Source organism: Malus domestica, chromosome 11 (assembly GCF_042453785.1).
Source record: "Malus domestica chromosome 11, GDT2T_hap1".
In the NCBI taxonomy this organism is placed as follows: domain Eukaryota; kingdom Viridiplantae; phylum Streptophyta; class Magnoliopsida; order Rosales; family Rosaceae; genus Malus; species Malus domestica.
The window spans coordinates 2,677,530-2,963,314 of NC_091671.1; the positions used below are offsets into that span (position 1 = coordinate 2,677,530).

The following is a 285,785-nucleotide window of genomic DNA, read 5'->3' on the forward strand; positions in this document are numbered from 1 at the left end:
TGTATCACAGAATTTTGGCAAAGTTCCTTGAATTATTGAACAGTTAATGCTTTCCAAATGTTTTACTTTGATTCATTGTCTCACATTTTCCATGGTACAAGTTTACATGATTGCAAGCCGATAGAAAGAGATATATGTAGGGAGAAGCGGGAATTGGGGAGAGAGAGAGAGTGAGCGAGGGGTGCGGTTGCTTTTTAAAGATATCTTTGAAATTGTTTCTGCAGTTTTTTTTTTTTCTTTTGGGTGAATTTTCTTGAGTTCTTTCTGTTTGTTTGGAATTATTCCATTTTTACTGAGATTCTTTTGGTCCCTGCCACTAAACTCTGATTTCTGCTATTAATTGCTGTTGACATGTGACTTTTGCTATTAATTTTGTAAATTAATTTAATTAAGATGCTCAATGTTCCCTTAATTGTGATTAAGATGGTCACAATCCTACCATCCTCTGTATGCTCTGCCATGTCCGCCGCCAATGTTTTATTTTTACTTTTTAACCCTTTCGTACAACATTTAAATAATCAGGTGGAAATAGTAATTCTATTTTTCGACAAACGATAGTGTTAGTAGGTTAAATTGTTAGTTGTTATGAGAGAAGGAGATCGTTCTAGAGATCAAACTCTCATAAAAATATATGATGATTTCTGCAAATGCGATCAGCAGTTGCATATTACAATATACAGCTTCAGTTGGCATCAGTTTCTTAATGAGTGGCATGTGAATTCTTAATTTAATTTCGGAAAGAAATGCGTTTAAATTTGGTGGTATGTGATGAAGTTAGCATTCTGTTTTTTATTATATACTGGTGATGGACATTTTTAGCATATTGGATTTATCATTTTCTATAAAATGAAGCTTCATTCTCACTATGTTGTTGATGTTTTTTGTGATTTCAGTTTATAGTGCTTCTAAATGCTGTTTTAATTTAGGAATTTGAATAATTGTTTAAATGGGATTGGAGGGTGATAAATATTTCTAGCTAGGGAAAGGTCACATCCATGTGTTGGTCGAATTGATGGATGTAAAAAATGAATATGGATGAACGTCTAGCTACTGCATGTAGATTCAGCTTTCCTTTGCATTTGAGTGAGTTGGAAACCGAGTGGAACAGTTTGAGAGAGAGAGGGAGGGAGGGAGGGAGAGAGAGAGAGAGGACGATGTTGGGATTTTGGTAAAGATTTGAGCTTTAGTTGTAAGCATGCTGATATGAGCTCACAGTAAAACCCAACAGTATGTAGATTGAATTGAGTTGGGAACTGAGTGGAAAAATATTAGAGAGGATTGTGTTTTCTGATGCGTCTTTGAGCCACTGACCATAGGTGGAGTCTTATACTGCAATATTATGTGCTAATCTAATAAACCCTGCAACTTATTCATCTTTGTCATGAGTAATTTTTGGTTTTTTTCATTGGAATAGGGATTTAGTGGATGGTTGTTTTTAACGCATATTAGTTAAAATGAGTTGAGTATTGGGTGCTAATCCCATGTCTGCAAATCACAGTACCCTAAGGAAGAAACACTGTCTGCACGATCTATAATACCTGTTCAAGCAAGAATCTTTTCCCAAACTAAAAAGCTTACATATCAAAACGTGTAAAGGATGTGCCACTATCATCTTACTTTTTCAATACCTAAACCATGCAGTGATGCATGGGCTGGATATTGCTCCTTTCAAGTTTCAAATCATCAAATGCTAAAGGTTTCTAGATAAATCATCATAGAAGTCGATTCTGCAGATTCCTTCTTAGTTACACTCAGATGATAATGTATTTATAGTCCTTGACATGTTTTTAAAGTTTGCATTTTCAATGTATATATCATTAACTAAGCTTTATCAGCAGAATATCATCGCAAATTTGTTACGGAAAATGCTATTGCTAGATTCTGATTTATCTACTTTAGTTTTAAGGATTACACATTGTTTTACGATATAAAATAGATGTTCTGCCTTGATTTGATGCGGGGGTATGCATTAGCTAACATTAATTCTGTTTAGTATTTCTCAAATTCATTTTGGGTTAAAAAGTTGGAGCTTTGGATTGGGTTTTTTCTTTATTCAGCTATCATTTTCTGCTTAGGAGACTCTCTTAAACTGTCTGAAACTGTGCTCATTAGGCTGGGCAGAGCACTGACAAGCTAAAAACAAAACAAAAACAAGCAGAATTATCACATGTAGTGCAGGATGTTGAATGTCTTTTCCTCATTGCAAATCCTAAACGACCCAAATCTGGATGGTAAAATACTTCGAGTTGGAATTAATAGGATCGATTGAAACATGGATTTTTTTTATTAGATTGGTATATCTGACTTAATTAAGAAGTAGTTTAAGACAGTCATTAGGGAATTTCTGTAATTGAACGTAGTTGTTTTCATGAGGTTGATAAATACAATAAGGTGCTTCTATACCAATAAGTGATTTTATACGGACACATTGTATGATGTAAAATGGTAAAAGGAGTACCCATTCCTGTCCAGTCTTATGTTTTCCGAGTCTTGCTTATTTTTCATTAGTCATATGAAAGATGCTGCAATACCGTGGGATCATAATAGCTAAGAAACTGGACTTGGACATCTTTATTCTATAGAGCGTTTGTAAAAGTAATTTAGACTTTATTAAGTTTATATTAATCCTTCACTTCTGTTCATTCATTGTAATTTCTATTTGGTTTGTCTGCATTTGTCTTAGGAGACTCTGTGGGGCTGCTTAAATTTTATATATTCAATTGCATAGAGTCGGCATGACATGCACAGAGATTGTCAGATTGCCACCCTTAGTTGGTGATATTATCTTTACAACACATTCAAATTGAGGATTTAGAAAATCTAATAATAAAATTGAAATATATGTTCGATGCTTTTTGTTTTCATTTTCGGTTAAAAGGTTTCAGCTTTGGATTGGTATTTACCTTTATTAATCTATAATTTTGTGCTCAGGACACCATCTTGGGGGTCTTAATATGATTGTTCTTCTATTTCATAGACTCAAAACGTGTTTAGTGTCTCATTTAATTGGTGTACCTTTGCTCATTTAACTCAAATTTAATACGATTTGGTCCTCCAATTTCTCTAAATTGCTAACGGATTTATTTTCTTTGGAAATTTCAGGAACTCTGGTTGTGGTAGGAACAAGCCGGCTCCTTGCTATTTTTAGGTATATGATTATGTGCCTTGATTGCATGTTCAAAGTCTAATTAGTTATATAAACTTTTAATTTATCTTTGCAAAGCTTTTGTACTTGGATTTTAGATATGTGATTGGTTTTTGAAAAATTAATGAGAAGGCTAATCATGGGGACATTCTTATTTCTGAAATTTTCTCTTCAGCATTGTTTCTTGAATAAATTTGGATTGGTAGATGTAGGGGTAGAGCAACACCCGTGGTGTAAATAAAAGGTATAGGCGTAATGATTTCTAGGTTTAGAATTCATTCAAAAATATGATATAATGCTGCGTTCTCTAATTTTTTTTTTTTGCTGTTTGCTGTTCTAAACTTTTGAACTCCTTTTTGGATTGATCTTTGTTATTTTTGTTTTTGGGGGTATCTGATAGGTCAAGGTTGCCTAATCTTGGTTGTACTTTTTCCCAAGACATGGCACATTTGAAACTTTGAATTCTTGAGTTTATATTTTAATTCTCATTAGTTAATGCGTAATATTTGGCCTTTTATTTTGAGATTAGAATGAATACGTTTGGCCTGAAAGACAGTAAACTGAATTAAAAGCTGGCTTATTTTCCATTGGCCATCAATTAGGGTGAGAAAACATTGAATTGAGATCCTTAAACAGCGCTCATATAGGGTACTATACCAAATGAGCTCGAAGAGGACTCAGCAATTGAAGAACAATTGATGGGCATACACCTTGGACATGATTAAGTTAGTTGAACATTATACTATAACAAGTACATATTTCTGCTAAAGGACCATACCAAATAAGGAGTCAGGTTCACACACAGACACGCACACACACATCTGATGTAAAGTTATTCTATTAGATGGTTTCCAGATTGACCCCCCCTTGCTAAATCTATTTCAAGGCTGGAAGGAGAGTTAAAACATATGTTATTGTCTTATATGTTTGTATTTGAATGGTAACGATGTTGTTCTTCTGGTGGAAAAATTTTCCTTTGAATCCATTTCAGCTTAGGCTCTACTTTTTTATTTCATTTCAACGTCATTTTCATGTTCATCATGCCCTGTTGGTATGTGTTTTGTGTTGGCATTGGAGGGTGGTGGGTTGTCGTTTTGTTTTTCTTTTCTTTGATTGTAAGACCTTCTAACGATTGAATTTATTTTATGCGACTCATTTTGATCCCCTAGTTTGAGTTTTTCAGTTACGTATCAATACTTAACTGCTGGATTTTTCTTAAGGAAATTGGATATAGGCTATATACTATGTGCAAAATTCATGGAGATCAAGTTTTTGTTGGGTTTTTGACTCAAAATTAGGATGATGCAATAAATTAGGTTTGTGTTACCTATTTGGTTTTGGTGTCCTATTTGGGTTTGGTTTTGACTTCTTAGTTAGTTTCCTTGGTGGAGAGATTTTGTTAATTACCTATTTGATTAGGATTTGGATTTATTTCCTATTAGGATTCATATTGTAACCTAAGTCCTATGCACTATAAATAGGACCTTAGGGTTAGTGTATTTAGTGTGGCTCATTCGTGTGGCAATTTGGTGAGAGTCAAGTTTCAGGCCCTAGGAAGTGGGAGGAAAGCTAAAGCTTTGTGGGGTTGTCTGGTCTCGGCAGTTTTTTGGAACATTTGGCTGGAGCGTAACAAAAGAATTTTTGAGGATTATACAGGTGTGGGGGTAGAAGTACTTTGGGGAAGAGTAAAATATTGGGCAGCCCTTTGGGCTTCAGTCTCAAATGTTTTTAATAATTACTCTATTTCTCAATTACTGTGGGATTTGTTAGCAGCAGTAAAGTGAGTTAGGTCTAGCTAATGTTGCTGTAGCCAAATCCTAGTGAGAGTTTTTTCTTGTTTCTTGTTAATGGTGGATTTCTTATCCACTCCAGTGTATTTCTCTTTTCTTCTATAAAATGTTTTGTTTCTTCTCAAAAAAAAAATTTGTGAGTTTGTGAGTTAGAGAGCAATTTGGGAGAATCTTCTCCGTTAGTTTTGGGTTCTCTACTCGTTTGGTTTAGGGTTTGTAATTTGTGGGATTTGGGTTGTGAGAGTTTAAACACTCTTTTGTAAGCTCCATTTGTTTAGTGAAATTCCTCGCCGTGCTTTGCTCGTGGACGTAGACTTTACACCGAACCACGTAAATCTCTTGTGTTAGTTTGAGATTGTTTGTTTTAGCTTTCACCTACGACGTTGATATTGGTACTTTGTTAGAATTCGCTTCCGTTTGTGCATAAAAGTACAACAGTTTTGTGCTTTCATTTGTCACAACGCAGTTTTTTGTTTTCATAAATGAAGTTTTGTGCTTTCATTTTATTTTATTTTATTTTGTCTTTCAGTCAGTTTTTCGTTTGAAAGAACTCTTAATTTTCATGGAAATATAGTTATTTGTGAATATGGAAACTTGATACTGTGTAGACATCAGAGTTCGTATGTTTGTGATATGAAATTTAAATACAAGCTTCCCAATTTGTTTTTGGAATTTTAACTAAACTCGCGTTATAGGTAGATCATGTATTAAGATAACAAAAAAGATAGGTAGATTTGTGTATGCGATGAGTTGTAGTGAACATTTGGCAGTAATAGAAATGGTTTAGGTGTGCTCAGTTTTGGCCTAAATGGTTATCACACGAGCGTAAATGTTTGTTTCATTTGTGATTGAACTTGAATTCGTTGGAAAGCTTTTCAATTTATGAATATGGAAAGCTTTTCGTCTTTACTTTTAAACTTATTTTCTGTTTGGTTGTTGAGAAGGTGATGGAAATATAGTTATCTGTTAATATGGAAACTTGAATCTGTGTAGACTCCTTGGGTTGTCTGTTGGGTTCAGTGGAGGTTTAGTGTTTTAATTTTGAATGATTTGTTTTTCGTTTCATGGAAATGACCTATTATTTGATATTATTTGATTTAACTGAGTAATTTAATGGAAGTATATTCTCTTTTTTTCTTTTCCATATTTCATTTTGTCAGCAACCAAACGAGTTAAGGAACTGTAATCTTTTTAATTACTCTGCTATCTCCGTGAGTTATGAATATCAGACTTTTTGTTTTATTTCTATATATGTAGTTCCGAAGGAATCAAGTGCCAAAATTAGAATAAATATCCTTTAGTCACGTTACACACTTTTCCATAGAATGTTTGGTTCAGGGATCCCTTATACAAGCACAATATTCTTATGTATTTAAATCATAGTTGACTGTCATGGTTTAATAAGTGTGAAAACTGTCTTAACTATACCATTGGAGCGTTACAGTTTTAGTTATTTTATTGGATCCGTTTGTTAGCACTTTGAATTCTTTTGATTTCTTACTCTGAATCTCACTCATTTTTTGCAGTTTAGATTGGACTCTCATCATAGCATTGTAATATGATCTTGCTGCTGCGATTAATCTGACAGTTCTGAGGCGTTGCATTTGAATCAAGACTTTGGTATGTTAGCTGAACTTCAATGCATTCTTTTCCCATTCTTTCTGTTTGAGGCAGCGCAACTTTATGATTTTTTTATTGATTGTTTGGGTTGATCGTCTTATGTTATCCATTTGCTTTGTGCTTTGTTTTTCATTCTTGGTTGTCTCTGTGATCGTCTCATTGTCCAGATGTTGGATGGTTTTTTATTTTATTTTTTTATTCTAATTTTGTTTGAAGGTCCGTGCTATCTCTGTGATTCTGGTTTAACCCAGTGCTCTTAATTCTTTATCGGATGTTGTTGGCCATTTTATCTCTTTTATTAGTGGGAAAAGGCTTTGTTGTTGTTGTATTCTGTTATTGGTTGGTTGGTGTTTTCGTTTGGTTTTCTGATAGTGAACTATCTCATCCTCCCCAAAGTGTTTTAACATGTTTTGTTGATAACTGCGCTCTCTAAACGACCTAGATATTTTTTTAGAAAAATCACGACTTCCATATTTAAGAAAATGAGTGGCTTTTTAGCAAATGCATGAATGCAGCTAGATGTTCAGAAAAATTCACGGATATTTTACATTCAAACCACAAGTATCATTAACTTATAAATAATTAAGTTATGTATTTTCTTTATCGGCCATCACTTCAAAATTTGAATTAAAACACTGTCAAAATGCTTTTTGATTGTGTTTTCTTTATTCATTATGTAAGTTTGGCAAATCTTCTACATGCTGCATATTTTTTTGTTTGAACATCTATGGTTGACGAGTTACCTGCTCAAACACCACTTTTTCTGTGTTTTGCTAACTGCTAAGTGAGGCATGTAGGTTGCAGAGCATATATTTGGCCGTCTTAACTATGTGTAAACTGCAGCTTCCTTCTGTTTCTTCAGTTTCATATGGAAACAGGCCTTCTGTTTTTTTGGCCTTTGAACAATTGTGGTTCCAAAATTAGCTACTTGAACAAGTCCTCAACACTTTCTGTTTTACATTACCTGTTGAACTAGCTGCCTACACTGCAGGACACATGTTATTTGTGAACTAAATGTTTCTTCTGTTTCTTAAGTAAACAGAAATTTTTTGGAAACCATCTCTTTCTAATCAAACACGTACAATTTCTTCCCACTCATTGTGCATTGTGTTTATATGCCAACTCACTTAAATATGTATAAAAGCAAAATTGCTTATCTTACCGGCCTCATTCACTCATGTATCCCTCTGTTTGTTTGTAATTGTGTTGAATTTATTCAACTTAAATGTGTTTTATCCATCTGATTATGTCTGAAACAGTGGTTCCCGCAGCAACGCGCGGGCGTATTTTCTAGTTTTTAACTAAATTTTGCAAACTAAATGACATGATTGTTGATGAGTGGATTATTATTTTAGTGTTGATAAACATGCTTATTTTCTAAGGAAAACTAATGAAAAGGGCTTGAAAACTTTGCGTTTTAACAATAAGGACAAAATAAAGGGTAAAGTGAATAGTATCATGATTGACTTTTTAGTGTAAAAATATGGTTTTTCGTTAAAGTGAACAGTACCAGGAGCTTTTCATTAACGTTCCCTATTATCTAGTGGTGACACATCATTTAGTTTAAAATTTTATTCTCCTTGGCATTACCCATTTGTATATGATTGCGGAATCAATAATTAGTTCTCACCATTTGAATTTGTGCAGTTGTGACAACAGATCAAGCTTCCAAATTTCCAAGGAACTAGTCTTTGACTGTTGATCTTCCCTTCATTGAGTCTGTATTTGTTGATCACAAGCGGAGTCAGATTTGAACTTCCATGTAAGTTCTTATTATTCAACTGAATAATACATTAGTTGTTTCTCATTTTATTTGAACTACTTTTTATTCATTTGTTTCTTCACTTAATTTGTGCAGCTCTGCACCTCAATATTGCTCAAGAGCGGTTCAGTCTTTCTTTGATTGCTTGGAGTAATCCTCGCTCTTAATATGGTACTGGGAGAGGTTTTTCTTGGGGCGTTTCTACAGGTGCTGCTAGACAGGTTGACCCCTCGCGAGGTTCTCAACTACTTTGGAAACTTCCGGGGCCTTAGAAAGAAGCTGGAGAAGTGGAGGGCCACGTTATCTACAATCGCAGCGGTGTTGAGCGACGCTGAGGAAAGACAAGTGACTGACCATCCTGTAAAACTGTTGCTTGATGATCTCAGAGACCTCGCTTATGATGTCGAAGACATGTTGGACGAATTTTCCACTCAAATGTTGAAGCGCACAATAGAGGGACGTGATCAAGCTAGCACGAGCAACAAGGTGCGGAACTCATTTTTCAAAATTAAATTCAATTGGGATATGAGCTCCGAAATGAAGAAGATTACGGAGCGGTTGCAAGACATATCTGAACGGAAAGATAAGTTTGGCTTGAAAGATACTGGGACGTCTGCTAAGGAATCGCGACGTCTACCTAGTTCAGACGTGTTAGATGAAAAGCTTGTTGTTGGAAGAGATGGTGACAAAGGGAAGATTATTGAATTGTTGTCAAGAAAATACGAGCATGCAGGTGCTGTCAATTTTGATGTAGTTGCTATAGTTGGCATGGCCGGAGTTGGGAAGACGACACTTGCTCAACTTGTATTCAACAACAAAGATGATGCCATGAAGGAGTTTGAGCTCAAGGTCTGGGTATCTGTGTCCGATGACTTCGATGTGGTGCGAGTGACAAAGGCAATTCTTGAATCAATCACATCCCGACCCGTTAAAGTGCAGGAGTTTAGTAAAATGCAGCATAATTTGAGTGAGCAATTAAGAGGAAAAAAGTTTTTAATCGTTTTAGATGATATTTGGAACAAAGGCGACTATGATCTATACGATCTCTGGACAAGACTTCAATCCCCTTTTGGCGTCGGAGCAGGAGGAAGTAAGATAATTGTGACAACCCGTGACAGGAATGTTGCAAAGACTACGGGAGCCGCTGGAGTTCATAATTTGGAGTGTATGGCAGATGGTGATTGTTTGGAAATATTTGAGCGACATGCGTTCGGGGAAATTAATAATGGAAAGCCGGTAAATTATGATTTAATTGGGACAAAAATTGTTGAAACATGTCATGGATTACCATTAGCTGCGAGGACTCTCGGTGGTCTTCTACGTTGCAAAGAAAAAGATGAGTGGGGAGAAATATTGAACAACAAGTTATGGAATCCAGCAGATAAGAGTGGCATTCTCCCCGTACTAAAGTTGAGCTATCACTATCTTCCATCACATTTGAAGAGGTGTTTTGCCTATTGCTCCATTCTTCCAAATGACTATGAATTTGGGGAGAAACAGCTCGTCCTTTTGTGGATGGCAGAGGGTTTGATTCAACAAAAACCTGACGACAATAAACAAATGGAGGATTTGGGCCGCGACTACTTTCGAGAGCTATTAGCAAGGTCGCTGCTTCAAGGATCAAGCAAAAACAATTCACGATATGTAATGCATGACCTCGTTAATGATTTAGCACAATGGGCAGCAGGAGAAATATGTTTTAGGTTGGAAGATAAGCAAGGTGATAACTTGCAAAGCACTTGCTTTCAAAGGGCTCGCTATTCGTCTTTCATTGCTGGTGATTTTGATGGAGTTATGAGATTTGAGGCCTTTCCAAAACTTGAACGCTTGCGAACATTCCTGCCACTTTCGCTTTCAGATTCCAGGTGGTGGTGGAAATATTTGTCTCGTAAGGTTATTTTCGAGTTATTACCACAGATGAAATACTTACGAGTGCTCTCTTTCAATGGCTATAAAATAACTGAGCTGCCAAAGTCAATCGGTGATCTGAGGTTGTTACAGTATCTTGACCTTTCCTACACAGATATAACCTGTTTGCCTAAATCAACAAGCACTCTTTACAACTTGCAAACATTGATATTGGAGGGTTGTTCTAAATTGAAGTCATTGCCCACAAACATGAGTAATCTAATTAATTTGCGCCATCTCAACAACTCAGGTGCATCTTCATTGGTAGGAATGCCTTCACAACTAGGTCGATTGACGAATCTACAATCATTGCCTCTTTTTGTGGTGAGCAAAGGTAGTGATCAACCAGGGGTAAGAGAGATAGGGCCCCTATTGCATCTCCGAGGGACACTGTGCCTCTCAAGATTGGAGAATGTGACTGATGTCGAGGATGCCAGGAGGGCCAACTTGATATGCAAGGAGAGGCTTGATTCGTTGGTCCTAAAATGGTCTCATTCAAGCGACACGAGAAAAACAGAAACCGTTGTGCTTGACATGTTACAGCCTCATACAAAGCTCAAGGAGTTCACTCTCAAGAGTTATGCCGGAAAGGAATTTTCATCATGGGTTGGAGGTTCTTTCTTCTCTAATATGGTGCTTGTGCGCTTAGAGGAATGTAACAATTGTTTATCGTTGCCACCTCTCGGACAATTGCCTCGTCTCAAAGAGCTTTATATTAGAGAAATGAATGCAGTCGAAAGTGTTGGTGCTGAGTTTTATGGTGAGTGTGTCTTGCCCTTTCCGCTGTTAGAGATTCTGGAGTTTGTGGATATGCGGCATTGGAAGGTGTGGCTTCCTTTCCAACTGGATCAAGGAAGTAGTGTTTTCCCTTGCCTGAAAAGGCTTTCAATCAAAGGATGTTCTAAGTTGGAAGGCAAGCTGCCAGAGAAGCTCGATTTGTTAGCCGAACTTGAAATTGTTAAATGTGAGGAATTGGTGGTTTCGATTGCCAATTGCAAACAACTTCGTCAAATAAACATTGACAGTTGTAAAGTGTTGGTACATACAGATGCTAAGGTTGAGTTTGAGTTGTTAGAGTCCTTGTGCCTTTCAAACATTTCGGAGGTGATGTCTCTGCAAACAGGGGAATTGTTCAGGAAGGGATTAAGCAAGGCTAGAGATTTGAAGATTAATGGATGTGAGAAGCTGACGTCGTCATTGAAGAATGAGGGTAGATTATTGCAGCAGTTGACTTGTCTTGGCCGTTTGGAAATTGAAGACAACTCTCCTCTAGTTGAAGAATTGGGAGAAGAAGCAGAGGAGTTGCTGCAATTGCAAATATTGGAGTTAAAAAAGTGCGAAAATCTTTTGAAGCTACCAAAAGGATTAAATGAGCTGTCGTCTCTTCAAGAGCTTCGCATACACAAATGTTCACGTCTAGTTTCTTTTCCAGAAGTTGGTCTGCCACCGTCTCTTAAAAACATCGAGATTAGAGAGTGCCATTCGTTGATATATTTTGCAAAATTCCAGATTCCCCAATTTCTCAGAAGAATAGAGATAAGTAATTGCAGAAGTTTGAAATCACTAGTAGAACCGAACGGGTTATTCAGCGACAACACCAATCACTGCCTTGAATATATTAGGATCTGGAATTGCCAAAATCTGGAATCCTTACCGGATGGCTTATGCCACCTTAGCAATCTTCAAACTCTAATTATTGGGAACTGTGGAAGTCTTGTTTCCATCCCGAGACTGAGTGCGGAGAGAAGACCCTCCAACCTGAGAGATATCATGATCAACGAATGCGAGAAATTGGAGGCGTTTCCCGAAGACATGCACAATCTCAACTCTCTTGAGGGATTGAAGATCGACTACCGTAAAGGTTTGACTTTTCCTCCCAACCTAACATCACTTGAAATTTGGAAGGTCAAGAGCTGTAAGTCATTGTGGGAGTTGGAGTGGGGGTTGCACAGACTCACCTCTCTTAGAAAGTTGGGGATCAGTGGAAAAAACACACGTACGGTGTCGTTTCCACCTGACATAGTCCGGATGGAGCCGCTCCTCCCCAAATCTCTCACTGAACTCAGAATAGAAGGCTTCCCGAATCTGAAGAGACTGAGCAGCAAGGGCTTTCAATTCCTCAACTCCCTTCAATCTCTGCAACTCTCTAGATGTCCAAAGCTAGCATTCATTCCAGAGGAGGGTCTGCCTCCTTCACTTGGTCAGCTTATCATCTATAAGTGTCCTGTGCTAAAAGTGAGATGCCAACCAGGAAAAGGACTCTACTGGCACAAAATATCCAACATCCCTAAAATAGAGATACATGAAGCTAATGGTCCAGGTATCATCTCTCGAGGAATGTTTTAATATTAATATTATTATTATTATTATTATTATTAATCATGTTTATTCTTGTAAAGTAATCCACAATATTTGGTTTGGGTCAAGGTTTTGGGGGTTGAGGAGTGGCTGCTTTAGGAGGCCTTCAATTGGCGACAACCTGGATACTTCTCGGCCAACGTTTCTTCTCCCGGATTCCTATGTTTGCTGATAGCACTACCCTTTCAAATTTTATTAGGTCGAGCTTTTTTCAATTTTCAAATTTAAACATTTTTTTGGGTCAACAGTCCAATAATTCGAACTTGTTTTATCTTTCATTAAGATAATTCTACCAAAAACCTGACCTCATTTTGTATCAAGCTTGAGCTTTTATGAAATCATTTGAGTCAAACTTGAGCACATATTTACGAGCTTTATTTGGGACTGACCGAATTTGAATCTTGAGCAATGTTTGTTAAACCAAGGTCATTTAATTACGATCTGAGTTATTAATAAGTTGTGTTGTTTTGTGTTGGGTTAGTGGGTCTTGCAAGACATTGCTTGATGTTTAAATTTGACAAACAATATTTTATCAAGTTCTTGATTCTACAAGTATCCAACTCGTTAAAAGGTTCTTAATGAGCAGCTTGATAACGAATCGACTTGTTAACATATTAACTCGAAACCTGCTATTTTTATGTTGTTTTATATCGAATTAACGGGTCGTGTAAAAAATTATCAAACCTAACCGGATCATGCCAAACTATTGATGGTCAATGACTTATTTGAAAGTGATTTTAAAGTGACTGAAATTGATTTCAGATTCCAAAAACACTTTTTAAGTGCTTTTTGGAATAATCTTGGGCGTCTCCACCCATTGCCAATTGGTTTCGGGTTGGATGCTCAATTTGTAATTAGAATAACAGGTATTGTTGTTTTTTTTTATTATCTTTCATTGTTTGAGTGGGGGATATAATCTTTATACAAATTGCTTCCTCATGGTTTTTATGACTGGTTTCTGTATCTACTTTTAATGCTTAGTACATTAAGGGCATCGGGTACTTCCTAAGTTCTCATGGTCAAGTGTTTGTATGGTTCTGTATGTATGTTTGTGATCTTCATCCCGACTTTGAATGCGTAAACTAGATGGATGAAGAGGTTTTGTTGTTATTGCCTTGCCCAACACAAGGATTTCTTTAAGGGCTAAATAGATTTCTTTTAACTGGGTTCTTATGTCTTCGACGAAGGTTAGAGTTCTTTATCCTTTTTGGTATTTCAGTCAATTGGTGTATCTTTCGACATCTGTGCTAAGTGCTTCGTGAAAATTGATATATGTTGTCTAAATGGTTGTGTTTCAGTTGCCTTTTCTGAGCTTCTTCCTTCCTGTCTGATATCTATTTTCTATCCTTCGTCATAGGATATTAGCTCCATGGTGTGCTGGTTGCTTTATGTTTGTATATTCTCGTGTTTTTTCATTACAGTGTTGAACTCAGTGAAATGCTAGTATGAATTGGAGTGGTTCCCATTGTCTTTGAGTGATTCCTATCACAACAATCAGGGAGGAAATCCCTCTCTTTTTTTCACTCTAGGACTATCCAAAAGATGCAGCACTGAAGAAGAGTTAGGACTTTAACTCAGTGTCGCAAAAACCTACTACCAAGAGAAAGTTTGTAAGCACTTATGTTCCGACTCAGATCCTTACCAAAGTTTTTTTGAAAGTTGAAATGATATAGCACTAGGCCCAAGGTTGAGAGCAGGTTAGAATTGTTAGATTGGTGTTTGGCATGTAAAGACTAGTGGTATGATATTGGGGTACGTTTTTAGGTATATGGGGCCAGTACCTGTAAGCTTGAAGACAACCTAAATATGCCCGGGATGTAACAGAGTGCTTGCCTATACTTCTGTTTTTGTAGTTAAGAGAACGTAATTGCTTAGCAATCATTAAATTTGTATACTTATTACTTGGGTGCCCTCTGCCTTGCTATGCTGCATAACAATGAGAATATATTACGGAATTCTAACAGGAAAAAGGCAGGGGACTCCCAAAATTTGGTGAATGGGACGTCAATGATCCTGCTTCGGCTGAGGGGTTTACTGTGATCTTTAACAAGGCTAGGGATGAGAAGAAGACAGGTGGAAAACCCGAGTCACCAGGAAAGGTTGATCCTAATATCAGGCATGGAGGAGGAGTGGATCCTGGCACTAGCAGGCCTTCGTCTGTAAGATTTTTTCTCATAACTGTTGTCGTTTCTTTCTCTAATGATTTGATATATACATGGGTCAGCCAATAGAAATACATTCTTTGCGGTTTTCTTAGTTGCAAGTTATTGCTTTTCAAGTGACGTTGGTAGTACAAAATACAACTATATGTAACACTGACTTATCGATCAAACTCAGCATACCATTTGATGTGAAAATCAATGCAACTGACTTATATAGAACTCTAGTAAGGAAATGTGGCAAAAGACATATCTAATGTTAGGGCCAAGATATTTGAAAAATAAAAGAGCACAAGATGATTCGGCTGTTTTATCTGGATTATTCCATGCAAGTGGAATTGGCATACATTAACTCGGGTTCTGTCTCCTTTTAGACAGATGTAGCCTAATAGGAATATTTGTTTGTTTTATTGTGAATAATTGAAAGAACCAATGGCCCTGGAAATATTTGCTTTTGTCAATTGATCATTGTGTGACCTTTTCGTTTTTTCTATGCGTTTTCTGTACCTGCTGCGTTTCCAATAGTAGACTAATAGAATGAATAACTGGAGGTGATTATTTCTGCTGCCAAAATCTAATATGCTTAAATTCCTCACTCTTTGCGGATGATTTGATTTGGTTTGATTTCCTGATGCACAGAAAAAATGGTTTTGCTGCATTCATCAACCACCGGCAGAGTTTTGACAATGTTGTTCTCCTAAGTGCTTCGATGGAGGAGCACGATGTTCTGTAACTGGCTCCACTATATTTCCTCACTTAATCTATGTCTATGAAATTGGCAGCTAGGGAAGTGAAGTTTGAAGCAATGGTTAGCAGTTTGCCTAAGGAAATCGTACATGATATCCTTTTGAGACTACCTCCTAAAGCTTTGATCAGATGCACCTCGGTGTCCAAGCCTTGGAACTCCATGATAAAAAGTCCAAGCTTTATTCGCACCCACCTCAGCCTTACCATCGATTTTAACCAGTTTGGCACCCACCAACTCCTTCTGCATTGTGTTCGTGGAGACAATCCAGTGGAGCAGAATTACTATTTGCATTATGATAACCATGCTTTTGATGAGTACTGCAAGCTAGAGTATCCAAGTGTTCCCAAGCGCAATAGATTTCTTCGTGTGGTCGGAATGCGAGGATCCGAATGCTTTTTATGAGGCTTATTCACTTGCTAGAGGCTTGTGGAGTAGTCCTCGTTCTTTTGATCCCGTTTGTAAAGTTTTTTATTCTTGCAAATTTCAGGCTTTTGTGAACGGGGCAGTTCATTGGCTGGCATGGCGCTGCTTGAACGATGGTCGTTATCAAAATTTCATTTTAGCAATTGATGTGGACGGTGAGTTATTTTGCGAGATAAGGGTGCTAAAGAGTTTCAGACAGGATGAACCATTAGATTATCACTTGTCTGTTTCAGGTGATGGAAACTCCATTGCTATGTTCACGACGACGCGTGGTCGTAATTGTCCTGAGGATTTTCTTGACATATGGGTGATGAAAGAGTATGGCATCGAGGATTCATGGGCCAAACTGATAACTCTCCACCGTATCCGGAAACAAGGGTGCCCTACAAGCCCTTATGTTTTAGGAACAGTGGTGAAGTGGTGTCCTGACTTTATCACTTGTTCTAGAAAAAAACGTCGCATGTACTGGGATTTTCTCCGGGATGCCTTGTGATATTCTGACATTGCTGGATTCTTGTTAGAGATGAACATTTTTCCTTCTGTTTGTCTGTTAATTTACAGACCTAGAAGAAGTTGCTTATCACATGTTGCCAATGTTCATGGATATATACAGTTATATTAATTTCCTTGAAATTTCTTGTGACATTTTTTTAGCTCTAATAAGATTTATCTCTCGTCACAAGACTTTTACAATAACTTGTGCTCCTATGGTCTACCAAAATAATAATATTGCAGTAGAGACTAGTAGTCTATTATTAATTGTGTGTTCAACTTAAAGCAGCGAGAAAAATGTGTACCTTTTTCTTTTCTTTTTTTTCAAAGAATTTTTTATCTTTTTCCTCTGGGAGGAGGATTGTCTGCCCTCCTAGTTTCAGTGCCCTTCCATGCCATCTTGATTGTGTGGTCATGGTTAAGCCACGTTAATATTTTATATTACTATTTATTTTTGTCTTATTATATCTATAAAAAAACAATATAAAATAATGATGTGGCTTAACCGTGACCACACAAAACAGGAGGGCATGGAAGAGCATTGAAACTAGGAGGGCAGACAATCCTCCTCCCTTCCTCTGACCCTTGCATGCAGGTTTGGCAGTAAAGTAAGAGTTTCCACGCAATTAAAATAATGGCAAACTAGTCTTTCGGTTTTGCACGAAGATAGGATAATTTATACTAAATTATTTTTTTGTCTTTTATTAAAGAATCATTTAAAAAAAAAAGTTTTTAAGTGTTTGGGATCTTTTAAATACCAATTTCAATACAGCTATTAGTTCAAGTAACATAATTTTTAGTTTAGGTACCAATGAAAAAATCAACTAAAATAATTCTATAAATACTATTATAATTCAAAATAATTATATGATTGCCGTGTTTTCCGACCAGCCAACTGTATTCGCAACCACCTCACCCTTACAATCAATCTTAATAACCAGGTTTCGACTAACCTCCTTGTACTGCATTGTAAACGCATACATGAGCCAAGGGAGGAGCATTACTATTTTTGCATTATGATAAATAACCATGATTTTGATGGGTAATGTAGACTAGAATTTCCAATCATTCCGAAGGGAGAATGGTTCAATATGACCTATAGACTACAAGAACTCAAATTCCTTATTTGTTATCTTCTGTAAACCATTCATCAGAGCTCTTGACAGGCAGTGACCATATTTGAGGAATGACTAGACGCATGTTGGGGCGCCATCATGACTTCATGGGTGAACAATAGAATTTCGTGTGTAAGTTTCTCTCCACATACATCGTGTTAACTTTGTTTTTCTAGTTTCCTAGCATGTTCCAGTTCGTGCATTTTCAGTTTTTGGATAGTGGAAAGGTCAAGTTGGTAGCAAATTGACACGGCGAAGACGTAAGTCTAAAATTCATTGTCACTAATTCAATTTACCAAGCTTAATTGGCCTCTCTTAACCTACAAAATTGTCATAATAAACTAGTAATTTCACTTCATGAAAATCTTGCTCAATGTTGTTTGACTTGTTTCCCTTCCTAAACATCGAGATGTTCGTTAATTATATGCTAATAAGTTCATCTTCAAATGGATCATAAATTAATATAGCTATGTGACTAATTAAGTAGTATAACTCCAAAATGGTAAAGCATAATCCATGATAATTTTGGTAAATCTGGTGTCGGCAGGATCATGTTCATCTTCTTCGTGTTGTGTGGCTCAGGTTGTTTAAGAGTTTTTTACTATTTTAAATTGATTCTCTATATTATCTACAATGGCCTACAAAAAACTGAACCAAACACCCCCACAAAGGAAAGGGGTCCTTTTCAGATCCTTTCGACCTAATTATCTTCATCAAATAATCCGTGTTCTTAAAATTTGATTCAACAACTAAAAACACGGATCTATTTTAAAAATTATAATAACTTTAGTTGTTGAATCAGATTTCAAGAACCTTAATAAAGAAGATTAGGTAAAAGGAATCAAGAAATGATCCCTTTCGATCACAAAATAATATAATCGGTGTTGAAAGGAATGTAGCTCAGTTGTTTACCAGCAGTCACTCATAACGTTTGGTTCCCCCCCAAAATCGGTGTTGAAATGATCCCTTTCTCTCACACTCTTTTTTTTTTACTTCTCACATACCTCTTGTTAACTTCTGTCATTTGATCTACTTCCATTTATCCGATCCAACGGTCAAAAATTAAAAGGGTGTGTGAGAGGTAAAAATTGGTGTATAGATATCACACCCTTTTACTAAATCCTAAATTGTACAACTCCTTCAAATATATCAAGGACGAATATGGTATCTTCTACAAACCATCCAGTAGAGCTCTCAGCATGCAATGACCATATTTAGGGAATGGACTAGACACATGTTGGGGCATTATCATGACATCATGGGTTAACAATACAATTTGTGTTTAGTCTCTCTTCACATACATTACGTTAACTTAGTTTTTCTACTTTCTTAGCATGTTCGGGTTCGTGCATTTTCACCTTTTGGGTAGTGGAAAGGTCAAGTTGTTGGGAGACTTATTAGTAAAAAGCAAATTCACACGGCAAGACATAAATCTAAAATTACTTGTCACTAATTCAATTCCACTGAATTTAATTCTTCTCTCTTAATCTTCAAAATTAACATAATAAGCTAGTAAATTTCACTTCATGAAAATCTTGCTCAATGTTGTTTGACTTGTTTCCTTTCTTTAACAGCTAGATGTCCATTAATTATATGCTAATAAAACTTGCTCTTCATCTTCAATTGATCTAATATAGCTTTGTGACTAATTAAGTAGTATAACTACAAGATGGTAAACAATAATCCATGGTAACTTTTTGCAGGATTATTTTCTACTTCTTTGTGTTGTGTGGCTCAGGCTGTTTGAGAGTCTCAACATTATCTACCATGGCCTATAAAATTGAACCAATCACCATCTCAAAATAAAATAATCGGTATTGCAAGGAAATGCAACTCGGTTGTTTACGAGCAATCACTCTTCCACCCTGAGTTGCGTGTTTGGTTCCTCATCTCCCAAAATCGTTCGTATAAAGGAAAAGAAAAGTATAACCGTGTGGGACATAGGAGATAAGAAAGCAATTAAAAAGATAAAACAGCATGATCATGACCCCACAAAAAAATAAAGAGAAAGTAAAAAGAGGAAGACTTGCTGTGGTCTTTCAACACCTAATCCTCATTGCAAATTGAAGAGCTCTAAAGTGGTCTGGATCTGTTGATTTTCATAATCTATGGAAAACAAGTCCCTTCATCTTCATCATCATCTGAAAACTTGAACGCAGTAAGTTCCTCTTGCAACTATATATGCGGAATCCATTATTTATAAATTAATTATTTCATTTTTCTTCAAGATTGTATGCTTAATTAATTATTTCATCGATAACCAGCTATATAATTTGTTCAGTTTTCAGCCTTAATTATTCCATCATTCAGTTTGGATTTATTGATCATCAGTGCAAACAAGCGCCCTCATGACCTGACAGACTTCCATGAAACTGCTTCTTGCTACAGATCTTGTCCAATATCCGTGCAGATTTCGAGTCTTGAAACGTAGGATTGCAAGGTAATCCCAAAACTGCCCCATTTTATTTGTTCAACATGTTAAAATTTAAGAAAAATGATGCATTGCTTACTAGCATGATTTTTTCAATCTTGAGTTTTTATGGTGTGTTTTATTGTGCCTTATCATTGAGTAATATTATGGTGTACGTGTTTTTCTTTTGACAAACGATAACGTTAGTAGGTTAAATTGTTAGTCCCGTACTGGAACACCAACCAGGTTACCCAAAAAATGATTCACACACCCATCTTTATTCTATAACTTAATTCCATGCTTGTCCCTCGATACTCGTGAGCGAAAGGGAGGGTCCAAGCGGATATGAAAATGATCTATTACTCCAAAGTCTACTTCATATGGCCAATTATTAGGTGTGTGATCCTCATCATCAACTATACTTTTTATAAGGAATATCATTCATAACCCAGCTATAAGCATGCCGATATCGTTGAAAGCATTAAAACAATGAAAAATATGAAGTCTTACCCAGTGGCAGATCGAAGATTTTAATATCGGTGGTCCTAATATAAAGGCCCTAAAAAATATTAAGCGAAAAATAATATTGAAAATTAAATGCTAGACTACAATTTTTCATTCATAATTTTTGTACAAACAACATTACAAGCTACAAAGTACAAAGACTTATTTGTCAACGATGAGGTATGCGTAATATCGTTCCATACTTCTAATTTCTACACATATCAATTACTCAAAACAAAAAAAAAACATATTAATTGATGAAGCTAAAAGAAAAAAAATACCTATAACTATTATGAATTTAACATTCTACAACAACAACAACAACAACAACAAAGCCTTTTCCCACTAAGTGGGGTCGGCTATATGAATCCTAGAACGCCATTGCGCTCGGTTTTGTGTCATGTCCTCCGTTAGATCCAAGTACTCTAAGTCTTTTCTTAGAGTCTCTTCCAAAGTTGTCCTAGGTCTTCCTCTACCCCTTCGGCCCTGAACCTCTGTCCCGTAGTCACATCTTCGAACCGGAGCGTCAGTCGGCCTTCTTTGCACATGTTCAAAATCACCGGAGCCGATTTTCTCTCATCTTTCCTACAATTTCGGCTACTCCTACTTTACCTCGGATATCCTCATTCCCAATCTTATCCTTTCTCGTGTGCCCACACATCCCACGAAGCATCCTCATCTCCGCTACACCCATTTTGTGTACGTGTTGATGCTTCACCACCCAACATTCTATGCCATACAACATCGCTAGCCTTATTGCCGTCCTATAAAATTTTCCCTTGAGCTTCAGTGGCCTACGACGGTCACACAACACGCCGGATGCACTCTTTCCATCCAGCTCGTATTCTATGGTTGAGATCTCCATCTAATTCTCCGTTCTCTTGCAAGATAGATCCTAGGTAGCGAAAACGATCGCTTTTTGTGATCTTCGCTAGATTGCTCCGGTCATTAGTGTGGATAAGTATATAAATGGATAGAGATAGGAAAGCAAACACAAGATGTACGTGGTTCACCCAGATTGGCTACGTCCACGGAATAGAAGAGTTCTCATTAATTGTGAAGGGTTTACACAAGTACATAGGTTCAAGCTCTCATTTAGTGAGTACAAGTGAATGATTTAGTACAAATGACATTAGGAAATATTGTGGGAGAATGATCTCGTAATCACGAAACTTCTAAGTATCGGAGTGTGGTGTCGTCTTGACTTGCCTTATCTATCTCATAGGTAGATGTGGCATCTTCTCTGGAAGTACTCTTCCTCCATCCAGGGGTGGTATCTTTAACTGGTGGAGATGCACAAGGTAATGTATCAATTTCACTTGAAGCTTACTTGTAGTTTCAGGCTTGGTCAAGCGCGATACAAACCATGTAGTAGGAGTCCCCCAAGTCGCCGAGCTAGGGGGTCTGCTGAAAGAGGTGACAGACAAGGTAAGCAATCAGAGCTCCGACTGATTGTTCACCTTCTCCCCATCTTGCAGCAGCATGAAGGATAAAGAGAAGAAAAATGAGAAGAGATGATATGAGATACTTTTGCTTTTGAAGAAGTAACTTTCCACAGGCTTATTCTTGAACTGAGCTGGAGGGTTTTCTGGTTTCCTCCAGAGTATAAGGCCGACTGAAGAATTTGAGGGTCAAAACAAGTCCATCAAATCTAGAGTACGTTCCACCCTGCTGATATGGGATACTTTTGCTTTTGACAGAGTAATGAATGTATCGACCCGTGTGCTGTTACGCTTGTCTCCACATGCTTCCTTGTATCCTTCGCACTTGCCCTATCTGTTCCTCAAGCAGATGCGGAATCTTCCCTGGAAACATAAGATGTTGAAGATGAGTACTCGAGAGCAATGCCAGGTAAGTAATCAGGTAAGGGGTTCCAGGCAGTCAGTTCCTGGCTGGAAGCTTGATTCCAAGTGCTGACTGATTGCTCTCTTTCTCCTTGTCTTGCAGGTAAAAACAAGGCCAAAAGAAAAGACAGGGAAAAAGCATGATATGGGATACTCTTGCTTTTAACCCTGATGATATGAGATATTCTTGCTCTAGTATAGCTTGTTTGCAGAGGTATTATCGGGGGGAAAGAAAGCTGAATATTTCGAAAGGCTTCGTTGGGAGTGCCCTCTCAAATATGATGAAGGGTTGAGCATTTTTGCAGGTCTGCCTGTCCGTTGGGGATGGAGGTCGACATATATAGGAGTCTCCCTAACAACAAGTAGTAATGCTATTCCTTTACCCTGCTTGGTCATAGCACGGTAGTGGGAGCTGCCAGTTTCACATGTTTTAACTCTGTCAGAGCACTTTGAAAAAGTGGTCTGTGGTATCTGGCTCTCGAGATTTGGAGAACGATGCCTCTTCGATTTTTGAGAAAGCAATCATGCTGGGGGTATGACTCTCGAGATTCGGAGAGCAGTGTCTCTTCGATTTTTGAGGAAGTAATCATGTTGGGAGTCTGGCTCTCGAGATTCGGAGGGCGGTGCCTCTTCGATTTTGGAGCAAACAATCTTGTTGGGAGTGTTGTCTCGAATGTGAGTAAAGGTTGGGCATGTTTGCTAGTCTACCTTGCCACGAAGCACAAAGGTTGACACACAGGGACTTTCCAATTATCCAGCAATGGTACTGTTCCTTTACCCTCTCTTCGATTTTGAGAAAGTAGTCATGTTGGGAGTCTGGCTCTCGAGATTCGGAGGATGGTGCCTCTTCGATTTTGGAGCAAGCAATCTTATTGGGAGTGTTTTCTCGAATGTGAGTAAAGGTTGGGCATGTTTGCTAGTCTACCTTGCCACGAAGCACAGAGGTTGACACACAGGGACTTTCCAATTATCCAGCAGTGGTACTGTTCCTTTACAGTTGTGGGTAATAATATGGTAGCTAGACCTTCAAAATTTATGTGTCTAAACTTTTGTTAGTGCTGTTTCTTTGCTATTCTTTTACCTTTCTTGGTCAGAGCGATGTAGTGGGAGCTGCAAGCTTCACGTGCTCAACTTTGGCAGAGAACTTTGGCAAAGTTATTTGTGGTACCCATGAGCTATTGTTGCGTGTGGGAAGTGGGTGATTGAACAGTAAGATTCATGTGCTTTCTACTTCACCAGAAGTCTTCGACAGAATGCCCATAATTTCTGCAAAGCTGAGTGTGCGTGTGACAGGTGCTGACAAGGCTAGAAAAGTAGGTGCCTCTTCGATTTCTGAGATCGGCCCTCGTGGTCTCTGAGCAGCCCAGCTTTTGAGAAAGCGAGCGCCTCTTCGATTGATTCGGAGAACGATGCCTCATCGATTTTTGAGAAAGCAATCATGCTGGGGGTCTGGCTCTCGAGATTCGGGGAGCAGTGTCTCTTCGATTTTTGAGAAAGTAATCATGTTGGGAGTCTGGCTCTCGAGATTCGGAGGGCGGTGCCTCTTCGATTTTGGAGCAAGCAATCTTGTTGGGAGTGTTTTCTCGAATGTGAGTAAAGGTTGGGCATGTTTGCTAGTCTACCTTGCCACGAAGCACAGAGGTTGACACACAGGGAGTTTCCAATTATCCAGCAATGGTACTGTTCCTTTACCCTCTCTTCGATTTTTAAGAAAGTAGTCATGTTGGGAGTCTGGCTCTCGAGATTCGGAGGACGGTGCCTCTTCGATTTTGGAGCAAGCAATCTTATTGGGAGTGTTTTCTCGAATGTGAGTAAAGGTTGGGCATGTTTGCTAGTCTACCTTGCCACGAAGCACAGAGGTTGACACACAGGGACTTTCCAATTATCCAGCAGTGGTACTGTTCCTTTACCCTTGTGGGTAATAATATGGTAGTTAGACCTTCAAAATTTATGGGTCTAAACTTTGTTAGTGCTGTTTCTTTGCTATTCTTTTACCCTTCTTGGTCAGAGCGATGTAGTGGGAGCTGCAAGCTTCACGTGCTCAACTTTGGCAGAGAACTTTGGCAAAGTTATCTGTGGTACCCATGAGCTATTGTTGCGTGTGGGAAGTGGGTGATTGAACAGTAAGATTCATGTGTTTTCTACTTCCCCAGAAGTCTTTGACAGAATGCCCATAATTTCCGCAAAACTGAGTGTGCGTGTGACAGGTGCTGACAAGGCTGGAAAAGGCTGGAAAAGTAGGTGCCTCTTCGATTTCTGATATCGGCCCTCGTGGTCTCTGGGGAGCCCAGCTTTTGAGAAAGCGAGCGCCTCTTCGATTTTTGAGATCGGCCTTCGTGGTCTTTGAGCAGCCCAACTTTTGAGAAAGCAAACGCCTCTTCGATTTCTGAGATCAACCCTCGTGATCTCTAAGCAGCCCAGCTTTTGAGAAAGCAAACGCCTCTTCGATTTCTGAGCAGGCGCCTCTTCGATTTCTGAAGCTTCGTCGAGTGCAGATTTTTATAGGGGCTGGCATTAAGTTCCAAAGCACACTTGAATCTCCACCAGTAGAAGCTTCATTCTTGCACTTCTAAGATCTTGATTTGTCCGACCTCTTCTCTCTTCAACACCTTTGAAAATGTCTGGCCCCTCCGACCGTCGTTTTGACTTGAACCTTGTTGAAGAGGCAGCCCCGCCTTCTCCAGACAACATATGGCGCCCATCCTTCGTCTCCCCTACTGGTCCTCTTACCGTTGGGGATTCCGTGATGAAGAATGATATGACCGCTGCGGTGGTGGCCAGGAACCTTCTCACTCCCAAAGATAACAGACTACTTTCCAAACGGTCTGATGAGTTAGCTGTTAAGGATTCGCTGGCTCTCAGTGTTCAGTGTGCAGGTTCTGTGTCTAATATGGCCCAACGCCTATTTGCTCGAACCCGCCAAGTTGAATCATTGGCGGCTGAAGTGATGAGTCTCAAACAGGAGATTAGAGGGCTCAAGCATGAGAATAAACAGTTGCACCGGCTCGCACATGACTATGCTACAAACATGAAGAGGAAGCTTGACCAGATGAAGGAAACTGATGGTCAGGTTTTACTTGATCATCAGAGATTTGTGGGTTTGTTCCAAAGGCATTTATTGCCTTCGTCTTCTGGGGCTGTACCGCGTAATGAAGCTCCAAATGATCAACCTCTGATGCCTCCTCCTTCTAGGGTTCTGTCCAGTACTGAGGCTCCAAATGATCCCCCTCCGGTGCCTTCTCTTTCTGGGGCTCTACCGACTGCTGAGACTTCTCCTAAGCAACCTTTGTGAAGGCTCCCTCTTGTGTGCTTATTTTGACTCATGTATATGTACATATTTGTAGCTTATCGGGGATATCAATAAATAAGCTTTCCTTGTACATATTTGTAGCTTATCGGGGATATCAAAAAATCATAATAGTTAAAACAATACCTATAATTATTATGAATTTAACATTCTACATGATTAATTTAGACTAAAATAAAAATCTCAGTTAAATTTAGAAACGAGGGGATTAAGTGGTGGTGAAGAAAGGACAGCAGAATGGTAGGTTATGTCGGTGGTGTGGACCGTGTGATCAATCTGATCGTGGTTTGTGGAGACTGGAGAGGAGACTGGTATTGTGCTGATGGTCTTCGGTTGGGACAAGGATTGTCTGCCCTTCCACTTCCGGTGTCCTTCCGTGTCCTCCTGTTTTGTGTGGTCACAGTTAAGCCAAGTTAACATTTTATATTGTTTTTTTATAGAGATAATAAGACAAAAATGAATAGTAATATAAAATGTTGACGTGACTTAACCGTGACCATACAAATAAGAGGGCACGAGAGGGCATTGGAAGTGGGAGGGTAGACAATCCTTGTCCCTTCGGTTGAGTGGGGTGGGGTTTTCAAGCTACGCATCAAAACACACCGTTTTACTTAAATGACTTGACTCCTTTAAAAAGAAAAAAAAGAAAAAAAAGAAAAAAAAAAAACTTCTTCTCTCCATCTCGGTTGCAGAATACCAGAAGACCCACCAGAAGTCAGAACACGGTGCGGCCCCACTCTTCTTCTCCTCCACCACACTTGGTGGTCCACGGAGGTCCTTGCAGCCACTTGTTCGGGCTTCCGGATGGTCCCAAGACCACCCAAGTCTCTTAGTAGATGGTATTACCTCATGTGAAGCTTCCGAAACAACTTTGATATATTTTTCTCAAATTATTATGATTGGTTGAAATTTTTTTTTTTAATTTCCAGCCACGTTAATTAAGGATGAATCATTTTATCTCTTATTTAAGAATATTTGTTAAAAACAAATGTAAAAATATTTGTTCCTTGATCCTAACTTATTTTGTATATATTAGGAAAAAGAACATTTCCATAAAACGTAACAGGACTGCATACCTGACGGGACGGTTATGGTGTAGGCAATCCCTAGCCATTCCCAAATTGTCACCTCTAGATATGCTTTGCTAGGAGTCCATTAATTGATTACTTCACTGTTACTATAAATTTGTATGTGATTGCGCAGGCATCAATAATTACTTCTCATCATTTTAATTTGTGCAGTTGTGACTATTTCTGAGCCTCAACAGATCAAGCTTCCAAATTTCCAAGGAACTAGTCTTTGGCTGTTACTCTTCCCTTCGTTGAGTTCTGCACCTCAATATTGCTCAAGAACGTTTCACTATTTCTTTGATTTCTTGGAGTGCCCTTCACTCTTAACATGGCACTGGGAGAGGGTTTTCTTGCGGCGTTTCTAAAGGTGCTGCTCAACAGGTTGACCTCCCGCGAGATTCTCAACTACATTGGAAACTTCCGGGGCGTCAGAAAGAAGCTGGACAAGTGGAGGGCCGTGTTAACTGCAATAGGAGCGGTGCTCAGCGATGCCGAGGAAAAACAACTCACTGAGGATGCTGTGAAACTGTGGCTCGATGATCTCAGAGACTTGGCTTATGATGTCGAAGACATGTTGGACAAATTTGACACCCAAATGTTGAAGCGCATGATAGAGGGACGTGATCAAGCCCGCACAAGCAACAAGGTGCGGACCTCACTTTTCAAAATTAAATTCAATAGGGATATGAACTCCGAAATGAAGAAGATTACGGAGCGGTTGCAAGACATATCTGAACGGAAAGAGAAGTTTGGCTTGAAAGATACTGGGACGTCTGCTAAGGAATCGCGAAGTCTACCAAGTTCAGATGTGTTAGATGAAAAGCTAGTTGTTGGAAGGGATGGTGACAAAGGGGAGATTATTGAATTGTTGTCAAGAAAATACGAGCATGAAGGTGCTGTCAATTTTGGTGTAGTTGCTATAGTTGGCATGCCCGGAGTTGGGAAGATGACACTTGCTCAACTTGTATTCAACCACAAAGATGATGCCATGAAGGAGTTTGAGCCTAAGGTGTGGGTATCTGTGTCTGATGACTTCAATGTGGTGCGAGTGACAAAGGCAATTCTTGAATCCATCACATCCCGACCCGTTCAAATGGAGGAGTTTAGTAAAATTCAGCATGATTTGTGTGAGCAATTAAGAGGAAAAAAGTTTTTAATCGTGTTAGATGATATCTGGAACAAAGGCGACTATGATCTACACGATCTCTGGACAAGACTTAAATCCCCTTTTGGCGTCGGAGCAGGAGGAAGTAAGATTATTGTGACAACCCGTGATGTGCATGTTGCAAGGACTATGGGAGCCACGGGAGTTCATAATTTGGAATGTATGGCAGATGATGATTGTTTGGAAATATTTGAGCGACATGCATTTGGGGAAGTTAATAGTGTAAAACCAGTAAATTATGAGTTGATTCGGACAAAAATTGTTGAAAAATGTTGTGGCTTACCATTAGCTGCGAGGACTCTCGGTGGTCTCTTACTTTGCAAAGAAAAAGATGAGTGGGGAGAAATATTGGACAACAAACTATGGAATCTTGCAGATAACAGTAGCCTTCTCCCCGTACTAAAGTTGAGCTATCACTATCTTCCATCACATTTGAAGAGGTGTTTTGCCTACTGCTCAATACTTCCAAATGACTACGAATTTTGGGAGAAGCGGCTCGTCCTTTTGTGGATGGCAGAGGGTTTGATTCAACAAAAACCTGATGACAATAAACAAATGGAGGATTTGGGCCGCGACTACTTTCGAGAGCTATTAGCAAGGTCGCTGTTTCAAGAATCAAGCAAAACCAATTCAAGATATGTAATGCATGACCTCGTTAATGATTTAGCACATTGGGCAGCAGGAGAAATATGTTTTAGGTTGGAAGATAAGCAAGGTGATAACTTGCAAAGCACTTGCTTTCAAAGGGCTCGCCATTCGTCTTTCATTGCTGGTGAATTTGATGGAGTTACGAGATTTGAGGACTTCCCAAAAGCTGAACGCTTGCGAACATTCCTGCCACTTTCACTTTCAGATTCTGGTGGATGGTACAAATGTTTGTCTCGTAAGGTTACTTTTGAGCTATTACCACAGTTGCAATACTTACGAGTGCTCTCGTTCAATTGCTACACAATAACTGAGCTGCCAAAGTCAATCGGTGATTTGAGGTTGTTACAGTATCTTGACCTTTCCTACACAGATATAACCTGTTTGCCTAAGTCAACAAGCACTCTTTACCACTTGCAAACATTGATATTGGAAGGTTGTTCTAAATTGAAGTCATTGCCCACAAACATGAGTAATCTAATTAATTTGCGCCATCTCAACAACTCAGGTGCATATTCGTTGGAAGGAATGCCTTGGCAACTAGGTCGATTGACGAATCTACAATCATTGCCTCTTTTTGTGGTGAGCAAAGGTAGTGATCAATCAGGGATAAGAGAGATAGGGCCCCTATTGCATCTTCGAGGGACACTGTGCCTCTCAAGATTGGAGAATGTGACTGATGTCAAGGATGCCAGGAGGGCCAACTTGAAATGCAAGGAGAGGCTTGATTCGTTGGTCCTAAAATGGTCTCATTCAAGCGACACGAGAGAAACGGAATCCGTTGTGCTTGACATGTTAGAGCCTCATACAAAGCTCAAGGAGCTCACCATCAAGAGTTATGCCGTAGAGGAATTTTCATCATGGGTTGGAGGTCATTTGTTCTCTAATATGGTGCTTGTGCGGTTAGAGGAATGTAACAATTGTTTATCGGTGCCACCTCTCGGACAATTGCCTCATCTCAAAGAACTTTATATTAGAGGAATGAATGCAGTGGAAAGTGTTGGTGCTGAGTTTTATGGCGAGTGTATCTTGCCTTTTCCGCTGTTAGAGATTCTTGAGTTTGTGGATATGTAGCATTGGAAGGTGTGGCTTCCTTTCCAACTGGATCACGAAAGTGCTTTTTTCCCTTGCCTGAAAAGGCTTTCAATCAAACGATGTTCAAAGTTGGAAGGTGAGCTGCCAGAGAAGCTCGATTTGTTAGCCGAACTTGAAATTGTTAAATGTGAGGAATTGGTGGTTTCGATTGCCAACTACAAACAACTTCGTCAAATAAAAATTGACGGTTGTAAAGTGTTGGTACATACAGATGCTAAGGTTGAGTTTGAGTTATTAGAGTCCTTGTGGCTTTCAAACATTTCGGAGGTGACGTCTCTGCAAACAGGGGAATTGTTCAGGAAGGGATTAAGCAAGGTTAGAGATTTGAAGATCCATGGATGTGAGAAGCTGACGTCTTTATGGAAGAATGAGGATGCTAAGGTTGAGTTTGAGTTATTAGAGTCCTTGTGGCTTTCAAACATTTCGGAGGTGACGTCTCTGCTAACAGGGGAATTGTTCAGGAAGGGATTAAGCAAGGTTAGAGATTTGAAGATCCATGGATGTGAGAAGTTGACGTCTTTATGGAAGAATGAGGCTAGATTATTGCAGCGGTTGACTTGTCTTGGCCGTTTGGAAATTGAAGACAACTCTTGTCTAGTTGAAGAATTGGGAAAAGAAGCAGAGGAGTTGATGCAATTGCAAATATTGGAGTGCAAGCTTGAATTTCTGGAGTTAAACAAGTGCGAAAATCTTTGGACGCTACCAAAAGGATTAAATCAGCTGTCGTCTCTTAAAGAGCTTCGCATTCACGAATGTTCACGTCTAGTTTCTTTCCCAGATGTTGGTCTGCCACCTTCTCTTAAAGACATTGAGATTATATCGTGCGCTTCGTTGATATATTTTGCAAAATTCCAGATTCCCCAAAATCTAAGAAGAATAGATATAAGAGATTGCAAAAGTTTGAAATCACTAGTAGATGAGGAGGAATGTGAACGACTGGGTTTAATAGCACCGAACGGGTTCTTCAGCGACAACACCAATCACTGCCTTGAATATATTCTGATCTCGAATTGCCAAAATCTGAAATCCTTACCGGATGGCTTATGCCACCTCAGCAATCTTCAAAAGCTATATATTGAACTATGTGGAAGTCTTGTTTCCATCCCGAGACTGAGTGGGGGGAGAAGACCCTCCAACCTGAGAACGATCTGGATCATCGGATGCGACAAATTGGAGGCGTTGCCCGAAAACATGCACAATCTCAACTCTCTTGAGGATTTGAGCATCGACTACCGTGAAGGTTTGACTTTTCCTCCCAACCTAACATCACTTGATCTTTGGAAGGTCAAGAGTTGTAAGTCATTGTGGGAGTTGGAGTGGGGGTTGCACAGACTCACCTCTCTTAGATACTTGTATATCGACAGTGAAGACCCGGATACGGTGTCGTTTCCACCCGACATGGTACGGATGGAGACGCTCTTCCCCAAATCTCTCACTAACCTCGCAATAGGTGGCTTCCCGAATCTAAAGAAACTGAGCAGCAAGGGCTTTCAATTCCTCACCTCCCTTCAATCTCTGAAACTCTTCCGTTGTCCAAAGCTAGCATCTATTCCAAAGGAGGGTCTGCCTCCTTCGCTAGAGGAACTTTGGATCGAAGGGTGTCCAGTGCTAAAAGAGAGATGTCAACCAGGAAAAGGACGCTACTGGCACAAAATATCCCACATCCCTTACATAAGGATAGATTATAAGAAGATATGAAGCTGATGGTCCAGGTATCATCTCTCGAGGAATGTTTTAATATTAATATTATTATTATTAATATCTCACATCCCTTTCATAAGCATAGATTGGGAGTTGATATGAAGCTGATGGTCCAGGTATCATCTCTCAAGGAATGTTTTAATATTAATATTATTATTATTATTAATCATCTTTATTCTTGTAAAGTAAAGTAATCCACATATTTTGGTTTGGGTCAAGGCTTTGGGGGTTGAGGAGTGGCTACTTTGGGAGGCCTTTCAATTGGCGTCAACGGGGATATTTCTCCGCCAACGTTTCTTCTCCCAGATTCCTATATTTGCTTCTTTCTTTCTTTTTTTTATTGGTAAACGATTGCTATGTTTGCTTGGTCCCTTTTCATTGATTTGTATTATAACTTTATAAATGTGCTACTCTTTCTCCCAGCAAGATTTTAATCAGGCCACTTTAATCTAATCTTTTATTTTATTTTAGCAAATTTTGACTTATGAGCTAGTAATGCATTTTATTTAATGCATCGAGAATAAGCAATCAACAAAGAAATGGAAATGTAAAGAGCTCGTTGCTCAAGTGGGTACAAGAGTGATTTTACCCTTGGCCGTTTGTTATGCACTTGCTAGAGGCTTGTGGAACGATGACCACTAAATGACTTCCTTTACTATAACTTGTCTTCCTGAAAGTAGAAAATACGTGCCAACGAATTTTGGTCAATCAAATCCTTATACCAAGCCTTCATCACTTGTTCAAAAAATGCATTATTCATCTAATTGATATGTGATAAATTGGTGATGATTATGCATTTTAACCGAGTTCTAAGGAAAATTGAAGATAGTAATACATCAGTACTAAAACTACAAAATATTACTGAATTTGTATACTTATTACTTGGGTGCCCTCTGCCTTGCTGTGCTGAATAACAATGAGAATATATTACTGAATTCTAGCAGGAAAAAGGCAGGCCACTCTCAAAATTTGGTGAATGGGACGTCAATGATCCTGCTTCAGCTGAGGGGTTTACTGTGATCTTTAACAAGGCTAGGGATGAGAAGAAGACAGGTGGAAAACCGGAGTCACCAGGAAAGGTTGATCCTAATATCAGGCATGGAGGAGTGGATACTGGCACTGGCACTGGCAGGCCTTCGTCTGTAAGATTTTTTCTCATAACTCTGTCTCATTTCTTTGTCTAATGATTTGATAATATACACATGAGACAGCCAATAGCAATACATTCTTTACGGTTTTCTTAGTTGCAAGTTATTGCTTTTCAAGTGACGTCAGTAGTACAACACAGCATACCATTTGATGTGAAAATCAATGCAACTGACTTATATAGAACTCTAGTAAGGAAATGTGGCAAAAGACAGATCTAATGTTAGGGCCAAGATATTTGAAAAATAAAAGAACACAAGATGATTCGGCTGTTTTATCTGCATTATTCCATGGGAGTGGAATTGGCATACGTTAACTTCACTCAGGTTCCATCTCCTTTTAGACAGATGTAGCCTAATAGGAACATTTGTTTGTTTTATTGTGAACAATTGAAAGAACTATTGGCCCTTGAAATATTTGCTCTTGTCAATTGATCATTGTGTGGCCTTTTCGTTTTCTGTGTCTGCTGCATTTCCAATTAGTAGAATAATAGAACGAATAACTGGACGGTAATTATTTCTGCTGCCAAAATCTAATATGCTTAAATTCCTCACTCTTTGTGGATGATTTGATTTGGTTTGATTTCCTGGTGCACAGAAAAAATGGTTTTGCAGCATTCATCAACCACCAGCAGTTTTGTTGACAATGTTGTTCTCCTAAGTGCTCCGATGGAGGAGCACGGTGTTCTGTAACTGGCTCCACTATATTTCCTCTCTCACTGTATGTCTATGAAATTGGCAGCCGGGTAAGTGAAGTTTGAAGCAATGGTTAGCAGTTTGCCTAAGGAAATCGTACATGATATCCTTTTGAGACTACCTCCTAAAGCTTTGATGAGATGCACCTCGGTGTCCAAGCCTTGGAACTCCATGATAAAAAGTCCCAGCTTTATTCGCACCAAGGTATAAAATATCAATGATATCGGAAATGTCGGTAGTCCAAAAACACGGAAATTTCGATGGAAATATCGGGATATTATCGATATCGATAAAAATTGAATAAAAACCATGGAAATTGTTAGAAAAACTTGGAAATTTTTATTGAAACTTTGCTGGATGTTTATTTAGTCAATTATCTATTAGTTTATTACAAAAAATTGGAAGGAAATGCATTGCATGATAGATATAACTGATTTAAATTGATTATATAGCGAGCTGGCAAACATGGTGAGTGTAGAAAATATGTAGTAATTAATGAAAGAAGTTTAAACACACCATAATCATTTATATATAATGAATTAGTACAATATTTTACACTTTATACATTTCATGGTAAGATACATGAGTGACTTAGCAAGGTCTAAAATATCGATGATATCGGAAATATCGGTAGTCCAAAAAAATATCACTAGTCCAAAAACGCGGAAATTTCGATGGAAATATCGGGATATTATGGATATTTTAGACCATGATTCGCACCCACCTCAGCCGTACCATCGATTTTAAGCAGTTTGGCACCCACCGACTCCTTCTGCATTGTGTTAGTGGAGACAATCCAGTGGAGCAGAATTACTATTTGCATTATGATAACCATGCTTTTGATGAGTACTGCAAGCTAGAGTATCCAAGTGTTCCCAAGCGCAAGAGATTTCTTCGTGTGGTCGGAATGCGAGGATCCGAATACTTTTTATGGGCTTATTCACTTGCTAGAGGCTTGTGGAGTAGTCCTTGTTCTTTTGATCCCGTTTGTAAAGTTTTTTATTCTTGCAAATTTCAGGCTTTTGTGAACTGGGCAGTTCATTGGCTGGCATGGCGCTGCTTGAACGATGGTCGTTATCAAAATTTCATTTTAGCAATTGATGTGGACGGTGAGTTATTTTGCGAGATAAGGGTGCTAAAGAGTTTCAGACAGGATGAACCATTAGATTATCACTTGTCTGTTTCAGGTGATGGAAACTCCGTTGCTATGTTCACGACAACGCGTGGTCGTAATTGTCCTGAGGATTTTCTTGACATATGGGTGATGAAAGAGTATGGCATCGAGGATTCATGGGCCAAACTGATAACTCTAAGTCCACCGGATCCGGAAAGAAGGGTGCCCTACAAGCCCTTATGTTTTAGGAACAATGGTGAAGTAGTGTCCTGACTTTATCACTTGTTCTAGTAAAAAACGTCGCATGTACTGGGATTTTCTCAGGGATGCCTTGTGATATTCTGACATGGGTAAATTGTAGCAATGGTCCCTCATTTTTTAATCAAATTGGAGCAATGATTCGTCAACTAAAATTTCATTACCATTGGTCCCTCAATTTATGAAAATGTGTAGCTATAGTCATATTCATCAATTTTGTCTAAATAAGTTATGTTGGAATAATCATTTATATAATTAGGGTCCCTCAATTCATCAAAGTGTGTAATTAAGGTTCTTTTCGTCAACTACGTCAAAATTTTTGTCAAAACGAGTTATGTTGGACGGATCATTGCTACAATTAGGTTAAAGTTAAGGGACTATTTCTCCAGTTGAATTAAAGTTGAGGGATCAATGGTAATAGATTTTTAGTTAAGAGACCATAGCTGCACATTTTGATGAGTTGAGGGACCAATAATAATGAATTTTTAGTTGAGTGACCATTGCTCCAATTGAGTTAAAGTTAAGAGACCATAGCTACAATTTACTCTTCTAACATTGCTGGATGTTAGCTAGAGATGAACATTTTTCCTTTAGTTTGTCTGTTAATTTAGAGACCTAGAAGAAGTTGCTTATCACAACATGTTGCCAATGTTCATGGATATATACAGTTAAATTAATTTCTTTGAAATTGCTTGTGATATTTTCGTGCCAAATAGGAAGAGAAGAAAATTGCATATCTTATTTTTTTAGCTCTAATAAGATTTATCTCTAGTCACGAGACTTTTACAATAACTTTTGCTCCTATGGTCAACCAAAATAATAATATTACAGTAGAGACTAGTAGTCCATTAGTAATTGTGTGTTCAACTGAAAGCAGCGAGAAAAATACGTACCTTTTTCTCTTCTCTGTTTTCAAAGAATTTTTTATCTTCTTCCTCTGCAACCCTTGCATGCAGGTTTGGCAGTAAAGTAAGTTTCCGCGCAATTAAAATAATGGCAAACTAATCTTTCGGTTTCGTACGAAGATAGGATAATTTATACTAAATTATTTTTTTGTCTTTTATTAAAGAATACATTTATAAAAAAATAAAAAAAGAAGTTTTAAGTGTTTGGGATCTTTTAAATACCAATTTCAATACAGCTATTAGTTTAAGTAACATAATTTTTAGTTTAGGTGCCAATGAAAAAATCAACTAAAATAATTCTATAAAAACTATTATAATTCAAAATAATTATACGATTGCCGCGTTTTCCGACCTGCCAACTGTATTCGCAACCACCTCACCCTTACAATCAATCTTAATAACCACGTTTCGACTGACCTCCTTGTACTGCATTGTATTCGCATACACGAGCCAAGGGAGGAGCATTAGTATTTGCATTATGATAAATAACCATGATTTTGATGAGTACTGTAGACTAGAATTTCCAATCATTCCCAAGGGAGAATGGTTTAATACGACCTATAGACTACAAGAACTCAAATTCCTTTTTTGTTATCTTCTGTAAACCATCCATTAGAGCTCTCGGCAGGCAGTGACCATTTTTGAGGAATGACTAGACACATGTTGGGGCATCATCATGACATCATAGGTGAACAATACGATTTCGCGTTTAAGTTTCTCTCTATATACATCGTGTTAACTTTGTTTTTCTACTTTCCTAGCACGTTCCGGTTCGTGTATTTTCAGTTTTTGTATAGTGGAAAGGTCAAGTTGGTAGTAGATTGACATAGCGAAAAAATTACTTGTCACTAATTCAGTTTACCAAGCTTAATTGGTCTCTCTTAACTTACAAAATTGTCATAATAAGCTAGTAGTTTCACTTCATGGAAATCTTGCTCAATGTTGTTTGACTTGTTTCCCTTCTTAAACATCGATCGAGATGTTCGTTAATTAAATGCTAATAATACTTGCTCTTCACCTTCAAATGGATCATAAGTTAATATAGCTCTGTGATTAATTAAGTAGTATGACTCCAAAATGGTAAAAGCATAATCCATGATAATTTTGGTAAATCTGATCTCGGCAAGATCATGTTCTTCTCTTCTTGTTGTGTGGCTCACGTTGTTTCAGAGTCTTTTACTGTTTAAAATTAATTACTATTCCACCCGAAGTTTCACGTTTGGGTCCTCTTCTTATAGCGGAAACGAAAAAGTATAACCGTGTAGGATATTTGCGATAAGAAAGCAATCAAAAAGAAAACAATATGACCCCACGAAAAATAAAGAGAGAACAAAAACAAGGAATCTTTCTTTCTTTACGGGCAGAAAGATGAAGACATGTTAGTCTTTTAACACGTATCGCAATGGCAAATTGAAGTAGTTATCGTCGAAAGAGGAAGACTTGTTATAGTCTTTCAAGTCGACACCTAATTATCCTAGCAAATTGATCTGTAAAGTAGTCTACAAAAACTCAAATTCCATTTAAACTACCTGTTTTATTAAAGGAATATACTATCCGCATATCTATTTTTACTTATCAGACACTCTTTTTTACTTCTCACATCCCCTTTGTTAACTTTTGTCCTTTGATCTACTTCAATTCATCCGATCCGACAACCGAAAATTAAAATGATGTGTGAGAAGTAAAAAAAGGTGTGTGGATATCACACCATTTTACTAAATCCTAAATTGTATAACTCCTTCAAATATATCAAAGGCGAATATGGTACCTTCTGTAAACAATCCGGTAGAGCTCTCAGCAGGCAATGATAATATTTAGGGAATGACTAGACACATGTTGGGACGTTATCGTGACATCATGGGTTAACAATACAATTTGTGTTTAAATTTCTCTTCACTAGCTTAGTTTTTCTACTTTCCTAACATGTTCGGGTTCGTGCATTTTCAGCTTTTGGGTAGTGGAAAAGTCAAGTTGCTGGTAGACTAAGTAGTGAACAAGTAGATTCACACGGCAATACATAAGTCAAAAATTACTCGTCACTAATTCAGTTCTACCGAGTTTAGTTTGTCTCTCTTAATCTTCAAACTTACATAATAAGCTAGTAATTTCACTTCATGAAAATCTTGCTCAAAGTTGTTTGACTTGTTTCCTTTCTTTAGCAGCTAGACGTTCAATTATATGCTAATAAAACTTGCTCTTCATCTTCAATTGATCTAAAATATAGCTCTGCGACTAATTAAGTAGTATGACTACAAGATGGTTAACAATAATCCATGGTAACCTTTTGCAGGATCATTTTCTTCTTCTTTGTGTTGTGTGGCTTAGGCTGTTTGAGTCTTTTACTACTTTAAATTAATTTAAGGAAAACTAATGAAAATGACTTGAAAACTTTGAGTTTTAACGAAAATGACAAAAATGTGTTGTAAATGAATAGTATCAATATTGACTTTTTAGAGTAAAAATGTGATTTTTTGTTAAAGTAAACAGTACCTTGAGTTTTTCTTCGTTAAAGTTTCGTTAAATTTATTGTCTCAACATTATCTACAATGGCCTAAAAAATTAATCACCCTTTCAAACTAATATAATCGGTATTGCAAGAAATGCAACTCAGTTGTTTACCAGCAATCACCCTTTCACCCTAAATTGCGTGTTTGGTTCCTCATCTCCCAAAATCGTTCGTATAAATGAAAAGAAAATGTATAACCGTGTAGGACATAGGAGATAAGAAAGCAATTAAAAAGATAAAAGAGGAATCTGTCTTTTTTGGCAGAAAGAGGAAGACTTGTTATAGTCTTTCAACACCTAATCATCATTGCAATTTGAAGAGCCTCGACTAGAAGAAAAAGACGTCTTATGTACTCGGAATTTTCTCCGGGATGCCTTGTGATATTCTGATATTGCTGCTAGAAATAAACATTTTTCCTTAAGTTTGTCTGCTAATTTACCGTCCTAGAAAAAGTTGCTTATCACAACATGTTGCCAATGTTCATGGACATATACAGTTAATGAGTTTCTATGAAAATGTTGTCGATATTTTCGTGCCAAATGTTGAGTGCATCATCTATTTGTTGTAGCCTTAATTTCTAGTTGCCCTCCAACTTTCAACGTTGCTTTGCTTAATTGCAAACCTTTCATCTCTTATTGTGCTTTCTTCTCAATATTCTCACACCTCTATAAGGCGAGAAGCAAATTACATATCTCGGTTTCAAAGCTTTAATAAGATTTATATCTCTCTCATTACAAAACTTTTACAATAAATTTTCCTCCCATGGTCTATCAAAATAATAATATTTCAGCAGCGACTATCTATTATCATAAATTTTGGTGCATTTGAAAGCAGCGAGAACAATACATTTTTATTTTATTTTTTCTCAAATAAATTTTTTGGTCATTTTCCTCTGCAACCCTTGAGTTTCAACCCACTTTATTTATAAGAGTGAGGAGAACAAATTTTTAAACCAAATTTTGTAAATAAAATGATATGTCACTAATAAAAAATAAGTACGTTAATTAATACTTGAATAATTTGATCTCTCTAACATTATTCTTAAAATAATGGTAAACTAATTTTTTTATTTATTTTTACGAATGATAGAATAATCTATATTAAACTATTGTGTTTTTTTTCTTTTTGTGAACAATAAGACAATAAACTATTATTTCGCCTTTTATTAAAGAGTACTAAAAAAACGAAGTTTTTGAGATCTTTTAAGTACCAATTCCAATAAAACTTTCAGGGTAAGTAACGTGATTTTTAGTTTACAAATATTAAAAAAAACTAATGAAAATGACTTGAAAATTTTGAGTTTTAATGAAAAAGACAAAAATGTGTTGTAAGTGAATAGTACCAGAATTGACATTTTAAAGTAAAAATGTGGTTTTTTGTTAAAGTGAGCAGTACCGAAAGAGTTTCGTTAAAGCTCCCAAATACTAATGAAAAAGTTAACCAAAATAAATCTACAGATATTAGAGCAAGTCCATCCCTGAAAACTTTGTGCCAGCACCCAGCGTATTTATATCTCCATCGGCACCCGGATGCAGTGTTAAATGAGCAAGGGGGCTATAGAAACTTCTTTTCGAACGACTCCACTCAAAGTTGTTTGGGAGCATATGCTCCTATCAACTTTACACGGGACACACAAAAGAAGTACTTTGATCCTATTAGACGGGGAAGGGTGAAGAAGCTAGGACAGAAGGGTAGAGTTCAAGAGAGCAAAATGCGTTTAGGAACGTGGAATATAGGAACCTTGACGGGAAAATCTATGGAAGTAGTAGAAGTTATGGTGAGGAGAAGGATAAATATTATGTGCCTACAAGAAACTAAGTGGGTTGGGCGTAAGGCAAAGGATCTAGAAAACTCAGGGTTTAAACTATGGTATTCGGGCACAAATAGAACGAGAAACGGTGTTGGCATCATCGTGGACAAGACCTTGACACAAGATGTTGTAGATGTCAAGAGGGTAGGAGATAGAATCATGGCAATCAAGATTGTAATAGGACAAGAACTTATCAATGTGATTAGTGCGTACGCACCTCAAGTAGGGTTGGATACGAGTTCGAAGGAGAAATTTTGGGAAGACCTTGGAGACTTGGTGCAAGGAATTGCTCAGACGGAGAAGTTATTTATAGGAGGAGATTTAAATGGACACGTGGGCAGGGAGACAGGCAACTATGGAGGTTTTCATGGTGGCCATGGTTTTGGGGAGAGAAACGAGGATGGGGAAGCTATCTTGGATTTTGCAATGGCATATGATCTCTTCTTAGCCAACACCTTCTTTAAGAAGCGGGAAGAACATGTGATCACCTACAAGAGTGGGTCGTCAAAAACACAAATAGATTTTCTTCTAATGAGGAAAAGGGATCGTATAACTTGTAAGGATTGCAAAGTTATACCAGGAGAGAGCGTGGCTAATCAACATCGCTTGTTGGTGATGGATGTACATATCAAAAGAGTGAGAAAAAAGAACAAGACTTGGAAGTGCCCAAGGACTAGATGGTGGAATCTAAAAGAAGAAAAACAAGCAATTTTCAAAGAGAAAATAATCACCCAGTGTGTGTGGGATAGAGAGGGGGAAGCTAACCAAATGTGGGATTCCATGGCTAGTTGTATCCGAAAAGTAGCAAAAGAGGTATTAGGAGAGTCCAAGGGCTTTGCCCCACACCAAAAGGAATCTTGGTGGTGGAGTGAGGAGGTACAAACAAAGGTGAAGGCTAAGAAGGAATGTTGTAAAGCCTTATACAAGGATAGGACCGATGAAAATGGTGAAAGGTATAGAAAAGCGAAGCAAGAGGTGAAGAAAGCTGTGAGAGAAGCTAAGTTAGCGGCTTATGACGATATGTATAAACGACTAGATACCAAAGAAGGAGAGTTGGATATCTATAAACTAGCTAGAGCAAGGGAAAAGAAGACAAGGGACCTAAACCAAGTGAGGTGCATCAAGGATGAGGATGGAAAGGTTCTTGCTACAGAGAACGCGGTTAAAGACAGATGGAAAGGTTATTTTCATAATCTTTTCAATGAAGGACATGAAAGGAGTGCTTCTTTAGGGGAGTTGAGTAACTCAGAAGAGTGTAGAAACTACTCTTTTTATCGTAGAATCCGGAAGGAAGAAGTGGTTGTATCTTTGAAGAAGATGAAGCATAGAAAAGCAGTAGGCCCAGACGATATACCAATCGAAGTGTGGAAAGTTTTGGGAGAGACAGGTATAACATGGCTCACTGACATTTTCAATAGGATTTTGAAAACGAAGAAGATGCCAAATGAGTGGCGAACGAGCACTTTGGTGCCTATCTACAAGAATAAGGGCGATGTACAAAATTGCATGAACTATAGGGGTATTAAGCTAATGAGTCATACAATGAAGCTCTGGGAGAGAGTCATTGAGCATAGATTGAGGCAAGAGACACGGGTTTCGGACAACCAATTCGGGTTCATGCCAGGGCGCTCAACCATGGAGGCAATCTATCTCTTACGAAGATTGATGGAAAGATATAGAGATGGGAAAAAGGATTTACACATGGTCTTTATAGATTTGGAAAAAGCGTATGATAGGGTCCCAAGAGACATTCTTTGGAGGATTTTAGAGAAGAAAGGAGTACGAGTAGCATATATCCAAGCTATACAGGATATGTATGAAGGAGCAAAGACTGCCGTAAGAACTCATGAAGGACAAACCGAAAGCTTTCCCATAACTGTAGGATTACATCAAGGCTCATCCTTAAGTCCTTACCTTTTTGCGTTGGTAATGGATGAGTTAACAGGACATATTCAAGATGATATTCCTTGGTGTATGCTTTTCGCAGACGATATAGTGTTGATAGATGAAACTCAAGAAGGGGTAAATGCAAAGATTAACCTTTGGAGAGAAGTGTTGGAATCTAAAGGTCTTCGCCTAAGCCGATCAAAGACAGAATATATGGAGTGCAAGTTCAGTGCAAATGGAGGCCAAAACGAGTTAGGGGTGAGGATCGGAGATCAAGAAATACCAAAGAGCGACCGTTTTCGTTACCTAGGATCTATCTTGCAAAAGAACGGAGAATTAGATGGAGATCTCAACCATAGAATACAAGCTGGATGGATGAAGTGGAAGAGTGCATCCGGCGTGTTGTGTGACCGCCGTATGCCACTGAAGCTCAAGGGAAAATTTTATAGGACGGCAATAAGGCCGGCGATGCTGTATGGCACAGAATGTGGGGCGGTGAAGCATCAACACGTACACAAAATGGGTGTAGCGGAGATGAGGATGCTTCGTTGGATGTGTGGGCACACGAGAAAGGATAAGATTAGGAATGAGGATATCCGGGGTAAAGTAGGAGTAGCCGAAATTGAAGGAAAGATGAGAGAAAATCGGTTACGGTGGTTTGGACATGTGCAAAGAAGGCCTACTGACGCTCCGATTAGAAGATGCGACTATGGGACAGAGGTTCAGGGCCGAAGGGGTAGAGGAAGACCCAGGAAAACTTTGAGAGAGACCCTAAGAAAAGACGTAGAGTACTTGGATCTAACGGAGGACATGACACAGGACAGAACACAATGGCGTTCTAAGATTCATATAGCCGATCCCACTCAGTGACTTGGATTTTCCAAGTCTCCAACCGAAAAGTTGTCCTCGCTCGGGAAATTAAGGGAACACTACCTCAACCTACATGCTCCACTCACAAAGCTCCAACATACAAGCTTCAACAAAAGAAAATTCAAAGAACTTAGCGAAGAAGGCTTTGGTGATTTAACACAATACGTTGAAATGAAGGAAAGCTTATTTATTGATATCCCCGATAAATTACAAATATGTACATATACTTGAGTCAAAATAAACAAACAAGAGGAAGCCTTCACAAAGGTTGCTTAGGAGAAGTCTCGGCAGTCGGTAGAGCCCCAGAAAGAGAAGGCACCGGAGGGGGATCATTCGGAGCCTCAGTACTGGACAGAACCCTAGAAGGAGGAGGCATCAGAGGTTGATCATTTGGAGCTTCATTACGCGGTACAGCCCCAGAAGACGAAGGCAATAAATGCCTTTGGAACAAACCCACAAATCTCTGATAATCAAGTAAAACCTGACCATCAGATTCCTTCATCTGGTCAAGCTTCCTCTTCATGTTTGTAGCATAGTCATGTGCGAGCCGGTGCAACTGTTTATTCTCATGCTTGAGCCCTCTAATCTCCTGTTTGAGACTCATCACTTCAGCCGCCAATGATTCAACTTGGCGGGTTCGAGCAAATAGGTGTTGGGCCATATTAGACACAGAACCTGCACACTGAACACTAAGAGCCAGAGAATCCTTAACAGCCAACTCATCAGACCGTTTGGAAAGTAGTCTGTTATCTTTGGGAGTGAGAAGGTTCCTGGCCACTACCGCAGCGGTCATATCATTCTTCATAACGGAATCCCCAACGGTAAGAGGACCAGTATGGGAGACGAAGGATGGGCGCCATATGTTGTCTGGAGAAGGTGGGGCTGCCTCTTCAACAAGGTTCAAGTCAAAACGACGGTCGGAGGGGCCAGACATTTTCAAAGGTGTAGAAGAGAGAAGAGGTCGGACAAATCAAGATCTTAGAAGTGCAAGAATGGAGCTTCTACTGGTGGATATTCAAGTGTGCTTTGGAACTTAATGTCAACCTCTATAAAAATCTGCACTCGACGAAGCTTCAGAAATCGAAGAGGCGTTTGCTTTCTCAAAAGCTGGGCTGCTCAGAGACCACGAGGGTCGATCTCAGAAATCGAAGAGGCGTTTGCTTTCTCAAAAGCTGGGCTGCTCAAAGACCACGAAGGCCGATCTCAGAAATCGAAGAGGTTTGCTTTCTCAAAAGCTGGGCTACTCAGAGACCACGAGGGCCGATCTCAGAAATCGAAGAGGTTTGCTTTCTCAAAAGCTGGGCTGCTCAGAGACCACGAGGGCCGATCTCAGAAATCGAAGAGGTTTGCTTTCTCAAAAGCTGGGCTGCTCAGAGACCACGAGGGCCGATCTCAGAAATCGAAGAGGCACCTACTTTTCCAACCTTGTCAGCACCTGTCACACGCACACTCAGCTTTGCGGAAATTATGGGCATTCTATCGAAGATTTCTGGCGAAGTAGAAAGCACATGAATCGTACTGTTCAATCACCCACTTCCCACACGCAACAGTAGCTCATGGGTACCACATATAACTTTGCCAAAGTTCTCTGACAAAGTTGAGACTACTTTTCCAGCCTTGTCAGCACCTGTCACACGCACACTCAGCTTTGCGGAAATTATGGGCATTCTGTCGAAGATTTCTGGCGAAGTAGAAAGCACATGATTCGTACTGTTCAATCACCCACTTTCCACATGCAACAGTAGCTCATGGGTACCACATATAACTTTGCCAAAGTTCTCTGACAAAGTCGAGACATGTGAAGCTTGCAACTCTCACTACATCGCTCTGACCAAGAAGGGTAAAAGAATAGCAAAGAAACAACACTAACAAAGTTTAGACACATAAATTTTGAAGGGCTAGCTACCATATTATTACCCACAAGGGTAAAGGAACAGTACCACTGCTGGATAATTGGAAAGTCCCTGTGTGTCAACCTCTGTGCTTCATGGCAAGGTAGACTAGCAAACATGCCCAACCTTTACTCACATTCGAAAAAACACTCCCAACAAGATTGCTTGCCCCAAAATCGATGAGGCATCGCCTCCGAATCTCGAGAGCCAGACTCCCAACATGATTACTTTCTCAAAAATCGAAGAGAGGGTAAAGGAACAGTACCACTGCTGGATAATTTGAAAGTCCCTGTGTATCAACCTCTGTGCTTCGTGGCAAGGTAGACTAGCAAACATGCCCAACCTTTACTCACATTCGAGAAAACACCCCCAACAAGATTGCTTGCTCCAAAATCGAAGAGGCACCGCCCTCCGAATCTCGAGAGCCAGACTCCTAACATGATTACTTTCTCAAAAATCGAAGAGAGGGTAAAGGAACAGTACCACTGCTGGATAATTGGAAAGTCCCTGTGTGTCAACCTCTGTGCTTCGTGGCAAGGTAGACTAGCAAACATGCCCAACCTTTACTCATATTCGAGAAAACACTCCCAACAAGATTGCTTGCTCCAAAATCGAAGAGGCACAGCCCTCCGAATCTCAAGAGCCAGACTCCCAACATGATTACTTTCTCAAAAATTGAAGACACCGCTCTCCGAATCTCGAGAGCCAGACCCCCAGCATGATTGCTTTCTCAAAAATCGAAGAGGCATCGTTCTCCGAATCTCGAGAGCCAGATCCCCGACAGGATTGCTTGTTCGAAAACCGAAGAGGCACCACTTTCCCAACTTCAAGAGCCGGATCTCCTTGGATAAAGCTTGTCTGTAATCTTCACACGCAACATCAGCTTTCCAGATACCACAGACCACTTTTTCAAAGTGCTCTAACAGAGTTAAAACTTGTGAAGCTGGCAGCTCCCACTACCGTGCTATGACCAAGGAGGGTAAAGGAATAGCATTATTACTTGATGTTAGGGAGACTCCTATATATGTCGACCTCCATCCCCAACGAACAGGCAGACCTGCAAAAATGCTCAACCCTTCCTCTTATCTGAGAGGGCACTCCCAACGAAGCCTTTCGAAATATTCAGCTTTCTTTCCCCCCGATAATACCTCTGTAAACAAGCTATACTAGAGCAAGAATATCTCATATCATCAGGGTTAAAAGCAAGAGTATCCCATATCATGCTTTTTCCCTGTCTTTTCCTTTGGCCTTGTTCTTACTTGCAAGACAAGGAGAAAGAGAGCAATCAGTCAGCACTTGGAATCAAGCTTCCAGCCAGGAACTGACTGCCTGGAACCCCTTACCCTGGCATTGCTCTCGAGTACTCATCTTCAACATCTTATGCTTCCAGGGAAGATACCGCATCTGCCTGAGGAACAGATAGGGCAAGTGAGAAGGATACAAGGAAGCATGTGGAGACAAGCGTAACAGCACACGTGCCGATACATCCACTACTCTGTCAAAAGCAAAAGTATCCCATATCAGCAGGGTCGAACGTACTCTAGATTTGATGGACTTGTTTTGACCCTCAAATTCTTCAGTCGGCCTTATACTTTGGAGGAAACCATAAAACCCTCCAGCCCAGTTCAAGAATAAGCCTGTGGAAAGTTACTTCTTCAAAAGCAAAAGTATCCCATATCATCTCTTCTCATTTTTCTTCTCTTTATCCTTCATGCTGCCTGCAAGATAGGGAGAATGTGAACAATCAGCCGGAGCTCTGATTGTTTACCTTGTCTGTTACCTCTTTCAGCAGATCCCCTAGCTCGGCGACTTGGGGGACTCCTACTACATGGTTTGTATCGCGCTTGACCAAGCCTGAAACTACAAGTAAGCTTCAAGTGACATTGATACATTACCTTGTGCATCTCCACCAGTTACAGATACCACCCCTGGATGGAGGAAGAGTACTTCCAGAGAAGATTCCACATCTACCTATGAGACAGATAAGGAAAGTCAAGACGATACCACACTCCGGTGCTTAGAAGTTTCGTGGTTACGAGATCATTCTCCCACAATATTTCCTAATGTCATTTGTACTAAATCATTCACTTGTACTCCCTAAAGGAGAGCTTGAACCTATGTACTTGTGTAAACCCTTCACAATTAATGAGAACTCCTCTATTCCGTGGACGTAGCCAATCTGGGTGAACCACGTACATCTTGTGTTTGCTTTCCTATCTCTATCCATTTATATACTTATCCACACTAATGACCGGACCAATCTAGCGAAGATCACAAAAAGTGACCGTTTTCGCTACCTAGGATCTATCTTGCAAGAGAACGGAGAATTAGATGGAGATCTCAACCATAAAATACAAGCTGGATGGATGAAGTGTAAGAGTGTATCCGGCGTGTTGTGTGATCGTCGTAGGCCACTGAAGCTCAAGGGAAAATTTTATAGGACGGCAATAAGGCCAACGATGTTGTATGGCACAGAATGTTGGGCGGTGAAGCATCAACACGTACACAAAATGGGTGTAGCGGAGATGAGGATGCTTCGTGGGATGTATGGGCACACGAGAAAGGATAAGAATGGGAATGAGGATATCCAAGGTAAAGTAGGAGTAGCCAAAATTGAAGGAAATATGAGAGAAAATCGGTTCCGGTGGTTTGGACATGTGCAAAGAAGGCCTACTGACGCTCCGGTTCGAAAATGTGACTACGGGACAGAAGTTCAGGGCCGAAGGGGTAGAGGAAGACCTAGGAAAACTTTGGAAGAGACCCTAAGAAAAGACTTGATTACTTGGATCTAACGGAGGACATGACACAAAACCGAGCGCAATGGCGTTCTAAGATTCATATAGCCGACCCCACTTAGTGGGAAAAGGCTTTGTTGTTGTTGCTTCCTTTCCCTTTCCGGTCCTTTCTTTATCATTTATTTTTTCTGCTTTCTTCTTTCTTCCTTTCCCTCACCATGTCGGTACCCAGGCTTCAACCTTCACTGCACGATCGCACGACCTCGACACCCAGGGCTTCAACCTTCACCGCACGATCGCACGACCTCCGACCAAGACCTCGACACCCAGGGCTTCAACCTTCACCGCACGATCGCGGAGCTCAACCTGGACCACCTCAACAAGGTGTTCATGGCCGTCGGGTTTCTGAAGACATGAAGACGAAGTGGCCGGTGGCGTTCACGATCGTGCGATCGCGGAGCTCAACACGGACTCGCTACTGTGAATGGAGTACATGAAGACGAACCGGCCGGTGGCGTTCACAAGGTCGACGGGAGACGGCCTCCAGTTCAAACTTCCTTCGGACGCCATGCTGGCGTCACCATGGCATCAGATAGGCCGGTCCCAAGGTCTGTCGATTTTAGGCCGGCCTGTGGACTGGCATGGGCTGGGTGCCAGTCAATTGGGTCGGCTAGAGCAAATTCACTGGGTCCTGGCCTATTTTTTCGGCTGGGTGCTGGGCAAAAAGTCCTCCAGTGGACTTGCTCTTACTATATAGAATTCAAAATAATTATACGATTGCCATTTTTTGTTTACCGGTCAACTGTATTCCCAACGACCTTACCCGCACAATCAATCTTGATAACCAGGTTTCCACTAACCTCCTTGTACTCGATTGTGTTCGCATGCATGAGCCAAGGTAGGTGCATTACTATTTGCATTCTGATAAACAACAATGATTTTTTATGAATATTGCAGACTAGAATTTCCAATCATTCCCAAGGGAGAACGGTTCAATCATAACATCATGGGCTAAGAATACAATTTCATGTTTAAGTTTTTCTCCACATACATCACGTTAACTTGGTGTTTTTTACTTTCCTAGCATGTTCCCTTCTGTGCATTTTCAGCTTTTAAATAGTGACTTATTAGTGAAAAAGCAGATTCACATGACGAAGACATAAGTATAAAATTACTTGTCACTAATTCAGTCATCAAGCTTAAGTCATCTATTTTAATCTTCAAAATTAACACAATAAGCTAGAAAATTCAGTTCATGAAAATCTTGCTCAATGTTGTTTGACTTGTTTCCTTTCTTAAACGTTTAGATGCTCATTAATTATATGCTAATAAAACTTGCTCTTCATCTTCAAATGGATCATAATCCAATATAGCTCTGTTACCAATTAACTAGCATAACTACAAGTCTACAAGACAACTTTGGTAAATCCGGTGCCGGCAGGATCATTTTCTTCTTCTTTGTGTTGTGTGGCTCAGGTTTTTTTTCAGTCTTTTACAATTTTAAATTGATTGTCTCTACATTATCTACCATGACCTACGAACAATTGAAACAATCACCCTCCCAAAATAATATGATCGGTGTTGCAAGGGATTGTAGCTTAGTTGTTTACAAGCAGATATTTTTTTATTTTTTTTAGTACATCTTCTTTATGTTAAGGAAGAGAAGAAGTTTGGCTAAGCCACACAATGAATAGCCTAATTTGATATCAAATTCGTCATCTACAATATTCGAACCTAAGGCCTCTACTTATAAGTGAGGAGGAATATCATTAGATCGTAGTACTAGGTGTTGCAATTAGTCATTTTTTTGTTGAGAATAAATCTCATATTAATGAAATGAGAGACTTTGTATGTGCTTATAATAAGTAGTTGAGGTACTCTCCCTATTGTCAAATTTTTTTTGGTGGAACTTCAACATTTTTCATGCTATCAAAACAAGTTGTCTCATGTATGACACATAATGGCTTTACGTGATCCATATCTTTCGAGTTGTATTATTCACATGTTAAACTTAAAATTCGTCATACGTAACGGAACATATTAAGAATGAATCTCATATTAAAAAAAAAAAAAAGACTTTGAAATCTCAAGTTTATTCTATTTCCATCCAAAGTTCTATATTTGATTTCCCATCTCCAAAATCGTTCCTATAAAGAAAAAGAAAAAGTATAACGTACGTGTAGGGCTTTGGAGATAAGAAATCAAATAAAAAAGACAACAATATGACCCCACGAAAAGTACAGAGGGAAAAGAGGAGTCCTTCTTTGTGGGCAGAAAGGTGCAGACTTGTTATAAGTCTTTCAACACCTAATTATCAAAAGCAAATTGCAGAGTTCGAGAGTAGTCTGGATCTGTTGATTTTTATAATCTATGGAAACAAGTCCCTTCATCTGAAAACTTGTACGCAGTAAGTTCCTCTTGCAACTATATATGCGAAATTCATTATTTATTAATGAATTATTTCATTTTTCTTGAAGTTTGTATATTTAATTAAAGATTTCATCAATAACCAGCTATATAATTTGTGCTGTTTTCAGCCTTGATTATTCCATCATTCGGTCTGGATTTGTTGACGATAAGTGCAAACAAGTGCCCTCATGACCTGACAGGCTTCCATGTAACTGCTGCTTGCTTCAGATCATGCCCAATATTTGTGCAACGGTGCAAGTTTCGAGTCTTGAAGCGTAGGGTTGCAAGAATTCCCCCCTGCAGTTACGGGTAATCCCAAAACTGCCCATTTTTTGTCCAGTTCAAATTTAAGAAAAATAATGTTTACTAGTATATGATTTTTGCAAGCTTGAGTTTTTCTTTTTGCTCGTCTTTTAAATTTATATGGTGTGTTTTATTGTGCTTTATTATTTATTGTGTTTTATGTCATCTCAAATGACAAGTGAATCAAATGTACACAATTAACAATTAATGGGATAAATTTATTAATTGATGTGACATATCACATCAAATTGTACATAAATATGGTACAAACATATGTGATTCCCTTAACATTTTCGGATTTTCCTAGTAATATTATATGGCGTGTTATTGTGCTTTATACATACAATATCAAGTTTTTTTTTTTTTTTTTTTTTGCTTTTTATTGGAACATACAATATCAAGTTATTAGGGACTGTATACCTGGTGGTGGGAAGGTTATGATGTAGGCAACCTTGATCTGAATCCGGCCCGTTGCCATCCTTTGCTATTCCCAAATTGTTATCTCTAGATATGCTTACTAGGAGTCTCCATTAATTGAATATTATTTCAATTTTACTATAAATTTATATAGGTAAATGCTAGGGACATTAAATTACTTTAGTCTAAAGTAAGGTTTGAAATTGGCACTATTTAAATGAACAGTGTTTCAATCCGAATTTCAGATTAATTACAACCATGCCATTGGTCTTTGTGTTGGTTTTGGGTCAGCAGCCAGGCCCTCAGCCATGCCCAAATGTGTTGGTTTTAGCTGGGAAGCCCCGCCCTCAGTGAGGCCCAAATTGTTAATTACAATTTTGCCCATCTAAGATTACAATCCAATGGTGGAGATGGTGTATTAAGAAGGGCAATTTTGTCCTCTCCGTTTTGGGCGAGATAGGGGGTCATCGGGTAGGTATCATTTGCTGTCGTTCAATTAGGGTTTCAGGGAGGGTCTGAGAGAGAGAGAGAGAGACAGAGAGAGATGGCGATGGGAGGAGAGCGAGGGGGAGGGGTAGGGCTCTCGGCACTGTTGTTGCGGATGGGAGGGTCGGTATGGTCAGAGAAGACCATATGGGTCGTCGGGATTTCAGGGAGACGGGGTAGGGGTCATCAACAAACCCTATTGAGAGTGGGGTGTGCTGGATCTTGCGCTGCATGCCTCGAATCCAAAGATAAGTTCTTTTTAAAATTGTATTCTTTAATGGTGCCTTAGATTTTCTAATTGTTTAGTATGTTAGGTCCGGTTTTGGGGGATTTGTGATTTTACAGAGAGAGATGGATAGGGAGATAGAGATAGAGAGAGAGAGGAGATAGCATGGGTGTGTGCATTTTTTTGAGTTAATTAATGGGTTAGTGCGCATGTCAGTGAGGAGAGTGACAGAGGGGTGAATGGCATTGGCAGGGTATGGGTTTTCAGTTTTTCCCTCTGATTCAATAGGTTATGCACTGTTTGAAAATAAATTGTTTATTGTTTTGTTTTCCGTTTGCTTTGTTAAAACCATCATTCGAATTTTTCGGTTTCACTGTGCTCATTTCTGTGCTTCTTCAAAATTTTCTGGTGTTTGCTTTTCATTCCTATGTTGGTTGATTTTTTTTTTTTTCCCATTTCTTGGTTCCTTATGTATTTCTTGGTTCTGTCTAATTTTTTGCTGTGGGATGATGCTTGCAGGTGAACCTGAAAACAGCATACAAGATAGAGAACTGGTATGCTATTTTGTCTTTCTGTTGGATTTTGATGTTTATGTTCTGCTACTAAGAGGATTTTATAGTGTTCTAAATCTGTTTTGTAAATGTGCTTAAAGATTGGACATGTTCTTGAATGTTAGCCATGTTGTTTGAATTGGATATGTGATTGAATATTAGGTATTTAGTTTGAATTGATCTGGATATGTGGTTTATTGAACTAGAATTTGGATATGTGCTGATTTGAATTGAGTATGTTGAATTAGAGATGTGCTACTTTGAATTAAGTTGAAAAATGGCAAGCCATGGTATATTGAATGTTTTTTTTTGCCCCAAATTTACATAAGTCCCAAAGGGTGAATGTCGTCCCAAAACTTTACAACAACAACAACAACAAAGCCTTTTCCCACTAAGTGGGGTCGGCTATATGAATCCTAGAACGCCATTGCGCTCGGTTTTGTATCATGTCCTCCGTTAGATCCAAGTACTCTAAGTCTTTTCTTAGAGTCTCTTCCAAAGTTGTCCTAGGTCTTCCTCTACCCCTTCGGCCTTGAACCTCTGTCCCGTAGTTACATCTTCGAACCGGAGCGTCAGTCGGCCTTCTTTGCACATGTTCAAAATCACCGGAGCCGATTTTCTCTCATATTTCCTACAATTTCGGCTACTCCTACTTTACCTCAGATATCCTAATTCCCAATCTTATCCTTTCTCGTGTGCCCACACATCCCACGAAGCATCCTCATCTCCGCTACACCCATTTTGTGTACGTGTTGATGCTTCACCACCCAACATTCTGTGCCATACAACATCGCTAGCCTTATTGCCGTCCTATAAAATTTTCCCTTGAGCTTCAGTGGCCTACGACGGTCACACAACACGCCGGATGCACTCTTTCCATCCAGCTCGTATTCTATGGTTGAGATCTCCATCTAATTCTCCGTTCTCTTGCAAGATAGATCCTAGGTAGCGAAAACGATCGCTTTTTGTGATCTTCGCTAGATTGCTCCGGTCATTAGTGTGGATAAGTATATAAATGGATAGAGATAGGAAAGCAAATACAAGATGTACGTGGTTCACCCAGATTGGCTACGTCCACGGAATAGAAGAGTTCTCATTAATTGTGAAGGGTTTACACAAGTACATAGGTTCAAGCTCTCATTTAGTGAGTACAAGTGAATGATTTAGTACAAATGACATTAGGAAATATTGTGGGAGAATGATCTCGTAATCACGAAACTTCTAAGTATCGGAGTGTGGTGTCGTCTTGCCTTACCTTATCTGTCTCATAGGTAGATGTGGCATCTTCTCTGGAAGTACTCTTCCTCCATCCAGGGGTGGTATCTTTAACTGGTGGAGATGCACAAGGTAATGTATCAATTTCACTTGAAGCTTACTTGTAGTTTCAGGCTTGGTCAAGCGCGATACAAACCATGTAGTAGGAGTCCCCCAAGTCGCCGAGCTAGGGGGTCTGCTGAAAGAGGTGACAAACAAGGTAAGCAATCAGAGCTCCGACTGATTGTTCACCTTCTCCCCATCTTGCAGCAGCATGAAGGATAAAGAGAAGAAAAATGAGAAGAGATGATATGAGATACTTTTGCTTTTGAAGAAGTAACTTTCCACAGGCTTATTCTTGAACTGAGCTGGAGGGTTTTCTGGTTTCCTCCAGAGTATAAGGCCGACTGAAGAATTTGAGGGTCAAAACAAGTCCATCAAATCTAGAGTACGTTCCACCCTGCTGATATGGGATACTTTTGCTTTTGACAGAGTAATGAATGTATCGGCACGTGTGCTGTTACGCTTGTCTCCACATGCTTCCTTGTATCCTTCGCACTTGCCCTATCTGTTCCTCAAGCAGATGCGGAATCTTCCCTGGAAACATAAGATGTCGAAGATGAGTACTCGAGAGCAATGCCAGGTAAGTAATCAGGTAAGGGGTTCCAGGCAGTCAGTTCCTGGCTGGAAGCTTGATTCCAAGTGCTGACTGATTGCTCTCTTTCTCCTTGTCTTGCAGGTAAAAACAAGGCCAAAAGAAAAGACAGGGAAAAAGCATGATATGGGATACTCTTGCTTTTAACCCTGATGATATGAGATATTCTTGCTCTAGTATAGCTTGTTTGCAGAGGTATTATCGGGGGGAAAGAAAGCTGAATATTTCGAAATGCTTCGTTGGGAGTGCCTTCTCAGATATGATGAAGGGTTGAGCATTTTTGCAGGTCTGCCTGTCCGTTGGGGATGGAGGTCGACATATATAGGAGTCTCCCTAAAAACAAGTAGTAATGCTATTCCTTTACCCTGCTTGGTCATAGCACGGTAGTGGGAGCTGCCAGTTTCACATGTTTTAACTCTGTCAGAGCACTTTGAAAAAGTGGTCTGTGGTATCTGGCTCTCGAGATTCGGAGAACGATGCCTCTTCGATTTTTGAGAAAGCAATCATGCTGGGGGTATGACTCTCGAGATTCGGAGAGCAGTGTCTCTTCGATTTTTGAGGAAGTAATCATGTTGGGAGTCTGGCTCTCGAGATTCGGAGGGCGATGCCTCTTCGATTTTGGAGCAAGCAATCTTGTTGGGAGTGTTGTCTCGAATGTGAGTAAAGGTTGGGCATGTTTGCTAGTCTACCTTGCCACGAAGCACAAAGGTTGACACACAGGGACTTTCCAATTATCCAGCAATGGTACTGTTCCTTTACCCTCTCTTCGATTTTGAGAAAGTAGTCATGTTGGGAGTCTGGCTCTCGAGATTCGGAGGACGGTGCCTCTTCGATTTTGGAGCAAGCAATCTTATTGGGAGTGTTTTCTCGAATGTGAGTAAAGGTTGGGCATGTTTGCTAGTCTACCTTGCCACGAAGCACAGAGGTTGACACACAGGGACTTTCCAATTATCCAGCAGTGGTACTGTTCCTTTACAGTTGTGGGTAATAATATGGTAGCTAGACCTTCAAAATTTATGTGTCTAAACTTTTGTTAGTGCTGTTTCTTTGCTATTCTTTTACCTTTCTTGGTCAGAGCGATGTAGTGGGAGCTGCAAGCTTCACGTGCTCAACTTTGGCAGAGAACTTTGGCAAAGTTATTTGTGGTACCCATGAGCTATTGTTGCGTGTGGGAAGTGGATGATTGAACAGTAAGATTCATGTGCTTTCTACTTCACCAGAAGTCTTCGACAGAATGCCCATAATTTCTGCAAAGCTGAGTGTGCGTGTGACAGGTGCTGACAAGGGTAGAAAAGTAGGTGCCTCTTCGATTTCTGAGATTGGCCCTCGTGGTCTCTGAGCAGCCCAGCTTTTGAGAAAGCGAGCGCCTCTTCGATTGATTCGGAGAACGATGCCTCATCGATTTTTGAGAAAGCAATCATGCTGGGGGTCTGGCTCTCGAGATTCGGGGAGCAGTGTCTCTTCGATTTTTGAGAAAGTAATCATGTTGGGAGTCTGGCTCTCGAGATTCGGAGGGCGGTGTCTCTTCGATTTTGGAGCAAGCAATCTTGTTGGGAGTGTTTTCTCGAATGTGAGTAAAGGTTGGGCATGTTTGCTAGTCTACCTTGCCACGAAGCACAGAGGTTGACACACAGGGACTTTCCAATTATCCAGCAATGGTACTGTTCCTTTACCCTCTCTTCGATTTTTAAGAAAGTAGTCATGTTGGGAGTCTGGCTCTCGAGATTCGGAGGACGGTGCCTCTTCGATTTTGGAGCAAGCAATCTTATTGGGAGTGTTTTCTCGAATGTGAGTAAAGGTTGGGCATGTTTGATAGTCTACCTTGCCACGAAGCACAGAGGTTGACACACAGGGACTTTCCAATTATCCAGCAGTGGTACTGTTCCTTTACCCTTGTGGGTAATAATATGGTAGCTAGACCTTCAAAATTTATGGGTCTAAACTTTGTTAGTGCTGTTTCTTTGCTATTCTTTTACCCTTCTTGGTCAGAGCGATGTAGTGGGAGCTGCAAGCTTCACGTGCTCAACTTTGGCAGAGAACTTTGGCAAAGTTATCTGTGGTACCCATGAGCTATTGTTGCGTGTGGGAAGTGGGTGATTGAACAGTAAGATTCATGTGTTTTCTACTTCCCCAGAAGTCTTTGACAGAATGCCTATAATTTCCGCAAAACTGAGTGTGCGTGTGACAGGTGCTGACAAGGCTGGAAAAGGCTGGAAAAGTAGGTGCCTCTTCGATTTCTGAGATCGGCCCTCGTGGTCTCTGGGGAGCCCAGCTTTTAAGAAAGCGAGCGTATCTTCGATTTTTGAGATCGGCCATCGTGGTCTTTGAGCAGCCCAACTTTTGAGAAAGCAAACGCCTCTTCGATTTCTGAGATCAACCCTCGTGATCTCTAAGCAGCCCAGCTTTTGAGAAAGCAAACGCCTCTTCGATTTCTGAGCAGGCGCCTCTTCGATTTCTGAAGCTTCGTCGAGTGCAGATTTTTATAGGGGCTGGCATTAAGTTCCAAAGCACACTTGAATCTCCACCAGTAGAAGCTTCATTCTTGCACTTCTAAGATCTTGATTTTTCCGACCTCTTCTCTCTTCAACACCTTTGAAAATGTCTGGCCCCTCCGACCGTCGTTTTGACTTGAACCTTGTTGAAGAGGCAGCCCCGCCTTCTCCAGACAACATATGGCGCCCATCCTTCGTTTCCCCTACTGGTCCTCTTACCGTTGGGGATTCCGTGATGAAGAATGATATGACCGCTGCGGTGGTGGCCAGGAACCTTCTCACTCCCAAAGATAACAGACTACTTTCCAAACGGTCTGATGAGTTAGCTGTTAAGGATTCGCTGGCTCTCAGTGTTCAGTGTGCAGGTTCTGTGTCTAATATGGCCCAACACCTATTTGCTCGAACCCGCCAAGTTGAATCATTGGCGGCTGAAGTGATGAGTCTCAAACAGGAGATTAGAGGGCTCAAGCATGAGAATAAACAGTTGCACCGGCTCGCACATGACTATGCTACAAACATGAAGAGGAAGCTTGACCAGATGAAGGAAACTGATGGTCAGGTTTTACTTGATCATCAGAGATTTGTGGGTTTGTTCCAAAGGCATTTATTGCCTTCGTCTTCTGGGGCTGTACCGCGTAATGAAGCTCCAAATGATCAACCTCTGATGCCTCCTCCTTCTAGGGTTCTGTCCAGTACTGAGGCTCCAAATGATCCCCCTCCGGTGCCTTCTCTTTCTGGGGCTCTACTGACTGCTGAGACTTCTCCTAAGCAACCTTTGTGAAGGCTCCCTCTTGTGTGCTTATTTTGACTCATGTATATGTACATATTTGTAGCTTATCGGGGATATCAATAAATAAGCTTTCCTTCATTTCAACGTATTGTGTTAAATACACCAAAGCCTTCTTCGCTAAGTTCTTTGAATTTTCTTTTGTTAAAGCTTGTATGTTGAAGCTTTCTGAGTGGAGCATGTAGGTTGGGGTAGTGTTCCCTTAATTTCCCGAGTGAGGAAAACTTCTCGGTTGGAGACTTGGAAAATCCAAGTCACTGAGTGGGATCGGCTATATGAATCTTAGAACGCCATTGTGCTCGATCCTGTGTCATGTCCTTCGTTAGATCCAAGTACTCTAAGTCTTTTCTTAGAGTCTCTTCCAAAGTTTTCCTAGGTCTTCCTCTACCCCTTCGGCCCTGAACCTCTGTCCCATAGTCGCATCTTCTAATCGGAACGTCAGTAGGCCTTCTTTGCACATGTCCAAACCACCGTAACCGATTTTCTCTCATCTTTCCTTCAATTTCGGCTACTCCTACTTTACCCCGGATATCCTCATTCCTAATCTTATCCTTTCTCGTGTGCCCACACATCCAACGAAGCATCCTCATCTCCGCTACACCCATTTTGTGTACGTGTTGATGTTTCACCGCCCAACATTCTGTGCCATACAGCATCGCCGGCCTTATTGCCGTCCTATAAAATTTTCCCTTGAGCTTCAATGGCATACGGCGGTCACACAACACGCCGGATGCACTCTTCCACTTCATCCATCCAGCTTGTATTCTATGGTTAAGATCTCCATCTAATTCTCCGTTCTTTTGCAAGATAGATCCTAGGTAACGAAAACGGTCACTCTTTGGTATTTCTTGATCTCCGATCCTCACCCCTAACTCGTTTTGGCCTCCATTTGCACTGAACTTGCACTCCATATATTCTGTCTTTGATCGGCTTAGGCGAAGACCTTTAGATTCCAACACTTCTCTCCAAAGGTTAAGCTTTGCATTTACCCCTTCCTGAGTTTCATCTATCAACACTATATCGTCTGCGAAAAGCATACACCAAGGAATATCATCTTGAATATGTCCTGTTAACTTATCCATTACCAACGCAAAAAGGTAAGGACTTAAGGATGAGCCTTGATGTAATCCTACAGTTATGGGAAAGCTTTCGGTTTGTCCTTCATGAGTTCTTACGGCAGTCTTTGCTCCTTCATACATATCCTTTATAGCTTGGATATATGCTACTCGTACTCCTTTCTTCTCTAAAATCCTCCAAAGAATGTCTCTTGGGACCCTATCATACGCTTTTTCCAAATCTATAAAGACCATGTGTAAATCCTTTTTCCCATCTCTATATCTTTCCATCAATCTTCGTAAGAGATAGATTACCTCCATGGTTGAGCGCCCTGGCATGAACCCGAATTGGTTGTCCGAAACCCGTGTCTCTTGCCTCAATCTATGCTCAATGACTCTCTCCCAGAGCTTCATTGTATGACTCATTAGCTTAATACCCCTATAGTTCATGCAATTTTGTACGTCGCCCTTATTCTTGTAGATAGGCACCAAAGTGCTCATTCGCCACTCATTTGGCATCTTCTTCGTTTTCAAAATCCTATTGAAAAGGTCAGTGAGCCATGTTATACCTGTCTCTCCCAAAAGTTTCCACACTTCGATTGGTATATCGTCTGGGCCTATTGCTTTTTTATGCTTCATCTTCTTCAAAGCTACAACCACTTCTTCCTTTCGGATTCGACGATAAAAAGAGTAGTTTCTACACTCTTCTGAGTTACTCAACTCCCCTAAAGAAGCACTCATTTCATGTCCTTCATTGAAAAGATTATGAAAATAACCTCTCCATCTGTCTTTAACCGCGTTCTCTGTAGCAAGAACATTTCCATCCTCATCCTTGATGCACCTCACTTGGTTTAGGTCCCTTGTCTTCTTTTCCCTTGCTCTAGATAGTTTATAGATATCCAACTCTCCTTCTTTGGTATCTAGTCGTTTATACATATCGTCGTAAGCTGCTAACTTAGCTTCTCTGACAGCTTTCTTCGCCTCTTGCTTCGCTTTTCTATACCTTTCACCATTTTCATCAGTCCTCTCCTTGTATAAGGCTTTACAACATTCCTTCTTAGCCTTCACCTTTGTTTGTACCTCCTCATTCCACCACCAAGATTCCTTTTGGTGTGGGGCAAAGCCCTTGGACTCTCCTAATACCTCTTTTGCTACTTTTCGGATACAACTAGCCATGGAATCCCACATTTGGCTAGCTTCCCCCTCTCTATCCCACACACATTGGGTGATTACCTTCTCTTTGAAAATGGCTTGTTTTTCTTCTTTTAGATTCCACCATCTAGTCCTTGGGCACTTCCAAGTCTTGTTCTTTTGTCTTACTCTTTTGATATGTACATCCATCACCAACAAGCGATGTTGATTAGCCACGCTCTCTCCTGGTATAACTTTGCAATCCTTACAAGTTATACGATCCCCTTTCCTCATTAGAAGAAAATCTATTTGTGTTTTTGACGACCCACTCTTGTAGGTGATCACATGTTCTTCTCTCTTCTTAAAGAAGGTGTTGGCTAAGAAGAGATCATATGCCATTGCAAAATCCAAGATAGCTTCCCCATCCTCGTTTCTCTCCCCAAAACCATGGCCACCATGAAAACCTCCATAGTTGCCTGTCTCCCTGCCCACGTGTCCATTTAAATCTCCTCCTATAAATAACTTCTCCGTCTGAGCAATTCCTTGCACCAAGTCTCCAAGATCTTCCCAAAATTTCTCCTTCGAACTCGTATCCAACCCTACTTGAGGTGCGTACGCACTAATCACATTGATAAGTTCTTGTCCTATTACAATCTTGATTGCCATGATTCTATCTCCTACCCTCTTGACATCTACAACATCTTGTACCAAGGTCTTGTCCACGATGATGCCAACACCGTTTCTCGTTCTATTTGTGCCCGAATACCAAAGTTTAAACCCTGAGTTTTCTAGATCCTTTGCCTTACTACCAACCCACTTAGTTTCTTGTAGGCACATAATATTTATCCTTCTCCTCACCATAACTTCCACTACTTCCATAGATTTTCCCGTTAAGGTTCCTATATTCCACGTTCCTAAACGCATTTTGCTCTCTTGAACTCTACCCTTCTGTCCTAGCTTCTTCACCCTCCCCCGTCTAATAGGATCAAAGTACTTCTTTTGTGTGTCCCGGGTAAAGTTGATAGGAGCATATGCTCCCAAACAACTTTGAGTGGAGTCGTTCGAAAAGAAGTTTCTATAGCCCCCTTGCTCATTTAACACTGCATCCGGGTGCCGATGGAGATACAGCGACCCTTGCTCACTTATCACTGTGCTCAGGCCACACAGCGCGCCACTTACGGGTGACGCCCTAGCTTTAGCGCGATTTTGTTCTGGATTCATTTTCATAAGGATTCGACGTGATCATGGAGTGCCGGCTGTCGACTACCTGACGCCCTCCCCCTCCTCCTTTATCCGGGCTTGGGACCGGCCATGTAAGACATAGGCGGAGTTATCAACCAAAACTTTAAAAGAAAATAATTAGAAAACATGATTCAGGAGAGAAATAACAAGTCCATCACGTATTAGAAAATCAGTTTTGCCCAGTGATCGAAATCATTACAGGATTAAAAACTAGAATCCGACTTTGGAAGAACTTCCATTCTCTTCTAAAACAGCTTCCACCAACGACAAACGTTCTTGCAGATGTTTAACTGCACATAGCAATGGAAAAAGATAATAGGTCAGAAGTTAATAGTTTACACCCATTTTTCAAACACGGTGGTTGTTTGTTTTGAACCTACACCAGGTTCACCCTGTATCAGCGGTTTCCCAGTCACACTAGTATGAACATTAGATATGAGTTTGATAACACAAAAAACTAGTAGATTTGTGTATGCCCCCTTGGGAACTAATTCTGTGTGGAATTTTGTTGTATGGGCTATGGAGTAAATACATGTTGCATGACGTGACTTGTTCGAGTTCATTAGAGGGTCGTGGCGATGCCCATGGAAAGACAAGCTCAGGTCCTTTCCATGTTCTTTTGTGATCTTTGTTTCACAGTTGGAACGGGGGAGGTTTTGATTCTGTGATGATATTTGGGTTGGGATTCCTATTTCAGTGTCATTTTCTGCCATCTGTATAGGATCTCTTTGCCATAATTAATCACCCCAAAAAAATTATTTGCATTTGATTCTTTGCATAAACTTATCTTATGAATAGTTGAGTATGCTTTAATGTCAATACTAATTTGTCCGTGACTATGTCTTTGGTTCTCTATGTTGTGTATGGACCAGGGAATTTAAATTTTAAAGTGCTATATAACTTATGCTAAAATATGTTTGGAATACCCTAGAAAAATTAGATAGAGGCTTGAAAGGACTAGATCCAGTACATTTGAAAGAGCTCTCAGTACAAGACAACTTTGTTAAGTGTTTTTGTAGTGGTGTTCTAATAGCAGCTTCGTAGTTTTAGTCTAATGTTTTTGTTGTACATTTTTAACAACCGAATCTAAAATCCCTCCGTACTTTAAAGTCCCTCCTCCAGACATCACATTAGAGAATTATAACTATTCAACATCCTTGGTGCATTGGCAGATTAATGATTGTATCACGGAATTTTGGCTAAGTTCCTTGAATTATTGAACCGTTAATGCTTTCCAAATGTTTTACTTTGATTCATTGTCTCACATTTTCCATGGTACAAGTTTACATGATTGCAAGCCGATAGAAAGAGATAGATGTAGGGAGAAGTGGGAATTGGGGGAGAGAGAGAGTGAGTGAGGGGTGCGGTTGCTTTTTAAAGATTTCCTTGAAATTGTTTCTGCAGTTTTTTTTTTTGGGTGGATTTTCTCGAGTTCTTTCTATTTGTTTGGAATTGTTTCATTTTTACTGAGATTCTTTTGGTCCCTGTCACTAAACTCTGATTTCTACTATTAATTGCTGCTGAAATGTGACTTTTGCTATTAATTTTGTAAATTAATTAAGATGCTTAATGTTCCCTTAATTGTGATTAAGATGGTCACAATCCTACCATCCTCTGTATGCTCTGCCATGTCCGCCGCCAATGTTTTATGTTCCGATTTTTACTTTTTAATCCTTTCTTACAACATTTAAATAATCAGGTTGAAATAGTAATTCTATTTTTCGACAAACGATAGGTTAAATTGTTAGTTGTTATGAGAGAAGGAGATCGTTTTAGAGATCAAACCCGCATCAAAATATATGATGATTTCTGCAAATGCGATCAGCAGTTGCATTTTACAATATACAACTTCAGTTAGCATCAGTTTCTTAATGAGTGGCATGTGAATTCTTAATTTAATTTCGGAAAAAAATGCATTTAAATTTGGTGGTATGTGATGAACTTAGCATTCTGTCTTTTATTATATACTGGTGATGGACATTTTTAGCATATTGGATTTATCATTTTCTATAAAATGAAGCTTCATTCTCGCTATGTTGTTGATGTTTTTTTGTGATTTCAGTTTATAGTGCTTCTAAATGCTGTTTTAATTTAGGAATTTGAATAATTGTTTAAATGGGATTGGAGGGTGATAAATATTTCTAGCTAGGGAAAGGTCGCATCCATGTGTTGGTCGAATTGATGGATGTAAAAAATGAATATGGCAAGGTGTAAAAAATGAATATGGATGAACGTTTAGCTACTGCATGTAGATTCAGCTTTCCTTTGCATTTGAGTGAGTTGGAAACCGAGTGGAACAGTTTGAGAGAGGGAGGGACGGAGGGAGAGAGAGAGAGAGGACGATGTTGGGATTTTGGTAAAGATTTGAGCTTTAGTGGTAAGCATGCTGATTTGAGCTCACAGAAAAACCCAACAGTATGTAGATTGAATTGAGTTGGGAACTGAGTGGAAAAATGTTAGAGAGAGGATTGTGTATAGTTCTCAAAGCTTCTTACGTTGTTTTCTGATGCATCTTTGAGCCACTGGCCTTAGGTGGAGTCTTATACTGCAATATTATGTGCTAATCTAATAAACCCTGCAACTTATTCGTCTTTGTCATGAGTAAGTTTTGGTTTTTTTCATTGGAATAGGGATTTAGTGGATGATTGTTTTTAACGCATATTAGTTAAAATGAGTTGAGTATTGGGTGCCAATCCCATGTCTGCAAATCACAGTAGCCTAAGGAAGAAACACTGTCTGCACGATCTATAATACCTATTCACGCAAGAATCTTTTCCCAAACTAAAAAGCTTACATTTCCAAACGTGTAAAGGATGGGCCACTATCATCTTACTTTTTCAATACCTAAACCATGCAGTGATGCATGGGCTGGATATTGCTCCTTTCAAGTTTCAAACCATTAAATGCTAAAGATTTCTGGATAAATCATCGTAGAAGTCGATTCTACAGATTCCTTCTTAGTTACACTCAGATGATAATGTATTTATTGTCCTTGACATGTTTTTAAAGTTTGCATTTTCAATGTATATTTCATTAACTAAGCTTTATCAGCGGAATATCATCGCAAATTTGTTACGGAAAATGCTATTGCTAGATTCTGATATATCTACTTTAGTTTTAAGGATTACACATTGTTTTACGATATAAAATAGATGTTCTGCCTTGATTTGATGCGGGGGTATGCATTAGCTAACATTAATTCTGCTTAGTATTTCTCAAATTCATTTTGGGTTAAAAAGTTGGAGCTTTGGATCGGGTTTTTTCTTTATTCATGTTGGAAGAATACATGCAAGTCATATCTTGTGTTAAAATGCATGCATGAAATAAACTTGTTGGATGACTAGTGAAGTTAGGCTAGTCAACATTCTTTGTGTAAAATGCATGCATGAAATAAACATGTTGGATGACTAGTGAAGTTAGGCTAGTCAACATTCTTTGTGTAAGTTAAGCAAGTTAGGCAAGTTAGGCTTATGTCTACTTTCTTTTCCTATATATATGTTTCATTTGTAATTGTTTCTTCATGAAATACACATAAAAAATTCTACATGGTATCAGAGCAGGTTCATTTGTAACCTGTCTCTGCCATTCTTGCTGCTGCAATTTTTTCTTTCTTTCAAAGTCTAAGTCATGACTGAAGAAAGTTCTGTGAACCATGATGAGGAAACCCGGCACAATCTCTCTCCAAACTTCTCAGACGTTGAGGTTAACACCAATCAACGTTTGTGTTCAGTTCTCTTGAACGAGTTCAATTATCTTCCTTGGTCCCGAGCTGTTTCACTAGCTCTCGGAGGCAAAGGGAAGTTAGGGTTTGTAAATGGAAGCGTGGAAGCTCCAGACAGTTCTTCCTCTACATACAATGCATGGCTCTGCAAAGATCAACTTGTCATGTCCTTGCTGCTCAACACCATGGAGAAACATGTTGCTGAAATTTTTAGCTACTCCAATTCCGCACATGATCTTTGGAAAGCTTTGCAGGATATGTATGGAAATCAAAACAACTATGCACGGGTCTTCCAATTAAAGAAGGACATTGACAGTGCTCAACAAGAAGGGAAAGCATTTGTTCAACACCTTGGGAGCCTCAAAGCCATGTGGAATGAGTTGGATGTATATCTCCCTCATACCACAGATCCTACCATTCTCCTAAAACGAGCTGAGGAAGACAAAATTTATCAGCTGTTAGGGAGTTTGAGCTCTGAGTACGAGGACCTAAGGAGTCACATCTTGATGAGTCAAGACCTGCCTACCTTCAACAATGTTTGTGCAACTATCCAACGAGAAGAAGTAAGGAAGAAGGTTATGAATGTTGATCACAATCCTAGATTAACGGAGACTCGGGCATATGCATCAAAGTACAAGAACTCATAAGCCAAGGTATACAAGGGAAGAAACACACATCTAAAATGCAAATATTGCAATGGTGTTGGTCATGAGGAAGACAAGTGTTGGGAACTTCATCCTGAACTCAAGCCTAAGTTCAGCAAAGATGGAAGGATGATACCAAGGTCCTCACAACAATTTCAACCTCATTTCAAGGCACAACTTGCTAATGCTCACGCTCCTACTATCTCACAAGGATCCATGGAGTTCACTGCCAATCCATTGTCATTAATCAATGAATTTGCAGCTTACCTACAAAGTAAGGGGCACGGAGGAGGCTCATATGGTCAAGGCAATGAAGAGGGTAGTCACACAGCTATGTTGGGACAATTTGCCGGATTTCTTGCTGGAAATGAGAAAGTTCCAAAGGGAGAAGCATCAGGTATACTCAAAGCCTTTACTACTGCCCTATTAACTAGTACTGAAATTGATTGTTGGATAATTGATTCAGGCGCCACAGATCATATGACAAACAAAGTTACAAATTTACATCATTTTAAAAAAATTTCAAGCCCCTCACATGTGTCTATTGCAAATGGAAAAAATGTCTTAGTTTTGGGAAAAGGAGAAATAAACTTACTCTCTCAAAAAACACCTTCCACTGCCCTCTATGTACCAACCTTTCCCTTCCAACTTTTGTCAATTGGAAAGATCACCAACACCCTAAACTGCCGTGCTATTTTCTCACCAAATAAAGTAATGTTTCAGGATGTTCTCACCATGAAGATGATTGGTGAAGGGGTCTTCATAAATGGACTTTACTACCTGTGCAAGAATGCATGTTTCACTCAGGCTCTTCAAGCTCAATCGAAGTCCATAGATGAAAACCAACTTTGGCATAGGAGATTAGCTCACCCCTCTGAACTTGTCTTGTCGAAACTGTTTCCAAATTTTTGTAACCCCTATCCTACTTGTGATACTTGTCAATTTTCTAAGTTTACTAGGCTACCTTTTGGTAATTCAATGTCTAGGACAAGTAAACCTTTTGAAATGGTACACACCGATGTATGGGGACCTGCAACTGAATCAATGGAAGGTTTTAAATATTTTGTTCTATTTGTTGATGATTTCTCTCGAACAAGTTTTCTATATCTTATGAAATCAAAAAGTGAAGTCCCTACCATTTTCAAAGACTTTCACATGCATGTTAAAACGCAATTTCAATCAAACATTAAGGTTTTAAGGTCAGATAATGGCACTGAATTTCTATCCAACAACATGCTTCAATACATAAGTTCTCAGGGTATCATACATCAAACCAGCTGTGTGGGGACTCCCCAACAAAATGGAGTAGCCGAGAGGAAAAATAGAGATCTCTTGGAAAAAACTCGTGCTCTCATGATTCACATGCACGTTCCAAAGAAATTTTGGTCGTTTGCCATCCTTACTGCCACTTATCTCATCAATCGACTTCCAAGTCGTGTGCTAGGGTTTAAATCTCCTTATGAAGTTCTCAAGGGGAGGAAAATAGATTTGACACATCTCAAGGTGTTTGGTTGTGTGTGTTTTGTTCACATCCAAACCTTGAACCGTGACAAACTAGATGCCAGGGCAACCAAGTGTGTGTTTATGGGATACTCGACCACTCAAAAGGGATACAAGTGCTTCAATCCAGTCACTAAGAAGTGCACAGTTTCAAGAGATGTGAAGTTCGAAGAAGACTATCCCTATTTTACAAGTCAGGGGGAGGATTTAGTTGACATGTTCCCACTCCCTCAAAACTTTAATTATCCGATGTTGGAAAAGAGATCAGTCATTGTAAGTCCAGATTGTGAAGAAGTTCAAACTGACCAAATTACTGCCAGTGAAAGTGAAGACGAGCCCTACTCTGATCCTTCTCCGCCCTCTACAGAGTCTCAGGTGATTAAAAGAAATCCTCCTCGAATCAGAAAACCTCCAGCTAGGTTGCAGGACTATGTTACATATGCCTCACGACATCCAATCAATGAATGTATCAGCTTTAGTAAGTTCTCAACATCTCATGCTGCATTTCTCAGTGAAATTGATAAGCACTATGAACCAAGAAGCTTTCAAGAAGCTTCTCTTCTCCCACAATGGAACCAAGCCATGAAAGAAGAGATTCGTGCACTGGAAGAGAATTGCACCTGGAGCCTAGTTCAACTACCACCAGGAAAAAAGGCTGTTGGAAGTCGTTGGATTTACAAGACTAAATTCAAAGCTGATGGATCTATCGAGAGACACAAGGCTAGACTTGTTGCTCGAGGTTTCACCCAAACCTTTGGTGTAGATTATAAGGAAACATTCGCACCGGTGGCCAAGATGAACTCAGTCAGGGTTTTACTGTCAGTTGCAATCAATTGTGGATGGTCACTCTACCAAATGGACGTGAAGAATGTTTCCTTCACGGCGAGCTGCAGGAAGAAGTGTATATGCAACCTCCTCCAGGCTATGATGGTATTAAAGGCAACATGGTTTGTAAATTGCACAAGGCAATATACGGATTGAAACAATCACCAAGAGCTTGGTATGCCAAGCTCAGTTCTGTTCTGGAAAAGGCTGGATTCATGCGAAGTAATGCTGATTCTTCGTTATTTGTAAGAACTGGCACCAGGGGGAAGTTGGTGGTCCTCGTCTATGTTGATGATCTTATCATCACTGTAGATAATACCGTGGAGATTGAGGCACTAAAACTCTCACTACATCAAGCTTTCGCTATCAAAGATTTGGGGAGGTTAAAGTATTTTTTGGGGATCGAAATGGCAACATCTTCAAAAGGACTGTTTCTACATCAACGGAAATATGTATTGGACCTCCTTCAAGAAGCAAAAATGCTTGACTGCAAGCCTGTTATCACTCCCGTTGATTGTAAACTGAAGCTCAGCATAGATGGAGAAGCCATGCATGATGTAAGCTACTATCAACGATTAGTAGGCAAGCTCATATACCTCACTATCACTCGTCCAGATATCACATATGCAGTGAGCTTGGCTAGTCAGTTCATGCACTCTCCCACTGTTGATCACCTTAACCTTGTTAAGAGAATCCTTCGTTATCTTAAGGGTTCAATTGGGCAAGGAATTACAATGCATAACAATCAGTCCACTGTCATTAGTGGCTACACAGATGCAGACTGGGCAGGTAATGCAATTGATAGGAAATCAATCACAGGCTATTGTACATTTGTTGGTGGAAACCTTGTCACATGGAAGAGTAAGAAGCAACAGGTAATTGCTCGTTCCAGCGCAGAGGCTGAGTATCGAGCCATGGCAGCCACTGCGTGTGAACTCATTTGGCTTAAAGGGCTTCTTTCAGACTTAGGGTTTCCTAGTTCTACTCCTATGATGCTTATGTGTGATAATCAGGCAGCCATGCATATTGCTGCCAATCCTGTGTTCCATGAAAGAACCAAACATATTGAAGTGGATTGTCATTTCATCAGAGCTCAAGTTCAAACGCAAATCATCCGGACCATGTTCACACGAAGCCATGATCAACTAGCAGATCTTTTTACAAAGGCACTAGCATCATCTCAGTTTCATCGGTTATTGGGCAAGCTTGGCTCAGTGAATCCCCTCGATCCAGCTTGAGGGGGAGTGTTGGAAGAATACATGCAAGTCATATCTTGTGTTAAAATGCATGCATGAAATAAACATGTTGGATGACTAGTGAAGTTAGGCTAGTCAACATTCTTTGTGTAAAATGCATGCATGAAATAAACATGTTGGATGACTAGTGAAGTTAGGCTAGTCAACATTCTTTGTGTAAGTTAAGCAAGTTAGGCAAGTTAGGCAAGTTAGGCTTATGTCTACTTTCTTTTCCTATATATATGTTTCATTTGTAATTGTTTCTTCATGAAATACACATCAAAAATTCTACAATTCAGCTATCATTTTCTGCTTAGGAGACTCTCTTAAACTGTGTGAAACTGTGCTCATTAGGCTGGGCAGAGCAATGACAAGCTAAAAACAAAACAAAAACAAGCAGAATTATCACATGTAGTGCAGGATAAATTCTAAACGACCCAAATCTGGATGGTAAAATACTTGGAGTTGGAATTAATAGGATCGATTGAAACATGGATTTTTTTTTTATTAGATTGGTATATCTGACTTAATTAAGAAGTTGTTTAAGACACAGTCATTAGGGAATTTCTGTAATTGAACGTAGTTGTTTTCATGAGGTTAAATACAATAAGGTGATTCTATGCCAAGAAGTGATTTTATATGGACACATTGTATGATGTAAAATGGTAAAAGGAGTACCTGTTCCTGTCCAGCCTTATGTTTTCTGAGTCTTGCTTATTTTTCATTAGTCATATGAAAGATGCTGCAATATCGTGGGATCAAAATAGCTAAGAAACTGGACGTGGACATCTTTATTCTATAGAGCGTATGTAAAAGTAATTTAGACTTTATTAGTTTATATTAATCCTTCACTTCTGTTCATATATTGTAATTTCTATATGGTTTGTCCACATTTGTCTTAGGAGACTCTGGGGCTGCTTAAATTTTATATATTCAGTTGCATAGAGTCGGCATGACATGCACAGCGATTGTCAGATTGCCACCCTTAGTTGGTGATATTTTCTTTACAACACATTCAAATTGAGGATTTAGAAAATCTAATAATAAAACTCAAACATATGTTCGATGCTTTTTGTTTTCATTTTCGGTTAAAAGGTTTCAGCTTTGGATTGGGATTTACCTTTATTAATCTATAATTTTGTGCTCAGGACACCATCTTGGGGGTCTTAACATGATTGTTCTTCTATTTCATAGACTCAAAACGTGTCTAGTGTTTCATTGAATTGGTATACCTTTGCTCATTTAACTCAAATTTAATACGGTTTGGTCCTCCAATTTCTCTAAATTGCCAACGGATTTATTTTCTTTGGAAATTTCAGGAACTCTGGTTGTGGTAGGAACAAGCCGGCTCCTTGCTATTTTTAGGTATATGATTATGTGCCCTGATTGCATGTTCAAAGTCTAATTAGTTATATAAACTTTTAATTTATCTTTGCAAAGCTTTTGTACTTGGATTTTAGTTTAGATATGCGATTTGTTTGTGAAAAATTAACGAGAAGACTAATCATGGGGACATTCTTATTTCTGAAATTTTCTCTTCAGCATTGTTTCTTGAATAAATTTGGATTGGTAGATGTAGGGGTAGAGTAACCCCCGTGGTGTAAATAAAAGGTATAGGCGTAATGATTTCTAGGTTTAGAATTCATTGAAAAATATGATATAATGCTGCGTTCTCTAATATTTTTTTTTTTTTTGGCTGTTTGCTGTTCTAAACTTTTGAACTCCTTTTTGGATTGATCTTTGTTATTTTTGTTTTTGGGGGTATCTGATTGGTCAAGGTTGCCCAATCTTGGTTGTACTTTTTCCCAAGACAGGGCACATTTGAAACTTTGAATTCTTGAGTTTATATTTTAATTCTCATTAGTTAATGCTTAATATTTGGCCTTTTATTTTGAGATTAGAATGAATACGTTTGGCCTGAAAGACAGTAAACTGAATTAAAAGCTGGCTTATTTTCCATTGGCCATCAATTAGGGTGAGAAAACATTGAATTGAGATCATTAAACAGCACTTATATAGGGCACTATACCAAATGAGCTCGAAGAGGACTCAGCAATTGAAGAACAATTGATGGCATACACCTTGGACATGATTAAGTTAGTTGAACATTATACTATAACAAGTACATATTTCTGGAGTCAGTTTCACACGCAGACACGCACACACACATCTGACGTAAAGTTAGTCTATTAGATGGTTTCCAGATTGACCCCCCCTTGCCAAATCTATTTCAAGGCTGGAAGGAGAGTTAAAACATATGTTATTGTCTTATATGTTTGTATTTGAATGGTAACGATGTTGTTCTTCTGGTGGAAAATTTTTCCTTTGAATCCATTTCAGCTTAGGCTCTACTTTTTTTTTTTTCATTTCAGCTTCATTTTCATGTTCATCATGTCCTGTTGGTATGTGTTTTGTGTTGGCATTGGAGGGTGGTGGGTTGTCGTTTTGTTTTTCTTTTCTCTGATTGTAAGACCTTCTAACGATTGAATTTATTTTATGCTGAAACACTCATTTTGATCCCCTAGTTTGAGTTTTTCAGTTACGTATCAATACTTAACTGCTGGATTTTTCTTAAGGAAATTGGATATAGGCTATATACTATGTGTAAAAGTCATGGAGATCAAGTTTTGTGCTTTCATTTGTCACAATGCAGTTTTTTGTTTTCATAAATCAAGTTTTGTGCTTTCATTTTTCTTTTAAATTTTAATTTGTCTTTCAATCAGTTTTTTGTTTGAGAGAACTCTTAATTTTCATGGAAATATAGTTATTTGTGAATATGGAAACTTGAATCTGTGTAGACATCAGAGTTCTTATGGTTGTGATATGAAATTTAAATACAAACTTCCCAATTTGTTTTTGGAATTTTAACTAAACTTGCGTTGTAGGTAGATCATGCTATTAAGATAACAAAAAAATAGGTAGATTTGTGTATGCAATGAGTTGTAGTGAACATTTGGCAGTAATAGAAATGGTTTAGGTGTGCACAGTTTTGGCCTAAATGGTTATCACACGAGCGTAAATGTTTGTTTCATTTGTGATTGAACTCGAATTTGTTGGAAAGCTTTTCAATTTATGAATATGGAAAGCTTTTCGTCTTTACTTCTAAACTTATTTTCTGCTTGGTTGTTGAGAAGGTGATGGAAATATAGTTATCTGTTAATATGGAAACTTGAATCTGTGTAGACTCCTTGGGTTGTCTGTTGTGTTCAGTGGAGGTTTAGTGTTTTAATTTTGAATGATTTGTTTTTCGTTTCATGGAAATGACCTATTATTTGATTTAATTGAGTAATTTAATGGAAGTATATTCTCTTTTTTTTCTTTTCCATATTTCGTTTTGTCTGCAACCAAACAGGGTAAGGAACTGTAATCTTTTTAATTACTCTGCTATCTCCGTGAGTTATGAAAATCAGACCTTTTGTTTTATTTCTGTATATGTAGTTCCGAAGGAATCAAGTGCCAAAATTAGAATAAACATCCTTTAGTCAAGTTACGCACTTTTCCATAGAATGTTTGGTTTAGGGATCCCTTATACAAGCACAATATTCTTATGTATTTAAATCGTAGTTGACCGTCATGGTTTAATAAGTGTGAAAACTGTCTTTAAGTCTTAACTATACCATTGGAGCGATACAGTTTTAGTTATTTTATTGGATCCGTTTGTTAGCGCTTTGAATTCTTACTCTGAATCTCACTCATTTTTTGCAGTTTAGATTGGACTCTCATCACGGCATTGTAATCTGCTCTTGCTGCTGCGATTAATCTAACGGTTCTGAGGCGTTGCATTTGAATCAAGACTTCGGTATGCTAGCTGAACTTAAATGCATTCTTTTCCCATTCTTTCCGTTTGAGGCAGCGCAACTTTATGATCTTTTATATTGATTGTTTGGTTTGATCACCTTTTGTTATTCGTTTGCTTTATGCTTTGTTTTTCATTCTTGGTTGTCTCTGTGATTGTCTCATTGTCCAGAGGTCGGATGGTTAGTTTTTTATTTTTTTTGTTCTAATTTTGTTTGTGCAATTCCGTTATTGTTTGAAGGCCCGTTGCTATCTCTGTGATTCTGGTTTAACCCGGTGCTCTTAATTCTTTATCGGATGTTGTTGGTCATTTTATCTCTTTTATTTTGTATTGGTTGGTTGGTGTTTTCGTTTGGTTTTCTGATGGTGAACTATCTCATCCTCCCCGAAGTGTTTTAACATGTTTTGTTGATAATTGCGCTCTCTAAACGAACTCGACATTTTTTTAGAAAAATCACAACTTCCATATTTAAGAAAATGTGTGGCTTTTTAGCAATGCATGAATGCAGCTAAGATGTTCTGAAAAATTCATGGATATTTTACATTCAAACCACAAGTATCATTAACTTATAAATAATTAAGTTATGTATTTTCTTTATCGGCTATCACTTCAAAATTTGAACTAAAACACTGTCAAAAAGCTTTTTGGTTGTGTTTTCCTTATTCATTATGTAAGTTTCGCAAATCTTCTACATGCTGCATATTTTTTTGTTTGAACATCTATGGTTGACGAGTTACCTGCTCAAACGCCACTTTTTCTGTGTTTTGCTAACTGCTAAGTGAGTTATGTAGGTTGCAAAGCATATATTTGGCCGTCTTAACTGCAGGGGCAAAATATGTGTGAATTGCAGCTTCCTTCTGTTTCTACAGTTTCATATATGGAAACAGGCCTTCTGTTTTTTTTTTTTTTTTGCCTTTGAACAATTATGGTTCCAAAATTAGCTACTTGAACAAGTCCTCAACACTTTCTGCTTTAAATTACCTGTTGAACTAGCTGCCTACACTGCAGGACACATGTTATGTGTGAACTAAATGTTTCTTCTTTTTCTTAAGCAAACGGAAATTGTTTGGAAACCATCTCTTTCTAATCAAACACGTACAGTTTCTTCCCACTCATTGTGCATTGTGTTTATATGCCAACTCACTTAAATATGTATAACAGCACAATTGCTTATCTTATTGGGCTCATTCACTCATGTATCCCTCTGTTTGTTTGTAATTGTGTTGAATTTATTCAACTTAAATGTGTTTTATCCATCCGATTACGTCTGAAACAGTGGTTCCCGCAGCAGCGTGCGGGCGTATTTTCTAGTTTTTAACAAAATTTTGCAAACTAAATGACACGATTGTTGATGAGTGGATTATTATTTTAGTGTTGATTAACATGCTTATTTTATTGTGGTGACACATCATTTAGTTTGCAAATTTAGTCTCCTTGTCATTACCTATTTGTGTATGATGGCGGAGGCATCAATAATTAGTTCTCACCATTTGAATTTGTGCAATTGTGACAACAGATCAAGCTTCCAAATCTCCAAGGAACTAGTCTTTGACTGTTGATCTTCCCTTCGTCGAGTCTGTATTTGTTGATCATAAGCGGAGTCAGATTTGAACTTCCCTGTAAGTTCTTATTATTCACTGAATAATACATTAGTTGTTTCTCATTTTATTTGAACTACTTTTTATTCATTTGTTTCTTCACTTAATTTGTGCAGCTCTTCACCTCAATATTGCTCAAGAACGCTTCCTTATTTCTTTGGTTGCTTGGAGTTCTCAGCGCTCCTAAGATGCCACTTGGAGAGGTTTTTCTTGCGGCGTTTCTACAGTTGCTGCTTGACAGGTTGACCCCTCGCGACATTCTCAACTACTTTGGAAACTTCCGGGGTGTTGGAAAGAAGCTGGAGAAGTGGAGGGCCACGTTAACTACAATCGCAGCAGTGCTGAGCGACGCCGATGAAAGACAACGGACTGACGATGCTGTAAAACTATGGCTCAATAATCTCAGAGACCTTGCTTATGATGTCGAAGACATGTTGGACAAATTTGCGACTCAAATGTTGAAGCGCACGATAGAGGGACGTGATCAAGCCAGCACGAGCAACAAGGTGCGAAACTCACTTTTCAAAATTAAATTGAATTGGAATATGAACTCCGAAATGAAGAAGATTACGGAGCGGTTACAAGACATATCTGACCGAAAAGTTAAGTTTAGCTTGAAAGATACTGGGACGTCTGCTAAGGAATCGCGAAGTCTACCATGTTCAGGCGTGTTAGATGAAAAGCTTCTTGTTGGAAGAGATGGTGACAAAGGGAAGATTATTGAATTGTTGAAAAAGTCTACCAATTTTGGTGTGGTTGCTATAGTTGGCATGCCCGGAGTTGGGAAGACGACACTTGCTCAACTTGTATTCAACAACAAAGATGATGCCATGAAGGAGTTTGAGCTCAAGGTCTGGGTATCTGTGTCCGATGACTTCGATGTTGTGCGAGTGACAAAGGCAATTCTTGAATCAATGAAACCCCTACCCGTTCAAGTGGAGGAGTTTAGTAAAATGCAGCATGATTTGAGTGAGCAATTAAGAGGAAAAAAGTTTTTAATCGTTTTAGATGATGTTTGGAACAAAGGTGACCGTGATCTAAACGATCTCTGGTTAAGACTTAAATCCCCTTTTGGCGTCGGAGCAGGAGGAAGTAAGATTATTGTGACAACCCGTGATTTAAATGTTGCAAAGATTATGGGAGCCACTGGATTTCATAATTTGGAATGTATGGCAAATGATGATTGTTTGGAAATATTTGAGCGACATGCATTCGGGGAAGTTAATAGTGGAAAACCAGTAAATTATGAGTTAATTCGGACAAAAATTGTTGAAAAATGTTGTGGCTTACCATTAGCTGCGAGGACTCTCGGTGGTCTTTTACGTTGCAAAGAAACAGATGAGTGGGGAGAAATATTGGACAACAAACTATGGAATCTCGCAGATAACTGTAACCTTCCCCGCGTACTAGAGTTGAGCTATCACTATCTTCCATCACATTTGAAGAGGTGTTTTGCCTATTGCTCAATACTTCCAAATGACTACGAATTTGGGGAGAAGCAGCTCGTCCTTTTGTGGATGGCAGAGGGTTTGATTCAACAAAAACCTGACAACAATAAACAAATGGAGGATTTGGGCCGCGACTACTTTCGAGAGCTATTAGCAAGGTCGCTGTTTCAAGAATCAAGCAAAAACAATTCACGATATGTAATGCATGACCTCGTTTCTGAGTTAACACGATGGGCTGCAGGAGAAATATGTTTTAGGTTGGAAGATAAGCAAGGTGATAACTTGCAAAGCACTTGCTTTCGAGGGGCTCGCCATTCGTCTTTCATTGCTGGTGAATTTGATGGAGTTAAGAGATTTGAGGACTTTCCAAAAGCTGAACGTTTGCGAACATTCCTGCCACTTTCGCTTTCATATTCCACGGGATGGTTAAAATTTTTGTCTCGTCAGGTTACTTTTAAGCTATTACCACAGTTGCAATACTTACGAGTGCTCTCGTTCAATGACTACAAAATAACTGCGCTGCCAGAGTCAATCGGTGATTTGAGGTTGTTACAGTATCTTGACCTTTCCTACACATATATAACTAGTTTGCCTAAATCGATAAGTACTCTTTACAACTTGCAGACATTGATATTGGAACACTGTTACTATTTGAAGTCATTGCTTGCGGACATGAGTAATTTAATTAATTTGCGCCATCTCAACAACTCATATGTATCTTCGTTGGAAGGAATGCCTCCAAATCTAGGTAGCTTGGTGAATCTCCAATCTTTGCCTAATTTTGTGGTCAGTGGTGGAAGTGATCAATCAGGAATAAGAGAGATAGGGCCCCTATCGCATCTCCGAGGGACATTGTGCATCTCAGGATTGGAGAATGTGACTGATGTCGAGGATGCCAGGAGGGCCAACTTGAAATGCAAGGAGAGGCTTGATTCGTTGGTCCTAAAATGGTCTCATTCAAGCGACACGAGAGAAACGGAATCCGTTGTGCTTGACATGTTAGAGCCTCATACAAAGCTCAAGGAGCTCACCATCAAGAGTTATGCCGGAGAGGAATTTTCATCATGGGTTGGAGGTCCTTTGTTCTCTAATATGGTGCTTGTGTGCTTACAGAAATGTAACAATTGTTTATCGTTGCCTCCTCTCGGACAATTGCCTCATCTCAGGGAACTTTATATTAGTGGAATGAATGCAGTGGAAAGTGTTGGTGCTGAGTTTTATGGAGAGCGTATGTTGCCTTTTCCGGTATTAGAGACTCTTGAGTTTGTGGAAATGCAGCATTGGAAGGAATGGCTTCCTTTCCAAGCCGATCACGAAGGTGGTGCTTTCCCTTGCTTGAAAACACTCTTAGTAAAAAAATGTTCTAAACTGGAGGGTAAACTGCCAGAGAACCTCAATTCTTTAGCTAAGCTTAAAATTGTTGAATGTGAAGAATTAGTGGTTTCAATTGCCAACTGCAAACAACTTCGTCAATTAAACATTGACGGTTGTAAAGTGTTGGTGCATACAGCTGCTAAGGTTGAGTTTGAGTTGTTAGAGTCCTTGTGCCTTTCAAACATTTCGGAGATGATGTCTCTGCAAACAGGGGAGTTGTTGAAGAAGGGATTAACCAAGGTTAGAGATTTGAAGATCAGTGGATGTGAGGAGGTGACGTCTTCACTGAAGAATGAGGAGGGTAGATTATTGCAGCAGTTGACTTCTCTTGGCAGTTTGGAAATTGAAGACAACTCTCGTCTAGTTGAAGAATTGGGAAAAGAAGCTGAGGAGTTGCAAATATCGGAGTGCAAGCTTGAATTTCTGGAGTTAAAAAAGTGCGAAAATCTTTCGAAGCTACTAAAAGGATTAAATCAGCTGTCGTCTCTTCAAGAGCTTCGCATACACGAATGTTCAAGTCTAGTTTCTTTCCCAGATGTTGGTCTACCTTCTCTTAAAGACATCCAGATTACATCGTGCGATTCGTTGATATATTTTGCAAAATTCCAGATTCCCCAAAATCTCAGAAGAACAGAGATAAAAGATTGCAAAAGTTTGAAATCACTAGTAGATGAGGAGGCTGTTGGTTCTTCTTGGTCGTCTTTTTCTCATAGTTGTCTTGAGTATTTACGTATCCGAGGTTGTGAATCTCTGATGTCGTTATCATTGAGTGGCCAGCTTCCCAGGACACTTAAACACCTTGATTTAGAGAATTGTGACCGACTGGAGCTAATCGCAGGGGACGGGTTCTTCCGCGACAACACTAATGATTGTCTTGAATATATTAGGATCTGGAATTGTCAAAATCTGAAATCCTTACCGGATGGCTTATGCCACCTCAGCAATCTTCAAACTCTAGGTATTGGGAACTGTGGAAGTCTTGTTTCCATCCCGAGACTGAGTGGGGGGAGAAGACCCTCCAACCTGAGAAAGATCTGGATCATCGGATGCAACAAATTGGAGGCGTTGCCCGAAGACATGCACAATCTCAACTCTCTTGAGGAATTGAGCATCGACTACCGTGAAGGTTTGACTTTTCCTCCCAACCTAACATCACTTGAAATTGGGAAGGTCAAGAGCTGCAAGTCATTGTGGGAGTTGGAGTGGGGGTTGCACAGACTCACCTCTCTTAGGGAGTTGGGAATCCGTAGTACAGACCCGGATACGGTGTCGTTTCCACCCGACATGGTACGGATGGAGACGCTCTTCCCCAAATCTCTCACTAACCTCTCAATAGATGGCTTCCCGAATCTGAAGAAACTGAGCAGCAAGGGCTTTCAATTCCTCACCTCCCTTCAATCTCTGGATCTTTCCAATTGTCCAAAGCTAGCATCCATTCCAGAGGAGGGTCTGCCTCCTTCACTAGAGCGACTTACCATATATGAGTGTCCAGTGCTAAAAGAGAGATGCCAACCAGGAAAAGGACGCTACTGGCACAAAATATCCCACATCCCTTTCATATGGATAGATTATAAGCAGATGTGAAGCTGATGGTCCAGGTATCATCTCTCGAGGAATGTTTTAATATTAATAGTATTATTATTATTAATCATCTTTATTCTTCTTTTTTTGGGGTACTTAATCATGTTTATTCTTGTAAAGTAAAGTAATCCACAATATTTGGTGTCAACTAAAAGCAGCCATGTGTATTGGATGACTAGTGAAGTTAGACTAGTCAACTTTCTTTATGTAAATTAGGCAAGTTAGGCAAAGTTAGGTCTTATGTCTTTTTTCTTTCCCTATATATATGTTCATCTTGTAATGAGAAATAATCATCTAATATATCAAGAAATTAACTCTATTTTGGCATGGTATCAGAGCAATTCTGATCAAAAAAGAGTTTCTATTCTGATTCACTTATTGGCACTACTGCCATTTACCCAATAAGACCTGCTATTTTGCAAGTCTTCTACCTTCATACCAATCCAATCTTACTCTTTTTCAGTTGGCCATATCTGCCAACATTATTACCCATATTCAGCTTGTTAACCATACATATTCCATTGCATCGTTTCCCATATTCTTCCCATTTGCAGTATCTCTGCAAAAAAAAAACCCAGAAATCTTTCCTCAAAAAAAAAAAAAACAATACCCCATAAGCCATACCTGTTGGAATCACCCAACAAATTTACCCATAACCTCTGAGGCAGTAATAATGGGTGACTCCAAGACCACTGTTTCAGCTACTGTTACTCAAAGTGATATGTCTCTACATATCACCCCAGACAAGTTGGATGGGTCCAACTATTCCTCATGGTCCCAAAGTGTCCGCATCTACATCATTGGCAAAGGTAAATGGTCTTATGTCAGTGGGAAAAAAATGGCACCAGCACAAGCTGATGCACTGTATGCTATATGAGAGGAAGATAATGCCATGGTTCAATCATGGTTACTCAACTCCATGACCAAAGATGTACGAGCCATTTTTCTCAGACTCTCTACTGCAAAAGATGTTTGGGATGCTGTTACCCAAACTTACTCAATTGAAAAAGATGCATCAAAATTATACGAACTTCGTCGTCAAGCACTGGCAACTCGCCAGAATGGAGAACCTTTATCTGCATATTATGGTAAACTTCAGCAAACATGGCAAGAAATTGATTTCTTGCGTCCTAGAAAATTGAAGTGCGCCGATGATATTGCTACCCGAGAGACAGAAATTTCGGAAGAAAGATTGTATGATTTTCTGGCTGGTCTTGATCCTCATTTAGATCGTGTTCGCAGTCAAGTTTTGACTCAAACACCTCTGCCTTCTGTTCGTGCTGCTTATGCTCTTGTGAATGCTGAAGCAAGTAGGCAAACCATTATGTTGGTTGGCCCATAAGTGGAAGGATCAGCCATGGTAGCTGCTCCGTCTCAATTTCCCCGTGGAGTCTCCAATTCTCGATTAGGTGTATCAAAAACTACTGATACAAGGAAATGTACTTATTGTGACAAGGATAAGCATACTAAAGACACTTGTGTCAAGCTGCATGGATATCCTGATTGGTGGGTTCAAAAGAAGGAAAATCAAAAGAAAAGCATTGGTGGATCACCAGCACACCTGACACCAACGCCTTCCATACCTCGGGTAGATCAATCTGCTCACTCAGTTCCACCTACTACTGCTTCTACTTCCTTAGTCGATACAGGTAACTTTGGTTTTGCCTTGAACATTACAATTGTTCCGCCCAATAAACCTTGGATCATTGATTCAGGGGCTTCTGATCACATGACCAATAATTCCACATGGTTTGTTTCTCACACTACTCCACCTTTAAATACCGTTAACATTGCTAACGGTATTTCCACTCTAGTGCTTGGAGCAGGCTCCATCTCATAACACCAGGCCTATCTCTCTCATCTGTTTTACATGTTCCTAATCTTTCTCACAATTTTCTTTCCATTGGTAAACTTACAAATCAACTAAACTGTCTTGCCATCTTTTCTCCTACCCATTGTTGGTTTCAGGATATTCGAACGAAAGCATTGATTGGTCATGGTAGAGAGCGGGGAGGTCTATACTACTTGGACTTACCACCAGATTGTGAGAAGACAAGTTACAGTTGTTAAGTGGAGGCTAAACAATCTGAAGCTTCTGAAAAAATTTGGTTATGGCACAAATGATTGGGACACCCTTCCTTTCAGTACCTGCAATATCTATTCCCTTCTTTGTTTTCTAAAGTCAAGGTTTCTGATTTCCATTGTGAAACTTGCATTTTTTTCTAAAAATAATCGTGTCTCATTTCCTTTAAGTTCCCATAAAAGTAATGTTCATTTCTCTCTTATTCATTCTGATGTTTGGGGACCATTTCATATTCCTACTTATACTGGTGCTAAATACTTTGTCTCTTTCATTGATGACTGCACTCGAGTTTCTTGGGTATACTTACTCAAAAATAAGAGTGAGGTTATGAGTATTTTTCCAATCTTTCATCAAATGATTCAAACCCAATTTCATGCTAAAATTCAAGTTGTTCGATCTGACAATGGGAAAGAATATTTGAATTATGGACTTGGAACATTTTTTCACCAACACGGTATCATTCATCAAACATCTTGTCCACATACTCCTCAACAGAATGGTATAGCAGAACGTAAAAATCGTCATCTCTTGGATGTGGCTCGATCTTTATGTTCTGCTATGGACGTTCCTAAACGATTTTGGGGTGATGCCATTCACACAGCTGTTTTTCTTATCAATCGCATGCCATCACGTGTTCTCCAATTTCAAACACCTATCCAGACCCTTTCCCAATATCATTCTCTTCCTTCACTCCTTCATATTCCTCCAAAAGTGTTTGGTTGTGTCTGCTACGTTCACGTCCCCATGCAAAATCGTGATAAGTTGGATCCTAGAGCCATTAAATGTGTGTTTATTGGCTATTCTGCTACTCATAAAGGGTATCGATGTTACTAGCCTCCAACTGGGAAATTTTTTGTCTCTATGGATGTTACCTTTCGGGAACACGAGGCATTTTTTTCAAAAGAAGATTTGGCCACTTCTTTTCAGGGGGAGATGTGGAGTAAGGAGGAAGAGAAGTTGCCGCTTGACATTGGTGGTATGCATTTTTCAGATGAACACTTGTCTGATGTTGGTGATGGTTCAAATTTGCCTAATGATGAGGCATAAGGTGAAAAAATATTGAAGGTGTATGAGAGGACAAGAAAAAGGGTAGATAAAGAAAAAGGATGATGAGATAGACCACCCACAGATAGATCCCCACATTGACCAACTCTCTGACCAATCAGCTGCTACTCGTACGAATTATCCTGAGGTAACCACTTATTCTCCCTCTCTTCAGCCTACTATATTTGATGAGTCCAATCATGAGATTTCATTAAGTGATGATCCAAATGATTCAAATGAACCACATCGTGAGTCTCAAGCTCGTTATCCTATTCGAGAAAATCGAGGGATACCCCCTGTTCGTTATGGTCATTCTTCTACAAAGGGTATTCAATATCCTATATCTAATTTTGTTTCATCTCATCACTTGTCAAACTCTTATATATCTTTTGCAAACCAATTGTCATTAGTCTCAGTTCCTAATAAGTTACAGGATGCTCTTAAAGATCCAAAATGGAAAAAGGCTATGATTGAAGAGATGGAAGCGCTTCGAAAAAACTCCACTTGGGAACTGGTTAAACTTCCTGAAGGCAAGAAACCTGTTGGGTGTAGATGGGTGTTCACAGTAAAGCATAAAACTGATGGTTCAGTGGAAAGGTACAAGGCTAGACTGGTAGCCAAAGGTTATACTCAAACCTATGGCATTGATTATCAGGAGACATTTGCTCCGGTAGCGAAGATCAACACTATTAGGGTTCTTATGTCATTGGCAGCAAATCTAGGGTGGCCTCTACGACAGTTTGATGTAAAAAATGCATTTTTACATGGAGACTTGGATGAAGAGGTATACATGGATCTTCCTCCAGGATTCACTACCACTTGCGATATTGGCAAAGTATGCAAGTTGAGAAAGTCCTTGTATGGATTGAAACAATCACCAAGGGCATGGTTTGGCAGGTTCGCTCAATCGATGAGAAGTTATGGGTTCAAACAAACTCAAGTTGACCATACCTTATTTCTTAAGCATGATAGAGGTAAACTTACAGCCTTAATTGTTTATGTGGATGATATGGTGGTTACAGGTAATGATGTCGAGGAAATTCAAAAACTTCAAAAGTATCTAGCCAAGGAATTTGAAATGAAGGACTTGGGTACTCTGAAATATTTCTTGGGTATTGAATTGCAAGATCAAAGCATGGCATTTTTCTTTCTCAAAAGAAATATGTTATAGACTTATTAACTGAGACTGGGATGTTAGCTTGTAAACCTGCAAACACACCAATTGAGCAAAACCATAGATTGGGAGACTATCATGATCAAGTTCCAGCTAACAAGGAAAGGTACCAAAGATTAGTTGGGAGGTTGATTTATTTGTCTCATACACGACCTGACATAGCCTACGCTGTAAGTGTAGTGAGTCAATTTATGCATAGGCCAAGTGAAGCGCACATGGATGTTGTACAACGCATTCTCAGGTATTTGAAGTTTGCCCCTGGAAAAGGCTTGATGTTTTCCAATCATGGACATCAAGAAGTTGAAGGGTACACTGATGCAGATTGGGCTAGGTCAGTAACTGATCGCAGATCGACTTCTGGATACTTTACATTTGTTGGAGGAAATCTAGTTACTTGGCGCAGTAAGAAGCAACATGTAGTGGCTAGATCCAGTGCCGAAGCTGAATTTAGAGGTATGGCACATGGTGTGCAAGAATTGTTATGGCTCAGGACTTTGTTGAGAGAATTAGATTTTAATTCTACAAAGCCATCAAAACTTTATTGTGATAACAAAGCTGCCATTAGCATTGCTCATAATCCAGTTCAACATGATCGTACTAAACATGTTGAAGTGGATAGGCACTTTATTAAGGAAAAGATGGTTGATGGTACCATTAACTTGCCTTATGTGAAGAGTGATGACCAGCTAGCAAATATTTTAACAAAGGCAGTGTCAAGTAGGATTTTCCATCTTTCACTCAGCAAGTTGGGCATTCGAGATATTTACGCACCAACTTGAAAGGGAGTGTCAACTAAAAGCAGCCATGAGTATTGGATGACTAGTGAAGTTAGACTAGTCAACTTTATGTAAATTAGGCAAGTTAGGCAAAGTTAGGTCTTATGTCTTCTTTCTTTCCCTATATATATGTTCATCTTGTAATGAGAAATAATCATCTAATATATCAAGAAATTAACTCTATTTTGGCATTTGGTTTGGGTCAAGGTTTTGGGGGTTGAGGAGGAGTGGCTGCTTTGGGAGGCCTTCAATTGGCGACATCCTGGATATTTCTCGGCCAACGTTTCTTCTCTCGGATTCCTATGTTTGCTTGCTTCCTTTTTACTTATCTTTACTAATTAATGCAATCCTCTTTGTCAATAAAAAAATGGTAAAAAAACAACTTAGTCTTCTATCATACAAAAAAAATGATGGACAATAATGTAGTTTGATTTTCACAACTACTACATCTTATATTTTTAGTCTCGGTCATTCATTTTCTGTAACACTCAATCCTACGTGCTATTCCATCAACATAGATAGCAAGGTGATATGAAGCTGATGGGAGGCCTTCAATAGGCGACAACCCAGATTCCTATATTTGCGATTATTTTTTTTTTTGGGTAAACGATTGCTATGTTTGCTTGGTCCCTTTTCACTGATTTGTATTATAACTTTGTAAAGGGTTTTCATCACAAATAGTCCTTGACATTGATCAAACACATCATTTTGGTCCCTGACATTGAAAATCAATAGAAATGGTCCCTGACATTGATCAAACACATCACAAATGGTCCTTCCGTTAAAAACTTTTTGGGCAATTTTCAAAGCTTTGTAACTCAATCGTTTCTTAACCAAATTCGACCAATGATATATCAAAATGAAGATAGAAAAGTGTAGAACAAGATTATACCTATTTGGAAGCCCAATGGTTGCCGGAGATGACCGGAAAATAGCCTCAAATGTGACTGGTCCGCGAAAAAACTGGAAAACTCGCATGAAATGGGGTAAACGTTAAACATTCATAACTTCTTCAATACTCAACGAAATTGAGTGATTCAAAAATGAAAATCATACTTCTCAATGAGACAAAGAGAATTGTACCTTTATTGACTGCTAATTTACCGTGGTTTGACCGGAAAATGGCTCGAACTTGGATAACCATTTTCGAGTTAGCCAATTTCGAGTCGTTTTCCGGCCAAACTACGACGATTTAGCCATAAAAAAAAGCTACCATTCTCTTAGTCTCATCGAGAAGTATGATTTTCGGTTTTGAATCACTCGATTTCGTTAATTATTGAAGAAGTTATGAATGTTTAAAGTTTACCCCATTTCAGGCGAGTTTTCCAGTTTTTTCGCGGACCAGTCACATTTGAGGCTGTTTTCCGGCCATCTCCGGCAACCATTGGGTTTCCAAATAGGTATAATCTTGTTCTACACTTTCCTATCTTCATTTTGATATATCATGGGTCGAATTTGGTTAAGAAACGATTGAGTTACGAAGCTTTGAAAATTGCCCAAAACGTTTTTAACAGAATGACCATTTGTGATGTGTTTGATCAATGTCAGGGACCATTTGTGATAAAAACCCCTTTGTAAATGTGCTACTCTTTCTCTTAAGTTTGGAGTTTTTCCCATTCAGTTTTCTCCCAGCACGATTTTAACCAGGCCACTTTAACCTAATCTTTTATTTTATTTTAGCAAATTTTGACTTATGAGCTAGTAATGCATTTTATTTAATGCATCGAGAATAAGCATTCAACAAAGAAATGAAAATGCAAAGAGCTCGTTGCTCAAGTGGGTACAAGAATGATTTTACCCTTGGCCGTTTGTTATGCACTTGTTGGCTTGTGGAATGATGACCACTAAATGACTTTACTATAACTTGTCTTCCTGAAAGTAGAAAATATGTGCCAACGAATTTTGGTCAATCAAATTCTTATATCAAGCCTTCGTCACTTATTCAAAAAATGCATTATTCATCTAATTGATATGTGATAAATTTGTGACGATTACGCGTTTTAACTGAGTTTTAAGGAAAATTAAGGGTAGTAATGCATCAGTACTAAAATGTGAATGTGTGAAAAACTGGTTCGATTTTATTCATGAATTTTATGCAGGATTTTCCATTTTTTGTTTGACTCTCAATTTTATTCCAAACGCACAAACCACGTCAGGGCTGACGCCGACTTAACGGCGATACGAATTATCCTTCCGTTCCCGTCAGCAAAATAACGCCGTTCATCCCGAAACAAAAACCGTTAAAGCCTCATATTCTTTCCCAGATCTCACAATGCAATTATAGGCCCATTTCTGGCCCAACGTCTCTCTCTGTCTCTCTGCTTTCCGAGTCATTTCATTTTCCCGGAAAATAAAAAAGTTCTTTCCTTTTTGATCGAATTCATGTCGGTACGTAATCTCTTTCTTCAATCCGAATATAAAATCTTAATCTTTGTATGGCTTTATTCGTTTTTGGTTTAAATTTAATCTTTGCGATGCTTATTTGCTGGATTTCTGATTGGATTGAGCTCTAATTCATTTAGATTTATTTGTTAATTTGTATTGGCTTGATTGTAATTCTCTCAGATGCATTGGTTTTATATTAATTTTTTTAGCAAAATTCATGTTTTTAGTTTTAATTTTTATGTTTTTATCATTATTAAAGTAAATACATATACTTGATGCAAAATTTGGATTCTTCAGAGGAGCAGATTATAGTTTTTCAGTTTGATTTATAGTTTTGCTTAATTAGGAATTTAGTGAAAATGAAATGAACAGAAAAGGGTTAGTGAGAAAATGACAAGTTTTCTTCGTGTTTATTACAAAATTAGTAAGTTGAAATTTTTGAGAGTATATTGCTTCGAGAGTGTGAATCCCATGTCGGGAATTGAAGCGTTACATAAATAGTTTGAATGATCTTTGGCGTCTTCACCCGTTGCCAATTGGTTTCCGGTTGGATGCTCAATTTGTAATAGAATAAAAGGTATTGTTGTTTGTTTATTATCTTTCATTGTTTGAGTGGATTGCTTCCTGATGGTGTTTATGACTGGTTTCTGTATCTACTTTTAATCCTTAGTACATTAAGGACATTGCGTACTTCCTAAGTTCTCATGGTCAAGTTTTTGTATGGTTCTGTATGTATGTGTGTGATCTTCATCCCGACTTTGAATGCATAAACTAGCTGGATGAAGAGGTTTTGTTGTTATTACCTTGCCCAAAACAAGGATTTCATTTAGGGCTAAGTAGATTTCTTTTAACTGGGTTCTTATGTCGTCCGGGAAGGTTAGAGTTCTTTATCTTTTTTTTGTATTTCAGTCAATTGGTGTATCTTTCGACATCTGTGCTAAGTGCTTCGTGAAAATGGATTTATGTTGTCTAAATAGTTGTGTTTCAGTTGCCTTTTCTGATCTTCTTCCTTCCTGTCTGATATCTATTTTCTATCCTTTTCATAGGACATTAGCTCCATGGTGTGCTGGTTGCTTTATGTTTATACATTCTCGCGGTTTTCCATTACAGTGTTGAACTCAGTGAAATGCTATTATGAATTGGAGTGGTTCCCATTGTCTTTGAGTGATTCCTATCACAACAATCAGGGAGGAAATCCCTCTCTTTTATTTTTATTTTTATTTTTTACTCTAGGTCTAGGATTATCCAAATGATGCAGCACTGAACAAGAGTTAGGACTTCAACTCAATGTCGCAAAAACTTACTACCAATAGAAAGTTTGTAAGAACTTATATTCCGACTCAGATCCTTACCAAATTTGTTTTCAAAGTTGAAATGATATAGCACTAGCCCAAGGTTGAGACCAGGTTAGAATTGTTAGATTGGTGTTTGGCATGTAAAAACTAGTGGTATGATATTGGGATACGTTTTTAGGTGTATGGGGCCAGTACCTGTAAGCTTGAAGACAGATAGGTTCGGGATGTAACAGAGTGCTTGTCTATACTATTTTTTTGTAGTTAAGAGAATATGTAATTGCTTCGCAATCATTAGATTTGTAAACTTATTACTTGGGTGCCCCTTGCATTGCCATGCTGAATAACAATGAGAATATATTACTGAATTCTAACAGGAAAAAGGCAGGCCACTCCCAAAATTTGGTGAATGGGACGTCAATGATCCTGCTTCGGCTGAGGGGTTTACTGTGATCTTTAACAAGGCTAGGGATGAGAAGAAGACAGGTGGAAAACCCGAGTCACCAGGAAAGGTTGATCCTAATATCAGGCATGGAGGAGGAGTGGATCCTGGCACTGGCAGGCCTTCATCTGTAAGATTTTTTCTCATAACTGTTGTCTCGTTTCTTTCTCCAATAATTTGATATATACATGAGTCAACCAATGGCAATATATTATTTGCGGTTTTCTTAGTTGCAAGTTATTGCTTTTCAAATGACTTCGGTAGTACAATATTCAAGTATATGTAACACTGCCTTATCGGTCAAACTCAGCATACCATTTGATGTGAAAATCAATGCAACTGACTTATATAGAACTCTATTAACGGAATGTGGCAAAAGACAGATCCAATGTTAGGGCCAAGATATTTGAAAAATAAAAGAATAGAAGATGATTCGGCTGTTTTATCTGCATTATTCCATTCGAGTGGAATTGGCATGCGTTAACTGAACTCGGGTTCTCACCTTTTAGACAGATGTAGCCTAATTCGAACATTTGTTTGTTTTATTGTGAATAATTGAAAGAACTAATGGCCCTGGAAATATTTGCTCTTGTCAATTGATCATTGTGTGGCCTTTTCGTTTTCTCTATTCGTTTTCTGTATCTGCTGTGTTTCCAATTAGTAGAATAATAGAACGAATAACTGGAGGGTGATTATTTCTGCTGCCATAATCTAATATGCTTGAATTCCTCACTCTTTGCGGATGATTTGATTTGGTTTGATTTCCTGGTGCACAGAAAAAATGGTTTTGCTGCATTCATCAACCACCGGCAGAGTCTTGACAATGTTGTTCTCCTAAGTGCTCCGATGGAGGAGCACGGTGTTCTGTAACTGGCTCCACCGTACATTTCCAAAGAAGATAGGGAGCTGTATAGCAATGATGGATGGAATTTACCGTGTGGCGTATAAAACCAAAACAAAAAACTTGGTGATGGAAGAAGTAAAGAACGACGACTACTTATTGTATCTATATTGTCCGTTCGATGTGATGATCGGTATTAGAATATACCGATCTGTTTCGTCGTCTTATCTTTGCTTCAAGCTTTAGAGCTTTGCTTATGACATTCTTTCCTTCTTCCCTAATTGTATTATCAAACCACTCTAGTGTGAAATTATTTTGTTTCGGATTTCAAATTCCGAAAAACTTTCTTCTTTTCCATTTGTATCTAGTTTCGGTAAATAAAGTCTACATTTCAATAAAAAGAAGACGAAGGGAAATGATTTCTTGCTAGATTTGAATGTATGAGCAATACTGAAGGAGTCATTCCGCTTTACTTGCAAATCGCAGTTTAACGCATATGCCCAAAAACATAAGCATGGAGCAAGAATTGAAGTGTAAAATTCTTCTACTGTGGTAAAATATTGTGGCTGTGTCAAGGTTAGACTCTGGTCACCCCAAGCTTCCGACCGAAAAGGCAGCGAAGTGGGAAAACTTGGGGAGCACTGGCACCGACAAGCGCTGCCGATATGAAAAAAGGCCTTATGGATCGACCTCTGACCCGTTGCTTCGTTTGCTGCATCAACGATTGCAAGAAACAATTTACATTACGAAAAGATTGAGAAAGAAACTATGCTTACGCGGTGCTAGAGAATTATAGTTGTTTATGCACACTATGGAGGATTAAGAACGAGGATATCCGGTGTAAAGTATGAGTGGTCGTCATTGAATATAAGATGAGAGAAAATCGGTTAAGACGGTTGGGAAGTGAAACAAAAATTTACAGATTCTCCAGTTAGAAAATGCAATTATAAGACATAAGCTCAGGGCAAAAGGGTAGAGGAAGACTTATAAAGAGACTTTAGGAAAAGACAAGAGTACTTTGAGCTAACGGAAGACTTGGCGCCGAGTGCAGTGGCATCTAGAATTCATACAACCGGCGCTACTTAGTAGAATAAGGTTTTATTGTTGTTATATGCACGGATCAATACTAGTTCAATGAGAAAGCGTAAATGTGAAAAGAATAGTAGTAGAGATGCCTTATTTGGATATAATCCTCAATGGAATCATCAAAGTACTTGGAGTTGAGCAAATACCTATTGCCTGTCGTTCGGTCTGAGCCTCAGCCAATGCTGCTCAAATTGAACGTTATAAAGAGCCTACGACACTCAAATTGAACGTCATAAAGAGCCTACGACACTCAAATTGAACGTCATAAAGAGCCTACGACACGTCCTACAATCTACTGCATCCTTGGATTCAGGGGAACTTTGTTGTTCCATCCACCCAAGCGGACCACTCCTCGCTCTTAGCCCTTCTCGGCTGATAGAATGTGAATTATCCAGTTTTGGTCCGAGCTTTGGTACCTGTTCTAACAATGGGTTAAAGTGCTCCGCATATCAATTGCTCACCATCTTTTGCATGTTGATCGTAGAACGTAAAATGGCTAACATGTGTATCGAAATCTCTGGTTTCATGATAGGGAGACTTGTTGGTGAAGCAAAACTGATGGACTCCTTCGCGACGAACGAAAAACTCAAACTTGTCAGTAGTCTTCGTCACAAAAAATATCATGAATCTGGTCACCGGAAGGTCCCTTCACCTGAAAATTTCGACGGCATTGTATGATCGCTATGATCCATATTACAGACATGAACACTGGGTTTCGGTTTAGCTATGTATGCTATGAGCTATTTATCTTATCAATTCGGCCAGTAAATGCAGGAAAGATTACTTATGAATCCGAAACAGATAAAAATAAGAATTATAATGCCCCATTACAATTCTTCCACAAACTATTTACAATCTGATTTAAAACAATGAATTCTCGAAAACAAAAAATTATACTTTTTAAAGAGATGGGTCAGAGAACAGAAGAAAAAAAGATCAAAACTTGCTATACAAGCAAAAGGTTCCATGCCCTGTTTGGTTGCCTAGAAAGTGAAAGAAAATTTAGAAATAGCTTCAATATTTTTTTTTTTTTTGAAAAAAAAGATATCATTAACTCTAAAGATTTTGGGAATGGAAGGGGTAGGAAAGAAAAAGACGAGCATCAAAACAACACCACAACACTTTCATTTGCTTACTAGTGTTATGATATTTGAGGAAATATGATACTTGGTGTTCGCAGCCAAGTTGGTATAAAACTGGATCAATTAACGTATCACTTGGATAAAAATATGTACGGCAGTTGTTAAGTAATAACCCATGTTCTTTATGGCTACATTTACATTATGAAGTTTATCATTCCATCTTTCAATTTGAGCAACTTATGGTATTGTGGTGAGACATGGTGCATGTGGTCCAATATCTTAGTAGATAAGGGGTTAAGTTTCTAATCATGCGTCCTGAGTTCGAAACTTTCCTCGCCATTATATTGATGTAATAGTTTTGAAATCTCTTAATCCCCTTAATAATAGTAAAACTAATAAAAAAAGAAGTGACATGGTATTCCAAGAGCATGCCTTTGATTTGAGATGACATGTAGGGTTGGAAAATTTTCCCGAAAATCCCAAACCAAACAAAAAAAAATCTCAATCTCATATCGAAAATTTCTCAAACCAATAGTACCGAAATTTTTGGGATCCATATCAAACCGATCCCGAACCTTTCGGTATAGGAATCGGGATAACATATTCAATAGTTGGGAATCCCGAACTGAACCAAAATATATATATATATATATATATATATTTATTTATTTATTTCCATTACATACAAATTAAATATTGAATTTAAGTAGTTTGATAGTAGACTATATTATAAATGGGAGTTTAAAATTAAGTAGTTTGAAACTTTGGAACATCAATTTGACTTGGTATGAATGAATTGGTATTTCAATTGGTATAAGGTAAAAAACCTAAATTTCAATTGATATGAAATTAGGGAACAAAATTTTAGGCCTAAAGCCCAAATTTTAGCATATAGTCAAAAATCTCAAATTTCAACCCAAAAGCCCAATACCTAAAATCCAATCCTGATCCATCCCGAAATGCTGAAAATATTTGAAAAATCCTGAAAATTAGAAATACCGAAATTTTAATTCAGGATTAGTCTTCAAATTCCCGTCCTAAATATTTTTGATTTGGGATTCGGAATCCCATTTTCAGTTTGTAATTCCATACCGAACCAACCGTAATAACAGGAGCTAGCTTCAACCTTGTTCTGCGTTGTCACTTTAATTAGGTTTCAAGAGTACCAAACTAAATGTGGCGCATGGATTAAGAATGGGCTTGATGTTGCTTTATGTCCCATGAGTTAGATATACAGGCCATCGCCAGTGCATTCCTACTAAAATTTGGGTCAACAAAATAGGTTGATTGCTCTTCAATAAGGAAGAGGATATTCTTCTGAGCTTAGGATAGGAATCCTCCTGACCACGAAATTTGGGTCGTTCAAATTTAATCCAACGGTTGCAATTATTATAACTTTTAGAAGGTCTCCCTGTTTGAAGTCGTTGGATTAAATTTGAACGGTTCGGATTTCGTGGTCAGAAGGATCCCCATCCTGAGCTCATGAATGGATCCTCTTCCATTCAAGAAAGCGAAAAGGATGACCCATCTCTAAGTTTAGGTTTCGGATTGGAGAATAGAACATATGACTTTGGGTTCGGAAAAAAAATGCTCTCAATTATTTGAGTTTAAAATTATGCTCTCAATCATTTGAATTAGAAGGTTACTACTAACGCAATTAGAATTTGACCGATATATCTAGTTTTCCCACCAAGAATTAAACAAAAAAAAAAAAAAAACTTTTTATCCAAAATGATCTTTGAGATCGGTATAACTTCTTACTTTAATCCATAAGATTTGGAATTGATGTGGTCTTTGAGTTTGACTGTCATCATTTCTTTGGTTATTCCGGGTAAAATCTCTATTAAATAAAGATCAAGATCACAAAAATACCTTAGTTTAAATAACAATGAACCAAAATGATACTGCAAAAATTGAGATATTTTTGTCATTTTACCTTATCAAACGGAGATTTTTCATGAAATAACTAAAATGATTGATGGTAGACAAATTCAAGAACCAACTCTATCAATTTTAAGTCTCAAGGATCAATACAAAGAGTTATGTCAATCTCATAGATCATTTTGACTATCTTACTGTTTGGGTAAAATTCTAATTCAAAAATCATGATGAATCATTTATTATTCAAACCATTTATGCTTGGAAAATATTTATTAGGAGAACATTTAGTACGTGACGAAATAAGATAGAATGAATCTTAGAGGTCAACGGGCGTGGACGAGAAGGAATGGACAGAATGAAATGGGATGGAAAAGAGGTAAAACACCATTATCCATCCAAACCCCACATCACATCATCATATGCATTGGTCATTGCCTCATTGGTTTGACATTTTTAGCAAACAAACAACCAAAAGGCAAACTATTCCTTTCACAATTCACAATCTAACCAAACCCATCTCTTTCTCCCTTGGACGGTGCCACGTCATCACACTCACTTGCCCCCCTACACACTTGCTGACTGATTGCTTTAGGAGAAATTTTTTAGTTGTGACATGAACACGAATGGTACATCACGTATTTTTATGTAAGTGGTGGAATAATTTTAATTTTTAAGTTATTAACTTTTTAACACACATAATCCACTATTTTATAGAAACACGTGATACACCATCTCGTGTGACGGTAACATTCAAAAATCAACCAGCTGACCATTACAATTTTTAAATCACAAGGGTAAAATCGTCCGACGCGTACAATTCGTTATGCAGTTAAAAGACAGGCAAGGACAAGAGAGATATCCCACGGGATACTTCTCTCTCTCTCTCTCTCTCTCTCTCTCTCCTCTTTCGCGGACTGACCTTCTGATGTAATATTTGTCTTCAACCAGCTTTCGAATTTTCAAACCCGTCTCTCTCTAAAACAGTGTAGACCCTCTCTATCCGTTTCTAACGTCCAAGAAAACAAAAACCCGATTATATTTCAAACCCAAAGATCGGTTCGGTTGTTTTCCCCCTTTTTCTCTGTTTTTATTTTCCAGGAAAAAACACCGGCTTTACCGAGAAAGTTTGAATTTTTCTCGGGAATTCTGGCCCAACTTAGAGATTTTTCTTGGTGGGTTTTGGTTCTTTGGTCGAGAATTTAAAAGGGTTTCGGCTTCGGAAGGAAATGAAGATTGGGGAAGATGGTCGGAGTTCGTCGTTGCGTGGATGATCCAAGTGGCGCTTTGGTTTCCGGACTCCGGTGATTTCTAGGGTTTATGGTGCGTAAATTTGTGGGGATTTGATTAAGTTTTTGGGTAAGCAACTCTCACATATTTGCAAGTTTAAATTTTGTTCCTTTTTTATTTTTTTCCCAATTCGTCTGATGGCATGATGGTTTGATAGATGGTTTGATATTTTACTGAATAATTGTTAAGAAATATTGAAATTTTAATTGTTTTGATTTTTTTTGAATTTGTTTTGATTTCTTTTTTCAAGACTTGAATTTTGTAAGGACTGTTTCGTTGTTAAAGATGTGTGTTGATGATTACATGGTCCCATTTTCTTGAAGAATTAAAATAATGTAATGATGTCTTATGATTATGTGAATGTTTATAAATTTAGTGGTGAATCTTTGAACTGATTTCGGCGAAGCATCATTGCGGAGGCCTTTAGACTGTATTACAAAATCGAACTTTCTGGTATAAAATGTCAAATTGAAACTAGTTAATGAAAATTGATTCATCGTGTTGAAGGTGAATTGAAATCGCCCCATTCAGTTACGAATAATCGTGTGTGAATCCAATGCCGTTGATGAAACGATAAAGTTGGTGCGTCCATGGAAAATTTGTGGCCCTTTCTAAAATTAAAGAATGTTTCACCTATGGTGTGGACCATCTTATACCTTGGCGTTGGTGAAATTTTAGAGCGCGAATGTTGTCAGAATTTTAGGTCGTTTCTCTATTACTCTACTTCTTTTTATCCTTGTAACCATGTCCTGTGAGGCCGTTTGTCTTTCCTGTACTGTTTGTATGAAATCTAATGAGCATTTGGTTGAATTTCATGTGAGTTGCTGCAAGATGTGGTGTTGACAGCATTCGGCTATCCTCATTTCTCCTTCCTCTAGTATATTTGTTAAAAACTTTATTTATCATTTTCAGCAAGCAGTCGAAGTTTAAGAAAATAGTAGACCAGTATGGTTGCAAAAAGTGCTACAAGTTCTCCTAGTCCTAAGGTGGAGGTCGGAGAGATCGACACCAGGGCACCTTTCCAATCTGTTAAAGATGCTGTTTCACTATTTGGTGAAGGTGCATTCTCGGGGGAGAAACCTGCCATTAAGAAGACAAAAGCTCATTCAGCAGAGGTATTTCTAATTCCTTTACCTTTCCGTTTAGGAACCACATATATGTTGTATGTATATTTTTGAAAAACTTCACATAGGTTACTCTTGAAGGAAGTTATTCTTCGGATGTCGATAACTCATAATATGTCCATCTATCATGAGAATTTATTTTAGTAACGAAGCTTCTTTTGAAGTAAGTTGTATATTTGTAGCTATGGATGTGAATGGTTTAGTCTTGCTTATGTGTAAATCATGCATTCTTTTCCTTCATTCGGTCTATAGATTAATTGAAATTCTATGTCCTTGTGAGATGATTAACTATACAGAAGTTGTACTCGTTGTAATGCAACTGCTTGGTTAATTAATGCATGCTCTTCTAGTATCCAAATTTATCTTGAGGTGATGTCGTTTACAAATTTTTGTTGTTTCGATGCAGAGGGTGCTAGCCAACGAGACACAGCTTCATCTGGCCCAAAAAGAACTGTACAAGTTGAAGGAACAACTGAAGAATGCTGAAACTACTAAAGCCCAAGCACTTGTGGAGCTAGAAAAATCCAAGGCAATTCTTGAGGATTTGTCAAACAAGGTGAAAGCCCTCAGTGAAAGTAAGGAATTTGCAATAAAGGCGACAGAAGCTGCCAAATGTCAGGCAAAGCAACTTGAAGAATCAAACTGTGGCAACCTTGCGGGAACTGATGGTGCTTGGAAACAAGACTTGGAATCTTCAAGAGCACAGTACATGAGTGTGATTACTGAACTTAATTCTGCAAAGCAAGAGTTACAGAAAATCCGTCAAGACTGTGATGCATCCTTGGAAGCAAAAGCTGCTGCCATCAAGCAGGTAGCAGAAGCTGAAGATGCAGCCAAGGCCAATGTGGAGAGGGTTAATGAGATCTCGATGGAAATTTCGGCTGTACAAGAATCAATTGGGGAAGTGAAGCTCGCGTCTATGGAAGCCCAGCAGGAGCAAGCAAAGATATTTGCTGAAAAGGATGTTTTGAGGCAGTCCTATAAAGGTACACTGGAAGAGTCAGAAAAGAAATTGCTTTCTCTGAAAAAAGAGTTTGATCCAGAACTTTCTAGAAATCTTGAAGCACAACTTTCTGAAACTTTGAATGAAGTTGGAGCATTGCAAAAGCAAATGGAGAATGCAAGGGCTTCGGATTTAGATTCTCTCAGAAGTGTCACTTTGGAGATAGATGATGCTAAGGAATCACTGAATAAAGTAGCCGAAGAAGAAAGCAGCCTCAGAAACTTAGTTGAAGCCCTCAAGGTGGAGCTTGAGAATGTGAGGAAAGAGCATGTTGAACTGAAGGAGAAGGAAGCAGAAACAGAATCGCTTGCTGGGAATTTACATGTCAAACTGCGGAAAACTAAGTCTGAGCTTGAAGCATGCCTGGCAGAAGAATCTAAAGCAAGAGGTGCTTCCAATGAAATGATAGCCGCACTAAACCAGCTATCTTCAGAAACCGAGAATGCCAGACGAGAAGCAGAAGAGATGAAGATAAAAGCAGAGGAGTTGAAGAAGGAAGCAGAAACCACTAAACTTGCTGTAAAAGAAGCAGAAAAGAAGCTGAGACTTGCCTTGGTGGAAGCCGAAGAGGCTAAAGCCGCAGAAGAAAGGGCCCTTGAACAGATTAGAGTTCTATCTGAGAGAACAAACGCTGCTAGGGCATCAATTTCCGAGTCTGGTGCCAAGATCACTATATCAAAGGATGAGTATGAGTCTTTGAGCCGAAAGGTTGAGGAGTCTGATACATTAGCAGAAATGAAAGTGGCTGCTGCCATGGCTCAGGTGGAAGCTGTGAAGGCTAGTGAAAACGAGGCCTTGAAGAGGTTAGAGGCAACCCAGAAGGAAATGGAGGAAATAAAGGCTGCAACTGAGGAGACCAAAAAGAGGGCAGAAATGGCTGAAGCCGCGAAAAAGGCAGTGGAAGGAGAGCTCCGAAGGTGGCGAGAAAGGGAGCAGAAGAAAGCAGCTGATGCTGCACTGCGGATACTGACAGAAACAGAGACGTCAGTGGAATCATCCCCACGGCATTACAGAATTCAAAAGCAGAACCCTCAAACGAAAACTATTGAGGCCCGGAAGTTGAACAAAGATAATACATCCATTACGAAAAAGACACTCTTGCCTACTCTCAGCGGCATGTTCAACAGAAAAAAGAACCAGGTCGAGGGCGGCTCCCCCTCTTATCTCCCTGGTGAGAAACCCTTTTGATGTTGGCGTCTGCCACATGAACAAGTTTGGTTGTGTCGGCATTTTGTGAAAGTCTATGATCCTAGTATGTTTGGGGAGAAAGAGAAAAAAGAGGGATGTGAGATTAATGAGATTTGGATGTAACTCCAGGGAAGGTGTGATTTTGTATATTGAGACGAACAATTCTCGGATAATCGGTTGAAGATTTTCTGTAGAAATGAAGTGTCTAGTATTTATAGCCTTTCGCCTTCATCATATTCTTGTTGGCTGCAGCTTTTGATCCACTATGTACAACCACCTAAAACCGCTACTACACAGGTTTACAACACATATACTGAAATCACTCTGGTTCTTAACTTCTCTTGCTTTTACGGCACAATTATGTACATCACACTTCTACTTATGACACGTTTACTTGTCTTAAATATGTATTAGAATTACTCTGATTCTTGACTTTCTCTAAGTTTACTTAGTACCGAAAAGTAAAATTATTTCGATTCTTGACTTCTCTTGCTTTTGCTTGAAAGTTACGTGCACATTACGTCTTATCTTGGTATGCTTACTTATAAAGTCATAATTATGACTTTTCCTACGTTTAACCCATAAAAAATAAAAAAAGTACAAAATTTTACAACAGAATCCGTTATGCAATACGTAACTAAATTGATTAAGCAGAGTAAAAAGTAGTTGATCTCATTCTCATTTTCTCATTCCCCACTCCTCTGATTCCTTGGTTCCAAACAAGTAAACATTTTCTATTTATTCAAATCTAAAACTTTAGGTTTCTTTTATATATATTATATATAATTATATATATACACACACACAAACGTACCTCAAAGGGAAGACACTCCAAGCAAAATGCACGTGTCGTAATTGCCCATTCGGTAGACCGAAGTGTCTCACTCCCCCACTCTCCACTTCCCATTGCAGTGGAAAACCAAAGCTCAACCCAAATCGGACCCAACTCGGTTTCCACTCGGACTCGACTCAGTCTCCAATCCCATGGGGAGTGCCAGAGACCGAGACGACTCACTCGCATTCACCAACCCATCCACCTCCTCCTCCCCAATCGTTATCTCCGACCCGCTTGAAAGCTTCCTCTCCGACCCCAATTCCCACATCGGTAGCGCCTCCGGGAGCTTCCAGAACGATGGCTTGCTTGCCGATACCAGCGGGAGCAGCAGCGACGCCGAGTTCGGGTTCAACCGCCCCGAGTTCCGGACGAGCCAACTCGCCGGGACGGTGGAGTTTTACCAAAGACATGTGTTTTTGTGCTACAAGAACCCGCAGGTTTGGCCGCCGAGGATCGAGGCCGCCGAGTTTGATCGGCTACCTCGGTTGCTCTACGCCGCCGTCATGGCTAGGAGGGGCGATATGAAGAAAGAGGTATGCTTTTTGTTTTTTCGCTTTGTGATTTGATGGCGGTTGGTGCTTAATTTGGTGAAAAATCTAAGTCTTTTTAGGAATGAATTGGATTGACAATTGGTGGTATTTCGGTTTTTTTTATCGAATTCGAATTCGCTAGTTGAAATGGGTTTTGGCTGCTTTGGGGATTGCTTGTTCTTTAAGTAGTGATTTCAAGGTGTGTGACTTAGTTTTTGTTGAATGTGCTTTTAAAACGACTGAAAATGCTTTTAGAGAAAATGTTTTTGGGTTTCAAAAGCATTTAAGTGCTTATTACAAGAAGCACTAGTTATGTGCTTTTTCCAGGAAGCACTTTTAAGTGCTTTTTCAAGATTTACCAACATTTTTACTAAGGATTGTTTCCAAAAATATTTTCACCAAAAGAACTTTCAGTCATTTTAAAAGCACATCCAAACGAGCTTTTAGTGGGTTGGATATGAATTCTGATCACTCCAAGTGGATTGCTTGTGTTTTAGTTCTGTATGATTTGGTAGGTTTCCGCTTTCGGGTTTAATGCGGGTTGCTTTTGAATGTGGCGAGTGGAAATGGATCTTGGCTGCATGTTATGTTTGCTTGTAATCTAAGTTTTGATTTGAAAGCATGTGATTTAGTGTCTAGCTTGAACATGAAGGGGGTAACTTTTGCTTTTAGTGTTGTTCAGTGGGTTTTGTTTTTGGTATCCTTTTGGAGTAATTTCGGAATCTCATGGTGTAGAATTTGGAGAATTCTAAATTGGGTAGTGTTAAAAGGGGTTGGGATATGGCTAAACTTGAGGTTGATTGATGGGGTATTTGCTGTGTACTTGTGGGTGCAGGATTTAGTTTGGGAAGGTGGAATAATGTGAACAATATGATTTCAGAAATAAACTAAACTGATTAAGCCCTTGGCATTGTACAACACAGTACGAGAAGCTGGAGATTGTGTATATAACAAAGTTCTATGGTATCGAATGATTTGACATATAACATGACAATCATATTTACATATGACGATTATGGGAATCGTGTGGTGGTGGAAATTATTTATTTTTCATGCTATTTCTGCTACACAACCATTCTCTACGCATTTTTTACAATGAATGGGATGAAATGAGTATCCACTTGCAGATAAGTTACGTAGGCAGGGAAACGTGATATTGGTGATTCCTTGGGGGCGGTTGTTTACTGTTCATTGTTAGCAGTTGGATGTATTAGCTTTTTTGGTAAGTGGATGTAATAACTCTTTTGTGTCTTTCCTCTTCTAGACCCGCTTAACAATATGTGAAGGGCATGATGGAACTGAAACATCAAATGGCGATGTATTAATTTTCCCCGACATGATCCGATACAGGTAAGCTACAAGTTCCATTGGGATTTCCTTTCGATACTTTCTTGATTCCCCTTAAAATTTGATACTAACATAAACCTAACAATGAAATGCAGGAGATTGACACATTTTGATGTTGATACATTCGTTGAAGAAGTTCTTGTGAAGGATGGTGAATGGCAACCTGGAACTCCTGAAACTCTGACGGGTTCGTATGTTTTTGTATGTTCTCATGGGTCCCGGGATCGCCGTTGTGGAGTCTGTGGTCCTCCATTGGTCAGTAGATTCAGAGAAGAGATAGAATTACATGGTCTTCAAGGTAAAGTGTCCGTTAGTCCATGTTCACACATTGGGGGGCATAAGTATGCTGGAAATGTTATCATATATGGATCAAATTGCAACAGAGAAGTCTCTGGCCACTGGTAAGGAGATTTTTTATTCTCTTAATTTGTATTAGTTTTAGCACTCTTTTCTGTTATTATTGCTATAAGGTATATCTTTTCACTCTTTTCCGATTCTTTTACTTGGTTACTGATATTGGCAATCTGATTGTATTTCTTGTAGGTATGGATATGTTGCTCCAGAAGACATAACTGTATTGCTTGAACAGCATGTCGGGAAAGGAGAAATTGTAGACTGGCTATGGAGGTAATCCGTTTAAATTAATTCATAGGCTGGCCTTGAAGCAATTTTCACATATCTATGCTTGCTCCATCAGTGAAATACTGTTTAGCTGTAAATTGGTCTTAGAGGAAGGTCCTCCTTTGCCAGCAGTCGGTGTGGTTGGCTGTGCAAATTTATTCTGATTGGCGCAGGAAGTTGAAAATATAGACGAAATAGTTGGTTCAAGTTCAACTCATGCAAAATTAGAAGTAGATTATTTTCTAGAAGTTGTTTGAGATTTTTTGTTCCTAGTGTGTGTGCATGCATTGTGTAACTGTGATTACTGACGGAATCTATGGTTTGATTTCAGGGGTCAGATGGGTTTATCGGAAGAACAGCAGAAGGAATCTCAAGAACAAAGGCTCCAGCTTAACGGCGAGAGAGATGTGGGAAAAACCACTACAGAGTTGACACAACCAAAGGATAGGGGGAATGCTAGTGTATGTAGATCTCAAGTTGAGAACGGGGGCTTTTGCCAGGGAAATGGAAAGTCTTGCTGTCAGAATGCTATGATAGATAGTCCCGACTTGAATGAGATTGCACCGAAGGCAACAGGTGAAAAGAAAAAAAGCAGCAGGAAACTACTTTCACGAAAGAACAGTGGCAAAGGGGCATCCACGCGCAAGGTTTGTGCAATGCCAACATGGTTTCAGAGCTGGGAGCGTGAAGATACGCATGCAGCTTTAGCTGTTGTTTGTGCCGCAGTGTCAGTTGCCGTTGCTTACAAGTGCTACAAACAGTTGAGCTGAAACCGCGGATCCAATCAGTGTTGTTTGATCATGTTACAGGTTATTGTCAACCCCTCTTTTCCTCGAAACGTTAGTTTTCGCTTCCAGTTCTTACCGTGAGGCCCCTACCGAATGATCTGTGATGTGCTTACAGAAAGCGAAAGGGTTTGGATACGTTTGTGCATATGTATATAAGAACGCGCAGGCAGGATACTTGAATTATCTTTGGTTTGGATATAATTTGTACTTGTGCATGTATATATCAACACTTTCGGTATATTTTGGATGCTCATCAATCTTAATTGGAAGCAAAGCATTTTCACTACTTATTATTGAGTTTTTTTATTTCTAGTTTAAGAATTCAACAAAAAATACGTTACAACAAACAACAACAAAGCCTTATTCCATTAAGTGGGATTGGCGATATGAATCCTAGAACGTCATTGCATTTGGTTCTGTGTCATGTTTTCTGTTAGATTCAAGTACTCAAAGTCTTTTTTTAGTCTTTGTTCAAGTCTTCCTAGGTTTGCCTCTACCCTTTCGGCCCTGAACTTGTCTCATAATCACATCCCCTAACCAAAGCGTCTATAAGGCTTCGTTTCACAAAAAATACGTTAATGACACAAAAAATATGCGTTGAACATTTCCCTTGCTGCGCACGTAAATTATCTTGGGAAAACTCGAGAATTGCATATTTCACAAAAAATGTGGACGATTTGTCACGGTTTTTTAATTGTTACCAAAATTGTGTTAAAACCATCACAAAACGTATTTTCGTGCATTTTGGTCGGACCATAAGCCTCCTTTAGTTAATGCAAAATATTTGTTCATTAACATCTTGTGCAAATTCAACAATCGCATATTCATAAAACCTATTTTTGCAGCATTTTAGTCATTACTATGACGCCGAGTCTTGTAGCGTGAACTTGTAATTAAGCAATATGTTAAAGTAATTGGTTATATGATGGATGAGTCAAGTGGGTTAGTATTTCATTGTCACCTTATTTTGAGGTCAAATTAAGCACGCCCTAAGCTCTCAACTTAGTAAGGTATGCCCCACTTCCAACTGGCGGGTAACAAATCATCTTGTGTAATAGAAAAAACAAAATACTATAACACATTTTCGTAACCCGTCATAGGATCTATTACTAAAACTCGGGTTTTAATCGGTTTTGCAAAGTTTTACAAAAACCGTCATACAATATATTAGCTTGTATTAAACATTTGCTCCTAGTTAATGCAAAATATTTGCTCGTTAAGATCTTGCGCAAATTCAACAATCGCATATTCATAAAACCTATTTTTGCCGCAGTTTAGTCATTACTATAACACTGAGTTTTGTAGCGTGAACTTGTAACTAGACAATACGTTAAAGTACTTGGTTATATGATGAATGAGTCAAGTAGGTGAGTATTTCATTATCACCTCATTTTGAGGTCAAATTAAGCACGTCATAAGCTCTCAACTTAGTAGGATATGCCCCGCTCCCGACAGGTAGGTGAAAAATCACCTTGTGTAATAGAAATAACAAAATACCGTAACACATTTTCGTAACCCGTCATAGGATCTACTACTAAAACTCGGGTTTTAATCGGTTTTGCAAAGTTCTACAAAAACCGTCATACAATCTATTAACTTGTATTAAAAAACCTGCATCGAGCTGATGCAAGGATTACACTAATACATAGAAATTAATTTTAGAACAACATTCATTCCTGCATCATGGCAATGGAAGAGTGTCGGGTACATTGGCATGTAGAAGGATCAGATGCTAAGAAATTGCTATAAAAATTTCAGGCACCATGAACTCTTAGGCCACTTAGTGACTTGGTGAGACCATTTTGATTTTGATTTCCGAACTTGTGGAATTCAGATTCTATTTTCCTTGCAATCTCGGCGCCTTCTGGGGCAGCTTCCGGGAAATTAACATGGAAGGATCCCTGCTTGATTGGTGCAATGGACTCCCTCAAGACGGCTTGTTGCTTGACGAAATTGTAGAGCTCTTGATGGAATGGATGGTCCAAGGAGAAACAATTGTTAGTGCGTCCGTTGTCAGAATGCCGAGATGACCCGGATCCCTCTTTTCTACAAAAATGTGGGAGGGATGCATAATCCATGATCTGCATAACACAGATGAGCAAAAACACAGATGAACAAATGCAGCCGGAAAAGAACGAGATTTTTGACCTATACTTGAAGGGAGTTCGAAACTTGGCAAAAATTACATAGGAAACAAGACTAAAATAAGTTATAAGAACATGCTTACTTTCAGTAATTCGTCTCTGCCACAACCCTGAAGAACCTGGATTTTCTTCCTTGTTCTTTCTTGCAAAAGAGGCTTTACCACCTGTCAAGAGTTCACATTAGGACTTTCTGTCTCAAGATCGAATACCCACCAAATACTTTTCCCCTGTTTTCTGACACGTAATTTCATAGTGCGAGTTGTTATGACACAAACCTTCCAACATGCCGAAAATATGTATGGCACATTGACAATATAGTATGTATCCGTCTTCTCTGGATAGTTTAAGTCGTCTATTGTAGAGATAACAGTCAATAGCTGCATCAACAGATCATACTAAGTATCAATCTCATGGATCCTCAGAAAAAGAATAAAACAAGTCGAGCCAATTATGTGCAAATACGGATACTCTTAAAAATATGTAAAATGAAAAACAAAAGGCAAACAAACAGAGGCTCGTGCTAATAGCAAGAGATACCTTTATCTGGTTAAGTGCTGAGAGCCTTAAACCAGTCATATCCAAAACCTTCACACACGTCCCAATATATTGTCCATACTTCTTCGTTGCAGAAGGCTACAACAGAAGGTGGGAAAAATCAGGCTCCTAATAGAGTTACCTGTTAGAAAGATGAAATTAAACATTCTCAAGCACTCACCAACACAACACGATCTCTATACTCGTTCATTTGGATGTGAGACTGGACATAGTAATTTACCTACAATGACAATGAATCAAAGCAGTAAATATTACCGCGAGAATAATAATATAACATAAGGTCGTACAGACATGCACCTAACTCTATGTTTTAAGAAAATACACATCGGTACATAAAGCTCAGTATTTTAGAAAGTATATGAATCTCCGTATATGCATGTTAAATGCACAACCAATGTTATATCATCTCAAAACTCCATGGTATACTTAAATGACTCATTTTCTTAGCATTGGAAGCCTCAGTACCAGCTAAATATAGAGCATTATGCCCATATATTCTAGTGCTCTCTCTCACGTCAGACGACTCAGATGTATTATGCATTTCTAATGTTTAAGTAAGCACAGATATGGCCCACAGCTTAAAGCCGAACATAACTTATATGATTTCTTGGTCATGGTTTCCATCATTACATATCAAAACCAGAAATATAAAGTTATCTTTGCCGAAGAAGATTAAACAGAACAAATAATATCATCCTTACAGAAGCTTTGTCAAATGTGCTTTGCCCGACACCAACAGCAATGACAGGAAGACCCTGGAAAAAGAAATCAATACGGCAATGAGATTTAATAGTAAGTTTGAAATTAAAAATAAAGGAGCATGAGGAAGCAAAAGTTAATCATGTTTTGCAGTCAAAATAAGAAAGATTCAAGCCTACCTCTTTTGAGTAACCTGACAACCCCACAAGCTGAGAATCTCGCACTGCTCTGTACAAATCAGTTGGGATGATTGGTTTCTGCATACAGAAAATAAATGCTTTGTCACCTCATTATATCCACTTTTCCAACATGGTTCACGTATCAAACATCTCCACTTATTAAACCAGAAACACATGAATATCAAGAGGGAGAATGAAACTAAAACAACTTCAACATTTATTTCAAATCTCCATTAATTTTGTATCTAACTGGGATGCACTTTCCCTACTAGCAAATGATAAAATTCTTTGTAATGAACGCCTTAATCTAGAAGTGCTAATCTGCTGAGAAATAATGATTGGTCAGGAATATGAGCTCTTTGGAGTTAATGACAGGACAGCAGAAAAATTTTCAAAGATACTTCAATGTTATTACACCTCGCTTTCATGTTTCCACTCGTATGTCAATAATTAGCATATGAATCAGATTTGCCACAAAAGCTATTACCTTGCCTATACGAAATGTTGAGATCCAAGATTACAGTAAATATATGCTTCGAGGTTTATAGAAAGAAAAAAAAATAGATATATGATATTGGAATTTGGAACAGAATTTAGAATAATCTAACACCATGATAATGGTACTATTTTCTTCCCTTGTACTTCAAGGCAGTCAGCTGTGGACATCTCCACTATTATAAAAGGAACACTAACAGTTTTCAGCAATCACTCTTTTCAGTTGTTTCCATTAAAACCTTCCAAGTTTAAATTCCGAACTTTTTAGGAAGTAATAAATTAATCAAGGCTTTATTGGCACTTAGTTTTAGATATTTGAATAAAAAAATTCTATATGCATCCTTTCACAAAACATTTTTGCTTTGCCTAACACAACATATTAAACAGACAAGCATCGAGAATTACATGTGATCGGTAACAAGATATCATGTTTATTTATTAATTTCTCATTGAGAAAACTCACCGCCAATATATTGTCGATTTCGCTGTCCATCCTCCATTGTAAACAATCAAGCAACTGGAACAGTTTAGGCGTTATTAGGAGAGCATTATAAGCAAAAGATGAACAGTTTGAGATCATAAAATCTGAAACAGTATAACTATATTTAGTAAACTGAATGAATCTAACCATTTTGTGGGCTTTTCCAACATTCATGTCCCGAGCTTTAAGAAAACGCATTAATGTCTCATTTGGATACCCTTGGTGTACATTCTGTAGATCAAGAGGCACCGTTTCAATCTTCAGTTACATTTCATTTATGCAAATCATAAACCACAAAAGAAAAGGACAATATTATCCACTCAATTCAGGAATTTGAGGCAAAAGAAAATAATCCTCAAAATCATGCTACATTTCCTCAAAACTTTGCCAAATAGTTTAAGCATGGCCAATGCCATCTCTCTGATTTTCCTTTTGCTTTCGTTTTCTCCATCTTTTTTTTTTTTTGTTTTGTTTGGATCCCTCTGCCTCTCTCTCAGATGCAACAAAAGACATTCTTCAGCTGAGTGGTCGAAAAATTTCAGAAAGTAAAAACACTGTATTCCCCTCCTCCTCCTTCCTCCTCAACCAATACTTTCCACAACAAAGGGCTTCATGATGCATTGCCAATATAAATGCAACAAATACATCATGCCCAATTATTTGCAGTAAGGTACCGACACCAGCAGAATACCGCAGAAATTGTTGTTCAGCAATACAAAGCATAAAGCTGACACTATATTTGCACAAAGATTCCATCTTTAATAAAACCCAATATGAAGATCCCATGAAAGACTCCCTTTCCTCTCGCTAAGAGCAAAATATGAAGTTTCATCCCCCCAAAAGACGAACAAGATTAGATTGATTAAGTAATAATCAATAAGCTACCGACATTCTCCTAGTAACCAATGATTAAGATCACCACACAGATGAACTTCCGTGGCAATAATCTAATTTTACAAATGGATTCACCAAGCCTAAAAGACACCAAAAACCCTAAAATGCACGACATCAGAGACTCAGATCACATCCAAAAAACTGACTTATGACCTAAACCGAAGCTACATAACTAAATTGTGCTAAAAAAAAAATTACCACAATTTAGTAAATTGAGTGAAGGGATTTGATCTCTAATGCTGCAAATCATTAAAGTAACAAAATTTAAGAACTCCAAATCATTTTCTTGTTCAAACTTTTTTCCCAGTATCCAAACACAGAACAGATCGAGCAAAATTAAAAGAAGAAATTATCCAACCTCAAATGTATTCTTCAGTGGCTCATCAACTGTAAATTCAAAGCAAAAAAATATGAAAATTAGCAAAATAATAGACGAAATGAGAGAACTAAGCAGATTTGCAAGTGGGTTTAAAAAGCTCACCTTCTTCCATTAACAATCGAAACTGCTTGATAGCCTCTTGATTGGCAACACCCATTTTCTCTTTACAGTGATCTAAACGAAAAAAGGCCGCAAATTTAGTTCAAGATTGTGAAAAACAAAACTGGGTTGGCTTTCAGTCTGATTCTCTCTCCCTCTCTCCCTCTCCCTCTCTCTCCCTCCCCTCACTTTTTCAGTGCTCTAGATTACAAAAACTTACTGATTCACCAAAATCTAGGGAGAAAGAAAGAGAGAAGCTTAAGGGTGGGGTAAACTTACAGAGAGGGAGAGAGAGGTGGCCTGTCCTTTTTCTAAATCTAGTGCTTTTCTTAGCACCTTGTGTCAAAATCACGTTCTTTCATGCTAATTGTAACGCAATTGATTAGAAATTTTAAAAATAAAATTTTCAACCAATTATATTACTATTTAAACATGCTTCTGGCATACTAAAATTTTTAAAGCATTTGATGAAAGGAGGCAGATTCTCTGCTTTTTTATTTTCCGTGTACTTCTGTTTGTGTGGTCACGGTTAAACCGCATCAATATTTTATATTATTATTTATTTTTGTCTTATTATCTTTATAAAAAAATATATATAAAATATTAACGTGGCTTAATCGTGATCACACAAAAGAAGAAGGCACGGGAAGTGAGAGTGCAGGGAATCTGCCTCTTGATGAAATGTTTTATATATACACAACTTTATTAAAATGATTGGTTAAAAATAGAAAAGAATGTGAAAAGGACGCCGCATCTAAAACCAACAACAGTTGTTTGTTTGGTATCTTCATTTTTCAACACATTTGTTTTTTTTCTACAGTTTTTTGTTTCTTTTGATACCATATGAAATTTGTTCATTTGATCCAACGGTTCTAATTCATTGTTGATTGGGAACTCATATTCTTACAATAAGTTTTTAGAGGGATTAAATAGCAAAATTTAATACTATTTTAATTTTGATGGGATTTGTTGATTCGACTTAGGTGTAATGTATTATTCGAATTATAAATGAAAGAGAAAATTAGAACATTTGTCAATGACCGTTGATATAATTAGAAATTGCGTCCTTGAATTATAAATTCATGAGGTTTAGTCTCTAAATTTGTCAAAATGGGTTTGAATATGAAATCCCCAACAACTTCATCTCTTAGTCATAAATTTCATGAATGAAGGCATATATAACAAGGTGCCAACTACTTGGTTCTGGTAGTAGGTCTAGTAGGCCAAGAGGTTTTAGACAAAACTTTTTGTTTCTTTCAGCATCATGCTAATGAGAAATTTTTTTAGATGCTAGAAATACGGTCTGATACACTAAATGTCATTATACAAGTAATTGTAATTTTTGTTTTTCAAGTTTCCAAACAGTTGTATTATTACAATTGGTGCATCAGCTGTGTTCCGACATATTGATCAATCTCCCCCTGCTAACCACTTAACTATTTGACAGTTTACACACAATGTTTACATCTTGGCATGATCATCTTCTTTCCCTTCACAAAGTCATGCAATTGTAAACATTAGAGGATTTGAATTCCTACCTGAAGGTCTAAGAATATTTGTGCACCACAACTAATTGTGTAGGATTTATTTGAATTTTAAATGTGTGAATTTATAAGATTATTACTCAGCGATAGAATTAGGAATTTATCTTTCAATTGAAGGGACTAACAAAAAAAATATAATGATGAAGTAGTTTTCTTTTTCATACATGTTAAACTATAAAATCGAAATGCAAATTAATTGTAGCCTATGAATATATATGTACGATAAACTCGAAAATTACAAAAAACAAGTTTACAACCATCAATTTATGAATTAAACAGTCAATCAATTTAATTATCTAGAAACGGAAATTAGAGAATGAAAACATATAAGGAATTTACAAGATTATTACTTAGCGATGGAATTAGGAATTTATCTTTCAATTGAAGGCACTAACAAAAAAATATAAGGAAAACTAATGAAAATTGCTTGAAAACTTTGAGTTTTAACGATAAAGACAAAATAAATGGTAAAGTGAATAGTATCATGATTGACTTTTTAGTGTAAAAATGTGGTTTTTCATTGAAGTGAATAGTATTGGAAGCTTTTCGTTAAAGTTTCCAAAAATATAATGATGAAGTAGTTTTCTTTTTCATATATGTTAAACTATAAAATCGAAATGCAAATTAATTGTACCCTATGAATATATGTACGATAAACTCGAAAATTACAAAAACAAGTTTACAACCATCAATTTATGAATTAAACGATCAATTTAATTATCTAGAAACGGAAAGTAGATAATGAAAACAAAACTAAAAATAAAGAATCTAGATGCCCGTTTTGTAACTATTTTGTTTCGCTCTTAGTTTTCATTTATTATTATTTTTTTTTTTGGTCAGAGATAAAAGGAAAAGCATGCAAAAATCTAGAGATGAAGAATGATCGAAGAAAAATAATGGGAGAGATGCAGAAGAAATGTGTATGGAATGACATCAACTTAAAATTGAAAACCAAACGAATTAAAGTTGTTTCGCTTTCAAGTTTTATTTTATACATTAGTAATTTTTTTTTATCCTTCCTCCCATCTCCCTCCCCTTCCCTCCACCTTCTCCGAATCTCCATCCCGCATTTCTCTCGTATACTTTCGTTTCACTTTAACACAAAAATAAACTAAAACTAAAATAATTATCAAACAAGACCTTAAGGTTGAATCCGATATTTTCTTTGTAAAATCCTCAAATTGAAACTTGCAACATGAGTCCTTTTAACTTCCGTACAGTCATACTCTTAATATACACAGCCATCTAGGTTCGGATTGTTGAAATTTGATGTGGTGTGGGTTCCCCATCATTCGACTTATATCCTATTTCGTTATTGACTCAACATGCATTTATTATAATTAAAGTTTGGCATGCTTGCAGTAAATATATTTCTTGTGTTGACGAATTTCACCCTTGAATGGTAAAACCAGAAACGTAATATTACATATAGCATATAATTATACAAGAATTCATGTTGCGGTAAATTGAAAGCAAAAGAAGCGAAAAATTATAATAAATACTTAGATTTGACAAAATCAATTTGAATTGAACCTTCCATTTATAATTTATTATCATTTAAGTAAATTATTACTTTTTGTGTGAAACCAATTTTTTTCTAATACAAGAGGAATACCTTAACTACTAGAGTTGTCTTAGATTACCGCTTGAGAAATCTTAGAATTGTATGTATTTCTCTAAATTAGATTGTGAAAATCTTTTCATGCTCAAATTATTATTTTTCTTAAAGATAATCTTTTATTGAAATCAAAGTCTAACACTTATAGACTCGTTTGAAAGTGCTTTTAAAATGTCTAAAACATTTTTGGTGAAATTTGATTTTAAGTGTGTTTTTGAAAGAAGTTGCTTCTTGGAGGAAGCACTTCGAACTGATTTGACATTGCTGAAATTATTTTAAAAGCAGCTCTTTCAAAAAGATAGGGCTAAAACTGTATTTGGTAAATGAAAAAAAAAGTGTTTTTTTGTCAAAATCATGAGTTCAAAATAGCAAACATCACCTTTTTTCACAATACAACAACCCCAAACTAGCCTTCAAGTGTTTTTTCAAGATTCACTTAGATTTTTACTAAGGATTGGCTTTTTAAAATATTTGTACTAAAAACGCTTCCAATCATTTTAAAAACACTTTCCACACGAGTTGACATTAACAGTTTTAAAATGTAAAATCATCTTTTAAGGGATATAGTCAAGTTAACATTTATGAAGATTTCAAAAAGATATTTTAAAATTGTTTCATATTCTAATTGGACTACAACCCCTTAAAACTTCAGACACATGAATGATATAAGTCGTTGACCCTTTAGTCCTCTCTTTCCTCTTTAAGAAATGAAAATCCGAAGTAGTGGTCATTTGGTAAATTACTAAATGTTATTGCGTTTTTCTTTGAATTACATCTGTGATTTGATTATCCTCTCAGAAATATGTTGCAGTTCTTCTCGTATTCAACCACATCCCCACTCAACCCAATTCTCCCCTCGTTGAAGAACTTGGACTCTTTCAGTTAAATTTCGCTTCTACTGCGGATGTGCACGAATTTAGTTTCAACACAATCATTAGTATTTTTCTAATTATTGAAATCCAACATGCGCACACATGGAGTGCTGGTAGGATACTGCCCCTTGACGAAGCAGCCATGTGAGGACATGAAAGAGGACTCTGAGGTAAGTTTGGCTGCCTCTTGGACCTCTTGTTGGGTTGCTTGGTAAATATATTATATTTATTAAATTTAAATTAAATTAAAGAGGCCTCTGAGGTAAGTTTGGCTGCCTCTTGGACCTCTAGTTGGGTTGCTTGGTAAATATATTATATTTATTAAATTTAAATTAAATTAACTTTAAAAAAAATTGATATCAAGGTGCTATTTTTGACCAAAATCCTCTATATCCATTTATTTGTAAAGCCATCTCCAACCGAAGGTTGGCTAGAAGGCTCATTTTAGCCCTTCTGGCCCTCTAAAATATTAATATTTTAATGAACAATACATGACCATATTTGCCTTCATCTCCAACCGAGGACCAAAGGGTCATAGGGCTTGTAAGATCCCACATCATCCAGGGGAGTGATCCTTATATGTATATTCACATCCCTACCTAGCACGAGGCCTTTTGGGAGCTCACTGGCTTCGGGTTCCATCGGAACTCCGAAGTTAAGCGGGTTTGCGCGAGAGCAATCCCATGATGTGTGAGTTCCCAGAAACAAAACCGTGAGGGCGTGGTTGGGGCCCAAAACGGACAATGTCGTGCTACGGTGGAGTTGAGCTTGAGATGTGGTGGGAGCCTGGACCAGGATGTGACAATTTGGTTTCAGAGCCTAACTCTGGCTGTGGTGTGCCGACGAGGACGTCGGGCCCCTAAGGATGGTGGATTGTAAGATCACACATCACCTAGGGGAGTGATCCTTATATGTATATTCTCATCCCTACCTAGCACGAGACCTTTTGGGAGCTCACTGACTTCGGGTTCCAATTTCCATGTATGCATTTCTATTAGTAAAACATGCATTTTAGAAGGGGTCCACTCACAGATACTTAGCCGCCGAAGAGCCACGCAAACTAGCAACCACGGAAACGTCACAAATATTGCCCCTAAGCACATAAATGGTCCAATTAATAAAACTCTATTATAACAATTATGTTCTATGAGACAATTTGAGATAACATGTGTTGTACCATATATTGGGCCTCGATATTTGGGCTTATATTTGGGCTTCATCACTAAACCCATGATTTATGTAAGAGGGGAGGGAATCTTTACTCTATAAAAGGGATCCTCATCACCTTCACTTGGGGGGACTGAACGAGAGAGGAAACAGACAGAGAGGCAGAGAATAATATAGAGAGCAAATACTAAGCCTCTATAGCCTCCATGCATACTGTAACCTTTATCAATATTTATCGACATCGGTGTGGACGTAGCCTAACTTGAGGTGAACCATGATATATCTTTGTGTTCTCGTGCATTTGTGTGATTCACGATCGGATTTACGTTGGTCCAAGATCGACCCGATTTTGTGCATCAATAACATGCTTATTGAGGCTAGTTTGAATTATTACTATTTTTCCTATAACCCATGTTCTTATAGAATATCCGATGGATGACGATATGATATTTAGAACATATTTCGAACACCTCTTTATAGTATAGATGATGGATGACTTTATACTATGAAGTTGTTTTTCAATATATATATATATGTTCAATGGTTTTGGATTTACCTAGTGATCCTTTCCGCTACGGGACGTAGGGATAGATTCTGGTCGGTCCCGGGCGACGGTTTGGTGTTGGCATAGGGCCTGGAGTGTGTTTCTTCTAGCTATTAACACAGGGACGGGGAGCCGACATGGGGCCTGAAGCGTATTTTCCTTTGACTGTCTGCTCAGAGACGGGGAGCTGGCATGGGGCCTAGGGGTTATCGGACAATTCACTAGTGACTATTATATATACAAGTTATGATTTGAGACATTGCACGACATGCTAGGTTTCGGAAAACCTATGTTTATCATGATATATATGTGTTTTCATAAAACCTGGGGGTTAGTATATTGATAACTGTTTTATTATATCTATATCAATTTGGTCCATTCATGTTTGTTTTGTGCCCCCTTCAAAGCTTAGAATCGAGGCATACAATCCCGGCGTCCAGGCACTTTTGCATCGGCATCTTTGAGTCCTCTTCGGTGTAGGACCCACTCCTTTGTTAATTCAATTTTTATATTAGTTCTTTTAGTGTTATAGATTAGATGTGTGCTCTGAACACGTTCCTTAAATGCATATTCATTATTCTGTTATATTTCTAAGTCTTATCTATTCCTTATTCTCAGCATTTGCATTCAATAAATGGCTTTCGTCACCATCGGGTGTCGGCCAGCACGTGCCTATCTTGGTATTCGAGGAATATTGGGATCGGGGCGTGTCAGATTGGTATCAGAGCCTAACCCTGGTTGTGGTGTGCCGACGAGGACGCCGAGCCCCCATAGGGGGTGGATTGTAAGATCCCACATCACCCAGGGGAGTGATCCTTATATGTATATTCTCATCCCTACCTAGCATGAGGCCTTTTGGGAGCTCACTGGCTTCGGGTTCCATCGGAACTCCGAAGTTAAGCACGTTCGCGCGAGATCAATCCCATGATGGGTGACCCACTGAGAAGTTCTCGTGTGAGTTCCCAGAAACAAAACCGTGAAGGCATGGTCAGGGCCCAAAACGGACAATATCGTGTTACGGTGGAGTTAAACCCGAAATGTGGTGGGGGCCCGGGCCGGAATGTGACATGGCTCATTTTAGCCTTTTCACAAAAAACCGTCTCCAACCCAAGGTCAAAGGGTTATAGGGCCAAACATAATTTATTATTTATATTTAATGTTATTTAATGTTATTTAATGTTGTTTCATATTGTTTAATGTTGTTTCATGTTGTTTAATGTTACTTAATTTAATTTAATGTTGTATAATAGCTTAGGAAGTTATAAGAAAAAAAAATAGAATTTAAAAAAATAAAAAATTTTGTAAAAAAAAAAGGCCTACCATTCCTGTCGATTATATCCGTCAGGAATAATGAAAATTCTGGCCAGCCCGGGGCTGGCTGGCTGGCTCATTTGGGCCAACCGGTTGGCCCTTTGGCCCTTTTTTGACCAGTGGGGCCCACGAGCCCTTTGGCCTAGCCCTCGATTGGAGATGGTTTTCGGGCTATTTTCGACCCTCTGGCCCTCTGAACCCTTTGGTTGGAGATGGTCTAAGATTCTACATTTTAAACATTAGCCCTCCAAAATGTTGAACCTTGTTTCACTTTGGTGACAATTTTTGCTCTAATGATCATTGTTGTCACAATTTTGCGTTAATTTCGTTATGTGCAATGCTCGTGGCCAACTTTTAAAGGCATATATATCAACACATATGTTGTATTTAAAAATAGAGAAATGTTAAAGAGACTCTTTCAAAGTAGGATCGGATCCTCTATGGATTCTCTGTCACCTCACAACTTAACGTCGATTTTCATGCCAACATTATAAAATATTATGTAAAAAACATGAAATGACAGAGAGTCTATTGAGAGACTCACTTTTTGTGAGTGTCTCCTTAACATTTCTCATAAAAGAAAATTAAATACTTGAAAGTTTTTTTTTTTTCTTTCTAAAAAGTGATCAGCTGGTGGCTTCATGTCAGTGACTTTTCGGGGGCTGAGAAGACTCATAAAGGCATTTCAGCATCCTGACCACTATTTTGTGATTCACCGGCGCCAAGAATCGAACCCAAAACACCAAATTTAAAAGAAAAGACATCTACATCAAATTTAAGGGTTTTTATTGTGCAAAATATACAAAAATAACCATCAATATGATGATATTTAATAAAACTAATGGCAGTAGCATTCGCACAAATTGAAAGAGTAGAGACTCGTAAACAAATTGAACATTAAGAGAGAAAGGTGGAACAAGACCTATAACTTTAGAATATCGCTAAATCTTTTCCTCTTTATTTTTGTTTTGCCTGACATTTAAATTATAACTTTTTATTGAATACATGGTTAAATCTCAACCAAACAAGAAGGGGAGCCATGATTCAACATGGAATAGATGCTGAACTTTGTAGCCTATTCCTTAAAGATAAATGTTTAGGAAACTCTTTTAAAATATGATTATTCATAAATTCTCTGCCACCTTCTGTTTTTCACATAACATTTCATAACATTGACACGAGAATTAACATTAAACTGTAAGGTGACAGAGAATTCATAAAGAATCACACTTTGAAAGAATCTCCTTAACATTTCTTATCCCTCAAATTATTTAAAGGAACAAGCCTCAATGTGGCAAGAATGTTCCCATCTGCCTAAGTGTTTTTGAATAATTGTGCTAAGTTTTTTTCTTTTCTCAACTTGTGGGTTCCCATGTGAAGCTTTCACATGTTTGAGATGTGGTTCCAATGTCCCTCCACCCAATTTTTATACTTGTCGATTTATTGGACAAATTCTCATGGGTCCCAAGAATTTTATTTTTTTCATTATTTTTCTCCTTTTAATATCATAATTGGTCCCATTGTTGTAAATATTATGTGGATGGCCCACATGAATAGTTTGTTACTATTTATTCACATTATTTTCACTATTCATTTGTGGAAAATTTGTAAGGTGAATAGTGTCCTCTTTGATTATAAAATGAATGAGAGGAAGAGGAAGAAATGGGTTCACGGGAGAGAAGAAGGAAAAGGAAGAAAGGAAGAAAGGAAGAGAGAGAGAGAGGAAAGAAGAGAGAGAAAGAAGAGGAAGAGAGAATAGAGGAAGATGAGAGGAGATAATAGAGAGAGTTATCTTTGTACTCCTATTATTTCAAATTATAATGAAAGCGCCGCTGCTGCCCCGAGGACGTACTCCAGTCACACTGACTGTAGAGGAACCTCGTAAATTTTGTGTCTTGTTTCATTTATTCCACTGCACCCACAGTCGATTTTACAACACGTTATCAGCACGAGAAGCTCTCATGTCAGTGGAAAGCACAACGCCACAAATCCTGTTCACCTCCTTCAGCTGGAATCTCACAGATAAGAAACAATTTTCATTTCATCTTCAAATCTCAGTACAATTGATTTACTTGAAGCAACTATATATATTGTTGTATGACTGTATATCATCATTTGCAGAAGCAAAAGAGTACATACTCAAAATTCGTAAAGAATTTGACAGCCATGTAAATAGCCTCGGAACTCTAACTTGCGGACCTCGGATTGAAATACTTTCTTCTTGAAAGTTGTTCGTCTGCTCAGTATCTACAACATATCAAAATTTCAGAAAATGTTAACGGTGCGATCGTGGCAGATGTCTGAAATACCAAACCAGTTTCCAATTTCCGCAGAAAACTGGGCAGCCACCTTATGAGTACCAAAACGCCATTTCGATAGCTCAAATCGAAATTGTTTCTTCACGAAAGTTGTTTGGTATCCTCTTATCCATATCATACTAAATTTTGAATTAAAACTAACGGTTAGATCTTCTCATAAGTTGCAGACACTCTTGACTCCAAAACTTATGGGAACCGTTTCGACTTTTTCGAAACTCACCGGAGGAGGAACACCAATTGGAACTAATTGTTACTATTATTTACTGAGTAACCAAAATGACTTCGAACTGTGAAATAATAATAAAAATAAAAGGGATGAAACAAAAGAAGTGGCAGACCAAGAAAATGAAAAAGCAAAACATGAGGACTTAATCATTGTATTTTCTGTTTTGGCATATTTATGTGCATGGTGTTGGTTTAAAGCCCATGTCACAAGTTCTATTTATTTAAAGCAATTTATTTATAGTGGGTAGAATTATTACCCTTTGCTTTAAAGCTTTGATATTTATGTGAATGGTGCTGAATCAAAGCCCTTGTCACAAGCTTTATTTACTTTAAAGCAATTTATTTACCATGGACGGTTTTACCGCCTATTGCTTTAAGTTTTGATGGTGCTGAATTAAAGCCCTTGTCACAAACTTTATTTACTTAAATGCAATTTATTCATTATGGCTGGAATTACCGTCTATTGCTTTAATTTATTTATTGTACTTATCTTTTGTTACTATGAGTATATACAGGACCTGAAGTTCCTTGATCAGATCAGAACCTGCAGTTTCTTGATCCTCATCATATAAAATGATTGGACCCGAAGTTCCATCATACAAAAGGATCTGGCATGAAGTCCATTGATCCTGAAGATCAGGACATGATGATCCTAGATGAGTACCATTAGTTTGAAGTGCCGCAGTGCCTTAACTTAATTGTAATAAAAGCCATAAGAGTCTTAGTTTACAGACTATTAAATAAGGACCAGAAGTTCCTTATGTCCATACTCAAAATGGTTTAGCAGAAGCCTTTATTAAGCGAATGAAATTGATTTCCCGCGCTCTGCTCATGAAAACGAAATTGCCAATTTTCTACATGGGGACATGTAAACTTTACATGATGCATTATTAATTCGGTTGAGACATGTTACCGACCATCAATACTTCTCAGTACAACTCGGGTTTGGAACCAACCAAACATTATACATTTACGAGTTTTTGGTTGTGTTGTCTATGTGCCTGTAAGACTGCCACAACGTACTGAAATGAGGCATCATTGCAGATTAGGCATTGATGTTGAACACCATCTATCATTCAATATTTGGAATTCTTGATTGGGGATATGTTTACCGCATGGTTTGCGGACTGTCATTTTGATAAGACAATTTTCCTGCCATTAGGGGGAGAAAATAATATCGTTCCAGAAGAACGATGAGAAAATATCATTCCAAAAGAATGATGAGAAAAGACCGTTCCAGAAGAACGAAGAGAATTTGTCTTATTTTGATTCACGAAGCAATCAATGAGAAAATGAAATATGAATAATTGAATGATGCAACGAAAGTGATGAAATCATATATACTTACTGCAAATGTGCCTACAAGAATTGATGTCTCAGTTGGATAAAATAATGAGACAGTAAATGATTTATCTGTTGCACGCCTGAAGCATGGCAGATTTTTAGACTCAAAAGGTTCAGTTATTCGAAAGAAGAATAATATGGCACTACTGAACTATTGCATTCCCGAAGCATAACTGTTGCATGCCAGAAGCATGACAGTCACCGCATGGATACACGTCCCAGATAGGACAATCCACAAACATGGGAATGTTGATGTCTCATACACGAAGCATAATAGACATATAGGTTCCAATGACTCAACTCCCGGAAGTGGAGATTAAAATCCAAGCTCTATAACACTCAAGAGGAGGTTATGATCCACATTCTCTCAATTATGACTATCCTGGAAGAGATAGCGTCATGCCCTTGAAGAGGCAATGGATATCCAAAGAAATGAAAAGCTTTTATGCATGCGCATGCACATGAGAATATGGGATCACGGATTGATGATAACCAATGGTAATTTTGGTTTTTACAAGTAGCTACTAAATTCATCAATGAGCTGTGTTAATATTGAGTCACGTTCTTTTGTTCGTCGACAAAAGAAAAATTATTGGCCAAAATGGAGAAAGGCAATTCCATTACAAATTTTGTAAGAACGTGGGCAAATGAACCTATATATATTTGAATACAATACAAATAGCCAAAGAATGTTAAACCAAGGAGGTTATATATGGGCATTTGTAATATAGTGTAATACACTTACATGATATGACACAAAGTTGTAAACGAGTTCATATGAATGGAGAATTATATACGAAGGGTTGTGAGTCGCCCACATTATATTTCCATAAGTAAATCCCTCAAGTATACATGGGAGCAAATTGCTCTGTATAAATTCCAAAGGAAAATGTGTCATGAAGTGTAGAAAACCCTTGAAGGATTCAAATTGCTTGAAGTAAGCCTCTGAAGGGTAAAACATAAAATATGTACTCAATACCAATGGATGATATAAATTGCCTTAGTGAGTACTATCATTATGATATTGTTGCAACGTACTAAAATCTCTTGCAAGAATCAATAACATTAAATTATAACTCTTGAAGAGTTGATGATATTAAATTGGGACTCCTGAAGAGTCTAGAAAAAATTATAAAGTGTTGAAGGAATTATTGTCTCGAGCTGCAGATCGAACAATCTACCAACACGAATCTTATCCATGATATTTATGATATTAAAAGAACCATATGGATTGAAGATTATGAGTTGAATACTCATATGATGAAGACACTAAGAATAATCATTTATCTTCGTGAGGGTAAAGATAAATTAATATTTGGTCCAGAAGTACCACATCTTAGTGAAGTATATGCTTTATTGTATTTGGCACAATACATTGAATGAAATAAAGCTTATTTATTAATATCTCCAAGAAATTACAGATATATACATACACATGAGTTAAAATAAACAAACAGGATGGAGCCTTCACAAAGGTTGCTCATGTGAAGCCTCAGTACTCGGAAGTACCCCAGAAGGGGGAGGCACTGGAGATTGATCATGTGGCACCCCAGTACTTAGCAAAACACCAGAAGGGGAAGGCATCAGTTGCTTTCGGAATCTAGCAACGAACCTCTGGTGATCACTTTGAATCCGACTTTCGGATTCCTGCAGTTGGACGAGCTTTCTTTTCATGCTCGTAGAGTAACTATTTGCAAGCACGTGTAACACCCTATTCTCGTGCTTGAGCCCTCTGATCTCTTGTTTAAGACTTGTCATCTCTGCCATCAATGATTTAATTTGGCGAGTTTGAGCAAGTAAGCGTTGGCCCATATTGGACACAGAGCCAGCACACTGAACACTAAGAGCCAAGGAGTCTTGAACGGCCGACTCTTCAGACCGTTCTGAAAGGATCTTGTTATCCCTTGGAGTGAGAAGATTCCTAGCTACCACAGTAGCGGTTATGTTATTCTTCATCATAGAGTCCCCAACCGTAAGAGGACCATTAGAAGATAAGAAGGACGGGCGCCATATATTATCTTGACGCTGCTCGTCTGTATCACTCCTAAGACTCAAATCTAAGCAAATGTTAGATGGGCAAGTCATTTTTCAGAAATGATGAAGGAAAAATAGAGGTCAAATAAAATTTCAGAAGTGCAAGAAGGTGGAAATTTCTCAAGTAGCAACTTTCTGAACATACTCTTGAACGCAATTGATGTCTCTATAAAAGAAGAGGCAACATAGCCGCTTGTTCAAAGATCGAAGCGACACGGCTCTCCGAATTTCAAAAAGCCAGATTTTCCTGAATAAAGTTCGTTGTCATTTTTCAGACGTAATCTCAGCTTTTCAGATATCGCGTGCAACTTTGTCAAAGATCTCTGACAAAGTTGAAAACGCGTAAATCTTACTGTTCTATTTACACCACAGTTGCTGACAAGAGTAAAAGCACAGCACCACCACTTGCTATTGAGAAATCTCTATATATGTCGACCTCTGTTCTCCATAACAAGGCAGACCCGCAACACTGCAAGAATACCTAACTCTTCCTCATCTCCGAGAATGCATCTTCAACATAGCATTTCGAAATACTCAGTTTTCTTCCTCTCCGAGAATACCTCTTCAAACATGTCACACCAGAGCAAGATTATCACATATCTTCAGGGACCAGAGCAAGATTATCTCATATCATGCAATCTCCCTGTCATTTCCTTGTCCTTGTTCTTGCCTGCAAAGACAAGGATAAAGAAAGCAATATGTCGGAACCTCCACTCAAACTCCCGGTAAGGAACCGACTGCCTGGAACCTTTCCCGATTGCTTACCAAGTATTGCTCTCGAGTAGTCATCTTCAATTGTTGTTGGAGCGGGGTCTCCAGTCACCAAGAAGTGATGAACCATTCAAATGCAAGGGTTTGCATTCCTCTCCTGCATCAGGGGACAAATCCTACAAGAGAAGATGCCACACATGCATGGGGGAAAAGCAAGGAAAATACTACTTAAGCAAGGGGAGCAAGTAAGGAAAGTGAAAATGATACATTGAAGCATGTGGAGACAAGCGCAACAAACGCGTGTTGATTCATCCCTAACAAAACTGAAGATCACTTGCCACATGAAGCTCCTCATGGTCCAATTTCATTCAAGATCAATCCTCGAAGGTCCTTGAAGAAATCACAAGTCCGATTCAAGATCAAGTGTCCACCACTTTTGAATCAAATTCCGCTCCAGATAAAAGGAGTAAATTCAGATCTTCGATACTAGTCTAGCAGAAAGTCCTACAACTCAGTTCAAGAAAAAGCCTGTGGAAAGTTAACAACAAGTAAAGCAACTCTTCTTACTAAGAGACTAAAGCAGAACGATCAACGATCAACCTAAATGATTTGAAATCAGGGGGAGATACTCATCAGGGGGAGCATCCAAAACAGATCAAGATTTTAACGAGTCAATCGAAGACTTGTGGCCATCCAAGGGGGAGTGTTGTAAATATTATGTGGATGGCCCACATGAATAGTTTGTTACTATTTATTCACATTATTTTCACTATTCATTTGTGGAAAATTTGTAAGGTGAATAGTGTCCTCTTTGATTATAAAATGAATGAGAGGAAGAGGAAGAAATGGGTTCACGGGAGAGAAGAAGGAAAAGGAAGAAAGGAAGAAAGGAAGAGAGAGAGAGAGGAAAGAAGAGAGAGAAAGAAGAGGAAGAGAGAATAGAGGAAGATGAGAGGAGATAATAGAGAGAGTTATCTTTGTACTCCTATTATTTCAAATTATAATGAAAGCGCCGCTGCTGCCCCGAGGACGTACTCCAGTCACACTGACTGTAGAGGAACCTCGTAAATTTTGTGTCTTGTTTCATTTATTCCACTGCACCCACAGTCGATTTTACAACACCCATGACTTTGAAATATCACCATTTTTCATAAATTTATGGCAATTTGATGATGATGATAATAATAAATAATAATAATAATAATAATAACAACAACTATATGCATAAATAGGACATAAATCTTCTTCATGTGATCAATTGATTTGAATCAAAGGAATGCAAATATAAAAGTAAATTGTGACATTACGGGCTCGTTTGGGCTAAACCTCATAATAGGCTAGCAATAATGTGGTTCAAATTCGCCTTTGCCGAGAATCGAACCTAAAACTTCTCACTTACAAATGAAGAGAAAGACTACTAGATCATAGTACTAAGTGACAACAAATGTGAATTTTAAATTACATAAGATTTGATTTTCCTCAATCCTCACTTGAATGAGTATATGCTCTAATTGAGCAACAGAATATGCTACAAAATTCTCTTCATGAAATAGCTACTTTGGAGTCACCATAAATATTTTGAATTTTCTTATTGATATTTAGATAGCTGGGACAACTGAAAGCGAAACTTCATGAAAGCCCAAAATATCACAACCAAAGGTTGCCCAACAAGCATTTTGACTTCCCTTTGTAGATCCATCAAAATACAGCTTCAAAGTACTATCGTAGGGTTGGTGGGAGCTCTTTTCACAGACGCAGGTTACACCAGTTGACCGACCGACGTGGTCAAATCCTTGCACTCAAGTTCGAATTTCCCTCCTCGTAAATTAGAGTAGTTTAGTGTATAGTTCGAATCCCCCTCATACAAATCCTTTAGCAAAACTTTACAATTCCTTGCTCCCGAATCAAGGTGTGAATGTTTTAGAAGCATTGCAACGGGGCAAGGCAACACAAGCGGGTGCCAGCGCCCCGGTGCAAAAACATTTTCAAGCTTCTTTTATTCTTGATAAACATAATCTCACAATCTATACGTATATTAAGGAAACTGGATCCACATTTTGGAAACAGCATTCAACATTTGTGCTGGAATACAAATCTGTGTTTCATAACATCAAACATATGGTCATGACCAACACTGAAAAAAAAAAAAACCCCTAAAATCCACATAATAATCAACATTTCAGAAAACTCTACATCTTTCACAACAAAAAAAAGAAGGAAAATGGCGTTTCAGTTCCGAAAATAATTAGAAGAAATCGAATTCCAGATAATTGTTTTGATCTGGATAAGTAGCAGCAGCGGTAGCTTTATCACTGGTTGACACTGGGGGAGCTGAAATCCGCTCAAACTCGACTGGTTTTGGAATATCAGGAGGACTTGCGCATCGAATCAATGCCCAATTAACATCTTCAAAGAACGGATGCTGTTTAATCTCGGTTGCTCCTCGCTTATATGCCAACCTATGCTGTGGTTCTTTCACAAGTAGGCCCCTGATCAGATCCTTTGCTGAAAAGCTAACCACTGGTGCTTCCGGGAATTTCAATGGCTGACCTACCACGTTGAACAGGGTGGCTCGATTTCCTGATCCCTTGAAAGGTGTTTTACCAAACAACAGCTCATACAGAAAGATCCCGAAGGTCCACCAGTCAACAGCACTGCCATGCCCTTCACCCTTGATAATTTCTGGTGCCAAATACTCATGGGTCCCAACAAATGACATCGAACGAGCATTGGTTGGCTCAGCCATGAGTTCTGGCAATGGGCGTACTTGGTTCCCCATTTCATTCTTGGGTTTCCGGTCTTTCTTAGATTTACTCGAAAAGAAACGAGGTGAGAAACATGTTGTAGGCATCACACAAGATGGCTGAATACAAGAGGGCTCAATGCAGGCAGGTTGCACACAATAAGCTGAGTTCCTTCGGAAAGGTTCAGAGTCAGGGGCTGAAGATTTGACGAGGGTTGGGCTGACAGCACAGCGCAGGGAAAGGTCAAAGTCGGAAAGCATTATGTGCCCATCATCTCTCACAAGGACATTTTCCGGCTTAAGGTCACGATAAACAATCCCAAGCATGTGAAGATATTCCAGTGCAAGGAGAACCTCGGCTACATAGAACCTGCATATTGGAGGACAAATATAATACCAAGAATCGTCAAAGTCAAATTACAACATGATAGAGTGATAGTATTTCTTTGCTAATATAACTGAGAAAGAAACACGCTTGGCAGCTTGTATTCATTCTACAACAGTAAATAGGAAAAACTGGTGGTTTACGTTTGCAAAGGTCTACATCAAAACAATAGGAAGCACCCGATGATCAGCCTGCACGTAGTTAGATCCCAGCAACAACTAAAACTGACGTGATAGGGGTTCAATGACCGTGTAAGCTTTATTTAGCATTTTAATGAAATCAGATCATTCAATAGCAAGAGATATAAAACCTTTTATGTCATGGTATGATTCGTATTGGCATGCACCTACCAATGACACAATAATAAACCAAGAAGCAGGGTTGCAAAAGAAATTCAAAACAAAAATAAATGACTATATAAACCACACATGCTCAAACTGACAATAGAGAACAAGATCATTTGCCACAGTTGAACTAATCAAGTACAGGAGAATACTTACTTCACTGCCTGCTCAGTAAAATGCTTTCCGGGTTGCCTTTGCCTAAGTGTGTGCAAGTCGCCTCCAGGGCAGAACTCCATTACCAGACATGAATACTTCTCTGTCTCAAAATGGGTATATAGGGTTGGAAGGAAAGGATGGTCTAAACATTGAAGTATTTCTCTCTCAGTCTGAGCACGAAGAAGTTTTTTACGGTTAGCCAAAGATGCTTTGTCCATAACTTTCATTGCAAAATAACATTTTGTTCCGGTCAACTCTGAAAGATAGACACTTCCAATATCCCCACAGCCCAGCTTCTTCAGAAGTCTGAAATGGCCTAAACCAAATACACCATCCCTTGATCGGACAGCCTGAATTGCTTCCCAATGTATGTCATTTGCTTTGTGAGGTTTGTTGATGGCACTACTAAAGCTGCTACAAGTACTTTCATCACTGATGTCACTGCTAGTGCTGCCTCTACAGATACTGCTCTTCCCACTCTCAACAAAATCAGCTCGACCACTCATCTTGGTGCTTCCACTAGTCTTGGCAATACTGCTGGTCCCATCATCACTGACTTTCGCTGAAGTTGGGCTGATTCCATTTTCTGATGGTTTCTTTTTTTTATCACCGCCTCCTGGAAACTTCTTAGTCTCACCCGCAACAGGATCCACATCAGCTGGCACCTGCTTTGCATCACCCAGTGATAAAGCTGAACCTAACTGATCTGCTAAAGTTTTGGCAGACTCCTTCTGATAAGGAATCTTGCAGTTCTTCTCTTCAATAGTTTCTGTAGAAACATGCTTCGGCGCATCTTGTTGCACATGCCTAGGAAGTTTTTTCGGAGTGACTGGCTCTGATTTGCTTGTCTTTGTAACTGGAAGAGGTGAAGGTCTGCGGAAATTTCTTTCTGTTGTTTGACTAGCAATTAACTTCCTCTGAGTCTCTGGGGAAGAACTTCTGGCACCGGATTTAGAGGCCATCGACATATATTACACTTGATATAAAAGATCAAATTGAACAAATCCATTACTCATCCCCCAACCTCACCAACTGATTCCCTCCATTGACGCTCTCGATCAAATTCATCTTCAAGTCCATCAATTGCAAGTTAATTTCTACACACAAACAAAGAGTTCACCACTATGAAACAATAGATATAGTACAGTACAAGGAACACTATCTAATCCAATCTATAAATAATAAAACTATAGCGATAACATTTCAGCCCGAAAATAAAGACATCGAAATCATTACTACATCAACACAACCTAGTCTCAAGCTACAAAACCCACAAAGACAATCACTAACATTATTCCAAATGAATAACACACAAAGAAGTCGAAGAAACTGGAATTCTATAAACAAGACCTATCTTCAAGAGTTTCAGACTAGCTTTTTGTTCCAGCAGACCGGAATATAACATTTCATTAACAGTAAGCAGAAACGGTAAAAACCCTCATAGAGAACTCAAGAAATGGGCATCAAAGCACAGAGCTGCATGCAACCCAGAAGCACCAAGCTACAAAACAATCTAAAACCCCAACAAGTGATGGGTCAAAACTGAATCAAGAGTACAAGAGTCACAGTTATCTACCTCAAAAATGCCAATCCTTTTTCCAAAAGCACAAAACTTTCAACATAAAAAATGCCATGGATCAACGAGCCATGGGAGCTAAAGAAAAAACTCAACTGAATGTATGTAATTGTGTATCTATCAATTATCTATAAATACACACAAAACCCATAATCTATAGCAAAAGATAAGAAGCAAAGTAAAGAGATTCATACAGATCTCAATCAGGGACCCAACACTTTGGATCCAAAAGACCCAGATGCTAAAAAACCAAGATAAGAGTGCAATAGAGAAGCAAAAATCACCAAACAAATCAGGACCAGTTAAAAGTGAACAGAAAAGGAAACCCAAAAAAGATAGATACCTGGGCTTGAGAGAGAGAGAGAGAGAGAGAGAGAGAGAGAGAGATGGAGAAGCGAGAGAGAGCCTTCCACCAAAAATCAGAACTTTGAAAGGGTTTCTTGCTTTGGTTTTGCTTTAACAGAGTGGAAAGGAAAGTAAGAGGGAAAAGAGCACTCACAACTGTTGAGGGAGATAAAGGGAGAGAGAGCAATGTGTGAGAGCTCCTTTTTCCTGAAATGTGTGGAGAGAGAGGGAGGGAGAGAGGGAGAGAGAGAGAGAGAGAGAAGGTTCAGTAGTGAGTCAGATTAGAAAGACAGAGAGTTGGGTCTGGGGGGCTCTACTACGATGACCATCCATGTATTGAGGCTTTGAGTCTTTTGACAGAGATAATTGGGGTCAAAGCCATACTGCTAAAGTTAGGCTTTTTTTTTTTTTTTTTTTTTTAAATTTTTTTTATTGTTTGTTATTTTTTTGAACAAACGATATTATCTACCTGAAAGGATGTGGTCTTAGCTATACAATAAGCTAGCAATAATGTGTATTTTATTGTTTGTTATTAAGTTGTTTTTCTTTGTCTTTTATTATTACAGTCTAATTTTTGATATTTTTATTCATAAAGGAAATATTTTAAGTTTGTTCTTACAAGAAGCACATACATGCTGCTTCTTCCACAAACTACTTAAAATATTTTTGAAATCTAAAATTAATTTTACCTAAGATACTTTTATTCATTTTAAAGTATTTATAAACGAGTCATACTTCGTTATTTATAAACGAGTCATACATCCTTGTAACAAAATAAATTCTCTCTTTTTTGCTAATTATTAAGTTTTCTTCTTTTTGGAATTCAATTATTACGATGTATTTTGTCACAAATACAAGTGTCTGAATCAATTTATGGGCCCCACCAAGGCTCCACCCTGTCCCTCATGCTTTGGGAGTTTTGAGATTTTCGAATTATTTAAGGGTTTTGAGGACTTGGAAAATGACCAATTGACCAGGCATGTCCCCTGCTTTATGCCACTTTAAATATGATGTTTTTGTAAATTTGGGCGTTGATTAATATTTTACGGGCAAATGGTCCTCCAGAGTGCTAGTTGACGATATCATGATCCAATTGCTGGGGATTTGATTTTTTTTTTTTTTTCAAAAAGAGATTAGTTGGTGATTTTGTCACGACAAATTGACAATCTACTATTCAGAAGTCGACAAGATTTACAGAGATATTTCAGCATCTTCAGGGCATCATCATGTAATTCATCAGAGTTAAAAATTGAACTCAGAACGTGCCAGATGAAATACGGGTGTGGGATTGATTATTAACATGTTGGAAATTTGGAGAGGTGGGATCAAAGTGACCAAATTTTATGATGAATGCTTCTTTATGCATATAAACAACAATAGTTGGATCATGAAGCAAGGGTCAACATTTGGACTCTAAACTATATTAAAACAAATAAATTAAAGTTAGGTATCTCCTCTTATAATGTGTTCCCTCTTTGTATTTAAATTTGAATTATCATATTTATATGTTGAGTTATTTGAAATAAAATTTTATGATGAGTGCTTCTTTATGCATATAGACAATTAGCGATGATAATTAATATTGGAGGTTGTAGAAATGATCATTTTTAATAAGTTAAGTCATTTAGTATTACAGTCTAGTAGTATTTATCTTCACTCATAAGTGAGAGGTCTTAGGTTCGATTCTCGTCGAATGCAAATTTGAACCAAATTATTATTTGCCCATTATGAGGCTAAGTCCACCCTCTCCCTTTTAGTGTAGATAATATTGTTTGTGCAAAAAAATAAAAAAAAGTTAATAGCGACGACATAACAATGACATAACGACCATACAACAATGACATACTGATCATTTTTGCAACCAAATGTCAAAAAATTATCATTTCTCCCAATTTCCCTTTAAAATATTTAAATACAATATTGATAACCACTTAATATTGAGGTTTGGTGTTCTTTGGTTCGTGGTCCTAGGAATGAGGTTCAACTCGTATCATTCCTGGAAAAAAAGTTATGAGAAAAGTTAAGGAAACTCTCTAAAAAATATGATTTTCTATAAATTATCTGACACTTCATATGTTTAACACAATATTTTTAACGTTGACATAAATTGACGTTAAATTATGATAAAACAAAGGTTACATAAAAAATTTCACCTTAAGGTACCTCCCTTTACATTTCTCAAAAGTTTCTGTAAGCTTTCCCACTCCTATCTCCAACCACACTAAAAAATAGAGAGCCAGAACGGGAAGAGATTCCCTCCAGATCTCTCCCACCAAAGGCCACCAATCAATTAATCCGGATCTTTGAAATTTGATCCAACGGTTACAAACAGGAAGTCCCTTTAAAAGTTATAATAATTTTAACCGTTGATCAAATTTCAAGGGTCCGGATTAATTGATTGGTGGGTTTTGGTGGGAGAGATCTAGAGGGGGATAAGTTTTTAGTTGTGACGGGAACACAAATGGTACATCACGTGTTTTAATAGGAATTGTGAGAAATTTTATTTTTTAAGTTATTAACTTTTTAGCACATATATCCCACCATTTGTTTAGTGACACGTAGTATACCACCCGTGTACCGGTCATATTGAAAAATCTCTCCTGGAGGGGATCTGTTCCCAACTAGAACCTCCTAAAACCGAGTCAAGAGTACAACAGTCCAGCAAACCAAACAGGCCCCTTCCTTATAAACCTCATCTTCTTTACTTTTCAGGTTTAGGGTTAGGGTTTTGACCAGACGGAGACTCCGAAAATGGAGCCTGAGAGAAAGCTTTCGGCGGAGTCGCGGCCCATACTCCAAGAAGGTATAGGATTGGTTCTGTTTCGGTGGTCGGCGCTCCAATTGGCCGTCGAAAACGAGTGGGGCTCGTGCCGCAAAGCGGAGCAACTCGTCGCCGATATCTTCTCCTGGTTCAATCACTCCACAGGTACTTTGATTCCCTCATCTCCTCTAGCTCTACTCATCAGATTTTCCATTTTTTGTTGTTGTAAAGAATTGAGCTTGAATTTTGATTTGCTGCTTATTTTGTGGGGAATTATTATATAATTATTGTGTTTTCGTAATATTTTGTGAAGCATTGTTCTTATGAGGTTGGGTTAGGATTCAACAGGGAATTTGTAAGTGAAAGTAAGAACCTTTATCACTAAAAACTTCATTTTTGTGCTGAAATCTTCTTTTTTCGTATCAAATTTTGCGTTTTTAGTTCAGTTTTGGTGAGGTTTGCTTTGTCTTATAAATTATTTGTAGGAATATGATACAATGCGTTAAGTAAACTAGTAATTGAGTGGAACCTAATTGGTAGTTATAGTCAAATTAGCAATTTTTCAACACACCGAATTGTATACGAAACTAATAATTTTTTCTGTGTCTTTTGAATGAAGATTTCTATGGTTCTAGCCAAGCAGAATGATTAACGAATGATGTGAATATTTTTACCGGTCGTTATTGTAACGAAATCTCACAAGTACGTGTTCATTCTCCCAGGAGCCTTTTTACGTAGAAGATTTGGAAGATACGCCGAATAAAGCTACGCTTTCTCTCAACACTATGACAGAGGATGGCAGCATTGAGGAGGTATTCCTTTTATACTTAACTTCGTCTTTTCGGAGAACACTTGATAGTATCTTGATGGAGTATGAAATGGAGAAGATTTAATATGTTATGCTTCTGGTGGGAAACTCAAAAGTACTTTGCTTCCTCTATGGATTGTGTTGGCAACTTGGCATGGCTTTGAATGGACCACCATTGCAAAGGTTTGTAATGTGTGTGTTCCAGACCACCCGCTTTTAAAACCGAAACCTTTCAGTATCAACTACATTTAAGTTGGCAGCTAAGAATCAGCTGCATCTCCAGCCATTGGAGATAGATGGACAATTTACGGTTCATTATTGTTTCTATAAAGTGGATGGTACTAGGGAGTAGGGAAGCAACCTTTACTTTTAGTAATGGTTTCTATCTTTATGGTGTTTGCGGTTTCGTTTTCTTTGGATTTAAACAGGTAGCTGAAAAGCTAATGATTATGTATGAAGAATGTTTAGATTGTAATTTCAAGTCGATTGAAAGCCTAAAGGAAGCCAATCAACGAAAAGTTGCTGTTCCACATGTTAGAGAGGTAAAGCTTCATTTAAAACCCTCTGCCTTTAAATGTTTTAATATAAACTTCTCTTGTCCAGTGACAGCATGCTTTTTTTTCAAATTTATTGAAAAGAACTTGTGGATGTTGTCTTGAAAGTTTTCTTCGAAAGCCATCAGTGGCGGAGTGAGGATGATACGTTTGAATGATATGCCTTGCTAAAATCTCTTAATTCTCTTTGTCACTCATGCCAGGTTGCAAATGATGACGATGACGATAGTGATTAAGATAATGATGATGGAGATCATAGCATGGGAAATGATGATTCCTCGAACATGATGGTAGACATACCAGAGGCTCATTCAAACTTAAATCCTGTCAACGTATCAGGCAATGAGCCAACGCCCAAGCCGGCGGCCGAAGCAGAAGATGGATGGGAGGTAGTCGGAGCTAGAAAACATAGGGGTAAAAGGAATTAGCTTGAGCCCCCTCCCCCCCTCCCTTCTGCTCAACATTTTTTTCGTTTTACTCTCTGAAGTAGAGTGAATATGTGTATAAGTTGGATCAAATACCATTAATCTACGGATAATCACTTCATTTATACGATATACGGTCCCAACTTTTGTACATTCTGAGCGTATCACTGTGTACAATCCTCCAATCTTATAATTCTTCGTGGATCTTGCTTGCTTTGCACAAAAATGTTAACCTCCGCATGTACAAACTCTCGTTTGCATCGATGATGCTCGGAATGGAAGTGAAGGAGGTTTGTGTTAGATCAGTTGTACCTGCTGCTTTGCTATCAAGTTCAAGTCCGTATTCTCTAGACAAGGATTAACTTAGAATATTGTCTTGTAAAAAAATAAAAAAAGGCGAGCTTCACGCAAAAGAAACAGCAATAATTGTACTTGATATAACAAAAAGTGAGGAGAAAAGAGAATGATATCGCAGTCTGGAGCTGACTAACCGCGTGATCCGGACCGTTTAAAAGAGATAGAGATCTGGCTCTTGATTTTTGTGAGGTAGGTAAGTAGAATGGACTAATGGGAGCTGTAAAATTTGAAATAAGTAATCTAGATTACTGATTAATAAGGGTTGTAAAATTTGAAATAAGTAGTCTAGATTATTTGATTTGTCGTCTCAAGACTACAAGATCTAGAGAGAATCTCGATTGGAGAAAAGAAACAAGTAATTAATGCAAACAGTTGAAGACGGAACAAAGAGTGGCTTCTCGTGCTCTCCAACAGCAAACTGTCTGGCAATGTCTTAGGAAATATACCCAACAGCCAACATCTAACGTTTTATGTTTTCAAAAAAGATTTGATTTTCACATCTTTTCACAAACATTTCCACTTATTGCTACAATCATCCTTCCCACAAACTTCATATGTAAGATAAATCAAGTTTTTCATAATCTCTTGTATGCATGGAATCATTACTATGTGCAGACAAATCAGAATTTGGGACTTGGGGCTATGGTACATGGATTTATTTAAGGTTTGTTTGAAAGTGCTTTTAAAATGATTGAAAACGTTTTTATAAAAAATATGTTTTGGTTCCAAAAGGACTTGAAGTGCATCCTGCAAGAAGCACGTCAAGTGTTTTTCAGGATTCACTTGCATTTTTACTAATGATTGGTTCCAAAGCCATTTTCTTCAGAACACACTTCGTCATTTTAAAAACACTTTCAAATGTGTGTTTGATATACTTACCATCTAACTGTCAAATATGATCAGATATGATATATATGAGACCCGTACAAGCTGAATGCGCAGAATTTGACATTACATGGAAACAGCTTTTGCAACGAGATGTTTTTGTTTGTGTCGGACAATAGTTTGCGGTTACCAGGGAGTAGATCTACTTGTAAAAACCAAAACAGTGTTCTATAATTGTACACCAATAACCCCTTAGAATTAAATCTAAAGGAAAACTAACTAAAAGTTCAAAAAACCTTCATTTTTAATGAAAAGCCTTTTTTAAAGGTATAGTGAATAGTATCAGGAAAAGGTATAAATGTGATTTTTCGTTAAAAATGAACAGTATCGGGAATGTTTTATTAAAACTCCCTTAATCTAATTGGTGAGTTTTGGGGAAGGAAATGGTTTACAATTAGGTTAGGTCAAAAAGTTCGATTTATTGTGCTATGTGGAAAGTCGAACTGTCATATGGGAGGCAATAGAGAACTGAATTCTAGCCTTTGGATCGAATAAAAAAGAAGAATCAAGGGCTATATATTAACAAAAGTGAGCTTACGGAAAAAACGGTGTGTCGAAATCATTTCCCGCAGTCGTAGAATACTCTGATGGGCAAACCAAAACACATGAACAAAGAAAAATGCCGATCTTACTGCAAATTAAGAATTTCACTTCACATTGGGACGTGGATTCGTGATCTCAATAAACATACACGCTATCAAAACTAGATGTTTCACTGTTCTTTCTAGCCTCATTTTCTTTCTACACAAAAACCCGAGCTTTAAGAAAGATCAGAAATAACACGATCACACTTGTCTTCCAGAATCTTCACAGCTTCAGTAAATAAGACTTCGGGAGGCAATACCCCAGTCGATTCAATTTTAACTGTGCAAATCAGAGAGCGAGAGAGCGTTAGAACTCTAAAAAAATTCGGTGAAAGAATTTGTTGCTATATTAAAACTTAATGTTCCTATATAAACCTTACGCGTAAGCATCTACATTGAAAATATCTGGTAAGCTCGTAACTGACAATGATCAAAGTCCGCGCTTACCAGATATTTTCAAACTGAATTCAGATGTTCTGAAACCCGAGTAAGTGATTTCAAACTGAAATTTATACAGTTGTGTCATGAGGACTAAAGCTACAATTCTAGGATACCATCAGCAACGAGAAAGCAAGAGAAATTTATAGTTCCAAACACAGAAGCAATCACTTACAAATGAAATGATCCTTGTTACGCTGCAGAGATATAGAATTCTCCCAACCCTTCCCTTCTCCGATGCACTCCCTGCACAGTGTGCAAGCTCGTGGCCTGGCTACAGTTGCCCTTTTCTTGCCTGCTAACCAGTCAAATTATCAATCAAAGCCGCTCCAGAATTGACAAAACAAGGCAAACTGTAACTAAGCAAGTGCAGATATAACAACATTTTTTGAAATCCAAATATTGGGACAACCCCACATGATTGTATCATTTTTTCGCAATAATTCCTTTCTACCAGTCTAGTATCTAGAACAGCGAGAATGAATTCCATAAAAGGATAATCACTAACCGTTGCCAATATCTTCAATATCGAATACTTTAACCTAATAAGAAATAAAACAATCATTTAAGATTACTTCAACATCATATTCATGGTGTTTCCAAAATAACTGAAACAACATCCCCTTACCTCAGGAAGCATCCTATACCAAACAGGGGCAACTGGAGACCATTTTGCATGTGTTTTACCAATGCCCTTAACCGCATGTGCTTCCAGTTCAATTACCTAAAAAGAGGTAACTTAACGTCACTTAAAAGTAAATTCACAAGAACAGTAAACATTATTGACTACTAGATAGAATAATGCTGCATAACGAAACACTAATTGGAGTCGATTGCTCCACATAAAACTTTAGGCATGTGCTTAAGTTGCAGAGTGAAAAGTGCTATCTATGATTTCTGAGCAAAGACCATAACTATACAAAACAAATAACATGTTTACCTGACCAGGGCCTAGTCTAGCAATTATAATATCTCCACTCGTGGGGTCAATTGGATTGTCGGAAAATTCTGGCAAGGAATCCTGACTGCAAGTAAACGATGTATATGTTTTTTGTTTTGAGGATGACTCTGGGTTGGTATCTTGTGATTCCAAGGGAAACTCACTCCCATTTGGCAACCAAATCAATTCTTTTGACTTTACTGCATAAAATGTTGCAAAGTCATCATAACCAAAAAGAAAATTCCAACCAACAGTCTTGAAGAAAGATAGGTCTATAAAACTTACTGAGAATCTAAGACACAGAACCATACCTGAAGTACGCTGTCCCCCCTCGTTTACATTGTACATGGAGCTTAAAAACAATGGTGTTCTTCTCATTTGATGTATTATTTCCTAAAGGTAAAACATGACAGGAAAGAACTCAGCGACTCAAATATGTATAGGAAATAAACAAAATATGAATTTGGTTTATATAAAAGAATGGAAATACCAAACCATAGTACCTGTAAATTCAAATAATCTGGGGTCAACCTTTATCGGAATGAGACCCAACCTGTGGGCAAGTACTTCATCTTGGATCACTGATGTATTGTCTGCAATAAGAACTTTTTCAATAGCCATTGTGGGAACCTGCAATTGTATATTAAAACAAGTTTAGATCAGCGTTGGGAATACATACTGCCAACTGAATAGCAACTCTCATAAACACACCTAGCCTTAACCCAAGGAAATAAGAGAAGTAGTTACAAACTTCCATCTGATGTACATTACAAAGCGGGAAAAACATAAATAAAAGCGGGGAATTGAATAGCATAAAACTTCTCCCTCCCGTTGATCAAAGATAAAAGTTTCCCCCCTTTGCACAACTAAATCGTTAAGTCAAGAAATGAAGATGAGGGGATAAAATGAAAGTCCAGGAAAGAAAAAAAAAATAAAAAAAACATGATTATTTATTATATTCAGAAGATTAAGCCAACTAAAACAAACTCATGGCAGCAGAAGTAACTAATTTACACAAGTTTTGTTCTTGGAAACAATGACACAAACTTGTTAGTAACCCAAGAAATTAACCATGCAACCACTCAAACCTTTTTTTAGAAGTAACAAGTTGAAAACAAAACCCTCAAGTACACGGATACATATTCTTTTCCTTGATGCTTAAGCAGTAACCACTATGTCAATACAAAGAAGATGACACTTGGGCCCATGAAAATGGTATTATGAATATAGAACTAGTATATGAACTTCATACAATACTGACAACTGATGAAGCATAATTTAATCAACCATACTCAAGTACTCATGAATTTAATCAAACCTCAGCTATGAGGATTCTCCGGAATGCATTGGCAAGTGCTGGATCAATGCTGATCATATCAAACTCCATCTCATCCTCCGTAAGATTAATAACTTCAACTTTAAAGTTGTCACAGAAGCTATCCAATAAGTTATTATCGACTCCCATTGATGCATAAGCACCATTATACCGAAAAGTATCAGTCTGTAAACACCAAAAGTTAAAACATGTAAGAAATAAGAACAATAAAAACTCATCAATGCATTTCCTCAATTTCACATTGAGAAAAATGAAACAAAATCATGGGCACGTACAGATTTCTCATTTCAGAGAACAAAAATTGAAAAACACAAAAAAAAGGTTATGGAAAAACTGTTACATGAATGGGAGCATCAGCCTTGCACTCGACATGCGTCCTCTGGAATTCGATATTTGGGGGCATGTTGAAACGATTATTATTATTATTTCTGCCACGATTGGAATTTTAGGGAAACGAGTGCTGAAGAGGCTGAGTCTGAGCAGCAAATATTTGTGGAGATGGCGTAGGAACCAATGGTGCCTGAGACTGCATAGAGAATGCATGAAAATGCTCAGTTGCAGATGAAGAGACTGCTTGATTTCGACGAGCCATAGAGAGTTCCTTGGTGAGTAAAAGACCATGCAAATGCAATTTATCGAGAGAGGTAGACGAGAGACGAAGCATGATTGAATCAATAAAGGATTCAAAAGTTGAATATCAGAGTGCGCAACGAACGAGATTAACAAAATAATAGGAATGTTATTAAATAAACGAAAATGCCGAAACGGCTACAAAACCTTAAGAGGCTACATTGTGACTAGCTTATTCTAAACTGAATAACAAGCATGCTATTTATAATAAACTAACCCTAACCTAAAAATGTAAGAAACCGAAACCCTAATGTTAACGGGCTAAGCCCAGAAAACCAAATATTCAAATAAACTAAAATCCTAATATTTTCCAACACCCCCCGTCAAACTCATGGCGGTATACGACATGAGTTTGCAAACAAGCAGATGCGGACTGGCAGACATGCAAACTTGACTTGACTGGCGAACTTGACTTGACTGACAAAACTGGCAAACTGATTCTTGATTCTTGACTTAACTTGACTGACAAACTGGCAAACTGACAAACTGGCAAACTGACAAACTGACAAACTGGTTTTTGATTCTTGATTCTTGACTTGATTCTTAATTCTGGTTGGCAAACTGGCTAGAGTTGAGAGTATAGAAAGAACCCGTCACTAAACGGACGAGATTTCCATATCTCAATTGTAGCAACGAACGAACAAACAAACACAAATACTATCACTTGAGTGGTCACAATTCCAAACACTCAAATGACGGTCACAAAACAATCCCAAATAGGGCAACAATTCGTGTGGACCTAAAAACAAACTTAATCATTTTTTTCTTGTTACCCGTGTGGGCCTCAAACTAACAGCAAACGGTTTTTTTTTTTCCTTCTCTTTTTTTTTTATTCCTTTTTTCTATCCTTTCCTTCCTTCCCATTTTTCTTTCTTTTTTCTTTCTGGACTAACGAGTGCAAAGTGCAGCAGCAGCAAAACTGGGCACACGAGTGCATGCTGGTTCGACGAAGGTACGGCTTTGGTGATTCTGGCAACATGAAGCAGGTCATGTCGTCTGGGGTTGCGGAAGTGGTGCAGCAACGGGTCTGTGCAGGCGTGCAGAGGGTGCTGATGCAGTGCAGGAAACGGTGTGGTGATGCGGATGCGGCTGGTGTTGGATGGTAGGTTCGGCGCGGCAGTGGATGCTGGTCGAGAATACAGGCAACAGTGTATACGGGAACAATAGTAGATGATGGATCAACTTGATCCAGCGTCGGCGCGAGTCCAAACTTTAATTCCAGAAACTTCTTTCGTTCCTTTTTTTTTCTTTTCCAACTATATGAATGACAAACAAAAAACCAACCAGAAAATGAAAATATTCCACGATCGAAACTGGAAAAATAAACAAACGCCAATAACGAACAAAACAAGACGAACAAGACGAACAAACAAACTGATACGAATCAAGGGCAGATTAAATCCCGAAGGATCAAACCTGCTCTGATACCAAGTTGAATATCAGAGTGCGCAACGAACGAGATTAACAAAATAATAGGAATGTTATTAAATAAACGAAAATGCCGAAACGGCTACAAAACCTTAAGAGGCTACATTGTGACTAGCTTATTCTAAACTGAATAACAAGCATGCTATTTATAATAAACTAACCCTAACCTAAAAAGGTAAGAAACCGAAACCCTAATGTTAACGGGCTAAGCCCAGAAAACCAAATATTCAAATAAACTAAAATCCTAATATTTTCCAACATAAAATTCATCAGGCCATCCATAAAGAGTGGCTGCAATTAGGTCACTATAAGACACCGAAGCTTCAAAAAAGTGGCTCCCACAGCTAAAGCTCGACCTAATCAAATTTGAAAATTGGAAAATAATAAGTTGTTTGGTTTAGATTCAGTTTAATCATGACATGTTTGGAAATGCTTTATGCTTCCATAGTTTGCTATAATCTCTTTTGAGGGTCTATAACTTAAAAGTTTTGAGAAAGCTTTACATGAAACAGAGACAGAAAAGAGTCACACAATGAGAGGCAAATATTATAGCTATGATACCGGGATATGCAAGTTTTTCTCGGCCTATAGAAGTGTAAAGCTTCACATGAAAGGACATCAAGATTTCAGTCGAGGAAAGCAATGTTGGTGGTGCCAGGGCACTTAGAATAGATGATACACTCAACAATTGGCACAAAAATATCAAAGGTGACAATCAAAATTTCTGTGTAAGGCATAATCCATAGCGCAAGCAATGTCCTTTCCTCTCCTAGCAAAAAGGAAGGCACAGATTCCTCAAGGATTGAGAATCTTCATAGACTTCCAGCAAGATCACAACATCACAGCTACATTACAAGTCGTCTTTAAGTCCTAAATGAACGAAGATAACAGTAAAACTTCAACAAGGTATGCTTCACCTCGAATGCTACGTTGAAAATGAATCACACATTGATTGGAGGAGGAACCTTGCATGAGCTTGTAAGTTGGATTACTCTCAGGATTTGCGAGGAACGCGTGAGAAGTAACCATGGCCCGGAAAGATTGTCTTCGAAGAATCGCTCTCAAAGCAAGACAGAATCAGCCCTACTGTGTCAGCCAAATGAAGGCCGCCTGAAACCCCAAAATCTTGAGGACATAATCAACAAACTTAAAACATTTTTAACAACTTGAGTGATATTGTGGATTACTTTACTTAAGAGAATAAAGATGATTAATAATAAAAAAACATTCCTTGAGAAGATGATACCTGAACCTGGAGAATTGGATCAAATTGACCATCAGCTTCAAATCCTCTTCCCAACTATGTCTATGTAAGGGATGTGGGATATTTTGTGCCAGTAGCGTCCTTTTCCTCGTTGGCATCTCTCTTCTAGCATAGGACACCCATAGATCCAAAGTTGCCTAAGCGAAAGAGGTAGACACTCCTCTGGAATGGATGCTAACTTTGGACATTTGAAAAGGCTCAGAGATTGAAGGGAGGTGAGGAATTGAAAGCCCTTGCTGCTCAGTTTCTTCAGATTCAGAAAGCCATGTATTCGGAGATCAGTGAGAGATTTGGGGAGGAGCGTCTCCATCTGGGCCATGTCGGGTGGAAACGACACCGTATCCGGATCATTGCCGTAGATCCACAACTTTCTAAGAGAGGTGAGTCTGTGCAATCCCCACTCCAACTCCCAAAATGACTTACAGCTCTTGACCTTCCAAATTGTAAGTGATGTGAGGTTGGGGGGAAAGGAGCAACTCAAACCTTCACGGTAGTCAATCATCAATTCCTCAAGAGAGTTGAGATTCTGCATGTATTCTGGCAACACCTTCAATTTGTCGCAATCTGTGATCTCGACCTCTCTCAGCTTGGAGGCTATTCTCCCCTTACTCAGTCTGGGGATGGAAACAAGACTTTCACAGTGATAAATATCCAACGTTTGAAGATTGATGAGGTGGCGTAAGCCATTCGGTAAGGATTTCAGATTTTGGCACTTCCAGATCCTAACATATTCAAGACAGTGATTAGTATTGTCGCAGAAGAACTCGTCCTGTGCTATTAACTCCAGCTGTGAACAATCGTACATCTCAAGGTGTTTAAGTGTCCTGAGAAGCTGGCCACTCAATGACAACGACGTCAGAGATTGACATTCCTGGATTTTCAAGTACTCAAGACAATTGTGAGAAAAAGACGACGGCCAAGAACCAATAACCTCCTCATCTACTAGTGATTTCAAACTTTTGCAATCTCTTATCTCTATTCTTCTGAGATTTTGGGGAATCTGGAATTTTGCAAAATATATCAATGAATGGCACTCTGTAATCTTGATGTTTTTAAGAGAAGGTGGCAGACCAATGTCTGGAAAAGAAACTAGAAGTGAACATCTGTGTATGCAAAGCTCTTGAAGAGATGACAACTGATTTAACCCTTCTGGTAGCTTTAAAAGATTTTCGCACTTATTTAGCTCCAAACATTCAAGCTTGCACTCCAATATTTGCAATTGCAACAACTCTTCTGCTTCTTTGCCCAATTCTTCAACTAGAGGAGAGTTGTCTTCAATTTCCAAACGGCCAAGAGAAGTCAACTGCTGCAATAATCTACCCTCATTCTTCAATGAAGACATCAGCTCCTCACATCCATTAATCTTCAAATCTCTAACCTTGGTTAATCCCTTCTTGAACAATTCCCCTGTTTGCAGAGACAGCAGTTCCGAAATGTTTGAAAGGCATAAGGACTCTAACAACTCAAACTCAACCTTAGCAGCTGTATGCACAAACACTTTACAACCATCAATGTTTAACTGACGAAGTTGTTTGTAGTTGGCAATCGAAACCACTAATTCTTCACATTTAACAATTTCAAGCTTTGTTAAAGAATTGAGGTTCTCTGGCAGCTTACCCCCCAGTTTAGAACATTTTTTTACGAAGAGTGTTTTCAGGCAAGGGAAAGTACCACTTATGTGATCCAGTTGGAAAGGAAGCCATTCCTTCCAATGCTGCATATCCACAAACTCAAGAGTCTCTAATAGCGGAAAAGGCAAGATACACTCTCCATAAAACTCAGCACCAACACTTTCCACTGCATTCATTCCCCTAATATAAAGTTCTTTGAGATGAGGCAATTGTCCAAGAGGTGGCAACAATAAACAATTGTTGCATTCCTCTAAGCGCACAAGCACCATATTAGAGAACAAAGGAACTCCAACCCATGATGAAAATTCATTTCCGTCATAGCTCTTGATGGTGAGCTCCTTGAGCTTTGTATGAGGCTGTAACATGTCAAGCACAGCGGATTCCATTTCTCTTGTGTCGCTTGAATGAGACCATTCTAGGACCAACGAATCAATCCCTTCCTTGCATTTTAGGTTGGTCCTCCGAGCATCCTCGACTTCAATCACATTCTCCAATCTTGAGATGCACAATGTCCCGCAGAGATGCAATAGGAACTCTATCTCTCTTATCCTTGATTGACCACTATCATCACTAACCACAAAATTAGACAATGATTGGAGATTCACCAATTTACCTAGTTGTGGAGGCATTCCTTCCAATGAATATGCAACTGAGTTGTTGAGATGGCGCAAATTAATTAGATTACTCATGTTCGCAGGCAATGACTTCAATTTAGAACAACCTTCCAATATCAATGTTTGCAGGTTGTAAAGAGTGCTTGTTGATTTAGGCAAACTGATTATATCTGTGTAGGAAAGGTCAAGATAATGTAACAACCTCAAATCACTGATTGACTCTGGCAGCTCAGTTATTGCATAGCCATTCAAAGAGAGCACACGTAAGTACTGCAACTGTGGTAATAACTCAAAAAGAACCTTATGAGACAAATATTTACTCCAACCCCTGGAATCTGAAAGCGAAAGTGGCAGGAATGTTCGCAAACGTTCAACTTTAGGAAAGTCCTCAAATCTCATAACTCCATCAAATTGACCAGCAATGAAAGACGAATGGCGAGCCCTTCGAAAGCAGGTGGGTTGCAAGTTATCACCTTGCTTATCGTCCAACCTAAAACATATTTCTCCTGCTGCCCATTGTGCTAAATCATTAACGAGGTCATGCATTACATATCGTGAATTGTTTTTGCTGGATTTTTGAAACAACGACCTCGATAATAGCTCTCGAAAGTAGTCGCGGCCCAAATCCTCCATTTGTTTATTGTGTTCAGGTTTTTGTTGAATCAAACCCTCTGCCATCCACAAAAGGACGAGCTGCTTCTCCCCAAATTCATAGTCATTTGGAAGTATTGAGCAATAGGCAAAACACCTCTTCAAATTTGATGGAAGACAGTGATAGCTCAACTTTAGTACCGGGAGAATGTCACTCTTATCTGCTATATTCCATAATTTGTTGTTCAATATTTCTCCCCACTCATCCTTTTCTTTGCAACGTAAAAGACCACCGAGAGTCCTTGCAGCAAATGGTAACCCACGACATTTTTCAACAATTTTTGTTCGAATTAACTCAGAATTTACTGGTTTTCCATCATTAATTTCCCCGAATGCATGTCGCTCAAATATTTTAAAACAATCATCATCTGCCATACACTCCAAATTATGAACTCCAGCAGCTCCCATAATCTTTGCAACATTCACATCACGTGTTGTCACAATTATCTTACTTCCTCCTGCGCCGACACCAAAAGGGGATTGAAGTCTTGTCCAGAGATCGTATAGATCATAGTCACCCTTGTTCCAAATATCATCTAACACGATTAAAAACTTTTTTCCTCTTAATTGCTCACTCAAATCATGCTGCATTTTACTAAACTCCTCCACTTTAACGGGTCCAGATGTGATTGACTCAAGAATTGCCTTTGTCACTCGCACAACATTGAAGTCATCAGACACGGATACCCACACCTTTGGCTCAAACTCCTTCATGGCATCATCTTTGTGGTTGAATACAAGTTGAGCAAGTGTCGTCTTCCCGACTCCGGGCATGCCAACAATAGCAACTACCCCAAAATTGAGAGCACCTACCTGTTCGTATTTTCTTGACAACAATTCAATAATCTCCCCTTTGTCACCATCTCTTCCAACAACAAGCTTTTCATCCAACACGCCTGAACTTTGTAGACTTCGCGATTCCATAGCCGACGCCCCAGTATCTTTCAAGCCAAACTTATCTTTCCGTTCAGATATGTCTTGCAACCGCTCCGTAATCTTCTTCATTTCGGAGTTCATATCAAAACTCAATTGAGCTTTATAAAATGATCTCCGTACCTTGTTGCTTGTGCTGGCTTGATCACATCCCTCTATCATGCGCTTCAACATTTGAGCGGCAAATTTGTCCAACATGTCTTCGACAGCATAGGCCAAGTCTCTTAGATCATCAAGCCACAATTTTACACCACCTTCAGTCAGTTGCCTTTCCTCGGCGTCGCTCAGCACCGCTCCGATTGTAGACAACGTGGACCTCCACTTCTCTAGCTTCTTTCCGACGCCCCGGAAGTTTCCAAAGTAGTCGAGAATCTCGCGAGGGGTCAACCTGTCGAGCAGCAGCTGCAGAAACGCCGCAAGAAAAACCTCTCCCAGTGCCATATTAAGAGTGAAGAGAACTCCAAGCAATTAAAAAAAAAATAGTGAACAGCGAACCGTTCTTGAGCAATATTGAGGTTCAGAACTGCACAAATTAAGTGAAGAAACAAATGAATAAAAAGTAGTTCAAATAAAATGAAAAAAAACAACTAATGTATTATTCTGTTGAATAATAAGAACTTACATGGAAGTTCAAATCTGACTCCGCTTGTGATCAATAAATACAGACTCAACGAAGGGAAGAGTAGTTCCTTGGAAATTTGGAAGCTTGAAACTCAGAAATAGGCACAACTGCAAAAATTAAAAGTAATTATATACAAATTATTGATGCCTGCGCAATCATATACAAATTATTAATGGACTCCTAGTAAGCATATCTAGATGTGACAATTTGGGACTAAGGATGGCTGGGCGGATTCTGATCAAGGTTGCCTACATCATAACTGTCCCGACAGGTTTACCGTCCCTGTTACGTTTTATGGAAATATTATTTCCCCTAATACATGCAAAATAATCTAATAACTTGATATTGTATTTATAAAGTACAATAGAACACACCATATAAGCACATGATGCTTTATTGGAATGGCGGAAATAACAATGTCTATGCAACTGTTGTGGGTTCGATTCCACCGATCCCCTCTTCGTAATAACTAACAATATAACTGGCAAACGTTATCGTTTGCTTAAAAAAAAAAAAACCCATATAATATTACTCAATAATAAAGCACAATAAAACACACCATATAAATTTGAAAGACCAGAAAAATAAAAACTAAAGCATTTTCTCTCTTAATTAATTTTTTTTTCATAAAAAAAATAATCATAAATTTAACATGTTGAAGGGATAAATGGTGCAGTTTTGGGATTACCCGTAACTGTAGGGATTCTTGCAATCCTACTGGAAACTTGCACGAATATTGGACATGATCTGTAGGTTGTAGCAAGAAGCAGTTTCATGGAAGTCTGTCAGGTAGGCACTTGTTTGCATGGATCAGGTTGCAATTATGATAAACAAATCCAGACTGAATGATGGAATAATTAAGCCTGAAAACTGCACAAATAATATAGCTGATTATTTATGAAATCTCTAATTAAGTATACAAACTTGAAGAAAAATGAAATAATTAATAAATAATGGATTTCGATATATGGTTGCAAGAGGAACTTACTGCGTTGAAGTTTTCAGATGATGATGAAGATGAATGGACTTGTTTCCACATATTATGAAAATCAACAGATCTGAACTACTTTACAGCTCTTCATCACTTTGCTATGATCATTAGGAGTTTACTTGAAAGACTATCTTCCTCTTTCTGCCTAAAACCAGAGTCTTAGATTCCTCTTTTTTCTTTATCATTATTTGGGGTCATATTGTTTTGTGTTTTTAATTGCTTTCTTCTCTCCTTTGTCCTAAACGGTTATATTTTTTAATTTCATACATGTTCATACATAAAATATGTGAAATATTTTACATTTGTTTTTAAAATTGAAAGAGAAGGAAAGACAGTAAGAGAAAAGTGAGAGTGGAGACGGAAAGAGAGAAGTTTTTTTTTTTTTCCTTCTTTAAATTAGACATGATACAATCACATGTAGGTGAGGTTGTTTTTTGTTTTTAAAGCAAAATTTGTTTTGTGAAATTACATTACTGTCCTTAACTTTTTTGTTGTGATAGAAGATAAAAATATATATTTCACCTGTTTTGATTGACAAAAAGAGTTTCATTCAATGTAGTTTAGATGCACGATTTTGGGAGATTGAATTGGGAACAAACATGGAACTCCAGGTTGAAGGGTGACTGGATGTAAACAAAGGAGCTAAATTCTCTTGCATTTAGGGATGAGCAACGATTAGGTTGGCGAATAACTGTGGTTATTTATCTATAACCATTTAAATTTTTACTAACATAACCGTTTACCATTGGGTAATTCAATAAGAGGTATTCACATACTCATAATCGTTTATAAATAATTAACCGTACTTATATAACTACGTCCTCTTGTAACCGTAATTACCGCATACTCGTTTGTTACCATTTTTTAGCAAGTTAAAAACTAACAAAGAAACTAGACATAATTTGTTTTTTTTTAACAATTAAAAACCGTTATAAAAGCAAAGTGATTTATTTGATCAATGACTTGTCAACTAGAATTGAATGATGGAAATTATAAAGCTTATAAATAGTTTTCACAACTGTTCATCTTATTTTAACTAGCCTTCATGCACTCGCGTACGTGCAAAAGGTATTTTTTGAACCCCGGCACGCTATGCGCGATTTGCACATTTTATTACGGGCACTACGTGTCTCTAAAGATCTTTTATGTATGTCCAAAGTCCAAGGGATCAATTTTTATTACACAAAGTGTGAAACAATTTTGTTGAATTGTGAGAAGGTTTAAACTAAATGAATAATATTAGACTATGCTAAAAGAAACCCGTGGATATTCCACTTAATAGTGAGATACTAATTTAATAAAAAAATTAAGACAAAAAAACACTACTTTCATGACGAAATTACCCTTGCATTATTTGATGCATTATTTTGGGCGGCTTTTGAACTTGTTTCGAACGTGTTTAAAAATAGAGAAAAAAATATTTAATAAACAACTGATTGTATGATGATTCGATACAACAATTGCAACTTTAAATAATAAGTCATAGCTCTTATAAATTCAAAGATCATGCAACTGCGAAAGGCCTTGTTTATCATAGCGCCTCTTAAGATGTTTTGAACGTGTTTAAAAATGAAGAAAATATTATTTAATAAACAACTGATTTTATGATGATTTGATATAACAATTACAACTTTACATAATAAGTCATAGCTCTTGTAAATTCAAAGAGTTGTACAATTGCGACTACGATAACTATCCCATGATTTCTACTCCTGCTCAACCACTTCATTTTTTTTTCATTTCCTTCTGACACCATCACCCAACTTTCATGATTTTTCTTATTTTTTATTATATTTTCCTTTCTCCTTCATGTGAACTCCATCAACTTTCACTCATCCTTTCATTTTTTTATTTATTCTTTTCTCTTTTTCCACTTATATTTATATAGGTGAGGCTTTTGATAAAATTACCCATGCATTTTTTTATGCATTCCTTGGGCTGGTTTTGAATGTTTTTGTTTGGGGGACATTTGTGTCTCATTGTTTTTTTGTGAAGCCGTGATACCAAAATGGATTGCTGGCTTTATATATAGAGACGAAGAAGTTTGTTGTGCTACCTAGTAAATATGCCACATATTTTCAATCCCTATTATTAATCAAGGATATATGTGCATGGGTATTTTAGTCATATTTTGTATAAGTTAGCTAGGTATATCCTTGATTAATACCTATTCCATAGTGTTTAGACCAACTATTAAGTTTGAGGAGGAACCAGTTGTTTGATCGAGAAAGAATGAATAGTTTATAGCAAAATGTGACTTATTCAGGTGGGTATTCTTACTGAGCCGTTAATGATTTTGGTAAGAACCGACATCATCGACGACTAGGAGTGTGCATCAAACCGAAAAAATGTTTCAGCGGGGATGAGAGAGAGGAGCGGCGATGGGAGAGGTCTCGTCAAATAGTTTTTGGGGTTTTTAATTTCTTTTTTTTTTAATTTTATGTATTTTGTTTTTTTGTTAAACGATAAATTTGTTAAATTAGATGTCAAATTAGGGAGTTGATGGGGTTCGAACCCATGCCGTATTGTAAGGAGAACACTCATATATGTACCACTGTGGTAGATGACCACTTACTTTAATTTTATGAATATTGCAATGGTTTAATGTGTACCAGTTTGTAACTGCGCGTAATACATATAATCACCCATTTATATTTAACGAGCAAAAGATTATACCTATAAACAGTTACCCATAATCAAAATCGTCAAGTTTAAATGAATGGATAACCGCAATTATCCGTACCCACGAATAATTTGCCCAACTTTACTTGCAACACTGATTATATTATTTTGCAAGGGTGTTTGGTTATTTTTTGTAGTCCAATGTAAAAAAATGTAGAGACAATCAAATTTTAAACGGTAGAGTCTGAAACAACTCAAGGGCTCTTTTTCTTCCCGAGACAGATTTACCAAATTTACCATAGATTATGCTTTACCATCTTGTAGTTATACATATACTATTTAATTAGGCCAGATTAGATTAATCAACCCCGTAGTCATAGGGTATTTGTATGATAATTCCTACGGAACTTTAACGAAAAGCTCCCGGTACTGTTTACTTTAACGAAAAATCATATTTTTACACTAAAAAGTCAATCATGGTACTATTCACTTTATCCTTTATTTTGTCCTTATCGTTAAAACTCAAAGTTTTCAAATCATTTTCATTAGTTTTCCTTAACTCTTATGATAAAAAAAAGTAAGAATTAAACTCTTATGATGAAGACCGGCAACAAATTTAGCTCAAAAATAGAACTTCTGTTAAAGGTTAGTTAAAAATAGGGGGTGAGATTGTATTTTCAACTCCAATTGGCACAAAAAATTAACAAAAAACTAAAGAAGCCCTGAAAGATTAAACCCAAGAGAAATGTTGAGGAGACTTTCAAAAGTAGGACTCTTTATAGATTCTCCACCACCTTATAATGCGAAACAATTCTCGTGTCAACGTTATAAAACATTATGCCAAAACCATGAGGTGTTAGAGAAACCATAGTCTCACTTTTAAAAAGTCTCGGCAAAGAAAGTACAAGGGTGAGTCCAAGGGCCTAAATAAAAAACTACCAAGTACAGTGGGAGTATTTATCAAATATAGCCAAAAATTAACCTTTAATTTTAAAAATGTCACTTTTTATAAAATCTTTCAAATATATAAAAAATTCCACTTAAATATACACAAATACTCTCAAATTTAACAATCAAATAAATTAAAGGTTTTTTACCCAAAATGATTTGTGACATTGGCATAACTCCTTAATATGGTCCTTAATAATTAATGATAATCAATAGTAGTGTTCTTGAATTTGCCTATCGTGAATCATTTTAGTCTTTATTTGAATTTGTCCATCGTGATCATTTTAGTTTTTTCATGAAAAATCTGTCACTTGCTCTGTTAGTGTGATGATGTGGCGCCAAGTGAGTCTCACAAATACAATCATATAATGACATATGGATTAACTTTAAAAACTATTTTTATATTTAAAACTAAAAATGATGTTAGTTAAAAAAAAAAAGGCATAGAAGGCATGATTGAAATTCTGCTGCTCCCACTTGCGGTAACCGCGGTGGCGCTCAATGTTGGTGATGAAGGGGTCGAAGGGGATAGGGTTGTGGTGGTGGAGTGTAAAAGCGAATGTGAAGTTGGACCAGAGCTTGAGGCGACAGTAGCTAAAAAGCCTTTAATTTATTTAATTGTTAAATTTGAGAGTATTTAAGAGTATTTGCGTCTATTTAAGTGAAATTTTGAACATATTTAAAAGTCTTTATAAAAAGTGACATTTTTGAAATTAAGAATTAATTTTTAGCTATATTTGATAAATACTCGTACAATGGAGCCTATTTCATATCCAAGATCCTTGAAGCCCCTACACATGTTATCAAGTGGAAGTGTCCTTTGGGATTTCTAGCGGAACATTAGGTAGGTATGCTTTGCACCACAAACGACTGACCATTGACTCTTCGTTTTCTGACGTCTATCCTTCTTTAATGGACGGATTTTACCGCGTTAATGTCGATATATGTACAATAACACACATTGATACATATTTCTATTTATGTACTGGCAACTAATATTATCGATAGCTTATCCACATCATATCCACAATCTATTATTTTATGGCTTGTTACCTTATAAATTGTTGAATAAACCCCACATACTTCATACACCCCACATTTACTTTTTCAATGAAAAATTGTCTTAATACACTCTACATACTTCCCCATAATACCCTTATACCTCACATTCTCAATATACACCTTACATTTTCTATACACCCCGCATTTCTCAAATCTTATAAAGCTTTTAATCTGGACAAAAAATGTCGACTGGAATTTTGACAAAAGATGCCCCCTAGGATTTAAGGCATATGTGGGTTGTTTTCATTTCCACCATTAAAACCCATGTTATCTGTTTTTAATTTTTGGTGGTAATTTTAGGTGTTTAATTTTTCATGTAATCCCTAAAAGATGAATATGAACATAGAAGCTTGAACAACGCAACAAAAGCAAGATTAAATAATTATTGATGTCGTCAAAATCACTAAAACAATAAAAAAAAATATGAAGTCTTACCTCATGTGAAGCTTCTTAAACATCAATTTTGTGTTTCATTTGTCAAAAATAATTTTTCTCAATCAACATGTTTGTAGTTTCATTGGTTAGGGTTTTGTTCAACAATGGAGGGTCGGAGGAATTTTGATAGTTGAAGAAGATAAATCATACGTTAAAAGTGATTTTGGGTGTATTTAGAATTTTCTTTTTTGGGTAAAAGACTGTTTACTACCCTCATGTTTCATGGTTTTCAACATTTATTACATCAAGTTTTTTTCGTCTCAGAATCATACGTACAGTGTAAATTTTGGGATAGTCTCATACATCCGTTAGTCAAACTGTTAAGTCTCCCGTTAATTATGACATGGCACCCATGTGGACAATGATTGGGCGCCACACGTCATCCAAGTGGAAATTAAAAATAAATTATTTATAAAATAAATAAATAAATAATTATATATATATATATTTAAAAAATAATAAAATAAAATAAAACCTTCATCTTCCCCAAATTTGGAGGAAGAAGAAAAAGAAGAAGAAGAAGAAGGAGAATGAAGAAGAAGGAAGAAGGAGAAGAAGGGGATGGAAGAAGGAGGAAGAAAGAAGGAGAAAGAGGAAGAAAAAAAAAGTTGCAGTTGGAGGAGGAGGAGGAGGAAGAAGAAGAAGAAGAATCGGAGGAATTTTGATAGTTGAAGAAGATAAATCATACGTTAAAAGTGATTTTGGGTGTATTTAGAATTTTCTTTTTTGGGTAAAAGACTGTTTACTACCCTCATGTTTCATGGTTTTCAACATTTATTACATCAAGTTTTTTTCGTCTCAGAATCATACGTACAATGTAAATTTTGGGATAGTCTCATACATCCGTTAGTCAAACTGTTAAGTCTCCCGTTAATTATGACATGGCGCCCATGTGGACAATGATTGGGCGCCACGCGTCATCCAAGTGGAAATTAAAAATAAATTATTTATAAAATAAATAAATAAATAATTATATATATATATTTAAAAAATAATAAAATAAAATAAAACCTTCATCTTCCCCAAATTTGGAGGAAGAAGAAAAAGAAGAAGAAGAAGAAGGAGAATGAAGAAGAAGGAAGAAGGAGAAGAAGGGGATGGAAGAAGGAGGAAGAAAGAAGGAGAAAGAGGAAGAAAAAAAAAGTTGCAGTTGGAGGAGGAGGAGGAGGAGGAGGAGGAGGAGGAGGAGGAAGAAGAAGAAGAAGAAGAAGAAGAAGAAGAAGAAGAAGAAGGAGAAGAAGGGGAAGGAAGAAAGAGGAAGGAAGAAGAGGAAAAATCGAATATGTGACCCAGATTCGGAGGAAGAAGAAGAAGAAGAAGAAGGAAGAAGAAGGAAGAAGGAGAAGAAGGGGAAGGAAGAAAGAGGAAGGAAGAAGAGGAAGAAGGAGGAAGGAAGAAGGAGAAGAAGGAGGAAGAAAAAAAAAGTTGCAGTCGGAAGAAAAAGAAGAAGAAGAAGAAGAAGAAGAAGAAGAAGAAGAAGGAAGAAGGAGGAGGAAGAAAGAAGAAAAAAAAAATCGAATCTGCAACCCAAATTCGGTGGAAGAAGAAGAAGAAGAGGAAGGAAGAAGGAGGAAGGAGAAGGAAGAAGGAGGAAGAAGAAAGAAAAAATAAAACCTTCATCTTCCCCAGATTCGGAGGAAGAAGAAGAAGAAGAAGAAGAAGGGGAAGGAAGAAGGAGGAAAGAAGGAAAAAAAAAAGTTGCAGTCGGAGGAAGAAGAAGAAGAAGAAGAAGAAGAAGAAGAAGGAAGAAGGAGGAAGAAGAAGAAAGAAGAAGAAAGAAGAAGAAGAAAAAAAAACGTGGATGACATGTGGCGCCTAGTCATTGTCCACATGGGTGCCACGTCACAATTAACGGCAGATTTAACAGTTTGACTAACGGATGTATGAGACTGTCCCAAAATTTACACTTTAGGTATGACTCTGAGACGAAAAAAACTTGATGTACTAAATGTTTGAAAACCACGAAACATGAGGGTAGTAAACAATCTTTTACCCCTTTTTTTTTAACCTAATAAGGTCAAAATTGCCATTGCATAGTAGGATAAATAAATAATTTAATATTAAATTTTAATATGGGATGCATTCAACATTTTGTGGGATGCTAATATAAAAAGCTTTATTTTATTTTTTTTGAAGAAACGATATTATTTATACTAAGAGGGTGAGAGTAGGCTTAACCTCACAATAGACTAGCAATAATGTGGTTCAAATTCGCATTTGATGAGAATTGAACCTAAGATCTCTCACTTACAAGTGAAGAGGAATATCACTAGACCGTAGTACTAAATGGTCACAATCTATTATTTAATAAAGAAAGAATGTCCTGTTTAGCAAAGAACTGCTTCACAAGATATTACCAAACTATGACAGTAAAAATAACAGAATAAAACTATGACAGTAAAAATAACAGAATGAAACAACAAGACATTTTTCTTTTGGGTTGCAACCATGGTCTAAAATGCCGATATTATCGGCGAAATATTGCCGATAATATCGGTTTTGGGAAAGAATGATATTTTAACACTTATCCAATGAGTTTTCGTCCAAATATCGCGATATTATTGATATTATCGCGATATTACCGATAATATCGCGAGATGAACCGATAATATTGCCTCTGAGTCGACCCGGATGGGGGCGAGTTGAACATGCTCAACTCGTGGTCGTACATGGCCTTCTTGGTGGGGTTAGAGAAGACGTTCCAGGCCTCGAAGACCAGCCAGAAGGCATAATCAGCGTAAGGGAAGCGATTCCGGTGGGGGTTTAGCAGAAAAGCGAGTCGGCGGTATTGAGTCGCGACGATTTCGAGGTTCTAAGTGTACTGGGCAAGTTGGAGAATAGCGTACTAGTTGGGCTGCTGGTTTTGGTTGTTGATCTGGGATTCAGCGGCGAGAAGAGTGTCGGCGACGGCGATTATCTGCTCGGTGGCCTCGAGCCTGGGGTCAGTCTCTCGGGCTCGGATCGCGAAGGTCTTGGTCTCCTGCAAGTCATGCGCCGACAATAGCTTCACGGCGCTCCACTTCTGCCCTGTTGGTGTTGAAATTGAACTCCATTTCTTTCTCTTTTCTCTCTCGGGTGGGGGAATTTTGGGTGGACGAAAGAGGACCTGGGTTGTGACTGAAATGACGGAGATTGTTTGGTGGTGGGGTGGGAGAATGGGAGGTGCAGTAGGGGCATTTTGGGAGTTTGGAAAAAGTTTGATCTGATAAATCTGGGACTGGCATTTTATCTGGATGCGTAATGAGAGTGACATGTAACACGTTGTTGTTGTTGAGGGTTTTAAGCACACTTGGACTCGGTTAATGGATTGAGATTTTAAACCAACGGAACTGCTACCCTTCAACACCTTGACCACCATATCATTTATGTTTTTGTGAAAATATGCCAAAATATTTATATATATGGTTTTGTTTTAAATTCTTTTTGCAAGAAACAAATTTGCATATGACAGCTCGCTATATAATCAACTTAAATCAGTTAAATCCATCATGCAATGCATTTCCTTCCAATTTTTTGTGATAAACTAATAGATAATTGACTAAATAAACATCCTGCAAAGTTTCAATAAAAGTTTCCAAATTTTTCTTACAATTTCCGTGGTTTCCATATTATTTTTATCGATATTGATAATATCTCGATATTTTCGTGTTTTTGGACTACCGATATTTCCAATATCATCGATATTTTATACCTTGGTTGCAACAAAACATTAAAGCACAATCGCAGTAAAAACTTGATTTCCAAACCAGTTTACAATAAGAATGAAGAAGGAACCACAAACAATATTTTTCAAAAACGCTGTTTGTGCATGATTCAGGGATGTGATATGATTATCCAAAGACTGCCCACCGCCTGCAGTCTAGCACTGCACTGGTAACTGGTTTTAATATGCACTGCACAATCTATAAAACTCTATTACACGAAACAAAGGTGGTCATGGACCACGAGGTGTGCTGAAACAGAAACAGCCGGTAGACTGGTCTTCAGGTATCATGCTGCCTCCCTTGCTCGTATCTATTGCATACAACAGCTTCACTACCTCTTTCATTTCAGGGCGTTTATCCGGGTTTGCATCCCAACATTTGTGCATGACGCTAGCCAATGTGCTCGGACAACACCTTGGGATTTCTGGTTGTAAATTCTGCCATCCAAGCATAAGGTATTTGGACTAATATTTGGTGATCAACATAACTTAAAAGCCAAAGACAATGTCTGGGGCAGGTTTCCGGAGTAGTGTTTTGCTACATCAGTTTCACTACTTCAAACCAACGTGAAATTAAATAATTATGTGCAACGACAAACAAACCTGTCGCACTGCTGCAGATGAGACATGAGTAGAACTTGGATTAGGATAAGGCATGTCACAGCAATAGATTTCCCATAAGCAAATACCAAAACTATAGACATCGCATTTCCTGTTGTATGGCTTGCCATCAAGGACCTACAAAAACCTTTGATGTTAGAATTCTAATCCAATTTGCAGCAAGGCGGAATCTATAAATAAAAGAATGTCACTCACTTCAAATTCGTTTAGAACTAGATTTGGCAATGATTAATAAAAATAAGTAGTACCTCTGGGGCCATGTATCCAGGGGTACTAGTCTCCCAAGTCATGTCCCTTGATTTCCGAGTTTCTATTCGAGTAACGCCAAAATCAACAAATTTCAATGTTGTATGAGCATCAACCAACATATTTTCTGTTTTGACGTCACGGTGTAAAATTTTCTTTGAGTGAAGATAGCTCAAACTGAGACAATGAAGCACCGAGAACCAAATCCTTTAGTTTAAAACCCAACAAAAAAACATAATTAAATCAAGCACAATAAATGAACCCAACTCACCCTTTGGAGAGATCCAAAGCAAGTTGAATCACAACCTTAAAGGCAAGTTTGCCTCTTCTATTCCTGATCAAAAAATTCTTTAGCGTCTCAGCACCACCAGGAACAAACTCAACAACACAACAAGCTCTTGAAGGAGGAGAATTATGGCTATCATTTGATGTGTTTTTAACAGGGATTTTAAGGTTGGAAGTTCCCATTGAAGCTCCGACCAACTGTCACAAAATGGTTATAGTTTAAATAGATAAACCTCAACCACAGGAGAAGATAACAGCGCATGAACATCACGTAGACCTGGAAATTGACATTTTGACAATATTCTAGAAACCAAAATATTGTTAGGAAAGCAAACAGTATCGAAAATTTCATCTGAAGCTATCATGACTTTATATGATGCAAACTGAGATGAAGAATATACAAGAAATTTACCTTTGGGATATTTGGGTGGTCAAGCTTATGCCAAACAGCAACCTCTTGCTGAAATGACGCCCGAAGAGCAGCAGTTTCAGCTGCTGTGGCAATACCGTCCTCACCCCAAGCCAATATCTTCACTAAAATATCAAGAATACAGAGACAATGAGAAGAATATTGACAAAAAAAATACAGGATAACCTACGGGTCATTATTCAATCAAATAACACAGCTTTCTTGCATTCAATCAAAAAATTTATGTATTTGTAAATTTGTACCTATACCTAGGCAAACAATCACATGTATTATTTTCTGCAATGAAGTAAACCCGCGAGTCTAATAACAATGGAAGTTTGAAATTTGAGTCCAGCATGCTAAAACCATTCCCAATAGATTCATTAACAATCTAATACACGATTGCTGTGGCACCTCCTGTTAATACTTATGGCCTGTTTGGGATCGCAACAGCACTTCCAGCATAAGTGCTTATGAGCAGAATTGTTTTCTACAGCAATCCCAAACGAGCCATAAACTATACTAAACAATTGTAGATGATGGCTTACCGTCTACCAACTCAACCAAATGTAAAGTTTCTCAATTCCATTTGAATTCTGGTAAAAATCATTGACCGCTAAACTATTTTTAAAGTCTCAAAAGAGCAACAACGAAAAAGCACTGAACTCGAATTGAAGCCTTCAGAGAAATCAAAGTACCTGCAACATCTTGGCCGTCATATGCACCGCGGTACACAGTGCCATTGGTTCCATGAACAATAACATGTCTTATATCCAACTTACCCAAATCAATCTCCCACTCTTCCATCTTTGCTTCACCCCCCTCTCCCTCTCCCAACTCCTACTCAAGTGCTTCTCCAACTGGATATCCCGCCAAATCTCAAGTTTTCACTCCTTCACAACATAAATAATTTCTTAAACCCCCGAAAACTTGATTGAAACTTTGACAAAGGAATTGGAAAAACATAAATGGCCCCCCAGAATCTTGGAGCTGAAGAACCACACCAAATCGAGAAAAAAATCAGGGTGGGAAAAAAAGGAAGAATAAAAGTACAGACAAATAGAGTTTTGGGCAGAAAGAGTGGATAGAATCGTAAAATGAAAAATCAAACAAAGACTGTAATATATAGGAAAACTTACGCGAGGGTTAGAGCAGGAAGTTTATGGGTCAGCAGCAACTAGCAAATGGTTGGCAGTACAAGCTCAGCAGCAACTTAATCATTAAATTCGTTCTCCCCTGAAGAAGTTAACCAAATTAAACCAAAAACAATATTGGAACAGAGGTCAAGTCCCGTTTGTTCAAAAGTCACAGGTTCCCACCAGGTCCATGTTTAAGTGGAGGTTTGTCAGGCCAAAACAATTGTAATACTCTCTGGAGCAGGTGGGAACCTGTGACTTTGATTGTGTCATTTTGTCTGCGTATTAAGAAAATATTAAAACTGTTTGGGAGTGGAAAAGAATCCATTGCTTTCTACAAGCTACAAGGGAAGAAGGATGAGCTTTCTGCATCCACCAACTTTTACACTAAAAAGTCAATCCTGGTACTATTCATTTTACCCTTTATTTTGTCCTTATCATTAAAACTCAAAATTTCCAAGCCCTTTTTATTAGTTTTTTTTTTTTTTTTTTATAATTGTTTGACCCAAACAATGTCATTTTCCACTCAGCTACCACTATTGAATCCAAAAGAAATTCGGAAAACTAGAAAGACCCATATTTATTTCATATTTTTTTGCAATTAGTTAAGGCTTTCATCAAGTTAGTAATTAATTCAAATTAAATTGCAAATTTACAAGGTCCCATTACCATTTGAATCACCTCCCTGCTGTCTTGTGTCTATGAGGGATAATCTTCACGGTGGTAGGAATCCGCCGTCCTTAGGCCTAACAAATTTGTACCTACACTGGATCAAACCGTAGACATTATCCGGTCAACGTTGACCTTCATTATGAGGGATAATCTTCACGGTGGTAGGAATCCGCCGTCCTTAGGCCTAACAAATTTGTACCTACACTGGATCAAACCGTAGACATTATCCGGTCAACGTTGACCTTCATCAACGCGCTGATTTCGAATCCGCATATTGTTTTTCCAAATTCAATTGTTTTAATAGAGTTTCTTTAATGAGTTCGTTTATACACTTACGTGCGAGCAGTTCCAAAGACCCTAAAGGACAAGCCCAGACAAAGGAGCACTTCATGGACAAGCCCCAGAAATGGTTTGTTTATCTAAACAGGATTTATTTACACACTTTGTGTGTTTGTGTGTATGAACACATATTTTTAGAAAATGAGAAGGAGGAAGGGAGAGAGAGAGAGAGAATGTGGGGAAATGAGAGGTTTTTGTTTTTGGTTTTTTTTTAATTTTTTTTTAATATTAGAGGTATTTTAATATCATCTGTAGGTAGGTGAGGCTTCAATAAAAAATAATAAAATTTGGATATGTGAAATTACATTATTGCCCATCATTTTTTTGTGTGATAGAAGACTAAATAGTCTTTTCATCATCTTTTGGTTTTTTTTTTTTTTCTTGAGAGAAACAATAGAATTTCATTAACATAACCAACCACTTATAAGGATGTCAGATGGGTACATATACTTCAGTGATCAATTTCTTGATCTGAAGGTAATAAGCATAAATACAAACGATTATAAAACCCCTATACGGACATCACACAAAACACACCACTAAAATGAGAAAATGAGAAATCCCGAGGTTGATATGTCCCACAGACACGTGACATACCAAGCAACGAAACCCTCACCAAAACCTACGCGAGACAGCGAGGCTACAAAACCGTCTAAGCGACACAAAAACCTATGCAAGACAGCAAGGCTACAAACAAATTCGCATAAGTGACATGAAGGCCGAAGCAACGGACCAGTAATAAAACTAAACTAAAAAACAAAAGAAATAGGTGGTGCAACTGTAAGTTGGCAGAGGGGTGGGGAGCAACCAAGGCACGTGCAGAAATGTTGGGAGAAGTGCAACGCTAGCTGTAGCTAGGACGAACTGAGAAAGGTGGGGAGGAAAGGGTTCCAGCCAGAGCCACCGTAGTCGTCAGAATGCCACCACAAATCAAACCAACGTAATAGTACCGAGGGCCACGAGAGATTCCTCCGACCGGAGTTGGTCGCTGTAATGACAAGAAATAACGTCAACGACATTGGTGGAAAAGGGGTTGCCAAGCCAAGACCACCCACGCCATAGAACCGCCATCCCCACCACCACCACGAACCCAAAGAGGACAAAACGATAGTTCCAAGGGCATAAAGGATGTGAAATTTCTTTTCTTCTCCAATCCATATAGCTTAAAATTTTATCCCTAGATCATTAACTAATAATTCAAGCCTAATTTTTTTCGGTAATTTTTTCAAAAATAAAATTTATGTAAATTATCCTAATTTATTTTTTATAACATTTTAATATAAAAATATTTAATTTCAATACGTAATTATAAATCATACAAATACATAGGTAAAATAAAATTAAAGTGAAATTTGATTTAAATTATTTTTTTAAATTATTTTAGACGCTAAATTTTGCAGCAACATTTCAGCCCGAAAATAAAAGACAATCGAAATCATTACTCCATCAACACAAGTTATACAACCTAGATTCAAACTACAAAACCCACAAAGACAGTCACTCTTAAATTATTCCAAACGAACAACAAACAAAGAAGTCAAATTTTTGTTCCAGCAGACCAGAATGTAACATTTCACAAACAGTAAGCAAAAACTGTAAAACCCCTCTTAGAGAACTCAAGAAATTGGCATAAAAGCAGAGAGTTGCATGCAACCCAAAAGCATCAAGCTATAAACCAATCAAAGACCCCAACAAGTGATGGGTCAAAACTAAATCAAGAGTACAAGAGTCACAGTTATCTACCTCAAAAATGCCAATCCTTTTTCCATGAAAGCACAAAACTTTCAATAGAAAAAATGCCATGGATCAAAGAGCCATGGGGACTAAAGAAAAAAACTCAACTGAATGTATGTAATTGTGTATCTATCAATTATCTATGAATACACAAAAAGCCCATAATCTATAGCAAAAGATATGAATCAAAGTAAAGAGATTCATACAGATCTCAAACAGGGACCCAACACTTCGGATCCAAAAGACCCAGATGCTAAAAAACAAGATAGAGTGCAATAGAGAAGCAAAAATCACCAAACAAAACACAGGACCAGTTAAAGGTGAACAGAAAAGGAAACCCAAAAAGGATAGATACCTGGGCTTGAGAGAGAGAGAGAGAACCCTTCCACAAAAAATCAGAACTTTAAAGGGTTTTTTTGGTTTGGCTTTGCCTTAACAGAGCGGAAAGGAAAGGAAGAGGGAAATGAGCACTCACAACTGTTGAGGGAGATGAAAGGGATCTCTCTTTCCTTTCCTTGAATGATTACGGTTAAATTACATCAATATAAGCCTTACACTGAGCAGTTAGAACTAGAAAAAAAAAAACTAATGAAAATAGCTTGAAAACTTTGAGTTTTAATAATAAAGACAAAATTAAGTCTAAAATAAATAGTATCAGGTTTGACTTTTTAATGTAAAAATATAATTTTTCGTTAAAAAGAATAATACCGTAGGTTTTTCGTTAAAATTACCAAAGAAAAAACTCACGGGCAGTGCACAAAAAGTGATGGGAGTAGTATAATAAATGATAAGATGAAATAGATGACATAAAATTATTTTTTTAATATTTCATTGGGAATGAAAAGGGTCACATAGAAAGATAAAGAGAGAGAGAGAGTTTTATCAGGAAGGAAAACGTTAGAGAGAGAGAAAGCTTCAACGGTTTATTTTCCTTCCAGAGAGAGGACCGCATGAAACCTAGTGTATGATATTTACATCAAAAAATTCATGGTATCATTTGCAGAATGCTAAAATCAAATTAATAGCATGATATATGTGTTAACTCGCATTACATACACTCAATTTAATCTACAGTGATGGTCAATCACCAAGATTAAAATCAAGCTCAAGCACAGCAAAATAATATTCAAATTGAATGAAAAATTCATAAATAATTTAATTGAAAAATTAAGAATTCATAGTTAGTGTCATACCCTGATCCCGACATACATTCAGGATTGACATGTGATGTCACCAAGTACCCCTATAACTAACGTACCTCGCCTCTAGGCCATGAATAAAGCACCACTCAAGGTTCAAATGCGTAGTAATTTTTCCTATGCTTTATGGTTGTATCTAACATTCTCGTTATACTGCCTACGTACCCTAAATAGGGATCAAGCCCTTCGTAGTTCATCGTTCACTAAACTCTGACACTTATCCTAGTATGTTCTAATAGGAAAGCGTGGCATTCCACAATTAATTATTTAGACTTGACAAGCATGAATTGTTCGATTCAAACTACATAACGAACCCACATGACAATCAAGATTTCCACTCCATCCATCATGTAAATCATTATGTTTCAACATAAAACCGTAATTCATAACATGAATGTATCAAAGAATCAATAAAGCACAATATTATCCTTTAGTCACAGTGATCAATTAATATAATCGTATTAATAACAATCATATCCAACATAATTTCACAATCAATTAAATTGACCAATTTCATGAATCAAAGATGCACAATATTAACATTGCACTAAGTTAACCAATCAATAAGATCACATACCAATTCACAAAATATAATAAAAGAATTCTACATGATTCCCTACCTGGATTCCAACTGATAACCTGATAAATCTAATTTATAAACACAACGTCTACTGTGAGCAATTATTATTCACTCGAATTAGGGTCGGACTAACCTTATTGAAAAGAGCAAGAGTAGGGATTTCGGACCACTCAACGGAATCCAACTAAAATAAGATCGCTTATCGAAATGTACCAAATACAAATAATCCTCATCACCCATAGTATGCATATGGTCCCCAATTATGGATATACCAAGCAGAACCATAGGCATTATCTAAACGTGCAGGCAGTGATCACCCATCGCGAATATACCAAGCATGATCATTTCTAACAGTCCTTCATCGCGGATATACCAAGCATGACTATACCTTATAGCTCTAGGTAGTTACCACCCATCGCGGATATATCAAGCATGATCACCACTAGAATGTGTATGGTCCCTCATTACGGATAAACCAAGCAGGACCATAGGCATAGTCTAACGTGTGGTCCTCTATCACGGATATACCAAGCAAGACCACATACTAACTCTAGGTAGTGATCACCTATTGCATATATATCAAGCATGATCACCCGTAGAATGCATATGGTCCCTTATTGCGAATAAACCAAGTAGGACCATAAGCACAGTTTAGCGTGTGGTCCCTATTGCGGATATACCAAGCAGGACCACGTCCTAACTCTAGGTAGTGATCATCTATCGCGATGATCACCCCTAGAATGCATATGGTCCCCCATTGCGGATAAACCAAGCATGACCATAAGCATAGTCTAATCGTGCAAGCTGTGATCACCCATCTCAGATATACCAAGCATGATCACCCCTGAAATACGTACGGTCCCCTATCGCGGATATACCAAGCAGAACCATCCAAATACCATTGCTACCCAGTGCAATCAGTTCAACACACAATCTACCCCTATCTTAATCCCTATGATTTACAACGTAGGCACTTGCACTATCAACTTCTCATGACCACTAACTATCTTGTCATACAAGCATAAAAGTTCTACATAATACTTCTAATAAGATTCTAGGTTCACATCGTCATAAAAACAATCATACACATCATTCCAATCATACAAATCAAACCATATTTCATAAACGTTTCTAAACCACGGACGAATCACATTTAATACATAAATTGATGGCTAAAAATAAAAATAACAATTCAATAGAGATCACATTTAATAAAAAAGTATAACACAATATGGTGCCACTAGTACATAAATCGAGACACACGTCATCACAATGAGCCCATTAAGCTCCATGAAATCTCAACAACACTCTAAGATAAACGACATGCTAGAATAATTCGGGCTAGTTGACTAAAAAGTCAACCGTCAATCAAGGTCAAGTGTAGGTCCACAACCCTAGTAATCTAATCCGGAAGTTCCGCCTAACAGATTTGTGATCCGTAACTTTCCAAGAATCTTATATCTTAAAATTTTGGAATGATCCAACGATCAGATCTCCATCAATTGCTAAAATTAAGTGGCGGTTGACGTTTGAATTTACAAACTTAGAAATCTAATTCGGGAAGATCCGTACGTCGGATTCCCGATCCGTAAGTTCCTAAGATCCACAAATATTATGTATAATAACATATTAAAGTTTGGTGACGATCCAATAGTTGGATCGTTGATTCATATATTGACCAAGTGGCGGCCTCAATCAAAACTATATTCATATGATGAGATTTCGTCAATTGAACGTCACATATGGAACCGGGGCATCAAAATAACCCTAGGAATGTCAGGTGGGGTCTCGACCCACGTGCCACCGTACGCAGCGACTGGCCGCCCCTACTCGTTGGAAAAATCCACCTAACTCCAAAAATTACCAAAATTTACAGAATTGTAGATCTCAATTAGAGGAGCAATTTTCATAATTGGGCCAAAGTCAAATTCAATTGGAAAGTGGCCTGAAAATGCCTTGAAAATGCCGAGTGGCTGGAATTTTAAGATCCTCGTTGTTTCCCCTTTGGAGGTCTGATGATTGAGATTCTTGTCGGGTTTTACTGCTGAAAGGAAGGGCTACCAGCCCCATGTGGAACGCCACCATGATTGTTGTCGGAAAGGGAGGTTATCGTTCTAGGGTTCCCGACGAGCTACAAAGGTCTCGTGCTCCATTCGTCAAACATGGTAACCCATGGGTGAAATTAAGGTAAGGGCTCGACTGGGTTCGAAGTGAGGAGTAATTTGACACCGGTCTCGTCGTCAATGGTGGTCGGAAGAAGGAGTTATGGCCGGGTGGGGTCGGCGAGTCGAGGTGTATGTGGCCGGGTCTCCTTCTCTCGTTTCCCCTCATTTCCCTCTTTCTGATTGGCTATCCCCTCCCTCATTTCCCTGCTTGCTTTCTATTCTGATTGGGTCACCTCTCTCCCACTGCCATCTAGCAGATTTTTTTTTGTTTTTTTACAGTTAGGCTACATCGTAGCCCTAGCAAAAAGAAATTAATTCCGAAACATAACCTGAAATATTATTGAATTCATAAAATGAAAAGAAAACTAAGTTTAGAAAAACCCTTAAAAATTGGTTGCTTTGCCGCACCACTCTTTTGTTTGTTCTGCCGCTCTTGCTCTTTTCTTGTCTTCTTTGGTGCTTTAAATGTATGATTGCTTTTCCATTCTTCCCTTTTTTCAATGCTCCATAATGATCAGCCCCATATTGAAAAATTAATGCCAAAACAAAACACCAAGCCGTTCCTTTTTCTTTCTTGAATGATCCACCTCAACTCCTTTTCTTGTCTTCTCTTTACTAGCAAATGAGCACACATTCTGTGTATGTGAACGATTTCATTTTATTTTTTGTTTTTATTTATTAAGGAGTGTGATTAGTTTTTAAAATTAAAAAAAAGAGTATGTGACAATCTTAATAAGGGCATATTTTTTTTCTTAATATTACATAATTACTGTTTTGTCCTCCTACTGTAAATATTGTGTATCAAAAGTGAGGGGTAAAATAGGAAAAATCCGGATATGATTGTCATTTTCTCAAAAGAAACATAATTATTGTTTTGTCATTCTTATGTAAATATTATGTATCAAAAGTAAGGGTAAAATAGGAAAATGGGGATATGATTGTCATTTTGATAAAAGGTTGACAAAGCCTCTTCTCTTAATAATAGTACTAGCAGAGAACACACACTTTGTGTGTGTGAACAATTTATCTTAATAAGTGCATATTTTTTTTAATATTACATAATTACTGTTTTGTCCTCCTTATGTAAATATTGTGTATAAAAAATGAGGGTAAAATAGGAAAAATAAGTATATGATTGTCATTTTCTCAAAAAAAAAAAAAGGTAAAATAGGAAAAATAAGAATATGATTGTTATTTTGTCAAGAGTGCTACTATTACCACCCCTCTGTCTTATTTCTACACCCACACTTTATTAAAAATTTTAATTACCAATTTATCCTCACGTAAAATATCAAATAAGAACCAAGGGAAAACAAGATCAGATCGTTCACTTCCACCCACACTCCCAGCAACTCGTAATCTCAATTCCCAAACGTCTCGTCGTCACTTTATTCCTTTTAAATTTTAATTTATGTTTATTGGATCCTAAATTATTGAATCACGAATCGATCTTTGTATTCGTCAAGCCCGTCGTACGTAATACAAATCCCAAACACATTGAATCCATCAAGTCATATATGGATGTCAACTGAGTTTCTTTCTCTACAGATTTCACTTCTTATTCTTTCGGCTTTGATTCTATGATTGGTTTAGCGACTGACTCTTTGTTCTATTGTTGCATCGCCTCCATGGTCAGTCATGGGGATAGTCGGGATGGTGGTAGAAAGTGCAAAAGGGTTGTCACTGTTTTACTTCCCTCTATTTCAATCATATAAATATAATCATTTTCCTTATATTAAAATATTATTTAAATAAATAAAAAATAGATGGGAGAACTTGTTAGAGAAGCAATATGGATGTCAATTTATGTGCTTCTCGTCAGTCAGTAATATGGCTATGGGAAGGGGTAAGCTGTGCTGGTGAACGGTGTCAAGGGTGGAAATTGGAAGGGTACTTTGGGGATAATGGTAGGTAGGAAGATAGTATGTTATTTTTCTTATTTATTTATGGTGGATGGAATTATAACGTGAGTGTAGAAATAAGACAATGGGGTGGGCTTAGTAACACTCTTTGTCAAAAGGTACAAAATTACTGTTTTGCCCTTTTTTTTTTGTCAATAGTGTGTATTAAAAGTGAGAACAAAATAGAAAAAAAAGAAAAAAAAAGTTGACAAGAAGGATTCTCTTAATAGTATAGATTCTCTAACAGCCTAATAATTGATAAATTAATGCCTAGCAAAACTCATTTTTCTTCTTGTCTTCCCACTGCTTGATAAATTATGTGTAACCGACAAAAGCTTATTATCTTTTCTCCCAATTGCCCCTTAAAATATTTAATTACAATATTGATAACCACCTAATATCGAGGTTTGGTGGTCTTAGGTTCGTGATCTTAGGAATGAGGTTCGATTCTTATTATTCTTGAAAAAAATTAAAGAGAAACGCTAAAGAAATTCTTTTAAAAGTGTAATTTTTTATGAATTTTCTAATACTTCATAATTTTGACTAATATCAATATAAAAATTGACGTTAAACTATAATAAATCAGAGAGTACATAAAAAGTACCACCTTAAAGTACTTCCCTTAACATTTCTCAAAAGTTATTGTAAGCTTACCCACTCCTAAAACCGAGTCAAGAGTACAACAGTCCAGCAAACCAAACAAGCCCCTTCCTATAAACGGATTTGGATCCTCTGCCGGGCAGGGGTCCGAATCATTCTGAGCAAATAACAAGAGTTGAATTTTGATTCAACGGTTATAAACAGGAGGTTCCTCTAAAGTTATAATAATTATAATCGTTGGATCAAAATTCAACGGTCATTATTACCTGGTCGGAGGATTCGAACCCTGCTCGGGAGATGATCCAAATCCCCTATAAACCTCATCTTCTTCACTTTTCAGGTTTGGGGTTAGGGTTTTGACCAGACGGAGATTTCGAAAATGGAGCCTGAGAGAAAGCTATCGGAGGAGGCTGGGCCCGTACTCCAAGAAGGCGTGGGATTGGTTCTGTCTCGGTGGTCGGCGCTCCAATTGGCAGTTGAAAAGGAGTAGGGCGGGCGTGACTCGCTCCGCAAAGCGGAGCAACTCGTCGTCGATATCTTCTCCAGGTACTTTGATTCCCTCATCTCCTCTAGCTCGACTCTTTCAGATTTTCCATTTATTGTTTGTAAAGAATTGAGCTTGAATTTTGATTTGCTGCTTTTTTTCTAGGGAATTATTATATAGTTTTTGTGTTTTCGTAATATTTTGTGAACAATTGTTCTTCTGAGGTTGGGATTAGGATTCAATAGGGAATTTGTAAGTGAAAGTAAGAACCTTCATCACTAAAAACTTCAATTTTGTGCTGAAATCTTCTTTTTTCGTATCAAATTTTGCATTTTTAGTTCAGTTTTGGTGAGGCTTGCTTTGTCTTATAAATTATTTGTAGGAATATGATACAATGCGTTAAGTAAAACTATAATTGAGTGGAACCTAATTGGTAGTTATAGTCAAATTAGCAATTTTTCAACATACCAAATTGTATACGGAGCTACTAATATTTTCTCTGTCTTTTGATGAAGATTTCTATCGTTCTAGCCAAGCAGAATGATTAACGAATGGTGTGAATATTTGTACCGGTCGTTGTTGTAACGAAATCTCACAACTACATGTTCATTCTCCCCAGACAGAGCCTCTTCACATAGATGATTTGGAAGATACGCTGAATGAAGCCATGCTTTCTCTCAACACTATGACAGAGGATGGCAGCATTGAGGAGGTATTACTTTTATACTTAACTTCGTCTTTTCGGAGAACACTTAATAGTATGTTGATGAGGTATGAAATGAAGAAGATTTAATATGTTATGCTTCTGGTGGTGGGAAACTCGAAAGTAATTTGCTTGCTTTATGGATTGCGTCAACGTGGCTTTGGATAGGCCGCCATTGCAAAGGTTTGTAATTGTGTGTTCCAGACCACCCGCACTTGGCTGACTATTCGACTTTTAAAAACTGAAACCTTTTAGCATCAACTACATTTAAGTTGGCAGCTAAGAATCTGCATCTCCAGCCATTGGAGATATGCTCACATGTTTCATTAGACGGACAATTTACGGTTCATTATTGTTTCTATAAAGTAGATGGTACTAGGGAGTAGGGATGCAACCTTTACTTTTAGTAATGGCTTCTATCTTTATGGTGTTTGCGGTTTCTTTTTCTTTGGATTTACACAGGTAGCTGAAAAGCTAATGATTATGTATGAAGAATGTTTAGATTGTAATTTCAATTCGATTGAAAGCCTAAGGGAAGCCAATCAACGAAAAGTTGCTCTTCCGCATGTTAGAGAGGTAAAGCTCCATTTAAAACCCTCTGCCTTTAAATTTTCTAATTTAAACTTCTCTTATGTCCTGTGACAGCGTGCTTTTTCCAAATTTTGGTGTATTGAAAAGTACTTGTGGATGTTGTCTTGAAAGTTTTCCTCTAAAGCCATAAGTGGCGGAGTGAGGATGATACGTTTGAATGATATGCGTTGCTAAAATCTCTTAATTCTCTTTGTCACTCATGCCAGGTTGCAAATGATGACGATGACGATGAAGATAATGATGATAGAGATCATAGCATGGGAAATGATGATTCCTCGAACATGATAGTAGACATACCAGAGGCTCATTCAAACTTAAATCCCGTACACGCGTATCAGGCAATGAGCCAAAGCCCAAGACGGCGGCCGAAGCAGAAGATGGATGGGAGGTAGTCGGACCTAGAAAACATAGGGGTAAAAGGAATTAGCTTGAGCCCCCTCCCTTCTGATCAACAATTTTTCCGTTTTACTTTCTGAAGTAGAGTGAATATGTGTATAAGTTGGATCATACACCATTAATCTACGGATAATCACTTCATTTATACGATATACGGTCCCAACTTTTGTACATTCTGAGCGTAGCACTGTATACAATCCTCCAATCTTATAATTCTTCGTGTATCTTTACTTGCTTTGCACAAAAATGTTAACCTCCGCATGTACAAACTCTCGTTTGCATCGATGATGCTCGGAATGGAAGTGAAGGAGGTTTGTGTTAGATCAGTTGTACCTGCTGCTTTGCTATCAAGTTCAAGTCCGTATTCTCTAGACAAAGATTAACTTAGAATATCGTCTTGTAAAAAAAATAAAAGGCGAGCTTCATGCAAAAGAAACAGCAATAATTGTACTTGATATAACAAAAAGTGAGGAGAACAGAGAATGATATCGCAGTTTGGAGTTGACTAACCGTGTGATCCGGATGGGGTTGTAAAATTTGAAATAAGTAGTCTAGATTATTGACTAATGGAGGTCGTAAAATTTGAAATAAGTAATTTAGATTACTTGGTTTGTCGTCTCAAGACTACGAGATCTAGTGAGAATCTCGATTGGAGAAAAGAAACAAGTAATTAATGCAAACAGTTGAAGACGGAACAAAGAGTGGCTTCTCGTGCTCTCCAACAGCAAACTGTCTGGCAATGTCTTACGAAACATACCCAACAGCCAACATCTAACGTTTTATGTTTCCAAAAAAGATTTGATGCTTCACCTCTTTTCACACCTTTTCACAAACATGTCCGCTTGTTGCTGCAATCACCCTTCCCACAAACTTCATATGTAAGATAAATCAAGTTTTTCATAATCGCTTGTATGCATGGAATCATTGACAAATCAGAATTTGGGACTTAGGCTATGGTACATGGATTTATTTAGGGTTTGTTTAAAAATGCTTTTTTAAATGACTGAAAGCATTTTTATAGAAAATATTTTTTGGTTCCAAGAGGTTAGATGGAAGCACTTCAAGTGTTTTTCAGGATTTATTTGCATATTTACCAAGAATTGGTTTCAAACCATTTTCACCAGAACACTTTTAGTTATTTTAAAAACACTTCCAAACGTGCCTTTGATATACTTACCATCTAATGGTCAAATATGATCAGATATGATATATATGACCTGTCGATGCTGAATGCGTAGAATTTGACATTATGTGTGTAACATCTTTTGCAACGAGATGTTTTTGTTTGTGTCGGACAATAGTTTGCGGTTACGAGGGAGTAGATCCTTACTTGTAAAAACCCAAACAGTGTTATCCTATAATTGTACACCAATAACCCCTTAGAATTAATCTAATTGGTGAGTTTTGGGGAAGGGAATGGTTTACAATTAGGTTAGGTCAAAAACTTCGATTTATTGCGCTATGAGGAAAGTCGCACCGTCATATGAGAGGGTCATAGAGAACTGAATTCTAGCCTTCGGATCGAATAAAACAAGGGAGAATCAAGGGCTATATATTAACAAAAGTGCATAAAGGAAGAAACAGTGTGTAGAAATCATTTCCCGCAGCCATAGAATACTCTGATGGGCAAATCAAAACACATAAATGAAGAAATATCTTAATTCACATTGGGACGTGGATTCGTGATCTCAATAAACATACACGCTATCAAAACTAGATGTTTCACTGTTCTTTCTAGCCTCATTTTCTTTCTACACAAAAACCAGAGTTTCAAGAAAGATCAGAAATAACACGATCACACTTGTCTTCCAGAATCTTCACAGCTTCAGTAAATAAGACTTCGGGAGGCAATACCCCAGTCGATTCAATTTTAACTGTGCAAATCAGAGAGCGAGAGAGCGTTAGAACTCTAAAAACATTCGGTGAAATAATTAGTTACTGAATTAAAACTTCTTGTTCCTATATAAACCTTAAGCATAAGCATCTACATTGAAAATATCTGGTAAGCTCGTAACTAACAATGATCGAAGTCTGAGCTTACCAGATATTTTCAAACTGAATTCAGATGTTCTGAAACCCAAGTAAGTGATTTCAAACTGAAATTTATACAGTTGTGTCATGAGGACTAAAGCTACAATTCTAGGACACCGTCAGCAACGAGAAAGCAAGAGAAATTTATAGTTCTAAACACAGAAGAAATCACTTACAAATGAAATGATCCTTCTTACGCTGCAGAGAGATAGAATTCTCCCAACCCTTCCCTTCTCTGATGCACTCCCTGCACAGTGTGCAAGCTCGTGGCCTGGCTACAGTTGCCCTTTTCTTGCCTGCTAACCAGTCAAATTATCAATCAAAGCCGCTCCAGAATTGACAAAACAAGGCAAACTGTAACTAAGCAAGTGCAGATATAACAACATTTTTTTAAATCCAAATATTGGGACAAACCCATATGATTGTTTCATTTTTTCGCCATAAAAGGATAATCACTAACCGTTGCCAATATCTTCAATATCGAATACTTTAACTGGGCAAGTTGCCACAAGTTTCTCGGCCATCTCATCTTCAATATCTTGCGATATTATAACCTAATAAGCAATCAAAATCTTTTTATGATTACTTTGACATAGTGTTTTCAGAATCACTGAAACATCCCCTTACCTCAGGAAGCATCCGATACCAAACGGGGGCAACTGGAGACCATTTTGCATGTGTTTTACCAATGCCCTTAACAGCATGTGCTTCCAGTTCAATTACCTAAAAAGTGGTAAACTAACTTCACATAAAAGTAAATTCACAAGAACAGTAAACATTATTGACTACTAGATAGAATAAATACTGAAACTGATAAGATAGTAGTTGGGTATAATGCTGCATAACAAAACACTAATTGGAGTCGATTGCTCCACATAAAACTTTAGGCATGTGCTTAAGTTGCAAAGTGAAAAGTGCAATCTATGATTTCTGAGAAATGACCATAACTATACAAAACAAATAGCGCGTTTACCTGACCAGGGCCTAGTCTAGCAATTGTAATATCTCCACTCGTGGGGGCTATTGGATTGTCGGAAAATTCTGGCAAGGAATCCTGACTGCAAGTAAATGATGTATATGTTTTTTGTTTTGATGACGACTCTGACTTGGTATCTTGTGATTCCAATGGAAACTCACTCCCATTTGGCAACCAAATCAATTCTTTTGACTTTACTGCATAAAAGGTTGCAAAGTCATCATAACCAATATAAAAATTCCCACCAATAGCCTTGAAGAAACATAGATCTATAAAACTTACTGATAATCTAAGACACAGTACTATACCTGAAATACGCTGCCCCCCTCGTTTACATTGTACATGGAGCTTAAAAACAATGGTGTTCTTCTCATCTGGTGTATTATTTCCTACAAAGTAAAACATGACAGGAAAGAACTCAGTGACTCAAATATGTATAGGACATAAACAAAATATGAATTTGGTTTATATAAAAGAATGGAAATACCAAACCATAGTACCTGTAAATTCAAATGATCTGGGGTCAACCTTGATCGGAATGAGACCCAACCTGTGGGCAAGTACTTCATCTTGGATTACTGTTGTATTGTCAGCAATAAGAACTTTTTCAATAGCCATTGTGGGAACCTGCACTTGTATATTAAAACAAGTTTAGATCACCGTTGGTAATACATACTGCCAACTGAATAGGAACTCTCATAAACGCACCTAACCTTAATCCAAGGAAACAAGAGAAGTAGATACAAACTTCCATCTTATGTATATTTTACAGCGGGAAAAATATTTAGGAGGGGGGGGATTGAATTGTATAAAACTTCTCCCTCCCGTTGATGTACATTATAAAGTAACTCATTTACACAAGTTTTGTTCTTGGAAACAATGACACAAACTTGTTACGTAAACATGAGAAATTAACCATGCAACCATTCAACCTTATAGAAGTAACAAGTTGAAAACAAAACGCTGAAGTATACGGATACAAATTCATTTTCTTGATAGCTCATGCATGATGCTCAAGCAGGAATCACTATGTCGATACAAAGAAGATGACACTTGGGCCCATGAAAATGGTATTCTTAATATAGAACTAGTATATGAACTCCATACAATATTAACCACTGACAAAGCATAATTTAATCACGCATACTCAAGTACTCATGAATCTAATCAAACCTCAGCTATGAGGATTCTCCGGAATGCATTGGCAAGTGCAGGATCAATGCCGATCATATCAAACTCCATCTCATCCTCCGTAAGATTAATAACTTCAACTTTAAAGTTGTCACAGAAGCTATCCAATAAGTTATTATCAACCCCCATTGATGCATAAGCACCATTATACTGAAAAGTATCAGTCTGTAAACACCAAAAGTCAAAACATGTAAGAAATAAGAAGAACACTAAAAACTCATCAGTGCATTTCCTCACTCTCACATTGAGAAAAATGAAACAGACTCATAACTAATATCGGCATATGCAGGTCTATGCCACTTAGGCAGATTGCTCACTTCGATCGGTCTCCCCACTTCCACAATTTTTTCAAAGAAACAATCTTGGTAAAAAAGAATTATTTTCTTCTTCGAAAAATTTACATCTATGCATAAACACGGGTCTAGCTTATGTTTTCTGGTAACCCAATTAGAGAAAAACTCCGAAAACAAAAAAGAAATTCACTTTCCCACATTTTCTTAGCAACCAAACATGACCATCAACAAAAACCAACAGCCAAAAGAACCCAAATTTCTACTCAAAACGGTCAAAATTTCTCAAAACTAAAAGCAAAAACTCCGAAAACGAAAAAAAAAAGGGGCAGAAACAAAACCATGGGCACGTACAGATTTCTCATTTCAGAAAACAAAAATTGAAAAATGCTAAAAAAAAAGGATGGAAAAACTGTTACATGAATGGGAGCATCAGCCTTGCACTCGACACGTGTCCTCTGGAATTCGATGTTAGGGGGCAGCCGCCCCATTGGCACATCTGAGAGCTTCTCTATGAACTCCAGCGTGGAGTTCGCCTTCGCAGAGTCTGCTGCTTCGGACTCTGAACTCGACGTCGTATCTTCGGTACTGGACGACATCGTTTCTTCCTTCACCTTCACCGGCCACTTTCAATCTCTCTCTCTCTCTCTCCCTTCTCCCTCCACTCTCTCTCTTCGTTCTCTGTGACTGTTAAATTTAGGGTTTTGGGGGTTTAGTGAGAGCAACAGTATGCAGAGTTTGGAGTTCATGGTTTAGCAGAGAGAGGGGGACATGAGATGATGCGAATGGGCCTTTCATAATTACCATGGGCCGGCTTTATTGTAAGGCCTCGAGAGCTTCTCTAGTGCTGGTTGAAACGGACAAGGATCCTCTCCGGATCTTCATGTAGGATCCCGAGAATTAATTAATCGTGTCTGTTCATTATATATTGTGGATCAATTTTTGTTAGGTACTGTTTATATTTAATTTTAAATACAAAATTTAAAATAATTTTTAACTGCACGATGTACGATAAACGAATACGATTGATTTGATCATTTTGATCCAGATAGGATCCTATTTCGGTTGAAACGATTATTATTTCTGCCACGATTGGAATTATATCGAAACAAGTGCTGAAGAGGCTGAGTCTGGGCGGCAAAGACTAGTGGAGATGGCTTAGGAAGCAATCGTGCCTGAGACTGCACATAGAATGTATGAGAATGCTCAGTTGCAGATGAAGAGACTGCTTGCTTTCGACGAGCCTTAGAGAGTTCCTTGGTGAGTAAAAGACCACGCAAATGCAATTTGTCGAGTAGACGAGAGACGAAGCATGACTGAATCAATAAAGGATTCAAATCCATAAGGTTATCCATTAAGAGTGGCTGCAATTAGGTCACTATCATACACCGAAACTCCAACAGTGAAAGGAATAACTTCTTCACGGAGAGTAGAATTCAACCATATCAAGAGATTCTGATATTTTTCGTACCACACCTCAAACGATCTAGTAGAAGAGTAGCACACCATGGAAGGTAATTAGCACGCTTAAGTTTGATCGGTACCATGCTTTCCAATGTTTTGGATTGTAAGAGAGGTATACGAACAGGAAGAAAAATTAGGATTTGAGAAAGAGGGAGTATGGTTAGGAATCGACCTAATAAAATTTGAAGATTGGAAAATAATAAGTTGCTTGGTTTAGATTCAGTCTAATTAGTCCGTTATATGCACATGACAAGTTTGGAGATGCTTTATGCTTCCATAGTTTGCTATACACTCTTTTGAGGGCCTATAGCTTAAAAGTTCTAAACGGAGGAAAACTTTACATGAAACAAAGACAAAAAAGAGTCACACGATGAGAGGCAGATATTATAGCCATGATACCGGGATATGCATGTTTTTCTCGACCTATAGAAGTGTAAAGCTTCACATGAAAAGACATCAAGATTCAGTCAAGGAAAGCAATGTTGGTGGTGCCAGGACACTTAGTTGGTTTGATATTGTTGTGCTTTGAAAAAAAGCTACTTTTGCTGTGCTGTGAGAATAAGCAGCTGTGAAATAAAGCAGCAGAGTGTTTGGTAAATTTTTTTGTAAAAATGCTTTAAAAAAAAAGCAGTATTATAGTGTTTGGTAAACGTTTATGTAAAACAGATGTGAAAAAAAAGCCGATTTTTCAAAGTTGGGTTTTGCAGCTTCTTGTTTTTGGCTTTTTTTTCATCCAAAACTATGAAAAAAAAACTGAAGCTGAATGTTTACCAAACACAAAAAAGCTCCCAGCTTTTTTTTATACCGGTTTTTTTCAGAATTACCAAACCAGAGGATATGATGCACTCAACAATTTGCACAAAAAAATCAAAGAGCAGCCGATCACACACTGCTATGGTAAAGTGTTTTTTCCAGAACTGATTAAGTTACGACATCAAACATGTTGTAACAATCAAAATTTCTGTGTAAGACATAATCCCTAGTACAAGCGATGTCCTTTCATCTCCTAGTGAAGAGAAAGGTACAAATTCCTCAAGGATTGAAAATCTTCATAGACTTCCGTCAAGATCACAAATTCGCAGCTACAGTACGAGTCATCTTGAAGTCCTAAATGAACAACGATAACAGTAAAGCTTCATTAAGGTATGCTTAACCTCGGACGCTATGTTGAAAATAATTCCCACATTGATGGGAGGACGAACCTTGTATGAGTTGAAAGTATGTTGGATTACTCTCAGGATTTGCGAGAAAAGCGGGAGAAGTAAACCTTGGCCTAGAAAGATTGTCTTCAAAGAATCGTTCTCAAAGCAAGACATAACCAGCCTTACTGTGTCAGCCAAATTAATGAAGGCCTCTTGAAACCCAAAATCTTTAAAACATTTTAACAACTTGAGAAATATTGTGGATTACTTTGATTACGAGAATAAAATGGTTAATAATAATAAAACATTCCTTGAGAAGATGATACCTGGACCTAATTGGATCGAATAAACCATCAGCTTCAAATCCTCTTCCCAACTATGTTTATGTAAGGGATGTGAGATATTTTGGCATCTCTCTTTAGCACAGGACACCCATAGATCCAAAGTTGCCTAAGTGAAGTAGGTAGACACTCCTCTGGAATGGATGCCAACTTTGGACATTTGAAAAGGCCCAAATATTGAAAGGAAGTGAGGAATTGAAGCCCTTGTTACTCAGTTTCTTCAGATTCGGGAAGCCATGTATTCGGAGATCAGTGAGAGATTTGGGAAGGAGCATCTCTATCTAGACCATGTCGGGTGGAAACGACACCGTATTCGGATCATTGTCATAGACTCGTAGATCCACAACTTTCTAAGAGAGGTGAGTTTGTGCAATCCCCACTCCAACTCCCAAAATGACTTACAACTCTTGACCTTCCAAATTGTAAGTGATGTGAGTTTGGGGGGAAAAGGAGCAACTCAAACCTTTACCGTAGTCAATCATCAATTCCTCAAGAGAGTTGAGATTGTGCATGTTTTTGGGCAACGCCTTCAATTTGTCATAATCGGTGATCTCGACCTCTCTCAAGTTGGAGGCTCTTCCCCCCCCCCCCCCCCCCACACTCAGTCTTGGGATGGAAACAAGACTTCCACAGTGATAAATATCCAAGGTTTGAAGATTGATGAGGTGGCATAAGCCTTCCGGTCAGGATTTTAGATTTTGGCACTTCTAGATCCTAATATATTCAAGACAGTTATTAGTATTGTCGCGGAATAACTCGTCCTATGCTATTAACTCCAGCTGTGGACCCTTAGATTGAGCCCTAGATTGCCCATGTACCCTTTTTGGAGAGATAAGTCACTCGTAGTCCTTGGATGTTTTGATTTGAGATTTTTATTGAGTGAACTGTTAGAACCAGAAACTTGCAAAGGATTACTGTAATGCAAGGTTCGAAAGCTTACAAGATAAAACTAGGGAGAATTCTTATTTTGTGAAACAACCATCACAATTATTAAATAGCCTTACACTTGAACTGAAAGGAAATAACAACTGCCCACGATTTTACAGTTCCTATAATCGTGGTAAAGACTACGTCAAAACAGAAAATGCATACGTGTCCCTCAAGAATAGGGATTATTGAATAACAACCCTTAAAACTAGGAACCCTAGCTATACCGGGAACCTTAGCAGTAACGAAAAACCCTAACTTTAACATCCTCCCTTAAACTGAATACTCAAACATTCAGTTTACTTCTGCAAACTTGCAGACGCCCAGTAAGCCTCGCAACTTCAAGAAAACATCTCCCTTCAAAGGTTTTGTGAAAATATCTGCAATTTGTTCTTGAGTTGAACACTGCACTAGCTCCAGAACTCCATCTTTGATTAAGTCTCGAAGAAAATGAAACCTTACATCAATATGCTTGCTACGACCATGCATCACAGGATTCCTTGAAAGTTTGATTGCCGAAACATTATCACAATACACCAGGGTTGGAGCATATTGCTCCTGATCAAGACTCTTCAAAATCCTTTTTAACCATACGGCTTGACAAGCACTCGAAGTTGCTATGAACTCTGCTTCAGTGGTGGATAAGGTGACAACCGGTTGTTTCTTTGAGGACCAAGAAACAGCTCATGAGCTTATTATAAACACATAACCTAAGGTGCTCTTTCTATCATCTTGATCACCAGCATAATCACTGTCCGTATATCCAGTGAGCCCCTCAATTCCTCTATTTTTGTAGAATATCCCCAAATCAACAATTCATTTCACATACCTCAGAGCTCTTTTTACTGCCTGCAAGTGAGACTCAGTTGGATGCTCCATGTATCGACTTATCAAACTGACAGTAAACATTAGATCAGGTCGTGTGGCTGTCAGATACATGAGGCTCCCCACCATTTGCTTGTAGGTAGTGCTATCCACTTCAACACCTCATTCATCCTTCGTGAGTTTAAAACCAGGGACCATGGGATTTATCACTGGGTTACACTGATCCATGTTGAATCTTTCTAAGACCTCTTGAGCATACTTTCGTTGACTGATAAAGATCTCACTAGAACTTTGTAACACTTCAATACCAAGAAAGTATCTCATTTTTCCAAGATCAGTCATGTCGAATTCAACCATCATTGATTCTTTAAATTGTTCAAACATTGCATCATCATTGCCAGTAAATATGAGATCATCAACATAGAGACATACTATTAAGATCTTACCTCATTTCGCTGACTTTGTGAACAAGGTATGCTCATAAGGGCACTTGTTGAATCCTTCCCTGATGAAATATGACTCGATACTCATAAGGGGCATGTTTAAGTCCATATAAAGCCTTCTTGAGTCGGTATACCTTTGACTCTTGGCCCTTCTGTTCGTATCCCGGTGGCTGATCAACATACACCTCTTCATCAATCTCCCCATGCAGAAATGCAGATTTAACATCAAGCTGATAGATCACCCAATTCCTTTGTGCATTCAGCGCGATGACAATTCGAACGCTGTCTAGGCGAGCTACTGGTGCAAACACCTTTGCATAGTCGATTCCATACTGTTGAAAGTAGCCCTTAGCAACTAAACGGGCTTTGTACTTGTCCACTTCGCCATTCTCATTCAACTTTGTCTTAAACACCCACTTCACCCTAATGGTTTTCCCTCCTAGTGGTAGCTCCATCAATTCCCATGTATTGTTTTTCTCTATGGCCTGTATTTCTTGATCCATAGCACGCCTCTATTTTTCAGACTTCACTGCATCTTCAAAGGTTGTGGGATCCTATTTGATACACAATGCCAAGTGAGCTATGCTTACATCCTCTTCATCAGATAGGCCTTGACCCGTCTCATAATCTCTCATCCACACTGGTGGTCTCCGAGTTTGTCCCATGTGTGATGACATCCTGTCATTCTGAATGTCTCTCGAAATTACTGAGCCACTTGGATCTGACTCGGATTCAGTCTCTTCCACGACTGCATCTTCATTAGGCTTGGGGTCGATCTCCTCCCTTGGTGTGTTATTCTCTTCATCAATGTCCCACTCGAGTTCTGCCACTATGACTTCCTTGTGACTGTCTCCCTAACTCCACTATTGATCCTCTTCAAACACAATATCTCGACTAATAATTATTTTCTGTAAAACAGGTTCAAACAGTCGATATGCTTTAGATTCTTCACTTACCCCAAGCAATATGCACTTACAGCTTTTGGCATCAAGCTTCACCCTTTTGTTGTCAGGTACATGGACATGTGCAATGCAACCAAAAATCCTGAAATGATCCATAGATGGTTTGTGTCCATTCCAAGCCTCATTCGGTGTTTTGTTCTTCACAGCAAGAGTAGGACATCGATTCAACACATGCACGGTCCAATTCACTGCTTCAAGCCAGAAAGTTTTAGGGAATTGTTTTGCTGACAGCATGCTTCGCACCATGTTCATGATAGTGCGATTCTTTCTTTCTGCAACCCCGTTCTGTTGGGGGGTATAGGCTGCAGTTAGTTGCCTGTGAATTCCATTCTCAAGGAAAAAATTTGCAAACTCATGCGAGTGGAACTCTCCTCCTCGATCTATTCTTAGACTTCTTATAAATACCCAGTCTCTTTTTCAACCCGTGCCTTGTAGGATTTGAATACGCCAAAAGCTTCTGACTTCTCTATTAAAAAATATACCCATGTTTTTCTGCTGAAATCATCAATAAAGGTAATAGGTACCTCTTATTGCTGTTCGAAGTAGGATTAATTGGTCCGCAAATCTTTGCATGCACCAGCTGGAGAATCTCGGAGGCTCTCCATAAGCTTTCTTTGGGAAATGGATCTCGATGTTGTCTTCCTACCAAACAATCTTCATACACCCTTTGAGAGGCTGTGAATTGAGGCAATCCTTTCACCATTTTCTTCTATTGAAGTACTTTAAGCCTATTCCAACTGAGATGTCCAAAGCGACGGCGCTAAAGATTTACTTGATCTGTAATGAGAGAGGCAAAACACTTTTGTTCCTTTGGAGAACAGTGAGCCACCATTGTAAACATTCTATTGTGACTCATCATGGTCGCCATAATGAGTCCTCTCTCAGAGTGAAATATCTTGCATTTTCCAGCCTGAATTAGCACTGTAACCCCCTTTTCTTGCAACTGACCGATGCTCAACAAATTATTTTTCAAATCAGGCACGTAGAAAACACCTGTGATCACATGTATGATGTCGTTTACCTTCATTCGCACACTTCCTTTGCCTTGCACAGTTAAACTAGAATCATTTCCCAGCCTGACTGATTCTCTGAAGCTGTTATCAAGCTCACAAAACATGTCTTTCTTGCCACACATATGGTTGCTGCATCCCGAGTCCAGAAACCATATGTGCTCCATTGTTGCATCCTTGATATCCACCAACGCCATCAGTAGCATCTCTTCCTTTGTCTCCGCATAATTCGCCTTCTCTTCCTTAGATTTCTTAGGGCACTCCCACTGAAAATGTCCTAGTTCATGACAATTATAGCAGTCTAGGGTTGACTTGTCGAACCTTGCCTTCCCCGTCCTCTATAGCTTCCTCGACCTCGTCCTCCTTGTTGGGCTCTATGAGTAACTTGGAATGCTTGTTCATCCTCCACATGTCGGCTTATCCTTTGCTCGTGCACCAAAAGACTACTCTGGAGTTCGTCTATAGATAGGACATCTAGGTCATTAGATTTCTCAATCGAACATACAACATAATCGTATTTTGAAGTCATGGACCTCAAAATTTTCTCGATAATCACCACATCATCCATCTTCTCGCCATGAATTCTCATCTTGTTAGCTATGGCAAGTGTTCTTCCGAAATAGTCATTGACTGTTTCTCCATTCTTCATGTGGAGCACCTCGAACTCCTTGCGAAGAGCCTACAATTGAGCACGCTTTACACATGCAGTTCCTTGATATTTCTGTTTCAAAGAGTCCCATATTTCCTTTGTCGTGTCCTTTTTTAGAATGGTCTCTAATATTGACCGATCTATGGCTTGGAACAAATAGTTCTTGGCCTTCAAATCCTTCAGCTTCAGTTCATCTAAAGTCTTCTTTTGTGCTTCACTGGAATCCGATCCTCCTACTGCAGCAGTGATTCCAACCTCTACCAAGTTCCAATACTATTTGGAACGAAGGAAGTTCTCCATTAGCATACTCCAATGGTCGTAGTGACCATCAAGCCTTGGAATAGCTGGTTGCACAAAACTATTCTCAGACGCCATAGTTTTGTTTCTTCACTTGATCACCTGGGTTGCAAGCTTTCGATCAGGCCACGTAACGGGGCTTTGATACCAGATGTTAGAACCAGAAACTTGCAAAGGATTACTGTAATGCAAGGTTCGAAAGCTTACAAGATAAAACCAGGGAGAATTCTTATTTTGTGAAACAACCATCACGGTTATTAAATAGCCTTACACTTGAACTGAAAGGAAATAACAACTACCCACGATTTTACAGTTCCTATAATTGTGGTAAAGACTACGTCAAAACAGAAAATGCATACTTGTCCCTCAAGAATATGGATTATTGAATAACAACCCTTAAAACTAGGAACCCTAGCTATACCGGGAACCCTAGCAGTAACGAAAAACCTTAACTTTAACATGAACACCTACTGAAGAAAAAAAAAAGATTTGGTATTTGGTTTATTTGAACAATTTGAACAATTTGGATGTGTTGGAGTGAATTTGGTTTATATACACCTGATTTGGTGATTTGGTTTTGTGATTGTACCTAAAGTATGGTACTAGACTACCTATGTACCATTGGCGAGATCTAACTGGCTTAGTTAATGGATGAATTGGTTTGGGATTTTCAATGAGCGAATGACCCATTGAAAAAGAAAGATTTGGTATTTGGTTTATTTGAATACTCTGGATTTATTTGAGTGAACTTGGTTGAATGAACTAGGGATTCGATTTTGACTTTGTAGGGAAATTGCATCTAAATTGAGTCTCTAGATTGCCTACGTACTCTTAGCGGGATCAAACTGACATAGTTCGAAAATGAATTTGAAATTTAATTTGTGTGGCTTTGTACCATTTGAGAATTTTGAACTTTGGAATTTGATGGGCATTTTGTATCAGCTATTTGCACTGAGAATTTTGGAATTTGGAATTTGATAGGTATTTTGTGTCAGCTATTTGCTAGCGGACACATGCATTGTAATGCACCATTTTATATGACTTTGCATGAGTTTCCCCCCAGTTATCAACTTATCAGCTAATTGGCATTTAGCTAACCTTAATTTTGAGTTTCGACGACAAGGCCAACTAATTTGGCTTGGATTTGTTAATGGGGATTCGGGGTTTGAATATGGTAGCTTTTCTATGATATGGATAGCTCTACTTCTTTGATTGACATGGCTTTATATTCGGAAGAAAACCCCATGCTTCTCTTGGTCTCTGCTGCTGAACTTTTCTTCCTTTTCGGTTTTTGTCAGGGGGCACTATGGTCGCACTAGTGACCTTCGCGCCATAGTCTTCGCTTTCCTCTTTGAATTTCACTGGAGTTACTTCTAAGAGAGTTGCTGCTATAGCGGGAGTGGGCGACACGACGTCTCTGAAAGCGAGTCTGAAGTCTTGTTTACCTTTGAAGTCCCGCTAGCACTTCTCTTCTTCGTTTACTTTTGAGAAAATGAAGACTTGTTTTGCTTGTCTTCTTTTGAATTTTAAATTCCTTTTGTGACAATGGAGGCAATGGGGTTGCCCATATTTCTTCATTTTCTTCTTTTCAGTATTAAATACTTTCTTTCCCTTACTTTTGTTTCGTAGCTTCTGTCATTTTTCTCCATGCTTTTGTTTAAGCTTTACCCAATATATGATCAAAATGATAACCACGTAAATGGCATTCAAGTTATCTGGAGGACCTTACTCCATTATTCTTTGAAGAATGGAGCAGCAGCAGCGTGCCAAATTCTTGGAGACATGTTCTTCTATTTTTTATTCAACTTTCGCCAACGAGCTTCTGGGTAATTTCTCTAGACGAAGGAAGAGAACGTGGGATCATCTCGAATGTCTCCTTCTAGCTGCTTTTTATTGTTGTTTGCTGGCGATGATAACAGTAAAACTTCATCAAGGTATTGCTTAACCTCGGACGCTATGTTGAGTACAAATCTCACATCAATTGGAGGAGAGGCATTGCATGAGCTTATAAGTCAGTTGGTTTACTCCCATATTGCTAATTTATTGCTAATTTGTTTTATAGTAGAATCTCAGCTTCTTTTTTTTCATGGTATACTTCAATCCATCTCACCAAATTGCCAATTTTCCCAATCCTATGCTTCCAAGGCCAAGGAATCATATTCAAATTCAACAAAACTCTCCTGCTCACTCAACTCGACACGAGATCCCACGGGCTCCAAATCAACAGTTCAGCAACAATCTGGCATTTGCCTCTACAAAGTCTGCGTCTGATCATGGAGGAGGACAACTTTATGATCCATTCTCGCCCAATTCTGCGAGTCATTAGCAGGGAGGTAATCCGGGAAAGATGTGGAAACAAGAGAATGATCTATTTATTACTATTGTTATTTCTTATACAAGCAACAACGCAGAAGGGGTATTCGACGATAAAACCTGAGGTGCAAGAGTAAAAACACTCTTCTACCCACATGAGCAATAGGTCCCTTGCCTTTCCATTTCCTTGTTAATTGCCTAATTCTCAACACATTAAATTAAATGCACTACTCGCTCACAAGTCACAAATTGCTAAAATAAAATAAACTGGGATAGGAAAACGGTGATCCCATAAACATCCATCATAGGGAGGAATTACAAAAGTTTAGGTTTAAGTGGCCTCATTAAAATCTTGCTCGGAGAAAACCCAGTGGGAAAAACTTCAAACTTAGAAAACAAGTACCACAATTATATTACAAATCCGGAAAGCTCATACACTAGAGTCGTGAGCAGCGCTGGAGAAGAAACCTTGGCCTAGAAATAGGCATGGTTGTCTTCAAAGAATCGCTCTCAATGCAAACACAAAACCAGCCCTACTGTAGTTTGTCAGCCAAATCCCAAATGAATGCCTCCCAAAACAGTCACTCCTGAAACCCCAAAATCTTGAGGACACAAAAAAAAAAAAAAAAAACTTAAAACATTTTACCAACTTGACGAATATTGTGGATTACTTTAATTACGAGAATAAAGACGATTAACAATACTATTGAGAAGATGATACCTGGACCTGGAGACTGGGATCGAATCGACCATCAGCTTCACATCATCTTAAAATCTCTCTACGCTATGTAAGGGATGTGGGATATTTTGTGCCAGTAGCGTCCTTTTCCTCGTTCGCATCTCTCTTTTAGCACAGGACACCTAGAGATGAGAAGTTGTGTAAGTGAAGGAGGAAGACCCTCTTCTGGAATGGATGCTAGCTGTAAACAACTGGAGAGATGCAGAGATTGAAGAGACGTTAGGGATTGAAAGCCCTTGCTACTCAGTTTCATCAGATTCGGGAAACCACAAATTAATAGTCCAGTGAGAGATTTGGGGAGGAGCGTCTCCGTCTGGACCACGTCGGGTGGAAACGATACCATATCCGGGTCATTGCCGTAGATCCATAATTTTCTAAGAGAGGTGAGTCTGTGCAATCCCCACTCCAACTCCCACAATGACTTACAGCTCTTGACCTTCGAAATTGTAAGTGATGTGAGGTTGGCGGGAAAGAAGCAACTCAAACCTTCACGGTAGTCGATGGTCAATTCCTCAAGAGAGTTGAGATTGCGCATGGCTTCGGGTAACACCTCCAATTTGTCGCAATCGGTTATCTTGATCTCTCTCAGGTTGGAGGCTTTTCTCCCCCCACTTAGTCTGGGGATAGAAACAAGACTTCCACAGTAATAAATATCCAACGTTTGAAGATTGATGAGGTGGCATAAGCCATCTGGTAAGTATTTCAGATTTTGGCACTTCCAGATCCTTATATATTCAAGACACTGATTAGTGTTGTAGTGGGAGAACCCGTCCTCTTCGATTAACTTCAGCTGTAAACAATCGTATATCTCAAGGTGTTTAAGTGTCCTAAGAAGCTGGCCGCTCAATGATAACGACGTCAGAGATTGACATTCCTGGATTTTCAAGTACTCAAGGCAAATGTGAGAAGACAACATAGAAGAACCAACAACCTCCTCATCTACTAGTGATTTCAAACTTTTACAGTCACTTATCTGTATTCTTCTGAGATTTTGGGGAATCTGAAATTTTGCCAAATATATCAACGAATGGCACTCTGTAATCTTGATGTCTTCAAGAGAAGGTGGCAGACCGACATCCGGAAAAGAAACTAGACGTGGACATTTGTGTATGCAAAGCTGTTGAAGAGATAACAACTGATTTAACCCTTTTGGTAGCTTTAAAATATTTTCGCACTTCTTTAACTCCAGACATTCAAGCTTGCACTCCAATATTTGCAATTGCAGCAACTCCTCTGCTTCTTTTCCCAATTCTTCAACTAGAGGAGAGTTGTCTTCAATTTCCAAACGGCCAAGAGAAGTCAACTGTTGCAATAATCTACCCTCGTTCTTCAATGAAGACATCAGCTCCTCACATCCATTAATCTTCAAATCTCTAACCTTGGTTAATCCCTTCTGGAACAATTCCCCTGTTTGCAGAGACATCAGCTCCGAAATGTTTGAAAGGCACAAGGACTCTAACAACTCAAACTCAACCTTAGCAGCTGTATGCACCAACACTTTACAACAGTCAATGTTTAGATGACAAAGTTGCTTGTAGTTGGCAATTGAAACCACTAATTCTTCACATTTAACAATTCCAAGCTTTGCTAAAGAATTGAGGTTCTCTGGCAACTTACCCCCCAGTTTTGAACATTTTTTTACAAAGAGCGTTTTCAGGCAAGGGAAAACACCATTTCCACGATCCAATTGGAAAGGAAGCCATTCCTTCCAATGTTGCATATCCACAAACTCAAGAGTCTCTAATAGAGGAAAAGGCGAGATGCACTCTCCATAAAACTCAGCACCAACACTTTCCACTGCATTCATTCCTCTAATATAAAGTTCTTTGAGATGAGGCAATTGTCCGAGAGGTGGCAACGATAAACAATTGTTACACTCCTCTAACCGCACAAGCACCATATTAGAGAACAAAGAAACTGCAACCCATGATGAAAATTCCTTTCCGGCATAACTCTTGATGGTGAGCTCCTTGAGCTTTGTATGAGGCTGTAACATGTCAAGCACAGCAGATTCCGTTTCTCTTGTGTTGCTTGAATGAGACCATTCTAGGACCAATGAATCAAGCCTCTCCTTGCATTTTAAGTTGGCCCTCCGAGCATCCTCGACATCAATCACATTCTCCAACCTTGAGATGCACAATGTCCCGCGGAGATGCAATAGGAACTCTATCTCCCTTATCCTTGATCCATCATTCCCACCACTGACCACAAAATTAGACAATGATTGGAGATTCACCATTCTACCCAGTTGTGGAGGCATTCCTCCCAACGAATATGCATCCAAGTTGTTTAGATGGCGCAAATTAATTAGATTACTCATCTTCGCAGGCAATGACTTCAATTTAGAACAACCTTCCAATATCAATGTTTGCAAGCTGTAAAGAGTGCTTGTTGATTCAGGCAAACTGGTTATATCTGTGTAGGAAAGGTCAAGATACTGTAACAACCTCAAATCACCAATTGAGTTTGGCAGCTCAGTTATTTTGTAGCCATTCAAAGAGAGCACTCGTAAGTATTGCAACTGTGGTAGTAACTCAAAAATAACCTTATGAGACAAATATTTACTCCACCACCTGGAATCTGAAAGCGATAGTGGCAGGAATGTTCGCAAACGTTCAACTTTAGGAAAGTCCTCAAATCTCGTAACTCCATCAAATTGACCAGCAATGAAAGACGAATGGCGAGCCCTTCGAAAGCAGGTGCGTTGCAAGTTATCACCTTGCTTATCTTCCAACCTAGAACATATTTCTCCTGCTGCCCATTGTGCTAAATCATTAACGAGGTCATGCATTACAAATTGTGAATTGTTTTTGCTTGATTCTTGAAACAACGACCTTGATAATAGCTCTCGAAAGTAGTCACGGCCCAAATCCTCCATTTGTTTATTGTCTTCAGGTTTTTGTTGAATCAAACCCTCTGCCATCCACAAAAGGACGAGTTGCTTCTCCCTAAATTCATAGTCGTTTGGAAGTATTGAGCAATAGGCAAAACACCTCTTCAAATTTGATGGAAGATAGTGATAGCTCAACTTTAGTACGGGGAGAATGTCACTCTTATCTGCTATATTCCACAATTTGTTGTTCAATATTTCTTCCCACTCATCTTTTTCTTTGCAACGTAAAAGGCCACCGAGAGTCCTTGCAGCAAATGGTAATCCACGACATTTTTCGACAATTTTTCTTCGAATTAACTCATAATTTACTGGTTTTCCATCATTAAGTTCCCCAAATGCATGTCGCTCAAATATTTCCAAACAATCATCATCTCTCATGCACTTCAAATTATGGACTCCAGCGGCTCCCATAAACTTTGCAACATTCACATCGCGGGTTGTCACAAGTATCTTACTTCCTCCAGCTCCGACGCCAAAAGGGGATTGAAGTCTTGTCCAGAGATCGTATAGATCATAGTCACCTTTGTTCCAAATATCATCTAAAACGATTAAAAACTTTTTTCCTCTTAACTGCTCACTCAAATCATGCTGCATTTTACTAAACTCCTCCACTTGAACGGGTCGGGATGTGATTGATTCAAGAATTGCCTTTGTCACTCGCACAACATCGAAGTCATCAGACACAGATACCCACACCTTTGGCTCAAACTCCTTCATGGCATCATCTTTGTGGTTGAATACAAGTTGAGCAAGTGTCGTCTTCCCGACTCCGGGCATCCCAACTATAGCAACTACACCAAAATTGACAGTACCTGCATGCTTGTATTTTCTTGACAACAATTCGATAATCTCCCCTTTGTCATCATCTCTTCCAACAACAAGCTTTTCATCTAACACGCCTGCACTTTGTAAACTTCGTGATTCCTTAGCAGACGTCCCAGTATCTTTCAAGCCAAACTTTTCTTTCCGTTCAGATATGTCTTGCAACCGCTCCATAATCTTCTTCATTTCGGAGTTCATATCAAACCTCAATTTAACTTTATAAAATGATCTCCGTATCTTGTTGCTTGTGTTGGCTTGTTCACGTCTCTCTATCATGCGCTTCAACATTTGTGTGGCAAATTTGTCCAACATGTCTTCGATATCATAAGCCAAATCTCTGAGATCATCGAGCCACAGTTTTACAGCACCCTCAGTCAGTTGCCTTTCCTCGGCATCACTCACCACCACTCCGATTGTAGATAACGTGGTCCTCCACTTCTCCAGCTTCCTTCTGACGCCCCGGAAGTTTCCAAAGTAGTTGAGAATCTCGTGAGGGGTCAACCTGTCGAGCAGCAACTGTAGAAACGCCGCAAGAAAAATCTCTCCCAGTGCCATATTACGCGTGAACAGACCTCCAAGCAATCAAAGAAACAGCGAACCGTTCTTGAGCAATATTGAGGTGCAGAACTCAACGAATGGAAGAGTAACAGTCAAAGCCTAGTTCCTTGCAAATTTGGAAGCTTGATCTCTTGAGACTCAGAAATATTCACAACTGCACAAATTAAAATGATAAGAACTAATTGTTGATGCCTGCGCAATCATATAAAATTTATAGTAAATGTGAAATAATCAATGGACTCCTAGTAAGCATATCTAGAGGTGCCAATTTGAGACTTGGGATGGCAACAGGGCGGATTCAGATCAAGGTTGCCTACATCATAAGTTTGATAACCGTCCCGCCACTATGTATACAGTCCCTGTTACGTTTTATGAAAATATTCTTTTCCTTATTATATACAAAATAATCTAACAACTTGATATTGTATGTCTAAAGCACAATAAAACACACCATATAATGGCGCTTTACAGCAATGTTGGAAAACAATCATACTTATGGATTCGATCTCCACCGATCCCCTCCCCCTAACAACTAATAATTTTACCGACAACACTATCATTTGTCAAAAAAAAAAACGTCATATGATATTACTCAGTAACAAAGTACAAAAAAAAACACCATATAAATTTGAAAGACCGGGAAAAAGAAAAACTCAATATTGCAAAAATCATATAATAGTATATATTATTTTCATAAATTTTACCATGTTGAACGGAAAAATGGGTCAGTTTTGGGATTACCCGTAACTGTAGGGATCCTTGCAATCCTGCGTTTCAAGACTCGAAACTTGCACGAATATTGGACATGATCTGTAGCAAGGAAGTCTGTCAGGTCATGACGGCACTTGTTTGCATGGATCAGTTTGCACTTACGATCAACAAATTCAGGGTGAATGATGGAATAATTAAGGCAGGCTGAAAATTGCACAAATTTTATAGCTGGTTATTGATGAAATAATTAAGTATACAAACTTGAAGAAAAATGAAATAATTAATCTATAAATAATGGATTTGGCATATATAGTTGCAAGAGGAACTTACTGCATTCAAGTTTTCAGATGATGATGAAGATGAAGATGAAAGGACTTGTTTCCATAGATCATATGTGAAAATCAACAGATCTAGACGACTTTAGAGCTCTTCAATTTGCTACGATAATTAGGCGTTGACTTGAAAGACTAACAAGTATTCCTCTTTCTGCCTAAAACAGTCTTAGATTCCTCTTTTTTCTCTTATCTTTAATTTTCGTGGGGTCATATTGTTTTGTCGTTTTTAATTGCTTTCTTATCTCCCGAGTCCTGTTTTATTTTTAGAAAAAGATTCCCTCCGGATTTTTTTTTGTAGAGATACGGATAATTAATCAATAATGTCTGTTTATTGTAAATTATTTATATGCAATTTAAATATAAATTTAAATATTTTTGTGATCATATGATATATGATGAACAAATATGATTAATTGATCTTCTGGATCTCTACAAAGAGAATCCTTTTCCATATTTTTTTGGGAACTTTAACAAAAAGTTTCCGGTACTGTTTACTTCAACAAAAAATCATATTTTTACACTAAAAAGTCAATTATAGTACTATTCACTTTACCTTTTATTTTGTCCTTATTGTTAAAACTCAAAATTTTCAATCCGTTTTTATTAATTTTTTTCTATTTTTTATCATTTCCTTCCTTTGTATGAGAGATTTCGGGAGATGTGTACCAAACATGGAACTTTGGATGGAAGGGTGACTATTTGTAAATGTTGAATTAGTGGCCAAGTTGTAAAAAACATATAATAAAAAATGAAAGAATAATGATGTGGGAACATCATTATGAGGAGACAAATGATTATGTTTGTTAAAAAGAAAAAAAGATGGTCATGATGATGGTTGTAAAGGAATGATTATTCCTTTACTTTGGATTTTTTATTATGTGCTTTTGTATGGATGAAGTTATCATCCGAATGTGAGAGAGAGGATGGGTGCACCATTTTCTGTTTTAGTAGCCTATCTTTGAAAGAGCAAAGGCAGCTGCAGAAAACAGAAAAATGAGAGCGGAAAAAGAAGAAGAAGGTGCTCTTCTCTTTGGTTAGTAATCACCCACCAAAGTAGTTGTTGTTGTAATAGTTTTGAGCTTTGTATAGAGAGGAAATTATTCATTATATTTCTTTCTATTTGTATCTTTGGTGTGTGTGAGTTATTGGTTGTATTGGGGTTTGGGTTGTGAGCTTGCCAACACTTTGTAAACTTCCATTTGGTTGATAGTGGATTATTAGGTGAGCTCCTACTGCTCCGAGGACGTACTCCAGTTACACTGACTGTTGAGGAACCTCGTTAAAATCTTGGTGTCTTTTATATTTTGTTCTTGCATTCCATTTGATATATTTCCTGTGGATTAGCTTGAGTTGGTTCCAACGGGTTTGGTGCTATCCTAGCACAACAGTAAACAACTAAGCTATATTCTCTTGGAACACTGATTATATTAATTTTGTGGGATGTGTTAGAGAAATCATATTTTAAACTACATTTGTAAATTAAACGATGTATCGCCAATAAAAAAAAACATGTTAGTCAATATCTAAGTAATAATCCAATCATCAACATTCACATAATTTGGTTTACAAAATTTGATTTAAAAATTTGGCTTTCCTAACATTATCCTATTTTGTGAGGGTGTTTGGTTCAAATTTTTGTAGGCCATTGTACACAATGTAGGGACAATCAATTTAAACCGGTAAAAGACTGAAACAACCCAAGGGCTCTATACACCAGATTTACCAAAGTTGTCGTGGATTATGCTTTTACCATCTTGTAGTTATACTACTTAATTAGTCATAGAGCTATATTATATTAGATCAATTGAATTAATAATTTTCATGATCATAGGGTATTTGTATGATGACCCATGTGGCAAAAAAAATTAGAAATTAAACTCCTGTTACGAAGACCGTCAACAAATTTAACTCAAAAATAGAACTTATGTTAAAGGTCTGTTAAAATAGGGGTGAGACTTTAGCACCAAAAGGTAAATAAAAAACTAACAAAACCCTGAAAGATTAAACCCAAATTAGGCAAAGCAAGCACAAAGGGTGAACCAACAGGCCAGTAAAAAACTACAAGTACAGTGGAGTCGATACAAACTAGGAAAAACTAGTCATCCTAGAAACAGACATCCATCTCCGATCACCTTAATGGTGTCCAAAAGATAAATCGGCTGATAAATTAGCTGAAACTATCAGGCATCAATGGTGAGCCTGCAGAGGACAAGGGAGGCTGATGATGTTCCGGATCCCAATATGGCAGCAATGATACTTTGGGAATGACGATGTTTAATTAGATTTTTGTTCAAATTTAGTAAAAATGACTCGTGTTAGATATGGGCGTACACTATAGTTATGGTGGTCAACAAAAATACTCCCTTTGATTTTAGGTGTAATTAGCTTTTAATTTTGAGTGTAGTTAGGTCTACTTAAGTGAATTCTTGGCTCTATTTGAATTGTTTTATAAAAACTAATATTTATACATTTGTGTGCTAAATTCTGACTATAATAAAATCTCTCCACCCACTACCACTAGAGAGCGGGAGGGGTGCCGCCTACCCACCAAACCCAAAAGTAGGGGGCAGTGTCCTTTGAGATTTCTAGAGGAACATTAGGCAGGTATGCTTTGCACCACAAAAATGTGCAAACCAATTTGATTTTGGGTTCCTAGTAATATCCTTTCTTTTCTTAATTTTAAACAAGAAAGAATTGCCTCCGCTTTCTCTTTGCACGACATCTATTCTTTCTTAATGGACTAATTTTACAATGTTAATGCCAATATTTACACGATAAAACATACATGCTAATGACCATTATTGTCACGCCCCGATCCCAACATACGTTCAAGATCGACACGTGACGTCACCAAATACCCGTATCTCAACATACCCCTCTTCCGGGATATGGCAAATCACAACTCGAGAATCGAATCGCATAGTAATTTTTTTGTATACTTTATGGCTATATCTAACCTCCTCATTAGACTGCCTACGTACCCTCAATAGGGATCAAGCCATTCGTAGTTCACCATTCACAAAATCAGACATTTATCCCACTGAGTTCAAGTAGAAAAGCATAACATTCCTCAATCATTTAATATAACATGATAGCATGAAATTCTTGGGCTCAAGCTACATAACAAACCCTCATGAAATCATGATTTCTCTTCATCCTACATATAAATCATTATGTCTCATCATGATATCACAATTCACAACATACATCATATTTAAGAACCGACGAAACACAAAACCATTCTCTAGCCACATTAATTAATTAATTTGATCAAAGTAATAACAATCATTCCCATATTTTCTAAATTCATACCTTATGAAATCATAATCGAATCGTAGGAAATCCCGAAGGAGTCACCCCCTTATGAAATCATAATTGAATCGTAGAAAATCCCGAAGAAGTCACCCAGACGTCCAACATCTTTTCTAACTCAATTCACAAGATTCTCAAAACCATTGACACAAATATATATAAAACTAAGGCTAGAGTGACACAGTTAGGCCAAGCCTACTTCTCCAAATAATGGGATTTCAGGCCACTCTACGAAATCCAACAACCTCAGGTTCCGGACCACTCAACGGAACCAAACTAAATATGATCGCCTATCAAATGTACCAAGTACAACTAATCATCATCACCTTTAGAATGCGTATGACCTCTTATCGCGGATATACCAAGCAGAACCATAGGTATAATCTCATCATGCAGACAATGATCACTGTTGATGCACAAAATCAGTGAGGATTTTGGTACAACAGAAAATGTTAAGTTTGTGACTTTCACTAGATTGCTCCGGTCACTAGTGTGAATAAGTATGTAAATGGATAGGGACAGGGAAGCAAACACAAGATGTACGTGGTTCACCCAGATTGGCTACGTCCACGGAGTAGAGGAGTTCTCATTAATTGTGAAGGGTTTATACAAGTACATAGGTTCAAGCTCTCCTTTAGTAAGTACTAGTGAATGATTTAGTACAAATAACATTAGGAAATATTGTGAGAGAATGATCTCTATTTATAGAAAAGGGTTTCTAGTTTCATTCTGACTTTGACATGTGTCATGGTGTGATTGGCTTCTGATGTTGACACGTGTCGCGCTATGATTGGCTTCTGATGTCGACACGTGTCGTGCTGTGATTGGCCTCCTGGTTGGAAGGAAACTCTTCTGGGTCCTTGACGGAATAACGTTGACCGGTGCTCAGTAGTTTCGGGATTGGTCAAGTATGGTACAAACAGTGCTCCCCTAAGTTCCCGAGTAAGGGAAGCTCCTCGGTTAGGGACTTGCAAGATTCAAGCCATTGAGTAATCACGAAACTTCTAAGTACCGAAGTGTGGTATCATTTTCACTTGCCTTATTTGTCTCATACGTAGATGTGGCATCTTCTCTGGAAGTACTTTTCCTCAATCCAGGAGTGGTATCTTTAACCGATGAAGATGCACAAGGTAATGTATCAATTTCACTTGAAGCTTACTTGTAGTTTCAGGCTTGGTCAAGTGCGATACAAAGCCCTATAGTAGGAGTCCCCCAAGTCGCTGAGTTAGGAGATTTGCTGAAGGAGGTAACAGACAAGGTAAGCAATCAGACTTCCAAGCAAGCATCCTGGATCGGAGGTTCGACTTCAGCTTCTAGTTGATTGTTCTCCTTATCCTTGTGTCGTAAACAACAACAAGGATAAGGAGAAGCAAATGAAGAAGAGATGATATGAGATACTTTTTCTTTTGAAGAAGTAACTTTCCACAGGCGTATTCTTGAACTGGGCTGGAGGGTTTTTTGGTTTCCTCCAGAGTATAAGGCCGACTCAAGAATTTGAAGGTCAAAACAAGTCTACCAAATCTAGAGTACGTTCGACCCTGATGATATGAGATACTTTTGCTGTTGACAAAGTAATGGATGTATCGGCACGTGTTCTGTTACGCTTGTCTCCACATGCTTCCTTGTATCATTCTCACTTGCCCTATCTGTTCCTCAGGCAGATGTGGTATCTTCTCTAGAAGCATAAGATGTTGAAGATGAGTACTCGAGAGCAATGCTAGGTAAGTAATCAGGCAAGGGGTTCCAGGCAGTCAGTTCCTGACTGGAAGCTTGATTCCAAGTGCTGACTGATTGCTCTCTTTCTCATTGTCTTGCAGGTAAGAACAAGGCCAAAGGAAAAGACAGGGAAAAAGCATGATATGGGATACTCTTGCTTTTAACCCTAATGATATGAGATACTCTTGCTTTGGTATAGCTTGTTTGCAGAGGTATTATCAGGATGAAAAGAAGTTGAGTACTTCGAGAGACTCTGCTGAGAGTGCCATCTTGGATGTGAAGAAAAGTTAAGCATTTTTTTTATTTGCAGGTCTGCCTGGTTGTAGAAGATGGAGGTCGACATATATAGGAATCTCCCTAACAACAAGTAGTAGTGCTATTCCTTTATCCTTCTTGGTCATAGCAATGTAGTGGGAGCTGCAAGCTTCACGTGTTTTAACTTTGTCAGAACACTTTGAAAAAGTGGTCTGTGGTATCTGGAAAGCTCATGTTGCGTGTGAAGATTGCAGGCAAGCTTTATCCAAGGAAATCAGGCTCTCGAAGTTCGGAAAGCTATGCCTCTTCAGTTTTCGAACAAGCAATCCTATCGGGAATCTGGCTCTCGAGATTCAGAGAACGGTGCCTCTTCGATTTTTAAGAAAGCAATCCTGTTGGGGGTCTGACTCTTGAGATTCGGAGAGTAGTGTCTCTTCAATTTTTGAGAAAGTAATCCTGTTAGGAGTCTGGCTTTCGAGATTCGAATGGCGGTGCCTCTTCGATTTTTGAGCACGTAATCCTGTTGGGAGTCTGGCTCTCGAGATTCGGAGAGCGGTGCCTCTTAGATTTTTGAGAAAGCAATCATGTTGGGAGTCTGACTCTTTAGATTCGGAAAGCAGTGTCTTTTCGATTTTTGAGAAAGTAATCTTGTTGGGAGTCTGGCTCTCGAGATTCGGAGGGCAGTGCCTCTTCGATTTTTGAGCAAGCAATCTTGTTGGGAGTGTTTTCTCGAATGTGAGTAAAGTTTGGGCATTTTTGCCAGTCTGCCTTGCCATGGAGCACGGAGGTTGACACACATTGGGACTTTCTAGTTATCAAGCAGTGATGCTGTTCCTTTACCCTTGTGGGTAATAGTAGGGTAGCTGGACCTTCAAAATTTATGTGTCTAAACTTTGTCAGAGATCTTTGGCAAAGTTATCTTTGGTACCCGAGGAGCTGATGTTGCGTGTGGAAAGTGGTGCCTCTTCGGAATCCGGAGAGTGGTGCCTCTTCGATTTTTGAACCAACGACCCTGTTGCCCTTTCTTTTATAAGGGCACCAATTGCGTGCAAGAAGTACATTCAGAGAGTTATTGCTTGTAGGGATTTTCCCCTTACTTCAGAGATTTATTGCACCTCATTTCTCCTTCATCATTTTTGAGAATGTCTGGCCCATCCGACCGTCGTTTTGACTTGAACTTTGGTGAAGAGGCAGCCATGCCTTCTCAAGACAACATATGGTGCCCATCATTCTTATCCCCTACTGATCCTCTTACCGTTGAGGACTCTGTGATGAAGAATGATATGACCGCTGCGGTGGTGGCCAGGAACCTTCTTACTCCCAAAGATAATAGACTACTTTCCAAACGGTCTGATGAGTTGGCTGTTAAGGATTCTCTGGCTCTCAGTGTTCAGTGTGCAGGTTTTGTGTCTAATATGGCCTAACGCCTATTTGCTTGAACCCGCCAAGTTGAATCATTGGCGGCTGAAGTGATAAGTCTCAAACATGAGATCAGAGAGCTCAAGCATGAGAATAAACAGTTGCACAGGCTCGCACATGACTATGCTACAAACATGAAGAGGAAGCTCGACCAGCTGCAGGAATCTGATGGTCAGATTTTACTTGATCATCAGAGGTTTGTGGGTTTGTTCCAAAGGCATTTATTGCCTTCGTCTTCTGGGGCGGTACCGCGTAATGAAGCTCCAAATGATCAACCTTCGGTGCCTCTTCCTTTTGGGGTTCTGCCTAGTACTGAGGCTCCGAATAATCACCCTCTGGTGCCTCCTCTTTCTGGGGCTCTACCGACTGCTAAGACTTCTCCTGAGCAACCTTTATGAAGGCTCTCTCTTGTTTGTTTATTTTGATTCATGTATATGTACATATTTGTAACTTATCGGAGATATCAATAAACAAGCTTTGCTTCATTTCAACGTATTGTGTTAAATACACCAAGGCCTTCTTCACTAAGTTCTTTGAAATTTTCCTTTTGTTGAAACTTGTATGTAGAAGCTTTGTGAGTGAAGCATGTAGGTCGAGGTAGTGCTCCCTTAATTTTCCGAGTGAGGAAAACTTCTCATTTAGAGACTTGAAAAATCCAAGTCACTGAGTGGTCATGAGACTTCCGAGTATTAAGGTGCAGTAGCATATGGTAGGAGTCCCCCAAGTCTCCGGTCGAGGGAGTTGACGAATGAGGCATTTCCTTTCTAAGTGGTAGCCCAAAACTCCTTCTTCATATATATTTGTTATGAAAGTTGTTAGGCTCAAAGAAGAGGAGGCCTAGGCAATTTTTTTTTTCGAATTTTTAAATTTTCGAATTTTCGAAAAAAAAAATATATATATATATTTTTAAAGCTTTTTAGGTGAAGCTTTGGTGTTGAAGCTTTGTAGGTGAAGCTTTGAGGTTGAAGCTTTGTTGGGCACCATGAATTGATTTTGCTTCAAACTATCTTGATCAAGATAGTGTGAAACTTTTGAGAATTTGTAGTTGTCATTCATTGATGAAGCTTTGTTGAATTTCCCATTTTTTTTTTGTTTTGTATTTTTTTTTGGATAACTAGATGTGAACACGGAAATTTCCTGCGATGAACGAGACAAGAAACACGTGTACAAAATAATATTTGTATTGATGATTTAGGGGTTACAATCTCTTCTACCAATTTAGCCTCTGATTCTATCTTTGCAATGGATGGATTTGATGTTGTTGGTCCAAAGGGCCGTCGGGGCTTGATCTTGACGAACGGATGAACGGATCTTCAAGGATCGTTGGGCTTGAACTTGACGAACGGATCTTCAAGGGCCTTTGGGCTTGATCTTGAAGAATGGATGTGTGGATTTGTTGATGTTTGTTGATCCAAAGGGCCGTTGGGGCTTATCTTAGGATGAACGGATGATGAACGATGAACACTTTCTTCAAGGGGCCGTCGGGGCTTGATCTTGAAGGAGGATTTGACGAAGAACGAAGAGAGCTTTCTTGATCTTTCAGGAATTTGCTTGAGAGCTTTAGAGTTTCAAAGCTTCAAGGTTGTGGTGTAATGTGAATTGGTTATGAATTGGTTTTTTTCAAAATGAATGTCTTGGCCTCCTATTTATAGAATTCCAAAACTTGATTTTTTTGGATTTAAATAATTAGATGAAATAAATCATTTCTGCCAGGTGTTGACACGTGTCCCGTTTGATGACTTTTCCGATTTATTTTGATTTTTCGTTTAGTCACATGTTATGTGTAAAATTTATGTGACACATAAACATTGAAATTTTAATTATTGATCAACATTTATTTTACCGAAATTTCGATGTCTACAAATGCCCCCACTTCAAGGCGCGTCGTATACACGTGCTTGTCACGTGTAGAAGATGCGTTTTGAAGTCCCTTATTGTAGATGTTGATCCAAGGGCCATTCGAGGCTTGATCTTGAATTGGGCTGAAGATTTCTTCAAGGGCCGTTGAGGCTTGATCTTGAATTGGGCTTGAGATTCCTTCAAGGGCCGTTGAGGCTTGTTCTTGAACTTTCGTTTGAAATTTCTTCAAGGGCCGTCGAGGCTTAATCTTGAAGGTTGAAATTGGACCACAAGGAGCTTCATGTGGTAGATGATCTTTTGCTTTGGTAGTGGGTGAATCGGCACGTATTTTGTTGCGCTTATTGACTTTCCACAGCTTTGATCTTGAACTGGTTCAGAGGATTTTCTGGTTTCCTCCAATTGTTGACTTTCCACAGACCGTTGCGGTTATTGACTTTCCACAGACCATTAGTTCTTAAATTACCCGTAGGAAGTTCTTTCGCCTAGCAGCAGTGGTGGCAACCTTTTGCCTTTAAATGGTCCTTCAGAGCATCACTTTTCAGCCACTCATCCGTGTTTGGCAGCTTCAGTGTAAAGAGCCAACACCATATCAACTGTTTTGAAATATTTGCTGAAGAAATTCGAGATCCATCAACAGTTGAAGATGAGTACTCGGGAGCAACGTTAGGTAAGCAACCAGGCAAAGGTTCCTGGCAATCAGTTCCTGATCGGACGTTTAATTTCAGGTTCCGACTGATTGCTTCCTTTCTCCTTGTTCTGCAGGCAAGAACAAGGGCAAAGGAAATGATAGGGAAAAGCATGATATGAGATACCTTTGCTTTCAACCCCGATGATATGAGATACTTTTGCTTTTGAAGAAGTAGCGGATGATCAGCACATGTGTTTGTTGAGCTTGTCTCCACATGCTTCGATGCATCATTTTCATTCGCCTCTTCTGTTCTACTGGCAGATGCGGTATCTTCTTTAGAAGCATAAGATGTTGAGATAATGGGTACTTCGAGAGCAGTGCTAGATGAGCAATCAGGAAAGATTCCAAGCAGTCGGTTCCTTACCAGGAGCTTGAATGGAGGTTCCGACATATTGTTTTCTTTATCCTTGTCATCGTAATGAAGATGGAGGACAAAGAAAAGGATAGGGTGAAAGCATGCTATGAGATACTCTTGCTTTCAACCCTAGTGATATGAGATACCTTTGCTTTGATGTGGTTTGGCTGAAGAAGCGTTTCCAGGGGAGGAAGAAAAACTGAGTTTTGGTTGCAGATGCCTTCGGCAAAGAAGAAGAGTCAAGCTGGAGGTGTGTCTTGCTAGAGATGATGGAGGTCGAATTATATGGTGAGCTCCCAACAACAAGTGGCAGGGTGGATGTACCTTGTCTCCCATGCTTTGTTGGCCAACCGTCGGGTAGGTGAGTATGATGGACTCAACAACAAGTGGCAGGGTGGATGTGCCTTGTCCCCCATGCTTTGTCGGCCAACCGTCGGGTAGGTGAGTATGATGGACTGCACACGTTTTCAACCTTGTCAGTGATCTCTGGCAAAGTTGCACGTGATAGCCGAAAGCTGAAACTGTGTCTGCAAAGTGTTGACGGATTTTACGCAGGAAAATCCGGGTTTTGAAATTCGAGGAGTGCCGTTTCTTTAATTTAATTTTTTTTTTGAACAAGTGGTTGTGTTGCCTCTTCTTTTTAAAGAGGTGTCAATCATTTTTGACCTGCACGCTTTGAAGATCGCTCGCCTTTGAAAATCGTCCTTGCTGTATTTCTGAGATTTTTTACTCACTCCAACCCTTTTCTTTTACCATATTTTTGAAAATGGCTAACCCATCTAACATTTGTTTAGATTTGAGTCTTAGCAGTGACGCAAGTGCACCGCGTCAGGGTAATATATGGCGCCCGTCCTTCTCATCTTCTAATGGCCCTCTTACAGTTGAAGACTCTGTAATGAGGGATGCAGCAACGGCTACGGTTGTAGCTAGAAACCTTATCACTCCTACAGATAATATGATACTTTCACAACGGTCCGATGAATTAGCTGTTCGAGAGTCCCAGGCTCTCAGTGTCCAGTGTGCGAACTCTGTTTCCAACATGAGCCAACGCTTACTTGTTCGAACTCGCCAGGTTGAATCATTGACAGCCGAGGTGGTAGTTCTTAATCAAGTGATCAGACAGCTGAAGTATGAGAATAGAGAATTGCATGTGCTTGCAAATAATTATTCGACGAGCATGAAGAGGAAGTTTGATCAGTTGCTGGACTCCGAAGGTCGGATTCAAAGTAACAATCGGAGATTTGTGGATGTATTCCAGAGGGACCTTTTGCCTTCGTCATCTGAAGTTCGACCAGGTGTTGAGGCTCCAAATAATCCATCCTCGACGCCTCCCTCTTCTAGGGTTCCGCCGAGTATTAAGGCTTCAAGTACTGAGGCTTCACATAAGTCGCCGAGTACCAAGGTTTCAAGTACTGAGGCTTCACATAAGTCGCCGAGTACTAAGGCTTCAAGTACTGAGGCTTCACATAAGTCGCTGAGTACTAAGGCTTCAAGTACTGAGGCTTCTCATTAGTGACATTCGTGAAGGTTTTTTTTTTTTTTTATTTTTTATTTTTTTTTATTTTATTTTTTTACGCATTTGTAATTTCTTAGAGATATCAATGGACTTGCTTTATTTTATTCAGTATGTTGTGCTAAAACATAGATCTGACTAATGCGCTTCGTCATCTTCCCCCTGCTTTCTTCATTTCAATTAGTCTTTTCTTGCTTTTTATTATTTCCTTTTTCATAATTGCTAATAGTTGCATACATGACCTGCCTTTCTTGTTTTTTTCTTTTTTTATCATTTCCTTTTGGATGGTGCCTGTCAATCATTTCTTTTCTTTGCTTTCGGTGGCTGGTCACCATTTGAAAACCTTTTTTTTTTTTTTTTTTTTTTTTTTTTTTTTTTTTTCTTTATATATGGTGCTTTGTAGGGATGGAACTCAACGGACGGTGAGCTGCAGTCGAGGCTTCATGACCGGCTAGTCGTTTGACGGCGGTTTATTGAAGTTCTTCGTCGTTGTTGTTTGTCACGGACGGAGAAAAGGCCTTTGGGTGTGAGTTGACAAACTTTGATTTTGTCAATCACATTCAAAAGCAGCAACCATGGCGGAGGTGCAGAAGCAGCTGGAGCTTGGGGTAGAATGCAAGGCATTGAGCTTCACTACCGGCTAGTCGTTTGACGGCGGTTATTGAAGTTCCTTGCTTATCATCGTGATCATATTGACGAGCTGGAGGGAATCTCTCAAGACACCCTACTCCCCCAACGAGCTTAATCATCAACAACCAACTGAGAAATGCATGTTCTACAAGTACTGCACCTGAGATCTAGGCTATCATGCTAACTTTCCTCTGTGCTTGTAAGAATTTTTTTTTTTTGAATTGGAAAGTTGAGGGTGCTACCACAAATCACACCAGCAAGGCAACAAGATCCAATAGCTGTAATTTGGGATTTCATATACCATTGTTTGGTAACAACAGAGAGGAACCCCTGTTCTGTTGCTTTGATATGCTTTCCGTATCACGTCTACTGACATGGACTGTTGCTCTGAAGTGACCATTTTTAGATGCTGGAATAGGTGATCATTGATGTAACGTGATGTCTCAGGACCGCCATGACCGTCATATATTTCGAAAAAAAAGGTGCCAGACGAGCCAGACTCGAGCGAGCTCAAGGGACCGGACTCAACCTGGTTTTGATCCTCAAGCAAATTGTTGGCCTGCACAACAGCCATTGAAAATTCACCATCTATTTGCTGCCCATTTGCAGCCATAGCCGGTGGGAGGCCTCCAAGAACATCACCAAGTCCACCAGTTTTACTCCATGGACCAACCTCAGCTCCCAGAAACACTAAATTCATCCCACTTCCACAAACAATGACTCCTGAAGTCTTCCTAGTGCCGTTGACGGTTTTGCCCCCCAAATGCGTATCTCCTGAAGTAGATAGCACTTCAAACACACCATCACCAACCTCAAGTACTGAAACATCGAAAATACCACCTCCAAGGTCAAATACCAAGATAGTTTCATTGTTCTTCCTGTCAAAGCCGTATGCTAAAGAAGCAGCAGCAGGTTCATTTATAATCCTAAGAACTTCCAAACCAGCAATACGGCCGGCATCTTTTGTAGAAGTTCTTTGAGAGTCATTAAAGTAAGCAGGAACAGTGATCACTGCTTTACCAACTTTACCATTCAAAAACTTTGAAGCATCATCCACAGGCTTCCTCAACACCTGAGCTGAAATTTCTTCAGCGGCGAACTGCTTGCCGTCCTTGGCCTCCTTGGCCTTTTCCACTTCTACCAGATACTTGTACTTTGTCGCCGCCATTTCTCAAATCACAATCGGATCGCGCGGAGCACCCCTTCTCTATCTGCAAATGATTTCAGAGGCTCTGCCGGTCGCAGGTGGTGTTTTTTTTTTTTTTTTTTTTTTTACTTGTAGACGAATACGAGTTCACTGAGTCAGGAAAACGCAGAGAGGAGAGAACCACAAAAGGAAGGCTTTGGGGATTTTCGCTTTTCTCTGTACCTCAGCACCCTCGCCTCGCGATCTGCGGAGGAGAGCTGGACCGCCGGATGTGATGACTCCACGGCGGAGGTCATTGACTTGTTGTAAGGATTTGAATCGTCTGTCATCGTGTTGTCATCTGGCACGATGCTGACGTCCATCGAGGAAGATGAAACACTCTGCCTCAGACACTGAGTGTGGTGGTAGCCGTAGACGAAGGGTTTGGAGGCGATGTTGGTGTTGCCGGCGGGCTTGCAGTGGTGCACGTGGACGTTGACGCCGCGGCCGTTGATGGTCTTGAAGCTGTTGACAATGAACTCGTATTTGAGCTCAATGGTCATGTCCGCCGAGAAGATGATCCAGAAGGGTTCTTTTTGGATGACGGCATGGCGGAGCGTGCCCGGAGTTGGGTTCGCTGGGTTGGAATCGGAGGAGTCGGTGACTGGAATGGAGAAGGGTTTGGTTGGAGGAGAAAACCCGAAGTGGGTTTTGAGAGCTGGGTTTATTGGAATTTAGAAAGATGGGCTTTGAGAGCTGGGCCCGGTTTTGTAATTGGTGGACAAGGAAGGAGATGGGCCTGGTTTGATTTGGGTTTCTTCTTCTTGGAGCTGAATTTGGACAATAGGCTTTGGGCTTGGCCAACCTCCTTTTGATGGGCTTATTGCTGCTAGATAGAAGACATATATATATATATATATATATATATATAAGGAATTTATTTTTTTTATTTTATTTTTTTATTTTTAAATACATAAACATATGCATTCATCAATTTTTTTTTTTAATAAAATTGACTTTCTTTAATAAAACATTTATTTATATTTTGATGTGACTGAACTTGAAATTGAATATTCAAGCTGCCTACGTACCCTTCCAAAGAAAAAGATCAAGTCAAAACGTAGTTCAAATGCATTTTTTTTTTTTTTGATTTTGATGATGATTTTGATGATGATTTTGCCGTACACAGTTTATGCTCTTGCGGGCCAGGAGCGTTGGTGTTGCCTTTTATGCTCGTGCAGACCAGGAGCGTTGTGCCATGCAGTTTAGGCTCGTGCAGGCGAGGAGCCTTGGTTGTGGCCTTTTAGGGGTAGTAGCGCTTCAAGAATCTTCCATTGATAGGGCCAATCTTCAAGCCGTCTTCTGCCATGATTAAGTAGGCGCCGTTGGTGTAAACCTCTTGTATTACGTATGGTCCATCCCACTTTGATGTGAACTTGCTTTTCGTCTTGTGAGTTGTGATGATAGGCCTACGCAATGCGAGGACGAGATCTCCAGTTTGGAAAGACCTTGGGCGGACCTTCTTGTTGAATGCCTTGGATAGCCGTGCTTGGTAGCATTCCAAGTGTTGTTGAGCTTCGAGGCTTCTTTCGTCGAGTGCTTCCAACTCTTGAAGGAGCAACTTTGCATTCTCCTTCTCAGTCAAGCCTTCTTGTATAGCCATTCTCAGTGAGGGGATTTGACTTTCGAGCGGTAGAACAGCTTCCACGCCATATACAAGAGAATAAGGCGTAGCTTGGGTAGGAGTCCTATGTGTCGTCCGATATGCCCAAAGTGCTTCGCTTATTCTTTCATGCCAATCTCACTTTGTTCGGCCGATCACCTTCTTTAAGAGATTGCACAATGTTTTGTTGAATGCTTCTGCAAGACCGTTGGCCGGGGCATGATACATGGAAGACTTATGCTGCTTGAACTTGTATTTCTCACATAGCTCATCCACGAGTCGGTTGGAGAATTGCTTTCCGTTGTCAGTGATGATGTAACGAGGCACCCCATATCGGTGGATGATGTGCTCCTTGATGAAACGGACGACAGTTTCCTTCTTTACTTCCCTTAGTGGTATGGCTTCAGCCCACTTGGAGAAGTAATCTGTTGCAGCTAGGATGTAAGCTTCTCCTACAGATGATTTCGGAGTAATTGGTCCTACGACGTCCAATCCCCATGTATCGAATGGCCATGAAGCAACTGTAGGGTGTAATGGCTCAGGTGGCTGGTGTATGAAGTTTGCGTGGAATTGGCAGGCTTAGCACCTTTTGGCATATTCCAGGCAGTCCTTCACCATGCTTGGCCAGTAGTAGCCCATTCTTTTGAGCTGGAAATGTAGCTTTGGTCCAGATTGATGCGCCCCGCATACGCCTGAGTGTGCTTCTTCCATGGCTTGATTAACTTCTTCCTCACCTAGGCATCTCAGAAGTACTCATTCGAAAGAGCGTCGGTAGAATGTTTCTTTGTAATAGAGGAAGCGAGGTGCTCGTCGACGTATTTCGGAGCGGTGTTTAGGATCATCTGGAAGTTTTCCATGCTCTAAGTAATCGATCAGCGGTTGTCTCCACTATTCAACATCGACTGGAAGTACTGAGATGACATTTGTATCATCCAGTAGCATTTCAGTTACGAGGGGGATCACCCATCTTTGGCAGACTGGCACGTCTGCAGCTTCATCTTCTCCTATTGTCATGCTTGAGGCTAGGTTGGCAAGAGCGTCTGCCATTTGATTTTCTTTTCTTGGCACATGCTCTAGTGTCACAGTCTCAAACTCTTGTAGCAGTTGAGTTGCCAGCCGAAAGTATGGGATGAGATCATCTTTCTTCACCTCATATTCAGTTAAGAGTTGATTGATTATGAGCTTGGAGTCGCCAAATATCTCAAGGGCTGTGATCCCCATATTGATCGCCATTTGGAGTCTGATGATCAGTGCTTGGTACTCAGCGACATTGTTGGAGCATAATTCGCTTAGTTGAAAGGAATAAGGTAATATATGCCTTTGTGGCGACATGAATACCACTCCTGCCCCCGCTCCGTCTGCTCGTGCAGATCCGTCGAAGAACATCGTCCATGTCGGGAAGATGTCGATGTAGAACACTTCCTCGTCAGACAAGTCGTCTGAGATTTTCCAATCAGCTGGGATTGGGTGATCGGCAAGAAAGTCTGCCAGTGCTTGTCCCTTTACGGCTTTAGCTGGGACGTAGATGATCTCATATTGGTTAAGAAGTAGCGCCCATTTAGCGAGTCGCCCTGTCAAGACGGGTTTGGACATGACGTATTTGACCGGGTCAGCTTTTGCAACCAAGTGGATGGTGTACGCATGCATGTAATGCCTGAGTTTCTGGATGGCGAACACTAAGGCAAGGCACATCTTTTCTATTGGGGAGTAGTTTAACTCGGCGCCGGTGAGGGTTCGGCTGAGGTAGTAAAGCGCTCTTTCTTTCTGGGATTCATTCTCTTGCGCCAAGAGTGCTCCAACTGAACTTTCTTGAGCGGCCATGTACAATATGAGTGGTTTCCCGGGCACAGGCGCCCCCAAGACAGGCGGACTTGACAAATACTTTTTTATGCTTTCAAAAGCATTGTGGCATGCTTCGTCCCATACAAACGGAACATCCTTCTTCATGAGTCGGCTGAACGGTTGACAACGCCCTGCAAGGTTAGAGATGAAGCGTCTGATAAATGCAAGCCGTCCTTGTAGACTTTTCAGCTCGTGCAGGTTTCTTGGCTCAGGCATGCTTTGAATGGCCTTGATTTTTTATTGGTCCACTTCAATACCACGGTGCTTGACAATGAAGCCGAGGAACTTTCCGGAGGTGACGTCAAACGCACATTTTAATGGGTTCATCTTGAGGTTGTATTTTCGCAGCCTTTCGAACACTACTCGCAAATCCTTCAAGTGATATGATCTTTTCTTTGTTTTGACCACCACATCGTCTACATAACATTCTACGTTCTTGTGTAGCATGTCATTGAAGATTTTCTGCATTGCTCGTTGATATGTAGCTCCAGCGTTCTTTAGACCAAAGGGCATCACCTTGTAACAGTAGATACCTTTTGGAGTGCGGAATGCTGTTAGTTCCTCGTCTTCGAGAGCCATACGAATTTGATTGTATTCAGAAGAGCCGTCCATGAATGACAGTGCCTCGTGGCCAGTGGTTGCGTCCACCATGATTTCAATGATTGGTAAGGGGAAGTCATCTTTCGGATAAGCGTCGTTGAGGTCCCGAAAGTCTACGCAAACACGTATTTGTCCAGATTTCTTAAGGACGATGACGATGTTGGAGATCCACTTGGGGTATTGCACCTCTCGAATGAATCCTGCTTCAATTAGCTTGTCAATCTCTGCCTCGATTTGTGGAATGAGCTCGGATCGATATCGCCTTTGAGTTTGCTTTATTGGTCGTGTTCCAGGCTTGACTGCAAGATGATGCACAGCGATGACAGGGTCAAGGCCGGGCATTTCTTTGTAAGTCCAGGCGAAGACGTCTTTGTACTCTGATAGCAGTTGGTAGTACTCCTCTATCTCGTCTGCTCTTAGCAGTGCACTTACAAAGATAGGTTTTTGCTCCTCTTCTGTGCCCAAGTTGAGCTCCTTGAGATCGTCAACCGTGGCTTGCCCCCCATCCTCAAGTTGTGGTGGTGCAGCAGTGACATCTTCTTCAAGGGTCTCGTCTTCTTTGCCTTCTTGGATCGTGATGTGGAAGACATCTTGGACTTCCTTTTTAATGTCGTCCTCTTGGGTTTGTTGGTATGCAGATTGTCCAGTATGGATGATGGTGCGCCTTCTTACTATCAGTGGTCCATTTGCGTCAACCTCCAAGATTGCTTGACGCTTCATCCTTGAAGGAATCGAGCTTCGAATATCACCTTTTCCTGCTAGCCTGTCGAGCTTTTCTTCCTTTGACGTTGTTTCCCTATTTCCAGAAAACTTCATGTTGTCTTCAAGTCTTTCCAAAGCTGACTGACGAGGAGGAGAGCTAGCTGTGTTGCTTTGCTTATTAGGTTTTGACAACCTTTCAAAAATAGAGCTTCGGGAGGTTGGCCTGTTAAGCCTCTTGAAGACGGAGGTTCGGTTTTGACCACCAATGTGATCAAGGGCTGACGTTCTGGGTCTTGAACGATTCATCCTATCGAAGACTGGCGTTCGAGAGGTGGATTTAGGCTCCTCTTGATCTTGTTCCATGCTCACACTGATATGTTGAGTGCTAGCATTTTTCGTTTGGCTTGAAATCTTCACGGGTGCACTTGGTGTGAAGCCAAGTCCAGCTTTGTTGTTGTTAACTCCGTAACCATGCTTTTTCAACTTCTTTTGAGTCTCGGTGAGGTCACGTTCTTTATTGTTGACGGTGTTTGAAACCTTTTTTCCAGGATTTGAAGAAGAAACGAAGTCGTACCCAGCTTTTGACATGAGTTTGTAGGCGTTCGGATCAAAACCTTCTTCAGTCCTCTTGGTTGGGAGAAAACTTGGTTCCGCTCTCTTTGGTAGAGCTTTTACGAAGCCTTGTGGTAATCTTGCAACCTTAGCGTTGCTTAGCTGTGTCAGAGGTAGAACTGCATTCGTCTTGAGCAACTTTACATTATCCACGTACCGTTGTGCATCGACTTTGCTTGCTTCAGTTTCGAATGGGGATTGACCATTCTTTCTTCTTGACATCGGGATGTATCGGAAAACGGGTGTGTTTAGTACATTTGAGGGCGTCTTACTCTCTTTGGTTGTTGCGGGTTTAGCAAGCTCATCATTGTTCTTGCTTAAAGACGACATGGCTTCTTCTTCTTGCTTCTTGGGCATGGCTTGCCACTCCTGCTTTTTAGATGTTGCTTTGCCCGTGGATTTGATCTCTTTTGGAAGAGCTTCGAGCACCATGTCTTCATCCATGTAGAACTTGGCGTCTGGGAAATGTGATTCAGCTTCGGTGAATGGTTTGGTGTCGCCATAGATCACCTTCACTCATTCTCGGTAGAATTTCAAGCATTGGTGAAGGGTGGACGGTACTACTCCATTTGCATGGATCCAAGGCCTTCCTAAGAGCAAGCCGTAGGAAGTTCTTGCATCAATCACGTGGAATATCGTGCTTGACTTGAGTTCACCAATAGTCATCTCTACTCGGATCATGCCCATTGCTTTTTGTCCTCCTTGATTAAAACCTTGGATTAGTAGACGACTTAAGGACAGTTCATCCGCCTTGATGCCGATTGTAGTCATTGTTGACTTTGGCATGATGTTTATGGCTGATCCACCATCCACAAGCATGCGATTGACTTTGTGCTCCCTTACGTACCCAGAGACGAAGAGAGGACGGTTGTGAGGCTTGGATCCTAGCAGCAAGTCTTCGTCGGTGAAATAGATTGTGTCCTCGATGGCACAGCATGTGGCATATTCATGTGGCCGAAGCTTGAAGCCTTCGTTCTTGCTTTCTTGCACTTCGTGGTCATTGGGACTTTCCAAGACCGCTGCTAATGCTATTCGCATCTTCTTTGGTAATCGCAGCGCTTCCTCAATGCTAAAATGTGTTGGCAGACCTTCTTCGAGCGTGAGAGTTTTTTCTCTCTCAGTGGTGATATCTTTGCCTTTTGAAGGTTCTTCTATTTCTACTTCAACCATGTGGCATGCAGCGATAGTGCACTGTTGGAAGAAGTTATTCGGGAAGTACTCGTGCAATGAGACAGGGATGCGTGGCTCTTGCTCCATAGGTTCCCCAGCATATGTTGGCTTATCAACTTTTACGTTGCTTTTGGGCTTCCTACTGTTGCGGCGACGGTGCTTTCTCACTTGTTCCACCTTTTGTCTTATTGCTTGTGGTTTTGGTTTCCTTGTTTTTTTGTAGGTCACCAATGTCCATCATTCTTCATTATCGGCATGTGCATCTTGTTCGTTTGCCCCCGGTGATGGTTGTGCAGAAGGTATCGTGTAACTTGAGCATTGATAGGAATGGTCAAGTGCTACTTGGAGAGGCACGGGATCGAAAGTTCCAAATGCAATTGTAGTAGTATGTGTCGCGGCCGTATCTTCGAGGTCGAGCTCGATTCGCCCTTGTTGTGCTAGCTTCATGATGAGCTCTTTGAGAACGAAGCATTTACCCACAGGATGGCTCACGATTCGATGGTACTTGCAGTATTTAGGATCATTTATGCGATTCATTTCTTCAGGCCGCTTGCATTTGGGTAGCTCGATTACCTTCTTTTCTAGCAAGTCGTCTAACATTGCATCCATGTCTGAGTCAGGAAAAAGGTATACCTTCTGCTCCAATTCCCTCAAGGTGTTTTTGTACCTTTCTTAGGTGCGGGGAGGCTCACTTTTCTTTATCTCATTTGCTTTAGTTTTGGAGGAGATCTTGATAGGCGCGGAGGCGGTCTTGACGGGCGCAGTGCTGACGGTGAACGCTTCCTTGAGGGGTTTCTTCCCAGTCTTGTCGACATTTGGGGAGAACACCTTATCCTTCTTGAAGTCTGTGATCGGCTCTTTCTTCCCGTGATGGGCAATACTTAGCTCCATGTCATAGGCACGGGTGGCTAACTCTTCAAATGTCCGTGGTTTGATGCCTTGAAGGATATAGTGTAACCCCCATTGCATGCCTTGGACGCACATCTCAATCGAAGAGATCTCCGAGAGCCTGTCCTTGCAATCGAGGCTCAGATTACGCCATCGGTTGATGTAGTCCACGACTGGCTCATCCCTCTATTGCTTCGTGCTTGTCAGCTCTAGCATGCTCACGGTGCGGCGGATGTTGTAGAAGCGGTTGAGGAATTCCCTTTCCAACTGTTCCCAGCTGTTGATGGATTTGGGCTCCAGGTCTGTGTACCACTCAAAGGCATTTCCTTTTAACGAGCGCACAAATTGCTTGGCGAGGTAATCTCCTTCCGTCCCTGCATTGTTGCAGGTTTCGACAAAGTGTGCGACATGTTGCTTCGGGTTTCCTTTTCCATCAAACTGCATGAACTTTGGTGGTTGATAACCCCTTGGCATCTTTAGGGCATCAATCTTCTTGGAGTAGGGCTTTGAGTAGAATGATGAGGTATGTGAGCTCCCTTCGTACTGCGCCTTGATGGTGCTGGCGATCATCTCTTGCAGTTGTTGGATAGAAAGAGATCCCATGAGTGCCTCTGCTTGGCCTGGCTCCGGCTTCACATCGATTTTCTCCACCGGAGGCTCTTCATCCTCGTTGTTTTCCTTCTTTACTGAACCATCCCCTTGCTCGATTTTCACGTCGGGCTTTACATCTAGTTGATTGACTAGTGCGGCGATTTGCTGGTCCTTTTCTTCCACAATCTGTGTTAGCCTTGCGATTGTTTCATTCATATGAGCCAGTTGCTCATCGATTGAAGTCGCTCCAGTAGTCATGACTTGCATGGCTGAGTTGCCGCTTGAGTCAGCATCGGAAAGCATGAAACTAGAGTACTTCCTTGGGCTTTCCTTCCTTGGCGCCTTTAGCGAAGCCAGGGTGATCACAGGTTCATGCTTCAGGTGCTCTTGTTCCTTCAGCGGAGTTGATGCAGGGGTGGAAGATGCGGCAGAAAGAGCTCTTGCCTTGCTTCGAGTTATGATGCCCGAAGTGACACCGCCTACGGTGATAACGTTCTTGTTCCTTGCATTGGCTGCGAGAACAACTTGAGCCTTCTTTGATGCCATCTGTGCTTTTTGCGGATTCAAAGATAGAAATGAGAGGTAGAGATGGTCCCACCGGGCGTGCCAAATTTGTGAACACGGAAATTTCCTGCGATGAACGAGACAAGAAACACGTGTACAAAATAATATTTGTATTGATGATTTAGGGGTTACAATCTCTTCTACCAATTTAGCCTCTGATTCTATCTTTGCAATTAATGGATTTGATGTTGTTGGTCCAAAGGGCCGTCGGGGCTTGATCTTGACGAACGGATGAACGGATCTTCAAGGATCGTTGGGCTTGAACTTGACGAACAGATCTTCAAGGGCCTTTGGGATTGATCTTGAAGAATGGATGTGTGGATTTGTTGATGTTTGTTGATCCAAAGGGCCGTTGGGGCTTATCTTAGGATGAACGGATGATGAACGATGAACACTTTCTTCAAGGGCCGTCGGGGCTTGATCTTGAATAGGTGAATGGTCTTCAAGGGTCGTCGGGGCTTGATCTTGAAAGAGGATTTGACGAAGAACGAAGAGAGCTTTCTTGATCTTTCGAGAATTTGCTTGAGAGCTTTAGAGTTTCAAAGCTTCAAGGTTGTGGTGTAATGTGAATTGGTTATGAATTGGTTTTTTTCAAAATGAATGCCTTGGCCTCCTATTTATAGAATTCCAAAACTTGATTTTTTTGGATTTAAAAAATTAGATGAAATAAATCATTTCTGCCAGGTGTTGACACGTGTCCCGTTTGATGACTTTTCCGATTTATTTTGATTTTTCGTTTAGTCACATGTTATGTGTAAAATTTATGTGACACATAAACATTGAAATTTTAATTATTGATCAACATTTATTTTACCGAAATTTCGATGTCTACACTAGAAATTTGAAAATGTGGGAGAGACAACATATACAAATTTTGCTTCCACACTGTTGAGCATGAGATTGTGATGCAAGCCACACCTTGTAGTAGTCGAAGGTTTGGATGAACCATATAAATTGAATTTGCTTCGAACAGTCTTGAATTTGCTTCGAAGGTTTGAGAATTATAGTTGCCCTTCATTAATGAAGCTTTTGTTGGCACCATAAATTGGTTTTGCTTCACACTGTCTTGATTGAGAGTGTGTGAAGCTTTTGAGAATTGTGGTTGCCCTCCATTGATGAAGCTCTTGTTGGCACCATAAATTGGTTTTGCTTCATGATGCGAAAATTAACTTAACACACAAATTAAACCCTTTTGTTGTCAAATTGTAGTATAAATGCAAGTAGGGATCGTTCTAAACCGGGGATTAAGAGGGCTTGCTAAACCTCTAAACTGACTTAAAAACATATAAACAAAGTTAAAAACACTAAACTAAACTCAAAGAACTTAAAACAAACTCAATGACTCAAAACAAGCTAAAAACGCTCAAATCTGCCTAAAAACACAAAATGGGCAAATTTGGACTCTAACACACTTTTAGGACACCTAAAAACATAAATCAAAACAGATTTTGACTAATAAAACACTTTAAAGTAAATGGGGTTTTGGTTTTGACGAATTTGAAAACAAAACAAGTAAATTAAAGAACTAATGAAATCTGCATGAATTTGAGTAAATTGAATGGATGGAAGGCTAGCTAGGAGGTTCTTCTCCACACATGACATACTTGCACATAAACCAATTTTCAGTTGTTCTTTCGATCAATCATGAAACTCAACACCCCAGGTTAATTAAGTCCGCTTAAATTAACCTTCAAGTTCTCTTTAAGTTATTGAATTGGATGAGAAAGCGCATACAACAATTCAAGCATTCTTCAAAAGTTCTTTACGTGAACAACACAATAAAGATACAATCAAAGATCGTTAAGCATTATGAAAATTATAAGTATTGACGAGGCATTCGTTACTATGATGAGCATGAAACTCCTGCCAAGAATTTATTTAACGCGATCGTTTATAAGCGACCTCCACTACTTGTGAATATAAGTGGATGTAATGGGTGTAGTGGATGAGTGTTTGGTAATGAGTGGATGTAATGGGTGTAGTGGATGAGTGTTTGGTAATGAGTGGATGTAATGGGTGTAGTGGATGAGTGTTTGGTAATGAGTGGATGTAATGGGTGTAGTGGATGAGTGTTTGGTAATGAGTGGATGTAATGGGTGTAGTGGATGAATGTTTGGTAATGAATGGATGTAATGGTTGTAGTGGATGGATGATTGGTAATGAGTGGAAGTAATGGGTGTAGTGGATGAGTGTTTGGTAATGAGTGGATGTAATGGGTCTAGTGGATGGATGTTTGGTAATGAGTGGATGTAATGGGTGTAGTGGATGAGTGTTTGTAGTTGTAGGTCAACACACTTGCACACACACATGCTGATTTCTAGCCTTCTAATCTTCAAAAACGTCCATCCTCATGTCTCCCTGCTTGCACTATCCAATCTTGGCCCAAAAATACTCCAAAGTGCTCCAAATAGCACTTTGTTGCCAACTTTGTTATTTGAGCCTACAAACACATGAAAATAGCTTAAAGTACTAAAATAACTAGAATTAAACTAAGTAAATGCTAAGAAACAAGCTCATTAATTTGCATAAATATACTCCTATCAAATTCCCCCACACTTAGCTTTTGCTAGTCCTCGAGCAAAACAAAAGAAACAAAATGAAACAAAACAAACAAAACATAACCTAACCTTCCAACATTTGCCTCTAGGATTTCCAATGCACATGACATGTTAAAAATTATCATTCCCACAGATTTTGATTATCTTCACACTTGAGCACAAACTTAATCGCAGTCACTACTTACTAGTTCACAATTAACCAATTAAAATAATGTTTTGAATGTAGTAACATGCCGTAGAGAATTTGCTCAATTCTTTACAAGATACTCTCTATTTTCTCACACATGACTACACACCCTACACTAGAGACTGGGACTCACTGTCATAACAAATGAAGCAATTTTCTGGAGTTATTAAGCATGTTTAGATATGATCTCATGAATGGAACGCTACTACTTAGATGCGAGAATCAGTGACACCATATGCTCATACCAATTCCAAACTCCACATATTGAAGCACATAACACTCAAGATGAAGTTAAGGGTTGTAATTGGGCTTGGGGGTAATGGCTAACAAAGAAAGGATAAGGATAACAAACGTTCTTCAAGCAATAGCAAGCAAAGTAATGAAATCAACACTTGGAATTCACTTTAGAATGCAGAATTAACTTTTACATACAAAGGGAAGATTCATGCAACACTTAGGGCCGAATTTAATGTTTTTGGACCTTTTCTTCAACAAACAATACTTTAAAGCTCTTTTTCACATATTTTCTAACTCTTTTTACAACTTTTCTTCATTTCATTCTATTTTCCACGAATTTTTTCTTTTTCTTTTCCTTTTCTATCCGTGCCTTATGAAGGACTTTGGCACACACACACACAAGAATCACTTCCCCCACACTTGTTTTTCTGCAAGAGTTCAACAAAAGGAATTCCTTATAAATTATGCTTTACTATGCTTCAAGAACAAGGGTTTGGATAGTCCTAATCTAGACTAGGTGAGGATAGTGTGGGTAACAAAGAACATAGGCAACACATGGCTCAACGGGGTTAAACTTAAACACATAATGAACGGGATAGGCTTTTTGGCTCTTGGCTCACTAAACAACTTCATCTTGAATATGTGTTATGCAAATCAATAACATGCTTTGAATGAAATAGGCATGAATTCTAGCATTTGGAACTAAATGATGAAACGCCTTCTAAGTAGCAACCAAGCAAAGAATAATGAGATCATGCAATGACTTTAGAAAACAATGATGCACAGATTATTAACTCTCCAAATAAACGTTTAGGCTCAAGTCTCACAAGGTTGTAGTGTACATTTGAGTTCCTTCTTTCAAGCATGTTACAAAACTGATTTTTCCTTTATGATTGCATGTGAATTCAAAAATTATAACCATAACCAAGCATACACCAAAGAGTAAATCAAATTTTCATCCATGTTTATAACTCTCTTTAACAGTCATGTAATTAAAAACCAAATCCTCATCATTGTGTTGGAAGGTACCCTAAGACACAAATGTTTACAAAAACAACTCTTTTTGGGGTTTTCAAATTTTTATGAGATTTTTGGATTTTTATGTCAAAACACACTGAAACACTCCAAAACAGCTTAAAAACACTTAGAACAGCAAGGAACAACACTAGAAGTAATGGGTGATAAACTCCTACGAATTTCATGCAAAACAATGGTTACCCCCCACACTTAAATCAAACATTGTCCTCAATCTTTCAAGCATAAACTCACACAAAAAACAAGCAAACAAACAAACAACGAATAAACATGACAAGTATGGCAAAGTAAAAACCAGACAGAGTAGAGTTTAAGAACGCAAATCTGGTTTTGGAGATAGATGATCTTGTTGTCTTTCCACAGCTTTGATCTCGAACTGGTTTGGAATTCTGAGCGAGGAATATGAGAGTTCCTTCCTTCAAATCAGACTCATTCTGCTGGGTTGATTTGATTATGTAGTCTGCATTCTTCTCTGCTTGTTTCTTCTGCACGAAAGGCAGGCACGAGGTAGAGGTGTTGGTCTGTTTCTTTCTTCAATCTTTCCAAGTGCCCACCTCTTGCTTTCTTTCTCCTTGTCCCTAGCCGATGATGAATTGGAAAATTGTCTCCATATGCTTCGAGGTATCATTTTCACTTCTCTTATCTGTTCCCCAGGCAGATGTGGTAGACGAAGAGGAAGCATAAAATGATGAAGATGAGTACTCGAGAGTAAGGCTAGATAAGCAATCAAGAAGGGGTTCCAGATCGGAAGATTGATACCAAGTGCTAGCTGATTGCTCTCTTTCTCCTTGTCCCAAAACAACGACAAGGAGAAGGACATGGAGAAATCATGATATGAGATACTCTTGCTTTCAACCTTCATGATATGAAATAATTTTGCTTTGGATGAGTTGTTTGTAGATGTACCCCAAGGAATAAGGAACACTGAGTGACTCGAGAGGGTTTGTTGGAAAGGCATTCTCAGAGAAGAAGAATGGTTATGTATGTCTGCCTTGCAATGGAGGGTGAAGGGTGACATTTATAGGAATTAATAACCGGTACTATTTTTTCACTCTTGTCAGCAACCGTTGGATGATTTAATAGTAAACTTCACGTGCTTTCTACTTCATAAGAGATCTTCGATAGATTGCCCGTAATTTCTGCAAGGCTGAGTGTGCATGTGACAGGCGCTGACACGTCTGGAAAAGCAAGTGCCTATTTGATATCTAGAATCGGCGCTTCGACAAACTGCCTATGATTTTCGCAAAGCTGACTCTGCATGTGACAGATGCTGACACGTCTGGAAAAGCAGATGCCTTTCCGATTTCTGAGTTTGCCTCTTTGAGTTCTGAGCTCGCCTCTTCGATCTCTGAAATCCCGTCGAGTGCAGAGGTTGCATGTGACAAGTGCGGACAAATCTGGAAAAGAAGATTGGCCCGTGGTTTTTGAGCAAGCCCAACTTTTGAGAAAGCTAGCGCATCTTCGATTTTTAAGTTGGTCTCTTCGATTTCTAAGCTCGCCTCTTCGATCTCTGAAATCCCGTCGAGTGCTGATTTTTATAGAGGTACGTAGGACGTTCAAAGCACACTTGAATTTTTGCCTGTAAAAACTCCCTTCTTGCACTTCTATGATCTTGACTTGTCCGACCTCTTATTTCTTTAACACCTCTGAAAATGTCTGGCTCATTCGACCGTCGTTTTGACTTGAACCTTGGTCAAGAGGCAGTCCCGCCTTCTCCAGACAACATATGGCACCTATCCTTCATATCCCCTACTAGTCCCTTTACCGTGGGGGATTCGATGATGAAGAATGATATGACAGCTGCAGTGGTGGCCAGGAACCTTGTCACTCCCAAAGATAATAGACTACTTGCCAAACGGTCTGATGAGTTGGCTGTTAAGGATTTTCTAGCTCTCAGTGTGCAGTGTGCAGGTTCTATGTCTAATATGGCCCAACGCCTATTTGCTCGAACCCGTCAGGTTGAATCATTGGCGGTTGAAGTGATGAGTCTCAAACAGGAGATTAGAGGGCTCAAGCATGAGAATAAACAGTTGCACAGGCTCGCACATAACTATGCTACAAACATGAAGAAGAATTGACCAAATGCAGAAATCTGATGGTCAGATTTTACTTGATCATCAGAGGTTTGTGGGTTTGTTCCAACATCATTTGCTTTCGTCTTCTGGGGCTGTACCGCGTAATGAAGCTCCAAATGATCAACCTCCGATGCTTCCTCCTTCTGGGGCTCTGCCGACTACTGAGACTTCTCCTAAGCAGCCTTTGTGAAGGCTCCCTCTTGTATTTTTCTGCTTAATGTTCCTTTTTTTCATGAAAATGAATGTAAAAATACCCTGCATATCTGTCAGTGTTTTAAAAATAAACCCACACCAAAAACAATTAAACAAGCAACAAATAAAAATGACAATCATGGCAAAATAAAACTACAGAAAAGGGAAGGTTTTTAGGAATGCAAAACCAATCATGGAGCAATTCAAAAATCTTTCTTATTTGAATACATGGGTTGCCTCCCAAGAAGAGCTTGCTTTAACATCTTCCAACTAGACGAAACTTCCTTCTAAACTTGGATAGGGCCCATAGCATGGAATTGATCATTGAATGGAAGGTGATACTTGACGTGATCCGGCAATGGTTTAAATTCTAGTGTAGGTGCCTAAATCATCAAAATCAGCAAGTTAGTATATAATAAAATCGAAGTTCGAGAAGATGGCTTACTTGCTTGCTCCAACACAAACTCAGTTACGAACACCACATCTTTGAAGGTTGCAGGGATATGGGACTTGGCCAGATTTGGTGTTTTGAGAGTTATGACTTGTCCCGTGTCATAAAATCCAACTTCTTTGGGAATTTATTCTCAAGTGTATATTCTTTGATGAATTCTAGACATTCCCCATCCACTTGTTGCTCTTGATTCGTTGGAAAGGTTTCGAAGATGCCTTTCTCACCTTCTTCTTCCTTGGATTGCATGATCCTGCAAGGAATAAAGACATTTGGTGAAACGGGGTCAGGACAAATTGAATTTAGGCTTACCTTGGTTGTAGTGGACGGCATAGATGGCATATGGGGTTGCGGCAAATGTGGTTCTTCCCTTGCCATGGCCTTGTTATTCTCCTATTCTTTGAGCAGGAGTTGTTCATCCATGTTTTGGCTTGGTTTGGATGTCTTGGGTTCACCTCCAACCTCTATAGCACTTCCCAAAGTAATAGCATCATGGATTTCAAAATCTTCCTTCAAATTTTCAATAGTTGAGTTGGAGAGTTCACTTTGCTCTTGAATTTGTGCCATGAATTCCATAATCTGCCTAATTTGCTTCTCCAATTCACCCGTCTTCTTGGCTTGATTTTGCATTTCTTTGTTTCCATTTTCTACTTCCTGGTTCAAAGAGGTGAGTAACTTATTAAACATATCATTATCCAAAGACGTACCTGAATTGAATTGGGCAGGTTGTGGTGGCTGCATAGGTCTTGAATAGAACTCATCTTCTTGCTGCCAATACCCATCTTGTTGGAATTGTTGAGGTTCTCCCCACATGTAATCTGAATAATCTCTCTAATCCGAATTGTAAGCGTTGGAAAACATGTTGTCCCATGATTGGCTATGGCCTTAATAACCCCAAGCATCTTCATTCGCAGCGAATTGATAACATTGATGAGTTGGATATCCTTACCCATAGAACACACCATATGTAGGGACACTTTGCATTGTGGTCCTTTCGGCATATTGTGACAATTGAGAAGTAAGTTTCGCCAATTGAGCTTGAATGGTAGCAAAATTCATGTCTTACTTCTCTAGTACCTGAAATCAAGGAAACAAAACTAAATCAAATATCATAAGTAAAAATAAAAGAAACAAATAGAAACAGAGTCAGTAACTAAAACAAAAGACATGAAAAAGAAACAACGGGGGATTAGCAAAGTTGCTAATCCCCGGCAACAGCGTCAAAAATTTGATGCGAAAATTAACTTAACACACAAATTAAACCCTCTTGTTGTCAAATTGTAGTGTAAATGCAAGTAAGGATCGTTCTAAACCGGGGATTAGGAGGGCTTGTTAAAACCTCTAAACTGACTTAAAAACATATAAACAAAGTTAAAAACACTAAACTAGACTCAAAGAACTTAAAACAAACTCAAATGACTCAAAACAAGCTAAAAACGCTCAAATCTGCCTAAAAACACAAATTGGGCAGATTTGGACTCTAACACACTTTTGGGACACCTAAAAACACAAATCAAAACAGATTTTGACTAATAAAACACTTTAAAGTAAAAGGGGTTTTGGTTTTGACGAATTTGAAAACAAAACAAGTAAATTAAAGAACTAATGAAATCTGCACGAATTTGAGTAAATTGAATGGATGGAAGGCTAGCTAGGAGGTTCTTCTCCACACATGACATACTTGCACATAAACCAATTTTCAGTTGTTCTTTCGATCAATCATGAAACTCAACACCCCAGGTTAATTAAGTCCGCTTAAATTAACCTTCAAGTTCTCCTTAAGTTATTGAATTGGATGGGAAAACGCGTACAACAATTCAATCATTCTTCAAAAGTTCTTTACGTGAATAGCACAATAAAGATACAATCAAAGATCGTTAAGCATTATGAAAACTATAAGTATTGACGAGGCATTCATTACTATGATGAGCATGAAACTCCTGCCAAGAATTTATTTAACGCGATCGTTTATAAGCGACCTCCATTACTTGTGAATATAAGTTTGTAACTATTAGGTGAAACTCCCTTATACTCTAGCATCATATTCATGCATGCAAACTAAGTGTGCACTCTTAATAAACATACACGAATACGTTATCAATCAAGCAATTAAACAAATTGAATTCACAACTTATGAAATCACAACTAAAGGTAATCAAATCATATTGCAAGCATGAACATGGTTTCGAATTCCCCCTAGCTAAGGGGGTTTAGTTCCTCATACTCATAAAGCAAAGATAAACAAATTTAGACATTGAAAACAAAAGAATGAAAACACCTAAAAACGCTCAAACAATCCAACTTGAATGGCAAGCACGTCCAAGGGTCCTCCTTCTTCTCTTTGTTGCGGCACAAGGTATGGTTTGATGGATGAGTGGTAAATTATGGTGGTGGATGGATATAGGTGAGTTATGGTGAAGGGTGGATGGGTGGATTGTGTTCTCCCCCAGTTTTTCTTTTTTTCCTTTGTTATGGTGAAGGGTGAATGTATTTATAGGCTAGGGAGAGGACCGCCATCTAATTAAGGTGGTAGTGGTGTATGTTGTGGTAATGAGTGGATGTAATGGGTGTAGTGGATGAGTGTTTGGTAATGAGTGGATGTAATGGGTGTAGTGGATGGATGTTTGATAATGAGTGGATGTAATGGGTGTAGTGGATGGATGTTTGGTAATGAGTGGATGTAATGGGTGTAGTGGATGAGTGTTTGTAGTTGTAGGTCAACACACTTGCACACACACATGCTGATTTCTAGCCTTCTAATCTTCAAAAACGTCCATCCTCATGTCTCCATGCTTGCACTATCCAATCTTGGCTAAAAAATGCTCCAAAGTGCTCCAAATAGCACTTTGTTGCCAACTTTGTTATTTGAGCCTACAAACACACGAAAATAGCTTAAAGTACTAAAATAACTAGAATTAAACTAAGTAAATGCCAAGAAACAAGCTCACCAAGTTGCATAAATATGCTTCTATCACTTCACACTTTCTTGATCAAGAGTGTGTGAAGCTTTTGGGAATTGTGGTTGAACTCCTTTGATGAAGCTCTTGTTGGCACCATAAATTGGTTTTCCTTCACACTGTCTTGATCAAGAGTGTGTGAAGCTTTTGAGAATTGTGATTGCCTTCCATTGACGAAGCTCTTGTTAGCACCATAAATTGGTTTTGCTTCACACTGTCTTGATCAAGAATGTGTGAAGCTTTTGAGAATTGTGGTTAAACTCCTTCAAATTGTGGTTACCCTCCATTGATGAAGCTCTTGTTGGCACCATAAATTGGTTTTACTTCACACTGTCTTGATCAAGAGTATGTGAAGCTTTTGAGAATTGTGGTTGAACTCCTCTGATGAAGCTTTTGTTGGCACCATAAATTGGTTTTGCTTCACACTGTCTTGATCGAGAGTGTGTGAAGCTTTTAAGAATTGTGGTTGCCCTCCATTGATGAAGCTCTTGTTGGCACCATAAATTGGTTTTGCTTCACACTGTCTTGATCAAGAGTGTGTGAAGCTTTTGAGAATTGTGGTTGCTCTCCATTGATGAAGCTCTTGTTGGCACCATAAATTGGTTTTGCTTCACACTGTCTTGATCAAGGGTGTGTGAAGCTTTCTATGAGTTGTAATGTTTGCATTGTTACATAAGGGAAATGTTTGAAGTAGATGCAAGAGAGCTAAATAGCTTGATCTTCGTATGCCATGCACTGAAGTTGATGTTGGCTTGCAATAAGACTTTGTTGGTGACTATAACTCTTGTTGGGCATAAGTGCTCCCCTAGTTGAGTTGTCAAGCTTGAGGGTTTTTTATTATTTGTGAATGCTAGGAGTTCACATGTACAAGTTGTATCATTCGTCTTCTGGTAGATGGAATGGATGGTGAGTTGCTTTCATCACTTGGTTGGTAGTATGAAGGTGAGTTCCTTCTTCCCCTGGTTGGTGGTATGAATGGCAAGTTGCCAAATGATATTAGAGTACGGGTTGTACATTTCATCATCTGGTTGGTTGCATGAAGGAGAGTACATGTTATACATTTCATCACCTGGTTTGTGGCATGAAGATGAGTTCCTTCTTCACCTGGTTGATGGCATGAGTGGCAAGTTGCCAAATGATATTAGAGTACAGGTTCTACATTTCATCACCTGGTTGGTGGCATGAAGGAGAGTACGGGTTGTACATTTCATCACCTGGTTGGTGGCATGAATGGCAAGTTGCCAAATGATATTAGAGTACGGGTTGTACATTTCATCACCTGGTTGGTGGCATGAAGGAAAGTTTGGGTTGTACATTTCATCACCTGGTTGGTGAGAATAAGGGCAAGGTGTCTAGGCACATTGTAGCAAGTGTCGAATGACACAAAATATGTTGAACCTTTTAAAAGCACAATTGGCTTATGTATGAATGTGTTGGAATGTATGATTGAACGAATATACTGTGAAGCTATTTGTTTATTTGTATAGTCTTGTTGACATATACTTAGACTTTGTTTCATGTTGGAAGCATTCATGTTGAAGCTTTGAACCCGAGTGTTTCATTGCTAGGAATGTAAGAGGATTAGGATCGAGTTGTCTAAATCACCTATTTATTGAATTCATGCCAAATAGTCTTCGTTACATAGGATGCTGAACCGCTGAAGCTTAACACTTGTACAATGTGAGTTTACTTGTAATAGTACTTCAAGTGATCAACGTTCCATGGATGACCAATGGTCTTGCCATCGGAGCTTCTAAGCTTGTAGGAGCTAGGGCGACTGATGTCAACAACTTCAAACGGTCCATCCCAGTTTGGACTAAGTGTTCATTCACTCGGGACTCTATCGCAGAGTAATCTTTTCTTCAATACCCAGTCCCCCACTTTGAAAGAATGAAGTTTGACCCTTAATTCATAGTAGTTGGAGATGCACTGCTTGTAGGCGACATTCCTAAATGTGAGCCTGGTTTCTGTGTTCCTCGACTAGATCTAAGTTGAGGGTAAGCTGTTTGTCATTTTTGCTTTGTATGTAGTTCTGGACTCTGAACGTTGCTTGCTCAAGCTCAACTGGGACAACTGCCTCTGTACCAAAGGCAATTGAGAATGGAGTTTCTCCTATTGATGTACGATACGAAGTGCGGTGTGACCAAAGAACTTGGGGTACAAATTCTGGCCAATAACCTTTAGCCTTGTCCAAGCTGGTTTTCAAAGTTCGCTTGATTATTTTGTTGATGGCTTCAACTTGTCCATTAGACTGGGGATGAGCTGGGGAGGCAAAACATAAGTTGATGTTGAACTTAGAGCAGAACATCCTGAACTTATTGTTGTCGAACTGTCGCCCGTTGTCAGTGACTATCGCATTGGGAATGCCGAATCTGCAAAGGATGTTCTTCCATACGAAGTCTTTTATTTTTGCCTCAGTAATGGTTGCCAAGGGTTCTACTTCGGCCCACTTTGTGAAGTAGTCAACTGCAACGATTGCATAGCGAACCTTGCCCTTCCCTGCATGCATTGGGCCGATCAAATCAAGTCCCCATTGGGCGAAGAGCCAAGGGCTGATCATAGGAGTGAGTGGCTCAGGAGGGGAGTGAGGAATAGTTGCGTAGCGTTGACACTTATCACATGAGCGGGATATTCTGATGGCATCTTGGTAGAGTGTTGGCCAGTAATATCCTTGGAGAAAAGCCTTATATGCTAGAGATCAAGATCCAAACTGACCCACTGCTTGGCCCTTCTCAGCTGGCTTTGGTTGGTAGGAGATGTCAAACTGACCCAATGCTATCGCCCATTTGATCATTCGCCCGAAAGTGTCAGGACTTTGGAGTATCTGTCGAAGAGGATGATTGGTAAGCACGATGATGGAGTGTGTTTGAAAGTAAGGGCGATGTTTTCGAGCAGACATGACCAATGCTAGAGCCAATTTCTCAATGTTCGAGTATCGTGTCTCCGCATCTTCTAAGGCCATGCTAGTGTAGTAGACAGGTCGTTCGACATTACCATCATTTAGAATGAGAACGGAACTTACTGCTGAAGCCGATACCGACAGATAGATAATGAGTGTCACCAACCTCAGGTTTAGAGAGCAAATGGGCTTTACTCATGTAGTCTTTGAGGTTCTTGAATGCCTCAGCACATTCATCAGTCCATGTAATGTACTTCTTACTTCCTTTAAGTGCTTTGAAGAAAGGAGCACATCTGTCGATGACCTCAGAGGTGAACCTAGTTAAGGCGGCTAACTTGCCAGTAAGGCTCTGGATGTCTTTTGAAGTTACCGGTTCCTTCATGTCGAGGATTGATTTGATTTTCTCGGGATTAGCCTCAATGCCTCGTTGGCTTATCATGAAGCCTAAGAATTTGCCAGAGTTTACGCCGAAGGCACATTTGTTGGGGTTCAACCTCATTCGATACCTCTTCAGAATGGTGAAAGTTTCAGATAGGCTGGTGATGTGTTGGTCAGCATGTTTGCTCTTGACAGCATATTATCACCGTAAACTTCCATGCTCTTCCCAATCTGTTCGGTGAACATTGAATTGACCAGTTTCTGATAAGTCACTCCTGTATTCTTTAGGCCGAATGACATGACTTTATAGCAATATAATCCCCTGTCAGTAGTGAAGGCTGTGTGTTCTTGGTCGGGAGGGTTCATGAGGATTTGGTTGTATCTTGAGTAAGCATCCATGAAGCTCAGGAGTTCATACCTTGCCGTAGAGTCTATAAGTCTGTCTATGAGAGGAAAAGGAAAGCTATCCTTCGGGCATCCTTTGTTTAGGTCGGTGTAATCGACACACATTCTTCACAAGACCTTTTGAAGCAGGAGACTTTCCTTGGTCGGATTCTTCTTAACAAGGACAACATTTGCTACCCACGTTGGATAATTGACTTCGCGGATGAAGCCTATGCCTTTGAGTTTTTCAACTTCTGCCTTCATTACCTCGTACCGTTCAGCGTCATAAGATCTTTGCTTCTGTCTCACTGGCTTAGCTTGGGGTCAATACTTAAGCGATGACAGATTATATCGGGATAGATGTTTGGCATGTCCTCGTATGACCAGGCGAAGACCTCAGTGTTCTCTTGCAAAAAAGAGATCAATGCCAACCGAATGGGTGATGATAAGGTGGTACTAATCATCACCATGTGATCAGGATAATCTTTTGAGATAGAGACCTTCTCCAACTCTTCAGCGGGTTGTGCTTGCTGGGTGAAAGAGTCATCTCGAGGATCGTCGGGTTGACTGTTGCCACCGTGAAGATCCAATTTCGCTTCGTCTGGGCTGGTCTTTATGACTTGGTCATGTATAGAAAGGGTTTCCGTGGGCACAAGTAGGTGATGTTGCTTGACCGAAGTGTTGTAACATGATCGTGCACTAATTTGATCTCCTTTGATGTAACCATTGCCATAGGGGGTTGGAAATTTCATCAACAACATATGTGTGGATACCATGGCTTTGAGATCATTGATGCATTTGCGTCCGAAGATGACATTGTATGCCATTGGGCAATCAACCACCAGGAAGTTAGTGGTAATGGTAGCTGTGTAAAGGCTTGTACCAATGGTGAAAGGTAAGTGTATGCTCTCCAAAGGTTGCACGATATCACTGGAGAAGCTTATCAGAGGGGAAATCGAGCGGTCGAGCAAGTGTTCAGCTACATTAAGTGCCCTGAAAGCTTCAGCAAACATGATATTGACCGAAACCCCCGTGTCTACCAGGATTCGTCGTACTTCAAAGTTGGCTATGTGAGCTTCCACGATCAGTGGGTTGTTGTGAGGGTAAATGATACCTCTTTCTTCCTCAGGGTAGAAACATATTGGATCCTAGTTAGGCTTTTGATACTTACCTCCCCTGATGTCTTCCACGTGAAACACTTAGTGGCCAGACCTTAAAGCTCGTTCACTATTTTTCATGGCCCTGTTGGAAGATTTAGATATGGGTGTGCCACCACTTATGGAATATATCACATTTACCTGGCGTTGGTTACGGTTACCCCTTGGAGGGTGAAGGAGGAATTGACCAATTTTTCCTTCACGTGCCAAAGCTTCAATATGATCACGAAGGGTGATACACTTCTCGCCGTCATGGCTGTTATGCTCGTGGTAGCAGCAAAACGTGCACGTGTTCTTCGTGGGCTTGTAATCCGGGTGCATCGGCTTTGGCTTCGGTATCAAGTATGCTATGCTGGGGTAAATGGCCACGTATGTGGCGTTCAAAGGTGTGTATGCCTCATACCTCGGGGTAGGGGCTGTCCTGACACGTGCTTGACCCACTGTGTTGATTGCCTGGGGTTGGGGATTATCATGGCGATACCCTTGGTTATCGCGGTAGTGTCCCTTACTCCTTTTACTAAAATGAGACTGGTAAGGATAGAAATCTTTCCTTTTGCCCTAAGATTGATATGTTTGTTGACTTGGCAAAGTATTAAGTAAGGCAGGGGGAGGCACCGCTGCCGTTTGGAAGGTCGAGGTCTTCTCATTTGGTTGGATCTGGCTTCCACTCCCTACTTGTTGATAAAGGGTGGTTGTGGGGGGTTTCCCTTGATATGTCATTGCCTTGGCAAATGCATGGTTGTAAGCCTGTGCCATCACCTCAGAGTAAGTCTTCCAAGTGTTGGCATTGATCATGTACTTGAAGAAACAATCACGTAGGCCTGCCGTGAAGGCCTTGAGGGTGGTATTGTCATCTGCCTCAGCGCAGTGAGAATACTCATGGCTGAAACGACCAGCATACACTCGTAGTGACTCGTCCGGCTTCTGGTGAATAGTGTACAAGTCATATGCAGAATGCAAGCGATCGGTCTGAAATATGTGTTGAGAGACAAACAGTTTCCTCAGTTCCTCAAATGAATCTACCGTCTTAGGTGGAAGACTGCAATACCAGTTTAGAGCTCCGCCAGAGAGGGTAGAGGGGAAGAGAAGACATCGCTATTCGTCGGTGTGCATCAAATATGCCATGGTGGACTCAAAGAGGTTAAAGTGTTCAATTGGGTCCTCCCTTCCAGTATAGAGCCGTAAACCAAGCTTTTGTTTTGTCTTTGCTTGAAAGGGGGTGTCGAGGATCCTCCTTGTGAAAGGGCTAGGCCTGGGTTGGTTCCAGTCAAGTATCTTGGCTTGACATTCGGTCTTCAACTTGTCTACTTCCTCAAGGAGCTGTAGGACAATGGGGTTTTGAGTGGAGTCATGTACCACTGGGATTTTCTTTCGTAAGTCTCCATCGCCTCTTGGAAGTAGGAAAGTTTGAGCAAGGGCATGTGATTTTTCCTTGGACTCGCCGTATTGACTTCTAGGGCGAGTCTGTCGGAATACCTCAGAGTCCCATGTACCTTCATGTTCCTCTAGGACATGTCGTTCATTCCCTAGATTGGCAGCTGGCCTGGGTCGTGGGAGGGGACCGAGTCTTTCAGAAACCCTTGGATCATTGATCTTCGAGCATATGTGGAGGGGATTCTCTCGACATTGCTTTAAGAAGTCTTGGCAATCACGATAAATGGCTTTCGATCCTTCCAACCCTTCTGCAAGGAGGTGTCTTCCTCCACTTCTCCTGCTTCAGGTCGAAGTAGCTGGGTTGAGAGAAGTCTCATGTTGATCAATGTTTTGATGTTTAGCTCGCTCCTAATCAGGGATACCCAGTCGAAGGAATGTGACCCTCTGTGTTGGGGGGCACCCAGATGATGGTTGATGTCCACAAGGGCAACAAGCTCGCCTGTTTGAGTACATATAGTTTCGTGGAGTGTCTCAAAGATCTTCTCATATTGCTCTTGGAGGACCTCATTCTTCATTGATATCTTGTTGTTTTGAGCTTCTAGCTCATCGACTTTAGCTTGAAGAGCAACCCTCTTTCCTTCATTCTTTCGTTGCTTCGCACTAGGTGCAAGAGGGGTGTCATTTGTGTATTGTGGCTTCCTTCGCTCCCCATGTTGAAAAGGGATGCCTGGTCAAAAGAGAGTGTACGAATGGTGGAAACCAGCTTGACAAATCTGAAGAGAGTGGGAATAAGTGTCGTTCCCACAGACGGCGCCAAATGTTGATGCACAAAATCAGTGAGGATTTTGGTACAACAGAAAATGTTAAGTTTGTGACCTTCACTAGATTGCTCCGGTCACTAGTGTGAATAAGTATGTAAATGGATAGGGACAGGGAAGCAAACACAAGATGTACGTGGTTTATCCAGATTGGCTATGTCCACGGAGTAGAGGAGTTCTCATTAATTGTGAAAGGTTTACACAAGTACATAGGTTCAAGCTCTCCTTTAGTAAGTACTAGTGAATGATTTAGTACAAATGACATTAGGAAATATTGTGAGAGAATGATCTTTATTTATAGAAGAGAGTTTCTAGTTTCATTCTGACTTTGACACATGTCGTGTTGTGATTGGCTTCTGATGTTGACACGTGTCGCGCTATGATTGGCTTCTGATGTCGACACTTGTCGTGCTGTGATTGGCCTCCTGGTTGGAGGGAAACTCTTCTGGGTCTTTGACGGAATAACGTTGACCGGTGCTTAGTAGTTTCGGGATTGGTCAAGTATGGTACAAACAATCACCTATCGCGGATATACCAAGCATGATCACCCCTAATAGTCCCTCATCGCGAATATACCAAGCATGACTGTATCATATAACTCTAGGTAGTGATCACCCATTGCAGATATACCAAGCAAGATCACTCCTAGCATACGTATGGTCCCCCATCGCGGATATACCAAGCAGGATCATCCATGTACCACTACTACATGGTACGGTCTCATCATCACACATTATACCCAATTATACGTATACACGCTATCGATTCCACATATCAACTAACATCTAGTCATATGGAGCACATCACAAGGAATTCCCCTAATTACTATTTCTACTAAAAATCTAATAAAGTACCTAACTCATCTTCTGACTTTCATCCCTATCATATACTAGGTAGTAATGCCAAGTTCAAATAGGTATTCAGTTGGCAATCATATCCAAATAATTATCAAACAATAATTAGATCCCATAATTGTCATAACATTCATCATAATTATCATTCACATTATTAAAAAGATAATTAAACATGTTTGTACCATACTTAGGGCCTCCGTATCTAGACCTCGTATGAATACTCGGGGGACTCAAATGTAATTATGTAATAAATGAAGGGGGCAAATATGTAATAAGTGAGGAGCCCTTATTCTATAAAAGGACTCCTCACTCTCCTCACTCTCCTCATTAAGGAGGCCAATTCTTAGGCCATGGGAAAGAGCTCTCTCACCCTCAGAAGCTCTCACCCTCTCATTCTCTCACAAACACAGAAATACAATATTAGTGTGGACGTAGCCCAAACATTGGGGTGAACCACGATACATCTTGTGTTCTTTACTTTCTTGCAGATTCACGGTCAGATTTACGTTGTTCCAAGACCCCTTTGATTTTGTGCATCAACAAAACACATATGTATCACAAACATCATCAGTACACAAGCCTAGTACAGCAAGCCCAAAATAATGGGCTGGAATGTTATGTGGAGGGCGAAGACCCATATGCCCAAAAGAGCCAGACCCTCTATTATCACCAACCAGGTGATCAAAAGTACGTCCAGTACTACAAAAAATTAATCGGCAGCCTGCCGCTATTACCACCAACCAGGTGATCAAAAGTACGCCTAGTACTCCAAAATTATTCGGCAGCCTGCCGCTATTATCACCAACCAGGTGATCAAAAGTACGACCAGTACTCCAAAATTATTTGGCAGCATGCCGCTATTATCACCAACCAGGTGATCAAAAGTACGTCCAGTACTCCAAAATTATACATAAGCATCATTCATGTCAATCATACATAAACATTCGTGAACATCACTCATGTCAATCATACATAAACATTCATGACCATCATTCATGTCAACAGTCATGAGCATCACTCATGTTAACATCTATGAGCATCACTCATGTCAATCAACATAAACATTCATGAGCATCACTCATGTCAATCAGCTTCGAAAGCTTCATTTACAGAGCTTCAGCTTCAAAAAACTTCATTTACAAAGCTCCAGCTTCAAAAGCTTCACTTGCAAAGCTTCACCTACAAAGCTTCAGTGCAGGGTATACAAATATCGCCTCCGAACAATTGCCACTTCGGCCCATACATGGATTGAATTTGAAGTCTCCAGCCAACAACCTTTATTGAGTGAAGACTTGAAGGACTACACTATGTACCATATATTGGGCTTCCACAACTGGACCTCATGAAAAATACTTGGGGGACTCTAGCCCATTATTTATGTACTGAGGAGCGAACCTTTATTCTATAAAAGGGACTCCCTCACTTTCATTAGAGAGCATCCATTATTCATGTACTGAGGAGCGAACCCTTATTTTATAAAAGGGATTCCCTCACTTTCATTAGAGAGCACCCATTATTCATGTACTGAGGAGCGAGCCCTTATTTTATAAAAGGGACTCCCTCACTTTCATTAGAGAGCATCGCCGTTTGCTGAGCAACTGCCTCGCCGCGAGCATCGACTCTTAGCCCATCACTTATGTATTGAGGAGCGAGCCCTTATTCTATAAAAGGGACTCCCTCACCATCATTAGAGAGCATCGCCGCCTGCTGAGCAACTGCCTCGCCGCGATCATTAACTCTAACCCATCATTTATGTATTGAGGAGCGAGCCCTTATTCTATAAAAGGGACTCCCTCACCATCATTAGAGAGCATCAACTCTAGCCCATCATTCATGTATTGATGAGTGAGCCCTTATTCTATAAAATGGACTCCCTCACCTTTAACGCCATAAGCCGAGCCAACCAAGGCAACATAAGCCACAAACCGAGCAGCCTCGCAACATGTGCTACTTCTAGTTAAACATCATTTCAGATTGAGCACCGCCTCATATCGAGTATCAGTTCTAGACGACATCTAGTTACTTCGGCCCACACATGGACTAAATTTCAAGTCTCCAGCCAAAAGACTATCTTGGCTGAAGACTTGGGGGGACTACTGTTTGTACCATACTTAGGGCCTCCGTATCTAGACCTTGTATGAATACTCGGGGGACTCAAATGTAATTATGTAATAAATGAAGGGGGCAAATATGTAATAAGTGAGGAGCCCTTATTTTATAAAAGGACTCCTCGCTCTCCTCATTAAGGAGGCCAATTCTTAGGCCATGGGAAATAACTCTCTCACCCTCAGAAGCTCTCACCCTCTCATCCTCTCACAAACAGAGAAATACAATATCAGTGTGGACGTAGCCCAAACATTGGGGTGAACCACGATACATCTTGTGTTCTTTACTTTCTTGCAGATTCACGGTCGGATTTACGTTGTTCCAAGACCCCTCCGGTTTTGTGCATCAACAAAACACTTATGTATCACAAACACATCAATACACAAGCCAAATCATATGTAATAAGCATAGGTCTATGGCTAAATATATAAAAATCACATTTCAATAGAAATCATATTTATAAAACCAAATCATATTCACAAATGATACCAATATAAGAAATTAAGATAATAATCATATCTCATATATTCATGTCACTATGTAACCAATATAGGCCCACTAGACTTCAATTAGTCTCGTAGTACTAATTTTATTATTTAGAACGTTTCGAGACATGTTGACCACAAGTCAACTCTCGGTCAACGATAGGGTCCACAACTATACGTAATTTGATCCTAAAGATCCACACATCGGATTTCTGATCCATGACTTCCCAAAGTCACATTATGCTTTTAGAATAACATATTAAATTTCATTATGATCCAACGGTTGGATTGTCGTCAATTACACAAACAAGTGGCTGTCCAATTTGATCACCACACCAAACAACTGAATTTTGGGAAACCGAGCTAGACATAGATTCACAGGGTCACTAGAATGTATTTGGTACTTAGACAACACTCGTGGACGGTCCCACGCACCGCCACACACGGTGGTAGCCAAGGTGGAGGGTTTCGAAACCCCGAATTTTCAACATTAACTAAATGAGCTCAAATTTACATGGTAGCTAGAGCTCAACAAGGGAAATACTTTTCACAACTAGACCGACGATAAATTCTAACCGGAAACCATCCAAATTCACCGGAGAAAACTGGATTTCTAGGGTTCTAAACACCCATCTCTAAAATGAATACAAAAGCACGAACCAAGCATATCAACTTGAATATTATGAAGAGTAGATGAAGTTTCATACCTCACTCGAAGGAAATAGTTGCCGGAATCACCGAAAAAATGACAAAATCGCCGGAAACCCACAGAACTTTGCTGTCTCAAACTGGAAAAATGGATAAGAAAAATGGAAAATCTAACACTATAAATATGTAGGGCTCGTCAAGAGCTTTCCATGGACACCAAGATCACCCAAAATGGAGCTCGGATGAAGGAGATACAAGCGGGTCAAGTTTGTAGGTTAACGGGTCTAATTTGCCCCAAAACAGGTTAGCAGCAGCAGCCCCTTTTTTTTTTTTGGAAGAAACCTTCCCCCTTTTTAATTTGATTGGTCCTCCCTTCAACCTTACTTCTGATTGGCCACAAAAGCACATACCTTCTTGGGCTTTTTCCCTCAAAGTGAGAGTTTAAATAATTTCTAAAATCTATAGTTTAGTAACACAATTCCAAACGTCTGTAACTATACCGTTATAATCCGGACTCGCAAACGGCTTTCGCCTATGCATTCGTGGTTTCGAGATATATTTGAAAATATAAATTGTGACCTCCAAAGGTCTACGGATTTTAAATAATTAATTTCCAAACTTCAAACTTCGTAACTAGTTTAATTGAAATTTAAATTCAAATAAATTAATATAAATTCTCGAAAAATAATATAAAATCTCAATAATACAAATACGTAGATTATAACAGTGAAATCTAGGAATGGGATTTCACAATTGTGATCGACATCTTATTTACACCATATCGACATTCTGTTATTTAATAAAGAATAAATGTCTTGCTTACAGAATAACTGCCTCATCAAGATATTACCAAACCATGACAGTAAAAATAACATAATAAAACTACAAGACATTTTTCTTTAGGGTTGCAACAAATCAATAAAGCACAATTGCAGTAAAAACTTGATTTCCAAACTAATTTACAATAAGAATGAAGGAGCCACAAGCAAAATGGGTTTTCAAAAATGCTGTTGGTGCATTATTCAGAGATGTGACTGATAATTCAAAGACTGCCTGCTGTCTGCAGTCTAACACTGAAATGGTAACCGGTCTTAATATGCACTGCACAATCTATAAAAGCATATTACACGAAACAAAGAAGGTTATGGACCGCGAGGTGTGCTGAAACAGAAACAGCCGGTAGACTGGTCTTCGGGTATCATGCCGCCTCCCTTGCTAGTATCTATTGCATACAACATTTTCACTACCTCTTCCATTTCAGGAAGATTATCCGGGTTTGCATCCCAACATTTTCGCATGACGCTAGCCAATGTGCTTGGACAACATCTTGGAATTTCTGGTCGTAAATTCTGCCATCCAAGCATAAAATATTAGGACTACCAATTGGTGATCAACATTGCTTAAAAGCCAAAGACAGACAAGTTTTGCTACATCAGTTCCACTACTTCAAAACAAATATGCAGTAAAATCTGATAAAGAAATTAAAGCAGTATGTGCAACAACAAACCAACCTGTCGCACTACTGCAGATGAGACATCAGCAAAACTTAGATTAGGATAAGGCATGTCGCAGCAATAGATTTCCCACAAGCAAAAACCAAAACTATAGACATCGCATTTCCTGTCGTATGGCTTGCCATCAAGGAACTACAAAAACCTTGATGTTAGAATTCTAATCCAATTTGCAGCAAGGGGAATCTATTATGTTTTTTATTTAATTATTTATTGGTTTAAATTATATTTTCCTTAACGGGTAACGGGTCGGGTCATATTACCCGTTAATATTATCGGGTCGATTTTGGATCGGGTCATTTTACCCGTTTATTTTAACGGGTGTTACACGACACGACCCGTTAAGATATCGGGTATGACACGAAAACGACACGAACACGGAAAACACGACACAAATGCCAAGTCTAGTTGGGAGTTCATTATTCAATCAAATAACACCGCCTTCTTACATTCAATCAAAAAAATTTATGTAGTTGTAAATTTGTATCTATACTTAGGCAAACAATCACATGTATTCTTTTGTGCAATGAAGTAAACCCCTAAGTCTAATAACAATGAAAGTTTGAAATCGGAGTTCAGCATGCTAAAACCATTCCCAATATATGGATTCATTAACCATCTAATACACAGTCACTATAGCAAATTCTGCAATACAACAATCCCAAACGAGCCCTTGATACTATACTAAACAATTATAGATGATGGCTTACCGTCTAGGCGTCCACCAACTCAACAAACTGTAAAATTTCTCAATTCCGTTCCATTTCTGGTGAAACCCATTGACCACTAAACTATGTTTTAAAGTCTCAAACATGGAAAACTTAGGCATGCAAACAAATCCTGCACATCACGAAAACTGCAACAACGAAAAAGAATTAAAAACGAATTGAAGCCTTCAGAGAAATCAAAGTACCTGCAACATCTTGGCTATCGTATGCACCGCGATACACGGTGCCATAGGTTCCATGAGCAATAACATGTCTTATATCCAACTTTGCCAAATCAATCTCCCACTCTTCCACCTTTGCATTCGCCTCCCTCTCCCTCTCCCAACCCCTACTCAAGTGCTTCTCCAACTGGATATCCCGCCAAATCTCAAATTGTCACTCCTTCACAAAATAAAAATATTTCTTAAACCCCCGAAAACTTGATTGAAACTTTGACAACGGAACTGAAAAAATATTAACGGCCCCCGAGAATCTTGGAGCTGAAGAATCACACCAAATCGAGAAAAAAAATGGGATAGGAAAAAAGGAAGAAAAAAATATAGAAAAATAGAGTTTTGGGTATTAAACTCGAGTGAGAGAGCCATTAGAAAGAGTGAATAGAATCGTGAAAAGAAAAGGTCAAACAAAGAAAATAATACATAGGAAAATTTACGCGTGGGTTAGAGCAGTAAATTTATGGGTCAGCAGCAAGTTAATCATTAAATTCGTTCTCCCCTAAATTCAACCAAAATGAAAACAAAAACAATATTTGGAACAGGGGTCAAGAACTCAAAATCCCTAATTCTTGAATACCTTAAAACTGAGGATTCGGAACACAGATAGTGGTCAGGAGTGCTCGAGTTGAGAAAATATGATGGTGGTGGTTGGACGGACGAACGGAGCTCTGCGCTGCGAATTTGGGTCTGAGAGTCCAGAGTCCAAGTCGAGTCGAGAGACAGATAATCGAGGTGAGAGAGACAGACCGAGAGTGGGAGTTGTGAGAGAAGTGGGAAGTCAACGGTGCAGGTCCAAGTCTCGTTTGCCCACCCGATACGGTATTACAATTGTTTTGGCCAGACAAACCTCCACTTAATATGGAGTTGGTGGGAGATGATGGGAAACTTTTGCTCATTTGGCTCATTTAACCAGAATTTAATCAGATTTGGTCTTCGAATTTTTCTGAATTGCTAAAGGATTTATTTTCTTCGGAAATTTCAGAAACTCAGGTTTTGGAAGGAAGAAGCTGGTTCCTTACCATTTTTAGGTATATAATTATGTGCCCTGATTGCATGTTCACAACCTATTTAGTTATATGAAATTTTTATTTATTTTTCTAAAGCTTTCATGTTTGGATTTTAAATATGCAATTGGTATAAATGCAAAATATAATCATGGGGCATTCTTATTTTTGGATTTTCTCTTCTGCATTTTCTCTTGCATTTTCTCTTCTATCCTTTGTATGTTTGCAGTTAGATCAATGGGTTCAAACCTTTGAACTAAAATTTGTTTGACAGCCTTGCAAGTGTTTCGCTTTTGGGTGCTCTTTAATGTGTGCACTTTCTTTTGTTTATCTAGATTAGTGTTTTTCCAGCACTTTTAATCGTTGCAGTTCACAAAGTTCTTATTGATCTTGAATTGTTATTTTTAATTTATCTTTGTTGGGTAGACGACATGTACTGTGGGTTTCGGTGATTAGGGAATATTTTGAGCTTCATTACTATTTTAATGTTTAGGTAAAACTAGAAACTTCAACCCGTGCTCTGCTGCGGGATTGAAAATTGTATGAAAGATTATGTTTGAAAGATAAGAGAACAATTCATCAATTGTGCAATAGAAAACATAGCATTAGAACACATCCAACAGAGGAAAAAAAATTACAACAAACCTTCATTAACTGTCGATGGAATACTAACAACAAAAAATTTCTTTGTTTTGAAATCATTGCCAAAGATTTTCAAACTCACGATCATTAAGCACGGGATCATCTGGAAAAGGAAGGAGCAGTCATCATTCCTTCTGAGTCTCATAAGTTGTGCCCACTGCAATAGGTGTCCCTAAAGCAGCACATAATTATGTAAGCAAAAAAAAAAAAATTCATAAAAGACCATTGAAATCAATTTTCGAAATACAAACAATTAAGAAGATTAAACCTGAATCAAATGACACTATTCGATAAAAATAAACTCAATATTTACTAAATGAATGTATAACTTGTATTGTATAATATGCCTACTTCATATAATTGCTAATAAAAGGAACAAGTCCTTATCCATATGGATATTATAAAGAAAATCAATTCCATAGTATGTCCATTGCTAATAAAATAAATGTCCAAAGTCATTATGTGGGTACTAACGATACTAATACGACAAATGTCTAGTTGTTAATATTGTTTGATATAAGCCTACTAAGTAAAAACATTTAAATAACACAAAGAGGCAAACTTTTCACATTCTCACCAAGGTTCTAAAAAATGCTAGGCGCTAGTCGGGCGGCGGGCTAGCGCCTAGCACCTAGGCGGATTTAGTTAATTTCTTGTAAATAAGTGTATATTGACACTTACAAAAAATTATACTTGTATGAAATCTAAGAATAAGATAATACAAGAACAATAAAATGAAAAAAGAGTATCCAACAAGTCCAAAATTTTAAAAACATATTAAGCATATATGCCATATAACCATAGTGAGGAGTATTGTAGGATGACACATGTACAACAAGTTCACAATTTAAAACCACATAAAATGCAAAATAGGAGGAAAATAAGGAAATATAGTAATTGTCTTTAACATCCAAGAATTTAAGTTGATACACACCTATTCTATAAAATTAACAAAATTTCAAGGTATAAACATAGGTGCATGTAGGGAACAGGAACTTAGAAAGTTAGAATAAAGATATGATTTTTTTTTTTCAATTTCAAAATAAAAAAGAAAAAAAAAGAAAAAAAAAGCCTAGCTCTGCCTAGAGCCCATCCGCTTTTTCCCACCGTTTTGCAATAAAACGCCTCGGCCACCCTCCGCCTAGCGCCTAGGCGGCCGTCTAGGCCGTTTTTTAGAACACTGATTCTCACACACCCAACAAAAGCCTGATTTAACGGAAGAAAAATCTCACAAGGATAGAAAAAACAAGTGCAGCTTTCCAATTCAAGATTATTATACATATTTATATTTATTTATTATTTACACTAAAACAGGGTGTACTGTTGACCATTCTCTTTTTCATCACTTTGTAATGATAACAACCACCACTATTACATCTCACAATACATAAAGATTTGATTGTTTATTTAAAGTATTTGTTGGCTTTTAAAAATAAGAGAACTAATGAAAAGGGTTTGAAAAGTTTTAGTTTTAATAAAAAACCATGTTATAAGTTTTGTTTAATGATTAGTACAAGACCCATATTAAAGTAGTCCAACGAAAAATAGTCCAACTATAATAAATTATGATTTGTCGATTTTATCCCTAACTTTTTTAAGTTGATTCCAGATTTTCGTCGTTAATGGAGTTCATCGTTGTTTTGCAAACCTTCTTCTTTTTCTTTGAAACAAAAATATAGATCATCATGTTATTTAATTTATATTTTGTATTATTTCGTTGAAATGTGATTGTCGTTATTATTCATAGTGTATTCGAGGTATCGTTTTTCAATTTTTCATCGCCAGTGGAGTTCATCGTTTGTTTCTCTAGAAAATAAATTTGAAATCTGCATGCTATTCAATAATAATGACGGGTCACTGTTTCTGGATTTTAAGTAACACTGTTTCTGGAATCTAAGTTACTGTTTATGGAATCTAAATCATTGTTTATGGAATCTAAATCATTGTTTCTTAAATGTAAGCTAGAAAAGAAATAGAGAAATTCACTATATTTGGATTCAAAGCAAAATAAACACCATATTTCTTAAATATAATCAATTGATGCATGAAAGAAAAGAAACAGTCAAAGATTAAAACATAGACTATTTCTGAAATTAAATCACTGTTTTTGAAATCTAAGTCATTATTTCTGGAATTTAAGTCACTGTTTCTGGAATCAAATCATTGTTTCTGGAATCTAAGTCACTGTTTCTAAAATTTAAGTCACTATTTCTAGAATTTAAGTCACTGTTTCTGGATTTTGGTTCTTTTCTTTCCAGATATAGTGTTTGTGCACAAACAAAACAAACACTATATCTGAGTTTTTTTTTTTGTTCAAAAACAGTGTTATGTTTTTTATTCTCCAGAAACAGTTTTATGTTTTGGTTTTTTTTTTTCCAAGACATTTTTTCGCCGGTTTTTGCTATTAAACTTCTTTGAACTTGTTTCAACTGCTTTGTTCCAATGAATGCTTCATTTTTTCAACTTTGATTTGAACTTTGATTTGGTTGTTTTTGAAATGAGGGAATTACTGGGCAATTGGCAGTTAGATGATGAAGATGATCCCCTGCAGCGGGGACATGATTCTGCTGCAAATGACAATGGCCAATCATTAAGAAAGAAGAAGAAAGCTTCATTTAAAGAGAAGTCAAGTAAGAAAGGAAAAGAAAATGGGGAGGTGGGGAAGAAGATCATATATGAAGAAAATGGCTCAAGGAGAGAGAAGAGCAGGCATGAGGAAAGTGGCTCAAGGAAAGACGAAGGGAAAAAGAAGATGAGGCGGAGACATTCCCAAGATAGTGCCAATAAGTAGGGTGTTTTGTCTACATGGAGAAAAAGTAGATGATAAAAAAAAAGACCAAATAATTTCTTTATTAGCCAACTTGTCTAGTCTCCCACCCATCCCCAGATGAATGAACACGTGTATATTCTACCTTTCCTTTCCTAGATGACCCACACGTGTACATCTAGATTATTCCCTTCTCAGAGAGACAAAAACCAAGCAGAAGACTAAAGAGCGAAAAGACCAAAGAAACAAAAAAGGGGTAAAAACGGAATCACATTGTACAATCAACAGTAACTAAAGAAATAACAGTTGTACAATCAATGTAATTTCATCAAATTCTAATCCATACGATCACTTGTGTACCTAAAAACTGATGACTCTTGACAACAGCACATAACAAATACTTGGAAAAACGAAGTTATGTGCTTAAAGGCTTCGTTTTAAAAGATGGAGAAGGGTAGAGGAGCTTTACCCAAGGAATTTTCGTGCCTCCGCTCAACCTTTTTACACACCCTAAAAAATACTTGAAATTCGATCCCCCTACTACAACACACGCAAAAAAAATAGCAAACTAATAAACTTAATTATATATGATCATTTCACCACATAATTCAAATTAATTGGTGAAAAAATTAATTAATTAAACTGAGTTAAAAATTAAATATAAATACCAATAATAATTGTGATTGTCCATTTTTTGCTCCCTGGACTTTCCACTTGGAGTTAAAGATAGCACGAAACCACAAAAAAAAAAAAAACTTCAATTTCTGAGACCAGAGCACAAAACCAAGCAAACACCGCCAGCTGCAACAGAAACAACACGGTAAAATAGAGTTTTAGAGAGAAAAAACAAAGGACTTTAATTTTAGGAAGACTTTGGATGCGGTCCTTAGCTATGAATATTCTTTGTGACACACCCCGACCGAGATCAAGGTATGCTGGTCGTCACATGAGAGTGACGTAGATATGTGCACAGTGCGGAAGCAATTAAGGTAAGAAATATTCGAGTAAATAAAAACCAAAGTTACTAAAGTGCACTAATAAACTAGAGGTGTTAGAAGTGAGATACAAAAGTAAATACTCCTAAGCAGAGCATATAAAGTTTAGGTGCAGTCCAGTAGGACAAGTACTAATTATACAGTACCATAAGATGTCCTACAATTATTTTAATATGCTAGAATTGCCAAAGTCATCAAAGCCACCAACAGCAAGCTTACCTAAAACCTGGAGGGACGCAAAACAAAAAATGTGAGTGGGCAAAAACAAATGTTTTACAAAACCATTTCATTTCTCAATATTTCTAATCCCTTGCCATAAAACATGTATAATTTTCCCAGAATTAGAATATAAGCATATGCATATATATATATCAATTCAAATCATGCCTCATATAATCATATTCATAAGTATGCCATGCCAAAACGTAAAATGAAATAAGTAATTCAGGTGAGAATAATTTCATGGAAGGTATCATATTAGCCGGAACCCTTGCATAAGTCTGTACGGCTGAATTCATAGCTCATTAGTCAATCTAGCCGGAGTCACTACTATGACATATACGGCACTACACCGCACATAAGTCGGAACCACTAAAAAGGGATCTGTACGACAAGATTAAGTGTAATATAATTATGCTCAATTATACTCTCTCATGCTAGCTGGACGATAATTCGCTAGTCACCTACGAGTCGGAACGATAGTAAAGGTCTGTACGACAAGAATGTGCACCTAAATTGGATCCAATGTGAGCATATGGTGTGGGAGGTGACATAATAATAACAGGCATGTGCCATATCTCTGGCTAATCATTAACACCCTAGGTGCAGGTTTATGAGCTTAATACTTCTCAAATAATCACAACCGTTATTCACATTCATAATTCATAACTCACCTGGGCTTACCTGAGCGTCCACATCACCACAATTATATATATGCATCATGTACTAATTCATATACCAAATATAAATTTATATGCATGGCATTCAAGGCATACTTCATTTAAACGTATTTTTCTAGGAAATTATCAAGTATATAAGTATATATTGAAAACCAAAAGCCCACTCACTGGTATGTCGAAGGATCGTAGCCCTCGAGTCGCCCTTGAACGCGGTCGTCATCGGGATAAGTCTCGCCTGTATGCGAATTAACTATAAAAACGTTATTTAAAGTACATAGACAAAACTAACTAATAACTTCTCATACAATGCTCAAATGAGATGTTTGAATATACCAATGTGATCTACATAACTCCACGAACATCCCCATATTTTTAGAAAAAATTTCCGACCACCCACTCGAGAGCACGTGCCTGGCACACTAACGGTGGCAGTAACGGCGTTAGAGAATATTCCGTCTAAAACTAACAGCGTCACCTTACGCCGTTAGCATATTCTGTCAAAACTGACGGAATATACCCCTTCTTCCCCGACGAGTCACCAGACGTCGGCGATTGTTCGCCGGTTTCTGGAAAAACTTCTAACCCTTATTTCTCCTTCATTTCAACACCAAACTTAATGAAATTTGAACCATTTTGAAGATCTCACCAAGACGAATCAAACCGTACTTGAGTTGAGCCTTGAACTTGCCGGAAACTCGCCGGAAAAAGCCTCGATAATCCGGCCAAACTTAAAACTCATCGTTCTCGCTATTCCGACGTCCAAAATCATCCAATGAACCACTCCTAGACTCGTGAAGACCTCCTTAAGCTACCTATAAGCTTGAAATCCACAAAAACATGAGATTTTACGTTTGCATGAATAATACCTCAAATCGGAGGTTATGGTTTCTCGGGTTTTTCACGGTTTCAAGTCCTAAAAATGACATATATGAACTCAGGGACAAGCAAGGAGTTCAAATCTTACCTTCTTAACGTCAATCCATGCTTGAAGTGCGAGTATGGTGTTCGTCCGTACGTGAGGGAAGGAGAGAGAGAGGGTCCAAGAGAGAGAGAGCACGGGAGAGAAGAGAGAGAAGGAATTTGTGTGTGTGTGTGTGGTCCACGTGGTCACCAACCAAAACCACAAAACCAAATTCCAATTTTTGTTCCAAAGATTAGGGAAATACAAGTTTGGACCAATACTTACATATATAATACACCACAACGCTCATATCCGAGGGTAAAATAGTCAATTCATGTCCTCGATAATTTATTTCGGGACGGGCTGTGACACTTTGATTAAAACCTTGTTGGTTTTTAATTTTTTATCAAGGACCCTGAAATTAATATGATAATTTATTTCTACGTACGTTACTATATTTTTTAAATTAAAAATTAGAAATTTTAGTTGTTTATATAAATGAGATTTCAAATAAAAAACCATAATTTGTGGGATTAAAAATATTAAAATATAAATATACTATTGTGTGTGTATATATATAAACATGGGTACATTCATCAAAATTAACCAAAAAAATTATTGTATCAAAACATGGGTACATTCTTCAAAATCACAAAAAAAAAAAGATATTAGGCTTAATAACATTAATAAATTTCTTCGATTAAACTTGACATGGATACATTTTAAAATCAAAGAAAAAAGAATTAATGTACCCATATAAGTTTAAAAATGAATTAGAAAAAAATTGAATAGATTTTATATAAAAAGGGGTACATTTTACATATAACAAATTGAAATATTTAAGAATGAGTACATTTTAAGATTAAAAAGTTTTACATGAACGGGTACATATAATTAGCATGGGTACATTTAGCAAAAAAAAAAGTACAAATATAAAAAAAATATGGGTACAAATACAAATAAACTTTAAAAACTATGGGCACAAAAAGAAATTAATATATGGGTACAAATTAAAACTGAAAAGAAAATTGGTACAAATTAAAAAAGAATTACAAATAAAAAATGGGTACAAACTAAAACTAAAAATATATGATAAAAAAATTTAGTCATAAATATAAATATACTAATTGTAATATTTTTAACATTAAATGAATATATTTAGAAATAAAAAAAATATTTTATTATTGAAATAATTAATGATGTTAGTAATACCTAAGGACTTTGATCAAAAATTGAAAAATGAAGGATGAGAACCTAATTTTTCCGTAATTTTACATCAATCGAGGAAGATTTCCTAAAACGAAAAATCGAATTAGATGGAACAGCCACACACAAATCATCAAAAAAAAAAAAAAGAAGAAAAGATTTGAAAGAAAAAACATTCAGAGACCTTAATCAGAAGGGGTTTGCAAGGTTGTACACAAAAACCCTCAAATTCGCACACCAATTTTCCTAAAAAAAAAAAAACCCAATCAGATTAAACAACCGTCCAAATTCCAACCTTTTTCTTCATCTAAATCTTCATCTGATGGTTGCAGGCTGTCAAATTGCAAATCAGAATGCTTTGATGGTTCACAGTGAGAAATAGTCTGTGTTGGAAGCTCTACTGACAGTTTTTGCATCTTCCTTGGATGAGAAGAGAGACCCACACGGAGAGAGAGGTAGAGGTGGTGTATTTGATTGTGGGCACAGGCAGAGAGGAAATGGTATAAAAAAATTAGAGGGATAATTAGGATGTCTCTTCCATGTGGGTACCTTTTTACTTTTGAGATTTTTGAGAGAGAGTGGAATGAGAGGGACTCCCTTCCATCCCAGATGATCAACACGCGTACCTTTAACCTCTTTTCCTTCCTAGATGATCCACACGTGTACATCCAGATCTTTCCCTTCCTAGGGAGACAAAAATGAAGCAGAAGAGTGAGAGTCGAGAAGAGGCAAAATCAAAATTATATAAAAAATTTAGAGAGATGTCTGTTGTGGCAGAAACGAAGTAAACAAAACCAAGAAGGGACAAAATTGGAAGAGTCTAGTTTCTGAAGCCTCCTTCAGGCAGAAGTGGAATGAAAGAAAGAAGCAAGGGTAAAAGTGCAAGTACAATGTACAATAAACAGTGTCCACAGAAACAAAATAAGGGTAAAAAGGGAAACACACTGGCGAAGGAACAGTGAAAATGACACAAACGAAATTAACTGAAAAGTTACTCATTTAGTGTGTGTGTACATATATATATATATATATATATATATATATATATATATATATATATATATATATATATATATATATATATATATATATATATATATATATATATATAATTTTGAGATTCATTAATAGGATTTTTGTGGCTAAGACTCTTTAGCTAAATTCGTAACTATTTGGTGTTTGGAGTCCAATGGATTGGTATCTATATCTTACAAAAATGTTGGCCAAGACATATGTTAGCTTTCATTCTGTTTTTTTTTTTCATTTTCATTTCTTATATCTAGCTTTTGCTTTTGATGCATAGTTTGAAAGCTTCTGGATCATAATATGAATTTCGGTGTGTGAGTGTGTGCAATGTGTGTGCAGTCAGTGTTTGTGCATTTCCAATTCTCAAGTGTGATGATATTGCCTAAACATGTAGATTTTACACTGCTTTTGTGCCATGCAGTACCGACATTCTATGTGGCCTCTTAGCTAATGATACTATCACATTATATGAACATTAATTAGTCAACTTTCAGACATTGCTCCAAACTCTTTCTTCATTTATTGATGCTCCTACAGTTCCTAATCTTCCACCTCACGTGTTTGGCTGTGTGGCCTTCGTTCATCTTCATAAACAACAAAGAAGTAAGCTTGAACCTCGGCCTTACGGTGTGTGTTTGTGGGGTATGCCTCAAATCAAAAGGGGTATCGTTGTTATCACCCTCCAATGAAAAAATTGTTTGTCATTATGGATGTTATCTTTCATGAGAATGACATACACTTTTCCAATCTCGAGTCTTCACTTCAGGGGGAGAATCAGATAAAAGTTCAAACTCTTGATTATACCATTCCAAATATAGATAGTGTGAATGATTTGGATTTAAGTGGTGATGTCTTGGAAATAAGTGGTGATCATTCACACGAAAATAATGATGTCTGTGAAACCCGTCCCAAACTATGTAATTTTATATTCACGAATTTATAAAATTACCAGCTTGCCTTCTATCATTTACCCAATCCATTCCTTTTTGGATTTTCTCCAAATTCTTCCCTTTTCTCTAGCTGCCACGTGGCAGCTCCCCCACACCCATCTTTTTCTCTCTTCTCTCCCTTGAGCTCTCTCTCAGCTCACTCTCTCTCTAGCACAAACTCTCTATCCCTCTCCCTGATTTACATACACGCCTATATACGCCCAAAAACGAAGAAATCGACAGCGACGACGACACCACAAACCACTAAGTGAGTCTCTCTCTCTTCCCTTCCTCTATGAAGCCCAAGAAACCCAGAAAGTTCCTCCAGTGAGCCCTGTGGCTTTCTAGCCAAAATCTGGCTGACTCAGGCCACCTCACGACGTGTATTTGGTATGAAACTCTTCCTCTCATCTTGCACTTCATTTTGGTACTTAGATCGTACCCTAAGGTTGAGTACCGGAGTTAAACAAAGCTTAGGAAGCTTCAACCTTCTTTTCTGTCGAAACCTAGTCAAACGACCCAAACCCGAAAGCCCAAAATCCCTTGAACCTAGATTTCTTTTGGGCCGGGCTACTAGCCCAAAACCCTAAGGCCCAGCCCAAAACCCCAATTAAACCTTTAGAACCCAAACCCAAAAGCCCTTTGAACCCAAACCATTGGGCTTGCGGCTCATTGAAACCAAGCCCAAATCCCTTTCATAGCCCAGCCCAAAACCCAAGTGACCCCAGGCCTTTGGGTTATGCAAGCTTGGGCCTTCGGCCCAAGGAATCCAAGCATAGAAACCCTTTAGGCCTAAGCCTAAACCCGGTCCAACCCAGAACCCTGGCCGCGCGTGGGCCTGCGCATGGGCCCACGTGAGGCCAAGCCAGTGCCAACACGTGGAGCACACAATCTGCCGTCCATGATGACACCGGTGACTTTTTCAGCCAATTTTCTGGCGATCTATGGCAGCACGTGGGGGTACCCTAGGTCTCCCTTTACGTGTTTCGACATCTTGAATCCGTTTATAATGTTCTTTTTTCGAAATTCAATCATTATGATTGAGTTTTATAAATTGGACCCTTTATGTGCTTAGGTGTGTTTATTAGCGGCATTTCCATCATTCCTATTTCGCACGGCTCTTCAAAGACGAAGTATCTGTAAGTGAACCCCTTCTAAAATGCATGTTTTAATAGTAAAAATGCATACATGAAAATCATGATTTAATGGTTACATTTTATGAAACGTGTTATGAGTAAATTAGATTTATACTTTATGATTATCATGCTTTACTGAGAATATTTTGGAATACCATACTTTATCAAATTTATGTTCTCTATAGTATATATGATGGATGACTATATACTATGAAGATGCTTTGATATATATATGTACTTATGTTGGAAAGACTATATTCAATGGTTTTGTGCTTATCTAGTGGTCATTGTTCTGCCTATGGGTGATGATACATATATTGGCTTCGGTTGGGTGATGTAGTGGTCTATGGGACAGAAGATATTTATTTGGCCTACGGGTCATAAGATATTCATATATTTGGCCTACGGGTCAGGTGATGTAGTGGCTTTGGTCGATTATGATACCACTATTTAGCACATTATATACGATATACGTTTTATGAAACGTTTTATGGCATGCTAGGGTTTTCGGAAAAACCTAATACATATTATACTATTGAGTTTTCATGAAACTTTAGGGGTTAGTACGTTGATGAATAATTGTTTCAATTATATATATATCAACTTGGTCCACTTATATTTGTTTTGCATCCCCTCAAGACATAAGAACGAGGCATATGATCCGAGCTACGAGGCATTCCCCAACTAGTGACATCGTGTGATCCTCTCTGTTTTGACATCATTGTAATAGCACATTTCGCTTGTATTCTGAATTAGATGTATGCTCTGAACATGTCATGCATTATCACTATCATTTTATTAAAGTTTGAATATTATTATATTATTCTCTGCATGTGCATTCATTAAATGGCTTGTATCACCCTCGGGTGTTGGTCAGCATGTGGTCATCCCGATGTCCCTCGAACATCGGGAACATACCTTATCAATGTGAATGACTTGGAACTAAGTGGTAATTTCTTGGAGACAAATGGTGATCATTCACATGGAAACAATGTTGAAAACTTTGAAAGGGACGACTCGACATTGCCAGATAACTCACTACCTGATAGCTCACAATCAGTTTCCTCACCACCGGACAGTCATGTGTCACCAGCTACCTCACAGTCGATCTTGAGTCCCAATAACCATAATCAATCATTTTCGATCCCTGATGCACCACCACCATGTCGTCTCCCTGATCGCGTCAACCGAGGTGTTCCTAAACTTACTTATGAAGCCGACCCTAAATGCAAAACTAGGTATCCGATGAGTAAGCCTAACCATGAGTCTAATGTGTTATACCCGTCAAGTAATTATATGTCTATCAGTCACCTGTCAGAATCAAATAAGTCATTTGTGCATCAATTATCTATTGTATCTATTCCTAACAATGTGCAAGAGGCTTTAACTGATCCACGTTAGAAAGCATCAATGAATGAAGAGTTGAAGTATTTGAAGAAGAATGCTACATGGGAGATCATAGACTTGCCAGCTGGCAAGAAACCTGTGGGATGCAAATGGGTTTATACGATGAAGTACAAAGCTGATGGGATGGTGGATCGCTTCAAGGCAAGACTAGTAGCAAAAGGATGCACTAAAAAAAATATGGAATTGACTAGACAAATACATTTGCCCCTATGACCAAGATCAATACAGTTCGTGTTTTGTTGTCCTTGGTTGCAAATCTTAATTGGCTGTTACAGTAGTTCGATGTGAAGAATGCCTTCTTGCATAGGGATTTGACATAAGAGATTTACATGGAACTCCCACCAGGGAGTAACGTTCCAGATATGCATAGACAAAAGGTGTGCAAGCTTCGAAAATCATTGTATGGGTTAAAGTACTCCCTAAGAGCATGGTTCGATAGATTTACCAAGTCTATGAGAGCATTTGGATATAAGCAAAGTAACTGTGATCACACACTATTCTTGAAATGTTGGAATGGAAAGCTTACAACACTCATTGTATATGTGGATGACATGGTAGTTACCGGTAATGATCTGGATGAGAGTGTAGCCTTGAAGAAATATTTGAGTACAAAATTTGAGATGAAGGATCTTGGGTATCTGAAATATTTTCTTGAGATTGAGGTATCAAGTAGCAAGTCATGAATCTTCCTGTCACAGATAAAGTATATTCTTGACTTGTTATAAGAAACTGGCATGTCAGCATGCAAACCCGTGACTACTCCGTTGGCAAAAGGAATGAAGCTAAGCATTGATCTAAACCAAGTACTGGTAGATAAAGGAAGGTATCAACGGTTAGTGGGAAGATTAATGTATTTGGCATATATATACTAGACCAGACCTTGCTCATGCCTTGAGTGTCGTTAGTCAATACATGCATGATCCAGGAGAACAACACATGAACGCATTTTTAAGAATATTGAGTTATTTGAAAGGAAGTCCGGGGAAAAGGATTTTATTTAAGAAGAATGGTTATTTTAGTATTGAAGGTTATACGGATGCTGACTACTCGCTCAATTTTGCCACGGGAAAGTCGGCATCTGATCTTGGAGGAGGAGGACAACTTTATGATCCATTCTCGCCCAATTCCGCAAGTCATTAGCAGGGAGGTAATTCGGGAAAGATGTGGAAGCAAGAGAATGATCTATTTACTACTATTATTATTTCTTATACAAGCAACAATGCGGAAGGGGTATTCGACGATAAAACCTGAGGTACAAGAGTAAAAACATTCTTTTACCCACTTGAACAATAAGCCCCTTGCCTTTCCATTTCCTTGTTAATTGCCTAATTCTCGACACATTAAATTAAATGCACTACTCGCTTACAAGTCGCAAATTGCTAAAATAAAATAAACTGGGATAGGAAAACGGTGAACATCCATCATAGGGAGGAATTACAAAAGTTCAGGTTTAAGTGGCCTCGTTAAAATCTTGATCGGAGAAAACCCAGTGGGAAAAACTCCAAACTTAGAAAAGAGTACCACAGTTATATTACAAATCTGGAGAGCTCATACACTAGAGTTGTGAGCAGCACGGGAGAAGAAACCTTGGCCTAGAAATAGGCATGGTTGTCTTTAGAGAATCGCTCTCAATGCAAACACAAAACCAGCCCTACAGTAGTTTGTCAGCCAAATCTCAAATGAATGCCTCTTAAAACAGTCACTCCTGAAACCCCAAAATCTTGAGGACACAAATAAAAAAAAAACTTAAAACATTTTACCAACTTGAGGAATATTGTGGATTACTTTAATTACGAGAATAAAGACGATTAACAATACTATTGAGAAGATGATACCTGGACCTGGAGACTGGGATCGAATCGACTATCAGCTTCACATCATCTTAAAATCTCTCTATGCTATGTAAGGGATGTGGGATACTTTGTGCCAGTAGCGTCCTTTTCCTCGTTCGCGTCTCTCTTTTAGCACAGGACACCCAGAGATAAGAAGTTGTGTAAGTGAAGGAGGAAGACCCTCATCTGGAATGGATGCTAGCTGTGGACAACTGGAGAGATGCAGAGATTCAAGAAACGTTAGGGATTGAAAGCCCTTGCTACTCAGTTTCTTCAGATTCGGGAAACCACAAATTAATAGTCCAGTAAGAGATTTGGGGAGGAGCGGCTCCTTCTGGACCACGTCGGGTGGAAACGAAACCGTATCCGGGTCATTACCGTAGATCCATAATTTTCTAAGAGAGGTGAGTCTGTGCAATCCCCACTCTAACTCCCATAATGACTTACAGCTTTTGACCTTCCAAATTGTAAGTGATGTGAGGTTGGAGGGAAAGAAGCAACTCAAACCTTCACGGTAGTTGATGGTCAATTCCTCAAGAGAGTTGAGATTGTGCATGGCTTCGGGTAACACCTCCAATTTGTCGCAATCGGTTATCTTGATCTCTCTCAGGTTGAAGGCTCTTCTCCCCCCACTCAGTCCGGGGATAGAAACAAGACTTCCCCAGTAATAAATATCCAACGTTTGAAGATTGATGAGGTGGCATAAGCCATCCGGTAAGTATTTCAGATTTTGGCACTTCCAGATCCTTATATATTCAAGACACTGATTAGTGTTGTAGTGGGAGAACCCGTCCTGTACAATTAACTCCAGCTGTAAACAATCGTATATCTCAAGGTGTTTAAGTGTCCTAAGAAGCTGGCCGCTCAATGATAACAACGTCAGAGATTGACATTCCTGGATTTTCAAGTATTCAAGACAAATGTGAGAAGACAACAGAGAAGAACCAACAACCTCCTCATCTACTAGTGATTTCAAACTTTTACAGTCACTTATCTGTATTCTTCCGAGATTTTGGGGAATCTGAAATTTTGCCAAATATATCATCGAATGGCACTCTGTAATCTTGATGTCTTTAAGAGAAGGTGGCAGACCAACATCCTCAAAAGAAACTAGACGTAGACATTTGTGTATGCAAAGCTGTTGAAGAGACAACAACTGATTTAACCCTTTTGGTAGCTTTAAAATATTTTTGCACTTCTTTGGCTCCAGTCCTTCAAGCTTGCACTCCAATATTTGCAATTGCAGCAACTCATCTGCTTCTTTTCCCAATTCTTCAACTAGAGGAGAGTTGTCTTCAATTTCCAAACGGCCAAGAGAAGTCAACTGCTGCAATAATCTACCGTCATTCTACAATGAAGACATCTGCTCCTCACATCCATTAATCTTCAAATCTCTAAACTTGCTTAATCCCTTCTGGAACAATTCCCCTGTTTGCAGACACATCAGCTCTGAAATGTTTGAAAGGCACAAGGACTCTAACAACTCAAACTCAACCTTAGCAGCTGTATGCACCAACACTTTACAACAGTCAATGTTTAACTGACGAAGTTGTTTGTAGTTGGCAATTGAAACCACTAATTCTTCACATTTAACAATTCCAAGCTTTGCTAAAGAATTGAGGTTCTCTGGCAACTTACCCCCCAGTTTTGAACATTTTTTTACAAAGAGCGTTTTCAGGCAAGGGAAAACACCATTTCCATGATCCAATTGGAAAGGAAGCCATTCCTTCCAATGCTGCATATCCACAAACTCAAGAGTCTCTAATAGCGGAAAAGGCGAGATGCACTCTCCATAAAACTCAGCACCAACACTTTCCACTGCATTCATTCCTCTAATATAAAGTTCTTTGAGATGAGGCAATTGTCCAAGAGGTGGCAACGATAAACAATTGTTACACTCCTCTAACCGCACAAGCACCACATTAGAGAACAAAAAAACTGCAACCCATGATGAAAATTCCTTTCCGGCATAACTCTTGATGGTGAGCTCCTTGAGCTTTGTATGAGGCTGTAACATGTCAAGCACAGCAGATTCCATTTCTCTTGTGTCGCTTGAATGAGACCATTCTAGGACCAACGAATCAAGCCTCTCCTTGTATTTTAAGTTGGCCCTCCGAGCATCCTCGACATCAATCACATTCCCCTATCTTGATATGCACAATGTCCCGCGGAGATGCAATAGGAACTCTTTCTCTCTTATCCTTGATTGATCACTACCACCACTGACCACAAAATTAGACAATGATTGGAGATTCACCAATCTACCCAGTTGTGGAGGCATTCCTCCCAACGAATATGCATCCGAGTTGTTTAGATGGCGCAAATTAATTAGATTACTCATGTTCGCAGGCAATGACTTCAATTTAGAACAACCTTCCAATATCAATGTTTGCAAGCTGTAAAGAGTGCTTGTTGATTCAGGCAAACTGGTTATATCTATGTAGGAAAGGTCAAGATACTGCAACAACCTCAAATTACCGATTGAGTTTGGCAGCTCAGTTATTTTGTAGCCATTCAAAGAGAGCACTCGTAAGTATTGCAACTGTGGTAGTAACTCAAAAATAACCTTATGAGACAAATATTTACTCCACTACCTGGAATCTGAAAGTGAAAGTGGCAGGAATGTTCGCAAACGTTCAACTTTAGAAAAGTCCTCAAATCTCGTAACTCCATCAAATTGACCAGCAATGAAAGATGAATGGCGAGCCCTTCGAAAGCAGGTGCGTTGCAAGTTATCACCTTGCTTATCTTCCAACCTAGAACATATTTCTCCTGCTGCCCATTATGCTAAATCATTAACGAGGTCATGCATTACAAATCGTGAATTGTTTTTGCTTGATTCTTGAAACAACGACCTTGATAATAGCTCTTGAAAGTAGTCACGGCCCAAATCCTCCATTTGTTTATTGTCTTCAGGTTTTTGTTGAATCAAACCCTCTGCCATCCACAAAAGGACGAGTTGCTTCTCCCTAAATTCATAGTCGTTTGGAAGTATTGAGCAATAGGCAAAACACCTCTTCAAATTTTTTGGAAGATAGTGATAGCTCAACTTTAGTACGGGGAGAATGTCACTCTTATCTGCTATATTCCACAATTTGTTGTTTAATATTTCTTCCCACTCATCCTTTTCTTTGCAACGTAAAAGGCCACCGAGAGTCCTTGCAGCAAATGGTAATCCACGACATTTTTCGACAATTTTTCTTCGAATTAACTCATAATTTACTGGTTTTCCATCGTTAAGTTCCCCGAATGCATGTCGCTCAAATATTTCCAAACAATCATCATCTCTCATGCACTTCAAATTATGGACTCCAGCGGCTCCCATAAACTTTGCAACATTCACATCACGGGTTGTCACAAGTATCTTACTTCCTCCAGCTCCGACGCCAAAAGGGGATTGAAGTCTTGTCCAGAGATCGTATAGATCATAGTCACCTTTGTTCCAAATATCATCTAAAATGATGGGCATACATTATAGTTATGGTGATCAGCAAAAATACTCCATTTGATTTTAGGTGTAATTAGCTTTTAATTTTGAATGTAGTTAAGTCTACTTAAGTGAATTCTTGACTATATTTGAATTGTTTTATAAAAACTAATATTTATACATTTGTGTGCTAAATTTTGACTATAATAAAATCGCTCCACCCACTACCACTAGAGAGAGGGAGGGGTGCCGCCTACCCACCAAACCCAAAAGTAAGGGGTGGTGTCCTTTGGGATTTCTAAAGGAACATTAGGTAGGTATGCTTTGCACCACAAAAATGTGCAAATCAATTTGATTTTGGGTTCCTAGTAATATCCTTTCTTTTCTTAATTTTAAACAAGAAAGAATTGCCTCCGCTTTCTCTTTGCACGACATCTATTCTTCCTTAATGGACTGATTTTACAGTGTTAATGCCAATATTTACACGATAAAACATACATGTTAACGACCATTATGATCGACATCTTATTTACATCAGATCAACACCCTGTTATTTAATAAAGAAGAAATGTCTTGTTTAGAGAATAACTGCCTCATCAAGATATTACCAAACCATGACAGTAAAAATAACATAATAAAACTACAAGACATTTTTCTTTAGGGTCGTAAAAACTTGATTTCCAAACTAATTTACAATAAGGAGCCACAAGCAACATGGGTTTTCAAAAATGCTGTTGGTGCATTATTCAGAGATGTGATATGATAATTCAAAGACTGCCTGCTGTCTGCAGTCTAACACTGAAATGGTAACTGGTCTTAATATGCACTGCACATTCTATAAAAGTATATTACACGAAACAAAGGTCATGGACCGCGAGGTGTGCTGAAACAGAAACAGCCGGTAGACTGGTCTTCAGGTATCATGCCGCCTCGCTTGCTAGTATCTATTGCATACAACATTTTCACTACCTCTTCCATTTCAGGGCGATTATCCGGGTTTGCATCCCAACATTTTCGCATGATGCTAGCCAATGTGCTTGGACAACATCTTGGGATTTCTGGTCGTAAATTCTGCCATCCAAGCATACAATATTAGGACTAACATTTGGTGATCAACATTACTTAAAAGCCAAAGACAGACAAGTTTTGCTACATCAGCTCCACTACTTCAAAACAAATTTGCAGTAAAATCTCATATAGAAATTAAAGCAGTATGTGCAACAACAAACCAACCTGTCGCACATCATCAAAACTTAGATTAGGATAAGGCATGCCGTAGCAATAGATTTCCCACAAGAAAAAACCAAAACTATAGACATCGCATTTCCTGTTGTATGGCTTGCCATCAAGGAACTACAAAAACCTTGATGTTAGAATTCTAATCCAATTTGCAGCAAGGGGAATCTATAGATAAAAGAATGTCCGCTTCAAATTTGTTTAGAACTAGATTTGGCAATAATTAACAAAAAGTAGGTACCTCTGGGGCCATGTACCCAGTCATGTCCCTTGGTTTATGTGTTTCTATTATAGTAACGCCAAAATCAACAATTTTCAATGTTCCATGATTATCAACCAACATATTTTCCGGTATGACGTCACGGTGTAAAATTTTCTTCGAGTGAAGATAGCTCAAACTGAGAGAATGAAACAACAAGAACAATCCTTTAGTTTGAAACCCAACAAAAAAACAGAATTAAATCAAGCACCAAAAATGAACCCAACTCACCCTTTGGAGAGATCCACAGCAAGTTGAATCACAACCTTAAAGGCAAGTTTGTTTCTTCGATTCCTGATCAAAAAGTTCTTTAGCGTCTTAGCACCAGGAACAAACTCAACGATAACACAACCAGCTCTTGAAGGAGGAGAATTATGGCTATCGTTTGATGTGTTTTTAACAGGGATTTTCAGGTTGGAAGTTCCCATTGAAGCTCCGACAAACTGTCACAAATATAATGGTTACAGTTTAAATAGATAAATCTCAACCATAGGAGAAGATAACAGCAAATGAACATCACGTAAACCTGAAAATTGACATTTAAACAGTATCAAAATTTCATCTGAAGCTATCGTGACTTTATAGGACGCAAACTGAGATGAAGAACCAATATATACTAAATTTACCTTTGGAATATTTGGGTGGTCAAGCTTATGCCAAACAGCAACCTCTTGCTGAAATGATGCCCGAAGAGCAGCAGTTTCAGCTGCTGTGGCAATACCATCCTCCCCCCAATCCAATATCTTCACTATAATATCAAGAATACACAGGCCATGAGAAGAATATTGACAAAAAATAAAAAAAAAATACAGGGTTACCTATGGTTGGGAGTTCATTATTCAATCAAATAACACCGCTTTCTTACATTCAATCAAAAAAATTTATGTAGTTGTAAATTTGTATCTATACTTGGGCAAACAATCACATGTATTCTTTTGTGCAATGAAGTAAACCCCTAAGTCTAATAACAATGAAAGTTTGAAATCTGAGTTCAGCATGCTAAAACCATTCCCAATAGATTCATTAACCATCTAATACACGGTCACTACAGCAAATTCTGTAATACAACAATCCCAAACGAGCCTTTGATACTATACTAAACAATTATAGACGATGGCTTACCGTCTAGGCGTCCACCAACTCAACAAACTGTAAAATTTCTCCATTCCATTTCATTTCTGGTGAAACTCATTGACCACTAAACTATGTTTTAAAGTCTCAAACATGGAAAACTTAGGCATGCAAACAAATCCTGCACATCACCCAAAATTTAACAACGAAAAAGAATTGAAAACGAATTGAAGCCTTCAGAGAAATCAAAGTACCTGCAACATCTTGGCCGTCATATGCGCCGCGATACACAGTGCCATTAGTTCCAACAGCAAGAACATGTCTTAAATCCAACTTTGCCAAATCAATCTCCCACTCTTCCATCTTTGCGTTCACCTCCCTCTCCCTCTCCCAACCCCTACTCAAGTGCTACTCCAACTGGATGTCCCGCCAAATCTCAAATTGTCACTCCTACGCAAAATAAAAAATTTCTTAAACCCCCAAAAACTTAATTGAAACTTTGACAACGGAACTGAAAAAATATAAACGGCCCCCCAGGAACTTGGAGCTGAAGAATCACACCAAATCGACAAAAAAAAAAAAAAAAAACCTGATAGGAAGAAGGGAAGAAAAAAAATATAGAAAAAATAGAGTTTTGGGCATTAAACTAGAGTGAGAGAGCCATTAGAAAGAGTGAATAGAATCGTGAAAAGAAAAAATCAAACAAAGAAAATAATACACGGGAAAATTTAGGCGCGGGTTAGAGCAGTAAATTTATAGGTCAGCTGCAAGTTAATCATTAATTCGTTCTCCCTAAATTCAACCAAAATGAAAACAAAAACAATATTTGGAACAGAGGTCAAGAACTCAAGGTCCCCAATTCTTGAATACCTTAAAACTGAAGATTTGGAACACAGACGGTGGTCAGGAGTGCTCGGGTTGAGAAAATACGACGGTGGTGGTCGGACGGGCGAACGGAGCTCTCCGCTGCGAAAATACGAAGTTGGTGGTGGTCAGGAGTGCTCGGGTTGAGAAAATACGCAGTTGGTGGGAGTTGGTGGGAATCTGTGACTTTTGATTGTATCATTCTTTCTGCATATTAAAAAGAGTAAATTGTAGTCCCTTAACTTTAATCAAATTGGAGATCCCTCAACTAAAAATTCAATACCAGTCCCTCAATTTATCAAAATGTGTAGCTATAGTCCTTTTCATCAATTTCGTCAAAATTTTGTCAAAATAAGTTAAGTTGGAATAACCATTTATATAATTAGGGACTCATCAAAGTGTATAATTATAATCTTTTTCGTCAACTACGTCAAAATTTTTGTCAAAACGAGTTATGTTAGAATGACCACTGCTACAATTGGGTTAAAGTTAAGGGACAATTTCTCTAGTTGAATTAAAGTTGAGGGACCAATGGTAATGAATTTTTAGTTGAGGGACCATAGATGCATGTTTTGATGAGTTGAGGAACCAATAGTAATGAATTTGACCAATAGTAATGAATTTTTAGTTGAGGGACCATAGCTGCATATTTTGATGAGTTGAGGACCAACAGTAATGAATTTTTAGTTGAGGGACCATTGCTCCAATTGAGTTAAAGTTAAGGAACCGTAGCTGCAATTTACTCTATTAAGAAAATATTAAAACTGTTTGGGAGCGGAAAAGAATCCATTGCTTTCTACAAAGCCACAAGGGAAGAAGGTAATTATCTATTCTAAAATTGAGGAGGGATTTGACCGTAGCATAGCTACAGTTAAACTTTCGCCACTCGATTTCACTCTATTTACAACAAAACCATCAGATTTCACGCTATTTACAACCCAGAAGCATCAAGCTATAAAACAATCTAAAATCCCAACAAGTGATGGGTCAAAACTGAATCAAGAGTACAAGAGTCACAGTTATCTACCTCAAAAATGCCAATCCTTTTTCCATGAAAGCACAAAACTTTCAACAGAAAAAAATGCCATGGATCAACGAGCCATGGGAGCTAAAGAAAAAACTCAACTGAATGTATGTAAGTGTGTATCTATCAATTATCTATAAATACAGACAAAACCCATAATCTATAGCAAAAGATAAGAAGCAAAGTAAAGAGATTCATACAGATCTCAATCAGGGACCCAACACTTTGGATCCAAAAGACCCAGATGCTAAAAAAACAAGATAGAGTGCAATAGAGAAGCAAAAATCACCAAACATATCAGGACCAGTTAAAAGTGAACAGAAAAGGAAACCCAAAAAAGATAGATACCTGGGCTTGGGAGAGAGAGAGAGAGAGAGAGCCTTCCACCAAAAATCAGAACTTTGAAAGGGTTTCTTGCTTTGGTTTTGCTTTTAACAGAGTGGAAAGGAAAGTAAGGGGGAAAAGAGCACTCACAACTGTTGAGGGAGATAAAGAGAGAGAGAGAGAGAGAGACATGCCAGGCCCAGATCCAGTGCGGCAGGGCGACCGTCCAAGGTCTAAAAAAATTAGATGTATCAAAATTATTAAGATGATATATTTGCATATATTTTTATAAGAGTATAAATTTATAAAATTTGATTTAGTGACAAAGAAATTTAACTAGAATTGATTATTTTGTTGTTTAAAATTAATGATGAGGTCTTAGGTTCAAAACATCATGCGTATTTATTTACATTCTAATTTTTACAAATTTCTTTTCATAACAGTATAAATTTATACAAATTGGCTAAATGATCAAGAAGTTTAATAAGAAGCAATGGTTTTTATTGTTTAAAATTAACGAGAGGTCATAAGTTCGAAATGCTATGTGCATGTTTATTGTTTTCAATTTTTACAAGTTTTTGTTTGGTTGTTAATTTATTTATTTACTAGCTAGTAGCTATGTGGGTTGCTATTTTTAAATATATGTTCCAATTCAAGTCTAATCTTCAACAAAGAGTAATGAGTAGACTAAATTTTTAGACCAAATTTGTAAATAATATTACGTGTCATCAAAAAATTTAATTTAATATTCATTCATTACTTATACATATCCTTAAAGACTCGAAAACATTATTATTATTTTAGTCTTATATTGACGAGGTTAGTAAATAAGAAAAAATAGCTCACGATTTATACAAAAACACTTTAAAAGTTCGGATGGAAAACAAAACTCATAATCTATTTACTTGTAAGGCTGAAGTTTTTTGGTTTCCTTCTTTCAATACAAGATAAATTAGTTATTCTGTGTTTCTAAATTATTGAGTTTAAAGTGTTTTTCTAAATATAATTTTATCGATGTCTTACGTGTGAAAACAAATAATTTTTTATATGAAGTGATGGCACATTTTTTGACGTCACCTCAGCCCTCAAAAATCTTTAGACCGGCCCTGGAGAGAGAGCAATGTGCGAGGGAGGTGGATTGTTTGCCCTCCCATTTCCATACTCTTTCCATCCCCTCCTGTTTGTATGGTCATAGTTAAACCATGTCAACATTTTATATTATTTTTTATAAAAATAATAAAATAAAAAGTAATAAAAATATAAAATGTTGACATAGCTTAACTGTAACCACACAAAATAGAAGAAGATGAGAAGAGTGAAATGGAATGACAGACAATTCACCTCTATGTGCAAGAGCTCCTTTTTTCCTGAAACGTGTGCGGAGAGAGAGAGAGAGAGAGAGAGAGAGAGAGAACGTACAGTAGTGAGTCAGATTAGAAAAACAGAGAGAGAGAGAGAGAATAAGGTCTGGGGGGCCTACTACCATGACCATCCATGTATTGAGGCTTTGAGTCTTTGACAGAGAGTGAAAACGGGTCAAAGCCATACCGCTAAAGTTAGCCTTTTTTTATTTTATTGTTTGTTATTAAGTTGTTTTCCTCTGTCTTTTATTATTAGGGTTTTATTTTTTATTTATAAATAAAATGTTTTAAGTTTGATGTTTTTATTTTTTATAATGAGGTGAGTTCGATTCCAAATTGTTATGGTATGTGAATTATTTGGTTCAATTCAGTTTCCTCACCACATAATATAAAATATAAGGTCGTTTAGAAGTGTTTTTAAAATAACTAAAAATATTTTTAATTTTTGAAACAAATACTTAATAAAAATTCAAGTAAATCATGTAAAAGCCTTTTAGTGCTTCTTCATTTTAAGAAGCATATGTGTTGCTTCTTCCACAAAGCTTTTGAAATTCAAAATAAATTTTATCTAAGATGCTTTCAATCATTCTAGAAACACTTTCAAACGAATCATAAATCAAAATCAATTCCCTCTTCCTGCAAATTATTAAGTTTTTTTCTTTTTTTATTGGAATTCAATTATTTCGATGTAATTTGTCACAAATACAAGTGTCTGAATCAATTTATGGGCCTCACCTAGGCTCCACCCTGTCCCCCATGCTTTGGTAGTTTTGAGCTTTTCTAATTATTTAAGGGGTTTGGGGACTTTGGGAAATGACCAATTGACCAGGCATGTCCTGTCCTTTATGCCACTTAAAATAAGATGTTATTGTAAATTCGAGCATTAATTAATATTAGGGGCAAATGGTCCGTGAGAGTACTACTTGACGAGATCATGATCCAATTGCATGGTTAGGGATTTGATTTTTATTTTTTTTTAAAGAGATTAGTTGGTGGCTTTGTCATAACAGATTATTTTTTTAAAACTGAGAAAATTTACAGAAGCATTTCAGCCTCTCCATGCCAAGTGGAAATGACACCGTATCCGGATCATTGTCGTAGATCCACAACTTTCTAAGAGAGGTGAGTTTGTGCAATCCCCACTCCAACTCCCAGAATGACTTACAACTTTTGACCTTCCAAATTGTAAGTGATGTGAGGTTGGGGGGGGGGGAAAGGAGCAACTCAAACCTTTACGGTAGTCAATCATCAATCCCTCAAGAGAGTTGAGATTGTGCATGTATTCGGGCAACGCCTTCAATTTGTCACAATCGGTGATCTCGACCTCTCTTAGGTTGGAGGCTCTTCTACCCCCACTCAGTCTTGGGATGGAAACAAGATTTCCACAGTGATAAATATCCAACGTTTGAAAATTGATGAGGTGGCATACGCCATCCGATAAGGATTTCAGATTTTGGCACTGCCACATCCTAATATATTCAAGACAGTGATTAGTATTGTCGCGGAAGAACTCGTCTAGTGTTATTAACTCCAGCTGTGTACCCTTAGGTTGAGCCCTAGATTGCCTATGTACCATTTTTGGAGAAATTAAGTCACTCGTAGTCCTTAGATGTTTTGATTTGAGATTTTTAGTGAGTGAACACCCATTGAAGAAAAAAAAAAATATTTGGTATTTGGTTTATTTGAACAATTTGAACAATTTGGATGTGTTGGAGTGAATTTGGTTTATATACACCATGGATTTGATTTGGTACTTTGGTTTTGTGATTGTATCTATAGTATGGTACTAGACTACCTATGTACCATTGGCCAGATCAAACCGGTGTAGTTAATGGATGAATTGGTTTGGGATTTTCAATGAGTGAATGCCCCACTGCAAAAGTAAGATTTGGTATTTGGTTTATTTGAATACTCTAGATTTATTTGAGTGAACTTGGTTGAATGAACCAGGGATTCGATTTTGACTTTGTAGGGAAATTGCATCTAAATTGAGTCTCTAGATTCCCTACGTATTCTTAGCAGGATCAAACTGACGTGGTTCGAAAATGAATTTGGAATTTAATTTGTGTGGCTTCGTACCATTTGAGAATTTTGAACTTTGGAATTTGATGGGTATTTTGTATCAGCTATTTGCTAACTGAAAATTTTGAAATTTGGAATTTGATAGGTATTTTGTGTCAGCTATTTGCCATCTGACATATGCATTGTAATGCACCATTTTATATGACTTTGCATGAGTTTCCCACCAGTTATCAGCTAATTGGCATTTAGCTAACCTTAAATTTGAGTTTCGACGACAAGGCCAACTAATTTGGCTTGGATTTGTTAATGGGGATTCGGGTTTGAATATGAATCTCATTAACCACTTGGTAGCTTTTCTATGATTTGGATTGCTCTACTTCTTTGATTGACATGGCTTTATATTCGGAAGAAAACCCCCTGCTTCTCTTGGTCTGTGCTGCTGAACTTTTCTTCCTTTTCGGTTTTTGTCACGGGGCTCTATGGTCGCACTAGTGATCCTCGCGCCATAGTCTTCGCTTTCCTCTTTGAATTTCACTGGAGTTACTTCTAAGAGAGTTGCTGCTATGGCGGGAGCGGGCGACACGACGTCTCTGAAAGCAAGTCTGAAGTCATGTTTACCTTTGAAGTCCCGCTAGCACTTCTCTTCTTCGTTTACTTTTGAGAAAATGAAGACTTGTTTTGCTTGTCTTCTTTTGAATTTTAAATTCCTTTTGTGACAATGGAGGCGATGGGGTTGCCCATATTTCTTCATTTTCTTCTTTTCAGTATCAGTATTAAATTCTTTCTTCCCTTTGTTTAAGCTTTACCCAATATCTGATCAAAACGATAACCATGTAAATGGCATTCAAGTTATCTGGAGGACCTTTCATCTTTTTCTGGAGTATTATTCTTTGAAGAATGAAGCAGCAGCAGCGTGCCAAATTCTTGGAGACATGTTCTTCTATTTTTTATTCAACTTTTGCCAACAAGCTTCTGGGTAATTTCTCTAGGTTAAGGAAGAGAACGTGGGATCATCTCGAATGTCTCCTTCTTGCTGCTTTCCTTTTATTGTTATTGTTTGCTGGCGATGATAACAGTAGAACTTCATCAAGGTACTGCTTACCCTTGGACGCTATGTTGAGAATTAATCTCACATCAACTGGAGGAGAGGCATTGCATGAGCTTATAAGTCAGTTGGTTTACTCCCATATTGCTAATTAGTTTTATAGTGGAATCTCACTTTTTTTTTTCATGGTATACAATGAGATCGGGTAACTTCAATCCACCTCAACAAATTGCCAATTTTCCCAGTCCTCTGCCTCACAGGCCAAGGAATCATATTCAAATTCAACAAAACTCTCCTGCTCACTCAACTCGACACGAGATCCCACGGGCTCCTAATCAACAGTTCAGCAACAATCTCGCATTTGCCTCTGGAAGGAGGACAACTTTATGATCCATTCTTGCCCAATTCCGCGAGTCATTAGCAGGGAGGTAATCCGGGAAACATGTAGAAGCAAGAGAATGATCTATTTATTACTATTGTTATTTCTTATACAAGCAACAATGCAGAAGGATTAAAAACACTCTTTTACCCACTTGAGCAATAAGCCCCTTGCCTTTCCATTTCCTTGTTAATTGCCTAATTCTCGACACATTAAATTAAATGAACTACTCACTCACAAGTCACAAATTGCTAAAATAAAATAAACGGGGATAGGAAAACGGTGATCCCATAAACATCCATCATAGGGAGGAATTACAAAAGTTGAATCAAACCCTCTGCCATCCACAAAAGGACGAGTTGCTTCTCCCTAAATTCATAGTTGTTTGGAAGTATTGACCAATACGCAAAACACCTCTTCAAATTTGATGGAAGATAGTGATAGCTAAACTTTAGTATGGGGAGAATGCCACTCTTATCTGCTATATTCCACAATTTGTTATTCAATATTTCTTCCCACTCATCTTTTTCTTTGCAACGTAAAAGGCCACTGAGAGTCCTTGCAGCTAATTGTAATCCACGACATTTTTCGACAATTTTTCTTCGAATTAACTCATAATTTACTGGTTTTCCATCGTTAAGTTCCCCGAATGCATGTCGCTCAAATATTTCCAAACAATCATCATCTCCCATGCACTCCAAATTATGGACTCCAGCGGCTCCCATAATCTTTGCAACATTCACATCACGGGTTGTCACAAGTATCTTACTTCCTCCAGCTCCAACGCCAAAAGGGGATTGAAGTCTTGTCCAGAGATCGTATAGATCATGGTCACCTTTGTTCCAAATATCATCTAAAACGATTAAAAACTTTTTTCCTCTTAACTGCTCACTCAAATCATGCTGCATTTTACTAAACTCCTCGACTTCAACAGGTCGGGATGTGATTGATTCAAGAATTGCTTTAGTCACTCGCACAAGATCGAAGTCATCAGACACAGATACCCACACCTTAGGCTCAAACTCCTTCATGGCATCATCTTTGTGGTTGAATACAAGTTGAGCAAGTGTCGTCTTCCCGACTCCGTGCATCCCAACTATAGCTACTACACCAAAATTGACAGTACCTGCATGCTCGCATTCTCTTGACAACAATTCGATAATCTCCCTTTTGTCATCATCTCTTCCAACAACAAGCTTTTCATCTAACACGCCTGCACTTTGTAAACTTCGTGATTCCTTATCAGACGTCCCAGTATCTTTCAAGCCAAACTTTTCTTTCCGTACAGATATGTCTTGCAACCACTCTCTAATCTTCTTCATTTCGGAGTTCATATCAAACCTCAATTTAACTTTATAAAATGATCTCCATATCTTGTTGCTTGTGTTGGCTTGTTCACGTCCCTCTATCATGCGCTTCAACATTTGTGTGGCAAATTTGTCCAACATGTCTTTGATATCATAAGCCAAATCTCTGAGATCATCGGGCCACAGTTTGACAGCACCCTCAGTCAGTTGCCTTTCCTCGGCATCACTGACCACCACTCCGATTGTAGATAACGTGGTCCTCCACTTCTCCAGCTTCTTTCTGACGCCCCGGAAGTTTCCAAAGTAGTTGAGAATCTCGCGAGCGGTCAACCTGTCGAGCAGCAACGGTAGAAATGCCGCAAGAAAAATCTCTCCCAGTGCCATATTAAGCGTGAACTGACCTCCAAGCAATCAAAGAAACAGCGAACCGTTCTTGAGCAATATTGAGGTGCAGAACTCAACGAAAGGAAGAGTAACAGTCAAAGCCTAGTTCCTTGCAAATTTGGAAACTTGATCTCTTGAGACTCATAAATATTCACAACTGCATAAATTAAAATGATACGAACTAATTATTGATGCCTGCGCAATCATATACAAATTTATAGTAAAGGTGAAATAATCAATGGACTCCTAGTAAGCATATCTAGAGGTGCCAATTTGAGACTTGGGATGGCAACATGGCGGATTCAGATCAAGGTTGCCTACATCATAAGTTTGATAACCGTCCCGCCACTATGTATACCGTCCCTGTTTCGTTTTATGGAAATATTATTTTCCTTGTTATATACAAAATAATCTAACAACCTGATGTTGTATGTCTAAAGCACAATAAAACACACCATATTAATGGCGCTTTACAGCAATGTCGGAAAGCAACCATATTTATCCACCCCATTATGGGTTTGATCTCCACCGATCCCCTCCCCTTAACAACTAACAATTTCACCGACAACACTATCATTTGTAAAAAAAAAAAATGTCATATGATATTACTCAGTAACAAAGTACAAAAAACACAACATATAAATTTGAAAGACCAGGAAAAAGAAGAACTCAATATTGCAAAAATCATATAATAGTATATATTATTTTCATAACATGTTGAACGGAAAAATGGGTCAGTTTTGGGATTACCCGTAACTGTAGGGATCCTTGCAATCCTACGTTTCTTTGCTATAAATAGGTAAAAGTTAGAGAGATAGCCTTTACTAGTGACAGGAGCAAAGCAGGTGTAAAATATCACATTGTAACTATAACACAAGGGGATGACAAATAAAAGATGGAGAGATAGATAATGAATGTTATTTATCTTTCCTTTTTCTCTGTGTGTTTTGATAGCAGTCGGAATGCTCTATTTATAGAGCAACTCCGTACAAACATATTCTTACATTTTGAAATTTACAGCACATGACTTTGAAAATACGATCTCCTTTATTTCCAAAGTCTACATCACTTTGTGTGCGTATTTAAAATCTATGGCATTCATTCATTAATCTGCCAACATTTTCAACATTGCCAATGTTTTCAATACTGCCAATGTTTTCAACATTCTTGAGTATATTTGAATTGTTTTATAAAAACTAATATTTATACATTTGTGTGCTAAATTCTGACTATAATAAAATCTCTCCACCCGCTACCATTAGAGCAACTCCACCCATGGAGCCTTCCCCCCTGGCAATGCACTATTGAATCCACCCTTTTGAACAGTAACTGCCTTAAATGAATAGTAACTGACATTAATGAACAGTAATTGCCATTTGCATCTCCACCCTTGGAGCCCTCCCCCCAGGCAATAGGCAATTAAAATAATAGTTTTTTTTGTTTGTTTAAATAATACAAAATAAAATTATTTGTAATTTCGGATAAGAATTCTTAAATCGTTCTCGTTGCGCCACGTGTCATTTTATAAAAAAAAAACAATTATTTAGCGAAGGATTTCGATAAGATTTTTATCCAATGTTATCGTGTCATGTGTCGTTATCTTTTCAGAATCTTTGGTAAAAATAAATAATTTTTTATACATTAAAAATATTATAATATTAATCCAATTAAAAAAATAAAAAATAAAAAAACAGAAACCCGAACCCAGATCCATTTCTTCCACCTCTCCTCCCACCCCCGAGAACCCCCTGCAAAAACCAGAACCCAGCTACCTCCCCCCCCCCACCCGCCGCGACGACCCACCCCCCACCCCCCGCCCCCGCGACGACCCACCCTCCCCCCCCCCCCCGCGACGACCCACCCTCCCCCCCTCTCTCTCTCTCTCTCTCTGACACAAAAAAAAATAAAAAATTGCAAAGCCCTCGGGCCACAGGCCCGTCGACTCCCCACCCCCCCTTCGCTCGGGCTCCCACCGTCGCTCGGGCTCCACACGGCTGGAGCTCAGTCCACAGCGCCTCGGGTCCTTTCCTCTCCACTGTCCCCCGAGCAACCAGCAAGGCTGGAGTTGCTCTTAGAGAGCGGGAGGGGTGACGCCTACCCACCAAACCCAAAAGTAGGGGGCGGTGTCCTTTGGGATTTCTAGAGGAACATTAGGTAGGTATGCTTTGCACCACAAACATGTGCAAACCAATTTGATTTTGGGTTTCTAGTAATATCCTTTCTTTTCTTAATTTTAAACAAGAAAGAATTGCCTCCGCTTTCTCTTTGCACGGTGTCTAATCTTCCTTAATGGACTGATTTTACAGTGTTAATGCCAATATTTACACGATAAAACATACTTGTTAACGACCATTATGATCGACATCTTATTTATATCATATCAACATTCTGTTATTTAATAAAGAAGAAATGTCTTGTTTAGAGAAAAACTACCTCATCAAGATATTACCAAACCATGACAGTAAAAATAACATAATAAAACTACAAGACATTTTTCTTTAGGGTTGCAACAAATCAATAAAGCACAATTGCAGTAAAAACTTGATTTCCAAACTAATTTACAATAAGAATGAAGGAGCCACAAGCAATATGGGTTTTCAAAAATGCTGTTGGTGCATTATTCAGAGATGTGATCTGATAATTCAAAGACTGCCCGCTGTCTGCAGTCTAACACTGAAATGGTAACTGGTCTTAATATGCACTGCACACTCTATAAAAGTATATTACACGAAACAAAGAAGGTCATGGACCGCGAGGTGTGCTGAAACAGAAACAGCCGGTAGACTGGTCTTCAGGTATCATGCCGCCTCCCTTGCTATTATCTATTGCATACAACATTTTCACTACCTCTTCCATTTCAGGGCGATTATCCGGGTTTGCATCCCAACATTTTCGCATGACGCTAGCCAATGTGCTTGGACAACATCTTGGGATTTCTGGTCGTAAATTCTGCCATCCAAGCATAAAATATTAGGACTAACAATTTTTTATCAACATTACTTAAAAGCCAAAGACAGACAAGTTTTGCTACATCAGTTCCACTACTTCAAAACAAATGTGCAGTAAAATCTCATAAGGAAATTAAAGCAGTATATGTGCAACAACAAACCAACCTGTCGCACTACTGCAGATGAGACATCAGCAGAACTTAGATTAGGATAAGGCATGTCGCAGCAATAGATTTCCCACAAGCAAAAACCAAAACTATAGACATCGCATTTCCTGTTGTACGGCTTGCCATCAAGGAACTACAAAAACCTTGATGTTAGAATTCTAATCCAATTTGCAGCAAGGGGAATCTATAAAAGGTCGTACCCAGTGCACAAGGCTCCTGCTTTACGCAGGGTCTGGGAGAGGTGAATGTCGGCTAGCCTTACTCCCATTTATGGGAATCTATAAATAAAAGAATGTCACTCGCTTCAAATTTGTTTAGAACTAGATTTGGCAATAATTTACAAAAAGTAGGTACCTCTGGGGCCATGTACCCAGTCATGTCCCTTGGTTTATGTGCTTCTATTATAGTAACGCCAAAATCAACAATTTTCAATGTTCCATGATTATCAACCAACATATTTTCCGGTATGACATCATGGTGTAAAATTTTCTTCGAGTGAAGATAGCTCAAACTGAGAGAATGAAACACCAAGAACAATCCTTTAGTTTGAAACCCAACAAAAAAAACTGAACTAAATCAAAGCACCAAAAATGAACCCAACTCACCCTTTGGAGAGATCCAAGGCAAGTTGAATCACAACCTTAAAGGCAAGTTTGTTTCTTCGATTCCTGATCAAAAAGTTCTTTAGCGTCGTACCACCAGGAACAAACTCAACGATAACACAACAAGCTCTTGAAGGAGGAGAATTATGGCTATCGTTTGATGTGTTTTTAACAGGGATTTTTAGGTTGGAAGTTCCCATTGAAGCTCCGACAAACTGTCACAAATATAATGGCCACAGTTTAAATAGATAAATCATAAATCTCAACCATAGGAGAAGATAACAGCAAATGAACATAAAGTAAACCTGAAAATTGACATTTAAACAGTATCAAAATTTCATCTGAAGCTACCGTGACTTTATAGGACGCAAACTGAGATGAAGAACCAATATATACTAAATTTACCTTTGGAATATTTGGGTGGTCAAGCTTATGCCAAACAGCAACCTCTTGCTGAAATGATGCCCAAAGAGCAGCAGTTTCAGCTGCTGTGGCAATACCATCCTCCCCCCAATCCAATATCTTCACTATAATATCAAGAATACACAGTCCATGAGAAGAATATTGACAAAAAAAATAAAAAATAAAAAATACAGGGTAACCTATGGTTGGGAGTTCATTATTCAATCAAATAACACCGCTTTCTTACATTCAATCAAAAAAATTTGTGTAGTTGTAAATTTGTATCTAAGGCAAACAATCACATGTATTCTTTTGTGCAATGAAGTAAACCCCTAAGTCTAATAACAATGAAAGTTTGAAATCTGAGTTCAGCATGCTAAAACCATTCCCAATAGATTCATTAACCATCTAATACACGGTCACTACAGCAAATTCTGTAATACAACAATCCCAAACGAGCCCATGATACTATACTAAACAATTATAGATGATGGCTTACCGTCTAGGCGTCCACCAACTCAACAAACTGTAAAATTTCTCAATTCCGTTTCATTTCTGGTGAAACCCATTGACCACTAAACTATGTTTTAAAGTCTCAAACATGGAAAACTTAGGCATGCAAACAAATCCTGCACATCACCAAAATTGCAACAACGAAAAAGAATTGAAAACGAATTGAAGCCTTCAGAGAAATCTAAGTACCTACAACATCTCGGCTGCCATATGCGCCACGATACACGGTGCCATAGGTTCCATGAACAATAACATTTCTTATATCCAACTGTGCCAAATCAATCTCCCACTCTTCCATCTTTGCGTTCTCCTCCCTCTCCCTCTCCCAACCCCTACTCAAGTGCTTCTCCAACTGGATATCCCGCCAAATCTCAAATTGTCACTCCTTCACAACATAAAAAAATTCTTAAACCCCCGAAAACTTGATCGAAACTTTGACAACGGAACTGAAAAAATATAAAAGGCCCCCCAGAATCTTGGAGCTGAAGAATCACACCAAATCGAGAAAAAAATGGGATAGGAAAAAAGGAAGAAAAAATATAGAAAAATAGAGTTTTGGGTATTAAACTAGAGGGAGAGAACCATTAGAAAGAGTGAATAGAATCGTGAAAAGAAAAAATCAAACAAAAAAAATAATACATAGGAAAATTTACGCGCAGGTTAGAGCAGGAAATTTAAGGGTCAGCAGCAAGTTAATCATTAAATTCGTTCTCCCCTAAATTCAACCAAAATGAAAACAAAAACAATATTTGGAACAGAGGTCAAGAACTCAAAGTCCCTAATTCTTGAATACCTTAAAACTGAAGATTCGGAACACAGATAGTGGTCAGGAGTGCTCGAGTTGAGAAAATACGATGGTGGTGGTTGGACGGACGAACGGAGCTCTGCGCTGCGAATTTGGGTCTGAGAGTCCAGAGTCCAAGTCGAGTCGAGAGACAGAGAATCGAGGTCTGAGTGAGAGACAGACTGAGAGTGGGAGTTGTGAGAGAAGTGGGAAGTCAACGGTGCACCCAAGTCCCGTTTGCCCACCCGATACGGTATTACAATTGTTTTGGCCAGACAAACCTCCACTTAATATGGAGTTGGTGGGAGACGGTGGGAATCTGTGACTTTTGCTCATTTTGCTCATTTAACTAGAATTTAATCAAATTTGGTCCTCGAATTTTTCTGAATTGCTAAAGAATTTATTTTCTTTGGAAATTTTAGAAACTCGGGTTTTGAGAGGAAGAAGCTGGTTCATTACCATTTTTAGGTATATAATTATGTGCCCTGATTGCATATTCACAGCCTATTTAGTTATATGAATTTTTTATTTATCTTTCTAAAGCTTTCATGCCTAGATTTTAAATATGTAATTGGTATAAATGCAAGATATAATCATGGGGGCATTCTTATTTTTGGATTTTCTCTTCTGCATTTTCTCCTGTCCTTTGTATGTTTGTAGTTAGATCATTGGGTTCAAACCTTTGAACTAAAACTTGTTTGACAGCCTTGCAAGTAGGGGTGGGTTCGGTTCCGATCGGTTTGGTTTTTTGCCAAAATCGAAAATCGAACCGAAGTTACTGTTCGGTTCGGTTTTGTTACGGTTAATTTCGGTTCGGTTTAATTTCGGTTTCGGTTCGGTTTTGGTTTTTCACTGATTTTTTTTTTAATTCTGAAATTGATCTGTGTTCATTTGGAAGAACACCAGCAACAACCTGCTATTGTCCTCTTTCCTTTGTTTTTGCTATGAAAAAAATTATAGAAAAAAAATACAAAGATACAAATCAATAATTTTTACCTTCAAAGCCAAAGCTGCAAGTTCACAACAAACCAACAAAAAAATATTGAAAGCTAAGACCAAAACGAAAAAAAATTAATTAAAAAACTCCATGCGAAGAATTCTTAACTAGTACACAGAATAATTAAAATATATTTCGGTTCAGTTCGGTTTTCAAACCTCAGAAACCGAAATCGAACCAACCAGATTCGGTTCGGTTAGGTTTGATAGTTTCGGTTCGGTTTTTTTCAGCCTCGGTCTGATTTTCGGTTCGGTTTTTTTTCGGTTTTCGGTTTTTCAAACCCACCCCTACTTGCAAGTGTTTCGCTTTTTGGTGCTCTTTAATGTGTGCACTTTCTTTTGTTTATCTAGATTAGTGTTTTTCCAGCACTTTTAATCGTTGCAGTTCACAAAGTCCTTATTGATCTTGCAATTGTTATTTTTAATTTATCTTTGTTGGGTAGACGACATGTATTGTGGGTTTCGGTGATTAGGGAATATTTTGAGCTTCATTACTATTTTAATGTTTAGGTAAAACTAGAAACTTCAACCCGCGCTCTACTGCGGGATTGAAAATTGTATGGAAGATTATGTTTGAAAGATAAGAGAACAATTCATCAGTTGTGCAATGGAAAACATAACATTAGAACACATCCAACAGAGAAAAAAATTACAACAAACCTTCATTAAATGTCGATGGAATACTAACAACAAAAAATTTCTTTGTTTTGAAATCATTGCCAAAGATTTTCAAACTCACGATCATTAAGCACGGGATCATCTAGAAGAGGAAGGAGCAATTGTCATTCCTTCTGAGTCTAATAAGTTGTGCCCACTGCAATAGGGGTCCCTGAAGCAGCACATAATTATGTAAGCAAAAAAAAAATTCATAAAGGACCATTGAAATCAATTTTCAAAATACAAACAATTAAGAAGCTTAAACCTGAATCAAATGTCACTATTCGATAAAAATAAACTCAATATTTACTAAATGAATGTAGAACTTGTATTGTATAATATGCCTACTTCATATAATTGCTAATAAATGGAACAATTCCTTTTCCATATGGATATTATAAGGAAAATCAATTCCATAGTGTGTCCATTGCTTTCATTCTCAAGCACACAATACATATAAACCAACGAAGGATTAAACTCTTAAGTGAACTAATCAATGTCATTATATATTTACTAATTGCTATAACTCAAAAACACGAAATTTTCTTTAACTTTTTTCTCAATTCTCTATACAACAAATCATAACATATAACAAAAATGTATTTATATTTATTTATTATTTCTATACTAAAACCGGGTGTACTGTTGACCACCTATCTTTTCTTCGTACAACCCCATTGTTCCTATTTGCCAACATAAAATACACACAAAAAAGGCAAGGAGACCAATACCTACCATCCCATTTAATAAATGTCCAAAGTCATTATGTGGGTACTAACATTACTAATACGACAAATGTCTAGTTGTTAATATTGTTTGATATAAGCCTATTAAGTAAAAACAGTTAAATCACACAAAGAGGCAAACTTTTCACATTCTCACTAAGGTTCTAAAAAACGCTAGGCGCTAGTCGGGCGGCGGGCTAGCGTCTAGGCGGATTTAGGTAAATTTCTTGTAAATAAGTGTATATTGACACTTACAAAAAAATATACTTGTATGAAATCTAAGGATAAAATAATAAAAGAACAATAAAATGCAAAAAGAGTATCCAACAAGTCCAAAATTTAAAAACATATTAAGCATATATGCCATATAATCATAGTGAGGAGTATTGTAGGATGACACATGTACAACAAGTTCACAATTTAAAACCACATAAAATGCAAAATAGGAGGAAAATAAAGAAATATAGTAATTGTCTTTAACATCTCGGAATTTAAGTTGATACACACCTACTCTATAAAATTAACAAAATTTCAAGGTATAAGCATAGGCGCGTGTAGGGAACGGGAACTTAGAAAGTTAGAATAAAGATAGGACTTTTTTTTTCAATTTCAATTTCAAAAAAAAAAAAATCTAGCTCTTCCTAGAGCTGCCTAGCCCGCCTAGGTGCCGTCTAGGGCCTCCTAGAGCCCATCCACTTTTTCCCACCGTTTTGCAAGAAAACGCCTTGGCCACCCTCCGCCTAGCGCCTAGGCAGAACACTAATTCTCACACACCTAACAAAAGCCTGATTTAACGGAAGAAAAATCTCACAACGGTAGAAAAAACAAGTGCAGCTTTCCAATTGTGATCAACATTATTATACATATTTATATTTATTTATTATTTACACTAAAACAGGGTGTACTGTTGACCATTCTCTTTTTCATCACTTTGTAATGATAACAACCACCATTATTACATCTCGCAATACATAAAGATTTGATTGTTTATTTAAAGTATTTGTTGGGTGATGTAGACCACTATCTAGTGGTCTACGGGATGGAAGATATTTATTTGGCCTATGTATCAGAAGATATTCATATATTTGGCCTAAAGGTCGGGTGATGTAGTGGCTTCGGTAGATTATGATACCACTATTTAGCACATTATATACGATATACGTTTTATGAAATGTTTTATGGCATGCTAGGGTTTTCGGAAAAACCTAATACATATTATACTATTGAGTTTTCATGAAACTTTGGGGATTAGTACGTTGATGAATAACTGTTTCAATTATATATATCAACTTCGTCCACTTATGTTTGTTTTGCGCCCCCTCATGACATAAGAACGAGGCATACGATCCGATCTACGAGGCATTCCCCTACTAGTGACATCGTGTCATCCTCTCTGCTTTGACATCATTGTAATAGCACATTTTGCTTGTATTCTGAATTAGATGTATGCTCTAAACATGTCATGCATTATCACTATCATTTTATTAATATTTGAATATTATTATATTATTTTGGTAAGGTTTGCATTTGAATATTATACTTTTATAATTCGAGCAAAATTTATATGCATGTTTCACATGTTCTCGGCATATGCATTCATTAAATGGCTTGCATCACCCTCGGGTGTCGGTGAGTACGTGGTCATCTCGATGTCCCTCGAACATCGAGAACGAGCCCTGTCAATGTGAATGAATTGGAACTAAGTGGTAATGTCTTGGAGACAAGTGGTGATTATTCACATGGAAACAATGTTGAAAACTTTGAAAGGGACGACTCGACATCGCTAGATAACTCACTGCCTGATAGCTCACGGTCAGTTTCCTCACCACCGGACAGTCATGTGTTGCCAGCTACCTCACAGTCGATCTTAAGTCACAATAACCATAATCAATCGTCTTTGATCCTGGATGCACCACCACCACGTCGTTTCCCTGATCGCGTGAACCTTACTTATGAAGCTGACCCTAAATGCAAAACTAGGTATCCGATGAGTAAGCCTAACCCTGAGTCTAATGTGTTATACCCGTTATGTAATTATATGTATACTAGCCACCTGTCATAATCAAATAAGTTATTTATGCATCAATTATCTATTGTATCTATTCCTAACAATGTGCAAGAGGCTTTAACTGATCCACGTTGGAAAGCAACAATGAATGAAGAGTTGAAGTCTTTGAAGAAGAATGCTACCTGGGAGATCATAGACTTGCCAGCTGGCAACAAACTGTGGGATGCATGGGTTTATACGGTGAAGTACAAAGCTGATGGGACGGTGGATCGCTTCAAGGCAAGACTAGTAGCAAAATGATGCACTCAAAAATATGGAATTGACTAGACACATACATTTGCCCATGTGCCCAAGATCAATACAGTCCGTGTTTTGTTGTCCTTGGCTACAAATCTTAATTGGCCGTTACAGTAGTTCGATGTGAAAAATGTCTTCTTGCATGGGGATTTGACATAAGAGATTTACATGGAACTCCCACCAGGCAGTAATGTTACAGATATGCATAGACAAAAGGTGTGTAGGCTTCGAAAATCATTGTATGGGTTAAAGTGGTCCCCAAGAGCGTGGTTCAATAGATTTACCAAGTCTATAAGAGCATTTGGATATAAGCAAAGTAACTGTGATCACACACTATTCTTGAAATGTTGGAATGGAAAGCTTACAACACTCATTGTATATATGGATGACATGGTAGTTACCGGTAATGATCCGGATGAGAATGCATCCTTGCAGAAATATTTTAGTACAGAATTTAAGATGAAGGATCTTGGGTATCTGAAATATTTTCTCAGGATTGAGGTATCAAGGAGCAAGTCAGGAATCTTCCTGTCACAGATAAAGTATATTCTTGACCTGTTAAAAGAAACTAGCATGTCAGCATGCAAACCCGTGACTACTCCGTTGGCAAAATGAATGAAGTTGAGCATTGATCTAAACCAAGTACTGGTAGATAAAGGAAGGTATCAAAGGTTAGTGGGAAGATTAATGTATTTGGCATATATATACTAGACCAGACCTTGCTCATGCCTTGAGTGTCGTTAGTCAATATCCATGAGAACAACATATAAATGCAGTGATGAGAATATTGAGTTATTTGAAAGGAAGTCTAGGGAAAATGATTTTATTTAAGAAGAATGGTCATTTTAGTATTGAAGGTTATACGGATGCTGACTAGGCCTGTTCGAGTGATGATGGCACTCAATATTAGGTTACTTTACCTTTGTTGTTAGAAATCTGGTTACTTGGAGAAGCAAGAAGCAGGGAGTAGTAGCAAGGTCTAGTGCAGAAGTGGAATACAGAAGTATGGCCCTTGGTATTTGTGAGATTTTATGGCTTAAACTACTACTACAAGATTTGGGTGTCAAACATAGTCAACCGATGAAGTTGTTTTGTAATAATAAGGCTGCTCACAATATTGCTCATAATTCGGTGCAACATGATAGAACTAAACATGTGGAGGTTGACATGTTCTTTATTAAAGAAAAGCTAGAAGGTAAAATAATTGAAGTGCCTCTAATCGGAAAGGAAGATCAAATAGCTAACATTCTCACCAAAGCAGTTTCTAGTGAAATGTTCTCTAAGTTTTAGACAAGTTGGACATGTACACCAACTTGAGGGGGAGTGTTGACTTGTATAGTTTCCTATAATTTAGGATTCCCTAGTTTAGGATGGATCTCGTGTAATCTGGGAGAAATCTCTTTAAAATCTCACGTAATTATTCTTCCTTATTTGGTTAGGATTAAGGTCGTATATTATACCTCACCTTGAGATGAATGAAAATAACTTCAAAGCATTCTCTTCTATCACAACTTCGTAGCTACATTACGAGTCATCTTGAAGTCCTAAATGAATGACGATAACAGTAAAGCTTATAAAGGTATGCTTAACCTTGGACACTATGTTGAAAATAAATCTTACACTGATGGGAAGAGGAACCTTGCATGAGTTTAAAGTATGTTGGATTACTCTCAGGATTTGCGAGGAAAGCGGGAGAAGAAAACCTTAGCCTAGAAAGATTGTCTTCAAAGAATTGCTCTCAAAACAAGACAAAACCATCCCTACTATGTCAGCCAAATTAATGAAGGCTTCCTGAAACCCCAAAATCTTTAAAACATTTTAACAACTTGAGAAATATTATGGATTACTTTTCTTACGAGAATAAAGATAATTAATAATAATAAAACATTCCTAGAGAAGATGATACCTGGACCTGGAGAATTGGATCGAATTGACCATCAGCTTCAAATCCTTTTCCCAACCATGTCTATGTAAGGGATGTGGGATATTTTGGCATCTCTCTTTTAGCACAGGACACCCATAGATCCAAAGTTGCCTAAGTGAATAAGGTAGACACTCATCTGGAATGGATGCCAGCTTTGGACATTTGAAAAGGCTCAGAGATTGAAGGGAAGTGAAGAATTGAAGCCCTTGCTGCTCAGTTTCTTTAGATTTGGGAAGCTATGTATTCGGAGATCAGTGAGAGATTTGGGGTTGAGCATATCTAATTAGACCATGTCCGGTGGAAACGACACTATATCCGGATCATTGTCGTAGATCCACAACTTTCTAAGAGAGGTGAGTTTGTGCAATCCCCACTCTGACTCTTAGAATGACTTACATCTCTTGACCTTCCAAATTGTAAGTGATGTGAGGTTGGGGGGAAAGGAGCAACTCAAACCTTCACGGTAGTCAATCATCAATTCCTCAAGGGGTGTGTTATCCACACACCCATTTTTACTTCTCACACACCCCTTGTTAATTTATATACGTTGATGTTCTTCAATTCATCCGATTTGACGGCCGAAAACTAAAAAGATGTGAGAGAAGTAAAAAAGGGTGTGTGGATATCACACCCCTTCCTCAAAAGAGTTGAGATTGTGCATGTATTTGGGCAACGCCTTCAATTTGTCACAATCGGTGATCTCGACCTCTCTCAAGCTGGAGGCTTATCTCCCCCCACTCATTCTTGGGATGGAAACAAGACTTCCACAGTGATAAATATTCAACGTTTGAAGATTGATGAGGTGGCATAAGCCATCCAGTAAGGATTTTAGATTTTGGCACTTCTAGATCCTAATATATTGAAGACATTGATTAGTATTGTTGTGGAAGAACTCGTCTTGTGCTATTAACTCCAGTTGTGTACCCTTAGGTTGAGCCCTAGATTGCCTATGTACCTTTTTGGAGAGATTCACTCGTAATCCTCAGATGTTTTGATTTGAAATTTTTAGTGAGTGAACACCCACTGAAGAAAAAAAAAACGATTTGGTATTTGGTTTATTTGAACATTGGATGTGTTGGAGTGAATTTGGTTTATATATACACCAGAAATTTGATTTGGTATTTTGGTTTTGTGATTGTATCTATAGTATGGTACTAAACTACCTATTAGGGCTGGGTTCGGTTCTTATCGGTTCGGTTTTTTGCCAAAACCGAAACCAAACCGAAATTTCGGTTCGGCCCAAATTTTTTTCGGTTTTTTTCGGTTCGGTTTTTTTTTCGGTTCGGTTTCGGTTTTTTTTTCGGTTTTTTTTTCCTCCAAAAAATGCAAAACAACCACAACATTACTTGAGTTATATGCCAAGCATCCATTTCTTTATTTGGTTCACAGAGTGCCTAGTATTTGGGTCATTGTTCAAAGAAGCCTTTCCTCTATGGAAAACAAATACAAAGCCATAAACAAAATAAGAGACGCAAAAGAATTTAATTCCCTTTTTAAGACTACACAGAGGAAGAACCATATGAAAATCCCAATGGGTCTTTGCTAAAACTTTACAACAAACCGAAAAACTTGAACTCAGCAATTTTAGGTACTAACCTTTCACCTTCATGCATTTTCTCACTAACCAAACATATACATTTTCTCACCTCAAAATCCCGAATATATTCAAGTAATTCAACTACTTATGATCAAGCAGATCGAGTTCAAATTTTCAAAACTTAAGCAAATACAGAAACATATATTCTTCAAGTACATCGCCAGGATTCAAAATTCTAAAAATTTAAAATTTACAAAATCATGAAATAATTCAACAAATTAAGATGCAGATCGAAACACAAAAAAAAGCAAATAAGTTCATCTAAGTGTCATAATCGGACTCCAATATCGCATGCCCAGTGCCCACATTCAAATTCATAGTCAAGTCCACAATAGATCTAGAAAATTCCGAAACATATTCAAAGAAAAATACAAACTTTTTCACCTTAAATTACATAAATTTCAAATGGGTAACCATAAAATCGCCATGATCATAAAATTAAAAACCCATGAACTGACAAATAAATAAAACCCACAACCTTTGCTGCAGCAAAATCGCCATGATCATCGCAAGCTCTAACAGTTCCTCTTTTCGTCGGGTCTCGAAAGGGGCGAGCGAAAATCATGATTTGGAAGAAGGAATCCGTGAGGAGGACATGAGAAGCCTAGAGAGAAAGTGATTTGGAGGAAGAGAGGAAGGAGAGGGAGAGGGAGACAGAGAGAGGGAGACAGAGAGACTGAGGAAGCAGCGGACGGAAGAAAGAAGTGTGAGATCTGAAATGAAATGGGAGTGAGACGTCGGCTAGGGTTTGTAAAGTTAAGAAATTTTATAAAGCATTAAACATAAGAAACCTATAAATATATTACTGGTACAATTACAACAACACAAAGTCTACAGTTAAGTTGGCTAGCAGCACCTTACCCCAACCCGCAGGTCAGGGGTTCAAACCTTGACGCGGCCAACATATTTTTTTTTTTTTTATAAATGATTTTTTTTTTCGGTTCGGTTCGGTTCGGTTTGGTTTCCGGACCTCAAAAATTGAAACCAAACCAACCAGATTCGGTTCGGTTCGGTTTGGCAGTTTCGGTTCGGTTTTTTTTCGGTTCGGTTTTTTTCGGCCTCGGTTCGGTTTGGTTTTCGGTTTTTTCGGTTTTCGGTTTTTTGAACCCACCCCTACTACCTATGTACCATTGGCGAGATCAAACCAGCGTAGTTAATTGATGAATTGGTTTGGGATTTTCAATGAGTGAATGACTCACTGAAAAAGAAAGATTTGGTATTTGGTTTATTTGAATACTCTGGATTTATTTGAGTGAACTTGGCTAAATGAACTATGGATTCGATTTTGACTTTGTAGGGAAATTATCTATTCTAAAGTAGAAGGGGGGGCAGACACTGTTCAATTTTTTTTTATTATTATTTTGCTTTATTTACAACAAAACCATGGGATTTGGGGTTGGGTTGGAAGGTAGTTACTAAAAGTTAGGAGGGTAATTTTGTCTTTTGAGGTCGATTCCTCCCCCCTCGATTTTGCTTTATTTACAACAAAACCGTGGGATTTGGGGCTGGGTTGGAAGGTAGTTTTTAAAAGTTTGGAGGTTCATTTTGTCTCTGAACAGCCACTGGGTTCCAGAAAATTTTTATTGTGTAAAATGACAAGGCTGCCCATCTCATCTTCAGATCCCACGGTTTGGATGATGAGTTAGAGGGGTATAATTGTCTTTTTATCAATAGGGTTTCAGATTGGGGTTATGGCATGTTTACGCATCTGGAATGGAGGTAGAAGAAAATGAATCGAATTCTTCCGTGGGTGATTCCGACGTTTACCAAATTTTGGGAATGCAAAATATTAGTGGGCTCCACCCAAAATTAGGAATCAAACTCCTGATATTCCCGAAATTGAATTACCGACTTCGATGAGGTATTTGAATTCCGGAAGAAAGCCAACATCCGGAATCAGAATTTTCAACCGAAACTACCTTTTCATATTCAACCTTTTCCATCTGCCTCTTGCGATTCAACCACCCAAAGCGCACCCATCCCCACTCCTCCATCTGCCTTCTGCGATTCAACCACCCAAAGCGCACCCATCCCCACTCCTGAACCAACGCACACCACCGCAGCACCTCCCAGACTGCCAATACCCATCACCAACCCACCCCAAAATTCTACCCAACAGATCCCCGATAGCCCCATATCCAAATCCGAAAAAGGAAAGAGAGAGAGAGAGAGAGAGAGAGAGAGAGAGAGAGAGATGCAAAGGGAGGTTGACGCGTCGGGAGTGGCAAGAGTTGGCGTTTGGGGATGATCGGAGAAACAAATTGAGGAGGATGCAGAGGGAGAGAATAATGGGTTTTGTGGAACTGTGGAGGTTCCAGAAGCTTAACCTTTTTTTTTTCTTTTTTTTCTGTTCAGCTTTTACTATTTAATAAACAAAAAGGTTCTATTGAAAATAAACATATGGAAGTTAGAATTTTAAGTAAATTAAAACATATATACTAGTGTGAAATTGATTTAAAATTTTTCTTACTATTATATACTATATCAAATGTTATTAAAAAAGTATATAAAATATTTGATTTGAGACAAAAGCATTTTAGTAATCAGACTAGTTTATATTCCGATTCTGCTGAATTAGTAAACAGCTTTATGGAATTGTATTCCGATTCCGGACAGTTTTAGTAAACAACTTCAACAGGAATCTGATTTTGATTCCACCTCATTTCAATTCCTCCTCAATTCAATTCGTCTCAATTTGATTACGGATTAAACGCGCCATTAGTTCCTTCCCCCATCACTTCGTTCTTTCTTCGGCGCATTCAAAGCCATGCCGATCTTGGCATGGCAGAGTGGAACGGAGATAGTGAGAGAAAGAGCGAGTGACAGTGAGAGAAAGAGAGAATGGTTGTCCGGAGAACAGAGAGAGAAACAGAGAGGGAGGGGTTGGGATGGTAAGTTCTTATGAATTTACTCTTTAACAGTGAGGTCATTTGCAACCATTTATTTAAACATTTGATTAAGTAAACGTTTTGATTGTGTATTTATTTAAGGGAGTTTTAATGAAAAGGGCTTGGTACTATTCATTCTTAACCATAAGGACATTTTATGTATGAAAAGTCTATAATAGATCAAACTCTTCTCTTTATTTACTCTTATGCCATTACATGCGGACCACAACGATGTTGACATTTCTGTCTAGAAATACATTATGATGCTATTCATCTTATGCTAATTTACAGCTAGTTCTTCAGGCTTCCATCATGTTGTCGATGGTATGCAGCTCTTCTTCTGACAAATTATTCCAATACTGTTCATCGCCTTCTACTAGCTCCGCATCTCTTTCTCTATCTTCTTTCACCTTGTAATATATTTCCGTTGTTTCTTCTTTGAAATTTTGGGGCTTCCAATAAGGCTGATGACTGATTCTTGTCTTGCTGTAAATATACATCTCTTATTCTTCTGCTACTAGTACCATATCATACCTAAAATCTTCAAACTCATCTAAAGCAAACATTTGGATCCCTCTAAATTTTAAAATATCTTTGTATGAAGGAGTCCACCTATGTGAGGAGATAGGGTTTAGTCTTAAGAACTTTTCATTGATCATGGTTATATGCCTAGCTTTCTCCTTATGCATGTGTACATACCAATCTGGAGGACTACTAATAAAACTTATGCAAATTTCTTTCCACCTTTCTAGATAGTCTTCTGCTACTTTAATAAGCTTTTCAGGAAATGATTCTAGTTGAGAAATACGGTTAATAAATATTTTATCGAGATAACCAAACTCTAATAGTAAGGCAGGGGTGACTTCTACCTCATTATGCTTTTTCTGATGCTCATAACTAAAATGCCATGATTTAAAATCTCTCATGTCAATCCTGGCCACAGCTACGCTAACTTCTGGTTTACAAATACAATTCTCTGTACTATCACAAAGACATGGAGGATACATCTTTGTAATAATATTCATCCCTGGTTTTGGATCAAAGATGGACTGATACAAGGCGCATTGTAATTGTAATTGTAACTCTTTCATGGACTGTGATGCTCTGCTCAGGATCTCATTTTGCATATCTGTTGGCATTATTCTTAGTTTTGCTTTTGAAATTTCTTCTAATAAAACATCGTCTAATATTAAGTCTGAAGATATATTTCTAAGAAAACTTTCATATTTTTCTTGTTTTTCTTTGTCACTCAGAACCTGATGTTGATCATTACTTTGATGTTGCTCCATTTCAACGTCTTCTTCTAAGAGCTCAATCTTAATTTCTTCTATGGGTTCATTAGCCTCTTGTTCTATGGGTTCAATAACCTCTTTTCCTTTATACTGATCAATTTCTAAACCTATTTTTAATTCTCTTTTCAAGGTGTCACTTGCCTTTTGCTGCATTCTAAGAGATTGGAGTTCTTGGTTCATTTTGGTAAACTTACCAAGTAATGACTCATGGTCCCTAGAAATGGCTTGAAGATTGTGCTCAAGAGAATAAATATGCTGCTGGTTTTGGTGGAAATTAAAATTAAAGCTATCAAACTCTTGTTCCAAGGCTCTAATTAATTTTTCATGACCTAACCTCATGCTTGGCTGCTTAATTTGGATATTCCAGAAATTATCTAAGAGAACCTGCTGCCTATCAGAAAGCCCCGGTACCCTTGACCTGTATCTCAGAGTTGGATTTCTGATTCCTTCAACAGTATTGCCATTAAAGTTGAACGTGGGTACTCGTGGTGATGCTGGTCTGCTCATGCTATTTTGAAATCCACTGAATGGTGGAGGTTGATGGTGCATCATCATGCCATTGAAAGAAACTCTTCTGCCTTGCGGCCTTGTGCTATTTGCTGATGATGGTCCACGATATTCCATACCTGTTCAACAAATTAATCTTGATAAGATATCAGCTAATGTATTGTCATTACCTTTTATATGTTCAAAAATTGGTTTAAAACCATTTCCTGTAATTGAATCAACAAAATTAACCCATCTTCGGGCTGCCTGTTTATTAGCATGTATCTTGTTATAATGAGAAACTATATTTTGACAATCTGTTCTAATCGTAAATACTTCATTATGTAAAAATAAAGAAAATGTTTCAAGTGAATTAATTATCCCTAAAATTTCTAAATATGTTGATGGTAATCTTGACTGTACATCACTAAACTTTCCTGAGGAATATTTACAAACTTGTTCGTCAGACTTTGGAGACTCCCTATGCTTTTTCTGGTATAGTATATCTGCCCATCCTAATGATGAAGCATCTGTTTCGACTATCTTATAACTATCATCTAATGGTAATGTTAATGGCTTAAGTTTAGTAATTTCTTCTTTTATTTTTTGAACTAATTTAATATCTTCACTATTAAAATATTTTTGTCCCGTTTTGCTAGTTTTACTATGTAATACTGCTATTTTTCTTCCTAAATCAGGGATAAAATTTCTTGCATAATTTAGCAATCCTAAAAATGCTTGTAACTGTTTCTTATCTTCTAATTTGTTTGGAAATTCTAATACCTTTTTAGCTATATGATCTTGTAATTGTATCGTACCTGACTTGATATACATTCCTAAAAATTCTATATCTTGCTTTTCTAATGCTATTTTATTTTTGCTAATCACAATCCCATTATTAATAAATTCTTGTAAAACTATCTCTAAATGCTTCCTATGTTCATTTCGATTTTTACTATGTATTAAAATATCATCTACATAAACACTACAAAAATTATCATATTTCTTGAAAATTTGATCCATCTTTCTTTGAAAGATCGATGGAGCATTTTTAAGTCCAAATGGCATAACAAGCCACTCAAAATGTCCTTCTGGACAAGTAAAAGCTGTACACCCAATTGATTCTTCTGCTAATCGTATTTGCCAAAATCCTGATTTACAATCAAATTTACTAAAATATTTACTTTGTTGAATTTTATTTATAAGTTCATCTTTATTTGGTAACTTATAACTATCTTTATATGTATTATCATTTAATCTCTTATAATTATAAACTATTCTAGCCTTTCCTCTTTTTAGCTCTGAATGTTTTCTTACTACAAATGCTGATGATCTGTGTCTGGACTTAGAGGGTCTAATTACTTTTAAATTTAACAACTCTTTTATTTGCTGCTCAAACTCTTGTTTATCTATTAGACTACAAGGCATATCAACCGTCTTAATGGTTAAATCTGGGTTAATTATATCTAATTTTGCTAGTATTTTATTTTTGCTCCAATGTAACTGTGGGTCTTCTCCTATAATCCTAGTTTGTTCTGCTAATTGTAACAATTCTTCTAAACTCTTTGGTCTGTCTAACTGTAAGATTTCTATACGGGTTCCTTCATCTATAATTGGATATTCGTGTTTAAATATTTCTTCATCAAACGCAAACTCTTTTAGATTATTATGCTCATCATTTTCTTTTGAATTTTCCAAATAATAATTGTCTTGACTACTAGATTCTTCTATACTTATACTTTTGTATGCTTCTATGGTATTACTTTGGTCAATTATTGTAATTCCTCTTTTGAAAAATGTTATGCTAGGGTTCATAAATAAAAAACCTTGTAAACTTTTCAAAAAGTTTAAACCTAGAATGAATGGGTATGATCCTACTGGTGAGACAAATGTTAATGGTAGATTAAATTGTTGTTTTTCCACTTTAATGGACTCATTATTAATGCAATGTGTTAAATAGACTGGTCTTTCATCAAACTGCGTTATTTTCACTGGTTTTGCTAATTTTTGTCTATACTTTTCTGGTACTAACTCCTCTCTTATGACACTCTTAGTACTTCCTGTATCTATCATAGCTGTTGTTTGTATCTTATGTTCTTTTGCTAATTCTATTTCACAATTTATGGTAATTAAAGAACTATTTTTTGGCTTTTCTATACTATAAACAGTATTTCTTAATATTTCAGTGCTTTCTTGTGATTCTGCTGAATTAATTTCTAATAACTTATTATTATAACAATTTTCACACAATATTGAATATGTATTATAGTATTTATTTGCAACTAATTTAATACACTTATGACATTTTTCTGCCCAACCTAAATTAATGTATTTATATTCTTCTTCATGCTGTTCTTCTATGAAGGCACACATATTATCTATTCTAAAATTGAGGAGTGAATTAACTGTAGCTTGCCTACAGTCACAGGTTTGCCATCCAATTTCACCTTATTTACAGAAGAACCCATCACATTCGGCCTGGTGTTAGGGCTGGGTTGTTTTGGGCCGCACATCAAGCTTTCGCTGGGCTTTGTCATTTGCTGTTGTGAGGCCGGCCCTTTGGGGGTCTAAATGACGACACTGCCCATCTGGGCTCACCATCAGGATTAAAGTTAAAGGGGTAGAGTTGTCATTTCGTTCTTAGGGTTTCACAGGTATTGGGGTTAGGTTTTCCCACTTCCCATCATTTCCTTCTTCTTTCTTCGGGCTAGCCGTGACGCACAGAGAAATAAGGAGCCCTGACAGAGAGGGATAGATAGAGACAGATAAAGAGAGAGAGAGGGAGAGGGAGAGGGAGAGGGAGAGGGGAGCGGTAAGGGCGGGATGGCTGCCCATCTGTGCTTCAATCCATGCCGTCACAGAGAGATGGAGACAGATCGAGAGAGAGAAAGAGAGATAGAGAGAGATATATATAGAGAGAGCGAGAGGGGAGAGGTGGGGGTTCGGATCACTGCTCATTCTCTGTTGCATCGTCAGATAAGTGTTGTTTCAAATTTAATTTTGTACCAAATTTTACTTTTTTTAATTGTTTCTTGCATTTATGGTTACCTGCATGTGGTGATTGAAAGGTCAAAAAAAATTTGCAAATCTTTTTTCCATATTTGGTTAGGTTAGTCTTCTGTATTTTTTTAATCCGTTTGGGGATTTTCTGGGTCTCTATATATGGTTGCTTTTGGGTTTTGCATCTCATTCTCGGTTTCTCTCTGTCAGATAATATTTCCAACGTTCGTTCCTTACCTTTTTTTTACGTTTTCTAATTTTTCATCTCAGCTTTTGCCATTCGTGTTTGATTACAATATTTATGGCTGTAATAAACCCTTTGAGTGTATTGTTAGCTTCTGTTTAGACTATTGTTAGTTGTTGTTAAGTTGCTGCCATTTTTTGGTAATTAGTATTCAAATTTTTTTTTTTTTTGAAAGAAGTTTGTGTTCTGTGATTTGAATTGGAACAAAATCAGTAAACACAGCAGATTGATTTACAATCTGTGATTTTCTTAAAAAATGCCATATTTAGGTTGAGCTATGTTTTAAATTATTTGTTTTTTTGCCTCTGTGACTGTGTATGTAGATGTCTGTGTGTATGTGCAAATATTTTTGAGCGTATCGTTGGCTTCTGTTTTAGACTATTATTAGTTGTTGTTAGGTTGCTGCCATTCTTTAATAATTAGTGTAAAATTTTGTTTTTTTTTTAAAGAAGTTTTTCTTCTGTGATTTGAATTGGTAATTAGTGTGTAAAACCCTTTGACTAATTTTAATGCGATATTTTTATTTCGATTGTTTAAGAACAAGAAAACTAACTTTTCTTCTCTTTTTTATGGATTGCAGGAAACGTACTGCCAACTCGGGATTTTGCATGGTTGCTTTTGGGTTTTGCATCTCATTCTCGGTTTCTCTCTGTCAAATAATTTTTCCAGCGTTCGTTCCTTACCTTTTTTTTACGTTTTCTAATTTTTCATCTTAGCTTTTGCCATTCGTGTTTGATTACAATATTTATGGCTGTAATAAACCCTTTGAGTGTATTGTTAGCTTCTGTTTAGACTGTTGTTAGTTGTTGTTAAGTTGCTGCCATTTTTTGGTAATTAGTGTTAAAATGTTTTTTTTTTTAAAGAAGTTTTTATTCTGTGATTTGAATTGGAACAAAATCAGTAAACACAACAGGTTGATTTACAATCTGTGATTTTTTTTAAAAATGCCATATTTAGGTTCAGCTCTGTTTTAAATTATTTGTATTTTTGTCTCTGTGACTGTGTATGTACATGTCTGTGTATGTACATGTCTGTGTGTATGTGCAAATATTTTTGAGCGTATCGTTAGCTTCTGTTTTAGACTGTTATTAGTTGTTTTTAGGTTGCTGCCATTCTTTAATAATTAGTGTAAAATTTTGTTTTTTTTTAAAGAAGTTTTTTTGCTGTGATTTGACTTGGTAATTAGTGTGTAAAACGATGGGAAGTTTAACTGTTTGCGGATTAATCTTGGTTTCATTTTCCGTATGTGTTTATTTTTGGCCAATGAATTTTAGAGTGTTGTTATTTGTTGTTAAGTTGCTGCCATTTTTTGGTGATTGGCATTAAAAACCTTTATTTTTTGAAGAGGTTTTTTTTTTTGGGTGATTTTAATTGGAACCCTTTAACTACACATGTTTTTAGAGTGTGCACATCTATATGTATGTGTGTGTACATGTAAAAAACTCTGTAACTCACTGCACATTTTTATAACTGTGAAACACTCCCATTTGCTGAAAAGTGCAGTTTATATGTGTACATGTGTATAAATGTATGTGCAAGTATATGTGTCAGTGTATACCTAAGTATATGTCTAGATATATGTATAGGCGCCTATATAACTATATGTATATCTGTGTACATGTGTATATGTATGTATGGGCACCTGTATAACTATATTTATATCTATGTACATGTATAAGTACCTGTACAACTATATGTATATACGTATGTATGCATGCATGCATCTGTGTGTATGTCTGTATGTACATGTATATGTATGTATGCATGCATGCATCTGTGTGTGTATGTACATGTATATGTATGTATGCATGATGTGTGTGTATGTACATGTATATGTATGTGTACATGCATCTGTATGCGTCTGTCTGTGTATGTACATGTATATGTATGCATGCATGCATCTGTATGCGTGTGTGTGTATATACATGTAGATGTGTGTATATGTAAGGTTTAGGGTTTAGATAATTTGTGTGTGGAGTGTGGTCTTTAATGTTTGGGGAAAATTTCTAAGTTGGTTACTATTACAGGATTAGTGGTGATGGATTTGCTATGTTTGTGAATTTCAGAAATTTGGATACTCGAAGGAAACACTTGGGCCTTTAGCTTTTTGAGGTATATTCATTAATGGCGGTTTTCTAACTATAGAATAGCATTCATTTCCAATATTTTTGGTATTTTGCCATGGTTGTAATTCACATTTAAAGGTGTAAAAACAGGTGTGTTGTATATATATATATGGAGTTGGAATATATGTCGACTGTTACAAGCAAATATAGTGTTGACTTATAAACGATTTTCCCATCCTCATTTACATGTTCAATGTAGACTTAATTATGCTAATCAGCCTCTGTTGCAAAAACGAATCTCCTTTGTGGCTAAGTGAAAACATGCAGATCATCTTATTTTATTAATTTCAGCATAAATTAACACTTGCATTTGATCAGTGTGAGTAAGTATGTAATGTATGGAAAAAAAAACAGTTTAGTTTCATTACGATTTATTCAAAAAGATTTATAAATATTTGCCTTCGCGTATTGTTTACTTATAAAAAAAAATTGAATTATTTGGTTCATTAACATTATATTTAATTTGTGATTCAGAGAAAATAAAATGGTGAAAGAGATCGATCGAAAAGAACAACAAATTTTAGGAGGGGTTTTGGTAAAAGATTTAA

At 38.3% G+C, this 285,785-nt stretch overlaps 20 protein-coding genes, 6 long non-coding RNA genes and 2 pseudogenes across 64 annotated transcripts in view; 15 read left to right on the forward strand and 13 right to left on the reverse strand.

The window, feature by feature from the left end:
- The window catches only part of LOC103447169 (putative disease resistance RPP13-like protein 1), a 21,067-nt gene extending 4,509 nt beyond the window's left edge, over window positions 1–16,558 (forward strand). For 5 of the 17 annotated variants that reach the window (XR_003766504.2, XR_011572707.1, XR_011572710.1 and 2 more), the window contains 6 exons: window positions 3,103–3,148; window positions 6,462–6,555; window positions 8,203–8,317; window positions 8,414–12,545; window positions 12,653–14,742; window positions 15,382–16,558. Coding sequence is in view for 1 of the 17 variants with exons in the window: in XM_070807453.1 (XP_070663554.1) it covers window positions 8,486–12,545; window positions 15,525–15,859; window positions 15,978–16,406 (4,824 nt within the window). In the remaining 16 variants the exon portion in view is untranslated. The remainder of the gene's footprint in view (window positions 1–3,102; window positions 3,149–6,461; window positions 6,556–8,202; window positions 8,318–8,413; window positions 12,546–12,652; window positions 14,743–15,381) is intronic. The other 12 variants (XR_011572699.1, XR_011572701.1, XR_011572702.1 and 9 more) reach the window with 6 other exon arrangements.
- A 2,771-nt stretch (window positions 16,559–19,329) lies between these two features.
- Window positions 19,330–34,629, forward strand: LOC103432785 (putative disease resistance RPP13-like protein 1). The gene is given in 7 exon segments (XM_070807463.1): window positions 19,330–19,678; window positions 19,802–19,960; window positions 26,827–31,239; window positions 31,358–31,377; window positions 33,149–33,294; window positions 33,815–34,414; window positions 34,416–34,629. Coding segments are annotated over 5 exon segments (5,160 nt in total). The 5' UTR covers window positions 19,330–19,678; window positions 19,802–19,960; window positions 26,827–26,983; the 3' UTR covers window positions 34,554–34,629.
- LOC114819435 (uncharacterized) lies at window positions 31,474–32,403 on the forward strand. The gene is made up of 2 exons (XR_011572714.1): window positions 31,474–31,604; window positions 32,206–32,403. It is a non-coding gene; the product is annotated as an uncharacterized lncRNA (long non-coding RNA).
- Window positions 34,630–49,262: 14,633 nt separating the features above from the next.
- LOC103429836 (putative disease resistance RPP13-like protein 1) lies at window positions 49,263–83,378 on the forward strand. 6 transcript variants are annotated; one of them, XM_029087929.2, is made up of 8 exons: window positions 49,263–49,486; window positions 49,617–49,797; window positions 51,440–51,474; window positions 69,332–69,377; window positions 71,718–71,811; window positions 73,325–73,427; window positions 73,523–77,826; window positions 83,094–83,378. In XM_029087929.2, exon 7 carries the CDS (start codon window positions 73,595–73,597, stop codon window positions 77,810–77,812), a length of 4,218 nt encoding a protein of 1,405 aa, XP_028943762.1. In that variant the 5' UTR covers window positions 49,263–49,486; window positions 49,617–49,797; window positions 51,440–51,474; window positions 69,332–69,377; window positions 71,718–71,811; window positions 73,325–73,427; window positions 73,523–73,594; the 3' UTR covers window positions 77,813–77,826; window positions 83,094–83,378. The 6 variants fall into 6 exon arrangements, with proteins under 6 accessions (XP_028943762.1, XP_070663531.1, XP_070663530.1 ...); XM_070807430.1 differs by lacking the exon at window positions 83,094–83,378 and adding an exon at window positions 69,161–69,238 and having other exon boundaries at window positions 73,523–77,987; XM_070807429.1 differs by lacking the exon at window positions 83,094–83,378 and having other exon boundaries at window positions 73,523–77,987.
- On the forward strand, window positions 63,581–64,605 carry LOC139189139 (uncharacterized). Its single transcript, XM_070807458.1, has one exon. The coding sequence runs from the start codon at window positions 63,715–63,717 to the stop codon at window positions 64,453–64,455; it is 741 nt and encodes a 246-aa protein (XP_070663559.1). The 5' UTR covers window positions 63,581–63,714; the 3' UTR covers window positions 64,456–64,605.
- On the forward strand, window positions 66,993–68,015 carry LOC139189254 (uncharacterized mitochondrial protein AtMg00810-like). The gene has a single exon (XM_070807835.1). It carries the CDS (start codon window positions 66,993–66,995, stop codon window positions 68,013–68,015), a length of 1,023 nt encoding a protein of 340 aa, XP_070663936.1.
- On the forward strand, window positions 78,333–79,769 carry LOC139189136 (uncharacterized). The gene is made up of 4 exons (XM_070807454.1): window positions 78,333–78,673; window positions 78,761–79,119; window positions 79,219–79,458; window positions 79,525–79,769. The coding sequence occupies exons 1-4, from the start codon at window positions 78,483–78,485 to the stop codon at window positions 79,647–79,649; spliced, it is 915 nt and encodes a 304-aa protein (XP_070663555.1). The 5' UTR covers window positions 78,333–78,482; the 3' UTR covers window positions 79,650–79,769.
- A 1,575-nt stretch (window positions 83,379–84,953) lies between the features above and the next one.
- Window positions 84,954–88,275, forward strand: LOC114819436 (protein NOI4-like). 2 transcript variants are annotated; one of them, XM_029087947.2, is made up of 3 exons: window positions 84,954–85,274; window positions 86,941–87,135; window positions 87,782–88,275. In XM_029087947.2, the coding sequence occupies exons 1-3, from the start codon at window positions 85,269–85,271 to the stop codon at window positions 87,824–87,826; spliced, it is 246 nt and encodes an 81-aa protein (XP_028943780.1). In that variant the 5' UTR covers window positions 84,954–85,268; the 3' UTR covers window positions 87,827–88,275. The 2 variants fall into 2 exon arrangements, with proteins under 2 accessions (XP_028943780.1, XP_070663563.1); XM_070807462.1 differs by lacking the exon at window positions 84,954–85,274 and adding an exon at window positions 86,015–86,147.
- Window positions 88,276–92,645: 4,370 nt separating this feature from the next.
- Window positions 92,646–96,717, forward strand: LOC103447177 (WEB family protein At5g55860). Its single transcript, XM_008386357.4, has 3 exons — window positions 92,646–93,251; window positions 94,095–94,297; window positions 94,713–96,717. Exons 2-3 carry the CDS (start codon window positions 94,130–94,132, stop codon window positions 96,495–96,497), a joined length of 1,953 nt encoding a protein of 650 aa, XP_008384579.3. The 5' UTR covers window positions 92,646–93,251; window positions 94,095–94,129; the 3' UTR covers window positions 96,498–96,717.
- A 279-nt stretch (window positions 96,718–96,996) lies between these two features.
- LOC103447176 (uncharacterized) lies at window positions 96,997–100,904 on the forward strand. Its single transcript, XM_008386356.4, has 5 exons — window positions 96,997–97,865; window positions 99,127–99,212; window positions 99,305–99,610; window positions 99,753–99,836; window positions 100,162–100,904. Exons 1-5 carry the CDS (start codon window positions 97,482–97,484, stop codon window positions 100,598–100,600), a joined length of 1,299 nt encoding a protein of 432 aa, XP_008384578.2. The 5' UTR covers window positions 96,997–97,481; the 3' UTR covers window positions 100,601–100,904.
- A 1,220-nt stretch (window positions 100,905–102,124) lies between these two features.
- LOC103422612 (phosphatidylinositol/phosphatidylcholine transfer protein SFH1-like) lies at window positions 102,125–106,998 on the reverse strand. Its single transcript, XM_029087948.2, has 11 exons — window positions 106,547–106,998; window positions 106,424–106,452; window positions 105,319–105,402; window positions 105,154–105,207; window positions 104,196–104,273; window positions 104,019–104,072; window positions 103,478–103,537; window positions 103,300–103,395; window positions 103,038–103,139; window positions 102,846–102,926; window positions 102,125–102,699 (listed from the first exon to the last, which is right to left on the reverse strand). The coding sequence occupies exons 1-11, from the start codon at window positions 106,599–106,601 to the stop codon at window positions 102,373–102,375; spliced, it is 1,020 nt and encodes a 339-aa protein (XP_028943781.1). The 5' UTR covers window positions 106,602–106,998; the 3' UTR covers window positions 102,125–102,372.
- Window positions 106,999–115,786: 8,788 nt separating this feature from the next.
- Window positions 115,787–116,746, forward strand: LOC139189657 (uncharacterized). The gene is made up of 2 exons (XR_011573488.1): window positions 115,787–116,014; window positions 116,658–116,746. It is a non-coding gene; the product is annotated as an uncharacterized lncRNA (long non-coding RNA).
- A 5,540-nt stretch (window positions 116,747–122,286) lies between these two features.
- On the reverse strand, window positions 122,287–126,134 carry LOC103422614 (serine/threonine-protein kinase D6PK-like). 4 transcript variants are annotated; one of them, XM_029087954.2, is made up of 3 exons: window positions 125,935–126,134; window positions 123,860–124,956; window positions 122,287–123,344 (listed from the first exon to the last, which is right to left on the reverse strand). In XM_029087954.2, exons 2-3 carry the CDS (start codon window positions 124,825–124,827, stop codon window positions 122,477–122,479), a joined length of 1,836 nt encoding a protein of 611 aa, XP_028943787.1. In that variant the 5' UTR covers window positions 124,828–124,956; window positions 125,935–126,134; the 3' UTR covers window positions 122,287–122,476. The 4 variants fall into 4 exon arrangements, with proteins under 4 accessions (XP_028943787.1, XP_008358895.2, XP_028943788.1 ...); XM_008360673.4 differs by having other exon boundaries at window positions 125,779–126,132; XM_029087955.2 differs by lacking the exon at window positions 125,935–126,134 and adding an exon at window positions 125,436–125,768.
- A 2,332-nt stretch (window positions 126,135–128,466) lies between these two features.
- On the forward strand, window positions 128,467–130,479 carry LOC103412731 (pre-rRNA-processing protein TSR2-like; annotated as a pseudogene).
- On the forward strand, window positions 128,769–129,292 carry LOC139189145 (uncharacterized). Of its 2 annotated transcripts, XR_011572717.1 has the most exons (3): window positions 128,772–128,906; window positions 129,027–129,077; window positions 129,161–129,292. It is a non-coding gene; the product is annotated as an uncharacterized lncRNA (long non-coding RNA). The 2 variants fall into 2 exon arrangements; XR_011572718.1 differs by lacking the exon at window positions 129,027–129,077 and having other exon boundaries at window positions 128,769–128,906; window positions 129,264–129,292.
- Window positions 130,480–132,176: 1,697 nt separating the features above from the next.
- On the reverse strand, window positions 132,177–171,725 carry LOC103447184 (uncharacterized). 5 transcript variants are annotated; one of them, XM_070807467.1, is made up of 9 exons: window positions 171,371–171,695; window positions 170,644–170,826; window positions 169,971–170,097; window positions 169,779–169,859; window positions 169,468–169,667; window positions 169,122–169,217; window positions 168,955–169,048; window positions 132,768–132,887; window positions 132,177–132,434 (listed from the first exon to the last, which is right to left on the reverse strand). In XM_070807467.1, exons 1-9 carry the CDS (start codon window positions 171,548–171,550, stop codon window positions 132,331–132,333), a joined length of 1,185 nt encoding a protein of 394 aa, XP_070663568.1. In that variant the 5' UTR covers window positions 171,551–171,695; the 3' UTR covers window positions 132,177–132,330. The 5 variants fall into 5 exon arrangements, with proteins under 5 accessions (XP_070663568.1, XP_070663567.1, XP_070663566.1 ...); XM_070807466.1 differs by lacking the exons at window positions 132,177–132,434; window positions 132,768–132,887 and adding exons at window positions 168,087–168,337; window positions 168,671–168,790 and having other exon boundaries at window positions 171,371–171,725; XM_070807465.1 differs by lacking the exons at window positions 132,177–132,434; window positions 132,768–132,887 and adding exons at window positions 168,087–168,337; window positions 168,671–168,793.
- On the reverse strand, window positions 133,096–135,271 carry LOC103412733 (uncharacterized). The gene is made up of 7 exons (XM_070807784.1): window positions 135,209–135,271; window positions 134,851–135,033; window positions 134,028–134,162; window positions 133,844–133,925; window positions 133,533–133,732; window positions 133,221–133,316; window positions 133,096–133,134 (listed from the first exon to the last, which is right to left on the reverse strand). The coding sequence occupies exons 1-7, from the start codon at window positions 135,269–135,271 to the stop codon at window positions 133,096–133,098; spliced, it is 798 nt and encodes a 265-aa protein (XP_070663885.1).
- Window positions 137,529–143,818, reverse strand: LOC103447178 (putative disease resistance RPP13-like protein 1). 2 transcript variants are annotated; one of them, XM_008386358.4, is made up of 5 exons: window positions 143,630–143,818; window positions 143,330–143,511; window positions 142,642–142,748; window positions 138,173–142,542; window positions 137,529–138,036 (listed from the first exon to the last, which is right to left on the reverse strand). In XM_008386358.4, exon 4 carries the CDS (start codon window positions 142,458–142,460, stop codon window positions 138,210–138,212), a length of 4,251 nt encoding a protein of 1,416 aa, XP_008384580.2. In that variant the 5' UTR covers window positions 142,461–142,542; window positions 142,642–142,748; window positions 143,330–143,511; window positions 143,630–143,818; the 3' UTR covers window positions 137,529–138,036; window positions 138,173–138,209. The 2 variants fall into 2 exon arrangements, with proteins under 2 accessions (XP_008384580.2, XP_070663565.1); XM_070807464.1 differs by having other exon boundaries at window positions 137,925–138,051.
- LOC103412734 (serine/threonine-protein kinase 54-like) lies at window positions 152,409–158,238 on the reverse strand. 3 transcript variants are annotated; one of them, XM_070807471.1, is made up of 8 exons: window positions 158,200–158,238; window positions 155,103–155,199; window positions 154,662–154,856; window positions 153,967–154,088; window positions 153,541–153,752; window positions 153,272–153,446; window positions 153,006–153,140; window positions 152,409–152,840 (listed from the first exon to the last, which is right to left on the reverse strand). In XM_070807471.1, exons 3-8 carry the CDS (start codon window positions 154,768–154,770, stop codon window positions 152,634–152,636), a joined length of 960 nt encoding a protein of 319 aa, XP_070663572.1. In that variant the 5' UTR covers window positions 154,771–154,856; window positions 155,103–155,199; window positions 158,200–158,238; the 3' UTR covers window positions 152,409–152,633. The 3 variants fall into 3 exon arrangements, with proteins under 3 accessions (XP_070663572.1, XP_070663571.1, XP_070663573.1); XM_070807470.1 differs by having other exon boundaries at window positions 154,662–154,953; window positions 158,200–158,218; XM_070807472.1 differs by lacking the exon at window positions 158,200–158,238 and having other exon boundaries at window positions 152,485–152,827; window positions 155,103–155,243.
- On the forward strand, window positions 164,693–166,636 carry LOC103447182 (pre-rRNA-processing protein TSR2-like). The gene is made up of 4 exons (XM_070807476.1): window positions 164,693–164,835; window positions 165,393–165,485; window positions 165,939–166,052; window positions 166,274–166,636. Exons 2-4 carry the CDS (start codon window positions 165,441–165,443, stop codon window positions 166,457–166,459), a joined length of 345 nt encoding a protein of 114 aa, XP_070663577.1. The 5' UTR covers window positions 164,693–164,835; window positions 165,393–165,440; the 3' UTR covers window positions 166,460–166,636.
- A 9,872-nt stretch (window positions 171,726–181,597) lies between the features above and the next one.
- Window positions 181,598–187,550, reverse strand: LOC103447183 (putative disease resistance RPP13-like protein 1). 2 transcript variants are annotated; one of them, XM_029087949.2, is made up of 4 exons: window positions 187,378–187,550; window positions 187,078–187,251; window positions 182,046–186,490; window positions 181,598–181,926 (listed from the first exon to the last, which is right to left on the reverse strand). In XM_029087949.2, the coding sequence occupies exon 3, from the start codon at window positions 186,331–186,333 to the stop codon at window positions 182,104–182,106; it is 4,230 nt and encodes a 1,409-aa protein (XP_028943782.1). In that variant the 5' UTR covers window positions 186,334–186,490; window positions 187,078–187,251; window positions 187,378–187,550; the 3' UTR covers window positions 181,598–181,926; window positions 182,046–182,103. The 2 variants fall into 2 exon arrangements, with proteins under 2 accessions (XP_028943782.1, XP_028943783.1); XM_029087950.2 differs by having other exon boundaries at window positions 187,041–187,251; window positions 187,378–187,535.
- A 15,257-nt stretch (window positions 187,551–202,807) lies between these two features.
- On the reverse strand, window positions 202,808–205,426 carry LOC139189255 (uncharacterized). The gene is made up of 3 exons (XM_070807836.1): window positions 204,367–205,426; window positions 203,304–203,892; window positions 202,808–203,159 (listed from the first exon to the last, which is right to left on the reverse strand). Exons 1-3 carry the CDS (start codon window positions 205,424–205,426, stop codon window positions 202,808–202,810), a joined length of 2,001 nt encoding a protein of 666 aa, XP_070663937.1.
- Window positions 205,427–230,599: 25,173 nt separating this feature from the next.
- LOC114819226 (uncharacterized) lies at window positions 230,600–232,851 on the reverse strand. Its single transcript, XR_011572716.1, has 4 exons — window positions 232,712–232,851; window positions 232,105–232,300; window positions 231,192–231,326; window positions 230,600–231,029 (listed from the first exon to the last, which is right to left on the reverse strand). It is a non-coding gene; the product is annotated as an uncharacterized lncRNA (long non-coding RNA).
- Window positions 232,852–237,531: 4,680 nt separating this feature from the next.
- Window positions 237,532–238,743, reverse strand: LOC139189146 (uncharacterized). Its single transcript, XR_011572719.1, has 2 exons — window positions 238,610–238,743; window positions 237,532–237,768 (listed from the first exon to the last, which is right to left on the reverse strand). It is a non-coding gene; the product is annotated as an uncharacterized lncRNA (long non-coding RNA).
- A 7,829-nt stretch (window positions 238,744–246,572) lies between these two features.
- On the reverse strand, window positions 246,573–261,711 carry LOC114819583 (putative disease resistance RPP13-like protein 1; annotated as a pseudogene).
- On the reverse strand, window positions 251,025–255,298 carry LOC103447543 (serine/threonine-protein kinase 54-like). Of its 5 annotated transcripts, none has more exons than XM_029087960.2 (8): window positions 255,108–255,291; window positions 253,742–253,837; window positions 253,126–253,321; window positions 252,427–252,548; window positions 252,032–252,243; window positions 251,783–251,939; window positions 251,539–251,658; window positions 251,025–251,376 (listed from the first exon to the last, which is right to left on the reverse strand). In XM_029087960.2, the coding sequence occupies exons 3-8, from the start codon at window positions 253,232–253,234 to the stop codon at window positions 251,170–251,172; spliced, it is 927 nt and encodes a 308-aa protein (XP_028943793.1). In that variant the 5' UTR covers window positions 253,235–253,321; window positions 253,742–253,837; window positions 255,108–255,291; the 3' UTR covers window positions 251,025–251,169. The 5 variants fall into 5 exon arrangements, with proteins under 5 accessions (XP_028943793.1, XP_028943792.1, XP_070663575.1 ...); XM_029087959.2 differs by having other exon boundaries at window positions 253,742–253,942; XM_070807474.1 differs by lacking the exon at window positions 255,108–255,291 and adding an exon at window positions 254,763–254,977.
- A 2,398-nt stretch (window positions 261,712–264,109) lies between the features above and the next one.
- On the reverse strand, window positions 264,110–267,327 carry LOC103447545 (serine/threonine-protein kinase 54-like). Its single transcript, XM_029087965.2, has 7 exons — window positions 267,007–267,327; window positions 266,403–266,598; window positions 265,704–265,825; window positions 265,302–265,513; window positions 265,051–265,207; window positions 264,695–264,829; window positions 264,110–264,530 (listed from the first exon to the last, which is right to left on the reverse strand). Exons 2-7 carry the CDS (start codon window positions 266,509–266,511, stop codon window positions 264,324–264,326), a joined length of 942 nt encoding a protein of 313 aa, XP_028943798.1. The 5' UTR covers window positions 266,512–266,598; window positions 267,007–267,327; the 3' UTR covers window positions 264,110–264,323.
- A 15,472-nt stretch (window positions 267,328–282,799) lies between these two features.
- LOC139189631 (uncharacterized) overlaps window positions 282,800–285,785 on the forward strand; it is a 3,432-nt gene continuing 446 nt past the window's right edge. Inside the window, exons 1-3 of the long non-coding RNA XR_011573450.1 lie at window positions 282,800–283,781; window positions 285,178–285,223; window positions 285,712–285,785. The exon at window positions 285,712–285,785 is cut by the window's right edge and continues 446 nt beyond it. This is a non-coding gene — a long non-coding RNA (uncharacterized lncRNA). The remainder of the gene's footprint in view (window positions 283,782–285,177; window positions 285,224–285,711) is intronic.

Excerpts from the sequence above, each read along its gene's own strand:
- LOC139189139 (XM_070807458.1), top strand. The coding sequence starts at position 63,715 with ATGACTGAAGAAAGTTCTGTGAACCATGATGAGGAAACCCGGCACAAT.
- LOC139189254 (XM_070807835.1), top strand. The coding sequence starts at position 66,993 with ATGCGAAGTAATGCTGATTCTTCGTTATTTGTAAGAACTGGCACCAGG.
- LOC103429836 (XM_029087929.2), top strand. The coding sequence starts at position 73,595 with ATGCCACTTGGAGAGGTTTTTCTTGCGGCGTTTCTACAGTTGCTGCTT.
- LOC139189136 (XM_070807454.1), top strand. The coding sequence starts at position 78,483 with ATGGGTGACTCCAAGACCACTGTTTCAGCTACTGTTACTCAAAGTGAT. Across the intron at positions 78,674-78,760 it reads CCAGCACAAGCTGATGCACT|ACTCTCTACTGCAAAAGATG; the intron begins GTATGCTATATG and ends CATTTTTCTCAG. Across the intron at positions 79,120-79,218 it reads TCTTGTGAATGCTGAAGCAA|GTGTATCAAAAACTACTGAT; the intron begins GTAGGCAAACCA and ends ATTCTCGATTAG.
- LOC114819436 (XM_070807462.1), top strand. Across the intron at positions 87,136-87,781 it reads GCACTGGCAGGCCTTCATCT|AAAAAATGGTTTTGCTGCAT; the intron begins GTAAGATTTTTT and ends CCTGGTGCACAG.
- LOC103447177 (XM_008386357.4), top strand. The coding sequence starts at position 94,130 with ATGGTTGCAAAAAGTGCTACAAGTTCTCCTAGTCCTAAGGTGGAGGTC. Across the intron at positions 94,298-94,712 it reads CAAAAGCTCATTCAGCAGAG|AGGGTGCTAGCCAACGAGAC; the intron begins GTATTTCTAATT and ends GTTTCGATGCAG.
- LOC103447176 (XM_008386356.4), top strand. The coding sequence starts at position 97,482 with ATGGGGAGTGCCAGAGACCGAGACGACTCACTCGCATTCACCAACCCA. Across the intron at positions 99,213-99,304 it reads CCCGACATGATCCGATACAG|GAGATTGACACATTTTGATG; the intron begins GTAAGCTACAAG and ends AATGAAATGCAG. Across the intron at positions 99,837-100,161 it reads ATTGTAGACTGGCTATGGAG|GGGTCAGATGGGTTTATCGG; the intron begins GTAATCCGTTTA and ends GTTTGATTTCAG.
- LOC103422612 (XM_029087948.2), bottom strand. The coding sequence starts at position 106,601 with ATGGGTGTTGCCAATCAAGAGGCTATCAAGCAGTTTCGATTGTTAATG. Across the intron at positions 103,538-104,018 it reads GCACATTTGACAAAGCTTCT|GTAAATTACTATGTCCAGTC; the intron begins GTAAGGATGATA and ends TTGTCATTGTAG. Across the intron at positions 102,700-102,845 it reads GCAGAGACGAATTACTGAAA|ATCATGGATTATGCATCCCT; the intron begins GTAAGCATGTTC and ends TGTGTTATGCAG.
- LOC103422614 (XM_029087954.2), bottom strand. The coding sequence starts at position 124,827 with ATGTCGATGGCCTCTAAATCCGGTGCCAGAAGTTCTTCCCCAGAGACT. Across the intron at positions 123,345-123,859 it reads TTTACTGAGCAGGCAGTGAA|GTTCTATGTAGCCGAGGTTC; the intron begins GTAAGTATTCTC and ends TCCAATATGCAG.
- LOC103412733 (XM_070807784.1), bottom strand. The coding sequence starts at position 135,271 with ATGCCCCCAAATATCGAATTCCAGAGGACGCATGTCGAGTGCAAGGCT. Across the intron at positions 133,926-134,027 it reads TTGAATTTACAGGTACTATG|GAAATAATACATCAAATGAG; the intron begins GTTTGGTATTTC and ends TTTTACCTTTAG. Across the intron at positions 133,135-133,220 it reads GGTATAGGATGCTTCCTGAG|GTTAAAGTATTCGATATTGA; the intron begins GTAAGGGGATGT and ends ATTTCTTATTAG.
- LOC103447178 (XM_008386358.4), bottom strand. The coding sequence starts at position 142,460 with ATGGCACTGGGAGAGGTTTTTCTTGCGGCGTTTCTGCAGCTGCTGCTC.
- LOC103412734 (XM_070807471.1), bottom strand. The coding sequence starts at position 154,770 with ATGGAAGAGTGGGAGATTGATTTGGGTAAGTTGGATATAAGACATGTT. Across the intron at positions 153,753-153,966 it reads ACCACCCAAATATCCCAAAG|TTGGTCGGAGCTTCAATGGG; the intron begins GTAAATTTCTTG and ends ATTTTGTGACAG. Across the intron at positions 153,447-153,540 it reads GCTTTGGATCTCTCCAAAGG|TTTGAGCTATCTTCACTCAA; the intron begins GTGAGTTGGGTT and ends TCATTGTCTCAG.
- LOC103447182 (XM_070807476.1), top strand. The coding sequence starts at position 165,441 with ATGCTTTCTCTCAACACTATGACAGAGGATGGCAGCATTGAGGAG. Across the intron at positions 165,486-165,938 it reads AGGATGGCAGCATTGAGGAG|GTAGCTGAAAAGCTAATGAT; the intron begins GTATTACTTTTA and ends GGATTTACACAG. Across the intron at positions 166,053-166,273 it reads CTCTTCCGCATGTTAGAGAG|GTTGCAAATGATGACGATGA; the intron begins GTAAAGCTCCAT and ends CACTCATGCCAG.
- LOC103447184 (XM_070807465.1), bottom strand. The coding sequence starts at position 171,550 with ATGTCGTCCAGTACCGAAGATACGACGTCGAGTTCAGAGTCCGAAGCA. Across the intron at positions 168,794-168,954 it reads TATTGAAGATATTGGCAACG|CAGGCAAGAAAAGGGCAACT; the intron begins GTTAGTGATTAT and ends TTGACTGGTTAG. Across the intron at positions 168,338-168,670 it reads TAAGAAGGATCATTTCATTT|TTAAAATTGAATCGACTGGG; the intron begins GTAAGTGATTTC and ends TGATTTGCACAG.
- LOC103447183 (XM_029087949.2), bottom strand. The coding sequence starts at position 186,333 with ATGGCACTGGGAGAGATTTTTCTTGCGGCGTTTCTACAGTTGCTGCTC.
- LOC139189255 (XM_070807836.1), bottom strand. The coding sequence starts at position 205,426 with ATGGAACAAGATCAAGAGGAGCCTAAATCCACCTCTCGAACGCCAGTC. Across the intron at positions 203,893-204,366 it reads GGCACTGTCATTCATGGACG|GGCGTTGTCAACCGTTCAGC; the intron begins GCTCTTCTGAAT and ends CTAACCTTGCAG. Across the intron at positions 203,160-203,303 it reads ATCTTCCCGACATGGACGAT|ACTCCAAATGGCGATCAATA; the intron begins GTTCTTCGACGG and ends ACTGATCATCAG.
- LOC103447543 (XM_029087961.2), bottom strand. The coding sequence starts at position 253,234 with ATGGAAGAGTGGGAGATTGATTTGGCAAAGTTGGATTTAAGACATGTT. Across the intron at positions 251,659-251,782 it reads CTGGGTACATGGCCCCAGAG|TTCCTTGATGGCAAGCCATA; the intron begins GTACCTACTTTT and ends AGGTTTTTGTAG. Across the intron at positions 251,377-251,538 it reads GTTTTGATGATGTGCGACAG|AATTTACGACCAGAAATCCC; the intron begins GTTGGTTTGTTG and ends CTTGGATGGCAG.
- LOC103447545 (XM_029087965.2), bottom strand. The coding sequence starts at position 266,511 with ATGGAAGAGTGGGAGATTGATTTGGCACAGTTGGATATAAGAAATGTT. Across the intron at positions 265,514-265,703 it reads ACCACCCAAATATTCCAAAG|TTTGTCGGAGCTTCAATGGG; the intron begins GTAAATTTAGTA and ends TATTTGTGACAG. Across the intron at positions 264,830-265,050 it reads CTGGGTACATGGCCCCAGAG|TTCCTTGATGGCAAGCCGTA; the intron begins GTACCTACTTTT and ends AGGTTTTTGTAG.